At 58.5% G+C, this 275,559-nt stretch overlaps 8 protein-coding genes across 23 annotated transcripts in view; 3 read left to right on the top strand and 5 right to left on the bottom strand.

Moving 5' to 3' along the window:
• Positions 1–32,026, top strand: part of CNGB1 (cyclic nucleotide gated channel subunit beta 1) — a gene marked incomplete at its 5' end in the record, with an annotated part of 42,196 nt that extends 10,170 nt beyond the window's left edge. The window contains 22 exons of the mRNA XM_084906823.1: positions 942–1,116; positions 2,355–2,438; positions 5,098–5,185; positions 5,769–5,796; positions 7,179–7,421; positions 10,313–10,475; positions 11,429–11,536; positions 11,998–12,155; positions 13,712–13,885; positions 15,263–15,471; positions 15,682–15,732; positions 15,934–16,020; positions 17,284–17,348; positions 18,027–18,149; positions 21,512–21,653; positions 22,507–22,666; positions 23,761–23,858; positions 23,945–24,028; positions 25,106–25,224; positions 25,448–25,594; positions 27,096–27,312; positions 29,572–32,026. Coding sequence (XP_084762949.1) covers positions 942–1,116; positions 2,355–2,438; positions 5,098–5,185; positions 5,769–5,796; positions 7,179–7,421; positions 10,313–10,475; positions 11,429–11,536; positions 11,998–12,155; positions 13,712–13,885; positions 15,263–15,471; positions 15,682–15,732; positions 15,934–16,020; positions 17,284–17,348; positions 18,027–18,149; positions 21,512–21,653; positions 22,507–22,666; positions 23,761–23,858; positions 23,945–24,028; positions 25,106–25,224; positions 25,448–25,594; positions 27,096–27,312; positions 29,572–29,832 — 2,984 coding nt within the window. The 3' untranslated portion in view covers positions 29,833–32,026. The remainder of the gene's footprint in view (positions 1–941; positions 1,117–2,354; positions 2,439–5,097; positions 5,186–5,768; positions 5,797–7,178; positions 7,422–10,312; positions 10,476–11,428; positions 11,537–11,997; positions 12,156–13,711; positions 13,886–15,262; positions 15,472–15,681; positions 15,733–15,933; positions 16,021–17,283; positions 17,349–18,026; positions 18,150–21,511; positions 21,654–22,506; positions 22,667–23,760; positions 23,859–23,944; positions 24,029–25,105; positions 25,225–25,447; positions 25,595–27,095; positions 27,313–29,571) is intronic.
• Positions 32,027–76,098: 44,072 nt separating this feature from the next.
• Positions 76,099–111,381, top strand: KIFC3 (kinesin family member C3). Of its 5 annotated transcripts, XM_084861221.1 has the most exons (22): positions 76,099–76,210; positions 80,422–80,635; positions 83,809–83,960; positions 89,553–89,700; positions 92,833–93,035; positions 99,589–99,654; positions 100,194–100,340; positions 100,468–100,707; positions 101,429–101,602; positions 102,246–102,393; positions 102,507–102,637; positions 103,931–104,042; positions 104,929–105,110; positions 106,112–106,216; positions 106,881–107,011; positions 107,593–107,716; positions 108,393–108,522; positions 108,628–108,857; positions 109,367–109,501; positions 109,870–109,978; positions 110,529–110,553; positions 110,742–111,381. In XM_084861221.1, the coding sequence occupies exons 2-21, from the start codon at positions 80,464–80,466 to the stop codon at positions 110,531–110,533; spliced, it is 2,844 nt and encodes a 947-aa protein (XP_084717347.1). In that variant the 5' UTR covers positions 76,099–76,210; positions 80,422–80,463; the 3' UTR covers positions 110,534–110,553; positions 110,742–111,381. The 5 variants fall into 5 exon arrangements, with proteins under 5 accessions (XP_084717347.1, XP_084717346.1, XP_084717345.1 ...); XM_084861220.1 differs by lacking the exon at positions 110,529–110,553 and having other exon boundaries at positions 89,556–89,700; XM_084861219.1 differs by lacking the exon at positions 110,529–110,553.
• Positions 111,382–112,192: 811 nt separating this feature from the next.
• On the bottom strand, positions 112,193–127,734 carry KATNB1 (katanin regulatory subunit B1). Of its 3 annotated transcripts, none has more exons than XM_084861243.1 (20): positions 127,608–127,734; positions 126,144–126,430; positions 123,578–123,708; positions 120,671–120,788; positions 117,810–117,910; positions 117,304–117,345; positions 116,654–116,737; positions 116,398–116,513; positions 115,984–116,055; positions 115,688–115,838; positions 115,365–115,555; positions 115,132–115,262; positions 114,800–114,850; positions 114,181–114,248; positions 113,931–114,026; positions 113,697–113,846; positions 113,347–113,423; positions 113,195–113,269; positions 112,861–112,977; positions 112,193–112,601 (listed from the first exon to the last, which is right to left on the bottom strand). In XM_084861243.1, the coding sequence occupies exons 2-20, from the start codon at positions 126,181–126,183 to the stop codon at positions 112,469–112,471; spliced, it is 1,944 nt and encodes a 647-aa protein (XP_084717369.1). In that variant the 5' UTR covers positions 126,184–126,430; positions 127,608–127,734; the 3' UTR covers positions 112,193–112,468. The 3 variants fall into 3 exon arrangements, with proteins under 3 accessions (XP_084717369.1, XP_084717367.1, XP_084717368.1); XM_084861241.1 differs by having other exon boundaries at positions 113,931–114,050; positions 127,608–127,707; XM_084861242.1 differs by having other exon boundaries at positions 113,697–113,837; positions 113,931–114,050; positions 127,608–127,690.
• Positions 127,735–129,865: 2,131 nt separating this feature from the next.
• On the bottom strand, positions 129,866–150,864 carry DRC7 (dynein regulatory complex subunit 7). Its single transcript, XM_084861225.1, has 18 exons — positions 150,844–150,864; positions 147,849–148,094; positions 146,524–146,698; positions 145,220–145,345; positions 144,254–144,448; positions 142,406–142,564; positions 141,023–141,241; positions 139,219–139,347; positions 137,996–138,068; positions 136,779–136,907; positions 136,574–136,702; positions 135,276–135,496; positions 133,695–133,910; positions 132,729–132,839; positions 132,528–132,638; positions 131,210–131,404; positions 130,361–130,500; positions 129,866–130,241 (listed from the first exon to the last, which is right to left on the bottom strand). Exons 2-18 carry the CDS (start codon positions 148,058–148,060, stop codon positions 130,148–130,150), a joined length of 2,634 nt encoding a protein of 877 aa, XP_084717351.1. The 5' UTR covers positions 148,061–148,094; positions 150,844–150,864; the 3' UTR covers positions 129,866–130,147.
• Positions 150,865–155,441: 4,577 nt separating this feature from the next.
• On the bottom strand, positions 155,442–168,280 carry ADGRG3 (adhesion G protein-coupled receptor G3). 3 transcript variants are annotated; one of them, XM_084861244.1, is made up of 12 exons: positions 168,146–168,280; positions 165,553–165,730; positions 162,210–162,348; positions 161,650–161,796; positions 160,758–160,892; positions 160,233–160,272; positions 159,860–159,960; positions 159,581–159,693; positions 157,834–158,387; positions 157,648–157,741; positions 156,447–156,721; positions 155,442–156,266 (listed from the first exon to the last, which is right to left on the bottom strand). In XM_084861244.1, exons 1-12 carry the CDS (start codon positions 168,204–168,206, stop codon positions 156,154–156,156), a joined length of 1,950 nt encoding a protein of 649 aa, XP_084717370.1. In that variant the 5' UTR covers positions 168,207–168,280; the 3' UTR covers positions 155,442–156,153. The 3 variants fall into 3 exon arrangements, with proteins under 3 accessions (XP_084717370.1, XP_084717371.1, XP_084717372.1); XM_084861245.1 differs by having other exon boundaries at positions 155,442–156,223; XM_084861246.1 differs by having other exon boundaries at positions 157,834–158,114.
• A 2,533-nt stretch (positions 168,281–170,813) lies between these two features.
• On the bottom strand, positions 170,814–210,493 carry ADGRG1 (adhesion G protein-coupled receptor G1). Of its 5 annotated transcripts, none has more exons than XM_084861235.1 (14): positions 210,476–210,493; positions 182,189–182,286; positions 180,532–180,951; positions 179,070–179,208; positions 178,346–178,493; positions 177,478–177,609; positions 176,759–176,875; positions 176,481–176,526; positions 176,136–176,239; positions 174,575–174,693; positions 173,588–173,856; positions 173,237–173,345; positions 172,469–172,737; positions 170,814–172,239 (listed from the first exon to the last, which is right to left on the bottom strand). In XM_084861235.1, exons 2-14 carry the CDS (start codon positions 182,250–182,252, stop codon positions 172,109–172,111), a joined length of 2,067 nt encoding a protein of 688 aa, XP_084717361.1. In that variant the 5' UTR covers positions 182,253–182,286; positions 210,476–210,493; the 3' UTR covers positions 170,814–172,108. The 5 variants fall into 5 exon arrangements, with proteins under 5 accessions (XP_084717361.1, XP_084717360.1, XP_084717358.1 ...); XM_084861234.1 differs by lacking the exon at positions 210,476–210,493 and adding an exon at positions 202,609–202,865; XM_084861232.1 differs by lacking the exon at positions 210,476–210,493 and adding an exon at positions 202,616–202,865.
• Positions 210,494–232,672: 22,179 nt separating this feature from the next.
• Positions 232,673–251,316, bottom strand: ADGRG5 (adhesion G protein-coupled receptor G5). Of its 4 annotated transcripts, none has more exons than XM_084905115.1 (12): positions 251,105–251,316; positions 243,862–243,963; positions 243,563–243,638; positions 242,268–242,487; positions 241,461–241,577; positions 240,361–240,474; positions 240,005–240,157; positions 238,792–238,913; positions 238,307–238,575; positions 236,604–236,721; positions 235,703–235,980; positions 232,673–234,893 (listed from the first exon to the last, which is right to left on the bottom strand). In XM_084905115.1, the coding sequence occupies exons 2-12, from the start codon at positions 243,923–243,925 to the stop codon at positions 234,793–234,795; spliced, it is 1,632 nt and encodes a 543-aa protein (XP_084761241.1). In that variant the 5' UTR covers positions 243,926–243,963; positions 251,105–251,316; the 3' UTR covers positions 232,673–234,792. The 4 variants fall into 4 exon arrangements, 3 of the variants coding, with proteins under 3 accessions (XP_084761241.1, XP_084761243.1, XP_084761242.1); XM_084905117.1 differs by having other exon boundaries at positions 238,792–238,910; XM_084905116.1 differs by having other exon boundaries at positions 243,862–243,958.
• A 5,504-nt stretch (positions 251,317–256,820) lies between these two features.
• Positions 256,821–275,056, top strand: CCDC102A (coiled-coil domain containing 102A). Its single transcript, XM_084861231.1, has 9 exons — positions 256,821–257,052; positions 263,069–263,843; positions 264,844–265,070; positions 266,570–266,678; positions 268,768–268,884; positions 269,233–269,442; positions 270,688–270,858; positions 271,819–271,922; positions 274,067–275,056. Exons 2-9 carry the CDS (start codon positions 263,226–263,228, stop codon positions 274,197–274,199), a joined length of 1,689 nt encoding a protein of 562 aa, XP_084717357.1. The 5' UTR covers positions 256,821–257,052; positions 263,069–263,225; the 3' UTR covers positions 274,200–275,056.
• Positions 275,057–275,559: the final 503 nt, after the last annotated feature.

Raw genomic sequence — 275,559 nt, 5'->3', positions numbered from 1 at the left:
ATGCATGCTTGGCGTGAGGGCCACCTGGACCCCTGGGGCTTTTTGGAACCCCCCAAGACCCTGGCAAACCTCCCCCTTTCTTCCTCTCTCCTGCCTGGGGGTGGGCTTAGGTTCCCGATGAGTCTGCCCTGGACCCACTTCCGCCAAGTTCACGGCCCCACAGAGTTTTCACGGTCCGGGGCCAGGGCACGTGGAGAAATGTTGCAAACTGCAGATTCTCTCCGAAGGTGGCACCAACTCCATGAGGAAGTTGACCCCCTTGGGGCAGTGGTCGGCAAACTCATTCGCCCACAGAGCCAAATACCAACAGGACAATGGTGGACAATTCTTTGGAGAGCCATATTTTTTAAACTTAAACTTCTTCTAACGCCACTTCTTCAACATAGACTCGCCCAGGCCGTGGCATTTTGTGGAAGAGCCACACTAAAGGGGCCAGAGAGCCACATGTGGCTCAAGAGCCACAGTTTGCCAACTGACCACTCGTGGCCTTGTGGGGTGGAGCCTCTAGGTCCAGGAAGGAGGAAAAGACGCCCCGGGGGCAGGTGCTGAGCTTACAGGCGTGCAGTGTGCTGTCACCAGGGGGCGGCATCGAGAGAGCAGGCCGTGGGCAAGCTCTCTCTGCATGGCTGGGCCTCTCAGGCTCCCTGCCCCGGGCGTGCAGGTGGGCCTCGGTCTGTTGGCAGTGCCAGCAGCACTCACTGTGGGGAGAAGCATTGTTGCTGCTTCTGCACAGACGCTAAGAAGGAGAGACAGAGACCAGCTCTGATGGAAGCTCTGTCTCCAGAGGAAACCGAATGGCAGGAGACAGGGTGACTGATGGCGGGCTGCGGCCCATCCCCGCTGACCACGGTGCCGGGTCCGCTGCTGGGCTGAGGCCAAGGCTCCCCGGGTGGCCCCTGGGACTGAGCCCCACGCCCCCCCACGCCCTGTGTCCCCTGCAGTCCGCATCCTCCCGGGAGGGCCGGAGGAGCCCGAGGATCTCATCCTGGAAGAGGTCGACCCTCACTGGGAGGAGGACCCGCCGGGGGACGGCAGCACCAGCCCGCGGGGCGCCGAGGCCCTGGCGTCCGCTGAGGAGGAGGAGGAGGAGGAGGAGGCCGGGGCAGAGACGGCCAGGTGGGAGCCGGGGAGGCCCTGAGCAATGACTGGGAAGGTAACAGGCACGCAGGGCAGAGCCTCGAGGACTTACAAGGGCGCAGAGAATGGACCAAGCCTGCCTCTCCTCCCTCCTCTCCCCAGACACCCATCCCTTCCCACGTTCTTCTGTGCCACCCCAGGGGCCACCGGAGCACATACAAGCGTGGACTCCACCTTTTACTTTTATTTTTATTCACAAAGCATAGCTGCCTCACAGCACTTTGCTATATTCACTTAGCAATCTATCTTTTTTTTTTTTTTTTAAAAAAAAAAAAAAACACCAAACCACATTTTATTGACTTTTTACAGAGAGGAAGGGAGAGAGGGATAGAGAGTTAGAAACATCGATCAGCCGAAACCGGTTTGGCTCAGTGAATAGAGCATCTGCTTAAGGACTGAGAGGTCCCAGGTTCGATTCCAGTCAAGGGCATGTACCTTGGTTGCAGGCACGTCCCCAGTAGGGGGTGAGCAAGAGGCAGCTGATCGATGTTTCTCTCTCATCGATGTTTCTAACTCTCTATCCCTCTCTCTTCCTCTCTGTGAAAAATCAATAAAATATATTAAAAAAAAAAAAAAAGAAACATCGACCAGCTGCCTCCTGCACACCCTCCACTGGGGATGTGCCCGCAACCAAGGTACATGCCCTTGACCGGAATCGAACCTGGGACTCTTCAGTCCGCAGACTTGCTCTATCCACTGAGCCAAACTGGTTTCGGCTAGCAATCTATCTTGAGATCTTTCCACCTTCAGTACATAGAGATTGCTCACACTTAAAAAAAATAAATAAATGCATCATATTCCGTCGTACGGATATGCCAGAATTGATGTAACCTGTCTACCATTGGTGGGCACTTAGGTTGGTTCCAAAAATGTGTTATTGTAAGGAATTCTGCAACAAACACGCTTGTGCACGCCTGTGAGTGTGTCCGTAGGGGGTCTCAGGTCCCCAGCCCCACGCCCCGCATTGCACAGTTGGGGGGGGAGAGAGAAACTGAGGCCCAGAGAGGATCAGGGGCTGAGACAGGCCCCTGTGCCATGAAGAGAAAGGCCTTGCTGTTAGCCAGCGCCTGGGGCTCCTCGGGCGGGGGTTCCCAGGTTGATTCTTGGTGGAGGGGTTCAGGTTTGATCTCAAGGGGACCCGGGACATCTTACTGAAAATTGGGGCAGAAGGTGCATCTTCAGGGGGATCTCACCTCTTGCCTCTGACCTCATTTCAGGGAGTTTCCCTGGACTGAAGAGGACAGAGAAGATGAGGTGGATGGGGAGGAAAAGGAGGAGGAGGAGGAGGAGGAAGAGCCTGGGTAAGGCACTACGCTCTTGGCTAAGAAGTGGCCTGGGGAGGTGGGGTAGAGGCGATAATTCTTCGGGGGCCATATTGCAGAGGCCTTGAATTGAATGTCCTGGGAGCCACGGGGAGCCGTGGAAGGTCGGTGAGCCAGGGAGGGGCATGACCTGGCAGCGCGTTGTGGGGAGATGGAGGCAGGGAGGAGCCTGTTATCTCATCAGGCCAGCCTGATTGGACGGGCCCCTTTGCTCCACCCCCTGGCACTATTCCCTGCCACTCTGCCCTCCGTGGTACCCCCTGGCCCACACCCTTCTCCCTGACCGGCCCCTCCGGCCGCAGCCTGGGGCAGGGCAGCCCCAGGAGTGTTAGGGGCACAGGCTGTGCCGCTCGGAGGGGCCAGGGCATCCCCGCACAGAGCTTCTCCCCACGCCCGTCCGTGGGCGAGAACACAGCGCCCTGCAGGGTGGCCGCGGGCCCGGCTGTGAGAACGGGGGCGGCAGGATGTTCGAATCCCTGCCAAGGGCCGGTTTTAGTCCCTGCTAGGAACGCGTTAAACCCCGAGGCCAGCACAGGAGCCCGTTCAGTGTCATCTCCCATTAGTCTACCCTCGCCCAGGCTGCATACAATCTCTTCATCCTCGGCCAGAGGCCACACAGCTGCCTGCTTCCCTCCGATGATGGGGAGCTCACCACCTGCAGAGGCTGTGCGCTCCATCCGTACACCTGCCTGGCTTAGGAAATTATTCCTCCCAGCAAACCAAGCGTGCTTCCTTATGGCTTCTGTCACCTGGTCCTACGTCTGCCCTCTGGCCCCCGGGCCAGGCTGCTGTCACGGATAGGTGGCCTGAAAACCCCTTTCTGTGCCATGGCTCCCGAGCGAAATAGGCCCTGAGGCCAGTGACCCAATGGGCTCGCACACATCGACATGTGCTAACTGCACGTATTCTCACACACACAGGTACACACCCATGCCTGCACTGTCACGCACACCAGCACACAGGGACAGACACACAAGTCTGCATGCATATACAACACACCCAACACACGCACACATGTTCACACGTGTGTGCTCACAGACACACATGTACACTGTTAGCAGATGCCCACACGGCACCCCGCACGCATGCTCATGCACACAGCACATGCATAAGGTTACCCACAAGTGCTGCAGCCACACACACACACACGCCTACACAAGCGTGGACCCAGAGTTTCAAACTCGGGGGAAGTTTCGGGCCTGGGCCTCCGGCAGGGGTGGGGGTTCTGTGGTGAGAAAGCACGTGATCCCAGAGGCAGGGCCACAGGGGTCTGGCGTGGGCAAGCGGCCGGGCTGTCGCTGGTGGGGGAAGGAGGCTCTCGGCCAGCTTCGCGGAGGCCCAGGGGTGACTGATGATGCTGGCAGACGGTTGCCTAGCTACCAGGTCTCTCTGCCGGCAACAGATCGGCTCTTCCTAGCAACCGCAGCCTTTGGGTCCCCACCTGGCCTCCCTGGGGGCGCCGCTGCAGAGTCACCCACACAATCTGATTAGGAGCAGGAAGAGCTGGTGGCTCACCCGCCACCCGGGTCTCACTGGCTCCGGAGCCAGCCTGGCAGGAGGGCACAGGCTGGCAGGCTCAGGCTCAGGCTGGCAGGCTGTCCGGTCCTCCACTTGCCCGCGCTGCCTCAGGCCCCGGGATGCATGGCACTGCCCCCCGCTGAGCTCCTGCACCATGGCTGTCCCGGTCGGCAAAGCCCGTGAGACCCAAGTAGGTGGCTGCTCCTCCTGAGGGCTCCCCGCTCCTCCTGTTGGGGTTGGGGTGCCGTGAAGAGTCCGCAGAAGGTGCTGTGAGGACCTTCATTGGGGGACTCGGGGGAGAGGGGGGCTGGCAGACCCTGGCAAGCTGCCTCCCCTAGGCTCCTCCCTGCACCTTCAACCCTTTCACTTAGAGAGCCAGCGCGGGGTGGGGTGGGGGGCGGGAAAAAGGGGGGAGAGGCTTCTGGGATGCCCACCTTAGCCAGTCTCTCTGACCCTCCTTTTAGAGTTCCCTGGGATTTGGGAACCTTCCAGAAGGTGACAGCCTGCTGCTTCTGGGACCCGCAGTCAGGGGTCTTGGCGGGCACCGAGCACCCTGCGGGCCAGAGGCAACCGCAACTGTGGGTCCCCAGGTCCCCAGACAGCCCCTGGGGTGCCGGCAGGGCCACCTCAGGGCTGGCGAGGCGTCTCCGTGGCTGGAGATGTATGTGCAAAACGCTCCCCAATTCACGTGGGCATCTGTTGTGAACACTGGACCGCACCCTCGCGTCACACCCAGAGGCCGGCTCCTGAACCGCCCCGCACACGTCCCTTTGCCCATGCCCTTCCCCCGGACACCCTTCCCCCCATTCCTCGCGGTTCGTGCGTCATCCCTGAGGGTCAGCTCCCAGGCCGCCTCCTCCGGGAAGCCCTCCTCCCCAGGCCGGACTGTGGCCGTGGCCTTCCCCGCCCCTCGTGTCTCAGACAGGCCGGACTGTGGCCGTGGCCTTCCCCGCCCCTCGTGTCTCAGACCGGGGGGTCATCAGCAGGACACGCGCCCGCCGCCTCCCTGTGTGGGAGTCTCACGGGGGGAGGGCCTATTCGAGGGCATCTCGGTGCCCCGGCTCCCGGCACCGCGCTGGCACTCAGCCCTGACCCCGGCCCTCTCCCCTCGGGGTCACAGGGTCCTGCTGGATAGCTGTCTGGTGGCCGCGGCCAGCGAGGACGCGAGCGGCGTAGACGGGACGGTCACCCAGAAGGCGTCCTGCCAGGTATGGCGCGGCCCCGGGCCTGGCCCCGGGTGCCCTGGGGGTGGGCTGGCCCCGGTGGGAGGGGCTGGGACCTGGGCTCCCTCGTCTATGGGGGGTTTTCAGCGTGTGGATGCCCGCCAGACAGAGGGAGCAGGGTGGTGGGACGGCAGTGCTCTGCTGGTCCCCGGGGTCACATGGTGTGAGGAGGGGCCTCCGGGGGAGTGGGTGGGGACCCCCTGGACCCGCCCTTCCGTCCTCACGTGGCTGTATGACCCTGGGCCGGTCATCACCCCATGCTGGGCCTCAGCGGCCACCTCTGTGAAATGGGGCCAACCCCGCCCCCTGCAGGCGGTGCGCAGTTGTGCGCTGTGAAGTGAGGTGCCCGTGGGGAGGGCTGTGGTGGCTGCTTTGTGCCTGTGTCCCCACAAGCACAGGTGTGTGTGTGTGTGTGGGGGCGGTATGGGGAGGCCCGGGGCTCCTGTATGCACTGCCCCTACCAGGGGGAGACCACCTGCCCGGGTGCCCCAGGAGATGGGCTGGACAGCGCTAGGGTGGGGGCGTGGCTTGCTGGTCTCAGCTTCTGTTCCCACTGTCTGTTTTGCAGGAGGAAGCCGCAGCCGTCAGCTCAGGAGGTAGGTGGGGGGGTGGGGGGGAGGAGTGGAGGGGAAGGTTGCAGAGAATGTGCAGGGTCACCCCACCTCCTCTCCCTCCATCTCCACCATCCCTGTCCCCCTCCACCTGCCCCATCCTCAGGCAAACCACACTCCGCGCCTGGGACCACATTTTCTTTCTTTCTTTCTTTCTTTCTTTCTTTCTTTCTTTCTTTCTTTCTTTCTTTCTTTCTTTCTTTCTTTTCTTTTTTAATATATTTTATTGATTTTTTACAGAGAGGAAGAGAGAGAGATAGAGAGCTAGAAATGTCAATGAGAGAGAAACATCGACCAGCCGCCTCTTGCACACCCCCTACTGGGGATGTGCCCACAACCAACATACATGCCCCTGACTGGAATCGAACCCAGGACCTTTCAGTCCGCAGACCGACGCTCTACCACTGAGCCACACCGGTTTCGGCTGGGACCACATTTTCAAAGCGGGTGATGAGTTCACGGGCCCCGGGGATTGCACTGAGGCCCAGGACTCCAGCAGCTGCCCCCCTCCCACCACCCAGCTCTCTGGGCTGCCACCCAGCAGGGGCTTGGCTCAAACATGTGACATATTACAGTGAAAATTACGACCAGAGCTTGCTAAGGGCACGTCCTAGACTCCACATCCCTTATGAGCTTTTTTAATTTTAATTTTTAATTTTTTTAATGATTTCAGAGAGAAAGGGAGAGGGAGAGAGAGATAGTAACATCCATGATGACAATTACAGATCAGCTGCCTCCTGCACGCCCCCCCACACTGGGGGTTGGGCCTGCAACCTGGGCATGTGCCCTGACCAGGAATCAACCGTGACGTCCTGGTTCATAGGTTGATGCTCAACCACTGAGCCATGCCCACGGGGTTGATTCTGACTTTTAAAAAAATATATTTTATTGATTTTTTTACAGAGAGGAAGAGAGAGGGACAGAGAGTTAGAAACATCGATGAGAGAGAAACATCAATCAGCTGCCTCTTGCACACCCCCCAATGAGGATGGGCCCGTAACCACGGAATCGAACCCGGGACCTTTCAGTCCGCAGGCCGACGCTCTATCCACTGAGCCACACCGGTTTTGGCTGATTCTGACGTGTTTTGAGTCTGAGGTGGAAAATGCTCCCGGGGGTTGGCTAACAGAGTGCAAGGCGTGAGGGGCTGCAGGCTGCCCCTCGGAGCCGTGGGGAGAGCCGGCCACAGTGCGTGCTGATGCATGTGACAGCGAGCTCCGGGGACGAGGGTGATGCTCCAGATTTTGGGAGCAGGTGCAGCTGGGTACTGGGCTGGCCTGAGTTGGCGCTAATGGGGGGACCCCACTCCCCTGCCTCCCCCAACTCTGCTCCTCATTGCAGTCCCCAGGGTCCCGCCTCTGCCTGAGAGCCCCCTGGCCCCAGCACCATGGCTACCCCAGGCCGGGCCAGGGAGCCGGACGGCCAGGTCCAGGACCACCCGCCTGGCCAGGTGGCCCCCAGGCTGGCCCCCCTAAACCCGGCGGAGCACCTCCCCAATGTGCCCAGCTACGGCCCCCCCATCACCCGCATCCCCGTCCTCGTCTCCCGGAGGACGGCCTTGTCCAGCTCCAGCTTCGCCAAGGAGACCAGGAGCTCCGTCCGTCGCCTAGGTAGCGTGGTCCCGCCCACCCAGCCCAGCATGCTCTCGCACCCGCGCCGTGTGCTTCTGCATGGCTTGGGCTGTGTCCCAGCGTGGCTGCCGTGGCCAGCCTGGGGACCACTCGCTGGGCTCGTGGGAAACCACTCCATCCTCTGCTGATCACTGCCTGCCTCCCTCATGCTTTGTGGTGACGTGACGGGTATTGGCGCCTAAAAATCTCACAATTAGCAATTCAATCCTTTGGGTCAAACACTGCTTTCTCCGGATCAGTGGTCGGCAAACCGTGGCTCGCGAGCCACATGAGGCTCTTGGGCCCCCGGAGTGTGGCTCTTCCACAAAACACCACGGCCTGGGCGAGTCTATGTTGAAGATGTGGTTCGGAGAAGGTTATGTTTAACAAATGTGGCCCTCCGAAGAAATGTCAATCGTTGTACTATTGATAGCTGGCTCTGTGGACTAAGGAGTTTGCCGACCACTGCTCCAGATCGTCATCACTGGTACAAATAGTCACTCACACCCTAGTGTGAACAAGCCACTTCGGTCTCCAGGCCCAGAGCAGAGGCGTGGGGCAGGGAGCTGGGCGGGGGAAGAGAGAGGATGAGTGGAGGGGGATGGAGCAGGGGAGGAATGTGGAGTTCGTTGTAGACAGACCATTCTGACCTTGAGAGCTGGCCGAGAGCTGGGGTTCCTGAGGACCGCGGGCATCCGCCCGGCAAATTCCACGTCAGGGAAGGAGAGGCGGCAGGTGCCGGCAGGCGGAGCCGGCGGCGTGGCCTCCCCGGGGGCCTGGGTCTGCTCCGCTGTGGCAGGGCGCCCTCCGGGGCCTGCAGGCTGGCTGCGCGCTGTCTGGTGACAACGTGCTCGGGGGCATACTGACCCCTCTGGGCTGGCCATTTCCTGCCTTAGCTCCAGCCAGACCCGCCCACTTTCCCTTTCTGGTGTGTTTGTGTGTGTGTGTGTGTGTGGCTGGCACGGGGGAAGGCTGCCCTGAGCTCAGGAAGCAGGGAGCACCAGGCGTTTCAGGAAGATCCACGTGGCCCGTCTCTCCCGCTCCTAACGCGGGGTGGGCAGAGCAGGGGGAGGTGGCACCTCCTGACAAGGGTGCCACCCAGCTCTCGTCTTCTGGGCGAGCCCAACATCCACTCACTCCAAAGGGGCCCCCCCCCCACCCTCCGCTTCCACCCTGGATCACTCCCGGGGTTTGACTCCGGTCTGGTGCCAACTCTGCTTTTGTTTACTTACTGTTTTCCTCTTTTTATTTAAGGAATTGCATTTATTATTTATTTATTTATTTTTAAAATATATATTTTTTATTGATTTCAGAGAGGAGGGGAGAGGGAGAGAGAGAAACACCAAGGATGAGAGAAAAAAATCATGGACAGGCTGCCTCCTGCAAGCCCCCCTACTGGGCATCGAGCGTGCCACCCAGGCCTGTGCCCTCACCGGGAATGGAGCCGCGACCTCCTGGTCCCTAGGTGGACGCTCCACCACGGAGCCACGCTGGTGGGGGCTTTACTGAAGCGTATCGAAGCAGGAGAATTGCCGTTTCTATAAACATGAAAGCCGGCATGCCTTGCCATAATGGAAGGCACACATAGAAAGAACCACGAGGACACCGAAAACAAAGCGATGCTGGCAGTTTTCAGGGGCACGGGCCAGCCGGCGGGGGCTCGGGCGGAGACCTGCTCCCCGGGCACGGAGAGGGGGTCACCCAGGTGGAAGGCCAGCGCGGCTCTAGCCCGAGACGTCCTCTCGGACCCAGAGAGCCCTGGACGAGAGGAATGCCCTCGTTCTGCGCTGCCCTTGGCCTGCTCTGTGCCACCCGGCCATCCCGTGCCCTCCCTGGCCCCGGGAGCTGCACACTTGGAGAAACACTCCCAGGGACACAGTGGGACAGGGGGCACCGGGCCCGCAGGCCAGGATGGGGAAGGGAGGCTGGGTGGGGGGACCAGTCTCAGGATGTGGGGCTTGGCACCGGGCCTCTCAGAGGTTGGTGAATTTGGGGGGCTCCTGGCACGTAGAAAAGCAGGGAAATACCTCTGCCCGGCCAGTGTGGCCCAGTGGTTGAGCGTCGAACCCATGAACCAGCAGGTCACGGTTTGATTCCCGGTCAGGGCACATGCCCGGGTGGTGGGCTCCGTCCCGAGGGTGGGCGTGCAGGAGGCAGCCGATCCAGGATTCTCTCTCGTCATTGATGTTTCTCTCTCTCTCTCTCTCCCTCTTCCTTCCTCTCTGAAACCAATAAAAATATATTTAAAAACAAACAAACAAACAAACACCCATTCGGGTCCCCCAACAGCAGTAACGCTCATTACAAAGACAGGCTGCTACCCTTGCCTGGAGGACACTCCACATTCTTTCCAGAGAGGCTGCCTTCTCCTCCCACCCCCAGGCCTGGGGAGGCATCCTACCCCCTTCCTTAGGATGGGGAAACTGAGGCCCAGAGAAGGGAAGCAGCCGAGCCAGGCTGTGCTAGGCCAGGCGCTAGGACAGCCCCTCTTCTCCCCCCCATCCCCATGCCTTCCTGAGGCTGTAACCCCACGCCCTGCCTCCCTGGCTGCTTGATGCTTCCCGGGCCCAGGGAATGCAAGTGGGCGCTGGAGACCTGGACTCCAGGCCGTGTCCTGTGGCTCCTGTGGCTTCTGTGGCATCACGGCTGCCTCTGTGGGTCCTGGGCTGGTGGCTGTGGCTGCGTGGCCCTCGGTGGCCTCTGGGCTCTGGGCCTTGTGTCTTGTGCATCCTGCGTGGAGCTCCATGTGGGGCCTTGGGAGGTGGCTGCCAGGGGCTGCTCCGAGCCTGCGTCTGTGGCCTCTCTCCCTCTCTCTTTCTCTCTCCCTCTCTCTCTCCCCCACCCCACCCTCTCTCTCTTTCTCTCTGTGTCCTCTCCTTCCTCTCCCCCAGTGCCTGCCACCAAAGAGCACCCGGAAGTGCAGGTGGAAGACACCGATGCTGACAGCCGCCCCCACATTGCTGAGGACAAGCCGCCCTCACCGGAGCCGCTGCCGCCTTCTCCTGCCAAGTCCGACACCCTCACGGTCCCGGGGTCGGCCGCGGGGACCTGCAGGTCACCTTTCATGCTCCTCACGGGCTCTCCGCTTAAAGCATGGGGCCACCTGCCCGTTTGGCAGATGAGGAGACTGAGGCCAGGGAGGGGGCGCAGCTGGCCCGAGGTCACCCCTCGAGGTGGGGTCAGAACCGGGACTGCGCCCTCCCTTGCCGGTTCTCCTAATTCTCTGCCAAGAGGTCTCCAGGGAAGCCCGGTCCCGACCACCCTCAGCTGCATGCTGGACGCGGGTAGGATGTGACAAGCCTGAATTCTAACTCCCCTTTTAAAAAATATTAAAAAAAACAAACAAACGTTTTTATTGATTTTAGAGAAAGGAAGGGAGAGGGAGAGAGAAAAACATCAATGAGAGAGAATTATTGATCGGCTGTCTCCTGCACGCCCCCTACTGGGGATGGAGCCCACAACCTGGGCATGTGCCCTGACCTGGAATTGAACAGTGACCTCCTGGTTCATGGGTCGATGCCCAGCCCCTGGGCCACGCTGGCCGGACGAGGGCAGTGACTGTGGACTGGGACGGGAAGGGAGATGATGTTTAGGCAGAGGCCCGGCTGAGAGACCAGTGTCTCATTGCGTCGGGTGGATGTAGGCCCATTTTACAGGAGGGGAAACCGAGGTGGCTCAGAGAGGTTAAGCCACTGGCCGAGGTCACACACCGGGAGGAGGCAGGGCTGGATGGGAACTCGGGTTTGCCTGAGACCAAGGCACCGCTGTGAGGTTTAGGCTCGGCCTCTGAGCCATTGAACCGAGCGGAGCCTGAGGTCAGAGAGCAGCTGCGAGCCTCCCGTCCCCCTTTCTGCGTCCCTGCGGGGAAGTGAGGCCCCCTGGGCCGCAGCATCTCCTGCCCCATCCCCACCCGGGATTTGGCTCTGGGTGATCTGCGAGGGGCCGGCGGCTCCCCTCCCCTGGGGCCTGCCCTCGCCGAAGGCCCCTCCCATGTTGTGTCCTTGCAGGAAGAGGCTGCCCTCCCAGGACGATGAAGCCGAAGAGATCCAGGAGCTGCCGCCGGCCGAGACCCCCACGGTCGCCTGGTCCGACCCCCCCACCCCGCAGGGCACCGAGTGAGTGGGGGCCACCCCTGGGGCCTCGGAGAGTCAGAAGGCTGGGTGCGGATGGGTGGTCTTTCTTTCTTTCTTTCTTTCTTTTTCTTTTTCTTTTCTTTCTTTTTTTTTTTTTAAATATATTTTATTGATTTTTTTACAGAGAGGAAGGGAGAGGGATAGAGAGCTAGAAATGTTGATGAGAGAGAAACATTGACCAGCTGCCTCCTGCACATCTCCTCCTGCCAGGGATGTGCCTGCAACCAAGGTACATGCCCTTGACCAGAATCGAACCTGGGACCCTTCAGTCCGCAGGCCGACGCTCTATCCACCGAGCCACACCGGTTTCGGCTGGGCTTGACATTCCTGATGTCCGAAGGACTCACCTCCTTCTGGCCAGGGGGGGGGGGGGGTCAGCTCTTGCCCGGGGCACAGGGGTCCCTTCCCCCTCGGTCGGCTCAGCATCCGTGGTGTTTCCATAGCGACCAGGACCGGGTGTCCTCCACCGCCAGCCAGAACAGCGCCGTCATCAACGAGCGGCTGCAGGAGCTGGTGAAGCTCTTCAAGGAGCGGACGGAGAAGGTGAAGGAGAAGCTCATTGACCCCGACGTGACCTCCGACGAGGAGAGCCCCCCGCCCTGTGAGTCCGGAGCCGGACGGTCCGCCCAGGAGGGGTGGGGTGGGGCCTGAAAGCCCTGCTGGCTCCTGGGGAGGGCGGTCCCCAATGACTGGGGTGTTTGAGGGAAGGTGTGGACGGTGGGGTCCTGTCTGTACAGGGTGAGCTGTATACCCAGGGGAGGGAGGAAGGTCAACGTTCTGACCAAGGATCTAGTTGTCCTTGGCTCCCCTGCCCCTCATGGATGCTCCTTCTATTGTTATTAAATATATTTGTATTGATTTCAGAGAGGAAGGGAGAGGGAGAGAGAGAAACACGAATGATAAGAGAGAATCATGGATCGGCTGCCTCCTGCATGTTCACTACTAGGGATCAAGCCTGCAACTGGGCATGTGCCCTGACTGGGAGCCAAACTGTGACCTCCTGGTTCATAGGTCAATGCTCAACCACTGAGCCACACCTGGCCAGGTGACCCTTCTGTCTTTTTTTTTTTTTTTTTTTTAAATATATATATATTTTACTGATTTCTTAGAGAGAGGAAGGGAGAGGAATACAGAGTTAGAAACATCGATGAGAGCGAATCATCTATCAGCTGCCTTCTGCACACCCCCTGCTGGGGATGGGCCCACAACCAAGGCCCATGCCCTTGACCAGAATCGGAGTTGGGACCCTTCAGTCCGCAGGCTGATGCTCTACCCACTGAGCCAAACTGGTTAGGGGGACCCTTCTGTGTTTATCCACTGGCATCAGGTGGTCACCCTGGGGCGTAGCTCACGGTCTCACACTCAGGGGGTGTCCGTAACTCACACTGGAATCAGACGGTCTTGTTCAGATGCCTCCCTTGCACTGCCCTCCTTGGGCTACCTGAGCGTCTCCTGCTTTCCAGGTGCCAGGAGGAAATATGGAATGTGCTCTGTTGCTGGGGGGTGGGGAGGGGTTTTTAGGTCTTTCCAAAGGAGGACAGTGTCTTAGAACTCATCCATCCATCTACTCATTCACCCATCTATCCATCCATCCATCCATCCATCCATGCCTGCACTGAACCGGCAGAGCCTGCCTTTGCAATGCTACCGCTAGGAACGTAGCCACATTGAACCTGTAAGAGCCCGTCTCTAGGTCACCCACCTCGCCCTCCCCTGGCGGCGATCCCCTTCAGTGTCTTGTTTTAGAGACAAAGGAGCTGAGATTCCTGCTCTGAGGAACCTATAGCGATGCTGCCCTGGGGTGGAAGTCCTGGGTCCGAGGCGCTCCCGGCCCAGCAGGGGGCACCAAAGGGAGCCAAACAGTTACACAAGCAGACACTCACCTGACACAGCCACCGGCCCAGAAGCGCCTCCTTCGGGCCGTTTCAGATGGGTGGCTGGGGAGCGAGTCTGGACTCCAAGGTCGCGGTGAGGAGGGCGCTCAGGGTTTCCTCCAGGAGCGCGCCCTGGCGTCTGCCCGTAGAGCTGGGAGAGCCTGTGGGGCAGAGCCAGGGTCCCCTCAGCTCCAGTGAGGCGTCTGCAGCTGGGAGCCTTCTCTCTGCATCCCCTGCCTCAGCCTCAGGGCTGGGTCAGGGGGTCACCGGCATCATCCCACAGCTCCGGCCAAGCAGGCCCCGCAGCCGGCCACGGGCACCGCGCCCGCCGCGGGCACCGCGCCCGCCAGGGAGGCGCCGGCGCAGGAGGAGCACTACTGCGACATGCTCTGCTGCAAGTTCAAGCGCAGGCCCTGGCGGAAGTGCGAGTTCCCCCGGAGCATCGACCCGCTGACCAGTGAGTGCCCGCTGGGCCGTGGGCATGGGCGCCACGGGACACGGGAGGACGGGAGAGCGGGCCGGGGTGGAGGGGCTGAGCCGGAGGGGGGCTGGGAGGCCGTGGACACCCAACACAAATGCACACAGCCCTGGAATGGGAAGACAAGGTCACGGCCATCAGACAGAGAAGGGGACAAAGGCACAGAGAAGGCCAGCGCTGACACTCACAGTGAGTGCTGGCGCCTGGGCCCCCGACTGCTGGCCAGGTCTCTCTGCTCAGCTCTCGCTGGCTCCTTCCTGGAGGTGCTGCTCGGAGCAGAAAGGGGAAGGAGTTCTTCCCACGTCGGAAGGGAATCCCCTCCTTTAGCCCATTTGATATCCCGCAGGAGTGACAGTCCTTCCTGTGTGCGCGGCTCTGCGCAGTTTACAGTCTCCCTGTGGTTCTTATCTGACCTCCCCGTGTGACTTCTCTGAGGAGGGTCAGGCAGGGCAGGTGCCATAGAGGGACTTTCTCAAGGTCACACAAGCAGTCATTTGGGGGACACTGGTGTCCACGGGGCCTCTAAAAGGACCAGATGATCTATGGTATCCATCTATCTATCATCCATCCATCCGTCCGTCCTTCCATCCATCCATCCACCCACCCGTTGTCCATCCATCTATACATCCATCCATCCATCCATCCATTCATCCATTCATCCATCATCATCCATCTACCCATTCATTCATCCTCCCATCTGTTTAACCATTCATCCATCCTCCCATCCGTTTAACCATTCATTCATCCATCCATCCATCCATCCATCCACCCACCCACCTATCCATCCTCCCATCCGTTTAACCATTCATTCATCCATCCATCCATCCATCCATCCACCCACCCACCTATTCAACCATCCATCCATTCATTCATTCATCCACCCATCTGTCCATCCATCCATCCATCCATCCACCCACTCATCCACACACCCTCCATCCATCATCCATCATCCATCATCCTTCCATCCATCTACCCATCTATTCATCCATCCATCCATCCATCCATCCATTCATCCATCCATCCATCCATCCACTCATCCACCCACCCTCCATCCATCATCCATCATCCATCCATCCATCTACCCATCTATTCATCCATCCATCCATCCATCCATCCATCCATTCATCCACCCATCTACCCATCCATCTATCCATCCATCTGTCCATCTTCTGTGCATTACTTCCTACTATGTATTTCCTAAGGCAGGAAGTCGATTTTACCCCCTCCGAGTTACAGGAGTGTCACCCTCACACAGCGCTGACAGGAAAGTGCAGACAGACAAGTAGAATAAAGAGAGCCCCCCTGGCCGCCCTGGCTGAGGCTCTGCCCGCCCCCCCCCCCCTCCCGTCCCCGCAGACCTGATGTACATCCTGTGGCTGTTCTTCGTGGTGCTGGCCTGGAACTGGAACTGCTGGCTGATCCCGGTGCGCTGGGCCTTCCCCTACCAGACGCCGGGCAACCTCCACTTGTGGCTGCTGATGGATTACCTGTGCGACCTCGTCTACTTCCTGGACATGGCCGTGTTCCAGACCCGCCTGCAGTTCGTCCGGGGAGGGGACATCATCGTGAGCCACCGGCAGGCGGGGCGGGGGGCTGGGGGCTCCCTCTCCCCACCTGGGAACCCGGAGGCTGTGCCCGGAGCTCAGCGGCTCCATGCTGGCTCCTCCTGGTCCAGGGGCTGCAGCTCTGATAGGAAGGTGGGGGGTGGGGGGAGGGCCATTAGGGACTGCCATGGCGGCTCCCCATCTCACGGCCATTATTCCATTTCCTTCCAGACAGACAAAAAGGAGATGCGCAATAACTACCTGAAGTCTCCCCGCTTTAAGGTGTGTGAAGGTGGCACCTCAGGGGCCCTGGGTGCTCCGGGCAGGTGTGAGGGGGTTCCCCAGGCTGGCACAGGCCAGGCAGACGGCAAGCCTGTGGGTGGGAGGCCTCCTGGGCCTCCGGAGCTCCCCTGGCCGCGGAGGGTAGAGGCCCCAGCCAACCCGGGCTTCCCTGCACACACGGCGCTGCCGCTGGGATTGCAGATGGACCTGCTCTGCCTGCTGCCCTTGGACTTGCTCTACCTGAAGCTCGGCGTGAACCCCCTCCTGCGGCTGCCCCGCTGCCTGAAGGTAGGCCCGGGGGCCTCCCCGCCAAGGCCCTTCTCCGTACCAGCGGCACCGGGAGCGGGAGGGGCGGGAGGGTGTCCGCCTCGCAGAGGCAGGGCGGGTCCGATCTGGGTTCGAGCCCTGGCTCTGCCACTGCCTGCCCGTGTGCTTCGGTGAGTGCTGAGGGCCCTTTTCGGCTCTGCAAAAGGAGGCTGCTGATGCAGACCGCACATGTAAACCATGGACCAAGGTAACATGTATACAGCTATACAGACAGATAGACACACATATAGACGGTATAGCTGACCTTGAACAGCACGGGAGTTAGTCTCTGCATGGGTCCACTTTGTAGATTTTTAAGAATGAATACATGTATTACTATAAATGTATCTTCTCTTCCTTATGACTTTAAAAAATATATATATTTTATTGATTTTTTACAGAGAGGAAGAGAGAGGGTTAGAGAGTTAGAAACATCGATGAGAGAGAATCATCGATCAGCTGCCTCTTGCACACCTTCTGCTGGGGATGTGCCCGTAACCAAGGTACATGCCCTTGACCGGAATCGAACCCGGGACCCTTCAGTCCACAGGCTGACGCTCCATCCATTGAGCCAAACCGGTTTCAGCAGGACTTTCTTAATAGTATGTTCTGTTCCCCAGCCTCCTTTATTGCAGAAATACAGTGTGTAACACACACAACGTACAAAGCATGTGTAAACCCGCTGGTTATGTTATCCGCAAGGCTTCCGGTCAAAGTGGGCTGTCAGTGGTTAAGTGCATGTGGGACTCAGACTTGTACACGGACTTCCGGCTGCACAGGGGTCTGCAGCCCAGCCCCCACGCTCTTCCCCGCACAGAGCGGTGGTGGACGGTGCTCGGCCCGGAGAGCGGCTGTGATTATTATTATACTTTCGTTCTAAGGGAGGGGGTTAGGGGCACGGCTCGCTGTGAGATTGTTCTCTAAGCTGACGCTGACAAGTGTCTGTACCTGGGACACAGGCACCCTCCAGGTTCATGATCAGATCCAGGAGATTAAACTGCCAGCACTTGATGGCGTGTCATTCCCAGAGGCAGAGGGGCCACGGTTCCCATCGGATTAGTAGCTGGAGTCTCTGGCCCTGTCCCTCTGAGGACACAGGACCTGCGATTTCGAATGTCCCCGCTCCAGCCCCCTCCGAGTCCTGGCGCCCGGGGAGGGGGGGGGGGCGTGGAAACGGGGCTGCAGGGCGGGGGCGGGGGGTGCCCCACAGACCCCGGGCTGCCCTGTGCCCTGCTCTCCCTCCAGTACATGGCCTTCTTCGAGTTCAACAACCGCCTGGAGTCCATCCTCAGCAGAGCCTACGTGTACAGGTGAGACACACGCCCACGGGCACACACACACACACACACACACACACACATATGCACGCACACACGCCCTCCGCCCTCGCTTCCCCCAGCCCGCAGGCCTCCCCCCGGCCGGAAGCCGGGCCCCTTCCTGCCCTCCTCCGAGGGGATGTTTGTGTTTTAGGGAAGCAGGCACGTCCCGTTTCCCGCGATTGTGAGGAGGGCACACCTAGGCCGGCACGCATGGCTCACCCGTGTCTCCAGGGAGTGAAGCCTCATGTTGGTCTCAGATCGGGGAACGGACCCCCCCTCTTCCCCCGCCGCCCCGGCCCCATCGCTCAAACCCAGGGGGACCTGGAGCCAGGACTTAGCGGGCCGTCTGGTGGATGTCCGAGGATGGCCAGCCGGGGCAGGCCCGGGGGCAGGGTCCTCCGCCTCTCTCGTGGATTGGCCCTTCTGCACACCCCTGTCCCTCCTCTGACCCGGCCCACCACGCCCTGCCCAGGACGGTCTGTGCCAAACCAGCCCTGGTCATGACAGCGCTGCTCCGAGCCTCCACTCCCAGCGTGCGGTCTCCAAAGAGCATCCGGTTGGCTCAGGTCACTGGCTCCCGCGCTGTCCCCATTGGCCGGTGACTGCCCCTGGGTGAGAGGTCACGGCCACCCTGCCCGCTGCCATGTTCACGTCTTTCCTCCCTGGCAGGGTTATCAGGACCACGGCCTACCTGCTCTACAGCTTGCACCTGAACTCGTGCCTGTATTACTGGGCGTCGGCCTATCAGGGCATCGGCTCCACCCACTGGGTGTACGATGGCGTGGGAAACAGGTGAGCCGGCCTTCCTCCCGGGCCGTGCCCCCCGCCCAGGGACCCCCAGACACAAGTCCCATCCCCGCATGCTCCCCCGGCCGGCCTCCTCCATCCCAAGGAACTCCACTGGGATGAGGTTGCGGGGCCAAGTCTGCCATCCTCGCTGAGCTAACATCCGAGCCCCTGCCACGTGCCAGGCGGAGGGGGCACGGCCATGAGTGAGCCAGAACCTGCTGGAGAGACCCTGCAGCGCCCCGGGGTCTGGCAGCGATGGCAGAGTCTCCGCATGTGTGCATCGGGGTGGGCACCCTAAGGGCACAGCGGGGCGGGAACAAGGGCACCAAATCGCAGCACGGCTCCCGGGCAAGGGCTGGGCAGCAAGGCAAAACCTCCTTGCCCTTTTCGGCCGGCATTGACCTTTGAACCAAGAGATCACGGTTGGATCCCCTGTTGGGCACATGTCCAGGTTGCGGGCTCGATCCACGGTGGGGGTGTGTGTGCAGAAGGCAGCCAATCAATGATACTTTCTCATCATCGATGTTTCCATCTCTCTCTCCCTTCCTCTCTGAAATAATTTTTTTTATTTTTTATTTTTTTAAATATATATTTTATTGATTTAATTTTTTTTTTTTTTTTTTTTTTTTTTTTTTTTTTTTACAGAGGAGGAGAGAGGGATAGAGAGCTAGAAACGTCGATGAGAGAGAAATATCAACTAGCTGCCTCTTGCACACCCCCTACTGGGGATGTGCCCGCAACCAATGTGCATGCCCTTGACCGGAATCGAACCTGGGACCTTTCAGTCCGCAGACCGACGCTCTATCCACTGAGCCACACCGGCTTCGGCTCTGAAATAAATTTAAAGAATTTTTTTTTTTATAAAAGAGGAAACCTCCTGGCCCATCCAGAGAGCTGCTGTGCACTGTGCTCAGATGATGATGATGGTGATGATGATGATGGTAATGATAAGAATAATGATAACAGCAGGCACCACAGAGCAGTTGTAACGTACCAGCCCTGCGGACACAGTCGCTCACTTAATCCTCCCCACAAGCACCCAGGAGAGGTCCTGTCACCGCCCCCCTTTTACAGACCAGGCCGCAGGGGTGCCGTGACCTGTGATGGTTCCTACAACAGAGAGCTGGGATTCGAACCCAGGGGAGTGGCCACAGTGCCTGCCTGGGGCTGTAGAAGTGGAAGGAGAGGTCAGGTTGGGAAAGGTTGCATTTGACCTTGGCCTCGGCAGGTGGAGAGGAGGGCAGAGACTGCCTGGGGGAGGGAGCACATGAAGAAAGGTGTGGAGTTACAGGACTGTGGCGGTAAGGAGGTTAAGGAGCCGGGCGCCATCTTGTGTCCCCGGAGGGGGCAGGAGAGGGATTTCTAGGGAAGGTAGGCGGGGCCTGGTTGCCCAGCAGCCTCCCTGCCTGAGCAGGTCCAGCCTCATCTTCTAGGCCAGGGGTCCTCAAACTTTTTAAAGTGGGGGCCAGATCACGGTCCCTCAGAGAGCTGGAGGGCCGGACTATATGAACTACTAATTCCTACTGTAACACCTCGGCTGCGCTCACTGCCCAAAAAACCTGGCGGGCAGGATCAGACTCCTCTGTGGGCCGCATGTGGCCCGCGGGCCGTAGTTTGAAGACCCCTGTTCTAGGCCTTCGCTGTCCGACACGGGAGCCACCAGCCGCACGGGCCGCCTAGCATTGAAACGCAGGTGCCACTGAGATGTGTGGGACATGCTGGCTTTTCGAAGGAGAAGTCCCTGGCTTTCCTAGGATTCTCAGAGGTGTCTGTACCCGCGTCCTGGGGCTGGGCCTGGCACGCCCATCGCGGGCACAGGGGCACAGGGGGGGAGTGGCCAGCAGGGAGGGGAGAACAGGGCCTTCCGTCCTCCTGGAGGGCCCCCGGGAGCTCTAGGTGCTCAGTGTGGAGGGCACCCCTCTTTTGGCAACACTGCTCTTTTCCAAAGGAAATCCTCCAGGGAACCCCGGTATATGGCCAGAGCACAAGCAGCGAAGAAGGATTCCTCTACAAGCCCAGAAGCCCAATGCCAGGGCTAATTATAATTTTCATAACAGCGGCCATTTGTGGAGTGCCTGCCATGGGCTGGGGCTTGAGGATCCAAATTCCTGCATATCTGGTCCTTCATCCTGCAGGGTCCCCACCGACCCGGGAGCATGGCAGACAGGCTGCAGGGAGGCCCCTGAGATGTGCCAGGCCAGTGGGAGGTTCCTCCACCAGGAAGGGTTTGGGGGAAGGCTGAGGTTTGCTGACATCACGCCGCCTGTTTTCTTCCTGTTGGCTCTGCAGCTCCCAGCTTCCTCGCTCAGCCCAGCTTACAGGCGGTCCCTGCGCCCTCTGGTGGCGAGGACCGGTATGACAGGGGACTTCACAGGGCCGGGCTGTATTGTGTCCTGAGATTTCCCTGCGCCAGGTGGGAAGGAGGGACAGGAGGGACAGGAGGGACAGGGCGGCTCAAAGCCCTGCCTGCCCCCGGCCTCCAGCTAGTCAGATGCATCGGAGCCAGAGACCCCTCCCCTGCCATGGCCAACCACCGCGGCTTCCCGCCCCCATTACGTTTGCTTGCCGGTCCCCACTAGACGGTGAACTCCCTGAGGACACGGGAGCCTATTGTGCCCACGGCAGGCACGTGGCAGGTGCCCCCTCAGCGAAGGCTCTGAGGCTGGCATTTACCAAGAGTCCCCCAGGCACCTCAGCTGACCTCGTGGTCCCCTGTGAGGGATGTTTTCTGTGAGCACACCCACTGAGGGAAGGAAGCTGGGCTTTGGTCAAGATTATGCAGCACTGGGTTTGTGTCCAGGAAGTCCAGCAGTCCAGCATCAAGTCTCGTGTTCCTTAAAAATATATAAAATTGATTTCAGAGAGGAAGGGAGAGGAAGAGAGAGATAGAAACAACAGTGATGAGCCGAAACTGGTTTGGCTCAGTGGATAGAGCGTCGGCCTGCAGACTGAAAAGTCCCGGGTTCGATTCTGGTCAAGGGCATGTACCTTGGTGGCGGGCACATTCCCAGTGGGGAGTGTACAAGAGGCAGCTGATTGATGATTCTCTCTCATCGATGTTTCTAACTCCCTCTCTGTAAAAAAAAAAAAAAAAAAAATCAATAATATATATATATATAAAAGAAGGAAGCAACAATGATGAGACAGAATCATGGATCAGCTGCCTCCTGCACGGGTGTCAATCTGACCGGGAATCGAACTGTGACCTCCTGGTTCAGAGGTCAATGCTCAGCCCCTGAGCCACGCCGGCTGGCCGGGCGGCCGGGGTTTTCTCTCCTGCACAAGCACACCTGCCAGAGCCGGGCCCCCCGGGCGGGCGGAGCGGGGCCTGTGATGCCTGAGCCGCCCGCCCTCTGCCTCCCCAGTTACATTCGCTGCTACTATTGGGCGGTGAAGACCCTCATCACCATCGGCGGGCTGCCCGACCCCAAGACGCTGTTTGAGATCGTCTTCCAGCTGCTGAACTACTTCACGGGCGTCTTCGCCTTCTCCGTGATGATCGGACAGGTAGCCGGGCCCTGGCCTGGCGTCCCACACCGGCCCCGGGAGCTGCCCGCCTGCCCGGGCCTTAGACTGAGCCTGGAGCCTGGGCTCGGGGCCCAGCCCCTGGGGCGGTGGCTTCCCTGGGAAATCCCCCCGCCCGCCCCCCCCCCCCCCCCCCCGGGAAGTCCGGAGAGCTGGCTGATGGCTTCTGCAGAGGCAGAGGAACTGGAGAGAGCAGCCCCTGGGGCGGGGTTCTGCTGTGCTGGAGGGGACACTCAGCAGTCCTCAGATCTACCTTTGGGGGTCCCGCCGTCACCGGGCATATTTCCTGCCGCCGGGGGCCCAAGTGCCCCTGGCACCAAGCGGCTGCGTGGTATCAACATCAGCCCAGCCCTGACCGGTGTGGCTCAGTGGATAGAGCGTCAGCCTGTGGACTGAAAGGTCCTAGGTTCGATTCCAGTCAAGGGCATGTACCTGGGTTGTGGGCACATCCCCAGTAGGAGGTGTGCAAGAGGCAGCTGATCGATGATTCTCTCTCATCGATGTTTCTAACTCTCTATCCCTCTCCCTTCCTCTCTGATTTAAAAAAATCAATGAAATATATATATTTTAAAAACCCCACAAAACCAAAAACACCAGCCCGGCCCCTGGGACCTGAGGCCACCCAGGGGGCCTGCAGCCTCCCCCCTATCCCCCCCCCCATTACCTCCCGTTGCTGGAGACAGAACTCCCCGCAAGCAACTCCTTCTCTAGGTTTCTCGTGGGCCTCCCGCTCTCTGAACCCCCACTGCACCCTGGTCCCCGAAGCCCATGGAACGGCCCCATTCTGACCCCTCGGCTTCCCCCCCCTCCCCCCCGCCTCCCCCTCTCGCCCCAGATGAGAGACGTGGTGGGGGCGGCCACGGCGGGGCAGACCTATTACCGCAGTTGCATGGACAGCACCGTGAAGTACATGCACTTCTACAAGATCCCCCGGTCCGTGCAGAACCGCGTCAAGACCTGGTACGAGTACACCTGGCACTCCCAAGGCATGCTGGGTAAGACCCCCCCTGGGGCCTCTGTGGGCTGTGTCTCTACATGTAAGTGAGAGGGACCCAGGGGGAGCGGGGTATGGGGCGCCCGGAGCTGGGCCGTCAGGAGGCCCTGGAGATCTGAGGGGCTTGTCTTCTGGGTGCTCTGCCCACCTCACTCCACCCAGCTTGGGATGGGCGCTCATCGGAGATGGGAGTCCAACTGAGTCAGGAGAAAAGGAAGCCTCTCTCTCTGTGTGTGTGTGTGTCTCCAAATATGTACATACACTAGAGGCCCGGTGCATGAATTCGTGCACATTGAAAATAAATTAATTAGAGGAAATATTTTAGAGGCCGGGAGGGACTATGGGAGGTTAGCTCCAGGGTACGTCCAGCCTGTCTCACCCCGTCCCCATCAGGACCAATCAGGGCCAATCAGGGCCGGCTGGCCAGGGAGAGACTGTGGGAGGGCTCCAGGGTGTGTCCAGCCCATCTCACCCAGTCCCAAATCGGCTGGACCCCAGTAGCAAGCTAACCTATGGGTTGGAGCATCTGTCCTCTGGTGGTCAGTGTGCATGATTGCAACTGGTTGAACAGTTGACTGAACAGTGGACCAGCCGGACACTTAGCATATTAGGCTTTTTTATACACTGAGCGGCCAGATTATTATGATCTCTGAACGCATAATAATCTGGCCACCCAGTGTGTGTGTGTGTGTGTGTGTGTGTGTGTGTGTGTGTATGGGTGTGGATGGGCCGAGTGCAGTGTGGATGGTGCCAGGTGCAGTGTGGACAGAGCCAGGTGCAGTGTGAATGGAGACAGGTGCAGTGTGGACAGGCCGGATGCAGTGTGGATGGGCCGGGTACAATGTAGACAGGCCAGGTGCAGTGTGGATGGGCGGGTGCAGTGTAGACAGGCTGGGTGCAGTGTAGACAGAGCTGGGTGCAGTGTAGATAGAGCTGGGTGCAGTGTGGACAGGCCGGGTGCAGTGTAGACAGAGCTGAGTACAGTGTAGACAGGCCGGGTGCAGTGTAGACAGAGCTGGGTGCAGTGTGCACTAGGCCCACGTGGTGGGCAGAGCCTGACTGAGCCTCTGACGGTGGCCGGGGTCTCGTTTGCAGATGAGTCGGAGCTGATGGTGCAGCTTCCAGACAAGATGCGGCTGGACCTGGCCATCGACGTGAACTACGACATCGTCAGCAAGGTGGCGCTCTTCCAGGTACCCCACCGCCCACACCTCCCCCGCCGCCCGCACCCCGGCTCTGGGCGGCCGGCCCCCCTCTGACCGGCTCCCGGCGCCCCCAGGGCTGTGACCGGCAGATGATCTTCGACATGCTCAAGCGGCTGCGCTCGGTCGTCTACCTGCCCAACGACTACGTGTGCAAGAAGGTGAGGGGCCCCCTGGCCCGGCTGCGGAGGGCTGGGGAGAGGGGGGCTGTGAGGGCCCAGAGGGTGGGCGCAGGGGAGGGGACTGGCAGGGAGTGGGGAGTGGCCATGGCTCTGTGCGCTGGTCTGCCTGCCGCTGGGATCCTGGTTCCCGGCCGCGGGGATCCTGGTTCCGTGGCCCCCGAGGCCTTGCCCGGCCCAGGCTCTGAGCTCGCTGAGGCTCAGGCTCTGCTCCCCGGACACGGGGTCAGGGTCGGGGTGGGGGGGCAGGACGAGGAGCCCCCGTTACAGAAGAGGGACGTGGGAGCCTGAGGGGGCAGGGCGTGGCTGTGCGGGTGGAACTGTGCCAGGATCCTGGTCCTGCCCCGGGGAGGAGGGGGCGGGAGTGGAGGTGGGCCAGGGCCAGCCCGCAGCTGATGCCCCCGCATAGATGTCTGTGGGGTTTTCCACCAAACCTTTTAAAATTAATGTATGATTATTTATATATATATATATATATATATATATATATATATATATATATATATATATATATATATATATAGGTTAGGGCCACCTAACCTTTTTTAATATATATATATAAAGTTTGTGGGCTTGATCATTGATGGGAGGCAGCCGATCAATGATTCTCTCTCATCATTGATGTTTTTATCTCTTTCTCTCATTTTTCCTTCCTCTCCGAAATCAATAAAATATATATATGATCAATGATCAAGCTCACAAACTGGGCACATGGCCTGACAGGGAATCGAACCACCACCTCCTGGTTCATAGGTCCATGGGCCCTCATCGGGGTGTGTAGCGGGAATTTGCAAAGCACAGTTACCCCTGCCCCTTCCATCCAGCATTTCCCGTTCCCCACCCACTCCCCACTGCAACCCTGTCACCGAGGCAGGCGGGGGGCGGGGGGTGTCATTCTCCCCAATCCACAGAGGGAGAGGCTGGGCCCCCACACACACACACACCACTCCGTGGCCGGCTGGCCCCGGGGCGGGCTCCTGGCGCCGTGCCACCGGCCCAGGCCTGCGTGTCCGTGGTCGCCTTTGACCGTGACAGAGGGACGTCCCCTCCCGGTTCCAGGGGGAGATAGGGCGCGAGATGTACATCATCCAGGCCGGGCAGGTGCAGGTGCTGGGCGGCCCCGACGGGAAGTCCGTGCTGGTGACGCTGAGAGCTGGCTCCGTGTTCGGAGAAATAAGGTCAGCGGGGGAGGACAGGGTGTGTGTGTGTGTGTGTGTGTGTGTGTGTGTGTGTCGGGGGGGGGGTTATGGGTGGGCCTCACCCTCAGGGCCCTGGGATCAGAGGGAGCCGCTGAGGATGCACGGCACGCAGGTGGCATGCTCTCACGGGTGTGGGGCTGACACGGTAGGGAGGAATCCCGAAGGGCCTCACCCCCCACCCACCCCGTTCTTCCTCTCCCAGCCTGCTGGCCGTCGGAGGCGGGAATCGGCGCACGGCCAACGTGGTGGCCCACGGCTTCACCAACCTCTTCATCCTGGACAAGAAGGACCTGAACGAGATCCTGGTGCATTACCCCGAGTCCCAGAAGCTCCTCCGCAAGAAGGCCAGGTACTTTCCTTTCTTTTTTTTTTTTTTTTTTTTTAAAAAATATATGCTTTTATTCATTTCAGAGAGGAAGGAAGAGGGGGAGAGAATCATCGATCGGCTGCCTCCTGCACGCCCCAGCCTGAAACCTGGGCATATGCCTGCCCTTGACTGGAATCGAACCTGGGACCCTTTGGTCCGCAGGCTGACGCTCTAGCCACTGAGCCAAACCCACTAAGGCTCTGATTCCGGGTTTGCAGGGACTTCATAGAATTTACCCAAGTAATGGGAATGGATTGATTATGTCTGAGAACTTACCCCAACCTGTCTCCCCCACCCCCCCGTCCCCTAACCACCCCCCCCATGCCAACTCTTCCTCCCCCGGCAAGAAAGCCAGGCTCAAGTGGCAATGCCATCCCACCGGCTGGGTTAGGTGAAGCTTTGCCAAATCAGCCAGATCCTGCAGAGGCCTGGCTCCTGACCTGCCTGCGGGACAGGCGGTGGGGGAGGGGGCAGCCAGAGGGAGGAGGAGGGGCTGATTCTGGTTCTTGGGACAAGTTTGAGGGGAAAGGCAGGGGGCCATTAGTGAATGCTGTGCTGCGTGTTGGGGACATGAGCGGACACTGTGCTGGGGACATGAGCGGACACTGTGCTGGGGACATGAGCAGACACTGTGTGTTGGGGACATGAGCGGACACTGTGCTGATGACATGAGTGGATGCTGTGTGCTGGGGACATGAGCGGACACTGTGCTGGGGACATGAGTGGACACTGTGCTGGGGACATGAGCGGACACTGTGCTGGGGACATGAGCGGACACTGTGCTGGGGACATGAGTGGACACTGTGCTGGGGACATGAGCGGACACTGTGCTGGGGACATGAGCGGACACTGTGCTGGGGACATGAGCGGACACTGTGTTGGGGACATGAGCGGACACTGTGTTGGGGACATGAGTGGACACTGTGTGTTGGGGACATGAGCGGACACTGTGCTGGGGACATGAGCGGACACTGTGCTGGGGACATGAGCGGACACTGTGTTGGGGACATGAGCGGACACTGTGCTGGGGACATGAGCGGACACTGTGTTGGGGACATGAGCGGACACTGTGCTGGGGACATGAGCGGACACTGTGCTGGGGACATGAGCGGACACTGTGTTGGGGACATGAGCGGACACTGTGCTGGGGACATGAGCGGACACTGTGTTGGGGACATGAGTGGACACTGTGTGTTGGGGACATGAGCGGACACTGTGCTGGGGACATGAGCGGACACTGTGCTGGGGACATGGGGACATGAGCGGACACTGTGTTGGGGACATGAGCGGACACTGTGCTGGGGACATGAGCGGACACTGTGCTGGGGACGTGAGCGGACACTGTGCTGGGGACATGAGCGGACACTGTGCTGGGGACACGAGCGGACACTGTGCTGGGGACATGGGGACACGAGCGGACACTGTGCTGGGGACACGAGCGGACACTGTGCTGGGGACACGAGCGGACGCTGCTTCCTTGCAGGCGCATGCTGAAGAGCAACAGCAAGCCCGAGGAGAAGAGCCTGCTCATCCTCCCCGCTCGGGCCGGCACCCCCAAGCTCTTCAGCGCCGCCCTGGCCGCAGCGGGGAAGATGGGCGCCAGGGGGGCGCGAGGCGGCCAGCTGGCCCACCTCCGGGCGCGGCTCAAAGAGCTGGCTGCGCAGGAGGCGGCGGCCAAACAGCAGCAGCTGCTGGAACAGGTAACGTGCCGGGACCCGCCACCGACCTGGGTCCGCTCGGTGCCAGGCAGGAGGCAGGCCGGGGCCTCCGAGGGGACCCAGAGTCCATTCCAGGGAGTGCTTTTCTCCCTTCCTTCCTTCCTTTCTTCTTTCCTTCCTTCCTTCCTTCCTTCCTTCCTTCCTTCCTTCCTCCCTCCCTTTCTTCCTCCCTCCCTCCCTCCCTCCCTCCCTCCCTCCCTCCCTCCCTCCCTTCCTTCCTTCCTTCCTTCCTTCCTTCCTTCCTTCCTTCCTTTGGTTGAAAGGGACAGTGCAAGCTCATATTCACTAGAGAAATCCAAGTTTATTAGGTGTAGTGATTAAAAAGTTTGGGCAAGTGTTACCGGGAAACCCCCATTGGGTTAGGGTTGCCTGTCGCTGTGTCCAATAAAGAAGGCAGGGTTGAACCATATTAGGCGTTTATGGAGAAGACCAGCCAACCAAGAAGACAGGGCGCTCACAAGCATCAAATCCTGCCTTCCAGCAGGTGCAGGGGGCAGGGAAGAATAAAGAGGAAGGGCCCAGGGTGCTACCCGCAGCCCCAGGGGTCCACAGACATCAGCTATTGTCTTTCGTCATTGATGAGATGATGTTGGCGAGATGATGTTTTGACTCCCGGTGGGTCGGCCTGACCATGCTTATCGGGTCTGCTCGCTGGATTCCCAGCTGAATCGCCTCGTCCATCGCTTCGCGCAGGCCTTGAAAAGGAAACTTTAAGAAAAACTTAACTCCCTATCTATACTGATGAAAGCCTCGGGGGCAATCAGGCTGGCAGGGGAGAGCAGGTGGGGACGGTCAAGCGGGCAGGGGAGCGGTTAGGCGACAATCAGGCCAGCAGGGGAGTGGTTAGGGGGTGATCAGGCTGGCAGGCGGAAGAGGTTAGAGGCAATCAAACAGGCATGCAGGCGAGTGGTTAGGAGTCAGTGGTCCTGGATTGTGAGAGGGATGTCCGCCAGAGGGTCTGAGATTGGCAAGGGTGCAGGCTGGGCTGAGGGACATCCCTCCCCCGCCCCACCACACACACACACTGTGCACAAATTTAATGCACTAGTTCTCATATAAGAAACGTAACCCCCTATTCATGTAAGTATACGTGTTCCAAGATTTAAAATAACACGATAACTTTTCAGATGAGTTCAGGTTATAGGTCCCCCTCCTGCATGGCTGGGCCCAAACCCCAAAGGATGCCAACAGGACGAGGTGTATCACCTGTTTTCCTGAAAGAGGACTCCATTCCCGGGCGGGCCCCCACAGAAAGTGTAGCAACTCGCCAAAACCAGTGTGGCTCAGTGGATAGAGCGTCAGTCTGCGGACTGAAAGGTCCCAGGTTCGATTCCGGTCAGGGGCATGTACATTCGTTGCGGGCACATCCCTGGTGTAGGGTGTGCAGGAGGCAGCTGGTCGATGTCTCTCTCTCTCTTTCATCGATGTTTCTAGCTCTCTATCCCTCTCCCGTCGTCTCTGTAAAAAATCGATAAAATATATTTTTAAAAAAAAGAAAAGAAAAAAAAAAAGTGTAGCAACTCCAACAGAAAGAAAGCAGCTCTTTTCCAGCAATTCCAGCAAAAATCCCAGGGCTCGCTGTCATTGGACAGAATCGGGTCACATGTCAATTCCTGAGCCAGTCGGTGGGGTGCTCCCAGAGGCCTGGCTCACAGGCCCCGCCCAGGCGGAGGCGGTAGAGTGGCTCTCCCACCGGGAAGTCCTGGCCTGGGCAGTGGACGTCCCTCCCTCCCCGGATAAGAGGGATGTTCCCCTCGTGAAGGTTGTGTCTGCTGAAAGGATTTGCATTTTAAAGGACTTGGAAAAGGCGACAGGCACGGCGCAGGCTGCTCCCGCCCCCCCATAAATCTAAAGGGAATTTCTAAATTAGTTCTGGGACGGCTTCTCTGTGACTAATGCCCAGCATGCCAATTAGACTGATTGCATTAATTATGGCTGCTCATTACTGTCCTGCAGGGAGGCTGCCAGGAAATGGGGGGACGGGCTTAGGCCGGAGCTCGGTGGTGGGGGTGAGGGTGGGTTGGGGGCGGGGGCAGCAGGCCATGGGAGACAATTCGGAGGAGCCACCCATAACATAGCATTTCTATGAGTCGCCATGACGGCTCCACCCAGCCCCCACCCGCTAGTTGCACCTGCTGAGCTCACCATCCTTTCCCATGGGGGTCCGACGAGGGGAACAGGGAGGTAGCTGAGATCGCTTGGGCATTCTCAGCCTTACCAGCCACCCTTTTGGGATTCTAGGCCAAGAGCTCGGAAGACACTGCGGAAGAGGTGGGCTCTGCCGCCCCCGACCAGCCTGTACCACAGGAACCCCCGGCCCCAGACTCTCAGCCACCCGCCTCGCCAGGGGGCGCCGAGGAGGGGGCGGCTGGTCCTGAGGAGGAGCCCTCGGTGCGGGTCCGCGTGAGCCCTGGCCTGGGCCCCGGCGAACAGATCCTGTCAGTGGAGATCCCAGAGGAGATCCCAGAGGAGATCCCAGAGGAGAAGAAAGAGGCGGAGTGAGGGACCCACCCCGCCCCACCCAGCAGCCCAGCAGCCCAGCAGCCCAGCAGCCCAGCAGCCCAGCAGCCCAGCAGCCCAGCAGCCCAGCAGCAAAGACGCTGGTCCACAGTGGTGGCCTGGGTGGCAGGCACTCAGCTCCCTGCTGGCCCACACTCCTCTCCCACACCAGCTTCTCCTGGCTGGTCTTGGCGGCACCAGATTTCCCAGTGTCCCTCAGTTCCCACCTCCCTTGACCAATATTTTCAAGAACAAATATTATATATATATATTTTTTTCCAATTTGCCAAGTTCACAGGCAAAGGCTAGAATGGGCTTTAACACCAGGGGGCGCTTTGCTGGAGGTTAAGGGCTTTGACGGTTGGGGGTTTCCCTTCAGGAAGGGGTCTTCCGCGTTTCAAGGACAGGAAAGGTCCAGCAGAAAGGCAGGCAGTTGTACTGTCCTTTATTTTATTTTATGATGAATTTTACAAAATATATTATTGATTTTTGGAGAGGAAGGGAGAGAAAGAAACATCAAGGATGAGAGAGAATCATTGATTGGCTGCCTCCTGCACGCCCCCTACTGGGGATCAAGCCCACAATTCAGGCCTGTGCCCTTGGCTGGAATGGAACCTTCAGTCTGCAGGCCGTCACTCTATCCACTGAGCCAAACCAGCTAGGGCTATACTGTCAGGGAATAGGGTACCTCTCACCCCAGGCTGGATGCTGTCTCTTTTCTTTCTTTTTTCCCCCCCAGTAATTTTTTATTGATTTCAGAGAGGAAGGGAAAGGGAGAGAGAAACATCAATGATGACAGAGAATCATCAATTGGCTGCCTTCTGCACGCCCCCTACTAGGGATTGAGCCCATAACCCCGGCAGGTGTCCCGATCGGGAATTGAACCATGACCTCCTGGTTCATAGGTCAACGTTCAACCACTGAGCCACACCTGCCGGATGAGCCACTGTTACTTTTCACTTGATTTATCTGGGAGTGTCTTCCCTTTCAGCTCATAAAGGGCCTGCTTGTTTTGTGATAATTGCACTCTGGTCCGTGTCTGGAAATACCACAACATTGAACTGTTCCGCCGTTCACACGCATTTGCATTATTTGCCATCTTAGGCCGTTAAACAAAATGCCTCAGTAGAAAATCGCACCCAGACGTAACTTCACTGGTAAACACTGTTTCTAAGCAGGAGAAGTCTGGAGGTTTGGGCTAATGCTTTTTCTTTATCTTTCCCATTTATCATTCTCATATTTGCATTGTGCATCCTAATAGAGGTCCAAGCATAGGCAATGCTTTCATCCTGAGCAAGCACTTCAGATATATCAATACAGTAAGCGTATCGCCCTTCAGTAGATAACATGTCTCAAGGGCACTCTCGCTGTGAGATCCTATTTTATGAGGATTTTTTTGTTTATTTTTAATATATTTTTATTGATTTCAGAGAGGAAGAGAGAGGGAGAGAGATAGACACATCAAGGATGAGAGAGAATCATGGATCGGCTGCCTCCTGCATGCACGCCCCTTACCGGGGATCAAGCTGGCAACCTGGGCACGTGCCCTGACCGGGAATCGAACCATGACCTCCTGGTTCATAGGTCAACGCTCAACCCCTGAGCCATGGCAGCTGGGCTATGAGGAATTTTTAATATGAATGTACTTATTCTTATAGATCTCAGCCCCTTGAATGTATACTGCTTATTATATAAAGCGAGAGATTTTTTGAGGTTCCCAAGAAGTGTCCTTGAAAGAAAATTGATTTTGAGGCGAGATTAGCGGTGTCTTAATTTCACCACGCTGTCTCACCGAACGGGACGATGTCACAGAACGTGGGTATTGGGTACATGGAGTCGGAGGCTGGCATTATTCTCCAAGCAGAATCGGGTGGGCTGGTCGCCCAGGCGTGGACGGAACAACTCAGAAACACTAATTCTGCCGCTGAACTGGGACCTGTATTTATTATGCCTGTGGAATCTCGACTTATTTAAAAAGTCTCCGCGTTGCCTGCGAATAGCAAGCTATGTTTTTCTTCTAACTACGTACACATTTTAAATAAAAACGAACACCAAGGAGCTGCTTAAAATTCCATTATCAGAATGTGCTCAGCTTAACCTGGAATACTCTCCGCTGTTTTCTCAGTACACGGGCGGCCGGCCTTGCACGCTCTGGCTCCCATCCCAATCACGGCGCGTTTTAATTAAAAGAGGTTCAACCCGCGTCCCTGGCTCGTGGGTTCATTTCGGAAACGGACCACGCGTGACAGACACTTTGGTGAGGAAAGCCCCGCCCGTGGCCTGGCTCAGGCTGCCTGGCCCGTCCCCACTGCCTGCTCCGGGGCTGACCTCCGGCCTGCAGTGCCGTGGCTGAGTGACATCTCGGTGGCATGCCTTACCAACCTCTCAGGGTCCTAGGATTCTAAGACCCCACCCCCCCAAAAGAAAAATGCCCAGCCCCTTTGTATCTGGTCTCACCTATTGGCCTCACCAAGCCCATTGGCCTCATTCAATGGTGCAGAGTGCTGACCAGCCCCGGCCGGGGGTTCCGACTGCCTGGCTTACAGCCCGCAGCTGGACCACTTCCGTGGGTGGCCATGGACCCCTCTGAGCCCCAACGACCTCATCTGTGAGTCGGAGTTGATACACAAACTGCCCAGGGCCACTGAGATGGGCAGATAAGAGACTGGCATCGCTGGTCGGAAGGGGCGTGAGGACGCAAGCGACTCCATATCCTAAGGTGACCAGATGTCCCGCTTTTGGCGAGACAAGTGGGACGCCTGGTCTCCTTAATTAGACCGACATGGAAGGCAAATGGGTCAAGAGCTCCAACTGCGAGAGACCACCTTGAGAGATGCTCAGAAGCAGGTCTGGAGCAGATGAGCTTGGAGGGGGAGGACATGAGATATGGGCTGGCACGGGCAGGAGGGGCTTCGTGAAGACCGAGCTGCCCGGGGGAGGAGGAGGGGAAGGCTGGCCCGGAGCGGGGCTGCGGCGGCAGACCTTCCGGACGCACACCACGTGCCCGAAGGGAAGGGCTCACAAAAGGCGAGGGTAGGTGACCAGGCATCTCTGGTCCACTCCCGAGGCCAGCATCCTAACGCTGACTGCTATCTGTGACTCTGCTGGCTTTCGGCCCAGTGCCAGACGGAGCAAATAAGAATACAGGCTGCCTCCATTTCAGATAAGCGGCAGGGGGAGGGCTTTTTCCTGTTCAGCGTATGGGCCTGCTCACTCTGTGGGATCTGTTGATGCTAAACATTATTTGTGATTTACCCAGAATTCCCATTAGACCGGCACCTCTAGTGGGCCGGGGTGGCCGCCGCCTAGCTCGCTGGCCTGGGCCCTGAGGCATCCTGGCACGTCCCAGCCGGGAAAGGCTTCCGATTGGATGCCTCGCTCCCTCCTTCTCCAGAGCGGGGTCGTGATTGGCGGAGGAGGAGGGAGAGGACCCGCCCCGTTCTGTGGGCCAGGGTGTTTGGTGTTTAATAGTCACCGTTATTCGCTTTATTCTGCACGCACCCAGGATAGGAGATGTTCTGCAGGTTTCTTCTGAATGGCCTTCATGTAGATAATACCCTGCTCCACCCGCACACCCGAGAGGCCCAGGACCCATGCAGGCAGCCAGACACTGCCCAGGTGAGGGGCTGGGAAAATGAGTGTGTCTGCTTCTGAAGGGGAAGGAGGTCGTGGCAACCCCCACCCCCCCCTCAGGAAACCTGGGGCCTGGCACCTCCCTCCCTCCCTTTTCTATGATCTCCCCTCCCGCCACCCCTCAAGCCTGACAGCCCCAGGGTCTCCCTACCCCTGCCTCCTGGGGCCCCCCAGTCCTGGGACTTCACCCCCTTGGATGTCAGTGTCTGTGGAGACAGGGCTGGGGCCTCCTGACATGTTGGGCTGCACCTGGAGGCCTGGGCCCAGCTGCAGCCCTTTGGCCCTGGATCACCCTTTCAGAGGAGAGCAATTAGCCAGACGAACGGCTGCAGGTCTGACGAGCACGGTCGCTGCAGGAGGCTGGGCTTCCCCGCGCCCCCTCCTCACCCCCCCAACGCGGAGAAATCCAGGGACCTTGTGTTTCCCAGAGTCGGACTGCCGGGGCACCCGCCCTTCACATTTCTAGATTTCTGAAACCAGAAGTGCCTGCTCCTGTAAGAATGGGACGTGGTTCCAGACAGAACCAAAACAAGCGTTCAGGTGAGACCGAAAACATCCGTATGGAAGCCGAATGTTAAGCAAATGGTTTTAAAACCAGCCAAAACCGGTTTGGCTCAGTGCATAGAGTGTTGGCCTGCGGACTGAAGGGTCCCAGGTTTGATTCCGGTCAAGGGCATGTACCTTGGTTGCGGGCACATACCCAGTAGGGGGTGTGCAAGAGGCAGCTGATCGATGTTTTTCTCTCATCGATGTTTCTAACTCTATCCCTCTTCCTTTCTCTCCGTAAAAAAAATCAATAAAATATATATAAAAAAATAAAATCAGATCTGCCTCCATTCCGTGGAGGACGAGGTGTCGGGTGATCGTTGGCAGGTGAGTGGTGAGGAGCACCCCCACCGGGAAAGAAGCTGCTGGGACGGGGCAGGAGCCCCGAAAGTTGGTCCCCGAGAAAGAACATGCTGCGTGCGGTCAGCATCTCAGTTTGCTCAGAGGGCGGAATTGAGAATGGAGGGGGGTCCTTTTTGAAATTGCTCCCAGAGAAACATTATGTGGCGACTGTGGAGAAGAAAAATGTGAAGCCTAGGAAAGGAGATCCAGAACTCTGAGTGATTCAGATTTGAATGGCAGGCCTGAGGAGTCACAGGTGTCCTTAGGAGGAAAATCCAAGGGCAGCCACCCACCTTTCCTAGCAGGGCCCCGCGTGAGATTGCTAATAGGAAAGTAAACAGGAATGCTTCTCTTAAATTTGGCAGCAGATAGGACTTTGAATGGCAGAATGATGTATGCTAGGGGCCTTGGAGCTGTCCTACTTAGCAATTCCGTTTTGATTTTTTTAAAATATTGTTTAAAGTATGACATATGTCTCCTTTCCCCCTATTGACCCCCCCTGCCACTCCCACCCCCCAGGGCAAGCCCCCACTGCCACAGTGTCTGTGTCCATTGGTTATGCTAATATGCATGCATACAAGTCCTTTGGTTGATCTCTTAAACCCCCCCCCCCCACTTCCCTGGCCCTTGTCTCTGTATCTATTTTTGTTAATCAGTTTATGTTTATCATTATATCCCACATATGGGCAAGATCATGTGATGTTTATCTTTCTCCAACTGGCTTATTTCACTTAGCACAATGCTCTCCAGGTCCATCCATGCTGTGGCAAATGGTAAAAAAATTCTTTTTTATAGCCGCGTAGTATTCCATTGTGTAGATGTACCACCGTTTTCTAATTCACTCATCTGCCAATGGGCACTTAGGCTGTTTCCAAATCTTAGCTGCGGTGAATTGGGCTGCTATGAACATAGGGACGCATATATTCTTTCTGATCGGTGTTTCTGGTTTCTTGGGATATATTCCTAGAATTGGGGTTACTGGGTCAAATGGGAGCTCCATTTTTAACTTTTTGAGAAAACGCCATACTGTTCTCCACAGTGGCTGCGCCCGTCTGCATTCCCACCAGCGGTGCAGGAGGGTTCTCTTTTCTCTGCATCCTCACCAGCACTTGTTCGTTGATTTGTTCGTGAGAGCCATTCTGCCAGCTGTGAGATGTCATTGCTGTTTTGATTTGCATCTCTAGTGACTTTGAGCATGTTTCCACATGTCTCTCCGCCTTCTGTGTGTCCTCTTTTGAAAAGTGTCTATTTAGGTCCTTGGCCCATGTTTTGATTGGATTGTTTATCTTCCTTTCGCTAGGTTATGTGAGTTTCCTGTAAATGTTGGAGATTAAACCCTTCTCTGAAATAGCGTCGGCAAATATGCTCTCCCATGCAGTTTTGTGGATGGTTTCTTTTGCTGTGAAGAAGCTTTTATTTGGATGTAGTCCCATTTGTTTTTTTTCTCCTTAGTTTCCATTGCCCTAGGAGCTGTATCGGTAAAGATATCGCTACGACATATATCTGAGATTTTGCTGCCCATGGAATCTTAGATTTTTATGGTTTCCCGTCTTACATTTAAGTCCTTTACCATTTTGAGTTTGTTTTTTTCATTTTGATGTTTGTAGAATATCTCTCAGAAAAGATAATTGTTCTTAAGATAATAGACAAAAATAAGGAAGTGGTTCAGCTATAGATACTTTGTGCCTTTCTTTAATGCTTTTTAAAAAATACATTTTTATTGATTTTGGAGAGGAAGGGAGAGGGAGAGAGAGAGAAACATCAGTGATGAGGGTGAATCATTGATTGGCTGCCTCCTGCATGCCCCCTACGAGGGATCGAGCCCGCAACCCAGGCATGTGCCCTTGGAATCGAACCAAGGACCCCTCAGTTTTCAGGCCAATGCTCTGTCCACTGAGCCATCCCGGCTAGGGCTCTTTAATATTTTATTTCATCGTAAATGTTGGTTTCTTTTTGTGGTGTGTGTGTGTTTGCTTTTTGTTGTATAAGAGGAAGCTTCTTTAGGAAGTCACAGAGGCAGAAGTAAGCGGTAGAAGACATAGGCTCAGAAAACAAGTTGCAGAGGCCAAAGAACGGCCCTTGGAGCTTCGGGGAGAGAGAGCGGCCAGGAAAACAGCCTGGGGGAAGAGCGGGCAAGGTGCTGGCGTGACCCACAGGGAGCCTGCGCCCTGTCTCCGTGTTCCTCAGACGAGGACGCGGCCTGTGTGCGGTGTGGTCAGTAAACGTCCAGAGATCGCAGTCCCGCAGAGCTTCAGGACGACACTGAGCTCAGAACCGCTGTCCTCAGGCCACTGGGACGGCCGTGAATGGCAGCCACCACGTCTCCTACGTGGCCACTGGTCCTCCGTGGGGTTTTGACCGTTAGTCTTGCTGTTGCCAGGGTTTGGTTTGTGTGGGACCTGGAGGTCCCTGTTCGGCCAGCCTCTGCTGCTTCCTTTCCACTGGACGCCGTGTCTCGCTTTCTTGGTTCTGGCCTTACGTTCCTTTTCTTATCATTTTTATAACATTTTAGGTTTTTATGGTTATGGACATTATATATGCACGTACCTATACTTTAGCTCTTGTTTCTTTTGATGGCTACAACACACACACACACACACACACACACACACACACACACTCTATATAATAAAAGCCTAATATGCTAAGTGTCTGATCATTTGTTTGACCTTTTGACCAGTCGTTATGACCACCAGGGGGCAGACACTCTAACCCATAGGTTAGCTTGTTGCTGGGGAATGGCTGATCAGGACTGGGGGAGACAGGTCAGACACACCCTGGAGCCCTCTTGAGGTCCCTCCCTGGTCTTGATTGTGCATTGATGGGGTCCCTTGGCCTGGTCTGGACCCTCTTGCAATCCGGCACCCCTCAAGGAATGTCGGAGAGCCAGTTTCGGCCCAATCCCTGCAGGCCAGGCCGAGGGACTCCACTTGTGCATAAATCCATGCATTGGGCCTCTGGGCACTGAAAGAAGTATTTTTATTTTTTATTTTTGCTTTCTTTTATTTAGGCTCCTACAGAACGTTTGGTACTTTCCTATAGTCACATTATGGATTAGGTTTTTGGGGATAGTCCAGTGTTTTATAACTTTGGGATCACTAGTCTTCATAATCCCCTTGAAAGGCATTCTACCCAAAGGGTCATGCCACTATTCAAGAATGTTGTCTATCTAGAAGCTTGGAGTAGGTTATAATCCTGTGCATTTATAATCTGAGCGTTTGGATTCTTCCATGGAAGTGTAATTCGACAGCATAACAACACATACCAAGTGAACTGTCTAAGCATACAACCTAGCCTGTGTCTTTGACTTACTAAAGCAAAATATATTTTTATTTAAGAATTATCTTTCCCCTCTCCAACAACTGTTCTTGCAAGGCTTTTATCTCCCGGCGGAATATAGAGAAAAAAAAATTAATGGTGTTTATATTGATCTATACATTGATTTCAATGGTTGAGGAGCAGTTCAGCTGACAAAATAGAAAGGAAAGAAAGAAAGAAAGAAAGAAAGAAAGAAAGAAAGAAAGAAAGAAAGAAAGAAAGAAAGAAAGAAAGAAAGAAAGAAGGAAAGAAAGGAAGGAAGGAAGGAAGGAAGGAAGGAAGGAAGGAAGAAAGAAAGAAAGAAAGAAAGAAAGAAAGAAAGAAAATTCCACCTGAAACACATTATTTGAACAAAAGAAATTATTTCTACCGTGTTTCCCCGAAAATAAGACGTCCTCCGAAAATAAGACCTACTTACAGGTTTCCTTCTGAGTGAAATATAAGGCATCTCCCCGAAAATAAGCCCCCCCCCAGGCTAAACATGAGAGATTTGGTCCACTGATTCTGAAAGAAATGGAGTCACAAGAAATTCACCAGGAAATTCAGGAATTGGATTGTTATGATGATGTTCCAGAAGATGATGACATGATTGTCATTGACTAAATGAGTAAATTCTTGATACTGTAGGATTCACAGTTTGTCTGGTTTGTGTTGACAACTACCATACTACCGTACCGTGTAAAGGTAATAAATTTCCTTTATTTTCATTTAGCAATAAATGTGTACCGTATTCTTCTTCATGGAAAAATAAGACATCCCCTGAAAATAAGACCTAGCGCATCTTTGGGAGCAAAAATTAATATAAGACACTGTGTTATTTTCGGGGAAACGGGGTATCAATTATATAATCCAATGATCTACTTTAATGTGACTTCTCTCATTCTGAACCGAACCCAAAATGAAATACGAGGCTCCCATAGGGAGGTGCTTGGACATCCGGGATAAGAAGGGACATTTTTTAGCTGAGCCTTTGTTGTGTGACATCAGCTCATCGGGCTGACAGGCCCATTAATCAAAGGACACACGGGCGGCCCTGGCTGAGTGTTCATTCCGGGAAAATATCTCCCACGGAAACCTGGGAGCCCAGCCCTTATCAACACGACGGAGGCAGTGAGGTGACATCCCAGGTGACATTCGGGGGAATACTCAGGATTCCAAATGGAATTTCAGGACAAAAAAAAGTGTGTGTGTGTGTGTGGGGGGTGTTTGGAGAAGATAACATATTTACATTTCAATGGGAGCCAACGTGGCAGGTAATTCTCCATTATAACTAATACATTTTAAATCACCGTGAAATTAACCTCCGAGTTTTCCATGTTCGGATTGTGTTAGGAAGCTGGTGACTGCTCACTGGGCTCAGGGACCCTTCTCCCAGAGCGCACTGGCTGCCGATGGAAGCAGGGTTACGCGTTAGCATTTTTATTTATTAACGTCCGTTTAATAAACGAAAGGGAGCCGAGTACACGGTGATGGGAGATGATTTGACCTTGGGTGGTGGGCACACAGTGCAATATGCGTACAGATCAGGTGTCATGCACACTTGTACACTTGGAAAATACATGATCTCAATACCCCATGTCACCCCAACAAACTGAATAAAAAAGTGGTCGTTCAGCTCTGTATGTCGGACACTCTTTTTGAATTTGCCAAATAAAAAAGAACATATTTGCCCTAACCGGTTTGGCTCAGCGGATGGAGCGTCAGCCTGCGGACTGAGGGGTCCCAGGTTCAATTCTGGTCAAGGGCATGTACCTTGGTTGTGGGCACATCCCCAGTGGGAGGTGTGCAAGAGGCAGCTGATCAATGTTTCTCTCTCATGATTGTTTCTAACTCCCTCTCCCTTACTCTCTGTAAAAAAAAAAAAAATCAATAAAATATATTTTTAAAAAATTCCTCCCATTTTTTTAAAAAAGAGAGAGAGAACATATTCTTCTTTATGTAACTGTATTCGGCTTAAAAGAGGTGCTTACTAGTTGAGCCCCATCAGTCAGCATGGGTCAATGGTTGAGTATTGACCTTTGAACCAGGAGGTCACTGTTTGATTCCTGGTCAGGGCACATGCCCAGGTTGCGGGCTTGATCCCCAGGATGGGGTGTGCAGGAGGCAGCCAATCAGTGATTCTCTCTCATTATTGATGTTTCCATCTCTTTCTCCCTCTCTGAAATCAATTAAAAAAAAATCAAGCTTACTGGTTGAGGCATAGATTTAAGGGCGGGGGGAACATTAAACATCAGGCCCAGACCTGCCTCACAGCCCATCGCTCATCACTGGCTCCATCCTTGTACGCTGTGACAGCCTGTAGCGCCGGCGCTCGGAGACTCACCTCCTTCCTCAGACCTCCCACTGGATTCTGATTCCGGTCATAACAGCGCTGATGCGTTTTTCTGCCTGTAGTGTCTGCTGCTTTCAAACACGTCTCGATAAATTTCCCGAGACAGAGAATCTAGGCGTGACATGTATTGGTAATCTCGGTTTCTCCTGTGTCTCTGCCTGCACATTCTTGTCAAGTGGCCTTATTTTTGGTCCAGGAAATGGTCCGGTTTCAGAGTTATATGTGTTGCTGGGGCATGCAGTAATGCTGAATGCATAGGTAAGGCTTCGGTCAATAGTCACCAAGACCCTGTTGAACCGAGAGGTATCCTATATAATAAAAGGATAACATGCAAATAGACTGAATGGTGGAATGACTGGTCGCTATGACATGCACTGACCACCAGGGGGCAGATGCTCAATGCAGGAGCTGCCCCCACGTGGTCAATGTGTTGTCGTGTAACCCCCATCTTACAAAGGACGCCTCAAAAAGTCGAATCATGGAGTCATTTATTAACGTCCAGTGGCATAACAGGGGCTAAAGAGCTGCAGACCTTGCAGCCCTGAACAGCTTGCCACCTCTGGCTTGTGTTGGCAGAATATCACAAAGGTATCGGTTACCTCTTTGGGTCTGGAATGAGGAACCTGTTTCGTGAGCAAGTTCGTTATCTGAAGTATCTATGAATCACTGAATCAACAGAAACACGTTATCTGGGACCACTGGGGAGATTTAGAATAATTGTGCTGTCCAGATTCCGGGACCACTGAGTCAACCGAAACTTACTTATCTGTAGCTACTGAGATAATTTAGGATAATCGAGCTGTCCTGTCTGGGGTCCTCAGGGTCCCAGAGAAATGTGCTTCAATGACCAGTGAGATCACAATTAATGGGACATTCAAACCATCATCCATGGAGCACTGGGATAGCATACGTAAGTTCAGAAAATCAAAACAACTTTTAAATGAGTACAGAACCAAAACCAGCAAGGTTAAAATATGAAGCAGCAATTTTTACCCAAGTATGGTTGCTATACTTCAAATGCACTCCCACGGGGGTCGGGGGGGGGGGGGGGGCGGGCTAAGGAGCAGCGAGCAGGCAGGCAGTAAGGAGCGAGGGGTCCTGGACTGTGAGAGGGATTTCTGACTGCCGGCTTAGGCCTGCCCGGGGAGTGGGCCTAAGCTGGAATGCATTATTTAAAAATAAATTTAAAAATAAAAATTAGAAAAAAATTTATTTGCTCATTTGATTGGCAGATTCTTATTTTGAGCAATTAAAACGTCACTTAGAAATCAACTATCAGCTTTAATAAAAATTTTAGGTTATTTTCAGTGGAATTTATTTAGAAAACAAGTATTTTGTGACTATTTTGCTGCTTCTCTCTGAAGCATCCTTCACGTTTCCCATAATGTTAATTGGCCATATGTGGATTTTTAACATTGCTTATCACACCCTGGTGAAGGTTTGTAAAAAAAGGGATTTGGAAAATACATGTATGCTCTTAATTAAATACTTGATTTGTGGCTTTATTGGATTCTTAGATTCTGTGCGGTAGGTTTTTTGTTCTTCTTCTTGTTTTTATTTTTATTTTTAAATTTTCTTCGTGCAATAGGTTCTTCAAAATGACACTCTCTCCCGAGGGGGAGGTTTGATGGGGAGAAACAGTGAACTGATCAGAGGAGGAGAGGACCCCAGGCCACAGCAACCACAGCTGCCTTTCCGAGCGCCAGCGTACTCCTTGGCCGCTTCCTACAGGCCCTGAGGTTCACCGGTTATTTATCAGGAGGACAAAGGATTCAAAGTCACTGAAGTTAGGCCTCTTGGTGTAACTTCACATGGGGCCTAATTCTACCGCCTCCTCATATGTTGAAGCTTGGGGCTTCCTCCTGTGTACCAGTCCCACTCGCCCCTTTTCTCCCCACTTTTCTCCCCACTGCCGCGGTGCCTGCTTAGCACTAGGTGGCGCTAAGACTCGGGTTATAGCTGCCAGAAACTGGGAGCGGGGCGGAAGCAACTGGTGATCCTGGAGGCCAGGGGCTGGCCTGGATGATCCCTTCAAAGCTCATCTGAGCAGCACATTTGCTTTACAAATGAGAGAACAAACTCAGTAATTTGTTAGAGTCCCATAGAACTTTCCGCTCCTCCCTCTCCTCTGCCACACCTCCTCCTCCATCTTCCTCTTCTTCATCTTCCTCCTCCATCTCTTCTTCCATCTTGTTTGTTAATAGCTCCCAGTGTAGCGTCATCATCTGAGAAGGAGCCCAGGAAGGAATGCAGCTCAAAGGGACACACTCAGATCTGCTTTGCAGAAAGAGCTCTAGCAGCTGCAGAATACCATTCATTCATTCATTCACTCACTGATCCACCCATCCATCCATCCATCCATCCATCCATCCATCCATCCATCCAAGAATATGTGCTTTTGTCTTTGCACAGCGCTGGGCCCTGAGAATTAAAAACAAACAAAGCAGCCTGGCCTGTGGCTCAGAGGTTGAGCGTCCACCCAGGAGGTCACGGTCGATTCCCAGTCAGGGCACATACCAGTGTGGGGTGTGCAAGCGGCAGCCGGTTAATGATTCTCTCTCATTGATGTTTCTGTCTCTCTCTCCTCCCTTCCTCTCTGAAATCAATAAAAAAAATATATATTTAAAAAACGAAGCAAGGCCCTTAGCGACTCACATTCTCTTAGGGTAAGCAGAAATGGAAAAAAAAATCGCTCTGCTCTGGCTGCCTCCACAGATGATGCCTGAGGACACCATTTCTCCCACCAGGACCCAGTCCCCAAGGCCAGCCTGGAGTGGCCTGCTGCAGGGGGGGGGGGGGCAGAAGCGGGGAGCACCGCCTCTCCTTGCAGCTGGAAGGGCAGCGCTTGGGGGGCCGTTGAGGGGGACTCATCTGAACGGCCACTTTCCCCGGAGGACCTTGTCTTTTGAAGAATATCTAGGTCCAGAACCATGGCTTCCCTTTTGTCCTCCTCGGGCACTAACTGCATCTGTGATGGCGATGCCTGTGGGTGGCGAAACCCAAATGAAAATTTCTGAGCGCTGGATTGCGTTGCAAACGTACCCCCAGGACTGTGTGTGCAAAGAGGTGCAGCACAGTTCCTGGGGGAACGGGGCCCCTTGAGATGTTCGGAGCACGTGGTCACGTCTTTGTTTTGTCTGCGCCGATGTCCAAGTGGGGGGTTGTCCTGGAGAGGCCACAAAGGCTCCCATTTACTGAGTGCTTCCCACGTGCCTGGCAGCGTTAGCGTTTTGTCTGCAGGCCTCTGGGGCCCTCCCCGCCAGGAGAGCCTGGCTCAGCTGTCCTTCCCGGCTTCCCACGGCCCCTCCAGAGCCCCCCTCGGCGCCAGCTCAGCATGGGGCTCAGCACAGGAAGCTGCAACTCAAGCCAAGGGCTCTGTTTCTTTACGGAGGTATCTCTAATAATAAAAGCATAATGTGCTAATTAGACCGGACGTCCTTCTGGATAAAAAAGCCAGGGCTGTGAGGGAAGCTCAGTCCTGCGTGCCAGAGGGAAGCCGGGGGAAGGAAGGCCTACTCTTACATGAATTTTATGCATCGGGCCTCTAATTTATATATATATATAAAAGCTTAAGGGACTGGCCGACCAGTAGGTATGATGTGCATTGACCACCAGGGGGCAGACGCTCAACGCAGGAGCTGCCGAGTGACGGGTCATGTGTTTTGAAATGAAACCAACAGTTCAGTTTTTAGTTACCTACACAGTTACCCTCCACATTGTCACTGTCTTTAGGAGGTGTGTGTGTGTGTGAGGGGGAGAATCATGCTGTAAAGGCCAATGGAATTAGTATCTAATACCCTTTTTACTCCCAACTGAAGTCACTCATGCCGTTTGAACTGCTCTAACCACATTTCGGAGGGGGGTGGGGGTTGGGGTGGGAATGCAGCCTTTTCTTAGATTGGGGAGTGGAAACAGGGAAAAAGAAGCGGAGAATATACGTTAGTAAATGATCTGTGTTGGGGTGGAAAGGAGTGTTTTTAGCCGAGATGTTTCTGGTTAGCCCGGTCTTCCCGCTCGGGGACCAGGCCTTTGACACTGTCTTTGCCGCCCAGAACAGCCAACTTCAAGGAACCCCAACGCTGGCTCCCCCAGAATAGGAACGGGCTCTTCTGCAATTGACAGGTGGATGTGGTCTTACTTGTTATTTTAAGACACTAGAAGTGTCTTTTTTGTTTAGTTTCTTTTAGAATATATATATATATTATTGGTTTCAGAGAGGAAGGGAGAGGGAGAAAGAGATACAATAATGACACATTGTGCCTCCTGCACATCTCACACCTGGGATCGAGCCTGCAACCCAGGCATGTGCCCTGACCGGGAATCGAACCATGACCTCCCGGTTCATAGGTCGACGCTCAACCACTGAGCCAGGCCAGCTGGGCTGCTTACTTTCTTTTGCCATAAAACCGACGAAGACGTCATGGGACATTTTTCTACGCATTTGTCCGTCCGGATGCCCATGGGATTACATCTGCTTTGAGGATTCAAAGAGGTGTTTTCATTTAAATCCATGGAGGGAGGGGAGGGGAGGGGCCGGCGAGGCGTGCTTGTGAATGAGTGAACAATAGCAGGTAAACGGCATTTAATTACACACGTGGAACAGGCCGGCGGAGGGAGACAATGCCGGCAGCATCGTGTGCGTTCTGTCTTTCTGTGCCTGGCACCCGAAACTCCCATCACGTGCCTCCCTGCCATTGAAGTGTGACAGGAAGGAAATAATAGAACAAGGGAGACAGAGAGCAAAAACAACCCCAAGTGAAAACGCAGCACTGGCTTCAGCCGCCTCTGTGTACCACCGGGAGGAGACGGCTTCTGGCAGTGGTCGGCAAACCGTGGCTCGCGAGCCACGTGCGGCTCTTTGGCCCCTTGAGTGTGGCTCTTCCACAAAATACCACGGCCTGGGCGAGTCTGTGTTGAAGAGGTGGCACTAGAAGAAGTTTAAGTTGAAAATTTTTTGGCTCTCCAAAGAGATTTCAATCGCTGTTCTGTTTTTTTTTTGTTTGTTTGTTTGTTTGTTTTTAAAATATATTTTATTGATTTATTCACAGAGAAGAAGAGAGAGGGATAGAGAGTTAGAAACATCGATGAGAGAGAGTCATCGATCAGCTGCCTCTTGCACACCCCCTATTGGGGATGTGCCCGCAACCAGGTACATGCCCTTGCCTGGAATCGAACCCGGGACCTTTCAGTCCACAGGCCGACGCTCTATCCACTGAGCCAAACCGGTCCCGGCCAATCGCTGTTCTGTTGATAGTTGGCTCTGTGGACTGATGAGTTTGCCGACCACTGTCTAGGGGGCAACGTGATCTTTGCCTTGGGGAGACATTATTTTTTTGGGGGCGGGGAGTGGGAGATATTTAGGGGCCTTTGGCTGGGCAACGAGGCTCTGGGACTAAAAGGAGTACATTTCTCTGCTTACTAAGTATCGGGAAATGCGCAAAGGGAGAGAGGATGCTGGGAAGGGGCCTGGGAGACGGTGGGAAGTGAGAAATGAGGAAAGAGGCTCAGAAGGCTGGGCGGAGGGGAGTTCGGGGACTCGGAGCAAGGCTTCCTCAGGAGGGAGGGCTGGCATCTTAGGGATGGTGATGCCTGATCTCCAAGCTCACTGTTTTCTGGGAGGTTGGCAACAGCCAGCAGCAGATGCCATTCCTTCTGGGGTCCTTAGACAGACACACCGCACCCGGGCAGAGTGGCCTGGGTCGCTCTACCTTTAAACAAAAGCCCTGACACATCTTTCATGGGTGGATTTTGTGATGCGTGGCCAGTCACCTGCGGTACTAATATCAACACATCAGGCTCATTGGTGTCAGTAGCGCTGACCTCATCCCGTGAGTCGGGAGGCGTCCCTTGTCTGTCGGTTGGGAGAGATTGTGAAGAAGTGGTAGCGTAGCTTCTCCAGGTAGTTGGTAAAACTAGCCGTGAGACCCTCTGGGCCCGCACTGTTCTTTATGGAAAGGATTGGACAATGAGTTCCATTTTTTACAACAGTTATAGGACTATGTAGTCTTTCCATTTCTTCGTGGGTGCATTTTAGTCGCTTGGGCTTTTAAAAAGTTGGTCCATTTCATCTAAGTTGTCAAACTTACGTGTGTGGAGTTGTTTGTAACACTTCCTAAGTATCCTTTGACGTGTTTGAGGGTTCTATTTGCAGCCACTCTTTCATTGATAATAGTGTCAATTTTTTTAAATAATGTCATTGATTGATTGATTGACTTTATTGATTTTAGAGAGATGAAGGGAGCGATATCGATGTGAGAGAGACACCTTGATGGGTTGCCCCTCCCATCGCTTCAAGTGGAATGTAGAAATCTTTTCACCATATACATTCCTTCACTCTCCCCTCATTGGGGTCATTGCACAAAAGCTCTTTGATGTAAAGTATGGATGTGCAAGACTCCTCGTCAAGCATGGCGGCTGGAGCACATGGGCTTATTTCCATCCATTCCCGAACCCAAAGAAATGACGGCACAGGATTCAAAAAGCAAAAACCTGCCCTTGCTGGTTTGGCTCAGTGGATAGAGCGTCAGCCCAAGGACTGAAGGTTAAGGGTACCTCAGTTGCAAATTTGCCCCCTGCCCCGGTCGGGGCACTTGCGGGAGGCAACCCATCAATGTGCCTCTCTCACTTTGATGTTTCTCTCTCTCTGTCTCTCCCTCTCCCTTTCGCTCTCTCTAAAAAAATCAATGGAAAATATCCTTGGGTGAGGATTGACAGCAACAAGAACAACAACAAAAAACTAAAAATCTACAAGAATGAAGATAATAGAAGAGGAGACAGACGTAGATGGAAGATGTCGAGGAATCTGGACTTAGAAACAGAGAAGGGGGCGGATGAGCAGGGATTATGTGAAACTTGGACAATGAGACCTTCAGCCTCCTTCCCTCTCTCAGGTCTCGGAGTATTGGCAGCAAGGATTATACTCAATCTAGGCAGGAGAGGGGACTTTTCATTTCTGGGGAAACTGACCAGCTCAAGAGAAAGGACCTAATAAAATTGGCAACGAAGGCCCTCCAGGGAAAGGTCCCAGCCCCCGCTCCAGTACCTGCGGGGAGTTCTCCAACACAAGCTCTACCCACGCTGCTGGTTTCCAATCGGCTTTGTCCTGCCCCATCCTTCCATAGGAACAGGAAGTCAAGAACAATCTAACAGGAAGTCCCTAAGTGAAAAGCAGAGACCAAAGCGAAACATACAGCGAAATCGGTATCTGAGAAGATGGCCGACTTCATGGGTCACTGGGGAAATGGAAAGTGAAATCACAGTTCATGGTGGGACCACAGCATGGATGGACCTCAAGGACATTATGCTAAGTAGGGGGTGGGGGAGAGGAGGGGACAGTTTTTGTGTTCGTTTAAAGAAATGGAATACATAAATAAATAAATAAATAAATAAATAAAAATAACAGGAAGGGACACAAAGGGAGAGAACACAGACAAATCAGGCCGCAAAAGAGAGGGAGAGGGGGAAAAAAACAGACCCTACGATCAATAGTCCCAGAGAGATGAGATGCAATCTCGCTCTTGAAATGCTGTTGATAAATGAATGGTTAAAAAAATGAATAAGTAAAAAGCCAACAAGAAAAAAATCTCCGGGGAATTAAAAATAGCACACGAGGGTGGGGGGAAATCAATAGGTGGGCTGGAAGATGGAGCTGAGGAAATGTCCCAGGAGCTAGCACAAAAGGAGAGAGGTGAAACATAGAAGAGGAAAGCAAGGTAGCACCGAATCAGGAATTCCAAAAACAGACCCGACAGAATTCCAGCGAGAACCAAGGACAGGGAGGGGAGGGGGAGATATTAGAGAAATACCACAGGGAACCCCCCCTCGGCTGAAACAGTGTGAGGTTGTGGGTGGTCTTGCTAGCGCCCTAGCCAGGGAACGGTGCGTTCTCCGGGGAGTCTCGCAGCTCACGTCGGCCTGGGTACTCTCGCCGGGTGTTTTACTCGGGGATCTTTCACCACGAAGCGAAGGAGAAACAGTTTTCCGCCCCCTTCCTCCCCCCCCTTATAAAGTTTCCTCTTCTGAAAAAGTCTGCCGATGTTCAGATTCCTGGGGAAGCGTCACCATATACTCACCGAGCACTCCAGTCAGTAAGTGCTGGAGACTCAGTCCATCGGTAAATGAGGATGGAGTGAAAGATCTGATGTGTGTGTGTGAGTTTGCGTCGTCATTATCTGCAAGGTAATTTATCTCCATTAAGCTGCTCCGTGGGGAGTAGATTGACCTGGTGAAAAGCTGGGTTTCCTTGTTGTTTATCTACCACTGACCAAAGGTCCAGAAACTGCGGTGGGAGGCGCCTTGAGCTGGTTAACGGGGTTTTTGTCTCTGACAGTGGGGCCCGATGGCAGGCTGCAGGTGTGTAAGTCTCTAAAGCTGACTGCTAAAGTCCCTGCTAATTCCTGAGCCGTCCGATCGCTGGGTACCGGGGTGCCCTGCTGGTTAAGAAGCACATAAAAAGTGGGTGACACATGGTGACATCTAAGGAGACCATTTCTAGGATGCTAGGATTCGTCCTTCGTGGAGGGGAGAAAAAGAGAGACAAAACTGCAGTCAGCGTAGACACTCTCTCGCAAAGCTTCATTTCATCTGAATATTTCCTCCCTTGGAAACAAAACAGGTCTCAGGTCGCTTCCTCCCAGGAATCGAACGTCATTCCCTTTTTTTTTTTTTTTTTTTTTCCTTTCCTGACAGAATCGGTTGGACCTTGAACAAGCCTGTCCAAACCGCCGCTGCTTCTCTTTAAGGCTGCCTGAAGGTTTCACAAGCAGAATGTCCTGAGACACGCACATGTTTGCGTCAACAACATGGTGTAGTGCCCGGCTGGCGTGGCTCAGTGGTTGAGGGTCCACCTCTGAACCAGGAGGTCACGGTTCGATTCCCGGCGGTCAGGGCACAGGCCCGGGTTGCAGGCTCGATCCCCGGTGTGGGGTGTGCAGGAGGCAGCCGATCAATAATGCTCTCTCATCATTGATGTTTCTCTCTCCCTCTCCCTCTCCCTTCCTCTCTGAAATCAATAAAAATATATGTTTAGAAAACCACATGGTGCAGCCGTTCTGGGGGCTCCGGTGTGAGAGATGCCGTGGTGGCGACCCAGAGCTGAGGGCGGGGATCCTCGGGCAGCTTCACGGGGCCCGGAGGTCCTGCTCTCTGTGTGGTCCTCGGCCCCGGTGAGTCACCGCGCTCCTCCCAGCTCTGTGCTAAAGAAAACAACGACTGAATGCCACCCATGCCAGGCTTCCACCTCCCAAGGGCATGGACGTAGCAGCAGACGGACGCCCTGTGCACAAAGCCAGCATCTCTGTGTAGCAGGCGCCCCACGTGCAGGCAGCCGAAGGCATCCATAGTCCATGAGGACTTGATAAAACTTGGCCTTTGGATTATTTTCTAAACAAAGATTATCTTCTAAACAGCAAAGGTAGTCCGACAACGGTTTTTCAGAGTATTTCGGTGCTTTTTTTTTGCAAAAGACGGTGCTAGCAGATACTAGGAGATACTCCCGCCAGGCCGGTGTGGCTCAATGGTTGGGCACTGAGGTCACAGTTGGATTCTCAGGACACATGCCTGGGTTGCAGGCTCCATCCCCAGTGTAGGGAGTACAGGAGGCAGCTGACCAATGATTCTCTCTCATCATTGACATTTCTCTCTCTCTCTCTCAATCTCTCTCTCAAACTCTCTCTCTCTCTCTCTCTCTCTCTCTCTCTCTCTCTCTCTCTCTCTCTCTCTCTCTCTCTCCCCCCCCCTCTCTCCCTCTCTCCCTCTCCCTTTTCCTCTGAAAGCAATAAAAAAAAATTTTAAAAAATAAATAAAAGTACATACTCTCAAACCATGAGATGAAGGAAGTCTGTCTTCTCTTAGACACCCGAGGCGTCTGCAAATTTCCTTAATTTTATACTCACCTCTCCAGCGTGGCACAGAACACAGGGCGACCTGAGCATGTCGGACACACGGACGGTCGGCAATCACCGGGGAAAACAGACTCCTTTCCTGCGCTATTTCTTCGTCTCGCTCAGGAAAGAGGTGAGCCCGGGTCAGAGTCCTGCTCACGAAGTTCATTCTACGTAGGAAGTTCTTCCAGACCAAGCCCGGCGTTTGCTTGGGGAAGGCATTCGGGCCCGTGGGAATGGAGGGAACGTGGACGGGGGTGCGGCTCGGCGGCAGCCAGGGAAGGACAGCTCTAATCTGCTTTCCCCTTAACCCCGGCTAGAAAGGGCGGGGAGGAGGGGACGGGCGCTGTGACCACACTCATTAGCGTCGGTCCTGACGGTTGGATGAGCGGATTTGTCCTCCCAGTCCGGCCTCTGCAGCGAGCCCTCCTCTATTAGGATCACCGTCACCGCTCGCCCTCAGCGCTCAGGGTTTCGTCTAGAAGGCCAGCATCCAGGTTGGCGGTCCCTGGGAGGTCACAGGTAGGGGAAGCCATGCCCCTCAGCTCTGCCCGTCCCTCCCAGCCCTGAGCCAGAAGCCCCACAGTGCTCTGGGGGTGCTGAGGACCCCGTGGGCGGGCCACAGGCCCCCAGGGGTCCAGGGCCTCCCTCTCTGTAGGGGCGGGAATGGACATCCGTCTACAGGGGGCTATTGGGGGGTGCCCACATGGCCGCAGTCCCTCCTCCCACCTCTCTCCTCCCCGTCTCATCTCCCCACCAGCAGGAGGGTCCCAAACATATCCTCTGCTCTCTCTCTCTCTGCTAGACAGAAATCCCATGCGTGCAGGGTCTCCTCTCCATTTCACAAACGTTTCTTAAAAAATGTTTTTATTGAAGTCAGAGAGGAAGGAGAAGGGAAAGAGGGATAGCAACATCAATGATGAGAGGGAACCATGGATCGGCTGCCTCCTGCAGGCCCCCTATTGGGGATCGAGTCCGCAACCCAGGCATGTGCCCTTGATGGGAATCAAACCGGGGACCTTTCCCCACACAGGCCAACACTCTAGCTACTGAGTCAAATCAGCTAAGGTCATTTCACAAATTAAAAAAAAATAATAATAACTATATATATATATATATATATATATATATTTAATTGATTTCAGACAGGAAGGGAGAAGGGGAAAGAAAGATAGAAACATCATTGATGAGAGAGAATCATTGATCAGTTGCCTCCTGCACACCCCACACTGGGGATCAAGCCCGCAACCCAGGCATGTGCCCTTGACCAGCATCGAACCTGGGACCCTTCGGTCTGCAGGCCTATGCTCTGGCCACTGAGCCAAATCGGCTAGGGTAATTTCACAAATCTTGATTGAACCGAGTGTTAAGTGCCATGAAGGAGAAAAGGAAAACCAGAACAGGGTGTGGGCGGGTGGAGGGCGGGGGAGGGGGGTAGAGGTGGGAGACGGGTAAGGGATGAGTTGTCATTTTTTTTAAAGAATATATTTTTATTGATTTCAGAGAGGAAGGGAGAGGGAGAAAGAGAGAGAGATGGAAACAGCAATGATAAGAAGGAGTCATTGATCGGCTGCCTCGTGCATGCCCCACACCAGGGATCGAGCCCACAACCCAGGCCTGTGCCCTTGACCGGAACTGAACCTGGGACCCTTCAGTCCCCAGGCTGATGCTCTATCCACCTTGCCACACCAGTCAGGGCTGAGTTGTCACTTTTAATGTGAGCATGAGCGTCCATGAGGAAAAGACACATGAGCAGGTGTGGGGACAGGGAGCAGGGGGGAGCCATGTGGTGGCTGGGGAAAGAGCCTCCGGGTAGAGGTCGCAGCCTGTGCAAAGGCCCGGGGGTGCCTGGTGGGTTTCAGGATCTCAATGGAGAGCCGTGGAAGGTGTGAAGGTGTCAGGGCTTTTACGCCGAGGGATTATGGGGCCATCGGCACGTTTGACGCTGGTTTTAGCTGGCTGCTCTGGCTGCTGAGTTGAGCAGCGAGGAGAGCGAGGCCAGGGCTGGAGCTGGGAGACTAGGCAGAGGCCGGTCCACGCGGAGACGGTGGGGGCTGTGGAGGTGCCGAGCGTGGGCGGATCCTGGGCGGTGGAGGAAGGGGCTGACTGGGAGGACGCGGGGCCTGCCACGCCTCCCCTGAGGTCACGGGCGGGTGCCGCTGCTCTTCGCTGGGGGGAGAAGGCTGGGGGTGAAGCAGGATTTGGGGGGGATTGGAAAACCAAGGTCCCGTTTCGGCTGTCTCGAGGTCCCACTTGAATGTCAGGAGCCTGATCCCCTTACGCTTTATTCCAGGCCCCCTCAGGCCCCGCCATCACGATCTGAATTCTTCCCGATTCCACGTGGACGGCAGAGGACCCTAATTCCAAGATCCTTGCCCGCGACCCGCACCCTCCCCTGGACACGGAAGGAGATCGTGTCCCCCAAGCCTCTTAACTGCCGGCCTGCGGACTGAATGCCCGCCTTGTTCATCCCCAGAGCTGCTGGTCCAGCCAGGAATTGGTGAACCACGCAGAAAATTCCAGGGTACGGGCCACTGCCGGCTCCTGCCGGGAACGGTCTGCTCCCACGGCGGCCATGCTCGTGGTCCCGGCGCTGCTGCGGCTGGGCGCCCTGCGCCCCCGCAGCTGGGCCCTGTGGAGGGGGCCGAGGGCAGAGGGGCAGAGACACCCCCGCCCCGGCCAGGAGGAGGCCCCTGGGTGGCACTGGCTGGGCCCCGGCACCTCCAACGGAGCTGTTCTTGCCAAACTCCGAGCCCCTTCCCCAGGAAGCACCCTGGTCTCAGAGCCAACAGTCCATGGCTTCCAGGTAAGGAGTGTGTGTGTGTGTGTGTGTGTGTGTGTGTGTGGTGGGGAACCTTCCCAAGAGGTTCACGATGCCTTTATTGTTTTATTAAAAAAATTATATATATATATATATATATATATATATATATATATATATATATATATATATACGCCCTAACCGGTTTGGCTCAGTGAATAGAGCATTGACCTGCAGAATCAAGGGTCCCAGATTTGATTCTGGTCAAGGGCATGTACCTTGGTAGCAGGCACATCCCCAGTAGGAGGTGTGCAGGAGGCAGCTGATCGGTGTTTCTCTCTCATAGATGTTTCTAACTCATAATTAACGTGGGGATGACGGACCAGCTCGCACTGTGTTGTCACAAGGACGGAAAGAGAGAGCCAGTGCCCAGGGCTTCCCACAGACGCCCGTGTTACGGGTATGTGTTGGGCTGTTCCGTTGAACTGAATTCTGAAATGAAATTACTGAGTTTTTCTTGAATTGCTCTTGCTGCTGTCGCTGTCATTGTTCTTACGGCTGACAGCGCGACAGTGCCTGCGACGGGGACTAGATTAGTTTTTGAGTGATTCCCGCGTTGCTGCCCTGGGTTGCATTAATTATTTACAAGCTCATTATCTGGCCCCACTTGATGGATTGATTTCTTCCCTCGATAAATATGTATGGAGGGTTTGCTCGGTCCCAGGCCCTGGTCCAGGCTGGGAACCGGCCAGCGCTGTGTTCTCTCTCTCTTGGCGTTTGCTTTCCTGGTAGGGGAGGGGAGGCAGGCGGAACACAAGGTCATTGCGGACGGCGAGAATGAAGCGCAGAAGGAGGGCAGGGGATGGGAGCCTGCGGGTGGTCAGGGAAGGCTTCTCGGAGGAAGGGACATCTCTAAGCTCCGAGGATGGACAGGAACCAGCCTTGAGAGATGGAGAACGGGGGATGGATAAAGAGGTAAACCGAGGCGCCCTTGAATCCCCAGAAAGTGAACTCCCTTGGGAACAGCAGACGCATTGCAATTCAGAACACATATGCTGCAGCAAGCTGTGTGCGAGCCCGGGCAGGGTTTGTGGTGGGCTGTGTTTGTGGGCACGGCATGCAGAGAGAGGGTAGCGTCCGGCCGGAGTCTGAGCAGCAAGGCCCTGGGGTTGAGGACGGGAGGGGTTCTTCATTTCCAAGAGATCAGTCTCCTGGTTCTTCAATCCCATATTCTAGGGGCGGATACCACCCCAAACGAGGGTTCTTTCCCAGAAGGCTGTTCTCCGTTTTCCCTCTGCGTGGGACTGCCCGCCCGGGCCTCCCCCACATTTCCCGGGGGCCCCTTCCACCAGGCCACCCTTCCACCCGGAGACGGGTGCACCTGCTCGCACCGGGCTCAGCTCCCACGCACACGGGCGCTGCCGATCTTCCCGTGATGAGGTTTGTGGGAAGAGGCAGGCGTGGCTCCAGAGCAGAGCCGACCACGCCAAGCCCGTGAAGACATGAATCAGGCTCAACGCTACGATACCATCGAACCCCCATGGGCTTCTGGGAGGCATTTGGCTTTTTTAAAAAAAATTGAAGCTGCCTCCCCCTTGCCGTTCCAGCCTGTTCTCTCCCCACCTCCCCCTGGGGGGCGTCATCAAAGCCCTGTTCCCCCCCCTACAGCGTTTCCGGCCGAGAAGACCATGTGCTCACGGCCCCTATATTCCTGCCCGGAGACGCCTTCCCGCACAAGCACCGTCGTGCGGGCAGATGCTCGGGACAGAGCCAGGACAGAGCCGGACAGAGCCAGACAGAGCCGGACAGAGCCGCAGGAGCCCGCCTGTGGGAGGGATTGCGCAGATGAGTGCGGCCAGGGCTGTGCCAGGTGGCCGTGGTGCCGGGAGCTCTGTGTTCAGCATTCCGGTGCATCAGGCTGCCTGGGCCCAGCCAGCACACGGAGGCCGAATCTCAGGGGCTGCTTTGGGGGGCAGGACGGGGCGGGGGGATTGGAGCTGCAACATCAGCTGCTCTTGCAGGCGAATCTGCACGGGGTTCCGGCTCTGATCCCCAGACGTGAGGGTGGTGCTTCCCCAGGTCCCTGTTCTCCGCCCTCGGGGGCAGGTCCTTGGGCTGTGCCTGGTTTGGTGCAGCCACGACCGCTCCTCGGGGAGACAAAAGGCGACCCGGCTCTGCGGGTGCCGTTCAGGGGTGCTCTGCTGCCTCCTCAGCTCATGGTCCCCCCCCCAAACCCCTCCTCCTGGGCCCTGGGTTAGCAAGCCCGTGTGGGACAGCCACCAGCCGTCGGTGACCCTGCGCCTGAGCCTCCGTGTCCCATCTGGGATGCTCAGAGACCCAGGGTGCCCCAGGCACTGACTCTCCAAGACCCCCATTCCAAGGGCCTATCTGGGGGGCGGTCCCAGCCCCCCCCCCCCACCTCCTCCCCGTGATGAACAAAGGCAGCGGCACATGGGCACACACACCCTTATCCTCACTCTTTCCCGAGGACACTGTCTGCCCATACCTGCCCAGGACATATGCTGGGAAAATGAAAATGTCAATTAAGGGGTTGCTATGGCAACCGGCTTTCCTGTTTGCGGCTACATTGTCGGTGTTGAAATCATTTTTTTTTTTCCCGCCGCCCCTATGGAATTGATTGAATTCTTCAGTTGTTGCCTCCTTCCCCAAGTCTGTCTCCCTTTAAAATACTTCACACACACACACACACACACATACACACACACACACTCAGGCACACACACACACACAGACACACACACACACACACACTCAGGCACTCACACACTATCCCACTAGTTTCTAAAGACTAACAGAGCAGAGGATGCATCTAAGAAGCGCTGAGATGGAGAATGCTTTCAGAGCAAGAGGACACATTTTTGTGGGAGGTTGGGGGGCGGGGGGAGGTTTGGTGCCTTTTTGGGATAGTTTAATGAGATACACTTTTTAGTCCAACACCAGAAAAACTCTACCTAGTTTTTCTGGTGTTGGACTAAATGAATTCCCATTCTGAGCCCACCTAAGCTCTCCCACTTCTTAAACAGAAAGTTAGGCCTTTACCAAGAGGAAATACACTCTTAGCCCTAATCTGTTAAAGGCCCGTGAGGAAACCTGGCTCTGTGGTTTGAGCGTCGACCTACGAACCAGAAGGTCACGGTTCCGTTCCCAGGCAGGGCACAGGCCCTGGGTGCGACTCCATCCCCAGTGGGGGGCATGCAGGGGGCAGCTGGTCAATGATTCTCTCTCGTCATGGATGTTTCTCTCTCCCTCCCTCTCTCTCTTCCTCTCTAACATCCATGAAAACATGTTTTTGAGAAAAAGAGAAGAAAATTCCCGCAACCTTGTTCCCGCTGAGGAGAACGGCTTGCTTCACCCTGGCGTTCTGAGCGGCTTGGGGAGGAGCGAGGGCCTGGAGGCAGGGGCCTGTCTGGGTTGAAATCCGCTTTTATTAGTCACGAAGCTTTTGAGTCACATACTCCCTCTGTTAGTCTGTGAAACCGAGGCTGGCAAGAACAGCGCGGTCTCCTCGGGCCGTTCAGATAATTCGGGGAGCCCCAGCGGTTTGGCTCAGTGGATAGAGCATCGGTCTGCAGACTGAAAGGTCCCAGGTTCGATTCCGGTCAAGGGCACATGCCCTGGCTGTGGGCTCAATCCCCAGTAGGGGGCGTGCAAGAGGCAGCCGATCAATGATTCTCTCTCATCATTGATGTTTCTGTCTCTCTCCCTCTCCCTTCCTCTCTGAAATCAATAAAAATATATATATATTTAAAAAAAAAACCACAGGTAATTCGATGAAATGCCATCGTCAGCGCTGGCCTGTAGGAAGTACCCAATCAGTGACTGTTCTTCTTGTCTCCACGTGGGTCAGGTCAGGAGACTCACAGAGGAAAAGGGTGCTGCGTGTGTGTGTGTGTGTGTGTGTGTGTGTGTGTGTGTGTGTGGGAGGGTCACTGCCAGAGCCACGGGCTCGAACGTTCCTCACTGCGTCTCCGCTGCTCTTGGGAGTGCATTCGGCTTCATCGCTCAGCGCGTTGCATGCTGGGCTGCAACAAACACACGTCCACTTCTTGTTTTCTCCCAGCTGAGAAATGAGCTGATCTGATTTTACTGTTTGTAATTTTTTATGTTTTAAAATATTATTTTAGCCGAAACCGGTTTGGCTCAATGGATAGAGCGTCGGCTTGGGGACTGAAAGGTCCCGGGTTCGATTCCGGTCAAGGGCATGTACCTTGGTTGCGGGCATATCTCTAGTAGGGGGTGTGCAAGAGGCAGCTGTTCGATGACTCTCTCTCATCGATGTTTCTAACTCTGTATCTCTCTCCCTTCCTCTCTGTACAAAATCAATAAAATCTATTTAAAAAAATATTATTTTATTAATTTTGTATCTAATTTTTTAAGTTTAGCTAACATCTATAGTAATAAAAGTGTGATATGCTAATTAGACTGCTGGACGCCTTCCAGAAGCCAGGGCCGTGAGGGAAGCCCGGGTCCCGGGTGCCAGAGGGAAGCCAGTGCCAGCAGCCAGGGGAAGGAAGGCCTCTAGTTGGTTAATAATAACGTTACATGTATCCGAAACCGGTTTGGCTCGGTGGATAGGGCATCCGCCTGCGGACTGAAAGGTCCCAGGTTCGATTCCAGTCAGGGGCACGTATCTTGGTTGCGGGCACATCCCCAGTGGGAGGTGTGCAGGAGGCAGCTGATCGATGTTTCTCTCTCATTGATGTTTCTAACTCTCTATCCCTCTCAATTCCTCTCTGTAAAAATAAAAATAAAAATAAAAAAATCAATAAAATATATTGAAAAATAATAACATGACATTTATTTCCAGCATACCACATGACAATTGGATATCTGTATACTCTGTTTCGTGCTCATCACCCAAAGTCTAGTTACCTCCTGTTACTGTATATTTTGCCCTCCTCCCCCTCCCCTTCCCTTTCTTGTAACCACCATGCTGTGTCTGTTTCTATGAGCTTTATTTTGAAAGTGTGTGTGTGTGTGTGTGTGTGTGTGTGTGTGTGTGTTTTCTTTCTGTTGACAAACCTGGTGATGACACTGTGTATCATCAGCTCAGTTGTCGGTGCTGATGCGCCTGGGGGAGGAGGTGTATTTCTCCCATGACTGAGCCGAGGAATGTCCTCTGTTCTTACTCACAGGGCGAGTCCCTGCAGGGACCAGGGCCCGTCCCGGCAGAGAGGAAACGGAGTGAAGGAAGCTCTTTGGTGGCTCTTAGGCTACAGCCCCAGACAGGGCTCTCCCACTGTGTCCTCCCTCTGTGTCCCCGGGGCGGAGTGAGGAGAGCGGTGAGAGAAGTCTGGGCCCTGCCCCGTGTTGCTGCTTCTGCAGGGGGGGGAGGGGCACGTGGGGAGGCAGAGAGGCACCTTTTCGATGGCATCTAAAGGTGTTTATTATTTTACAGAAATTTCAGAATTTTAGTATTTTGGAGATGATCAAGGTGAACATTCTTCACCCCAGGATATTTTGCCATTGATTTTTGAGAGAGAGTGGAAGGGAGGGAGAGAGACAGAGAGAAACACTGATGTGAGAGAGACACACCTATTGCTTGCCTCCTGCACATGCCCCCCACACCCCCACCCCATTCCAGGGTCGGGGATCAAGCCTGCAACGGAAGCACATGCCCTGGACCAAAATAGAACCTGGGGGCTGATGCCCTATCCACCGAGCCAAACCCACTAGGGCAGGGGTCTTCAAACTACGGCCCGCGAGCCACATGCGGCCCGCAGAGGAGTCTGATCCGGCCCGCCAGGTTTTTTGGGCAGTGAGTGCAGCCGAGGTGTTACAGTAGGAATTAGTAGTTCATATAGTCCGGCCCTCCAGCTCTCTGAGTCCCCACTTTAAAAAGTTTGAGGACCCCTGCACTAGGGTTTAAGGTGAATATTTTACTGAGTAATGAAAGTTTGTGACCTTTGCAAGGTGTGTGTGCGTGTATGTGTGTGTTTAAATCATGTCAAGGAGCACAGACTGCTCAGGGAGAGGCGTGTTTCCTAGGCTTTAGGCAGTGAAACAAGGAGAGCTGCACTCGGGCTGTTTTAACAGATGGTGACCTTCCGCTGTTTTCACCGATGTGTTTTATAATGTGTTCCTAAAGCAGGGCTCACGCATCACTTTACAAGTAAAATGGTACATACTTTCCTTAATATTGAATGTCATTAAACTGAGTATCTACAGCGGGGTTGACACCACTTTATTTATTTATTTTTTACAGAGAGGAAGAGAGAGGGATAGAGAGTTAGAAACATTGATGAGAAACATCGATCAGCTGCCTCCTGCACACCTCCTATTGGGGATGTGCCCACAACCAAGGTACATGCCCTTGACCGGAATCGAACCTGGGACCTTTCAGTCTGCAGGCTGACGCTCTATCCACTGAGCCAACCGGTCAGGTCAAATGACACCCTTTAAAAATCACTGTTGGTGCTCTCGATTCTGTCCCCCAGCTCCCTCGCAGGGGGGTGGCCATAAATTCCTCTTCAGCGACATTGGGGGCCCTTCCCCCTCCAGGTGTCATCAGAATGGGGAACCCCAGGGGTAGAGTCTCCACATTTCAGGGTGATAGTCTCATTTCAGTGTCAGAGAGAGACACATCGATGAGAGAGAAACATCGATCAGCTGCCTTCTGCACACCCCCTACTGGGGATGGAGCCTGCAACCGGGGCATGTGTCCTGACCGGGAATCGAACCTATGACCTCTTGGTGCCCAGGTCGATGCTCAACCTGGCCAGGCACACGACCGAATCCTAAGCTGCATTTTAGCCACGTTTCCATGTGATACCTGTGCCCAGTGCGGTCTGAGGAAGCGTTGCTCTGGGGGCGGGGCTGGGAGCTGTCAGTGAGGAGGCTGCCCTGCCCGGGGCAGACAGAGCCCTCGAAGGGACGCCCCTGTCTGGTTCCCAGGGTCCGGCCTCCCTGGCGGGAGCAGATGTGGTTCTGACGGTGGCAGGGAGCCTGGCGGTAGCGCGCTCACCTGCTGGGCCCGAGCGCAGATCACCGGGAAGGTGCCCGGGTCTGCTCACCCCTCAGGCCTCTGTTCTCGTTTCACGGTTTCTGCCTCGGGTTGTGCAATCCTGAACTTGCACAGCTCAGGTGTGGATTTCCAGCTCTGGCGACGCCTACATGAAAAACAACACTCCCCTCCCAGGAGCAAGGCCACTACCTCCACCTACACAGTCTCCTCAGAGACTTGGAAGGAAAGGAGGCCAACCCCCCCCCCCCCCCGGGGCGGGGGGGGGGGGCTCAGGGATGGGCCTCTGGTTTCCGCTCCAGGACAGGCTGCTCCAGGCCAGGAGGGGGGCCCACGCGGTTTGCCCGGAGGGAGAGCGGCCAGCAGGCCGAGTGCCCCTTGTCAGGGACAGGTGGGCACTCAGCTCCCAGCACTGCCCTGGGTGCTCTGTGCCCCTGGGGGAGAGGCGGGGCGTCTCTCTGACTGCCCCGGCCCTCAGAGGAGACCAGACGCGGCTCTTTGGCCCCTTCAGTGTGGCTCTTCCACAAAATACCGTAGCGTGGGCGAGTGAGTCTGTGTTGAAGAAGAGGCGTTAGCAGACATTTAAGTTTAAAACATGTGGCTCTCAGAAGAAATTTCAGTCGTTGTCCTGTTGGCATTTGGCTCTGTGGACGAATGAGTTGGCCGACCACTAAACGCCTGGGGGGCCCTGGAGAGAGCTGAGTGAGCCCAGGAAGGTGAGGGAAGAGGACAGAGGGGGGACGGCAGGTGTCCAGCCTCTCCTCCCAGCCAGGCGCCAGGCGGCTCTTCGGCTTGGCCCCGGGTGTGTGGCTGTGGCCCTGCGTGAGGCTCCGTCAGGTGCGTGGCCTTGTAGACAGTCAGCCGGGGCCCTTGGCTCTCTGGCTTCGGCTCTTGCCATGTCTTCCCTGAGGGCAGTGCCAGCTGGACACCATGTCCTGTTGCCAGAGCCCAAGGGGAGCTCCTTGCTCCCAAGGGCACCAAAGCCAGACCCCGAGCCCGCGGACGCCAGACTCTGGCCGGCCACGGCTGCTGTGTCCTTTCAGCTTCTCTCCCGTGGAACCTCGTCCGTCCGATGTGGACGCTGAGTGAGAGCCGCAGCCCGCGCTCTCTGGACAGGGTCTTCCCACAGGGACTTCTGTTACCCCGAGTCCTTATTGGCCGCGGCATCAAATATTAATTCCCTCCGAGCGTGTGAGCTCCAGAGCCCGCCCGGGGAGGGTCTGGTTTCAGTCCCCGGGCGGCAGCTGCAGGCAGGGGCCGGCGGGCACTCCGGCTGCTCGGCCTCGCTCTGAGGATCTGGCGTCGAGGGGCCCGGCGGCTGTGAGAGGTATGTTCCCTGTGGGTGGGGTGTGGTGAGAACCCCACTTCTGGAGCCTGGACTGAACGGCCCTGCCTGTCAGTGGAACCAACGGCTTACTTCCTGTAAAACGCGCGAATCAAAACACACACACACACACACACACACACACACACGCACACACACACACATGCACACATGCACACATGCACACATGCACACACGCACAGAAGTGATGGCTAGATGCAATTGCCTTCTACATTCTTTCCCCTATTCCAGTGGTGGGCAAACTCCTCAGTCAACAGAGCCAAATATCGACAGTACTCGACTGAAATTTCTTTGGAGAGCCACATTTTTTAAACTTAAACTTCTTCTAACACCATGTCTTCACAATAGACTCGCCCAGGCCAGTCTATTGTGGAAGAGCCACCCTCCAGGGGCCAAAGAGCTGCACGTGGCTCTCGAGCTGCTGTTTGCCGACCACGGCCCTATTCCAACACGCCGTAAGTCGGGGCCTGTGAGCTTCCCTCCAGAAAAATGAATGCAAGATCCTTGCACGGGATTTTTCCCCCCCTTTTTCTGGAGAGAGGATGAGTTTTCTCTTTCATTTGATTCTCAGAGAGGTTGGCGGCTGCTCCCCCCAATTTACACGTGACCGTGCCAGCAATTTCACTTTCGGGGAGGCCCGTAATTACTGGGGAGAGCGGAGATCCAGGTGCAGAGGGTCCTGGAAGGATGGCTTGTGGAGGGCTCTTCGAGAGGAGGGACTGCGGAAAGCAGGCGCAGGGCAGGGGGGGGGCGCTGCTAACGTTTGTGGGGGGCGGGGAGGTGTTTCTCGGCGTGGCTTCCCCACGGGGACTGTCTCAGGAGGAGGCAGACGCGGGGACGGAGGTCGGGGTGCGTGGAGACTCCGTTCCCCCGAGTCTGTGCTGTTCGAACGTGTGTGGTTTAAAAACAGTCCAACAGGAGAACACCCACAGGACAACCTGCCAACTTGACTTTGAAAAGAACCTGGGGGTCAGGGGGCAGGGGGAGGGAAGGGGGGGGGAGGGGAACGAGGGCTGGCTAATTCGGGTGGGCAGCTGCCGCGCCTCTAAATTAAGACGGCGGCCAAGGTCAAGGCCTGACTCACAGCTGGCCCGCAGCGGCCGCGCGGGTTCAGCGAGTGGCGTCCTCCGTCACGGCGTTTACGGCCTGAGCGTGCACGCTCATATCCTCGCCGCGATCACAGCAACGCGGCTTCCCTGGACGGGGCTCAGAGCTCCTGTGCAAACCCAGTCACCCTCCGAGCCCTCCCCGGCTCCGTCGGGGCGGGGCGGGGCTGGGCGGAGGGGACAGCGCGGTGACGGGTGAGGGCTGACAGGTGCCCGTGCCCCTCTGCACTCAGGTGGGAAGTCCCCGAGGAGGTCACCAGGGTGGCAGAGCCGCCGCCAACCGGCCAGGCAGGCCGGGCTGGGCGAGATGAGCTGAGGCCACATTCCTCGGCCGTGAGTGGCCTGTCCATCCTTCACGCTTCAGGTGCATGGGGCACAGCCACAGCCGGAGCTGGGGATGCAGGCTAACCGTCTGCCTGAGGCACAGGAGGAACTGGTCTGGGGGTGGGCGGGGCGGCCTCGCATCAGCCTCATCCCGCGCCGGGGCCTCTGCGGGGATCCAGGCAGAAGGCCGCTGGGAAACCTTGCTCTCCGAGGCGAGCACTGTGCTTTGTCAGGACGTCGCTGTGTGGCTCTTGCGGGGGGATGAGGTGCCCAGCCTGCCTCCTGCCCACCCCTCCCTGCAGCCCTGGCCCTGGCTGAAGACTCAGCCTTCGGGGACCCCCACGGGGAGGCTCACTGACCCGAGAGGCTGGCTGTGCACCCACAGTGTCCCCCACCAGGTTCACCTGGGAGTGGGTGACTCGCCACCCCCCTTCGCAAAGGACTGTGGGATTTCTGGGGAGGAAGGAGCTTTGGTGCTAAACCCAGAATGGTCTTGGGCAACCTGATGGCTGCCCACCAGGCCTCCCTGGACGCCTGGGACATGCCAGGGCTCTCTGCCTCCTCTCCGGGGCATGGGCCCTGCTTGTCCTTTATTTATTTATCTATCTATCTATTTATTTATTTATTTTTAAAATATATATTTTATTGATTTTTTTTTTTTTTACAGAGAAGAAGATAGAGGGATAGAGAGTTAGAAACACCGATGAGACACAAACATCGATCAGCTGCCTCCTGCACACCCCCTACTGGGGATGTGCCCCCCCACCAAGGTATATGCCCTTGACCGGAATCGAACCTGGGACCTTCAAGTCTGCAGACTGAGCCAAACAGGGTAGGGCTATTTATTGATTTTTTAAAAAAATAATTGCAGACTTTACAGAAAAGTTGCAAGAAAAATAAAAAATACCATATAGCCGAAACCAGTTTGGCTCAATGGATAGAGCGTCGGCTTGGGGACTGAAAGGTCCCGGGTCCGATTCCGGTCAAGGGCATGTACCTTGGTTGCGGGCACATCCCCAGTGGGGGGTGTGCCAGAGGCAGCTGATCGATGATCCTCTCCCATCGATGTTTCTAACTCTCTATCCCTCTCCCTTCCTCTCTGTGAAAAATCAATAAAATATATTTTAAATAAATAAATAAATAAATAAATAGAGATGAGTCACCGCTTGCACTGAGTGCGGGCAATGGCATTGCAGGCAGAGGGAACGGAAGTGTAGAACCATGTCTGGGGAGCAAGAAGGAAGCCTGTCGGCTAGAGCTGAGCTGCGCTGAGCCGGGCTGGGAGGTCACGGGGGGCTGGTTGGCCCCAGTAAGGACTGGGGATTTTACTGTAAGCTCCATGGGAAGGCACGGAGGCTTTTCACATGGGAAGGTTGTGTGTCTCCTTTGCATGTTGCAGACTCTCCGTGGATCAGACTGGAGGTCCCCAAGGCTCTCACCCCCTGCCAGGGCCAGCTGGTGTCCTCCCCTTGCCCTGCACGGCTCCAGAGTGCCCTGGCCGGCCCCGGCCTCCGGGTCCTCAGTCTGTCCTTTCTCTCTCAAATCCTCCTCCAGCTCCCCCATCCCTGCATCCTCTGCGGTGCCCCCACCTCAACGGCCACTCTTGTAGCCTCCAGCCCTCCCTGCAGAGACCATGCCTGAGGCTCTGGACTCAGGCAGACCTGGGACAAATCCTGGCTTGGCTGCTCACTAGCCTGACCTTGCCTGAGCCTCAGTTTCCTCTGAGCGTACCCATAGTATAAGTTGACCAGACATCCTGCTTTTGGCGGGACAGTCCTGATTTTTAATGATTTGTCTCGCATCCGTGGCGTTTTAAAGCGCCGTGGGACTGTCCCGCCAATCCTGCTTTTGGTGGGATAGTCACCTTACAATAGTACCTACTTCAAGGATCAACCGAAAACGCAGGACTGTGCCTGGAGCCACACCCAGCACGGGGCCAGCAGCGGGCTGCCTGCGTCTCTCCCTTTCTCGGCTCAGAGCGACGGAGGAACCGTGCCCGCCGCATCCCTTGCTGTCGCCAGGTTCTGTGCCTCGGCTGTGAGCCGCGTGGATTCTTGACCTGGTTTTTTCCCCTCTGCTTCTGACTGTCCAGACAGCTGGCCCTGCTCCCGGCAGAGAAGCCGGGGACGAGGGGCTGAAACCCGAGGAGGTGAGTGTAAGCCGCAGATTTACAATAGCTTTTATGAGCTTGGCAGGTGTCGCCGAGGTGGGTGTTATCAAGTAAACACAGCAAGGCCACTGGCACCGCTGGGCCCGTGGCCTCCCCCGGTTTGGCAGAGCTCCGGAATGTTTCCGTTAGACCCCCCAGTGTGCTGGCCCTGGGGTCAGGAGAGCTGCCGTAACCTTGGCCACGTTCACTGCCAGTCTGTTTCCTCTGGAACCACGAGCCAGACCCGTGGAGGGGAGGGCGGCAAGAAGAAAAGATGACAACGACCGGGAGAAGCATTGCTGATGCTCAACCGCGGGGACCCCGTGAGGGGACGGTGACGAGGGTGATGTCTGAGACAACAGTGTGGGCTCCAGACTCAGTTAATCACTTCACCTCTCTGAGCCTCAGTTTAGTTATCTGTACGGTGGGGGCGAGAGCAGTATCAGTGCTGCTGGGAGGATTGCAAGGGATACACCGGGTGGAATAGCGCCTCCCACAAATGTGTGACCATTTGGGCCCTGGGAATGTGATCGCATTTGGAAATGGGGTCGGTCTCTGCAGACGTAATCAAATTAAGTTAAAGTGAGCCCGGCCAGCGTGGCTCAGTGGTTGAGTATGGACCTATGAACCAGGAGGTCAGAGTTCGATTCCCGGTCAGGGCACATGCGGGGGGTTACAGGCTCCATCCCCAGCGTGGGGCGTGCGGGAGGCAGCTGCGCAGTGACTCTCTCGCACCATTGATGTTTCTCTCTCTGTTCCTCTCCATCCCTCTCTGAGGAAGCCTGGCCCTGCCAACACCTTGAACTCAGACTCCAGAACTGAAGAGACCCCTTTGTGTTGTGTAAGCCACCCAGGGTGTGGTAACTTGTTACAGCAGCCACGGGAACCTAATACATGCGATAATCCAGAAAAGGTGCTCAGCGTGGCCCTTGGCATGTAGTACGCGCGGTGTCACTGTTATCATCCATAGTCATGTGCTACACACCAGGCTGCATGGTTTAGTCTGTTGCTCTAGCTCAGTGGTCGGCAAACTCATTAGCCAATAGAGCCAAATATCGACGGTACAACAATTGACATTTCTTTGGAGAGCCTCATTTTTTTAAACTTACGCTTCTTCTAACGCCACTTCTTCAAAACAGACTCGCCCAGGCCGTGGTAGTTTATGGAAGAGCAACACTCAAGGGGCCAAAGAGCCGCGGTTTGCCGACCACTGCTCTAGGCTACAAGCCTATACAGCATGTTACTGTATTGAATACCGTAGGCAATTGTAAAAAAAAAAAAAAAAAAATACACACGGTATTTTGTGTATCTCAGCAGCAAAGGTGCAGCAAAATAAGGTCTGAAAGATTTAAAAAAGGTGCAGCTCTACCGGGCACATGCCATGCGTGGAGCTGGCAGGACTGGGTGCGTCGGGGAGGGAGTAGCGAGTGAACGTGAAGGCGGACATCACTGTGCCGTATGAGTCGTGCTATGACGTCATGGCAGCTATGATGTCACTGGCATTAGGATGTATTGGGGTGACGTTGGTTAATAATAAGATGACATGAGTTTCGGGTGTACACCCTTATAATGTGACATCTGTGTACTCTACCGAGTGCCCACCCCCCAGGGTCTCTTCTTCCGTCACCATTTCATTGACCCCCTTTCCCCTCTCCGCCCTCCCCACCTTCCCCTCTAGAAACCTTATGGGACCACCCTCGTGTATGTGGTCCATCGGTGGCCAAAGCATTGTCACTGGACGCATGACTATAATGACCCTTAGTCATGGTGTCCAATGGGATTGTCATGGCTACAGACGTGGTGGGGAGAGCCCCCTCAATCTCCCTGGCCTCAAGCCCTATTGGGGGGTGAGAGTGGCACGGCCCTCACCTGCAGGGGTGGATGCCCGTTGGGGGGGGTGGGGTGTGGATGGCTCCCGTGAAAATGGGGAGGGGAGGAGCTCTGGAGGGAGGTCTCCAGGAGCCCCTGGTGGAGGAGGGGTGAGGGCCGCCCCTGTCGGTAACCTCCTGGGAGCTGCCTGGTGTGGCAAGAGCCCAGCCTGGTTTCTGGATGCCGTCTCGGCAGATGCCTCAGAAACCTGTCTGGCAGCCACATTCCTCCGGCACCCGGAGCAGCTGCTGTCCCTCCGCGGCCGCCCGCCGTGGTGTGACGTGCAGATGGGCACCGTCAGCTGCAGCCCTCCGCGGTCCCCAGCCTCCCCTGTGGCAGGCAGGCGGAGCCCCGGCCTCCTTCTGGCTACTGCTCAGAGAGTGGAGGGGTCTTCGGAGGCCTCCGGGGTCCTTCAGACACCCGACAGATCTGACTCCACCTCCCGCCTTCCTCCGGGGCTTGTCACCGCTTCTGGGTTTCCGGCCAGAGTGGGCAGTGGAGCCCGAGCCAGTGTGGCTCAGAGGTTAGAGCTCTGGCCCTTGGACTGAATGGTCGTATCTCAATTGCAGGCTTGATTCCCCGGCCTCCATTGGGGTACATACGAGAGGCAACCAATGGGTGTGTTTCTCTCACATCGACGTTTCTCTCTCTCTCCCCCTCCCTTCCACTCTCTGTAGAACTCAATGGAAACATGTCCTCGGGTGAGGGTTTTAAAAAGGGTGGGCAGTGGAGAGGCGTGCCCTCCGAACAGCTGGTTCTGGCACCTCCTTGGACCGGCTGTCCCCTATTAGGGGCCTTGGGTGTCTCACTGTACTTGGGGAGCCATCAGAAGTGGGGGGCACTCTCCCTCCCCTGTACCCAACAGCCCCAGGAGGGGTGCATTCAGGAGGCAACCAATCGATGTGTCTCTCTCATCAATGTTTTTCTCTCTCTCTCCCCCTCTCTGCTCCCTCCCTTCCATCTTCTCTCCCCCTCCTCCCTCCCTTCTAGAAGTCAATGGGGGAAAATATCCTCAAGTGAGGATTAAAAGCAAACCAACAAAAGCAGGCCATCCCAGGTCCCCGGCCTCCACCGCTTGCTGGCACCAGGCTCCCAAGATGGCGTCACCCCATCCAGACCCGGGGTTGGCCTGAGCATTCTGGAGCGGGTGCAAGGTCCTGCCTCTGAAGCTCTTCCCCTATCCAGTCCCCTCCCAGTTCCATCCACAGCGGAACTGAGCGGACGGGGTGTGAGTACCTGGCATGCTAGGCCTGTGGCAGGAGAGAGAATAGCAGCCATCCTCACGGTGGCAGCCCTGACAGCAGGGCCAGTTTCTTCCCCCATCACATGAGGCAATAGCGGTAATACCCACCTCTCAGGATGTTGTAAGGACAAGGTGAGATCTTGCACATAAAGCACTTAGCACAGAGTGCCTGACACAGAGTCAGTGCTTCATAAGTTGTATCCATAATAACAACAACAACTATTATTATTAAAACTGCCATTTAGGAGGACACTGAGGCTCAGAGAGGTTAAGGCCCTTACCCAAGGTCACACAGCATGGAGCTTGACTTCAGGGAGCTCAAGGCTAACGGAGGAGACCGGTGAATCCCTCCGAAGCTCCAGTGCAGTGTGTGAAGTGAGTTAAAGGAAAGTGGGGGGTCCTGGGAGAGTTCTGACCGGGCAGGGTCAGGGGGGCTCTGTGGAGAAGGTAATCTTTTTAAAAATATATAATATATTTTATTTATTTTGTTACAGAGAGGAAGGGAGAGGGATAGAGAGCTAGAAACATCGATGAGAGAGAATCATTGATCAGCTGCCTGCCTCCTGCCTACTCCCCACCGGGGATGTGCCCACAACCAATGTACATGCCCTTGACCTGAATCGTACCTGGGACCTTTCAGTCCGCAGACCGACGCTCCATCCACTGAGCCAAACCGGTTTTGGCGGGAAGGTGATCTTTACACTGGGCCTCACAAGGCTGTCAGCGCGGAGGTGGTTGCATGAGCAAAGGTGGGGAGGCTGGACACACGGTACCTCACGGAGCAGAAAGGGGTACCTCGGGGATCGGTCGGAGAGAAGCCTGGGCAGGCCGGCTGCAGGCCGATGGCAAAGAGCCTCACATGGCGCTGAGGATTGCCACAGGGCGACGGGCCTCGCCGGCTGGCCCTTGAGAGGCGGCCTGGGGCTGGGGTTCGACTCCACAGCCAGCGCCGATGGCAGCGTGTGCACCCTCAGCGGGAAGCACGAGGCTGGAGCCCTCCGCCCTCCGCCCTCCGCCAGTGCCAGCCTGTCTGCCAGGCGCAGCGTGACTATGAGGCCAGGGGAGTGAGCTTTCGGGTCTGTCTGGGCTGCGAACCCCAGCTGCTTTGCGTGTCCTGAGTCCCGGGGTCTCTCCCCTCCAAAGAAGTCCAGTGCAAGGGCTGAGAGGACACACCTAGCCCGCCGGGGGAGTGGTGCCCAGCTGCCAGAGTGGCTGGCACAAGTGGATACCAGGTTGGAAGTCTCCAGAGCAGAAGAAAAGCCTGATTATCGACAAGCAGGGGCTCAGCAGGCACGTGGACACGCAGGTTTGACCCCAAGGCTGGGGCTCTCAGAGGCGGTCAGTCATGGTCCCCGAGATGGACCTTCCTGCTCCCTTCAGGCAGGGCCACGTCCCCCTGCCCCCAACCACCGATCTCCCGTCTGGCGCTGGCTTTGTTTGGTGAAGCCACTGCCAGGAGTGAAGACAGAGGCCCAGGTGCTGAGCTGAAATGACCCCTCCCTTGGGCCATGCCCTCAGCAAGCAGATCTCAGATCCACGGGCCTCCTCTCTGTTGTGCTTCCGTGCTGGGACGGCCCCAGCCACCCTCCTCAGCTCCCTGGGAGGGACCGGAGACCCAGAGAGGGGCGGACCCAGGCCAGGCAGTGGCTGGGGCGCAGCTCCTGTCCCTGAGTGCCAGCCACCCAAGCTGCCTGCCCACAGAGGCCCTAATCACCATGGGCCGCCCCCCAGCCGCGCTTATAACCCAGAGCCTCAGTTTCTCCATCTGTACAATGGGAATGATACTACCTATGGCACACGTCGTGAGCAGTGAGTGATCCCAGAGGCAATCCTGTCGGCCCAGAGTCTAGCCCAGTGCTCGGGACACCCCTGTCCCTCCGCAGGACCACGCTGAATCGGATTAAAGTCCCATCCTCCCATTCCAGGCCCTGCTACCTCCCCGCCGTCTGGGAGAGGGGAGGCTCTCAGCGAAGATGACGAGTGGAAGCCACGGAAACCACGAGGCTCCCAGTCATGTCCTCCCTGTCACCTGGACGCCGGCGATGTCAGCAGAGCGGGCGGGAGGTTGAAACTTGTCACGGTGACTAAGAACCCAGAGCTGTGCGAGTCTGGTTCGTCCACAGCACCCCGACTTCCCCTGGCTGTTTGCAAACAAGGGCCACCCCCGGAGGAGGGGAGGAGGAGGCCCAGAGTCCGGGGACAGGCCCCGGGGCTGCCGCAGAGACGGCTGAGGGATGCCGGCCGTGCCAAGCGGCTGGCAGGGTGGTCAGGAGCCGCGGCTGTGGTTACCGGGAACACGTGGCTTCCCTGGCCTGGCCTGGCCGCTGCCTCTGCACACCTCTGCCCGCGCCGGCGGGCACGGAGAGGGATGGCCGAGGCCTGAGCCCCTGCAAGCCATCTCCTGGTTGCAAGAAGCCAGAAGGCAGGGCCAGGCCCGAGCCAGGGGACGGATAACCTCATGCTGATGGCTCCGTGAACAGAGTCTCCCGGGATGTTCTAGAAGCCACCCGGGAAGGTGACTGGGGCGAACGGGCAGGCAGGGAGGGGGTGCGCTGACTCAGTGCTCAGCCCCGCCCAGCCCAGCAGACAGAACCGCAGCGGAGGCACCTGGCACACCCCTCTCCTGACAGCCAGGGCTCCCTCCTGGCTTCCTCTGGGCCTCCTGCCTCGCTGGGAGCCGGCGGCCAGACCCCCAGACCCGGGAGGAAAACTGTAAGTGCATTTCCGTCCCGAAAAGTCCTTCTCGTCCAGAGAACGCTGCCTGGGGCCGGGTGACGTGCCCACCGGGCGCTGCCCTCCGGGCGGCCGTGTGGCCACGTGGTTAGAAAGCGTAAGGGGGAAAGAGAATGCTCAGACGCTCTCCCCAGAAAGAGGGAGTGGAACCACCACTCGGATGCCTGCCTCCCTGCCCCGGGGGGATGGACAGGCTGCGAGGAGGGGAGGCCACGTCCCCCAGCGACTTTACTTATGAAAGCAGAAAAGGCGGGAGGGACTCGCGCGTCTGACCCCCTGGAACGGCCAGTCCGGCAGACTAGGGTGCAGCCATTTAACACGATTCTTTATTACGGGGCGTTGGGTGTGTCCCCAGACAGTGGGACCCTGACTCGGAACGGGACCCGGGTCTCCTTCTGGGTCTGGGGGTGGGAGGAGGGAGCCTCAGGTTCATGAAAGCAGCAGGCCTTGGGGGGAAGATGAACTTGGAAATAAATGCTCACTACGCGGCCGTGAGTGAGAACAGGCAGAGCTGGGACCGGCGTGGCTCTGCCTCCCGCTGTCACCAGCCGGTGCCCGGAGGAGGCCGCGGGGCGCCACGGGTCTCGTGTGCCGGCTCTCAGCTCCCGGTGCCCGCTGGCCGGGGCCTGGCGCCCTCCCTGTGGGAGTGACCGTGCCGGGGTTCCCACCCAGGGCCCCCCGACCCCCACGCCCCGCTGTAACCATTGCTCTATCCTGTCTCTCCTTCAGCAGAGATAATGTCTGTTCAGAGCCAAGTGCCAAAGAGAAAAGCTGGGCCGATGACCGTAAGTGAAGAGGGTGGGGTTGGGGGCTGTTTTCTCTCTTGGTTTCTCCTACGTGTGTGCAGAAAACAAAACAAAACAGGAAAACTAACCCAGACCCCTAGCATGAGCAGCAGAGGGAGGGAAAAACGAATGGGGAAGCTGAGGGGAAGCGGGAAGGCGGGAATAACGCATGCCTTGGCTCCGAACGGGAAGAGGGAGGATTTAGGAACAGGAAGGGAAGCCCGGCCCGGCCGGTGTGGCTCAGTGGTCGGCCTAGGAACTAGGATCGATTCCCGGTCAGGGCACAGGCCCGCCCGGGTTGCGGGGCTTGGTCCTCAGTGGGGGGCGTGCAGGGGGCAGCCAATCCATCATTTTCCCTCAACTTTGATGTTTCTCTCTCCTTCTCCGTTCCTCTCCGAAATCAATAAAAATATATTAAAACAAAACAACAACAACAACAACAACACACACACACACATACACACCACAAGGGAAGCCAGGAGCATTTGTGCGATGGAGCCCAGGTGGCTTCCGGACCATCTTCTCCGAAAGGGAGACTCGGGGAGGAAGGGGTGGGGGCAGGGCTGTGCGCCCACCTCCTTCTGGCTAAGTCAGAGCTTCCGCACACACCTCCCGGTGGTGCCGGCATTCCTCTCATAGTTTACACTGCGGGAAATGATAAAGTGGAGGGAGAAAACCCTGTTTGCTTTCCACCCCGGAGCGCTGGGAGGGGCTGGTCGCTGCCAAATTCTTTCCTAGGTCCTCAGCGGTGTTAGGTTCCTCTCTCGTGGGAGCCGAGAGCCGGGGAGGCACCCGGGCCCAGCCTCCCTGGCAAAGGCAGAAAGGAGTCACTGTCTAGAGGTCTGAAAGCAAGACGGTCTCCCGGGGAGGAGGGAGGACTGCCTTAGTCCTCTGCAGGGGCCTTTGGACATGGGAGTCGCGTTCTTCCTGCCACACGGCTCTCAGAAACTGGGCGCCCGGGGCATGGACGCGGAGGGCGGGGAGAGGTACCGTGGGTGCGAATATCGATCCATCGACCGAGCGCCCGGTGCCCGTGGGAGCCGAGCCTGGAGCAGCGCGGGAGAGGAGGGTGGGAGCCAGCAGGTGCACGCCGGGGCCAGCCCACCCGCACGCTCGGGGGCCGATGCCCACGCCCTGCAGCCGGGGTCACACTCATGGCTCCAGGGACAGCCTGGCCCCTCTCCCCAGACCCTTCCCGGCTCTTTCTGCTCCGTCCGCAGCGGGCGGTTTCAGGGACAGTGACAGAGGCGGCTGCTAACTGGGTCAGGGTTACTTAAAGTGGGACTGTTCTCCAGCTCCAAGCAACTATCTATTCCCCAGAATTAGGCAAGGATCCGCGATTGCAGGGCGCTCCCTGCTGAGCACATGGAAATTATTGCCTAAGGATCCACCGCTTCCTTCTTTCTGATAAGAATTATCCTGACGTTCCCCCGGGAGGAACGTGTGGGTATGCTTTCTGCACCCCGACCTTCCCCTCCGGCTCATCTGTGTTTACTCAGTGAAAGGGCCCCGACCGACCCAGGAGCCCATTCATTTCCATCCCGGGAGGAGGGGGCGGCAGGGGGGTGGCTGGTCAGGTGACTGCGGAGCCTGGGATGGTCAGGAAGGTGACCTCTCTGTCTGAAGGACTTGGAGGACAAGTTGGCCAGGTACAGGTGCGGGGAGACGGGGAGGAGCAGGGTAAAGGCGAGAGAGGACTGCCAGGAAGGCGGGGCAGCATGGCGAAAGCCCGGGGGTGACGGGATCTCCAGCTAAATCCCTAAAAGCGGAAAATCGTGTAAGTCGTCCTTGTGCTTCACTCTGGGTTACTGTTAAAAGATGAAATAGAGAGGGGGCCGGAGACCGGGATGGCAGGACACAGGCTTTATTGGAGGGAAGAGTACCACTGCCGGCTGCTTCCAGAGAGGGGGGGAGGGGGGATGAGAGCGAGGACCGGGGTACAAGCACCTTTAAGGATAGGGGACGGGGCTTAGGGCACTCAGCACACGCTGATGGGTGATTAGGGACCCAGGGACCTAGGAATGGGGGGCAGGGGCTTAGGGTATCTGGCAGGTGCTGATGGGTGGTTCAGTGCTCAGGAATGTCTGGCTGCAGGTGGGGTTTATGTTTGTCCATCACCTGGAGGAAGAGAGGATCTATCAACTGTGAGAATCAGACCAAGCAAACCCCCCTTTTTGCAGCTTTGTGAGCAGAACCCCAGGGCTCTTGGCTGCCTGGCAAATCCACCACATTCCCTGTAGCCAGGGGAGAATTGGCAATTTCCACACCAAACCACCGGTGACATTTCTGAATTTCTGACATAGAAATGACCTGGAAGTCATTGGCGTGTAGTTCCTGGTGACATTACACATTCTTTTCTTCTTCTTTTTAAAAAAAATATTTTTATTGATTTCAGAGAGGAAAGGAGAGGGAGGGAGAGAGTAACATCAGTGATGAGAGAGAATCGTTGATCGGCTGTCTCCTGCACGCCTGCAACCCAGGCATGTGCCCAATCCGGGAATCGAATCGAACCGTGACCTCCTGGCTCCTAGCTTGATGCTCAGCCAGTGAGCCACACTGGCTGGACAGACCTTGTGCATTTTTTAAACTAAATGTTTATGATCAGGAAGCAATTCGTCTTAACCTTACAAGTCAGAGTTTTTCTCAAATTCTGAAAATGCCTCTTCCCAGTGCTGCAAATTATTTTTTTCCACTGGTGTGCGTGGATCTTAATACCCTTGCACCTATAGACATAGGATGGCGGTTTATGTTTATGCATATGTGTCTCCACACAACACACACCAACCGGGTTTATATCTTAGCTCCGTCACACACCGGGTTTCACGGGGACACGATGGTACCCACCTCACCGGGTGTCCAGGGTTACATGGGGTCTTGTTTGCAAAGAGCTTAGCGCAGTGCCTGGCACGGTGTTCTCTTTGAATAAATGGTAGCTATTATGTGCACGGAAGAGAGGAAAAAAAAAGACTGTCCTAAAATGTTGGCATTTATCTCTAGTGGGTGGGATTACGGTTACAATGAACATCTATTACTTTTGTGATCAGAGATAAAGAACAAGAGTTGTTATTATTAATTTTAAATTCTGGCTTTCTTTGGCTCTGGCAGGAGGAACCTGTAGTTAATGTCAGGGCACCAGCGGGCAAGAAAGACAAGGCATCCGGTTCTATACCCGGATTTTAAACACAGACAGCAACCCCCCTCACCACCCTCCCTCGCCATCAAATCATAGGAACAAAAGGAGACAGTTGGTCAGGGGTCTAGAGGAATTTCGCCCTCCTCCAACCTTGCAATCCCCCTGACCACTGCTGCCTGGAGGGCCAATAGGGGGATTCCCAGATGGTAAATCCAAAATTATGGCCTGCCCTCCCACTGGGAGGGTTCTCCGAGGTTCTTATCGGGAAACCTCTAACTCTCCAGGGACCCATTCCAGGCACGTGACACGCATCCTCTGCTGGGCCTAGGCCGGGGCATCGCTGTTAGAATGTAAAATACCCGCGAGCCCACTCCCACTGGGGGGTTTGTGAGTGTCCTGGCCTGGCTTCCAGAACACGCCGAGGCCCAAACCTTGGCTCTGTCTCTGGTGGAGATTCTTGACCACCAGCCCAGGGCCTGGGCAGCAGCCGGAGACAGAATCTCCTGGAGCTGCACCTCGCCCCCTCCTCCCTTCCCCAAGTCCCCTCTCTGCTCCTCCCGGGCCGTCCCCTGTGGAGCAGGAAGGGGCAGAGTGCCCACCCTGCTAGGATTATCTGCGGAGCCATCAGCCTGCACCCAGCTGGCTTCTGAGCGTCTTTCTTTCTCCTCCTTCCGCACCCGGAGGGGGATCTTGCCCGGACTCGGGAGTAAAATGCCGCCTCTGTTTGGGAGACAAAGAACAGAGTGGCTCCTCCGGTCAGCTGTCTCTCCTTGGCTCCCCCAGGCATCCGTGAAGACAGCCTTCCAGGGCCGGCCTAGGAGTGCTCCCACCCCCAGCCGTGCAGTCACTGGGGCTTAAAGGAATACGTGACCTTAAAAATCCCTGGTACCTTTCCTGCTCTGGAGGATATTAATTTGCCTGGGGGAGGAGGGGGGCAGGGAGGGGGGGCTGCCCCGTCTGGAGAGGCAGCCTGCCCGCCCTCTGTATTCCTATGAGAGCTGGTAAGAGCACGTGTGTGAGACGTGCGAACGTGCATGTGTGTGCACTCACCGGTGCGCGAGAGCTCGCGTGAAAGCGTGTCCTCGGGTTTAAAAGAGTGTGTGTGCTAGGGTGTGAGGGAACGAGTCACAGCATTGAGAGACCACGCGTGCGAACGTGTGGAAGGGCGCCTGTGTACAAGCATAAGGTTTGTGGGAAAGCATGTGGGCCCATGTGCCAAGTGTGTGCCTGTGAAAGTGTACACCTGTACCAGCCACAGCGTGCAAGCGTGTGTGTGAACGTGTGTGCTAGAATGTAAAAAAGGAATATGGACTAGAGTCAGGAGTGCGACGGACAGCAAGGAGGCATGTCCCTGTACATGTGAGTGCCAGCTGGTGCGTGCGCGTTTCTCCGAGGAGCTGAGGGCGTGTGTGTGTGTGTGTGTGTGTGTGTGTGTGTGTGTGTGTGTTAGAGTCCAAGTTTAGGTGCAAAAGCAGGTGTGTACGCACTAGAGGGGGAATGTGTTGGAGCATGGGTGAGGGGCGTGTGCGCTGGTGGGTGCGTGCACGCGGGAAGGTATGAGCATGCGTGTGCAAGCACGCACGTGTGCACCAGCGCGTGCGAGGGAGAGGGGCCGGGGCACCGGGCGGGGGGGGGGGGGCGGCCTGGGCGGAGCTGGGGAGACGCCGGTGTGCGGACCCGCGGGAGGGAGGGCGGGAGGGGGTGCGGCCCGCGCGCGGGTGTGCAGAGCGCGTGCTCAGGGCCGGAGGTTGCCATGGGGACGCGCGGCGGCGGTAATCATTTCCTGCGGAAAGCGTGCGGGAGGGGCGGGGGCGGAGCGGGCGGCTGCGGGCGGAGCTCCCTCCCGGGCGGGCCGGGCGCTGCGGCGGCGGCGAAGCGGGGACTGTGCCTCCCGGGCCGGTGAGTCGGGGCGGGCGGGCTGGGGGCGGGCTGGGCGCTGGGGGGCCCATGCCCGGAGCGCCCACCGGGAGCCGCATCCCGGCCCACTCTGCCCGCGGAGCCGCGTGCCCGACCCGCCGAGACCGAGACCCGGCCGGGAGCCCCAGCCCCGCGCCCCTCCCTCTCCCGCATCTCCCTCCCCCTCTGCCTCCCCCTCCGTGGGGACCCGGTGCAGAGCGGGGCATGGGCGGCAGGGCGCGCCCCTAGAGCAGCCTGGGGACCCCCCCCCCCCTTTTTTTTTCTGTTTCATTGGCCGGCAATGCGGGACCCCACCGGGGACCCGCGTGTCCTCAGCGCCGCCCCCTCCCTTTGCAGGGTCCCCGCCCCCGGGGCTCCCTAGGAGGCTGCAGCTTCTGGCCCTCCCACCGCCCATGACCCCTGGGCAGTTATCTTCCCCCCTCGCTGGGCGGAAGGGTGCGGGGGGGGGGGGGGCGCGGTGCGGGCCGGCCCCGAAGTCAGGAAGGAGGCCTGGGCCTCTGCCTCCTGGGAGGGGGAGACCTGAGTGATTGACAGCAGCAGCCTGGGGGTCCCCGCAGGGCGAGCCAGCCAGCAGCCACCTCCTCCCCCTCCTGTGAGTTAGAGCAGAACTCTGGCCCAGCGGAGGGCCTGTCCTGGGGGAGGTTCCAGAGGAAGCTGTGTCTAAATGCTCAGGAACTGCCCCAAGCCAGCCCCCAACACGTGTGTCTCCGGGGGTGGGTGGCGGCCACCCCTGGGCTGTCACCTCCCCTGGGAGCTCGCCAGGCTGCCGCCCCCTGCCCGGCGGGTTCCCCGTGCCCTTGGCGAAGTAGCCGTCTCCTTGGCCAGCGAGAGGAGAGTCATGTGCAAGGAATGCGGCCTCCTGTGTGTTCAGGGACTGGACGTCAGGGACACAGCGTGCTTGGTTCCGCCAGCCCCATGGGCACGAACGGGGGCAGAGGCTCTGAACTCGGGCGGCCCTGGAAAACCCAGGACAGGATGGGGGACTGCGTGTAGGGGCGGTCCCAGCTCCCGGCCAGCCTCCCTGCCCTGCTGCCCGCTCTCCCAGGGAGACGGAGCCCTCCTCAGTAATAGCCTCTGGGCCACGAGTGTGTCCCTCGGCCATTGCGATGTCCCTGGTCTGCAGGGAGGGAGGGACGGGGGTGGGGTGGGGTGGGGGCTGCAGAGAGGCAGGGCCTGTCCCTGGAGCCAGCCCCTCTGCATTCGTCCATGCCTGGAGGGAGATCTGAAAAAGGAAATGTGTGAGTTCTATGGAAGCACACATGGTACTGTTCCGAACTCGTTATCTATGCGTTGCCTAATCCTTCTCCTGACCCCGTGTGGGTGGCGTGGTCCCCGTTTTCAGATGGAGAGAATGAGGCACAAGGTCACACACCTAGCAGGTGGCAGAGCCCGGTTCTGGACCAGCTTCTGGTCATGGCTACTCCAGCACCACCACCAACCCCCCCCCCCCCCCCCCCCGCACCCCTCCCCAGGAGCCCTGGGGCGGGGGTGCAGCCCCAGCCTGGGGCTAATTTGAGCCCTCCGTACTTTTGACCTTCACGCTGCCCTCTGCTAAATCCAGCCGCTGCTTCCTCTTCAGGATCTGGCCCCCACCCTTCCTCTTTCTCCCAGAGATCTTCCCGGTCGCCTCCCCAACTTCCCTTCCAGAAAGTCTCAGGAATATTGTCCTTTCCGGTCCCCACCCCTCCGACTTGGCCGTGGAGTTGACCTTCAGAGTCCTGTTTGGCATGCCGACTGAGCCCGTCTCTCCCTCCTGGTCCTCCGGGCAGCTGGGCGTCCAGGGTGCTCGTGTGCCCAGCTCCGTGCCACGCAGCCCGGAGGAGCGGGTGTCTGGCGGCTCCCGCTGGTTCTTTCCACGCCTCTCTGGCCCGTGCCCAGCTCCTCGGGAACCGGCCCACGTACCTGGCTTAGCTTCTGCCCGCCCCTTCGGCCCACAGTCCTGCCTCCAGCCCAGGGAGACTGCACCCAGGAGCCTCCTCCTGCGAGTCGTCCGCCTCCGTGAAGGCAGGAGGGACCAGGAGCGGCCGGCCGGAGCCTGGCCTGCTCCCAGGGCTCAGCTTTGCCAGCATCGGTCACCAGGTCTCCGGGCCACCACCTGTCCCTGTGCTCTCAATGTCTCTCAGTGCCTCCACCGTTCCTGCCCCTCTGCCCACCCAGCGTGTTCCAGCGGCTCCTCCCTACCACGTCCTCTGGGTCCAGCCTCTCCTCCCCGCCCTTGCCAAGCTTCTTCCCCCAAGAGAAGGGTGTAGGGGCTTCTTGGAGCGCCTGCCCACTGCGGGTTTGCCCATTTGCTCCAAGGACATTGTCCCTTACAGAGCCCCCAGGGTCTTTGTTCCAGTTTGGCCTCCCTGTGGCAGGTCTCCGGGCAGTAACCATCCTCTCCCTCCCACTTACCCATCAGCTCAGGGCTCTGCAGCTGCCTGGAGCCCCTGCCACCTTCCTTCTCCAGCGTCCCTTCCGCCAGGAGTGAGCTCTGTCCTCCTGGTCGCCTCTGGTCTTGCAGGACCCTGGGTGACTGTGTCCTCCCCTGTGGCTCCGTGTCCAGCCCTGCTCTCTTGCAGGTGTCAGTGCAAACCTTTGCGTTTACTTCAGAGCATTCGATCCAAAAGCCATCGCTGACTCTTTGGTCTGGGTGTAGCTGCAGCGCCGGGCCTGGTGCTGTGGGGCTGCAGAGATGAGCATGCTGCCCAGGCCGGTGTGGCTCAGTGGTTGAGCATTGACCTATGAACGAGGAGGTCACAGTTGGATTCCCGCTCAGAGCACATGTCTGGGTTGCAGGCTCCATCCCTGGTGTGGGGTGTGCAGGAGGCAGCCGATCAGTGATTCTCTCTCATCAGTGATATTTCTGTTTCTCCCTCTCCCTTCCTCTCTGAAATCAACACACACACACACACACACACACACACACACGCGCGCACAATTGAGTGGCCAGATTAGTTATGAACTCTGAACGCATAATAATCTGGCCACTCAGTGTACTTCTCTTGAGTACCTCCTTTATTTGATATCAAAGATACTATATAAATCGTGCACCTGCTCAGTTTTCCCCTTCGCACTGGCTGATAGAAAGCTCAGGGCAAATAGGTGGTTGGTCTCCAGGAAAAGTCGAGAATACTTTTGGTGCCCAGTTGAGATACAAATACACTGAGTTGCCAGATCAGAGATCATCATAATCTCTCTGTGTGTGTGTGTGTGTGTGTGTGTGTGTGTTTAAAAAGACGAGCATGCAGTGAGCTCCCTGCTGAGGAGCCATAGAGAGTCAGAGGTCAGAGGTCACCCTCTCTGCTCACAGCTGATGTCTGAGCGCCTGGCAGCAGGCAGCCAGTGCCGAGACGGACAGGGAAAGTGGTCCTCAGCCCCCGCAGGGCCACCAGGAAGCCCTCGGGTGTCTCTCAGAGCTGACGTGTGGCTTCTTCTGCAAAGGGCTTCCCGTTTGTCTGAGTCTGGGTCTGTCACTCAGTCACCTGAAAGGCCCTCGAGGCAGCTCTGCACACAGTAGGTGCTCAATAAAAAAAGCTTGCTCTGCGCATGCGGAAAGTCTGCTCAGTGCATTTGCTCCGTTTACAAGGGACCGATGGAGCTTCCCATCCAGCCCCGGGCTCCCCCCAGCCCCCATTCTCCCACCGCTCTGGCGTCTCCCACAGTGTTTACCTCCCTCCCCACAGGGAGCTTTGAGGCCCTGTTTCTTCTGATCTAAGAGACGCCCCCCCCACCTTTGCAGGTGCTTGGCACACAGCAGGCACCCCGTAAATAATTATTAAATGAAGAAGGGACGAATCTCTGTAGCATCTCAGCGCCTAGCCAGCCGCCTGCTGTGCTGCAGGCTTGGAGGGAAGGCTCAGGCTTGGAGGGAAGGCTCATTGGAGGGTCTGAGTGAGCTGACTGTAAGAGAATGTGACACCTAAACCCGATTTGTCACCGGCGACCCCCGCAGGGTCCCTTCCGATTAGATTTACAGCGATGCCCCTGACTCACGCTTCCTCCGTGTGGGGCATGCCTGCAAGCTGCCAGGCCCCCGGCGGAGGGGCTGCAGACACCCCCCTCCCCCGCCCATGGGCTCCTTGCCCCACTTCAGAGCCTCCCTATCCTGAATGGGCGGCCAGGACCTGAGGGCCACAGGGGCTGGCACAGACCCTCTAGGTCCGGCGTGGCCCGCGGTGTTCCATCTCGTCTCTCTCTCTCTCTCCCCACAGGCTGCCGGGCGCCCGGGGGAGGCCGCGGATCCCCGCCGGGCCATGGTCCAGTCGCGCCGGACCTGGCACCCGGGAGCCCCGCCCGCGCTGCGCGGCCCCTGGAGAGTGGGCCGGGCCCCGGAGGAGCCGGAGCCGCGGGGGATGGCCCGCCCCGCCCCTGCCAGCCCGGCCGCCCGCCCTTTCGCACACACCGGCCCGGGGAGGCTGAGAACTGGTGAGTCCGCATTTTTAAAATGCCTCTGATTTCTCTTCCTTCCTCCCTCCCTCCCTCCCTCCCTCCAGACACCGGGGATGAGAGCGGGGTTTCTCGCCGGCTCCTGGGCCCCGTTCCGAGCTGTCAGGTAAATTACAGGGTCGGGGCGCCGGGAGCCGGGCGTGGAGGGGGAGCGGCGATCTCGCCCTGGCTGCTGTCTGCGCACAGAGGAGGCGCTGGGGCCGCACAGACGCGGAGTTAAACTTTAACGCGGGCCCCGGGAGCCCGGCCAGGTCAGCCGGTCCTTGGCGGAGGCTGGGGTCCCCCTGTGGTTCCTGCCACCGGCGGCGGCTGCTGGTAAACAAGGTAGGCGAGGTGGCTGCCCGGTGGCCGCCCCGTCCCTGCGCGCTTGGGACACCTGATCCCTCCCGGGCTGGCCCGCGGCGGGTGGACCGAGGCTGCCCTGGAGCGGGGCCGGCAGGGTTTGGGCGGGCACCCACCCAGGTGCCTCTGGGAGGGACCCCGATAGCAGGTGGGCAGCGAAGGAGCCCCCGGATCTGGGTTCCCCCCCACAGGCCGTCCCCCCTGGGGAGCTGTCAGCACCAGCTCTCCTTTCTGGGTCACGTCCCCTGGTGCCGCCAGCAGCCAGCAGTGAGTGGCAGCTCTGATTATGGGTCGGGGCTGGATTGTCCGGCTCGTCCGGGGTGAGGAGCTGCCCTGGACCCTTTCCCCAGTCCGGCCCGGGCAGGTCTCCCTCGAAGTGTCAGCGGGGAGAGGCGTCGTCCTCGGGGAAGGTGGCCTCGGGCGTGTGTGCGGTGGTCTCTCGTTCTTGACCGACAGGGGCAGGGGTTCAGTTTAGGGCCCCGTGAGCTGGCCGTGTCCCCCACTGCTGTCAAGTCCAAGCCCATCCATGGAAGGAAGGGGAAACTGAGGCACAGAGAGGGCACATGGCAGACTCCTCTCGGGCTCTCGCTCTCGCCCGCCACATTGGGGCCGACACGGCTCTCTGCACGGGAGAGGGAGGCGGGGTGACCCTGGGGGCCAGTGGGAAACCTTGGGCTTTGGGGTCAGGCAGCCCCAGGTGTCTGGCAGGGACCTAAGGTGGTCTCCACCCCACACGATTGTCATGAGGATTGCAAGTGGAATAGGAAGTAGCATTGCTTTTCTGCTAAAAAAAAAAAAAAAAAAAAAGCAAGAAGAAAAAAAACCACACCAAAACAACCACCAAAATTTGTGCCCTTAAAAACTGGGAGAAAGAAAAAAAAGAAAGAAAAAAAAAAAAAAGAAAAGAAAGAAAGAAAGAAAGAAAGACAACACCCCAAACCAAAAACAAAGTCTAAAAAATAAAATAAAAGCCCTGGCCCGGTGGCGTGGAGTGGTGTCCCGTAAACCAGAAGGTCGCAGGTTCGATTCCCGGTCAGGACACATACTATCGATAGTACTTAGGCTGTGGGTTGAATCCCTGGTCAGGGAGCATATGGGAGGCAATTCATAGATGTTTTTCTCTGTCATAGGTGGGGGGGGGGGAGAGGAAATAAAAATCACCTACAGGCACACTGTGGAAACATGGAGGGTCCAGTTCCAGGCTACAACAAAGGGAGAATGGCAATAAAGTGAGTCACAGACTTTAGGCCAGTGGCAGGTCTTGCCTTCAGTTTGTAAAAATCACAGTCTCTGTGGCAGGCAGTAAAGCAGAGTGAGGGAAGAAAATGCCCTGTGAGCTTGTCACTGAGCGTTTTGTATGGTTCCTCCAGTCCTGTGTGTGTGTGTGTGTAGGTCTGTCAGATGAGCATTATGAGTATTCTATACACGCTTTTATCCACTTTAAAAATCTGAGACAAAGCTCACATGAAATCCTGTGTGAAATGCTAAGCCCAGTGCCTGCGACTGGGTAGGGTCTCAGCCAGCGTGGTACCCCTCAGCCCCCACCTTTCTGGGGACCTGGCACTGTGTGAGCACTTTATTTTTAATTTTAATTTTGTGTGTGAGAGCACCTTATGTGTGTCACTCATTTTGTCCTCAACACAGGGCTGTGAATTTGATTATTTTTAAAAGTGTTTTTTAAGTTTGATTCTCTCTCTCTCTCTCTCTCTCTCTCTTTTTTTACATTCCATAGTATTTTATTATTTTTAAAAAAATATATTTTATTGATTTTTTTACAGAGAGAAAGGGAGAGGGATGGAGAGTTAGAAACATAGATGAGATAGAAACATCCATCAGCTGCCTCCTGCACACCCCCCACTGGGGATGTGCCTGAAACCAAGGTACATGCCCTTGACCGGATTCGAACCTGGGACCCTTCAGTCTGAAGGCCGAGGCGAGGCTCTATCCACTGAGCCAAACCGGGCAGGGCTATTTTATTTTACTTTTTTCCATTTTTTAAATTAAGGTGTTATATGTGTGCATATCTTACCATTGCTGCCCCCTCACCCCACTCCCATACATGCCCCCACCCCCCAGTGTTAAGTCTGATTCTTTATCGCCATTTCATTGACAAGGAGACTGAGGACCAAGGAGGGCATTACAGTCTGGAGAGCACTGGCTGGCACTGAGGAGATCATCCCAGCCAGGCTGGCAGTTCTGCCATTTGCCCTGTGAGGCCAGCCCCTCCACCCCTCCAGTCCCACAGGCCGTGGTGGGACGGATGGGTGTCGCTGCCACAGTCAGCTCTCTCCCCCGTCAGTCCATCCGGGGAGGGAGGCGGTGTCAGAGGCCCGAGGAATGTGCTTTCCTGGCCCCGAACATGCTTTCGGAGGGAAGGCCGCAGGGACCAGGCCACCCAGCGTGGGGCTGGCACTAATGAAGGCAGGGGAAATGGCCACCTAGTGGCAGCCGGGGTAACAGCCGGGCCCTGTGCTGATGCGCACAGCCAGGCTGGCATCGCTTCCTCTGCTGCTCCCTGCAGCCGGTGCCCCCAGCAGTGCCAGCTCCCAAGCCACCTGAGAGAGGAGGAGGAGGGGGGAGGAGGGAGCAGAGCCCCGCAGGGTCCTGGGCGCCCTCCTGTAGAGACTCCTGGAGCAGCTTCTGGGAAGACAGGAGCACAGCCCCTGCCCGGTGCCGGGCGTCCCTCCGTGCAGGGCAGGCGTGTGGCAGTGTGTGTGGCTGGGTGGGCTGCAGTGTGTGCAAGCCGAGCTGCACTCAGTGTTCGACAAGCCAGCTGTCAGAGTCTCACCATCTTTTCTGTCCTGGGACAGGGCGAGGGAAGGACACCCCGGCCGGCGGCGGCGGCGGCGATGAGGACCCCGGAGCCCGCAGCGGGGCCCGCCCAGCCCTAGCCCAGTGCCGGGCCCTCAGCGTGGACCGTGCCGGCCCCGGGAGCCCCCGCCGGCTCTACCTGAGCGTGCAGGTAAGTGGGGGGCTTCCGAGCCGCGAGGGGGCCGGCCGGGGGGGTGCGTCTGGCCTCTGAGCTGTAGTGCTGGGTCCTTACAGGCTTCTGGGGTGGGGGACTCCGAGGGAGGGCCGGCGACCTGCCTCGTGCCTCTGCCAAGCTCCCCTCGGCACATGCGCCCGTGAGCCTGCGTAGACGCGGCAGTTTGCTTTGCCGGGTTATGTCGGGGGAACTATTAGGGGATGACAGAAGCTCTCCAGCTGAGGTGTGAACGTGGGAAGCGCGGGGCCTTCTCTGAGAAGCTGTTCGGAAGACGGGCCGGTTGGAGGGCAGCTGTCTATTCCCGCTCCGCCGTGAGTCTGGGGGCAGTTCTTGTATTTCCTCTTCATCGAAAGCCACCATCCAAAAGCTGGGCAGCGGGGCTTTGCCAAAACGTGGGTCCTTTTCTCTTGCACTTACCACCAAACAACTCTCAAAAGGCAGACTTTGCATCTATACGTGTATTCAGTTGCAAAAAAAAAACAAAAAACAAAACAAAACAAAAAACCCAGAATGACAGCGGTAAGAATAGCTACTGTTTACGGAATGCCAGCTCTGTGCCAGGCGCGGTGCCGGGCACGATGTATCTCACAGCCGTCCCCGTGAACAGTCTCAAGACAGCCTCTGTCTCGCCGAAGTTTTGTGGGGGGAGTCAGAGAGGCTCAGAGAGGTTAAGCGTGTTGCTGCTGGCCGCACAGCACGTGGGGACCTGACCCCCACTCCATAGGACTCGCTGTATCCCGTGACGCGAAGAGTCTGCACGGGGCAGAGAGATGCGATACCGAGGCTCGGAGTGCCTCCCCTGGTGCTGTATCTCCGAGGCACCCGCTGGTCAGCGCTCAGGGTTTATCCTTCTCACGCACCCACTGAGCCATACTCATACCTGTCCTGATTATTTATGTCCGCATCCCGACCTGTGGCTGGCTCTTTCCTTCCACAGCCAGCCTTGGTGACTTCTTCCCGAGCATCGGTATTTAGAGAAAGACCACCTTCTTTTATTTATTATTTATTTTATTTTATTGATTTTTTACAGAGAGGAAGAGAGAGGGATAGAGAGTTAGAAACATCGATGAGAGAGAAACATCCATCAGCTGCCTCCTGCACACCCCCCACTGGGGATGTGCCTGCAACCAAGGCACATGCCCTTGACCGGAATCGAACCTGTTTCGGCGAGACCTCCTCCTTTTAAACTGCCGCAGAATATTCCACTTCTGGCCGAAACCGGTTTGGCTCAGTGGATAGAGCGTCGGCCTGCAGACTGAAAGGTCCCAGGTTCGATTCCGGTCAAGGGCATGTACCTTGGTTGCAGGCACATCCCCTGTGGGGGGTGGGCAGGAGGCAGCTGGTCGATGTTTCTCTCTCATTGACGACTCTAGTTCTCTATCTCTCTCCCTTCCTCTCTGTGGAAAATCAATAAAATTAAAAAAAAGAAGAAAAGAATATTCCACTTCTGGGCTCGCCGTGGACTTCCTGACGGACCCCTGTATTATCTGCGATCGTGGGGAGCTCCGTATATACCTACACAACCACACAGTTCGAGTAGCTTTAGGACGGCGCAGGCTTGCGCCTTCGCAATGCGTCTGCTTGTTACCGCCTGTTTAGCGAGCGCTTGCTCCGTGCCACGGGCTGTGTGAGGTGCTGACACTCGGCAAGGAAGAGGCAGACACCACAGTCTCGTGGAGGAGCTGGGGAGGAGTCGGATGATTGCAGACGTGGGCATGCCGACGGGCGAGGGCCGCCGCTGCGGAGGCAGCGGATGAGGGACCAGCCTTTACCTGGGCGTGTGGGCAAGCCACGCCCATCCCACCAAAGACCATGCTCGAGAGCCCCCCCCCCCCCAGGGGCATGTGCGAGCGGAGGGCAGGATGGGGAGGGGAGGTCCGCCTGCCCTCTGAGCGCGCCTGCCCTCCTGCAGACAGAAGTCCTGGTCCCAGGCGCTGTCTGGCCCCGATTTTCTTTTCTTCTTCAAAATAAGACTTGCTTCTGTGTGTGTGTGTGTGTGTTTAAATCCTCACCTGAGGATATGCTTTTATGGAGTTTTTGAGAGAGAGGAAGGAGGGGGGAGAAATAGAGAGAGAAACATCGATGGGTTGCCTTCCATATGTGCTCCGATCAGGGATCTACCCCACACCCTTTTGATATGTTCCAACCAACGGAGCCCCCTGGCCAAGGCCGGTCCCAAGGCTTTTTTTTTAAAAAAAAATTATATATTCATTATTCAAAGTATTACCTGTGTCCTCCCCTTTCCCCCGATTGACCCCTTCTAGCCTGCCCTGCCCTGAGCCCAGGCCTTCTCCACCCTATTGTCTATGTCCAAGGGTTATGCATTTATGCATACACATTCTCAGTTGATTTCTTCCCCCCCACCTCCCCCCCCCCCCGCCTTTCTCTCTGAGATTCCGTCCTCTGTTCCATGCTTCTGTGTCCATTTTGTTCATCAGTCTATTTTGTTCATTAGACTCCACATGTGAGATCATGTGATGCTTGTCTTTCTCTGACTGGCTGATTTTGCTTACCTCATACTCTCCAGATCCCTCCATGCTGTCTCAAAGGGTAAGCTGCTGCTTTTTATTGCTGTGTAGTATTCTACAGTGTAAATGTACCACAGCTTTTTTATCCACTCGTCTACCGATGGGCACCTGGGCTGTTTCCAGATCTTAGCTATTGCAGATGGTGCTGCTGTGAACATGGGGGTGCCTGTATCCTTTCTGCCTGGTGTTTCTGGTTTCTTGGGATAAATTCCCAGACGTGGGATCCCTGGGGCCAATGGGAGTTCCACATTTAATTTTTTTTCTTGAGGAAACGCTGTTTTCCATAATGGCTGCGCCGGCCTGCGTTCCCACCGGCCGTGGACTGGGGCTCCCTTGTCTCCACGTCCTCGCCAGCTCCTGCCTTCGTTGACTGGGTGATGGGAGCCAGATCTGACAGGCGAGAGGGGGCACCTCACTGTCACCTGGATTTGCGTCTCTCCGGTGATCAGGGACTCTGAGGAGCCCCAGGCCTCCATCCACACGGGGCCCGGAGCTCGCTGTCACTTCCGAGACAGCGTGGTTTTCCGTGGCCCTTCTTGCGTGGCTCATCCGAAAACACAACCACAGGGTCCTGACATCGGTCAGGATAAAGCGGGCCGGGCCTGGCCGGGGCGAGGACAGTTAAAGACGCCGGAGAAGCCGTTTCTCCCCCTGAGCCGGGCCGCTGGTGGTTAACTCAGGAGGTGGTCAGAGCCGGCTGCGCTGAGCTGGGCGGTGGCTCCGTTCTTGAGCTTTGATTACAGGGTGTCTGTCTGTCGGGTGGTGCTTGCCGCCCATCTGCCGGGGTCAGCAGATCCGCCGAGGAGCTCTGCGGAGCTCCAGCCAGCAGCCCGTGTCCGTGACCGCGTCCGTCCGTCTGTTTCTCTGTCCATCCGTCGTCCGGGCCCCGCCGAGTCTGTCGTGGTGACGGGGCTTCTCGGGGTCGGGGAGGTGGGGCCGAAGCAGGGAGCCGGGCTCAGGGAGGTGACAGCAGGTCGAGCCGCCCTCCCGGCCAGCCTCCCTCGCAGCTGGATGAACCCCCTCGAAATCCGCCCCCTCCCGGGGGGCCGGCTGCCCTTCCTGTGGTCTGGCCGGCGGGCCAGAAATAGTGCAGCCTCTGCTCTGGGCGGCAGCTGGAAACTTCCTCTGACAAGCCTGCTCGTGCTGGTGGGGCCGTGGGTGGCGGGGCGGGGACAGCACAGAGTTGGCAGCTTCTTCCTGAGTCTGAGGGCCGGGCTGTCCGTCCGCCCTCCCTGCTCCAGCCCAGCGTGGTGGGGTCGTGGGGTCGAGAGGGAGGGAGCGGGTGGCCAACTGACAGCCTGCTGCTGTCGCTTCTCGCCTCTCCTCGGTTCCCTCTCCGGGCTCTTTGGGGGTCAAAGCAAATCATCGGGAGACACAGAAACACAGACATTACCCTGGCACGGAGGTCTCGCCCTGTGCCAGAGCCCGGAGCAGCTGCCGAAGCCACCGCCGTCCCTTCCTATGCCGGCTCCTCGCGGAGGGCGGGCAGGGGGATCTTTTCGGTATAAAGAGCGGGGAGCCCGAAGCTTCGGGGAGGAAAGGAGCTGGCCCAGAGCCACGCGGCTCCCAAGCGGCAGGGAGCGTTTTATTTTTTATTTTTTATTTATTTATTTATTTATTTAAATATATTTTATTGATTTTTTTACAGAGAGGAAGGGAGAGAGAGAGCTAGAAGCGTCGATGAGAGAGAAACATCGACCAGCTGCCTCTTGCACACCCCCTACTGGGGATGTGCCCGCAACCAAGGTACATGCCCTTGACCGGAATCGAACCTGGGACCTTTCAGTCCGCAGACCGACGCTCTATCCACTGAGCCACACCGGCTTCAGCAGCAGGGAGCCATTTTAAAACCAGAGCTCTGGTCTCTCTGGGACACGGCGGGCTCAGAGACACACAGGACATGCCTCGGACGGCTCTTCCCAGGTAACCTCTGTTGATGTTAAAAAAAAACAAAGCGTGCGGTAGCCCGAGCCGGTCTGGCTCAGTGGATAGAGCGCCGGCCCAGAGGACGGAGGTGGTCTCGGGTTTGATTCCCCGTCCAGGGCACGTACCTCGGTGGCAGGCTCGATCCCAGGCCCCGGTCAGGGTGCCTGTAGGAGGCAACCAACCCACCCATGTGTCTCTCTCACATCCCTCCCTCTGAACATCACTGGGGAAATACCCTCAGGTGAGGATTCACACACACACACACACACACACACACAGCCACTGCAGGTGTGTACAAGGCTGAACACACGAGTGTCCACGGGTTCAGAATGAGATGGAAAGCCTCCCTACATTCTGTCTCTCTTGTTATTCTCAAAAAAGTTTGAATGACGCACTTTTCTCCTCTCTCACCGACCTCCCGGCAGAGAGAACCCCTCTGTATTTCCCGGATGTTTTTTATCGGGGCGTGTCTGATTTCCACGGTCCTCAAAGCGGGTGCTCTTACCCCGGACGGCTTTCTGGGCGAGCCGCGGTGATTGATTTTGGGGAAGGGGGTGGGGGGAGTGCGAGGAGGGGGCTTCTTTCCCTCCCCTCCTCCCCCCTGCCCACCGGGCAGCTCCTTCTTGCCTTCGACTGGGAGATGGTGCCAGGGTCCCTAGATGTCTGGCCAGGGCCTTCCCCTGCCCGCCTGGACCCGCGGGCGCCCTCCTTGGGAGCCGTCGGCTGGTGCCAGCTGGAGGGGGGGCATTGGGCATCCTGGGGGCAGTGGCCTCAGACTGCCAAGTGCCTGAGTGGAGCCAGCTGCTGCGTGGGTGACTCAGGCCCCATGGGGCCGAGAGGACGGTACCTGAGGTTTTCTGAGTGCCCAGCGGAGAGGGCCGGCTGCCAAGGGGGCTGCGGGCAGGGGGACACACCGCCCCTGTGTTGTCGCAGGATCCGGGCACCTTGTCTTCCAGACCCCAGGCCTGTCTGTCCCCGTCGACCGGCACAGCGAGGGGGGGACCCGCGGGCCCGGGTCCTGCCAGCCCCGAGAGCGCCCTGCTCTCAGGGTCACAGGCGCCCCACTCCGCCCCGCGGCCCCCTTCACGTGAGGATTCTGGTTGTGTCTTGGCAGCAGGCCCAGCAGGACAAGGGGTGCAAGCACAGGAGTCAGGGGCCGAGAGAAGAGAAGCCGCTGAAGAGGCAGGCGCCGGCCCCCGGGCGGGACCGGGAGGCCCAGGACGCGGGCGGCGGCGGCGGCACCATGAATGTAGAGAAAGCAGGTAACGGAGGACGTCTGCCGGCCGGCCGGAGCGGCCCCGGCGAAAGCTGGCTGGAGGGCGGCTCGGAACCGTCCCCATACACGCTGTCCTCCTCGCCAGAGGCGGCCCGGCCCGTCCACATCCTGGTCGCCTGGATGCGGAACTCCCCCCCGACCTGCCCAGCCCTCCCCTGAGCCTCCTCCCCGCGCCCGGGAGATAAGAGGCGTTGGCGGGCGTGGGCCGGGGTTGGGTTTCCCCGCTTTTCTCTCTTCCCGGCGCCTGTCTAAGCAGGGCGGCCGTCTCGGCTCAGAGATGCTGCCCACGGCCCTCAGAGAGGCCTGGCCGCCTTCCCCTGCAGCTCGGGGTCCCGGAGACCCTGGGTCAGGGCCCCCCTCTGCTGCCTGAGGCCGGGAAGCAGGAGCTGGCAGGACTAACTCCCGGGAGATGCTAGGCTCACCCGCCAGGCGCCCGCCCACGGAGGAGGGACGGGCGGTGGAAAGAACGGCCGGTCTTCCCCTGGCTGTCCTTGCCCGGCACCAGGGTGATTTGCGCCTGAACTTGCCTCGCGGTGGAAGCACCTAATCCGTCCTCTGAGTCAATGCCAGAGCCGCGCTCGCCCGTCTGCCTGGGCGGGCACTCCGGCGTTCGGCGGCAGGTGTGGGGTCTGGCCGAGGTCTGGGCAGACGGGCCTCCACCGTCCAGCCAATCGGGGGGGGGGGGGGCCTGGGGAGGGCTCTCGTAGTGGGCTGAGAAGGGAGGGGCCCGTTCCAGTCACCAGGGAGGCCTGACTTTTGTCAGTGGGGCCTGCGTGTCCCTGAGCCCGGGTGTCTGAGGGGCAGCACCCGGGCATGGCAGGGCCTGAACACAGACATGCCAAGCGGTGTGCCCTGCCTCCGTGTAAGGGCTGCTCGGTAGCTTGTCCCCAGGTGTCCTCTGATCGCCCACTGTCCCTGAGCTTCGTCAAGGGCCTTTCTGCCCCAGCAGGCACTGCCCGGCCCCTCCCAGCTCCCCAGGCACATGGCACAGGGGGCACCCCAGCAGGCGTGGGCTCTGGGGGTGTCCCAATGAACAGTGTCCTGGACAAGAAAGCTCTTCCACACGCTGTGGGCACCACCCACTCACACCCGGGCATCCCTCCCGGTGTCCGGACGCCTGTCCCAAGGGTGTGAGCGGGTGGTGCCCACTGTCTTGGGGTAAGGCCCATTGTCCCCATTTTATTTTTATGTTTAAATTTTTTTCAAAAAATATATTTTAGTGATTTTTACAGAGAGGAAGGGAGAGGGATAGTTAGAAACATCCATCAGCTGCCTCCTGCACGCCCCCTACTGGGGATGTGCCCGCAACCAAGGTACATGCCCCTGACCGGAATCGAACCCGGGACCCTTCAGTCTGCAGACCGACGCTCTACCCACTGAGCCAAACCGGTTAGGGCTATTTTTAAATGTTTTTATTGATTTCAGAAAGGAAGGGTGAGGGAGAGGGAGAGAAGCATCCATGATGAGAGAGAATCACGGATCGGCTGCTTCCTGCACGCCCCCTACTGGGGCTCGAGCCTGCAACTCGGGCGTGTGTCCTGATCGGGAATGGAACCGTGATCTCCTGGTTCATAGGCTGACGCTCAACCACGGAGCCACACCAACTGGGCCGATGTCCCCATTTCACAAAGGAAGACCCTGAGGGACCTCTCCCCCCGGAGCCCCCGCCCCCGTCCCACCCCATGGCAGCCGGCAGAGGGCCGAGGGCCACGCCAGGCCCGTGGCAGCCCGTGTGCAGGCCTGGAGGCGTCCCTCTGACCTCACTCTCTCCAGAGCCGAGAGCAGGAGCCGGGCCCGCCGTCTATGACAGGCAGGCGGGGTCATGTGCGGGCCATATGGCCGGGCCGCTGGCCAGCCAGGGCCTCTCCGGCTCCAGCTCTTGTCCCAAGGGGCTGTGGGGGAGGGAAAAGCCAGCCCCCGTGTGCTTTGCCTCATGAGAGTGGGAGCAGGGACGTCTCACTCTCAACCCCCCCCCCACCTCCCCTCCCCCAGAAGGCGGGAGCGCACTGAGCCGATCTGCCTGGCCAGGACCTGCTCCCTCCACACTCCCTGCTCCAGCCCGGGCTTGTCTGTGGTCGGGAGCACCCTTGCCGCTCGGGGGTCAGAGCTGCCAGCCTCGGGGGTCAGAGCCGCCAGCGGCCGGGCCGGGGGACTTCAGGAGCAGGTGGCTGCTGCATTCACAGGGCTGCGGCTCCGGGGACCTCCTGTGGGAGAGCCCAGGAGCCCGGGGCTCCGAGGCCAAGCGGAGGCTCGGGGCCCCTGGGTGCTGCTTCTCTCTCTCCTCTCGGCCGCTTTATTCTTGGCATCTTCCTTCTGGCTCCGGGGCTGTGGCCAGGGCCCGGTTTTCGCCCCCTCCCTCCTCCCGAGCTCCTCCGTCCGCGGTGCCCTCTGAGCAAGCTCACGGGCTCCTGTCTGTGTCTCCGTCCCGACACTCATCTGTCTGCCTGTCTCTCTCCCGAGGGCTCCTGGGGGCAGGACTGTGGGGGGCTGTGGCTGGAGGACGACTCGGGAGTCCTCCCCGCCTACTGACAAGTCCTCCCACCCGTGCGGTCCTGGCAGTCAGTCCCACCCAGGGCAGGTGGCGGCCGGTCTGTGTTCCTGTCCACGTGCCGTGTCTGTCTGTCTGTCTCTGCGTCCTGGCCTGTCTGTCCCTGGCACACGCACACCTTTCCCTTTCCTCTCTCTTTCTTACTCTGGAGAGGGTTTGGGGTTCAAGGACAGCATGCTCCCCTGAGAGTCGTGTTTTACGGGGAGGTAGCCCGACTCCTTCCCAGCTGCCACCAGAGAACCTGTGCCCTTTCTCAGCCGCGATGACCTGCAGGCGGGCTGTGGAGAAGGCGTCACCCGTCAGGCCTAGCACCCGTGCTTTGGAGGGAGTATTCGGTGAAAGCTGCTTTCCTGAGTCCCCATCCAGGCACTTCCGCCCCCCGGAAGCTGCCCCAGAGTCCCCCGGCTGTCCCCACGCTGCTGCCCAGGTCGCTCCCGGCCCCATCCCCTCCTCCAGCACCCCCTGCCGTCCCCGATGGTGCGATGGTGCGGTCGCCCTGCCGGGACGGCCCTCTCCCCGGCCAGGGTGGACCTCTGCCGCCCGGCTGATCGGCCGCTACTTTGCTCATAGGTGGGCGGCTCTTTGGCAGCGGCAGGTGCTTGAGCCTGGCGGGGCCGCCAGGCGCGGACCCCGTGGTGCATAGGATGGTGGAGGCCATGGCCCGGCTGCAGGAGGACAAGGCCCGGCTGCAGGAGGAGCTGGCGGCCCTGCGGGAGAGGCTGGCCCCCCGGGACGGTGACCAGCAAGCCGCCTCCGCCCAGCTGCAGAACCAGGTACCCGGGGAGGAGGGGACGGGCAGAGGCCCCTGCCCGCCGCGGGGCAGGTCGGAGGGCATCGCCCTGGCCACCTGGAGCCCTCCCGGCCGCCGGCCTGATGGACAGCTGGCCGCTCCTCTCCGGGCTCGGGAGCACACGAGCGGGCGAGGTGGCGAGAGTCAGAGGCCTGGTCCTCCCGGTGCCCGTTCCTCATGGTCCCAGGGCCCGGACCTGCCTCCCCAGAGGGACGGGCAGGCGTGAGAGCGGCAGGAAGGTGCAGGGATGCTTCCCGCCCCGAGTCCTCCACCCCGTGTGCTCGGCAGCCTGAGTGGACAGAGGTCATTGCCGAGGTCACCCCCTGGCACACCAGCCGGAAAGGGAGGCTGGTGTGGGTGCAGGTGGAGGAGCGGGCTCTCACACCGCTGGAGGCCAGGGAGAGCCAGGGTTTAGGCTGTGAGCGGCGTTTTCTCCGTTCGAAGGCCAGGGGGACGCTCGGGGTCTCAGAGCTGCCCGCCCGGCGGGGCCGGTCACCACCCCCCCTCTGGGTGCCTGGCTGTTTCCCTTCTTCCCCGTACGTGGGCGCCCGGGCCCCTCTCCTGGGGCTCCACTCCGCCCTCCCACTGTCCTGTCTGTGTCTCGTGCCTGTGTCTGTCCCTCCCCACTTCCCCACGGCCCCCACAGTCCGCTGTAGCGTCTATAATAACGGGATCCGCCTCATCGTGGCTTAAAGCTCCCCTGCGTTGGGGCCGGTGCTGGGCCCCGTAGCGCCCACATCTGGCCCACAGCCCCCGAGCACGCTCAGCAGCCCCTCCCTCCCTCCTCTCCCCCCCAGTGTGGACAGCCCAGGCTCTCCACTTCTCAAACGCGCCTTTTGTTTTTAAAGAGCTTTACTGCGATAGAACCACCTACCGTAAAACCCGCCCCTTCGGAGGTGTGCAGCTCCCGGTCTGGGGTGTGTGAGGGCGGCGAGGTAACCACCACCTCCCTCTAATTGCAGAACCTTTGCGTCACCCCCAAAAGATGTATTAAGTCACTCCCCCGCCCCCCCAGCTCCTGGCAGCCGCCCGTCTGCTTTCTGTTTTATGGATTCGCCTGTTTTGGGAACATTTCATGTAAATGAAGTCATCATCATCGTCAGTGGCCTTTTGTAACTTTCAACAAGTTGGATTTTGTTTATTTTTTTATATATATTTTTTTCCCCTTAATTAGCAAAATCTCCTTACTTCCTGGCGGGGAAGTTGAAGGGGAAGCATCGCAGCCTTTTGGGTTCTCCCAGCCCCAGCCCTGCAGACACTCTGGGCCCCACCCCCGGCTCCCCACCACCCTCCCGGCCCCCACCCCTCTGGGCCCTTTGGAGAAATGCGAGTTCTGAGTGGTGCCTGGTCTTTGCTCACGTTGGTTTATCCTCGGGCATTCTTTCTTCTTAAAAAAATATTTTTAAATTGATTTCAGAGAGGAAGGGAGAGGGAGAGAGAGAAAGAGAGAGACACATCAATGATGAGAGAGAATCAAGGGTCGGCTGTTTCCTGCATGCCCCACACTGGGGATCGAGCCCGCAACCCAGGCTTATGCCCTGACCGGGAATCAGACAGTGAGTGACCTCCTGGTTCATAAGTTGACATCCAACCACTGAGCCACACCGGCCGGGCTGTCCTCAGACACCCTGTCAGCTCTTTTCTGCTAATCTCTCCGTGGCTGCGCCTCAAGCTCCGGTCCCTGAGCCTCTCTCTGGAGCAGTGGTTCTCCACCTTCCTGATGCCGCGGCCCTTTAATACAGCTCCTCAAGCTGTGGTGACCCCCAGCCATAAAACTGTTTCCCGTTGCTCCTTCATACCTGTAATTTGGCTGCTGCTATGAATCGTAACGTAAATGTCTGTGTTTTCCGATGGCCTTAGGTGACCCTGCTAGCGGTTCTCCACCTGTGGGTCGGGGGTCACCGCCACGCGAGGAACTGATTCAAGGGTCGAGGCATTAGAAAGGTTGAGAACTCACTGCTCTAGAGGGTCCAATACCCTGTGGTGCTGTGGCCAACCCTGTGGGCCCGGAGCCAGGTTCGAATCCCGATGTCTGCCCTCCTCATGAGCTGTGTGACCTTGGTCTAGTTCACTGTCACGCTGCTCCTCAGTTTCCCCGTCTGCACAGCGGACACGACGCCGGGGCCCGATGAGATGGCCCAGGTCTGTGGGCGCTCCCACCCCCCTTCCCAGGGAAGAGTTGGGCTTTGGATCCGGGGGCGGGATTCGGGTCCGGGCTCTGCCAGGCGCTGGCCGTGCAGCCACAGGAAGTCACAGGCTGAGAGCGTGGCTTCGAGGCTGCTGGGCAGGTCGGGAGTGAGCGTGGACGGGAAAAGGGATGGCGAGCTGTACAGCGCTGTGCCCTGGGAGGGTCCCTCCTGCGCGCTCCCGTCTCCTGCCGGCCTCGCTGTGGTCTGACCCGCGGTGACCTTCCTGGCCTCCTCCACACTGACCCTCGGGGTCCCTCCACCTCGGCGTCGCCGTGGTGCCTGGCTCCCAGCCTCGCCGTGTGAGCGCGGCTCTTCCTGAACAGCAGGCGGTGTTAAGGGTGGTTGAGTGAGGGCGCTGCCCTGGCTGGCGTGGTTCAGTGGTTAGAGCATCGGACCTCGCACCGAAGGGTCTCGGGTTCGATTCCCGGTCAAGGGCATGGACCCGGGTTGCAGGCTTGTTCCCCAGCCCCAGTTGGAGGGCGTGCGGGAGGCAACCCGTCAATGTCTCTTCTCTCTCACGTCAATGTTTCTCTCTCCCTCCCTATCTCCTTTCCACTCTCTCTCTCTTAAAAAAAAAAAAAAAAAAAAATCAATGAAAGAACTATCCTCAGGTGAGGATTAACAAAACAAAAACATCGGGTGAGGGCTGTGGGGGTCAACCTGGTGGCGGGGGCTGAGTTACAGTCCTAGGTTTGCCCCTTGGTGGGCAGGTGACCTCGAGCAAGATGCTTAACCAAGGCTTGATCTCTTGGAACCTCAGTGTTCCTCCCTGTGAAATGGGCACAATAGGGGTCCCTGCCTCAGGCTTGGGGGGTTCAGAGCTGCTGTTATGAAGACAGCCCTCCCCGCCGGTGAGGCCGACCCAGCGAATGGGGCTCCTGAGGCTGCAGGAGACCTTCCAGGCCTCCCCCGGGGAGTGTCGGATGGAGACTTTTGTGGGAGCACTCTGGCCGAAGGTCCCCTTCTGAGTCCCCGAGCACCTGGCTGACCCAGGCCACAGAGGCCACAGGGCTTGGTCTGGCCACCACGGGGGGCCGTGGCTACAGAGGATGGCCCTCCCTGGTGATGTCCTGGTGGCTTCAAGCTCCCCCTCCTCTTGGGGGCATCCCTGGAGCCGGGGCCCAGCAGACAGAGGAGGAGGAAACCCAGGGGCGTGGGCGAAGCCGAGCCTGTCCACGGTTGAACGGAGGGTAGGGTGGTGTCTGTATTGGAACCTGGCCCCTCTGGCCTGGGGGTCCACGCTTCCCACTGCCCCCCAGCGGAGGCAGGGCCGGCCGGACCCCTCCCAGAGTCACGGGGCCCGGAGCCGGGTCTCCTGGGAGAGACAGCGTGTTGGGGACAGCGTGGGGCACTCTCTGGGGCTGCCCCTCTGGCCTCTGGGCTGTCTTCCTGAGGCCCAGCGGCTCCCAGGCCCTCTCCCTTCCCCAGCTGAGGGACGCCCCTCCTGGCCCCTGGGGGCCTGCCTTCCCTGAGGAGGCGGCTGAGGCCGGCCGGCGAGGCAGGAGGCGGGCAGCGGGCAGCAGGCTGTCGGCGTTGCTGGGAGGCAGCTGGGAAAACACATCTGCGCAGGGCGGCCCCGGAGATGTAACTGTCAGGCCCCGGCTCTCTGCACCAGGCCCGTGACTCAGTTTCTCTGGCTGACACCTGTGCGGTCCATGGCCAGCCTGGTCCCTTCCCCCACCCTGGGGGTGACACCAGCGGGCCTGGAGCCCCACAGCCGCCCGTCGGGAGCCTGCCTCGTCCCGCCGCTCTGCATTGGGGTGCGCTGGCTGCCGGGCGGGTGCTTGAGGTGGTGATGGGGACCTGCTGTGTGCTGGACGCCTGCTGGGCCTGGGGCTGGGGATAGAGAAGGCCCCTCCCCCTTCATACCGACGACGGAGAGCCATGGTGGGCGCACACAGAGGGTGCCTCTGGGGTGGGGGGGCTCCCTCCCGGGCAGTCAGTCCCTTCTCTCTGGTGAGGTTCACCCCCAGCCCCACACTCTGCCCTCATCTGAGGTCCTCTGGGTGCCTCTGTCTCTTTTTGCTCATTGTTTCCCTAACTCAGGGCCTCCTGGCACCTCCCCTCGCCCCTGGCCTTCCTGAAGCAGACCCCTGTGGGCAGCCTCTCATTTCCCAGCCCCCCCAGGAGCCTGCCTGCCTGCCCGGGTGCCATCACCCACCCCATGGAGGGTTCGCGCCTGCCCAGCCACCCCCGGTGTGGAGCTGTGCCCCCCGCTGCCCTGGGTACACCAGGGGGTGACGGGGCGTCTGACACTCGGACCACAGCATCATTCACAGCACCTCCCTCAGCCCCCCACCCGGCTCTCAGCCCCCGTGGTAGGCACCTGCGTGTGGGGCGCCCCTCGGAGTTCCAGGCAGAACCCAGAGCATCCGTGGTTCCAATTGTGATGCAAGAAGGAGGCCGGGGCCCGGCTGCGGGCGGGTGGCAGGTGTGCATCCCGGCCCCCCCCCCCCAGGTAAATGCTGGGAAACCCCACTTCTGCTGCGTCGAGTCTGAGAGCCAGGCAGCACGCTGTGGACCCGCGAGGTCAGAGCACACCCAGCCGGCGCCGAGGACATGGCCCGTCTGGGCCGCCCGTTCACCAGTGGACCGTGCCGGGGTGACTTCCGGGGGAGGACACTGCGGAGAGGGGAGGGACCCCAGCCTTCCGTAGGGAAATAGAGCCGCCTGTTTTAGGGTGAAGGGCGTGCAAGCGGCATACACATTCTTTGAGACTTAAAAAAGAAAATAACCGAGAAGCATCAAGAATCGGTCATACCGTTCTGTCGTCCGGGGACCTCCCCTGTGTGGTCCGGCTCGCACGGTGATGGTTCGGGTTTTCTCTGTGTGTGGAGACATGTTTCTCTGTGTCATTTGAAGCTCCCAGTAAACAGCTAACGGCCGCACGCCGGTCTGTGTGTCCCACGGCGGGCGCTCCGGGGACCCCCAGTTCTGTGGCGCAGGCGGGAAACACCGCCTGGTGCAAACTGTTCCTCGTTCCCCCGTGGCCGTGGCAGCAAACTGCGGCTCGAGAGCCACCTGTGGCTCTTTGGCCCCTGGAGGGTGGCTCTTCCACAAAACTCCACGGCCTGGGCGAGTCTGTTTGGAAGAAGTGGCGTTAGAAGAAGTTTAAGTTTGAAAAATGTGGCTCTCCAAAGAAACTTCAATCGTCGTCCTGTTGATACGTGGCTCTGTGGACGGATGAGTTTGCCGACCGCTGGCCTGTGGGGCCAAGGCACTAAGCACCCCTCCCATCAGGCTCTTAGCAGACGGGGCGTCGGGTGCACCCTGCGTGGCCCATGGCCCAGCACATTGCTGGGGGGAGAGGGGGGCTGTAGGAATGGACCCTCAGGCTCTCCTGGCTGAGCTTGTCCACCCGGAGGACTTGGGAAGCCAGGCTGGGCCTGTGTTTGGGGATCCTTGGCCCCAACCATGAGTGACGGTGCTGTGTCAGGGCCTCAGCCTCAGAGGCGGGTGGAGCCCATGGCCCACCGACTCGGGGAGGCAGAGGCCCGACAGACACGTGGTCCAGCCGCCTGCTCCGGGCCCGGAAGCCTGAGCCCTGGTCCTGACGCCCGCAGACTGGTGGTGGCCCCTCAGCCATACACACACACACACACACACACACACACACGCCCTGGAAACCCCAGGGTCTGGCCTCTGGAAAGGTCGGAAGGCTGGGGACACCGGGTGCACGGTGGCTGCCTCCCGCAGGGGGTCTGGGGGGTCCAGTCCACACGGCCCCTCACCTGGCGGCCCCTGGAGGCGGGGGCTTGGTCGCCTGCGGTTTGTATAGACCGGAAAGAATAGAAAGTTACCAATGCAGAAGCAGGCGCAGGCCTTGGCGGGGGCCTGTGCCAGGCACACGTCCTAGGGGCAGCCTCCCGCGCCTCCCAGTGAGCCGTCCCTGGCCTAAGCTGGAAGGGGGCAGGGGTCGCGGCATCTGCTGCACCTGCCCGCAGGCTTACCGGGGGAGCTCAGGCCGCTGGGTCCTGGGTGGGAGAGGGTGCTAAAGTAAGGTGACCAGACGTCCCGCTTTTGGTGGGACAGCCCTGATTTTTAACAATTTGCCCCACATCCCACGGCGTTTTAAAAAAGTTCAAAAGATTTAAAAGATTCTTTCCAAAAATCAGGACTTTTTTAAAATGCCACGGGACGCGGGACAAATTGTTAAAAACCGGGACTGTCCTGCCAAAAGCGGGACGTCTGGTCACCTTATGCTAAAGGCTGGCGGCCCAGCTGGTTGTCTCTGGCCTGGAGTCCCAGGTGGGGCCCGATGCTCGGACTCGGGGAGGGCTGGGCCGAGGCCTGGGTGTGGGCTGGGGGGGAGCAGGGCTCATGGTGACCCCGGCTCTGTGCCGGCAGGTGGAGAGCCTGAAGGAGAAGCTCATCAGCCAGGCCCAGGAAGTGAGCCGCCTCCGGTCGGAGCTGGTGAGGCCCCCAACGCATCCCTAGGGGGGAAGGGGGCAATGGGCGGGGGCTGGTGCCTAGTCTGGCCTCCAGACAAGGGGTGAGGGGTGTGAGCCTGAGCAGCCCCAGGGGGGCAGCGTCCTGTCTGGGAAATGCTCCTGGATCCTTGCCACCTTCACAGGCCCTCCGAGGTCACGTGACACACCGGGGCGGGAGGTGAATTCCCCCCTGCCATGTAAGACAGGAGTGTGAACTCCAGACAGGAGTGTGAACTCAGTATAAATAGGACTTGTGACTTTCACACTCAGGAAAATAGGGTGATGATAGGGGTGATGGGGGCAGGGTGCTGCCAGAGCAGTTCCTGTCTCACCACCCTCTTCATCTTTCTCTCCTGTCTTCACCTTCATCTCCTGATTCCCTCCTCTCCCTCGCTCGCCTTCCTTCCTCTTTTCTCCTTCTGTCTGTCTTCCCCCATCCCCCCACTCCTTGCACACACTGTGCCCGCCCGCCTTGGTCCCCCTGACGGGCCCTGGCCACATGCCCCCGGGCTGACCCCGCAGGGAGGCACGGACCTGGAGAAGCACCGGGACCTGCTGATGGTGGAGAATGAGCGCCTGAGGCAGGAGATGCGGCGCTGCGAGGCTGAGCTGCAGGAGCTGCGGGCGAAGCCGGCGGCCGCCCCCTGCGCGGGCTGCGAGCACAGCCAGGTGGGCACGGGGCCTGGGGTTTCCCGAGGGCCCACTCCTGACGGGCGCCAGCTCCTCGCGGGCCGACCCTGCGGGCCTGTCCTGCCCGTTGGCCTCACGCGGGCCCCGGCCCGCCCCCCGCCCGCAGGAGAGCGCCCAGCTCCGGGACCGGCTGGCGCAGCTGCAGCTGGAGGCGGCGGAGAACAAGAGCCTGCTGTCCGAGCTGAACCTGGAGGTGCAGCAGAAGACGGACCGGCTGGCCGAGGTGGAGCTGCGGCTCAAGGACTGCCTGGCCGAGAAGGCCCAGGAGGAGGAGCGGCTCAGCCGGCGCCTGCGCGACAGCCACGAGACCATCGCCAGCCTGCGGGCCCAGTCGCCGCCCATCAAGGTGGGTGCCCGGGCTGGGCCTCAGCGATCGCGTGGGCCCCGGTGCCCGGGGCAGGGCTGGCACGCAGGACCGGGTGTGAGGGGTGGAGGCGACACTCTGGGTCTGCACTCAGCCAGTCTCTGGCCTGTCTCTTGCTCCCCAGGGCCAGGCACGTGGTAGGCATCCTGCAACTGATGCTTGAGATGCCCACCGCAGGCCAGGCAAGCACATAGGGCATCGCTGGGTGCCCCCATCTTTGCTCTCCTCTGCTCTGTGCCGAGGCTGGGGCCATCGCGGGGCTCGGAGTGGCTCCTTAAGAGGAGGAGACTCGCCGAGGCCGGTGTGGCTCAGTGGATAGAGCGTCGACCTGTGGACTGAAGGGTCCCAGGTTTGATTTCGGTCAAGGGCATGTACCTTGGTTGCGGGCACATCCCCAGTGAGAGGTGTGCAAGAGGCAACTGATCAATGTTCTCTCATCGATGTTTCTGGCTATCTCTCTTTCTTCCTCTCTGTAAAAAATCAATAAAATATATTTTTTTAAAAAAAGAGGAGGAGACTCCGGGAGGCCCTGGCAGCCATGGGGAAGTCAGGACCTCGCCGCGTCTCTGTATTTTTCAGGGGCTCTTAGTGGGATGTCCCCGAGGGTCCCCTCCGCAGGCCAGGGAGTCTCAGGGCCTCGGAGTGAGGCCGAGGCACAGTCACACTCCGTGCTCCCCTCCCTTCCTCCCTCGCCCGCGCGCAGTACGTCATCAAGACGGTGGAGGTGGAGTCGTCCAAGACCAAGCAGGCCCTCAGCGAGTCCCAGACCCGGAACCAGCAGCTGCAGGAGCAGGTGGCCATGCAGAGGCAGGTGCTGAAGGAGATGGAGCAGCAGCTGCAGAGCTCGCACCAGCTGACGGCTCAGCTGCGGGCACAGGTGTGCGGGCCGCGGGGGTGTGTGTGTGTGTAGGGGTGCGCGTGGGGGCGCATGGACGTGGGGCAGGGCGTGCCCGCAGCAGAGGCCACCGCCCCGGGCTCCGGGCCCTCCTCTCCCCACCGACCGCAGGAACAAGGGCCGGTTTGGTGGGAGCCTCCGTTTCCTCATCTGTAAAGGGTTGGGATCACACTCACGGTGCGGCTCAGGGGCCGACCCGCAGGAGGCTCTGCTCACAAAGGCCCAGGGCCCCGCACACCCGCTCTGGAAGGGAGCTCTAGCCAGTGTCCTAGCCACGCACTCCCCGGGGGCTGCGCACCTATCATGTGCTCGGACCCGGGCCGGGTTCGGAGCAACGCAGGGAGGTAGCTGCATGGAGCTCATGGCTCCGTGAGGGGAGAGATGTCCATCCTGCCCCTCTCCTGTGCGTGTGCGTGTGCGTGTGCGTGTGCGTGTGTTCAGGTGTGTGTCAGGGGAGGGGTAAGAAGAGACAGGGCTTCTTTTTGGTGCACATACACACACACACACACACACACACACACACTCACACACACACACACACACACACACACACACTCACACACACACACACACACACACACACACACCCCGCCCCACGTACTGAGCCTCCGGCCTCGGCCGCCAGATCGCCATGTACGAGGCGGAGCTGGAGCGGGCGCACGGGCAGATGCTGGAGGAGATGCAGTCCCTGGAGGAGGACAAGAACCGGGCCATCGAGGAGGCCTTCGCGCGGGCCCAGGTGGAGATGAAGGCCGTGCACGAGAACCTGGCGGGTGAGGCCCCCGCCCCCAGGCCCCGGGCCCCGGCCCGCCCCTCCCCGCCGCAGCCCCCACCCCATGCGTGTGCCTGACACCCCGCCCGCCCGCCCCGCCCGCCCGCCCCCCAGGCGTCCGGACCAACCTGCTGACGCTGCAGCCGGCGCTGCGCACGCTCACCCAGGACTACAACGGCCTCAAGCGGCAGGTGCGCGGCTTCCCGCTGCTGCTGCAGGAGGCGCTCAGGGGCGTCAAGGCCGAGGTGAGTGCCCGCCGTGGGGCGGCGCTGGGAGCGGCCTCCAGCCCTCGGGCACAGGCCGCATCCACCCAGAATGCAGACTGAGCCAAAACCGGTTTGGCTCAGTGGATAGAGTGTCAGCCTGTGGACTGAAAGGTCTCGGGTTCGATTTCGGTCAAGGGCATGTACCTTGGCTGCGGGCACAACCAGTAGGGGGTGTGCAGGATGCAGCTGATGGATGTTTCTAACTCTTTATCCCTCTCCCTTCCTCTCTGTGAAAAATCTATAAAATATATATATTTTTTAAAAACAACTAAAAAACAAAAAAAAAAACAAAATGCAGACTGGGCCCCAGACATCTGTGCCCGCCTCTTACACACACACACACACACACACACACACACACCACACTGCCACCCCAGACCCTGTTTGAAAAAATATGCTCAGGGGCAGGCATTTTGGCGTTTGTTCTATTCCGACTCTCGAACCCAAACATGCTACAGACGCCCTCCTATCCCACACACGCTGCGTGCATCCTCACAGCTGCCAGCTTGAATTTTTTTTAAAGTTTTGCAAGCTGCGCTCCATTCGATGTGAGACTAGCCAGTGTCTCTCACATGCCGCCCCCGCTCGGAGCCTTTTATAGGCTCCTTGAATCTGAATGACGGTTCTGCCGGGCAGAGGCCGATATGTTTTAGGAGGAGAAAATGGTTCTTCTTTCAAATATTATGTCAGCAAGACACGGGCCTGGCGGAGAGAAGGGCGTCCGAGGAGAAGGAGAGGACTCGGCCGCCCTCTCCCTGCAGGCGGCCTCCGGGCCGGCAGTTCCGGGCGCCTGTGCCCTCTCACCCACCGGGCAGAGCGGGGCGTGTGCCCAGCGTCTCGCTGCTCCCCCCTGCGGAATGCAGCGTGGAGATCTCTGCCTGCCGGCTCCTACCGGCCCACGAGTTAGCTGGTGTTCGCCCCACTTTACAGATGGGAAAACCGGGGCTTGGAGACGCCGAGCCTGTTGCCTCGGGTCCCCAGCTACTCGGGCGGGGCTGGGATGTGGGTCCAGCGGGAGCGGAGGTCGAGGACGGGAGGCTGGACGCCGCTCTCTGCGTGTGCAGACGGGCAACCTGGAACCGTTGGCTCAGCCTCTCGGGGGCTCAGTTTCCTTCTCTGAACAACGGAAGGGGTCGCAGCACACATACACGCCCCGCCCCCCCAGAGGAGACTCAGCCCAGGGCGGGGGACAGTGCTCCGCCAGCCGGGGGGCAGGCAGTCTGTGGAGCTGCCCCCCTGACAGTGCTGCGTGCCCCCCCTCTCCCCCCCCAGATCGGCCAGGCCATCGAGGAGGTGAACAGCAACAACCAGGAGCTGCTGCGCAAGTACCGCCGGGAGCTGCAGCTGCGCAAGAAGTGCCACAACGAGCTGGTGCGGCTGAAAGGTGACTGCGGGCGGGCGGGCGGGCTGGGGGCGGGGAGGGGGCGCCGGGACAGGGTCCTCTGCCTGGCTCAGGGGTGATCCTGTCCCTCCCCACGGCCCCTGTCACTGAGGAGCTACTGTCTTTCCGTCTTGGAGGATAGAGCAGCGGAGACAGAGCGGGCAGGGCCTGGATCACCCCCAGGCCCAGGTGGGGAGTGGCTGCCATGCCACCTGCTCACCCCACGAAGGCCTAGGGGGCACCTGTCCTGTGCCAGGTGCTGCTCCAGACACGGGTGGAGGCCTGGCCGTGGGCCCACAGACGCCATCCCTGCCTCCCGGCGCTCACTTCCGCTGGGAGGGCAGACCGTGATCCTCCGTCAGCCAGGGAACCCCGACAGGGGTCCCGTTGCCAGGGCTGGGGAGTGGGGGTGCTGGGGGGCGTCCTGGAGGAGGCAGAGCTAGATCTGAGACCTGGGCTGGGAGTTGGCGTGGACGGGAAGCGGGGAGGTGGGCCCAGGCGAGTTGTGGCGGGGAGTCTTCCTTCCAGGGGCACCTGGACCCCGCCGAAGGGCTGGGAGATCCGTGCCCCAAACACCTGCCCCCGAAGGCAGCCTCTGCCGGCCAATCCCAGGGCGTTCCCCCTCCTCCTCGCCACACGACCCCCACAATTCCGCCCCCCCCCCGTCCCCTAGGGGCAGCTCCCACCCCCCACTGGTTTGAGCAGGAAGGAAATGTCCCGATAAGGGAATTCACACTATAGTGTGAGTGACTGATACCAGCTGGGTGGCCCTGGGGGCCTTGCTTAGGAGGCAGGAGGCTCCTGAGCTACCAGCCTGCTTAGGATTCCAGCGGTCTGGTCTTGACCCAGCCTGCCCCCTTTCTCCTCCCCCGCCCCCGCCCCCATCCAGGCAACATCCGGGTGATCGCGCGTGTCCGGCCGGTCACCAAAGAGGACGGGGAAGGGCCGGAGGCCACCAACGCGGTGACCTTCGACCCCGACGACGACTCCATCATCCACCTGCTGCACAAAGGGAAGCCCGTGTCCTTCGAGCTGGACAAGGTCTTCTCCCCCAGGGCCTCCCAGCAGGACGTGAGTGTGGCGCTCCGGTGGGGTGGGGTGGGGTGGGGGGAGAAGGGGGGACACAGAGACACTCACCAGGAAAGGGAGAGATGGCCGGGGGTGGACAGAAAGCAGTGTGAGCATGGCAGGCGGAGACAGGATAGAGAAGCCTGGGTGTCGGGGTCCCTCTCTCCTTCCCTCTGGAGAGAAGAGGGTGGGAAGCCAAGACTGAGGGGCCTTGGAAGCCTCTGCTGGGAAGGAGAGATCCAGGCACAGCCCCGCCCACCCACATAACCACGCCCACCGTCGAAGCTCCGCCCACCCACGTGGCTCCTCCTATCCGCATGACCCTGGCCAGCTTTGAGCCGGGTCCCTCTAGCCTGTGAGAGGCGTGGGGTCTCAGCACCTGCTCTAGTCTCATCTCTGCCCGCGCCAACCTGCCAGGCCTGTTGGGCCTGTGCTCTGCTCCGTGCCCGGCCCTACCTTTGCCCCCGTCCTCTGCCCACTGTCAGGCAGGCAGGCGGAGGAGGTGCCAGGCATGTGACTGGCCTCTGTCTTCATTTGGCTGCACCCTCCAGGGGTGGGGGCGGGTCCCTGCGCCCCAGGGCTGGGCGGCCCTCCCTCGGGTGTTGTTGGCGGGCAGCAGGCACTGCCCTGTCTTCCCGTCCGTCTCTCGGCAGCGAGGTTACCATCGGTGTCTGGTGCCACTGACTCGGTAGTCACGATTGCTCCCCAGTGAGCCGGTGTCCACAGTCACGTGCCGTGTGATTGCCAAAGGAGGGAGTGGTCAGGGGGAGCTGGGTGTGATTGCCGAAGGAGGGAGTGGTCAGGGGGAGCTGGATGTGATTGCCGAAGGAGGGAGCGGTCAGGGGGAGCTGGGTGTGATTGCTGAAGGAGGGAGCGGTCAGGGGGAGTTGGGAGTTATTGCCGAAGGAGGGAGCGGTCAGGGGGAGTGGCCCGGACGAGGTGCTGGTGGGGACCCTGGTCCCAGCAGCCCCACACCCTCCATCCATCCCGTGTCCCCTCCCCAGGTCTTCCAGGAGGTGCAGGCCCTGATCACCTCCTGTATCGACGGGTTCAACGTCTGCATCTTCGCCTACGGCCAGACGGGTGCTGGCAAGACATACACGATGGAGGTGGGTGCCCTCTGCCGGGGAGAGGGGGGGGTGTGCCTCAGGCAGTGAGGACCCCCCTTGCTGCCACGGGTCAGGGCTCAGGGTTCTGCGTGGTGTGTTTTGCCTCACAACCTCCCCAGGCGCCGGGGCCTGAAGGGCACTGGGATGGTCCCAGTGGTAGGAGGGGCCGGGGTGACCACAACCACCTCACACCATGGTCGGCAAACTGAGGCTCTCGAGCCACATGCGGCTCTTTGGCCCCTGGAGTGTGGCTCTTCCACAAAACACCACAGCCTGGGCGAGTCTATGTTAAAGAAGTGGCGTTAGAAGAAGTTTACGTTTAAAAAAATTGGACTCTCAGAGATTTTTCCATCGTTGTCTTTTTGTTGATATTTGGCTCTGTGGACTAATGAGTTTGCCGACCACTGGCTCCAGGGCAGCTGGGCAGCGTGGTACCATTTTAAAGGCAGGAAACGGAGGCCCCAGGAGGTGGATGAAGTTGCTTGCAGTGGGGAGAGAGGAACTGGGGACAGACCAGCCTGCAGACGGAGGCTCCGGGCCGGGAGGCTGGTCTGCGAGGGGCAGCTGGCGGGCTCTGGGGCCACAGGCGCCCTGTGAGCGTCTGCACGGACCACCCCTCGTGGCGGGAGGGGCCCAGCTCACGGGGCCCTGCTCCTGCCCCCAGGGAACCCCCGAGAACCCGGGCATCAACCAGCGGGCCCTGCAGCTGCTCTTCTCCGAGGTGCAGGAGAAGGCCTCCGACTGGCAGTTCACCATCACCGTCAGCGCGGCCGAGATCTACAACGAGGCCCTCAGGTTTGAGGCTCGGGGGGGGGGGGGGGGGGGGGGCGGGAGTGGGGGTGTGAGGGGGCGGGGAGGAGGGGATCATCAGGTTGAGGGCCCTCAAGTGGCAGCCCTGGGGTGGCACATGCCCCCGGAAGCTGGGTGGTCTCAGGACCGCGTGGAGCCAGGTGGGATGGGAGCGTGGAGCCTCCTTGGAGGAGTGGGGGGCTGTACCCCAGGACTCCGCTCAGAGGCTCTGCTGGCCCCGGGCCCCACCCCCATCGGCGGGCAGGGAGGAGGGCGCTCTCTGCTCTCCTGAGGGCTTCCTTTTCCCCTGCAGGCCGCCCAGGGGCGATGGAGAGGGCTGTGGGGAGCTGGTGCCCTGTGGGGGCAGGAGGAGCAGCCACAGGCCTTTTGGTTGGGGGTTGATGGGTCTCCGCCCGTCAGTGGGCTGAGTGCGGGGAGGAGCTGGCGGGGGAGGGGCTTGGCCTGGTGTCCAGGAAGGGGTGCAGTGGGACGGGGGACATTGCGGGTTTGGGGCAGGTGCAGAGCCAGCAGACACAGGAGGAAAGAGTGACTGGGGTCCCCTCCCTCCCCCACCCCCGCCCCCGCAGGGACCTGTTGGGGCAGGAGCCCCAGGAGAAGCTGGAGATCCGGCTGTGCCCCGACGGCAGCGGGCAGCTGTACGTGCCGGGGCTGACGGAGTTCCGGGTGCAGAGCGTGGACGACATCAACAAGGTGTGGGTCGGGGGGGGGGGGGGGGGGACGGGGGGGGGCAGTGCGGGGGGACCCGCCCCGAGCCTTCGAGCCTGTTTCCTCCTCGTACAGCACAGAGGGTGACCCCCCCCTCCCCCCCAGGGTAAGGTGACCAGACGTCCCGCTTTGGAACAATTTGCCCTGCGGCGTTTTAAAAAAGTCCCGATTTTTGGAAAGTATCTTTTCAATCCTTTGGACTTTTTTTTTAAAAAACACCGTGGGAGCCAAGACCGGTTTGGCTCAATGGATAGAGCGTCGGCTTGGGGACTGAAGGGTCCTGGGTTCGATTCCTGTCAAGGGCATGTACATTGGTTGCGGGCATATCCCCAGCAGGGGGTGTGCAAGAGGCAGCTGATCGATGACTCTTTATCATCGATGTTTCTGACTTTCTATCTCTCTCCCTTTCTCTCTGTACAAAATCAATAAAATATATTTAAAAAAAAAAAAAACACAAAAAAAAAACACCGCGGGATGCGGGACGAATGGTTAAAAATCGGGACTGTCCCGCCAAAAGCGGGACGTCTGCTGGCCACCTTACTGCAGGGGCACCTGGGGACGGGGCGATCCCAAGGCCCCCCCTTGAACCCTGTACACACACACACACACACACACACACACACACACCCCGCCCCCCGCCCCCCGCTCCACCCGCCCCCAGGTGTTCGAGTTCGGCCACACCAACCGCACCACGGAGTTCACCAACCTGAACGAGCACAGCTCCCGCTCGCACGCCCTGCTCATCGTGACGGTGCGCGGCGTGGACTGCAGCACCGGCCTCCGCACCACGGGTGAGCGAGGGCCCGGGCGGCCCGCCCAGCCCCCCGATACACCCCCCCCCGACACCCGCCCCCGGGGCGCCCCTGACCGCCCCGCGCCCGCCCGCCCTCCCGCAGGGAAGCTGAACCTGGTGGACCTGGCCGGCTCCGAGCGCGTGGGCAAGTCGGGGGCCGAGGGCAGCCGCCTGCGGGAGGCGCAGCACATCAACCGGTCGCTGTCGGCGCTGGGGGACGTGATCGCCGCCCTGCGCTCCCGCCAGGGCCACGTGCCCTTCCGCAACTCCAAGCTCACCTACCTCCTGCAGGACTCGCTCAGCGGCGACAGCAAGACCCTCATGGTGGTGCAGGTGAGGGCCCGGGGGGCTCGGCCGGCACCGAGACCGGGGCCCCTCCTGGGCACCCGGGCTGTGCAGGGCAGGGGCTCTCGTCCTCAGCAGCTCCAGTCAGTGACATGCACCCCGACAGGGCCCCCCGCCCCCCGTGTGCCTCCCAAGTTTAAGGTGACCAGATTTTAACATTGGTAAAGCGGGACACCATTGACAGGGGGTGAGGGGGTAGAAGGGTGTCTTGATTAAAAATTTGTTCTTATATGGAGCAACAAAAACTTTCATAGAACGCAAAAATAGTATTGTAATATTTTTTAAAACGCCACGGGACGCGGGACAAATGGTTAAAAAAACAACGGAAAATCGGGACTGTCCCACCAAAAGCGGGACGTCTGGTCACCTAACCCAAGTTCCTTCCTCTGGGCCAGAGTCCCCCGGCCGTGAGCGCCCTCCGGTGAGCACGCTGCTCCTCGCGTGCTGTGGGGGCAGCTGGCTTGGGTGGGGTCACAGTGAGCCCGCGTGCCCCCTAGGTGTCCCCCGTGGAGAAGAACACCAGCGAGACCCTCTACTCCCTCAAGTTTGCTGAGAGGGTGCGCTCCGTGGAGCTGGGCCCCGGGTCCCGCAGGGCGGAGCTGGGCTCCTGGTCCAGCCAAGAGCATCTGGAGGTAGGGGGATGGCCCAGGGGCCGGAGGGAGAGCCTGGGAGGGGTGACAACTTGGGGGGTGGGGGGGGGGAGGAGATGCCAGAGGGGCTGGAGCCAAAACTCGAACCCAAACCCAGCAGCAAAAGGAGTTCTTGGCCTCCGAGGTGCCTGCGGGGCCCTCAGCCGGCGGGAGGGGCGGGCGCAGCGGGCACAGGTGCTCAGCGCTGACAGGTGCTCAAGCCTCTCCACGTGTTCCCTGTTCACCTCTCCAATAACACGCCGGGCGCGTCGCGGCAGCCATTTTGCAGACGGGGAAGCAGTGTCGGGAGGCCGGGAGGGGAGCGTGGTGGGGTGCAGGGAGCCTCACCCACCTGGTCCCCCTGCCCGCAGTGGGAGCCGGCCTGCCAGGCGCCGCCTGCCGCCGCTCGGGCCCACTCGGCCCCCGGCTCCGGGACCTCCAGCCGCCCGGGCTCCATCCGGCGGCGGCTGCAGCCCTCAGGTGAGCGTTCGGGGGGTGGGCGGCCGGCGGGGGGGGGGGGGCGGGGGGTGAGCCACCCTCACGGGCCAGTCACCGCCACCGGACTGCCCTTACCTAGGCGGGCTTTTTAAATTTCCCCAAAACGTCTCCAGAGCCTGTTTCACAACCTGCCGTGGCCCTGGGCTTCTGCCAGGGCAGATGATGGTGCTGTGTCCGTTTCACAGAGGGAAACGGAAGGACTCCCCACCCCCCACCCCCCACCCCCAAGGGCTCCCGTGGGTGGTGACTTGGGCCCAGGATGTGAGTGTCCCTGGCTGGGCTGCAATACGCCGGTCACAGCAGCTCTGCGTCACCAGCCCTGAGCCTCCGTCCGTGGCGGAAAGGGCAGGGCTCACCCCACGTCCTAGATGAGGAGGGAGCCTGGCCAGGGCCCGGGGTCCAGGCCTCCAGCCCCCACTCGCCCCACTCACCGAAAGGCCAGCCAGTGCTCGGGGTGCAGACAGGGCGGCAGGTCCTGGGGTCCCGGCCCGAGGCAGGCCTGCCGGTGAGACGCCTGTTGCTTTGATTTCAGCCTGAGACTGGGGCGCCGTCTCCAGGTGAGTGTGGGCCCGCGGCCCAGGCCTGCCCGCACCTGGCCTTGCCGTGGGGTGTAGGGCTGTGCGGGGAGCCTGCCGCTCAGGGCTGGTCTGTCCTGCTACCTGCTGTCTGTCTGTCTGTCTATGTGCTGCTGCCCGGCTCCCTCCTGCTCTTAGCCGGAGGCTAACAAGCCCCCTCCCCCCTGCAGGGAAGTCCAGGCCGCTGGCTGTGTGATGGACGTGTCCGCCCTGCGTGTCAGGGGCTCAGTCCCGAGGCCTCGCGGGCCTGCTCCCGCCGCAGCCGGGAGCCCGGGAGGCGGAGGCCGGAGGCGGCTCCTCCTGTGTCTCCCGAGACGAGAAACATGTTCCGAAGGAAACGGTGTCTCGGCTGTGCTGTTGGTGCCAACGACGTGGGCTGGAAGGGCAGGCCCAGACCCCCCCGAGAGCGGTCCCTCGTGGGGAGGGCAGCAGTGCTGGGAGGTGGCCTGGCCGGGGCTGGCCCACCTCTCCCGGCCTGCAGGGCACCCTCTGCGGGGGTGACTGAGGAGCCCCCGGGAGGCACAGGGACTGTCGGACGGGCAGGGTGGTGGGCACCCTGGGGCAGTCCTCCAGGGCCCGCACTGGGCCTGGGAAGTGTGTCCGTTGTGTACATAGCGCGGCCTGCCGGGGACCGGCGGGTTATTTATGGCTGGCGGGAGGCCAGGGGGCGGGGACTCTGCTGCACCCACCCGCCTGGCACCAGGCGCTCCTTGCTCACTGGCCTCCTGACCGTAGCTCCTCTGAAAGCCTATTTAAGAACCTTTGGAAGCTTAGCCATTTTTAATATTAAAATAAAAGCCTTTTTACACACGTGTGGTCTTGTGAGCCCAGGAGCAGGGCGTCAGCCGGTGCTGCTGGTTCCCGCTGCTGGCGGTCACCACAGCCCCAGGCCGGCCCTGAGGAAGGATCGCGTGGCCTGGACGTCCACGATGGGTAGGGCCGGTGCCCCCTCCCCTTGTCACTGACCCCTCACGGTGTCGGCACCTCCGTCTTACAGGTGGGACATGCAGGCTTCTCCTGGCTCAGCACCACCAGGCTGGGCCTGGCCTTGTCCACGTAAGTGAGCACCACCCTCCCCTAGGGCTTATAGGATACCCCCCCATGGGGGGGGGGGGGGCTAAATTTGGTCCCAGCCTTGAGGGAGCCTGTGCTCAGTGGGGTCCCCCCTCCAACTGGAGCTGAGCCCACTGGGTCGGGTCGCTTATCCTGGCCACCAGCACTGGGGGTGCTGCAGGGAGTGAGGTGTGTTCAGAGCCCACAGGGGAGGATGGGGGTGTCCAGCCCTGTCTCTGAAGGCCTCCGGGACGGGGGAGCAGGCTGGGCTCTGGGGCAGCACGGTGGTGGCGTGTCCTGGCATCCTGCAGCTGTTGGCGTGGTGGCATCCACAGGACAGCTGGGAGTGTGGCTGAGACGGGGGATGGTGGGGCTCACCTCTCACCTATCTCCCAGCCCTGGGGGAAGATTTGCTACCTCCCCCAGATTAAGTCTGAATGGGCCCTTTCCTGTTGGCCTGGCGCTCTGCTGCCCCCTGCTGGCCACACAGCCTGGTGCAGGCCTCTGTCTGCAATCCTGCATCTGGGAGAGCCATGGAGAGATGCCCCCTTGGGCAAGAAAACCAGGGAATAGTTACAAATTTAATAAAATTTCTTATAAATTACAGCGGCAGCCCCAGGGCTCGGTTGGCTGCCCCACGAAGCAAGAATTGGGCAAGCTGGGCAGCCACGGCCGGACGGAAGTTGTCTGAGAGTTCGGGGCTGTGGAGGTGGCCAGTGGGCCAGCGCCGCCACCTCCAGGATGGCCACAGGGCAGAGGCTCATGGGCCGGTGGGTGCACAGGTGACGAGTGGGGGTGGAGGCCAGGCCCAAGGGTGGCCCGGTGCCCCCACCCATTGGGGTCCTCAGTCCAAGCTGGCCATGAGCAGGTGCAGCTCCCGGAAGGTGCTGCCGTGGCGGCCGCTCAGGCCCGACTTGCTCCTGACGAGGCCGCTGATGCTCTTGAGCTGCTTGTAGCAGAGCCGGCACTTGAGCAGCCTGCGGGTGGAGGGCAGCACTAGCGGAGGCCCCACTGTGCCTGGGCCCTTCTGCCCTAACCTCTCCCGCCCGCTCCCAGGCCACGCAGGGGGCACCGGGGCTCAGGGCAGAGCCAGGCTGTGGAGGAACCCGGCTTTGGCTCCCCCCACCCTCCACCCTGAGCTGGGGTCTTTGTCCAGGCACAGTGACCTCCTGCATAAGCTGTGCCACCAACAGTAGGCGGTGTGCCCTCACCTGGCCTGGCACCCCTGGCCCTCACCTCTCCTCCCGGCTGATGTCGACCCCCACAGGGGGCGGGGCGGCCAGGATGTCCGTGATGAGGGGCAGGAAGCGCTGCAGGATCAGCTTCAGGGAGGTGCAGCCTGTCTGGACGTAGCTGCAGAGGCAGGCGGGTGGATGCAGCCACAGCCAGGGAACAGCGAGGACAGAGAGAGGGCAGAGGGTGAGGGGCAGCACGGCTGGCTTCCGCCTTGGCCTCTGGAACTTGCAGGGGGCAGCGTGGCTGCACAGCCACCTCCCGTGGGCACCACCTGGGGAGAGATCTGCCCAGGCCTGTCTGCCCTCCCTCTGGGAGGAGGGGCTTCGCGGCGTACCTCTCGTACTTGCTCTGCAGGAGCTTCTCGATCTGCGGCAGGACCGTGGTGCACAGGTCCAGCTTCCACAGGGAGCTGGGGAGAAGAGGCCGGGACAGGTGCCCTCAGCACCCAGCCCTGCCCGCTCCGCCCACCGCCCCGCAGCCACTTACGCTTTCTGGTTGACGATGTTAAGGAGGTCCACCACCACCGACAGGTCATTGATGGCTACGGCCGAGTCCACCGACGTCTGTGCAAACAGAGCGCCCGTCAGAGGACTGGGGGCGGGCCCTGCCGGCGTGTGTGGTGTAATAGAGCCCCCCGGTGTCCGCACAGGCCAGGCCCACGAGTGGGTGTGCAGCAAGTGGCGGCTTGTGATGAGGATGGGAGAAACGGAGTCACCCACAGTGTGGTGACGGCTGCCTCCCTGCACCGGCCGTTCCTGCGGCCCTCCTTGGTTCTGCCCTAAGCCCGGGGCGGGGAAGGGGCAGGGGCGGGGGCAGGGGCAGGGGCAGGCGCTTGCCTTGATGTCGCCCGTGGTCCACACGGCCCTCACGGTGTCCAGGTTCTTGTGGCGGCTGGTGAGCACCACGCACATGGTGTCGTGGCCTTTGCGGATCTGCGACATGGCGTCCTCGTCGACCAGCTCCGTCTGCTGGGGGATCTTCACGGCCTGGGGGACAGGCCAGATGCTGGCAGCGAAGCTCTGCCCTCGCCCCCGGGCCTCCACCCACCCTCGGGCCGGGCCCCCACTCACAGGCAGGAAGTCGGAGGCCTTGAGCCCGATGGGCTCGTTCCGGGTGGCGGGGATGATGGCGGGCTCAGCCTTGGGCGCGGGGGTGGAGGTGACGACCTGGGGCCAGGGTGGGACCTCGAGCTGGAGGGGTCCGAGGCTCAGCAGGCAGCCGGCCTGAGGGCTCCCCCTCTGCCCCCCAGATGGGCAGCCCCTCACCCTGGCTCAGGGCTCCAGCCCCTCTGAGTCTCACACGCCCTCCACCCAGACATACGTTTGGCACCGGGAGCGGCGTGTCCGTGGCTGGGCTGGGCTTTGCCGCCTCCTTGGCTGTGGCCACGTCTGGAGGCGAGAGGAAAAGATCTGTGTCAGGAAGAAGGCGGGCTCGGGTGGGACTCTGGACGACACCTGTACCCGAGGGGACAGGGCAGGAGCCAGCGGGCAGCGGGGAGGGAGACGTCAGCAGTGGGGTCCTCGGGAGGCCCAAGGGCAGGGGCTGGGCTGTCCCCCACTTTCTACCTACCCAACCCCAGGCCTGCAGGAGGCAGGCACCTAGCCTGTGAACTGATGGGACCAGGGAGCTCCAGGCAGGGCAGTCTGCCAGCTCACTAGGCATGTGTGCAGGGGCGCCGGCGGTGAGGGGCTGAAGAGCCACAAGGCCCCCACCTACATCGGCCCCGCCTGTTCCTCCACAGCACGTGTCCCATTTCCGGGCTCGTCTGTGGGCTTGAGAGGAGCACCTGCCTACCCTGTTCCCGCTATGCACACAGTAGGGGCTTGGCACACAGTAGGAGCTCCTGAGCAAGCGGCAGGGGCTGAATCTGTGCGGGGAGGGGCTCAGAGGGGGGAGCACTGAGGAGCTGGGAGGCCAGCTCTGCCCCGCCCTGACTCACCATCCTCGGGGGGTGCTGGGAAGGGCTCGCTTCTTCGAGGCGGGGTCCGACCTGCGGAGGGGACGGGGGTTGGGGACTCGTGTGAGCTGCCCAGGGCTCCTGTCTGAGTCCCTAGAGCTGGGAGCCTGTGGTGAGGATGGGGTGGGAGGTGGTTTCCAGGCATGCAGCTGCACACCTGCGACCCTGTCCTGGCCCACAACCTCAGTCCCACCCCTTCCCACCCACTCGCCCCTGCAGCGGGCGGGCAGGGCACTGAGTTCCCGGGGACAGACTGGCCGGGCGTGGGGGTAGGAACAAAGGGAGCTGGGCTCCCGGTGGGAGCCGGGCCTCACTGATGCTGTTCTTGGGCTGGAAGATCTCGTTGTAGTCCTCGGCGTTCTGGATCTCCGCGCGGGACTCCCGCTCGTCCCGGTCGTCCTCGCTGCTGGGGCTGCGGCGCTCGCTCTCCGAGTTCTGCTTCACCCTGCGGGCAGCAGAGGAGGACGGCCAGTGAGGCCAGGCCGGGCCCCCCAAAGCTCTCCCAGGGTCAGACCCGCTTCCTGTGCCCCCCGAGCCCCGAGCCCACCTCTGAGGCTTGCTGCAGGTGGTGGTGGGCCGCTCGTAGATGCGCCGGAGGGGGGCGGTGGGGAGGGGTGGCTGCTGCGCCAGGAGTCGGCTGTCCTGCACGGGGTCCTGGGCCACCGTGCCTGTCCTGGTGACCCGGGTCAGGTCCACCACGTACGAGGAGACGTTGCTCTGGGAGAAGGCCACGCCGATCTGCAGAAGTGGCAGAGCAGCGGCTAGGGGAGGTGGGCAGGAACCCCGCAGGGCGGGGGAGGGGGCCTGCTGGGCTGGTGGGAGCAGCTGGGCAGACAGTAGCGGGGGAGGGTGTGCGGGCAGTGGTCTCACCAGCTGGTTGTTGCAGATGGCCAGGTCGGCCACCTTGCCCCAGTTGACGAGGACCATGTCAAAGCAGCGCTCGGGCTCCCAGCCGTAGACGCGCAGCGAGTCCTGGCAGCCGCTGTACAGGCAGCAGCCGTCGGGGTTGAAGATGATGCTCCTGGGCAGGCGAGAGAGGCCATGGGTCCCAGGAGACCGGGGAGTCCGCGGGGAGCCCAGGACAGGAGGGAGCAGAGCAGAGGGAAAGCCCCCCGCACTCACCCCTCACCCCCGGGAGGACTGCCCACGCCCAGCGGCCGGCATACCTGACAGGCCCCGGCTCCCCTTCGATGCAGCTCACCACCTGGAACTTCTCCAGGTCCCAGAAGCGGATGGTCCTGCAAAGGCAGCCAGGGCGCTGGCTCCACACAGGCCTCCTCCCCCTACACACACCCCTCCCTCAGGGCCATTAGAGCAGAGCCTGGGGCAGGCTGGCCCTGGACAGCAGGGGGAGGGGCACAGTGGGAGGCCAGCGTGAGCCTTGGATCTGGACATGCCCTGCAGGCCCAGGACACAGGCCGGAAGCCAAAGGCCCATCTTGGGCTGGCAGTTTTTCAGCTGCAGAGTCTCGGGCATATGACACCCTGGGCAGAGGCAGATTGGGGACAGATACACATCCGCTCCGGCAGCGATGTGAGGAGCGGCAGTCACAGGCGGCGGGCCCTGCCGCTCCTCCTCACCTGTCTGAGCTGCCGGAGGCCAGGAGGTACTCGTTGGGGTGGAACTCCACTACGTTGACGGGCCCCGTGTGGCCAGGGAACTCGGACATCATCTTGCCGGCAGTCAGATCCCAGAGCTGGGGCAGGCGGGTGGAGGTCAGGACCACCCTCTCCCTCTGTCCACACACCACCTTCCCATCTGCACAGCTTGGGACAGCAACCCCAAGGGGGGAGGTGGGGACCAGCCTGAGCGTGACCCGCGGACACCGGGAGCTACCTTCACCGAGTGGTCATCTGCAGCCGATGCCAACCACTTCCCGTCGGGGCTGAACCGGAGACACCGCACGGCCTCGCTGTGCCCCTGAGGGGGACAGAGCACCGGCTCACCCTCGGGGTCCGGCCCAGGGCCTTCCCTCCCCACCGCCCCCCGCCACCCCGGCCTTCGACAAGCAGGCATCCTGGGGTGCGGGCAATGAGGGGGAGACGTGTAGGAGATGCCACAGAGGGACACTTCCCAGGGGACCATGGACTCCCAGGCCTGCAGAGGCTCCAGGAAACCAAGATGCATGGGCAGCCTTATGCTTCTTTAGAGTTAAATGCCCCCTCTTCACGTCAAAGGGTCTAAAAACCTCTAAGAATAAAATAAAAAATAAAAAAAATCTCTTAAGAATAAGCCTATGTTAAACTTTGCGCTTCCAAACTTCTATGCACAGGCACCCCCTCCCCTGGTTTGGGGGGATTCGTGGAGAGCTGGGGGTCCAGGTGGACCACGCCCAGCACCCTCCTCCGCTCCGGATTCACATGATTCACATTTCTCACGCTCTCACCCATGTTGGACAGCAATGCCCTCCAGCCCTGCCAGTGTGGCACCACCATGCTCCGTGCCCGCAGGGAGCTGTGGAATGACCACCGCGGGGCCTTCCTTACCCGGTACCGGAAGACGCAGCCTTTCCTCCTGATGTCCCAGAGCTGCGGGAGAGGAGCAGAGGGCAGTCAGCACAGGCACAACCCAGGCCGGGCCTGCGCTGGGGGGGCCTAATGCCTGGCCCCGAGGCCAGAGTGTGGCTGCAAGTCATTACACCCCAAAATGACAGAAGTCTGGAAACTGCTCACTAAAGCTGGGAATTCTGCTTGGCCGGTGTGACTCTGGTTGAGCGCTGACCTAGGAACCAGGAGATCACGGTTCGATTCCCGGTTAGGGCACATGCCTGGGTTGTGTGCTTAATCCCAAGTAGGGGGCGTGCAGGAGGCAGGTGATCAGTGATCCTCACCATTGTTGTTTCTCTCTCCCTTCCTCTCTTTAATCAATAAAAACATATTTAAAATAAAATAAAGCTGGGAATTCCCAGCAGAAATGTCCCATCTCCCTCTCTGTTTCCGCACAGAGAACCCACCCCCAGGCGGGAGACCCCGGGCTGAGGGTGGCATCTCACCTTGATGTTCGTGTCCTGGGAGCCCGAGGCCACAAACTCGCCGTAGGGGTGGAAGTCCAGGCTGCAGATGTTGGCTTTGTGTCCCACGAGCGTGCGGAGAACTAACGAGAGAAGCAGAGACGCCGGCTCAGAGGCGGACAAGATGGCCGGCACAGAGAGGCTGTTGGGTTTGTGTGGGGCTTTCATACAAACTGAAGAATAACACGACTTTAAAAAGTGGGGCGAAAGTCAACCAGGGTCCTACCACCCTAACAACTAACTTCCCTCTTTTCCTCCTGAGGCCATTTCCGATGTTATCTAAACCTCGGGAAAATGCATCGCAGTCCCCAGCTTTTGCTCTAAGCTTGTCCCAGTGTGTTTTGGAGAGCAAAGGGGGGGGGGGGGGGGGGGGATGTCAGGGAAAGGGGAGTGGTGGGCAAAGCATACCCCCACCCCCACCAAGTAGAGCGAGTAGAGGGTGTGCCAGCTGTGGCCCCGGAGGGAGGTGGCTGTGAGGACTGAGAGGACACGGGGGGACATGCTGGGCCTCAGAACCTCAGGGGAGGGGGGCCAGTCTCCTGCTGATTCCCACCTTTCAAGGCTCTGCAGGCAGCTCCATAGCCCTGCTCAGCCCACAGGCAAACAGTGTTTGTCTCTGGTCCCAATCAAATTTCTCTCGTCTGGCCTCCTGTGTCTCGCTTTTGAAAAGATTTATAATTCTACTGTCTGCATGAAACCGATCCCCCGTGAATGCTGGGGCCGACAGGTAGAAGCCCAGCCATCCTGAGGTGTAAGCCGAGGTGAAGCGGGTGCTGGGGGGTAGCGAGCTCCCTTCAAGGAGGTGGTCACACGCCACCGGGTTTCTGGTCACGGCGGCCTCGGGCACGCACTGCCCAGTCTGCTGGCTCCGGCTTCAGCCCACGGCCCTGCATCCCACGGCAAGGTTTCCAAAACCCTGCCCCGCCCCGAGAGGATGTGGCGCGCCCCGCCCTGCGTGGGCCGGCTTCGTGAAGCGGGATCCGGCTGACCCACCCTGGCCCTCTGGCTGCGCCACGGAAAGCAGGCAGGACCACATTCTTCGGGCGTGACTTCTGCCCTTGCTCTCCTGTCCCAGGAGGAAGGCCTGGGTCACAGGCACTGCAGAGGAGGGCCTCTGGGGCGTGTACCCGGTGAGGGAACCTCCCAGCCAAGGAGCTGCTGCTCATCCTTCCCTGAACCCCCGAGTGATGGGCTGCCTTCAAAGCAGCCGCCGTGAACCCCTTCCGTAGCCTGCCACTGCCACGCATGCCACCACGGTCTCAGCTCTTCCTGCCATGGCTGCTGAGGGAAAAAAACTCAAGGTCTTCCGAGAAACTCCCCAACTGAGCCACCAGATGACGGCGGAGCACTGGGAGGGGAATTCTGACCTCAGGATTCGAGTCCCAGCTTCCGCCATTCCCAGCCAGAGGGTCCTCACGGAGCTCAGTGGCCTTCCCGGGCCCAGTGCGCCCATCGGACAAAGAAGGGGGCCCTGCCAGCCTGGCTCTGCATCGGTCACCTGGCAGCTTACTGAAAGCCGATCCTGGGCCTACCCCACTTCTGAGTCGTGTTCGCTGCGAGTGGGGTCTGGGCCACGTTTGTAAGGAGCCTGAGAGCGGCCACTGTGGGGACTCCACGCCCAGGACTTCCAGACAGGTCTCCGGCTTCCACTGCTTGCCCACCGTGGGGAACTCACGTTTCCCGTGCACGCGAAATGGCTGTGTCTGAGGACGCACAGCCCCGTCCTCCCCGTGTCCCCTGCTCCAGTGCCGGGAACGACTCGGTCCAGCAGAGGCTCCCCAGGGTGCCTTCCGCCGAGCCTTTCTGCGTTCTCTGCTGGTTCCCGGGCCCCTTGGCTCCAGCGATGGCCCAGCACAGACGCCGTGGGTCCTGCGTGCGGCCAGGCAGCGGGGGCGTACGAGACGCTAAGCATGCAGCCCGCACCAGGGGGCAAGCGCACCCACGAGGCCCGGCGCCCAAGACACAAGAAGACCACTGCCCCCGGCAGAATGACCCTGGCCACTGAGTGAGTGTGGCTGACAGCCACCGTCCTCCAGCGGAGGCAGAGCAGGCCCCACAGGAGGAGCCCAGAGACCTCTGAGTCTCAGCCAGGCATTGGGGGGGGGGGGGGGGGGGGGAGAAGGGGGGATCAATTCTGGGAAAAGCAGCCTTGGCGACCCCACGCCCGTTCCCGCTCCCCTTCGGCCGTGGCCCCCACCCGGCACGCTGGAAGCCCAGGCCAGCGGCGGGCAGCAAACCGTGGCCTCTCAGGTTGGCCTGCAGGGTTCTGTGCTGCCATATGCAATGCTCTTAGAAAGAAATGGCAGCGGAACCATGTTGTTTAGAAAGATGGAGGGAATGAGCAAAACACCAGGTTAGAGGGCAGCGGCTGAGGCCTCTGTGAGGGGAAGGAGAGGAAAGGTGAGTATTTGTACAACGGCCGGTACCTGCCTTCTTACCCTCTGACTCCTATAAAGGCGAAAACTAGACTGGAACCACCAGAGCGGCAGCAAACAGAAGGGCTGGCCACCCCGGCCCCATCCTGCAGGCGGCTGAGTAGGGGCCGCCCCGTGGGGCCACCCGCTCCCCAGAGTGCCCCTCACAGCTACCTCACTCCTGTGTGGCCCCTGGTGGCACCCAATGTCCTTGCAGGTTCGGAATCCACAAGCGTACCCACCCGCCCACCCACACAGCTGTCCGCTCGGACGTTCACCAGGCGCCTCCTCGGCGCCAGCATTCAGAGATGGGGCCAGTGTCCCAGGACGGAGCACCCCGCCTAGTCAGGACGGGCTTCTGGAGGAAGCGACGGGACGGACCCGGACAGCAGGGCGCAGGGAGCGCGGGGAGGGAGCGCGGGCACCTACTTTTGGCAGCTTCCAGGTCCCAGACGCGGATGGAGCCGGACTGGGAGCCGGCCACGATGAGCTCCTCGGGCGTGTTGAGGCGGACGCTCTCCACCGGGGACGTGTGCCCCGTCAGGCTCTGCGGAGAGAGGGTGGCGGCTTCAGTGCGCTTCCTGGACAGACCCCCAGGTGCTGCCCCAAATTATGGGTCCCCAGGAAGTGTGTCAGCGAGAAGTGGCCCAGGAGACGGCGGCTGAGCAGCCGCTTCTCTGGCCTCAGCTCCCAGCCCCATCACACTCCAACCCCGCCACTGCTCACTGTGCTCCTGACAGACGCCACCTGCAGAGATGGCCTGGGCCCCTTGGGGGAGGGGGGGGGGTCAGCTGACCCTTTAGTCTGAGGAGGGGAACCATGGCAGAAGAGAGGCGGGCTCTCCATGGGACCCCTCCTCCCCTCCACAATGCCCGTGTCCCCAGGCGCCGACCCACTGGAGGACCCAGCCACGCTCCCAGGAGGCGGCTCTCAGAGCCTGCATCTTGGGAGTGACTTTGCTGTAAATGTGAGTCTCCCCCAAACTCAGAGCCGGGGCGCTGGGCCAGCTGAGCCCAGGAGGGAGAGGAGGGCAGTGCCGGCGTTTCCGGCTTCTGGAGAGGCCAGGTCTGAAACCCGGGTGTCTGCCACTCCGCCCAGCACTGGCCACCCCGAGGCACAGTAGCGACGCCACCAGTGTTTGCTGACCTTCCCGCTGGGAGGTTGGGGACAGTAGGGAAAACTCAGTGGAACTACCCCAAGGCCAGACAGTTACAAGCAGCTGGTCTAACTCCCAAATGTCACCGTGGGTCCATACTCCACGGAGGGCAACTGGGCACGCCCACCCGGTGAGAAGTGCCCGTTCCCGCACACGCAGACGCAGGTGCAACAATACACACCACGGTCACTCACCGCAGCGGATCTCTTGGACAAAAGATCAGAAACAATACAAATGCCCGTCACAGGACACTGTGTCATCGTGGCCACCCACGCAATGGACTGCTAAGTCATTCAGCCGTGAAAACGGATGGGCAACCCCCAGCCTATGGCGCAGACCAGCCTCCGTGACACGTCCAGGTGGAAAGAGATGGAGACAGTGCGTATAGGGTGAGGCCACTGGTATAAAGGGGGGGAGGGGAGCAGACACGAACATCCGCTCCTGAATGGACGAAGTCATTCTGAAGGACGGAAGGGCGCACGGGAGCCGGAGAGAGGCCGTCTCCAGGGAGGGAGTGGGGGAAGGGGAAGGAAGATGTATCACTGCTCACTGGGTGTCATACTGAACGACGGGAGGTCACACACTCCAAAATGCACAGACACAGACCACAGTGACTGCCCGCAGAGGGAGCCATAAGGCACAGACCTGAGTGGGAAAGAACTCGGGAAGTTAGAGGCCCTGCAAGGCCTGGTCTGTGGGGAGCCTGGGGTGGGGGTGGGGCGTGTTAGGTGAGGGGGAGGGGCATGGCTGTGGCTGCACCAGTGTGAGAAGTAAGTCTAGACCCCATACTGTCCCCTGTGCTCCTCTGAGGACCAGAGCCTAGGCTCGCTTCATGTCCGTCTTTGGTCTCTGCTAAGTTTTCTAATCGTGTACGTTACTCCCGTCATTCAGGGACAGGGCGCATTTAAACTTTAAAAACGAAGGGAAACAAAACAAACAATTTCAATTCTGTTCTGAATTCAACTGCCACTGGCTGTGGTCTAGGTCTGATCTGTTCTCTGATGGATCTCCAAGTCAGTGAGCTGACTAAGTCTCTACTAACAAATACCACCTCCCGTCCTGTTTGTTCTTTATCCTGACGTGGCCAAGAGTCAGGAGTGCGATGCCACTCCGTGCAGGGGGCTCTGTGGGGAGAGAGCGGGGCCAGTGCTCCCGGTGGGAAGGTACATGGGTTTCTGGAGGGCAGTTTGACAGCAGGGTTTAGAAGCTTTGTGAAAAGTGAACACCCTCAGATTCAAGGCAACCATCACAGATCTGCTCACAGATTTAGCCGGTGAGGCTGTTCACCACGTGGCTGAGCAGAGCCAAAGGCTGCGAGTGACCTCCGTGCTGGGAACAGGGCGGGGCCCAGCCCATGCCAGCTCACTCCGTGGCACACCACGAAGCCATTAAAATCATGTCATTAAAGGAGATTATTCTGACACAGGAAAATGCTTACCTCTTGTGTTTTTTAAAAACCAGGCCACAGGACAGTGAGAGCGTTCTGGAAACATACTGCTATTAATGTCTGCGTGTGCACCTGTATGTGTGTTGGCACGTGTGTGTGTGTGTGTGTGACATAAATGCACAAGTCTGCACGTGTGTGCACGTGCATGTCTGTGTGCATCAGCAGCTACGCGGACACAGACCAACAACCAACCACAGTGGTCTTGGATAACGGGACCGTGTGTCTTCCATTTTTGTATTTTCCCCTCTGCATGGCTTCCTGTTTGGGAACAGTTTTCAGCACTGACTGCAGCTATGGGGCCAGGGGAGGTCTAATCGAGTACCAGCAGCGCTCTGCCCACTCCAGGCCGGCGCCTGAAACCCTTCCAGGGGAACGAGGTGGAACTATATCGGTCACCCACACACAGCTGCCGGGCGGGCGGATGGGCCCTGGGCAGGGGGGGCAGGCTCCACTCATGTAGCCTCTCAGGCAGGCTCCCAGGCTCCCTGGTGTGGGCACCACCCCCCGTTTGGTGCCCACACCAGGTGACACCCCGTTCCCGAGGAGGGGCACTGTTGCTGCCCTCTGCGGCTGTCCTGGGCCTCCCTGAGCCGACAGCTGGGGGAGGCGTGGATGTCGTGCTGTGTCCTCTCCCCTCCCCTCGGGAGGGGCACCAGAGGACAGGGTGCCCCTCCCACCCGTACCCATCCCGCCCACCGTCCCTCCCGCCCTCGCCCCCGCCCCGGCGGCTCACCATGATGCAGTTGGGCTTGTTGATGGACCACAGGTTGACTCGGCAGTCGTCCCCTCCGGTCGCCAGCAGCCGCCCAGAGCCCTTGCCCAGCACCAGGGAGGACACATTGCTGGCGTGGGCGACAATCTCCTCTGCACAGGAAAGGGCAGAGGGGGAGGCAGTCAGGCCAGCCAGGGGCGCAATGGGCCTCGTGGAGGAGGGGAGGGCCTGGCCCTGCTCGGCCACCAGCTCTGGCACCAGCAGCCCCCCTCGAAGGCTCTGCCCTTTGGTGCCCAGACACCCCTCCTGGCACCTGCTGACAAGCAGGCCTGGGCCTGAGACAGAGATGACTGTTTCTCAACTCCGCTGACACCTGTCTCACCCTAGGCCTCGTGATTTTCTTCCCTTTTCTGCACATCAACTGGTAATGCTACTGACGTACTATGCTCCATTTTTTAAATTGGCTTGCTATTTTTATTCTGTCTTGCAAGCAATAATATTCACGGAATCACAAGTGTCATATGTCCACTATGTTTTTTCTATGACATGAAAAGAAAAAGGAAAACAATTATTAGGATAAAAAGTATTGTGCTATGTAGCACCTAAGCACCTCGCAGGCTGCCCCTCGCTGCGCACACAAACCCCTCTTTGGAAAGAACTTTTAAGAGCCATTCTGGTCAACGCTAGACAAGCTGCCCACAGCTCGAGTCATGTCCCAGCTTCTGATCTGAGCTCTGACATTGCAGGCTGTGTGGCTTTAGGCAAGTCACTCACCCTCTCTGAGGACTGGGTCCCTCACCTGGTAAGTGGGGTTAATAATAACAGTGCCAGAACGTTGACCTATGAACCAGGAGGTCAGGTCAGGGCACGTGCCCGGGTTGCGGATTTCACCCCCAGTAGGGGGCATGCAGGAGACAGCCAACCATTGATTCTCTATAATCATTGATATTTCTCTTTCTCTCCCTCTTCCTCTCTAAAGTCAATAAGAATATTTTTTAATAAAGAAATATTAATAACAGTGCCTGGCTCATGGAGTTGCTGAGGATTCAGTGAGAAGGTGCCTGCGAGCTGCTGGTAGGGAGTGAGCACTCCGTGGCTATGAGGCAGGCTAAGGACTAGGCACCAGGCAGACAGCGAGCACTGGGCCCCAGGTGGGCAGAGGAGGGTGGGCTGTGTGAGGGGGGCAAGAGGGTGTGAGGGGGTGGGAGTGAGGGCTGACCAGACAGAGGGACATAAGATCACTGCGGGCAGCCACAGGGCCCCTGGCCGGGACGCCCGGGGCAGCAGTGGGGGCAGCAGACTAAAACCCCAGGGGCATCAATGCTCTGAAGGGAACAAAACACAGGCGAGGAACCAGGAGGCCGCCCAGGTCTCCCAGCTCACTCCTGAGAGAGTTCCTCCCGGGAGGGAGGAGTACCAAGACAGGTCTCCCCACTCAGACAGGGAAAACCCTACCGTGCCGACGCCCTGGGTGACTAGGAGGCCTCCCACAGCTAAAGTGCTGTGCGCGTGAAACTGTCAGGCGCCTGAGCTCGTTACCTCCCACCTCAACACTGGCTGGCGTGGCCCTGCCTTTCAGATAAAGCAAAGCGTCCGAAGGGCTGGGATCCTCACCAGCCTCTGAGGCACCACACTCTCCCCAACGCTGTGTTGCAGCCCGTGGCCTCCTCGGAGTTCTGCACGGAGCTGCTGCCTCAGGGCCTTTGCACATGCAGTTTAGGCCCCTACAACGCTTCCCTACCCCATCCTCCATCACCGAGTTATCTGCTTCAAAGCACTGAGAATTCGAGGAGAGACGGAGGGGTGTGGCCGTCTGACTCCTGCCTGGCGTTCTCTCAGGCTCTGGACCCCATTTCACAGGGGTACGATTTTGCCCCCTACGGCCTCCCTCGTGCCTGGTTCTGTGCTCAGGAAAGACCAGCTGTTGAAGGCATAGGTACGTAATCCTAACAGACAGACAGCCACGCTGTCCAAAGGGTACCTTCCTCGGGAGCCGGTCACAGGATTCTCCCAGACCCCTCGGGCTTAGAGGAACCATTTGAAAATGGTCCAAACCTCCCATTTTACAAACGAGGACACTGAGGCCCAGCAAAGAGCTGCGCCCAAGTTCCCACAGTTAAAAAGCGAAGGCCCGCGGACAGTTCACAGCACGGGGCTACCAGTCTGGGCACCAGGAGTATACCAACCAGTTACTATGGGGGGGGGGGTGGGGTGGGACCCACAGAGGCACCGATGAGGAGGGCTGCGGTCCTCAAATGTGATCCGGGGCACCTTGGGGTCCTCGAGAACCTTCCAGAGGGTCCAAGAGAACAAGACTGTTTTTCTGATAATACTAACATGGTATTTGACTCTTAGGCTTCTGTTTGCGCCTAAGAATCTAGTTTCCCAGAAGATGCGTGGTGTGATGAAACTAAGTCCCCTGGCCAATGTCACCCGGCAAAGCGCCAAGGTCAGGATCTGCATCTTGATCTTACCCCAGGCCTGGGGGTCTCCCCTTGTGCCAAGAGTAGAAGACGAAGCTGGGGTTCAGGCTCCCCCCCGCCAGGAGGATACATGGGGCGAGAAAGCAAGCAGGAGAAGCACTCACGCAGTTTCCAGGCTGTCTTGGTGACCACGGGGGTGGCCATGCTCCAGCTGTCTGGCACTCGAAGCTCCACCCACAAAACACACTGCTTCGCTCCAGGGGTGGGGGTGGGTCCCCCCCAGACCCGCCAGTCAGATCGGCAGGGAGTTCCCACACATCCAGGCAGAGGGAATGCCTTTCTCTGGGACCAGCTCTCCGTTTCAAATCATCCACAGCAGCAGCCTGTTCACGCCCGTCCGGATCCTGGGTCATGGAATGTCAGGCTCGAACCATCTCAGCTCAACACTGGGCTGGAACGCAAACAGAGGCGATGGCTTTTTAGGAAACACTCGGTGGGAGCTTGGGGGGGTGGAGGGGGGGCACCCTGATTTGCAAACTGCAGCTCCCTGCATCCCTGAGGCCACTTGATAAAGACAGACAGACAGACACCTACCAAAGCCAGGAGCTGCACTGCAAATTGGGGTTGAGAGGCAGGAGAGGGGGCACCTCAGACAAGGTGACCTGGAGATACGGGAAGGTCCTCCCGCAGGCCAGGGTGAGGGGAGGGGCTGGCTGCCTGAGGTGCAGCAGCAGCAGCAGCAGCAGCAGCCGCCGCCAGGTGGGGAAGAGCATATGTCTGTAGCTCAGGCAGATTTCTGAGAGTCACTGTGTGGTCGGACCTATGGAGATGGGGTGGAGCCCAGGCTGAGGGGCCCATAAGGGGTAACCCCCTCCCCCCCAAGACAGGTGCTGAAGTCTTCTCTGGGGAGAATGTCAAACAGGGCCCTGAGGATCTAACCCCCACCCCCACCCCCCGAGTTTGTGGCCAAGGAACTAATCCTGGTCCCTCAAATTCCCAAAGACGATGCTGGGAACTAGGTCTCCAGCCGGGGCATGAGCCGGTATGACTCCTCCACCCTAAAAGGCCACCGTAAGGTGCTTCCGACCTACTTCCTCCAAGCTCTTTCCCCAGGAAACCTCTCCTCTCTCCCCCCCCACCCCCCACCCCGCCCTTCGCCCCTGGGTCCCCCCGTCCTGCCCCTCTCGCCCTCCACTCCTTCTCCCCGCCTCCCGCGTCCCCCATTCACACACATCTGTCTGCTGAGCTCCCTAACTTGGCCCGGCCCCGCCAGACCCCCTTTACTCCGCGTTCCCCTCGGCTACCAGGATCCCCATTCATTCACTCTCCTGCTTCCAGCGTCCCTAGTCACCCCCAAGCCTCCCGCGGACCCCCGGCTCAGCTTCCGGCCTCCCTCGCTTTGCCCTCAGGCCTCCACGCCGATCCCGCCCCTCCCGAGGCGAAGGCTGGTCCCTCGGCCTCGCAGGGTCCTTCCACTCCGCTCCGCCGGCCGGCGGGGAAGGGCTCCCACCTCCCCGCGCCCGCAGCCCTCGCCGCCGCAGCCCGGCCCGGCCCGGCCCCGCCTGGCTCGGCCCGGCCCGGGGCCCACAGTCCGTCCCCTCGCCTCCTCGCCCCCCGGCCCACTCCACCTGCAGCTGCGGCTCCCGAGGCCAAGGCTCTGCTCCACGGGCGACCCCCACTTGCCTCCATCCCCTGCCCTGATTGGCCGCTGCTTGACAACCGACCCTCACAACAAAACCTCCGGCTCGGAGCCCCGCCCCTCCCCGACTCCCCCACCAATCAGCTGCCGCGGGAGCTCCGCCTCCCGCCAGCGTTGGCCAATCGAAGAAGGCACTTCTGCCGCTTTTCCCAAGTTCCCGCCCTCTCTTCCTGAATTGGGCTAATCACGAGGAAGAAGAGTGCAAGGGCCACCCCTCGGCCCCTGATGAACCAATGCGGGCTTCCGTTTCCTTGGTCCCGCCTTCGCCTCAAACTTTCCCTTTCATCCGCCTCGCCTACGCTCCCTCGAACCTCGTTAGCGTTTGAAAAAATTTGCGGGACGCCCTCCAATGGCGGCTGCACCAATCGCTTTAGCAACCGTCCCAACTTGGCCAATCAGCGTTAGCGTTATTGGAAAAAACCAATTCCCAGCTAGCCAATGGGAAGGGGACATCCGGAACCCAGTGAAGCCGCGGAGCTTCCATCTTGGAGTCGGGCAAAGCGGGGAGGTGTAGTTAGTCAGCTTTTTGCAGGGGTTCCTGCTCGTTCCCTTTACCTGCGGGCGGCTCCGCGGTCTGAGGACCTGTCTCTCTTCTTTGGCTCGAACACCGGCTTGGATCTCCCACGGGAGACCGGGAAAGGAACTGAGACTTCCTGGTTCTGGGTCCGAGTCAGGCGTGGAGCCCGGGGTTGCTGCCTCCACGGCGGACGTCTGGGTGGGTGGGTGGATGGCCGCTTTCTAAACGCGATGACCGACGAGGAATCCGAGAAACGCCGGCTTCATTTGTGATTCGTGGGTGGGTGGGTGGGTGGGGGTGGGCTTAATCTCCGCCGCACTGCACCAGCGCTGCCGGACTCAGCGGCGTATCCACCCATCACATTGCGCCTGGGTGAGCCGGCTGCAGAGGCCTGTAGGCACTGTCAAGAGAGGACCCGATCAGCAGAATAAAATCCCATCAAAACCGCCCACCCTGTCTGTACTTCTCAACTTTTTATATGAAAACGTCGTGGAGAAAACCGGAAAGAAGACCAGAATGATATACTAGTATAATGCACTGAGTGGCCAGATTATAATGACCTCTGAACGCATAAAAATCTGGCCACTCAGTGTATATCCTATATAATAATCCTATATAATAAAAGGCTAATATGCAAATTGTCCCCTCAACCAGGAGTTTGACCAGCAGGCAGGCTGGCCAACTGCCCATGTCCCCTCTCCCTGGGCAAGCTGGCTGGACCACACCCATGCACGAATTCATGCTTGAGGATATACATACACACACACACACACACACACACACACACACACTGAGTGGCCAGATTATTATGTGTTCAGAGATCATCATCATCTGGCCACTCTGTATTTTAATCATATGATGACTCATATACTTACCGTGTGGATTTCAACACTTGCTAACATTTTGCTGTATTGGCTTTATCCATGTGTGTTTTCTGAACCATTTGCACGTTGTAGCCATCAAGACATTTCACCCGGACACTGAATGCTATTGAGCATGTAATTCTTAAAAATCAGACCCTTCTCCTACGTAATCATTGTATCATCACACCCAATAAAACGAACAATTGTTCTCCAGGGCAGATTTTCATAATCATACCAAAAATATTTTTAATAACATTTTTCCTAATTAGGAAACCACAAGATCTGGCACTTGGCTCTTCTAAGCTCATCCTATTTCATCTGCGCCCCCCCCCCCCATTTTTTTTTTTAACGACATTGATCTTTTTAAGAGATTGGGCCATTTACCTTGTAGACTGTCGCACATTATAATTCTGTCTATTTACCTTATTCCTTTTCCTCTGAATTTCTTGTTAAATGGAAGTTAAAGCATGATTAGACTCGTGGTCACCATTTTGTAACACTTTCTAATGAAGTATAATACACATTCCCCATATACTGTAAAGGTACGAGGTCAGTGAATGTTCACCATCTGAGCATAGTCAGGTCAAGAAGGATATGACCAGTCCTCAGCAGAAGTCCCCCTGAGAAATACAACCTTATCATTCATGTGGCTGTAGTTTGTTCGTTTCCCCTGAGCCCAAGCGGGGGTCTCACCCTCAGTATCATGGACATGTTAGGCTAGATGCTTCTTGAGGCCACCTGCAGAGGGGTTGCAAAGGCCCAGCATTCCAATGGAAAGGGCGAGAAGACGAGGAGGAAGGTGGCCACTGTGGGTAGAAGAAGTGGGTCCCAGGCTATAGATAAAGAAGGGAAGGCGAGAGAGGCTGGTGCAGGAGCTTGCGAAAGGAGGTATAGATTGCAAATCACAAGTGTGTTTATTTACAGAAAAATCATGAGAGGCAGGAACAGGTGGAACTGCAGGGAGAGAGGTGGAGCGGCGGTGAGGCCAGACACCTGAAGCCGAGGTCATTAGCCGGTTGTAGGACACACGGGTGGGAGGAGAGGGGGTTTCTCTCTCTGCCAGCTTAGGCTGCGGCCCCAGGAGGGGCATCAAGAAAAGACTTTCAGGTGCTCCACCAGGCGCGGGTCCTTGTAGAGCTTTTCCTCCAGCGCCAGGTACTTCAGCGGGGCCAGCTCCTTGTGTCTGAAACCGGAGGGGGGAGCGAGAGGCGGTGGTGGGGTCACGAAGCTGGCGCTCCGGCTTCCTGGCAGGTCCCCCCGGGCTCCCGGGTCCCACACAACCCCCCCCCCCCCGCCCCTCACCGATTGAGCCGCTGCTCCAGGATCCGGATGCGGAACATGGCCTGAGAGCAGTAGCTCAGGTACAGGTCTTCGTCCTCCGTGGTCAAGGTCACCTGGTTCTCCTGGTACCACTGCTGTTTCTTCTGCAGCTCCTGGGTCTCCTGCGGGCGCGGAGAGGAGAGCGCGGGAGGGGTGATGCAGGCTGGCCCTCCCCCAGGGTCTGAGGCTGAGACACCCGCCACCAGAGAACCCAGGAGGGTTGAACAACGCAATCGCCGTCCCCAAAAGCCAGAGGAGCAGAGGTGGGGCCAGAAAATGCCTTGAGTGGGGCCCGCTGGGGTTGTGTTGAGAGGGCTATCAGGCCCACGGGGTCAGAGCAGGGTTCGAGACGGAGACAGCCACTCGGCTCTGGAAAAGTTACCCTTTCAGAGCTTCCAGTTTTCTGTCTGTCAAATGAGCATCGTTATACTCACTCACCACCACCACTCAGAGCTCTTTGTGAAGATTAAATGAGATAATCCATAGGAGCTGCATGGTATCCTCCCAACCAGTAGACATGCATCAAGGACTAGAGGTTGTTACAATGCTCCATTCTTCCATCCATCCAACCACCCATCCATTCATTCATCCACTCATCCCTCCACCTACCCATGCGTCTCTCCTCCTGTTCGTCCATCACCCGTCCATTCACCCACCACTCACCCACCCATCCATCCCTTCATCCACCCTTCCACCCAATGAGCAAGGGTAAGGAAGGACAGCTTGGTCCTCTGGAAGCTCCAGGCAATTGGACCCTCACAAGTCTGTGTGCCCATTTTCAAGACGAGGGTGCCAAGGTCCTCTCTCCTCTACCCGGGTCCCTGGCCGTACCCTCTCGAAACGGGCCTGGATGAGGTTGGCCTTGTCAATGAGCCGCTGCTTGAAGTCAATGAGGCACTCGTCCTTGAGGCGGATGGCCTGCCAGCGCGTCAGCTTCTCCCCCGGGGGCAGCTGGGCCAGGAACGGGGCCAGGTAGTCCAGCTGGGCCTCCACCTGCCGCAAGTGCTCCTCGTGCATCACGCGCTCCTGTGGGGGGCGCAGGGGGCGGGGGGGAGTCAGCTGGACCTGCTGGGGCTGCAGGGACCTCCCGGCCAGCTCTGCACCAACACGTGACCACACAGAACCAGTCCTCAAATCCAGAGCCCGGTGCTTGGCGCCTCTGGGACCAGGCCTCGGAGCGGCCTGGGGGCCGTCCCTTGTACCTGTGGTGTTGGGTAACAGCCAACTCTCTATCGTCCTTGGATTCATGTCTCTCTCCCTGAGCCTCAGCACACACCTCACGCTCAGTCAATGGTGAGAAAATGGTTGTTACTCATGATGCTGAATCAAAAACGACCAGTATGCCGAAACCAGTTTGGCTCAGTGGATAGAACATCGGTCTGTGGACTGAAAGGTCCCAGGTTCAATTCCGGTCAAGGGCATGTACATTGGTTGCAGGCACATCCCTGGTGGGGGTGTGTGCAGGAGGCGGCTGGTCGATGTCTCTCTCTCTCTCATCAATGTTTCTAACTCTCTATCCCTCTCCTTTCCTCTCTGTAAAAAAAATCAATAAAATATATATTTTTAAAAAATGACCAGTATCTCTCTCCCTTTTCCCCTTTCACCCTGGGGCCTTCTGTCTGGTGTTGGCAGGCAGGGGCCAGGGACGCGGGAGAGGTGTGGGGCTGGTGCCCATCCCCGGGAGTCTGAGAGCCGGTCGTCCGATGATGCCCTGTCCTGCTGCTCCAGCCTCCATCTATTTGTAGAAATCTCTGCCTGGCTGGTGAAGGAGATCTAGAGGCTGGGCTCGGAACCAGGGTGGGCCTGGACGCCCTGTGAGGCAGGGGATGGAGAACTCGGGCCAGGGCCAGGCCTGGAGCTCGAGGGGGGCCGCAGGCGGAGGTGGGCACACGCTTCTCATTCTTCCCGCCTGCAGAAGAGGCCCGGGGCTGCCCTCAGCCCCTGGAGGTGGGGGAGACGGGGCCTGGGTCCTGGGTGCTCTTTGGGGTGAAACATAGGCACAGTCAGCTCAGCAGCAAGGATGAGCACAATGAGGTCGATGACTCTGTCCCCTGGAGAGGGCTTCCCGGAAGGACCCCTAATCCTCCTCGTCACCCGGGGACCCCGGGGGGCACAGAGAACGTCAGGCCGGGGAGGGGGCGAGGCTCACCATGGCCTCCCGGTACTCCCTGCTCTTCTCATTGCGTTTGGTGTCGTAGATGGAGATCTTCAGCGTGTGCGCCTCCTCCTCCTCCTCCAGAAGCTTCAGGATCTCCAGCACCTGAGTTGGAAACGGGGGGGAGGGCATGGTTGAGGCACCCCCTCGCACCCCTGGTCCCTCCCCGCTGCCCACTCTCCCCGGGGACCCTACCTCCAGCTCCGACTCCCAGGCCTGGTGCCGGGACATCTTCTCCTGCTCCTTCAGCTGCATCATGGCCTCGTACTGGTACAGGAGCTTCTTGGTGTGCTCCATGGGCTCCACCTGGGGCGGCGGCCGCAGGGACAGAGAGGCGGCAACGGCTGGGGTCGCGGACGGACGGGCTCTGCCACCAGACCCCTTGGGTTCAAATCTCCCCCTGCCATTGTCTAGCTGTGTGACCTCACGCAAGTTGCTTAACCTCTCTGGGCTTCAGTTTCCTCAGGTATAAAAAAAACATGAGCCCAACCAGGAGGTCATGGTTCAATTCCCAGTCAGGTTATATGCTGAGGAGCTTCGGACACGATCCCCAGTAGGGGGCGTGCAGGAGGCAACTGATCAATGATTTTCAACATTGATATCTTCTCTCTCTCTCTCTCTCTCTCTCTCCCACTTCCTCTCTGAAATCAATAAAAAATATAAACATATACTGTATATTATAAAAGACCCTTAACAAAATTGATGGCAACTCAATTATTTAAAAAAACAAAAACAAAATAAAAACAGACCCAGATAACAACAGAAGAGAAACTAGAGGCTCGGAAGAATGAGCCGGGAGAGTGAGGATTTGAACTTGGAGAGCCCGCCCCAGCATTGGTCTCTAGATCTGGGGCCTGCGATGCCGGGGGCTTGGGCGGGGGTGGGGGGTGTGTGGATTAGGGAGGAGTCTTGGCCTGCTGGGTTGTCTTTCTGGGGGATGGGGGCACGGGGGGGGGGGGGGGATGGGGGAAAGGGTAAGAGCTTCAGAAGAGCTGCCGAGAGAAGGACCCTGGGCCGGAGCTCCTCATTTCCCCAAGGGCAGAGGTGCGCTCCCAGGCTGGGAGGGGGCCCGGGGTCCTGGGAGGGGGCCCGGGGTCCTGCTTCCTTCTCCTCGCCCGCCCCGCCGCCCTGCCCGCCCCGCCCGCCCGGCCCCGCGCCCACCTCGTAGCTGATGCACATCTCGGGCGTCATGATGATCCTGTTGCCCTTGCTGTCCACCTCGACGCGCCGCAGGAACTCGCGCCGGGAGGCCGTGATATGGTCCTCGCGGCAGTGGTAGCGCAGCTGGATGCGCTCCTCCAGGATCAGGAACACGCGCTCCTCCACGTCCTCGTCCGCCGGCTTGGCCGGGTTCCGGAAGAACCGCTCCGTGATTTTCTGCGGGGCGGGCGCAGGCGTGGGGGGGTGGGGGTGGGAAAGGGGGTTTCTGAGGGCGGGAGCAGAGCACACTCGGGGTCACTGGAACCTGGGGTCACTTAGGGGTTCCTGTGGAGCAGCGGCCCCTCCTGGCCAGACAACGGTGCTGGGTGCCCCACCGGTCCCAGTGCCAGGCCACCCCGGCCCTGGGTGCTGCTGGGTGTCTCCTCTAGCTCCCTCCGCAAGGTCTGCTTGCTCACCGCCGGAGGTGGGGAGCTCACTACCTCTCCGGTAGCCGTCTCTATTACTAGACATCCTTTCCTGCTAGAAAGGGTTTTGTGTGTATTTTTTTAATATATATATTATTGATTTTTTACAGAGAGGAAGGGAGAAGGATAGAGAGTTAGAAACATCAATGAGAGAGAAACATCGATCAGATGCCTCCTGCACACTCCCTACTGGGGATGTGCCTGCAACCAAGGTACATGCCCTTGACCGGGACCGAGAGTCCATAGGCTGAGCTCTATCCACTGTGTCAAACCAGTCAGGGCTAAAAAGGAGTTTTTGTTGTTGTTGGCTGGCTGGCTGGTTTGATTCTTGGTATGCAGCCATTAAATTCACTGGTCACATAATTTGTAATGATATGGAGGGGGGAAATGCACAACTTAATAGTAAGTGGGTGATAGAGGGATTCTACCTACACACACACACACACACACACACATCTCAATTAAGTTAGAAAAGACCCTAAAAACCGAGCCTATATTCTGTAGTAATATCTGAGAGATGCCATTCTGAGACTTTTTTTTTTTTTTTTTTTTACCATTTTCCGCTTTATATATTTTTTCTCTATGTTTATATGTTTCCATATGTCTCTATTTTTCCATACTCTAAACCAGAGGCCCATTGCAGGAAGATTACTGCAAGAACAGGGCTTCCTGTGGCCGTCTCCACCGCCCTGCCTGCTTCCCTCCCTTCTTTGCTGCCCTGCCTGCTTCTCTGCAGCTTCACTCCCTTCTACAGCACTTGGCTTCCTTCTACCCTGTCTTCAGTCTTCACGCCGCTCCTGGATATGCAAATTAACCGACACATTGGTTGGGCAGATTTGCATACTCGCTCCTGATTGGCTGGTGGGCGTGGCTTGTGGGCATAGCAGAAGTACGGTCAATTTGCATGTTTCTCTTTTATTAGATAGGATGTTTAGTCTGAGTGTACTCTTCCTATAATAGTAAGGAAGTGACACCCCCCTGGCCTAGGGGCTGAGGGCACGGATGGGAAAGCCCCCTTGGGGATCATCCCTCTGGAGCCGGGGCTGTCCCTCCCCACCCCGGGGTCACCCCGTCCCGTCGGAGCGCCCCGTCCCCAGCCCAGGAGGCCCTCCCTCACCGTGATGGGCCGGGGGTTGGACTCGGCGGTGCTCATGGTGACCTTCTTGACCCGGGGCCCGTAGGTGACGTGGCGGTAGGCCAGGAAGTCGGGGCGCCCCTGGTAGTGCTCGGTGATGGACCGGGGCGTCTCCTCCCGCTTCACCAGGCCGTCCACGCGGGCCTTCTCGTAGAACTCCATGACGCGGTCGTTCTCGGGCTGCATGCACATGTACGAGTGCACTGCAGCGGGGCAGGGCAGGGTGGGGTGGGAGGCGGCGGGTCAGCACGGCGGGCCCGGCGGCCCCGCCCTGACCTCACGGGTGAGCCCGGAGTCCGGAACCCATGCCCCCCTGGTGGGTACTTGGGCGGTTCCCGGCCTCTTTCTTCTTATAAGCACCACCGCCGTGAGCGTCTGCAGCCCGCATTTCACACCCATTCTTATACCAACCAGAGGACTTGTGTGCATGCATATAAGCTAGCCAGAGGTCATGGACAACAGGGGTTGGGCATACATGGGGAGGGGTTTGGGATGGGCATGAGGACAATTATGTGACACCATAATCAATAAAGAAATTGTAAAAATAAAAATAAATAAAACCTATTCTGGCCCATTATTTGCTCAGGACAGAGAGACAGATACGTTAAGGCTGGTGTTGGTGACTTTGCCTGACTGCCCGGCAGAGGAGTTGTGCCCATGGCTGTCTGTCCTGCCAGCGGCGACAGGGGACTTCCGCTGGTTTGCACGCTTGCCCGCGCCCTGTAGGGCCGGCCATGTTTCATCTTTGACGATGACTTGAGTAAGATGGTCTCTTAGTGAGCTTGTTTTATTTATTTTAGTTCAACCATCGAGTGTGTGTGTGTGTGGGGGGGTGATGGTATATTGGCCTTATGTTTTTCTCCCTTCCCAGGGTTCATGGTCATGTGCATGGCCTCCATGCCCTCTGCCCACCGCCTCGCCCTTGTCGGAGCACTTGTTGGTTTCATTGCTCGGCATCCTAACCTCTCTGGAAGCATGGCCCCACTGTGCACCCGGCCCCACTGTGCGCTGATCCCAACCGCAGAGTCAGCGTGTGGCCCTGGCTCTCACCCTCCTGGGAGGACACGGGTCTCATTTCCTTGGACCCTCTGTGCTTCCCTGACCCCTTGAACCCGTCTGGCTGGAGGCGGCGGGGGCCGTGTCTGTCGCTTGTCACCCAAAGAGCCCTGTGGCTACACAGACACCGTTCTCCCCGCCACACGCCAGTCACGTGGGGCGACTCTGAGCGGCGTGTAAAGCCCGCCGGGTGCCCTGGCTGGCCCGGCCGTGGGGTCACTCACCGCGCAGAGCCTGGGGGTGGCCCGGCTTGAAGTAGTCGATGATGAGGCCCGTGACCTTGTTGATGTGCTTCAGCTCCAGCATGTCCTCCCGGTTCTGGTACCACTCCTTCACCTCCAGCAGCTGGGTGCCTGCGGGCCGAGGGCGCTGGCTGCAGCCCGCACTCACACCGGGAGCTCAGGGACCCCCCCGCCGGCCGCCCCTTACACTCCAGGTCCTCGTAGATGCTGAGGCGCGACATGAGGCCGTTGCTGTTGAGGTACGGGGCCCACTTCTCCAGCTTGGCCCTCTTGTACTGGATCACCTTCATCCCGTTGGGGCAGCGGGTCTCGAACGCTGTGGACGGGGTGGGCTGGGCTGAGGGGCCTCCCAGATCGGGGGAGGGAGGCCAACCCCACTCAGCCCTCAGCCAGGCCCTGTCCACCGAGCGGCTGTGAGCTCCTCCAGCCCCCGCCCGCTGGAGGGGGGCGAGGGGAGTGGACTCCAGGAGTGGCTCTTGCCCTGGAGTTCTCAGATCTGAGCCTGACCAGAGGACCCCTGCCCCCCCATACACACACACACACACACACACACACACCCATACACACACCCATACACACACCCATACACACACCCATACACACACTCATACACACACACATACACACACATACACACACACCCATACACACACCCATACACACACACACACACACACCCATACACACACCCATACACACACCCATACACACACCCATACACACACATACACACACACTCATACACACACCCATACACACATATATACACACAGCCATACACATACACTTATACACACACATCCATACACAGCCATACACACACGCGTGTGCGCGCGCACACACACACACACACACTGCCAGGCCACCTGCCCTAACCTGGCTCCTTCTGAAGCTAGAAGTACACCTCCTCCTGGAAGCCCCCATCTACCCCCAGGCCCCACCCCGGGAGCTGGGTGCTCCCTCTCTGTTCTCATGACACTTCTCTGGCTCTTCTCCCCCTCCCCCCCCCCCCCCCCGCCATTGGTTTAGCCTAGATGGGACCTCCGGGGCCAGCAGATGTCGGCAGAGGCACAAGCACCCTGTCCTGCTGCTTTCCCTGGTCCTGCCCTCCCTTCCCCAGTGCCATCTGGGTGCTGGGCACCGCCTCCCCCTGGCAGGGTGGCCCTTGGTCCTCCACCGCACACACTCCCTCATCCGCCGAGCCCGCTGAGCCCCCTCCGGTTCGCCAGGCTGGTGGGCCCTCCACGGGGTGTGTGCAGCAGGAAGGAAGGACCAGGCGGGGGCAGCAGGAAGCAGAAGGGGTGGGAGGGAGGGGCCGGGGGGCCAGGGCAGCCTCTACTGGGGTCCCCCTGGGTCACTGCTGCCCGGGCCCTGGGGACGGGGAGTGAACACGCACGGACACACCTTCTGGGGAGATCTCGATGGGTTCCACCCAGGAGTGCGGCATGTCGAAGCCCTTATCCTCCTCCTCCTTGCCCTGTTGGGAGAGGCGGGGCGGGTCAGAAGTGATTGACAGGCAGAGCCTCTGTCTTGGCACCCCCCCTTCCCCACCACCTCCTCCGTCCCTCACCCAAGCCAGGGGGCGGGTGTCAGGAACCCAGAAGTCAGGGCAGGTCCGACCTGGCCTGTGTGACCCAAGATAGGGAGGAAGGGGAGCAGCCTGCTCCGTGGGGTCTGGGGCCTTCCCTGCGGCTCCTGGCTGGGCAGCTGCCCCCCTTCCCTCGTTGTCAGAGGCACCAACGTGGCCACGGCCGTTGGTTGAGAGAGGGGCCTGGAGGCCGGCGGACCGAGCCCCAGCCTCCACCGGACAGCGGCTCCGGGGTCCCGGGAGAGTCTGAACCGCTCTGAGCCTCAGTTTCCCGGCTGGGGCCCTTGGGAGGTTCACGGGTAGAAGGTACATAAAGAGCTTGGGGACACTGCCTGGCTGTCCTTATTGGCTGCTTCTTTCTCTCTGAGCCTTGGTTTCCCCAACAGTAAAACCAGGCCTGGCCTAGACCAGTGGTCGGCAAACTCATTGCTCAACAGAGCCAAATATCAACAGTACAAAGACTGACATTTCTTTTGGCAGCCAAATGTTTTAAACTTAAACTATATAGGTAGGTAGGTACATTGTTATTCACTTAGTTAGGGTACCCCTACGCTGGTCTTTGCTAAATGCTCAAGGGGCCAAAGAGCCGCAGTTTGCCGACCACTGGCCTAGACAAAGGGTCCTCTAACTAGGGGACCACAGAAACCTGAAAAAGATTGCCTCCATTTAAAGCTTTTTGCCCACAAATGTTGCTCAGGCCTTTGCCACCTGCTCATCTCATCGGGCCGCCCTAGCCGCCAGCAGGGGGCGCCCACGCACCAGATTTACTGTCGGGTCGCCAGAGCGGAAGCCACTGAATGCAAATCCCAGCCCTCCCCTACCCCTACTCCAACCCCATTGGGTCAATGGATCTGTCTGGGCCTCAGTTTGTCCTCATCTATAAAATGAGGCCATGATCCAGGCCCTTGAGGAATTTATAGTCGGTCTATCTGGACGTGTCATGCTAACAGGACGTTTGTCAGCCCGGCCTGAACCACGTCCAAGTATGAAGCCCCCCACCTCCCCCTGCCCCCGGCCCCCTAAGGCGGGTGAGACTGACCAGGCTGTCTATGTCATCGTCATCAATGAGGGTGTCATCATCTTCATCCAGGAGCGACAGGCGAGGCTTATCGGTCCCCAAAAGCAGGTACTCCCACCTCACAGGGTCTCCCAGGTCAAAGATCAAGTCCTGATGGAGGAGGGGACCAGCTGAGCACACCCCCAGCCTTCAAGTCCCCCTCCTGCTCCACGGGGCACAGCAGGGACCTGGGCCCCGGGTCAGAGGGGCACAGAGTGGGCTCCGGCAGCCCCTGTGAGTCCATGCCCACCTTCCTCGTTTCAACAGGGAAACCGAGGCCCCGAGGGGGGCCGGAAACGGTTCAGTCTCCCGTGAAGAGGCCCCACGGTTGGTGTCTGGGACAGGTCTGGATGAGGGTCGATTCTGCACTGTCTGGGGCGTCCCAGGCAGCGTGTAGAGCAAATACAGGCTGGTGGGGTTCTTTGGGAGGGGAGATGGCAGGCCTGTGACCTCCTCAGGGTGTTACTCACACCAGGGGGAGGGAGGTGGGCAGGCACACATGGCACCCTGCAGAAGAGGCAGGTGGGGCTTCTCTGCCATGGCCTGTGTCCTCCACCTCTGTTCATCCCAGCCCACCTGTGCCTCGGCTCACCTGCCAGGTAACTCCCAGCAGGTGGGGAGGACCCCACCTCCCCAGGGTGGCATGCTGTCCCCAGAATCAGTGTCCCAGAGGGAGGGCAAAGGTTGAAGAACAGCTGCCTATGTCTTTAACTCGCGTAAGCATCTCTACGGTTATATACTATACTAGAGGCCTGATGCATGATGATTCGTGCAAGAATGGGCCTTCCTTACCCTGGCTGCTGGCCCAGCCTTCACTCTGGCTGGAGCCGCCTTTCTGCCTTCCCACACTGCCCAGAGGCCCGGGGCGGCTGGGGTGGTGCAGAACACCCCCAGACGCTAGGCGCCTGCATATGCACATAACCCACCATCTTTGTTGGGTTAATTTGCATACTCATTCCTGATTGGCTGGTGGGCGTTGCAAAGGTACGGTCAGTTAGCATGTTGCTCTTTTATTAGTGTATATATATATATATATATATATATATATAAAAGCCCACCGAATGACCAGTTAACTGGTCGCTATAATGTGTACTGACAATCGGGCAGATGCTCAATGCAGGAGCTGGCCCTTGGTGTTCAGTGCTCTCCCACAGTGGGAGCACAGCTCAGCTGACGGACAGGAGCCAGACGCCGGACTCATAGCTGGCAAGCGCAGCTGTGGTGGGGTGAGTCTCTCTCACCTCCCCAGCAGTGCTACCGAGCAGTGACAGCAGGTGCAGGGGAGCTGGGATGAGTGGGAGCGGCTCGGCACTGGGCCTGGGCTCAGGCTCCTCCCCAGCAGCCCTCGGCTTCCTGCACTCCTACATCCCTCAGGCCCAAACCAGCAGTCGGACATCCCCCGAGGGGTCCCAGATTGCAAGAGGGCACAGGCCCAGGCTAAGGGGCCCCACCGGTGCATGAATCCGTGCACCGGGCCTCTAGTATATGTATATACTTATGGAAATTCACCGAGCTGTATGTACACTTAGGATGCGTGTATTTTTCTGCCATGTATGTTGCATTTCAATACAATGTTTTTAAGTCATTCATACAAACTAACCATCCGCCTTGTACAAGGAGCACAGATCAAAAGAGAGACAATCCCAGCAGAAGGGAGTGGGCTCTGGAGACTCGGCTCTGGGGAAAGTCTGCAGCCCTCCGGGCGGGCCTGGTGGCCAGCTCTGCCACAGGTCACCCCCCACCACCACCACCAGCTGCCACGCCCACGCAGGCCCCTGCCCAGCACCTTGCAGCAGTTCCAGCAGTCCTGCATGTTGATCCAGTAGTTCTTGTGGTTCCACAGGCTCTCGATGCCCAGGAAGTGGTCGTCCTGGGTGCTGTAGCTGCGTGCCGTTAACGGGTCAATGAAAAAGCTCTCGGGCACCTCGCGTTTCCCAGTCAAGACCAGCACCCACGAGTGCACCCGCAGGCCGTGCAGGGGGTCGGCTTTTGCATTCTCCGCCTCCTGCACAGAACAGGTGGGTGACCGTGTGGGTAGGAAGGGGGGGTCACCTCCCCGGGGCTGGCGGATGGGCAGGGGAGCGGAGTTCTGATCCAGACTGTACCATTGGCTGGCTGAGAGGCATTGAGAGTATCATCCCACCTTTGAGTCTGTTTTCTTCTCAATAAAGTGGGAGGGACTGGCTCGATCTGGGGTTTATAAACTGGGCTCTTTTATAAGAGTGCTGGGGGAGCTGGGATTCGCTGGCTTTCTGTGTTGTGATTTGTGGTGGGATTCCATCCAAAGGAAGGTGGTGGACCCCATATGGCTTCCCGGCCTGCCTCCCTTTGGGAGAGGGGGACTGTGTCCCAAGTGCCCAACCAGAGGAGATGCTCAGTAAACACCCCATGGGAGGAGAGGAAAGAAAGGAGGTGGACGCAAGGATGGGAGTGTGGATGGGTAGGAGAGATGGAAGGAAGGAAGGAAGGAAGGAAGGAAGGAAGGAAGGAAGGAAGGAAGGAAGGAAGGAGAGATGGGTGGATGGATGGAGAGATGGGAGGATAGATGCATGTATGTATGGATGGATGGATGGATGGATAGGAGGATGGATGGATGATGGAGAGTTGGGAGGATCGATAGATGGGAGGATAGATGGATGGGAGGATAGATGGATGGGAGGATGGATGGATGGATGGATGGATAGAGAGACAAGAGGATAGATGGAGAGATGGGAGAATTGATGGATAGATGATGGATGGAGAGATGGGAGGATGGATGGAGTGACAGATGGATGAACAGATGGGTGGGTAGATGGGTAGATGGAGATGGCAGGATGGATGGATGGATGGATGGATGGATGGATGGATGGATGGTTGAGGATGGATTGGAGAGCATATGTGGGTGAGTCTTTAGTGAGAGAGTCCAGAATGAGGAGGACACCAGAACTGCCCACCATAACATGGGCTGCCCATGCAGAACTTTGCCATGAGAAATCTACCACCAGAAGCTGGCTGACCACCAGGGGGAGATTCCCAATGGCCAGGCTGAGATGGCAGAGAGGCAGAGGAGGGGCTTTGGACCGGGGTGTCCATCCTTATATTTCTTCCGTGACCTGTGTCTTTCCCGTTCCTAGAAACGCCTCCTCGAGAGCTGAGCTCAGGGGTGGAGGGCTGAGGACCAGGGACCCACCTGGATGCGCCCCTCTGCCTCCTTCCGCCGCTTCTCCTCCTCAGCTCTGATCTTTTCCTGCTTCTTCCTCTCCTGCTCCTGCTCGTACCTGCTGGTCAGGTCCCGGGGGGGCTTGACGGCGTACTTCTTAGGTGGTGCCACTTGTTTCTCCTGGACTTTCTGTCACCGGGCAAGAGAAGAACATCAGCAGCCACGAGTCCCCAACCCTGGGACCAGGAGATCACCGCTGCCACTGGAGCCTGTGGGCTCTCCGGCCTGCAGCTCCGTGACCTTGGACAGACCTTCCACTCCCCTACCCTCGGGCTCCTCCAAACACTGGAATGGGGATAATGGAACCTTCTCCCAGGCTGCTTCTGACCAGACAGGGAAATGCCATGGGAGGTGCCCATTAGTCCCGGCACTCAGCTATGTGGTTTTCTCTCCTGGCCTGCCCCTATGCCCACATGAGCTATGATCTAGAGAGTGGGGCCCACTGTCGGGAGTCAGACTTTCCAGATCTTGCCATTGGAGAGTTTCATATCTTCATTTTATTATTTTAGAGAGGAAGGGAGGGTGAGATAGAAACATCAATGATAAGAATCATTGTTCGGCTGCCTCCTGCACGCCCCCTACTGGGGGTCAAGCCCACAACCTGGGCATGTGCCCCAATGGGAATCAAACCCTGACTTCCTGGTTCATAGGTCAATGCTCAACCACTGAGCAACACTGGCCGGGCATGGGTTTCCTATCTTGGTATAAAGTAAGAATTTGCTGAGAGAGAGAGAGAGAGAGAGAGAGAGAGAGAGAGAGAGAGAGAGAGAGAGGGAGGGAAAGGAGGAGGAGGAGGAGGAGGAGGAGGAGGAGGAGGAGGAGGAGGAGGAGGAGAAGAAGAAGAAGAAGAAGAAGAAGAAGAAGAAGAAGAAGAAGAAGAAGAAGAAGAAGAAGGAGAAGAGAGAGAGAGAGGGGGGGGGCGGTATCAGTGATAAGAAAAATATATATGCAGGGGAAAACAAGGCAGAGGCATGCAGACGTGGGTACAGTGGGCTTGTGGAAGATAGGAGGGAAAAACCGCGACCCTCCAAGGTTTAGAGCCAAACAGACCGAGCCTCAGCCCCCGGGTCTCCGTTTACGAGCCGTGCCCCTCTGGCCACGTATAAAAGCAAATGAGAAGCCTATAGAGGCACGGCCAAGTCTGTGGGCACAAGTGGCGGAAGTGGGAGAATCAAGCCGTGACCTCCTGGTTCTTAAGCCAACGCTCAACCACTGAGCCACACCAGCCAGGAGGCTGGATGGGCTTTTATAGAATAGGCAGGGTAAACTGGGAGGGATTTGAAATAAGCCACATGACAGTCACAAAATCTACCTCCTGGGGAACAGAGAAGCTGAAACTGGCACCAGGGGAGAGTGAAGGACAGCCACTGGGGGGACATAGGCTGTGTGTGTTAAGAAGCTGAGGTCAGCCCGGCCAGAGTGGCCAGAGGCTGAGCATTGACCTATGAACCAGGAGGTCATGGTTTGATTCCTGGACAGGGCACATGCCCAGGTTGTGGGTTCGATCTCCAGTGTGGGGTGTGCAGGAGGCAGCCGATCCATGATTCTCTCTCATCACTGATATTTCTCTCTCTCTCTCTCTCTCTCTCTCTCTCTCTCTCTCTCTCTCTCTCTCTCTCTCCCTTTCCCTTCCTCTCTGAAATCAATAAAAAAAAAACAAAAAAAAACATATTTTTTCAAAAGCAGCTGAGGTCAGAGATCGTTGGTGGCTGGAAATTCGAACTCCGTGGTGATGGAGCCGGGGTCCTGTGGCCGGAGCGGGGCGGGGGGAGGAGCCGGGCACGCTGCTCAGCGGGGCGCCCCCGGAGCCCGGCCTACCGTCTTGGGCTTCATGGTGAGCGGGCACACCTCCCGGGTCAGGTCCATGAGGCACAGGTCCTGCGAGCCGTAGCCGTTGACGACGTAGGCGTCGTAGCCGGAGCCGATGAGCATGGAGCAGAGCAGCGTGCTGAAGTCGAAGCAGTTGCCCCGCTGGTACTTGAGCACGGTGGTCGGGGAGTACAGGTGTGTGGGCTGGTGTGGCGGGGTGTGCGGGGGGGGGGGGGTGGTCAGCGCCGCCGGCCGCAACCCCGGGCCTGTCCTCCCCACGCAGGCTGGTCTCCCGCAGGATCCTCCCCTTTGGGGGGCGGGCGGCCCACTGAGGATGGGTGCGAGCCACAGACCCTGTGTGCCGGGAGAGCCGGCCAGGCCACACTGGCCCCTCGTTCTCAGAGGCGGTGGGCTCCCCGATGGGCAAGACCCGGGACTGCGGAAGCCGAGGTCTCACGCTCTCCGATGGGCCATTTCACGGCTTTATCCCAGAGTTCCTCTCCCTTCTCCCCATCCCTTCCTCCTGGCCCCTCAGCTCCCTCTTCGGACCTATTCCTCCCTCTCTTGCATCCTTCCTCCTTCTCTCCCTCCCTCCATTCCTCCCTCCTTCCCTCCATTCCTCCTTCCCTCCCTCCCTGCCTCCTTTCTCAACCAGAAGCGCCAAGATGAGGCCGTGGGCTCAGAGCAGCAGGGCCTCCTCCCTCTCTCCTTCCCCCGCCTCTGGAGGCCATGAGGAGAAGGCTCCGACGGCAGAGAGGGGCAAGGAGGCCAAGAGGCGGGAGCCAGAAGGCCAGGCTGGCTGTGTGACCCTGGATAAGTGGCTGCCTCTCTCTGGGCCCGTGCCCCACACCCTCCCCAAACCCGCTCCTGGGCTGAGTGCTTTTCTCCACGCTCTCCTGGCTTCCCAGCCCAGGCCTCACGGGCGGGGGGACGGGAAGGGGGGGACGGGGCGATGCCGGCCGGAGCGGTGCTTACCGGCTTGAGGGGGTCGGCCAGGGGCTCCATGGAGAGGAAGTCAGCGACAAACTGGGCGCAGCTGTCCCAGTTGTAGAGCTCGGTGTAGGGCATCAGCGTGGGCCGGAGGGTTGTGCTCACGAACTTCTGTGGGAGGGGGAGAAGGGGGAGGGGGGATAATCCACCTGGGGGGAGGGCACTGCGTTCCCAGGAAGCCAGAGGCCTCGGCTTGGAGGCAGGGGGCGCTCTCGAGGCCTCAGCAGCTCCTCCAAACCCTTCCCGGCCCCGATCCAGAATCCACGTGTGCTGTCCTCAGGCGCCCGAGATGCATCCGTGCCTCCTGCCATTCCCGCGCCCGCGGTCCCCCTGAGTGCCGCCAGGCCTGGCACCCCCTCCCCGGTCCCCAGTGGCCCCGTGAGGCAGGCACCACGGACAGAGGAGGGAACTGAGGCTCCAAGAGCAAATGGGCTGGCTCCGCTCACCGTCGGTCGGCAGTGGAGCTGGGTCTGTCTGGCTCTGAGCCACCACCCCGTGGGGGGCCCTCGTGCCACCAGAGCCCCTCGGGGACTGCCCTGCCACCGGGGCCAGCGGGCCAGGGCTCCAGGGTCTCCCTATGGATGCCGGGAAGGCCCCACCAGCCCCGGATCACCCGGCCCCACGGAAGGCCCTGAGGACGGCTGCCGGGGGGCGTGCAGGCCTGGGATGACCAGATAAGAGAGGAGGGGAGAATCCCCGGGCCCCCAGCGCTGCTCCAACTTCAGTTAAAAATCACCACGCGGCCAAAGCCGGTTTGGCTCAGTGTTAAGAGCGTCGGTCTGCGGACTGGAAGGTCCCAGGTTCGATTCCGGTCAAGGGCATGTACATTGGTTGCGGGCACATCCCCAGTAGGGGGGTGTGCAGGAGGTAGCTGGTCGATGTTTCTCTCTCATCGACATTTCTAGCTCTCTATCTCGCTCCCTTCCTCTCTGTAAAAAAAAAATCAATAATATATATATATATTTTTTAAATCACCACGCGGCCAAATAACACAGCCTGGGGGTCTCCGTTTTGCAGCCTTGGGGCTCGTCCTCTGCCATCCCATCTACCGCTGGGAAAACTGAGGCCCAGGCAGACCCAGGGACGTGCCCCGGGTTGCGGGGCTGGAAGGAAGGAGCCCAGTGCTCAGGTCTCGGGACCCGTTCCAGCCATTCTGCCTTGTTTCTCTGCCCTTCCCTGTCATTGAGCTCTGGCCCAGGGCAGGGCTGTGCGTGGGCCCCCTCCCTCCGCCCTCGGCTGTGGAGCCCGCCCTCCCCGCCCCCCACCCCCACCCCGCGACCTGGCCTTACGGGCACTTGGCACTCGTTGAGCGGGTACAGGAAGAGGGGCACGCGGTCCGGGCACAGGTGGCTATACTGGCAGGAGAAGTTGTCCGCCACCTGCAGCAGGTGCTCCTCCTTGGGCGTGTTGCTCTGGTAGGAAGCGGGCAGCAGGGAGGTGTCGATGGAGACCTTGGCAATGACCCTGTGCCCGCAGGGAGGGATGGCCTCCGTTAGTCCCCAGGAGGCGAGGCCCGGACCCGGAGCTGCCCCCACCCACCTGGGCTGCCGCGGGCTCTAGCCCCTCCCGGTTTGACCCTCGTTGTCAGCACTTGCCCTTTGAGACAGACAAGGGAACCGAGGAACAGAGAGGGTGAGCGACGTGCCCAGGGTCACACAGGGAGCGTGGGGCGGAGTGTGGGGACTTGGCCCAGGCAGTCAGAAAGCAGAGCCCTCGCTTTTTTTTGTTGTTGTTGTTGCTGTTAATTCTCACAGGAGAACATTTTCCCACAGATTTTTATTTTTTGTTTTTATTATTTTTTAAAATATAGTTTATTGATTTTTTTTTTTTTTTTTTTTTTTTTTTACAGAGAGGAAGGGAGAGAGATAGAGAGCTAGAAACATCGATGAGAGAGAAACATCTATCAGCTGCCTCCTGCACACCCCCCACCGGAGATGTGCCCCACAACCAAGGTACATGCCCCTGACTAGAATTGAACCCGGGACCCTCCCAAGTCCGCAGTCTGACGCTCTATCCACTGAGCCACACCGGTTTCGGCTTTCCCATAGATTTTTAGAGAGGGTGAAGGGAGGGGGAGGGCTAGAGAAAGAGACACATTGATGTGAGAGAGGCACATCGAATGGTTGCCTTCCACACGCACACCGACCAGGGCCGGGGATGGAGCCGGCAACTGGGGTATGTGCCCTTGACCAGAAGCGAGCCCAGGACGCTTCAGTCCACAGGCCGATGCTCTATCCACTGAGCCACACCAACTAGGGCCAGAGCCCTCGCCCTCAACAGCTTCCCTCTCAGCCAGTGGTTCTCAACCTTCCTAATGCTGCGACCCCTTAACACAGTTCCTCATGTGGTGGTGACCCCCAGCCATAAAATTATTTTCGTTGCTACTTCATAACTGTAATGTTGCTACTGTTTGTGAATCGTAATGCAAAAATCTGTGTTTTCCGACGGTCTCAGGCTCTACAGCAGCGGCTCTCAGTCTGTGGGAGCCACCCACAGGTTGAGAACCGCTAGCAGGGCCGCCTAGGACCGTCGGAAACCATAGGTGGTCTTGGGCTCTGGTCCCTCATCCTGCCCGGCCCTTCCCGGCCCAGCCCTGCTCCGCCCCGACACTCACGGGGACTCTGGGATGACGATCTCGATGCTCGCCAGCTTCTTCTCCAGGTCTCGGAGCATCTCCTGCGTCATGGGGGTCTCCTCCTTCCGCGCCTCCGGCTGGAGGGCGGAAGGAGGGGGAGATGGTGGCTTCATCGTCTTCTCGCCCCTCTCCACCGCGTCCTGCAGCTCGGCAGCCTCCTCCTCCTCCACTTTCTCCTTCAGGACCTCCATGCTGGCCTGTCTCCGCTGTCCAGAGGCGAGGTCTCTGCAGGAGGGACAAACGCTCTCAGGATGGTCGGCCGACCTCAGACCAGGAAAGGGCCGCCGAGACCACCTGGGTCCCTGGTGGGTGGTGGGAGGGTAAACCTGCGGGGGGGGGGGGCGTCTCGGTGGCTTAGATCATGGAGGGAGAAATTGAGTCTCCCTTACACTTCCTTTCGGCGGAGGAGCCAGGTGCTAACAAGCCCGTAACACCGTCCTCCCATCACAAACCGCCCTTAAGACAAAGACAAGAAGGCCACAGGCGGAGAACCATTGTCAGGGCAGGAGAGAGAAGCCCAAGTTACTACCACTGCTTGCCTTCTCGTATTTTTATTTCCACATCTTTTTTTTTTTAAATATATTTTTATTGATTTTTTACAGAGAGGGAGAGAGAGGGATAGAGAGTTAGAAACATTGATGAGAGTGAATCATCAATCAGCTGCTTCCTGCACACCCCCTTCACACCCCACACCGGTGAAGTGCCCGCAACTAAGGTACATGCCCTTGACCGGAATCGAACCCGGGGACCCCCCCAGTCCGCAGGCCGATGCTCTATCCACTGAGTCAAACCGGTTTAGGCTCTCACATCTCTTTTTTAAAATATGTTTTTTATTGTTATAAAAGGGGAAGGGAGAGGGAGAGAGAGAAAAAAAAAAATCAATGGTGAGAGAGAATCATTTATTGGCCGCCCCACGCTGTGGATCGAGCCTACAACCCGGGCATGTGCCCTGACTGGGAATTAACCGTGACCTCCTGGTTCACAGGTCAACGCTCAGCCACTGAGCCACGCCACCCCACGCCCTATGGCACATGATGCTAATGCTGAAGGGATTACTGCAGTATTATAGAATTTCCTATTTAAATATGTTTACTTATGGGGGGGGGCAATGTTAAAATATGTACACAGATAATAATTTAATTTAAAAAAAATGGAAAAAATAAATAAATGTTTACTAAGCCAATAAGTGAATTGGCTTGAAGAAATTATTCGTAACAGTAAGGTGGTGGTATGGAATATGACAGAATAAAAGCGAACGTCAGGAGAACGGGAACTGAGGCACAGAGGGGGCAAGAGCAGGGCTGCCACCCAAGCACCGGGGCCGGGGGCAGGTGTGTGTGCGGGCAGCTGAGACAGCGTGCCCTCTCCTGGCCCAGCCCTGGGTCAGCCCACAGGATGAGGACATTTGAGAGCCACCCCGCGATGCCATGTACGCTCCTGTGCCCTGGGAAGGCTTTGCCAAGGCTGGCTGAGGTGGTCTGCTGCTTGCCTATCCCAAGATCCAGCCCCCAGTTCCATAAGCAGAGCCCCAATTTAAAATATCCAGCTTCGCCAAAACCGGTTTGGCTCGTGGACAGAGCGTCGGCCTGCGGACTGAAGGGTCCCAGGTTCGATTCTGGTCAAGGGCATGTAATTGGTTGCGGGCGCATCCCCAGTGGGGGTGCGTGTAGGAGGCGGCTGGTCGATGTTTCTCTCTCATCGATGTTTCTGGCTCTCTATCCCTCTCTTTTCCTCTCTGTAAAAAAATCAATAAAATATATTTTTAAAAATATATATCCAGCTTCCCTGCCTCCTGTGCAGCTAGAGTCAGCCCTGTGACCTGAACCCAGCTTTGGCCGCTGAGATGTGAATCGAAGTTGCTGCCTGGTTAAGGGTGAGCCCAGCTGGCACAGATGCTGGCCCTTCTCCTCTTCCTGCCGGGGGCAGGGACATAAAGCAGGGCTACAGCCAATGCACGACCATGAGGTAACCACTCCTGCTAAGGACGCCAGAGGGAAGAGACGGGGCAGCCAGGATCCCCAGAGGCGCCGTGAGGTCTGAGTACCACCTCTGGACTTCCCATCGTATGAGGAAACAGCCTCTGCTTGCTGAAGCCAGTTCCTGTTACACCATCGCAGCTCCCGCCCCTGGGCTCATGGCTCTTTATTGCCCCACCTCAAAGATCTTTTTTTTTAAATTTTTTTTACAACACACAGGGCAAAGGTCCAAAGAGGAGGAAAATTGACCCAATGCACAGAGTGTGGTGGTGGAGGAGGAGTGAGGATTGGGGAGAAAAGAGCAAGGTCTCCCCAGAGACCTTCCTTCCTCTCTGTGAAAAATCAATAAAATATATCTATATATTTTTTTTAAAAATTGAGGCCTAGAGAGGGTAAGAGCACAGCCTAAGGTCACAGAGCTGGTAAATAGGCGGTCCGGGTATATTTCTGAAATCCACGCACTTTGGGGCCTGAATGAGATGGGGGAATCCCGGAAGCGTGTGCGGGGGCTGAGGGGTGGGGGGTAATGGTGAGTAAAGAAAGAAGCAGGGTGGGGAAAGGACCAAGGTGGCAGTGGGCAGCAGGGGCTGACAGCGAGAGCAGGAGCTAAGATGGGGCCGGAGCCCGAGGTCACAGAACTGGGTCATCAGAGGCAGAGCTGGGTCACAACCTGTAATACTCCCTTCCACAGCAGACCCCCTCGCCAGCTTTACTGGGGTTTGGAGAGGGCATTCCGGCCTCAAAGTTCCCTGGACCCTGTTCCCCATCCCACAAGTCATTTTCTACACCCTCCTCAGAAGCCACTTCTTCCCCAACCCCCACTTCTTCCCCCCGCCACCCCCCACCCCCCCCCTCCCCAACACACACACACACACATTGAAAACTTCCCGGGAGAGAGGTCAAGGCGGAAGAAACCCCTTTATCCCCAGCACTTTCCCCCACCCTCCCTGCCAGGCAGGGTCCAGCCATCCTCAGTGCCCTCCCTACTCCCCTCTCACCCTCCTGGGACAGCCTGGACTGTCTGTTTAGTCTGTCTCCATAGTAACGGCTTTCTGAAGCGGAGGGCCTTCCTGGGAGAGGAGGCTTCTGGGAAATGTAGTCTTCTGTCACTACCCAGGTCTGGGCCCAGAAGCCCTGGGTTGGCAGGTTCCTTGGCCAGTGGTGGCTGGAACCAGCCTATGCCAGCTCGCAGGAGCTGATGGTTAACATTTCGGGAATGCTGGCAAGCCCGCTGAGAAACACGGCCACTGTTAAAACTCTTACCGCTTTTGTTTCTGGAGAAAGGGAGCCACAAAAGTCACAAGGCAGCCCCGTGGAGGTTTGGGGGTTTTCCTGACAAGGTTATATGGTTGCTGTTCCTGGTTGAAAGGTAGGACTGACCTCAATTCTCAATAGTAAAGAAGGATTATTGTCTTCCAGTTGACTATTATGCGGTCATGGGAAATAACGTGTGAAGGATAGATTAGACTGAGGGAGAGCTCAGGAGACAGCGTGTGGACATCAGTCCTGGCGCGCACCCTGCAGTTAGCTCTGTGGGGAGCTCTCCGGGGTGAAGGCAGGAGGGACGAGGAAGCAGGAAGCCAGTGACGTGTTGGGCTGGCAGCGGTTGGCAAACTCATTAGTCCACAGAGCCAAATATCAACAGGACAACGATTGACATTTCTTTGGAGAGCCACGTTTTTTAAATTTAAACTTCTTCTAACGCCACTTCTTTAACATAGACTCGCCCAGGCTGTGGTATTTTGTGGAAGAACCACACTCAAGGGGCCAAAGAGCCGCATGTGGCTCTTGAGCCGCAGTTTGCAGACCACTGGGCTGGTGGACTGGAGCATGGACAGGCCTCTTTCTCCTTTGCCCCATGCACCACCTCATTTCTTCTGTATATTTATTTAATTCCCTTTGTCCCTACACCCACTCCCATTCCCTGCCCTTCATAGGCAACCTTTCTGATGGGTGTCCCCCCCAAAACAATGAGCATTGTTTGGCATGCTGCTGTTTTTAATTTGTGTAAATGATATTGCGTTCAGACCTCCTCCTGCTTCTTTTACTTTCACTCGGTTCAAGACGCATCCATGTTGCCGTGTGTCCAGAGCACGGATCCCCGCGCATAACCTCTCTGCTCTCGCAGAAATGGACACCTCGCTCTGCCACCAACTCCCTTCCACGACAGACAGTGCCACACAGGCCGTGGCTGTCGCTTTTAGACCTGGGAGGGTGTTCCTTTTGGGTGGCAGGTCACCAGCAGCACCCCGTTTCTCTCCAGAAAGTGAAACCTACCCTCTCCCCAGTTTTTGCCATGCACGAGGGAGCCGAGAACCCGCCCGCCTGCCAGCAGTGGGTATTACCTGGCTTCCTAATGTTTGCCAGTTTCCGGTATCCCTATTCAACGTGTCTCTCTATGCTTTTACACGTGTCTCCATGTACTAACGTGTCAGTTTTAGGTGTTTCCTTCTCTTGAATTGTCTCTCAAAACATCAGCCCATTTCTCGTTCCTGGGGATGCCCTTGTTTTGATTGGCAGGACTTCCAGGTGTTACTCTCTGGTTTTCGATGCTGTGACTATCTTCCTGTATCCTGTCACGTGTCTTCTAATATTTCCCTGGGTGTCCTTCATTAAACAGAAAACCTTCATTTTGATGTGATTACATTTGCCGGGTTTGAGTCTGATGTTTTATGCTTATGATTTTTTTTTTTTTTTTTTTTGCTTGAAAAGTTCTTCGTTGCAAAATATTTTCCCACATTCACGTTTTAATTTTGGCATCCCATTTAGACCTTGAATCTGCCTGGAGCCCAGCCCCTGGGGTCAGCCAGCCTGGTCCAAATTCTGAGGGGTTAGATAGAGATTCTGTTTTATTTTTCTCCGTATAATGAGCCAATTTCCCAGAACCATCATCGGGTCGTTCATCCTTCTTGGTGATGCCACTTAACTCGTGTATTTTGTCTCCTCGGTGTACATGAGTCTGCCACAGCCCACTGAGCCCTCTGCCTATCCCTGCACAGACCCCATATTGGATTTCTCATTATGGTCTTGCAATCATTTCTTAAAGAATCTGCAGTTCAAGCCCTGGCCAGTTTGATTCAGTGGATAGAGTGTTGGCCCATGGACTGAAGGGTCCCGGGTTCGATTCTGGTCAAGGGCATTAAAAAAAAATCTGTAGTTCAAGTCTTCTTTCTAAGCCCTCTTTCATTAACGTTGACTTAGCTATGTGAGGCCTAAATGCCTCCATATAAATTTTAGAATAACCTTTTAAAAGTCTTGAAGAATTATTTGGAATCTTTATTAAAGTTGCATTGTATTCATAGGTTAATTTGTGAGTAATTTTTGCCTTTTGATATTATCTATCAGAGAGCACAGAAGAAGTAGGTCTTGTAATTTCCTGTATATTTATTATATTGTAATAAAAAATACTAGGAGTAAATAAATTGGGGTAGAACTGGGAAAATCAGGGAGCTATGGTGGTGGTGGGGGGGGGGCTACTGCAGCCCACCAATGACCTCTGCACCGATGACCTTCTGCAGCCCACCAATGACCTCTGCACCGATGACCTCTGTAGGCCAAGGCCAAGCTCAGGCCCAGTCACATTCCTGCGGGACCAGGTGGGCCAGGCACCAGGCAGCCCTCTCAGCCAGCGTCTCATTTAATCCTTCATCAACCCTGTGGGGCAGCGACTGCCACCCCTGTCTCCCGGGGCCAGTGGGTGAGGAGCTGGTCCTGGGCAGGTTGCAGAGGCAGAGTTTGGACCAGGCAGGATGACCCCAGAGTCGGTGCTTTTAACCACGGTGCTGCCCTCCGCCTGCTTGCTATCATGATGGTTCATGGACAGGGAACCCCGATCATTCATTCACGCTGGGCCTCAGGGTGCATGTTTACCATTGCCCCACCTGGCCTTCCCACACGCTCTGCTCGGCGCCTGCAGTGACCCCAGGCAGCTAGGGACCCTGGCCCCTCTGCCCTCCTCTGTCTGCTCCTCTGGGGCTGGGGCTCCCACGGGGGTGCCTGGGAGAACCACAGCCCAGGGCTCAGGGGGTCAGGGAGAGGTGTCACTCCTGAGCCCAGGCAGTGCCCCGGAGGAGGGCCAGTGACCCAGGAGGCCCCACCACCGTAGTGCCAGCCCGGGTCGCAGAGCGGCTGGTGTCGGTGCTGGGCCTCTCGGGGCCGCCATGCCCCGTCCCCACACAGGGCTGAGCACTCGGCAGAGCTGAGACGGGATCTGAAGGGAGCCTTAGCCTTCACCCCCGGGCCCCAGACCTCCTAGTTCACACCCAGGCTCACGCTCTACACCAGGGCTCCACCAGGTTTCTCTTTGAGCCAAGGAAGGGGGTCCTGGGGAGCCAGCTCCCTCCCCCCGGATCGTGCGGGGCCCTTGGCTTCTGTCACCGCGCCGAGTGCTCTCAGGACGAGGCGAGGGCCGGATCTCCGTTGCACAGAGCGGGAAACAGGCTCAGAGAGGCGTGGTGACAGGTGCAGGGTCACAGGGCCCCTTAGAAGCAGAGGCGGGATTTGAACCCAGGCCCCCCGGGCCCTGGCGTCCCTCTGCTCTTCCTGAGCACAGGCTGGCAGCTCCGAGAGGATGGGGGTAGGGCGCAGAGATCCTTGGCATGAGAAACAGGTCTGTGAAGACAACCCCCAGACCCACCGAGGGTGTGCACCAAACCGAAGCCTGCGGCTCAGCTGCCGCGATGGCCACACCTCAGGATTTCCCTTCCAGAAACACGGGGACTTGCTTAAAACAGGGTTTCCCCCCCCCCCCTTCCTGTGTATCATCTGTGGCTGGTCCCAACTCGGCATCTGGGAGGCGGCAGGCCGGCAGCCGCGTGAGGCCTTGGGGAGAGTCTCAGGGGACTACCTTCTCTTCATTAGAAGGTGCCCCACCTGCTGCAAAGCCCCCTGGGTAGGGTGCAGGTGGGAGGGGTGCGATCCCCGCTGTTAGTAAGTCAAGGCTGGAGCGGGAACGTGATGGGGGGATGGGGCTCGGGGAGAGGGACCATCCCAGGGCCCCGCCCTCCTGCCCGCAGGCTGGGGAAGCGGGATGTGGGGAGGAGGGCTGCTGTGTCTCTCCATCTGTCCCTCTCTGCCCTCTGCCTTCGCATCAGCTCATCTGTGAATGCTCTCTCTGCAGCGCTCTCTCTGTATCTCTTCCTCCATCTCTACACTCTGCTCCTGGTGTTTCCTGTGCAGGAAACGCGTGTGGTTGCTAGCGGCCCAGAGGTCCTGGTGCTGGAAGCGGGGTCTGGCCTGGGACAGCCCCCTGGCTCAGGGCTCTGTCCGGCTGCTGCCAAGCTCACACTTCCACCTATGGGGCCGGCGGATGTCTGCTCAGGGCCCCAGACACACCGGGGCTGGGCTGGCAGGGCTAGTGAGGCCGGCAAGGCCCGCTCCCTCCTCCCTCCCCTCTGTAGCTGTAGGTGCTCAGATTCGGGGGGGGGGGGGGGGGGGGGCGGGGGAGGAGAGAGAAGGCTAGGGGGATGTGCTCGCTCTCTCTGCTAAGCCCAGCCCCCTCCCCTACCCTGCACCTCCAGCCCACCGTGACCCCCACCGTGACCCCCACCGTGACCCCCACTATGACCCCCACCGTGACCCCCACCGTGACAGCAGATCAGAGGTCAAGCTACCCACATGGCAGTCAGAATGCGACCAGCGGCCTTGCTGGGGGTCTCTCCCACTGAGTGGTGTTCACTGAATGCCAGAGTCCTGGCACCTGAAGGGCTGGCAGGCCCCCCACATGATGGGGGTTCTTCTGTGATAATAGGCCATGGTGGGACTGGCTGAGACCAGGAGGGGCTGGGGGACTGACCCCCCCAAACAAACCTCCAGTTCACAACTACCTGGTGCCTGAGGGGCGGACTCCTCCTAAATGCCCCCCTCACCCCTCGCCACTGGCAGGGAAGCCAGCGGGTGCAGAGGCAGTGACAGCAGCGGGAAAGGGAGGCTGGGCTCCTCGGAGGGGCTGTGCCAGCAGCAGACTCCCCCCTCACTGGGGCCAGAAGGTGGGCAATGGCAGAGACAGGCTGCTTTGCTACGAAGGCGGGGGTGGGGTGGGGTGGGGTGGGGGCGTGCAGAGCGGCAGGGGTGAGGGTGCTGCTCCGTACTGGTAGGAGGCTCAGGGTTATAGGATCCTTGGGCCCCTGCAGTCCTGGATTGGGGGATTCTGAGAGCAGAGAGGACCTGGGTGGGACTGCTGAGATCATGTGGTTTGCCCGGGTCCCTCCCCCTCCCTCCCCGGGTTCATGCTACAGACTCAGAGACGGAGGCCCCAGGGGAGGCAGGGAGCTGTCCAGGTGCCCACAGCGAGTCAGAGCCGAGTCCTGTCATTGCGACGACGCCGTGTGTGTCTGCTCAGCCCGGGCGGTGCCGGAGGAGGAGGCCACGGCGCTCTGGCTGGGGAAGTAGAGGACGATAAACCAGCAGAAGATGAAGACACCTGCGGAGGAGAGGGCGAGGCTGAGCCCGGGGTGAGGGGGGTGGGGTGGGGCCAGGGAGCGGGCGGTCTGGCGGCGGCTGCCCACAGGACAAATAGCCCCTTTGTCAAATCCTGTGTCTTGCGATCCACTCTCTCCCCGCCTCCCATCCCCACCTCCCGCCCCCGGGCCCAGGGCCTCACCTTGGAAGGAGTTGAACAGCGCGAAGACGTAGATGGTGGCCAGGCCCAGCGGCGTGAGGACGGCCAGCCCCCAGGTGGCGCCCACCAGGCCGGAGAGGCCCAGCAGGGTGAGGACGCCCTTCCAGTGCTGCCGCTGCTCCTTGCCGGCCGTGGCACTGGCCAGCGTGAAGATCTTCCAGGCCAGCAGCCCCAGCACCACGGCGCTGAAGAGGAAGGTGGCCAGGAAGTAGCCGTGGACGGTGGCGTAGAGGGCGGCGTTCTTCCGGAACCAGCACCTGGCGGAGGGGGACGGCCACTGACCAGCGAGCCCCGGGCAGTCTCCCGGGCTGACCTTCGGCGACCAAAAAGACGCCCTTCCAGCTCCACCCAGCAACCCCGCTCTCCTGGGGAAGGGCTCTCTGGGAGGCTCTGGTCTGGCGTCTCTATTTTTTATTTCATTTTCATTTTAAAATATATGTTTGTTGATTTCAGAGAGGAAGGGAAAGGGAGAGAGAGAGAGAGAGAGGAGAGATAGAAGCATCAGTGATGAGAGAGAATTGTTGATCAGCTGCCTCCTGCACGCCTCCCACTGGGGATGGAGCCCGAAACCCGGGCATGTGCCCTTGGCTGGAATCCAACCTGGGTCCCTTGAGTTCACAGGCCGGTGTTCTACCCATTGAGCTAAACCAGCTAGGGTTCTGCTGTCTCTTTGGACCAGTGGGTGCAAAAGGATCAATTGGGCTGAAACCGGTTTGGCTCAGTGGATAGAGCATCGGCTTGGGGACTGAAAGGTCCCGGGTTCGATTCCGGTCAAGAGCATGTACCTTGGTTGTGGGCACAGTAGGGGGTGTGCAAGAGGCAGCTGATCGATGACTCTCTCTCATCGATGTTTCAAAAACTCTCTATTTCTCTCCCTTCCTCTCTGTACAAAATCAATAAAATATATTAAAAAAAAAAAAAAAAAGGATCAATTGGGCCCCAAAGACATGTTACGTTTGCCTTCTGCTCCGTTCTCTCTCCTCCTCCTCCTCCTCCTCCTCCTCCTCGCTCATTGCCTATCCTCTCTCCGGGCCTCAGTTTACCCCTGCGGATAGGAGGATCCTTCGCCTGGACTCCCTGGGTCTCTCCTCCCAGGGTCCACTCTTCTCTCCACTTCCCCGTGGCCTCCATGTGTGCAGCCCGGGAACCTGGCATCCCTCCTGCTCCCACCGCCACCACTCACAGCTCCAGCGTGGTCCTGTTCTCCTCGTCCCGGATGGTGTAGAGGCCATAGCTGTTGGCACTGCCGGTGCCGATGACCATCAGGACCGGCAGGCCTGGGCGGGGGAGAGGGCACCACATGGCTGGGACTCAGACACCACCCCCTCCCGCCCCGAGCCAGCCCCTCCGGCCGGCCGGCAGCGCCTACCCCAGCCCACGAGGCTCAGCTTCAGGAAGTAGTGCCCGAAGTAGGTGTTGAAGACCCTGACGACGAGCAGGTAGAGGTGGAAGGACTCCAGGACCATCCAGGTGAAGACGCAGAGCAGGAAGTAGTGGAAGACGGCGCCCCGGACCGCGCAGGCGGCCTGGGAACCCCTGGGGCCCTGCCCCACGTCGACGAAGAAGGCGAGGTTCAGGAGAAACAAGCTGACGCTCAGGGCCACGTGGATCTTGGGGGCGTCCTCGGACTTGAACCTCTTCCTGGAGAGCCTGGGGGCGAAGGGCCGGCGAGAGGCTGCCAGGGCCGCACCGTCACGGGCCTCTTCCTCTCCCCACCCCCTCCTCAGCTCCACCCCTGCCCCGGCCAGAGCGAGGGCCCTCGGGTCCGGTCCAGAAGCCCCCTCTCTCCTGGCCACCCGGATCCCGCCGGGCTCCTCCCTCAGCCCGATGCTTCGGCATAACCCGCCGGTCCCTGGATGTGCTCTGCTTTCCGGGCCTGGCTTGGGAATCGAGGGTACTAGAAAATGCCATCTTTGGGGGAAGCTGGATTAAAAAAAAAAAAAAGCATGGGACTCAGTGCGCTGTCTTCACCACTTTCTGTTAGTCTGTATTTATTTAGTTAGTTTTAAATATATTTGTGTTTATATCAGAGCGGAAGGGAGAGGGAGAGAGAGAGAGAGAGAGAGAGAGAGAGAGAGAAGCATCAGTGAGGAGAGAGAACCATGGATCGGCTGCCTCCTGCACGCCCCCCACTGGGGGATCGAGCCCGCAACTCGGGCTTGTGCCCTGACCCGGAATGGAGCCCCCACACTCAACCACTGAGCCACACCCGGTCGGGCTACCATTGTTTAAAAATGTTTGAAAGACTTCAGTTCTGGGGCTCAGCGTACGACGTTAACTGTCTAGGCCAGGGGCCGGCAAACCTCGGCTGGCGAGCCACATGCGGCTCTTTGGCCCCTTGAATGTTCTAACGCCACTTCTCCGAAATAGACTCGCCCAGGCCGAAAGCCGACTTCTGTGCATGGGTGGGCCACGAAGTTTCAATCGCACTGCGCCCACACGTGGTATCTTGTGGAAGAGCCACACTCAAGAGGCCAAAGAGCCGCATGTGGCTCGAGAGCCGCGGTTTGCCGACCACAGGTCTAGGCAGCTGAGAGGCCGTGATGCAAGCCTGGGCTCCCCGGAGCCCCTGGGGACGGAGAAGCTGCCGATGGACAAAGAAGAGAGTGAAGAATGAGAAGCAGAGGGAGACCAGCTCCTGGGCACCTGGTCCAGGATCCAGTCCCACCTGTTGTGAGCTCACCGGGCCTTTCAATTACATGGACCACACATCCCTTAGACCAGTGTTTCCCAAACTTCTGACCTAGGTGTACCCCTTCTATAATTTCCGTAACACTGAGAACCCCTCGCACTCATGAGAACGTAGAATGAGGCGCAGCTAAGCACGGTGCAGTGCATATCCCCACCAAACCCTTCCCGTACCCCTGGGGGTGCGCGTACCACACTTTGGGAAACACTTAGACGATTACACCCACGTGCACTGAGTTTCTGCCACGTGTATTAACCGAAATGACCCCAACACACTGCAACCTCCAACCCCATTTTATGGATGAGAACACTGAGGTCTGGGGACGATAGCGATATCATTTTGAACAACCAGGTGCCTTTGGCCCTGCACGTGTGCTGCCTTTGAGAACGTGGGGGAGGAGTGGGGGGAATGGGGATGGGTCACCCACCTCAAGGCCACGTAGAAGACAATGGTGAAGGCCAGGAAAACCATGGAGGCGCCACAGCCCACCTGGGAGATCCGTGTGAGGGCCTGCACGGCGGCCTTGTTCAGGACCGGCCTCTGTGGGCAGCATCCCAACCAGGTCCCCATCAGCCGGCGGCCAGGCCCACCCACCCCCAAAGCCGCGGCCCCTGCCAGGAAGCCCCCTCCCAGGACAGGAGGCTGGGCCCCTCCAGAAGTGCTGGGGGCAGCGGGGTTGGGGGGGCTGTGGGTGGGGGGCAGTTACCAGCAGCAGGGCGAAGAAGGTCAGGTGGTCGCAGCGGCAGACAGTCGCCTGGGCTCCATGCTCCGTGGAGCAGCCCTCGGAAGACCAGTCCCCTGTTGGCCCTGGAGAGGAGGCGAGAGGGTCATGGGGAGGGGAGGGAGGAGAGAAGGAAGAGAGGGGGCCAGAGAGGAGGGGAGGGGAACCAAGAGACATGGGAGCAGATGCATGCCTCTGGGACACGCATGGGACACACCCGCATGGTACGGGTACACGCGCTCACGTGCACTGTGTGTGCTCCGGGAATAGGAAAGACACGCATGTTTGTGCATGTACAGGGGCCCACAGGGATCCTCTCCCCACCTGTCTTACCCAGAGGAGGCCCTCCAGGCCCTACCTTTAGTCACATCCCAGAACACACAGGTGAGGGTCATGTTCTGCAACCAGAGAATGGGAGTCAGGAGAGAGGCAGGGGAGGCTGGGAGAGGGGAGGGCCGCACCTCCCTCCTCTTAGCATGTGTGTGCAAGGCTCACCCAGGAACATGGCGGCCACATAGGAACGCGGGCCACACCATGGGTAGCCCCTGGATCGGCACAGGAGGGCTGGCTATGGTGACGGGCTGCGGCGGGAGGGTCGCCTGTCTGTGGGTGGGTGTGTAACGCCTTGGGCATGCATGTGGGTGTGCCAGGTCCTGTGTGCACTCTGTGAGCACGTGACTGGGAGGGTTCCAGAGAGGTGTGGGCATCTGCGCACAGAGTCGACACGCATCCCTGGGCATAGCTGTGTGTGCGGTCCTAACGGCTTCTCCTGGTGCAGGTGGAGGGTGGGCAGTGCGGCGCCTTGTGCGTGTCTGTCCGTGTGCCCAGGTGTGCCCACCCGCCTGTCTGCCCCTGCGTCCCTGCCGGCCCGGTGAGGGCTCACTGGAGGCTGGCGCGGGTGCGAGAAGGTGATCTCCACGGGCTCCTGCAGTGCCGTGACACGCATCCGGCCCAAGCTCAGGCCCACCAGGCGGTTGTTCAGCACGCTGCCCCCATCCTCCAGGCTGAGCTGCGGGCCCTGGAGGGAGATGGGGGGCCAGGCTGCAGATGGGGGGCCAGGCTGCAGGAGGGCTGTCTCCGCTCAGGAAGGGAACCTCCAGGACCCGTAGTCCTTGCCTGGAGGGCAAAGTCTGAGACCAGGGGCCAGAGGACCAAGGGGTCATGGGTGACAACCTCCCGGCTGCTCCCTATGGCCTCCTGGTCACCAAGCCAGGCGCCCACCCTCTCCATCCCTGGCCTCCCATCCTCTTCATCCTCTGCCTCTTCACTGGAGGGAACCCAGGGCCAGGAGAAACATCAGCCCAGAAGTGGGGGGATTGGGGGTGCCTGGGGGCTAAGTACCCCACCACTGAAGGCCTGGGCACACCAGCACTTGGGCATGCACATGTCTACACAGCAGCAGATACATGCCTCTGGGACATGCATGGGACACACCTGCATGGGTACGGGTACACTCGCTCATGTGGACTGTGTGTGTACCGGGAAGAGGAAAGACATGCATGCACAGGGACCCACAGGGACATGGGCACACGTGGGTCACACACGCAGTCCAAGGTCACCGGTATGTGGGATTTGAATATCTGAGTGTGAGGACTGGTGTGCGTCTGAAGTCCACAGACCCCAGAGATGGGCCTGGGAGGGCCGTGAGCTGCAGCGGCCCATCGCCTTCTCCATCGCCATCGGGCATCCCGAGGGAGACCCCACGGAGGACAAGCACTGCCTGGGAGCCTCCGAGCCGCCCTGCCCTCCATCCTGCCCCCCGTCCGGCTCCTCACCTTGAAGAGGTTCCCGGGGCCGACGTCCAGCACAGAGACGGCCAAGGGGACCAGCGGCCGGCTGCCCTGCAGGGAGGTGAGCAGGCTCCGGGGCAGCCGCACTCTGTCGGGGAACCTGTGCTCGTCCTCCGTCACCAGCCCCGGGATCTGAAACCACAGACCCGGCGGCTCCTTCTTGATCCAGCCCCCAACCCAGGCCCCGCCCCCCCCCCCCCCCCGTGGGAAAGGGAAACCGAGGTACGCCAGGTAGAGAGACAGAACATCTGGGGGCACGGCCCAAGCTCTCTCTGTCCAGGCTGTGAGCCCCTGGACACGTCATGGCACTCACAGGGCCTCAGTTTTCCCAATATGGAGAATGGGGGTAACGAGGTCTCATCCTAGAAAAATCTGGACACTCTGTTCCCGGGTTCCACTCATCCACTTAGCTCAGCAGCAGCCGTGAGCAAGGCGGAGGAGCCTACAGGGACACAGGGGGGCTGGGCCGTGACCCTTGCAGAATTCTGAAAGCCACGGCCGGGGAAACCGGCCAGAGCCGGCCAGCAGGGGCAGGGCCGCGTCACCTGGGAGGGGCTCAGAGAGAAGTGCAGGTCTCCCGCGATGCTGGTGCTGACATTCTTGACAATGGCCTTCAGAAAAGGCAGGTCCACCGTCTCCCTCAGACGCCCCTCCACCAGGTAGGTCTCATAGTCCAGCCAGTATCTGCAAGGGGCCGGGGGCAGGGGCCGTGTGGGGCCTTGCCAGCTGAGCCGCCCGCTCACCTGGCCCCCAGCCTGGGCGAAAGGAGGAGAGACACCGTGGGCCAGGATCACCAGGCTCTTGGGGCGGAGGGGGGGCCCAGAAGAGCAAAGGGAAGACCTGGGAGCACCAAGGAGAGGGGTGGGGAGGGAACAGCCCAAGCTCATCCGAGGGAGTCCAGACAGCAGTCTCTCGGAGCATGTCACGTGTTTGTCTCCTTGTGAAAACTTCCACAGAACACAAAATTTTAACTACTTTAAAGTGTACTATTGCCCTGCCAGCATGGCACAGTGGTTGAGTGTCCACCTATGAACCAGAAGGTCATGGTTTGATGTCCAGTCAGGGCACATGCCCAGGTTGTGGGCTTAATTTCCGGTGTGGGGCATGCAGGAAGCAGCCGATCAATGATTCTCTCTCATCATTGATCTCTCTCTCTGTCTCTCTCTCTCCCCCCTCTATGAAATCAATAAAAATATATTTTTTAAAGTGTACAATTCATCACCCCATTCCCATTAAGCAGTCACTCTTTTCCCTCCTCCCCTAGCCCCCTGGAAGACACTAATCTGGTTTCTGTCTCGATACATTTGCCAATTCTGGATATTTCATAGAAATGGAATTAGGTGACCTCTGACCCTTTGTGCCTGGCTTCTTTTACTTAGCACAATGTTTTCGAGGGTCGTCTATGTTGTAGTATGTACAAGTGTTTCATTCCTTTTTTTTAAATGGGTGAATGATATTCCATTGTGTGGATCTATCACATTTTGTTTATCCATTTGTCCATTGATGGACATCTGGGTCATTTCCATGCTCGGGCTATTGTGCACAGGGCTGCTATGAACATTCACATACAAGCTTTTGTCTGAGGATGTATTTTCCATCCTTTTGGGTACAGACCTAGGAGTGAAGTTGGTGGTAATGCTTTGCTTCACTTTTTAAAAAAATATATATATATTTTATTGATTTTTTACAGAGAGGAAGGGAGAGGGATAGAGAGCTAGAAACATCGATGAGAAAGAAACATCGATCAGCTGCCTCCTGCACACCCCCTACCGGGGATGTGCCTGCAACCAAGGTACATGCCCTTGACCGGAATCAAACCTGGGACGCTCTATCCACTGAACCATACCATTTTCAGCTGCTTAAGGAATTGTCAGGCTGTTTTCCACAGCCGCCGCACCATTTTACATTTCCCGCCGACGAGTTATGCTCTGACTTCCTCGTGTACTTCTCAGTACGTATTTTTCGTTTTGTTTTAAATTGCAGCCATCCGAGTAGGTAGAAAGTGGCATCTCATTGTGGTTTTAATTTGCATTTCCCTGATGTGTGATGATGGTGAGCTGGACAGTGCATCGCTCCTTTGGAGAAATTCCTCCGAGCATAGTCAACCGCGGGGTGGTAATTGGTGGTGTGGGTGAGCGCCTGCTCCCGTGTACTGAGTACTCACTGCATCCTGGGAATTCAGTCTTTGCAGGTGGGGCTGTGTGCAAACTGACTTCTGGGAACTGAGCTGCTGTTGAACCTCACGGCACATAGAAGGTAATTGGCATTTATTTTACCAACGCCCCGGGCGCCTCCTCCGCTCAAATAGCAAGGTGAGGCCAGTGTGTGGCGCTCTCCATGGTACTGAAACTTCAATGCGCTCCAGGTGGTGGTTTTTCTTAAACCTAGCTCCGTTGCTCAGGCTAGGCCTGAGGTAGCAATGGGAGGGGAGGAGTGAGGGTGGAGGGCAGATACAGCCAGATCCAAGGCTGTTGGAAAGAAGTAGCTTGGACGGCTTGCCAGGAACACAAAAGGAGGCTCTTATTTTGACATCATTTTTGAACACTCAAGTTACCTAGGGAAAACCCCCCCAAGAAACCACCGAAAAAATATTGTGTAATATGAGGAGTAAGCCACACAGATATGTGCCAATGTGCCTGAGTGTAGCGGGCGATTAGAACACCATCACGCCAGAAGCAGTGGGGCAAGGCTGCGCAAATCCATTGATTGAACCCTGTCCGTGGAGACTAGCTTTTGTTTACCTTTTAAAAATGGAAACAGGCCAAAACCGGTGTGGCTCAGTGGATAGAGCATCAGCCTGCGGACTGGGGAGTCCAGGGTTCAATTCCAATCAGGGGCATGTACCTTGGTTGTGGGCACATCCCTGGTGGGAGGCAGCTGATGGATGTTTCTAGCTCTCTCTCTCCCTTCCTCTCTGAAAAAAAAAAATCAGTAAAATATATTTTAAAAATTATTTTAGGCATGAAATGTAACATATTCAAAAAGTCTAAAGCATCGTGGTACCATTGACTTTTTAATTACAACACTGACACCCACTTAAGTACCATCATTTCCCTGCCTGATACTACTCTGTTTCCCCGAAAATAAGACAGTGTCTTATATTAATTTTTTTCTCCCAAAGTTGTGCTAGGTCTTATTTTCAGGGGATGTCTTATCTTTCCATGTGCTAGGTCTTATTTTCGAAGGATGTCTTATTTTGGGGGAAACACGGGTAGTATAGCTGCTTAGATTCCTTTAGTTCTATGTTTGCCGAATACATGTCTTTCCACGTTGTGCCTGCTGGCTGCTGTTTTTCCGTGGTAAGTGGTGTGACATTAAATGACTCGCCTTTTACGTTGGAGGGGCCATCTTGACATTGTCCAGACATCTGAATGCCCAGACAATTCAATGCGATGATGGGCCCCTGAATTCCTCAGGGGTTTATCTCCCATCCTCTAGTTCACTTATGTCTTCCTAAGGCGTCTTAAGTACGTGTCACTTTCTGCTCATCAAACCTAATCAGCACTATGTGGACTAGCGATGCTTTGCTGAGTGTCGAGATGAATCAGGTCTCGGTGAAGTATATGATGACAGCAAGGAGGGGAAGTGGCCCAGCCCCCAGGAAACACTGTGACAGGATACTGTTGGCTCTGGCAAGTCCTTGCAATCTTTCTAAAATGCAAATTGACTATATTCTTCTTCTATTTAAAACATAGGCCCTGGCTGGTTTGGCTCAGTGGATAGAGCATCAGTCTTCGGACTGAAGGGTCCAGGGTTCGATTCCAGTCAAGGGCACATGCCCAGGTTGCAGGCTCGATCCCCAGTGGGTGCTGATAGCTCCATCCTGTCCCTCCTCCCCACCCCTGCAGGAACCTCAGATCCCTGCTCCAGCTCGGAGGGCCTCGTTACCTCTGCAGGTTTCCCAGGTGACAGGAGTTCCCGGACTGCGCGCACTTGTTGAAGCACTCTGCAGTGTCCGTCAGATAGAAGGGTTCGTAAAGGTCCTTATTGATGAGCCCCATGCAGACGTTCCTCGGCTGCTCAGTCTTGGCTGTGTGCTCGGACTTGTTTGTGAAATCTTTCTCGCCTGAGGGAGGGATGCAGAGTGTGAAGGGGCAGCAAGGGCTCCAGGGTCTGTGGTGTGGGCTGGAACCCCAGCTCCGCCCATTCACACTTTTTATCATGTGCACTTGAGCTGGATCACACGTTCCATGGGCCTCGGGTCCAAGGTGAAAGGAGATACCCTCCCCCTCTGCCCCCCAATTGGGATGCTTTGGAGAAAGTCTGTACAACTGTGGCTCTGTAGATAAAAGGTTTAATAAGTTAGTGATAGTCCCCGTTTGCACCTCCTCCAGGAAGTCTGCCTGGCTTTTTGCAGCTGTTTCAGACTTTCCAAAGCCCTTGCAACCGTGGCCCTATGCATGTATTGGTCTTGGTTTGCCTCATTCTCACCCATTTCCATGGCAACCCTCACGGCCACCTCCTGAGGAGAGTAGAGAATACAGCAAACTGGGGCCCCTGTGGCATAGTGACCGGGGCACGGTCCTCAGCTAGCTGGAGGTGGCTCCAGGACTAGCAACCAGCTCCCACGACTTCCAGTTCAGTTCCCTTTCCCCTGGGACAGGGGCTGGAGAGGGAGCTTTGTGGCACGTACAAGCTGTGTGACCTCAGGCAAGTTACTTAAACTCTCTGAGGCTCCATCTTCTCATCAGTCCAATGAGGCTGATGGGCTTTGGGGGAGATGAAAGATCTTTTTTTTTTTTTTTTTTTTAAATATATTTTATTGATTTTTTACAGAGGGGAAGAGAGAGGGATAGAGAGTTAGAAACATCGATGAGAGAGAGTCACCGATCAGCTGCCTCTTGCACACCCCCTACTGGGGATGTGCCTGCAACCAAGGTACATGCCCTTGACCGGAATCGAACCTGGGACCTTTCAGTCCGCAGACCGACGCTCTACCACTGAGCCATACTGGTCTTGGCGAGAGATCTTAACTCATGGCAGGTGTTCCTTTCTCATCAAAGGCAGGTGTCTGGCTGCATGGGCTCTCGTCTCCGGGAGGCAGTGACCGGCTGGAGGTGAGCAGCAGCTGCCCCCCCCGTGTGGGATTGGCCTGTCCAGTTCGCCACAGACCCCACCGTTCCCTATCGCCCTCCAGCACTGACACCCAGCAGCCTCCCCTTGTCCAGAGACAGTTTCCGCAGCAGCTTTCCCCCCTCTGCCTGAGGGGTCGCCATGGACTTCCAGAGCAGCAGGAAGGTGGGTAAGAGCTGGCCGGGCGGGCGGGGGCTGGAACACAGCTCTCCGGGGAAAGAGACCGGGAGGGCAGGGCCTGGGCTCGCAGACCGCCCCGGGAGAGCGGCCACTGTGTGCGGGGCCGGCGAGGCGGCGGGAGAGTCCTGTTCCCGGCCTGGTGCCTGAAGACGAGGGGGCCACTGCGGGGACAGGGAGTGCGGCCGGTGGAGGTGGTGGGAGGGCAGTGTGAGCCCTGCCTCAGGCTCTACAGCTCCCCTGCCCCTTCCCAGAGCTCAGAGGCCAGCTGGAGGAGAGCTTGTCCAGGCCCACCCGTGCCCCAGGCCCACCTGTGTCCCAGGCCCACCCATGTCCTAAGACCCACCCGTGCCCCAGGCCCACCCATGTTCCAGGGCCCACCCATGTCCCAGGTCCACCTATATCCCAGAGCCCACCTGTGTTCCAGGCCCACCCGTGTCCTAGGCCCACCCATGTCCCAGGGCCCACCTGGGTCCCAGGCCCACCCATGTCCCAGGGCCACCCTTGTTCCAGAGCCCACCCGTGTCCCAGGCCCACCCGTGTCCCAGGGCCCACCCATGTCCCAGGTTCACCTATATCCCAGAGCCCACTTGTGTTCCAGGCCCATCCGTGTCCCAGAGCCCACCCGTGTCCCAGGGCCCACCCATGTCCCAGAGCCCACCTGTGTCCCAGGGCCCTCCTGTGTCCCAGGCCCACCCTTGTCCCAGAGCCCTCCTGTGTCCCAGGCCCACCCTTGTCCCAGAGCCCACCTGTGTCCCAGGGCCCTCCTGTGTCCCAGGCCCACCCATGTCCCAGGGCCTCCCATGTCCCAGGGCCTCCCATGTCCCAGGGCCCACCCGTGCCCCAGGGCCCACCCATGTCCCAGGGCCCACCCATGTCTCAGGCCCACCCAGGCCCACCCGTGTCCCAGCCTACCCATGTCCCAGGCCCACCTGTGTCCCAGGGCCCACCCATGCCCCAGGCCCACCCGTGCCCCAGGCCCACCCGTGCCCCAGGCCCACCCGTGCCCCAGGCCCACCAGTGTCCGGGTCCAGGCCTGCCAAGGAGCCACGGTGCAGGTGGCGCAGTGGGGAGCACTCTCCATGCTCCCTCCACCCCCAGGACACTGATCTGAGGCCCGGAGGACCACAGCTCACCAGGATGGCATCTGACTCAAGCCCCCTCCCTGCCCATGCTCGGCCCTGGCACGGGTCCCGGGCTGGGCAGCAGGGGTGAGGGGCCAGTTCCTCACCTGAGGCCAGGAGCAGGAGGAGCGGGAGGAGCAGGACCCCCGGGGCCCTGGGCGGCGCCATCCTCGGCCAGCCTCGTCCACTCCGGCCGGAGCGTTGTGGCTGTGTGTCCTCCGGTCCCACGGCTCAGCAGAGCCCTCTGACCCCCCCCCCCCCCCCCCCCCGCAGCGTCAGCAGTTCCTGTGGCCTCTTCGTAACCCTTCCTGCTTCGCCATCGGTTGGGTTGTGAAAGGTGGGGAACTGGGCAGTGCTCCCCTCTCACGGATTCTGCGACCACTCGCAGAGGGAGCCGGACTGGACAGGAGCCGCTGAACCCACCGGGGGCCGCGCTCCGGGCCCCGCGGCCACAGAGGCCTCACAAGAGCCGGCCGCCGGGGAGTGATGGCGAGCGCGGGCTTTGGAGTCAGGCACACCCAGCTCAGACCTCCCTCTCCCAAGCTGGGGGCCTCTCGGAGCCTCTGTTTCCTCCTCTGTGAAGCAAGCGGCAGAGGGCTGCCTCCTCCCAGGACGGGGCCAGGTTGGAAGAGGCCCTTCCACGCGGGCACACAGCCTGGCTGCAGGGAGGGGATCGGACGTGGTGGAATCTGTGCTCTCTTGCTCACGCCTATGGTGCCCACGGTTCGAACAGAGCCAGGCTCCGTGCCCGCTGGGGCTGGGAGAAGGGAGGGAGCCAGCCCAGGGGCCCAGGCCCTTTCCCACCCGGACAGGCAGGCTGGGAGGGGGCGGGGACAAGAGCTCTTGTCCTGACGTCTGTCCTGGCCACTTCCTGGCTCTCCTGAGCTGTCCGTTACTCTGAGCCTCTCACGAGGCGCGTGGCGATCTCATGAGTTGGTTGCTCAGCCACGTTGCGTGGCCATTATCGCCCCTATGATGGCCTGATTGTCACTGCGAAATCACTGTTATCACCGCCCAGAGCTCAAATTGTGGCCCAGGTGGCAGCAAGTTGGGAAAGCAAACACACATGGGGTGGGGCATGAAGAAGGGAGGGGCTGGCCACTTAGTCCCCAACTCTGGTGGCCCCAAGGAGTCCACTGCCACTCCGAGATCAGAAGGTAAAGGGCACTCGGCCAAGAAGGTGCCTGTCACCAGTGCCCCCTCCAGCTCAGGGGCCCCATGGGGACCAGCCCAGCCCCGACTGGCCTCTCTCCACTTCCTCTCACATGGCGTCTGCACAGGACTCGTCCCCGGCTGGGCCCTCTGGGCCTGAGGGGTGTGGGGAGGGCATGTCTGGGTCACTTGCGGGGTATGGCGGCAGACAGGAATCTGGCATGGGGCCCCCGGCATGTCCCCTGCAGGGAAGACTGGGAGGACGGACGGAAACCACCGGGCCTGACCCTCCTCCCCACCCAGCAGCTTGCTGACCACGTGAGGTCCCGACAGTGAACTGTTACCTGCTAGGCCCATCCCCGGAGACCCGTCCTGGCAGCAAATCCTCAGAGGGTCCGAGGCACGCCGCACACACACCGCCCCGGGGCAGCTGGGGTCGGAGGGAGGAGCCACGGAGGGTAGAAAACTCAAGGCGGACCGCCACTGGCCTTTAAGGCCCGGACACAGAGAGCAACAATCAAACACGTCTGCTCCCCTCACTCAGGCGGACAGAGTGCACTCGATCTGCCTCACCTGGGCCACGGGGTGGAGCGGGGAGATTGGACTGGGCAAGGCTGGAGGCGGTGGTGACGGGAGAACCGGTCAGTCATTTCGTTCTCGCAGCCCATGTACCTCCCGCTGGCCCAGAAACCGGGGACACGTGTCACGTGACCCGCCGAGAGCTGAATCAGCCCTCAGGTGTGACTTCCTCGGCCAGAGAATTCTTTTGGATTGGCCACGATTTTATTTTATTTTTTTAAATGTGTTTTATTGACTTTTCACAGAGAGGAAAAGAGAGGGATAGAGAGCTAGAAACATCAATGAGAGAGAATCATCGACCAGCTGCCTCTTGCACACCCCCTACTGGGGATGTGTCCGCAACCAAGGTACATGCCCTTGACCGGAATCGAACCTGGGACCTTTCAGTCCGCAGGCCGATGCTCTATCCACTGAGCCAAACTTGTTTCGGCTGGATTGGCCACGATTTTAAAAGTCAAGGGATCTGACACCGCCACAATCTGGGTTTCTCGTTTCTCATCAAAGGCAGGTGGTCTGGCTGCACCCGTGGTCAGCAAACCACGGCTCGCGAGCCACATGTGGCTCTTTGGCCCCCCCCTTGAGTGTGGCTCTTCCACAAAATGCCACGGCCTGGGCGAGTCTATGTTGAAGAAGTGGTGTTAGAAGAAGTGTAGGTTTAAGAAATGTGGCTCTCCAAAGACATTTCAGTCATGGTACTGTTGGTATTTGGCTCTGTGGACTAATGAGTTTGCCGAACACTGGGCTGCACAGGCTCTCATCCCTGCGGGGCAGTGACCGGCTGCAGGTGAGCAGCGGCTGCTCCTCGGTGTGGGTTTGTCCATCCAGTTCGCCACAGACCCCACCGCTCCCCATCGCCTCCCCAGCACTGACTCCAAGTTGCCATTCATCCTCCCCCTTGTCCGGTAGGCGTTTTGCTTTGTCCCCCCTTCCCCACCCCCCACCACCTAGTCCTCGTCTCTCATTCACGTTCCCCCATCAGTGACTTTTAACAGACGCCGAGAAGAAAACTCGGGGGGCCGCGCTCCCACGTGTTCACGTCGGCGCGTTAGACGATGACAAGAGCTGATTTTTTTATTTTCTTCTTCACGCGCTTCTACAACTTCCCACGTTCTCTACAATGAACATCACTTCCTTTTCAACACCGAAGACAAACGAATTAGTCGCTAGAAAAAAAAAAAACCCTCCCCCTCTGGAAGGCTGAGATGCAGATCCGGGGCTGCCTCCTGCAGGAAGTCTTCCTGGATTCCCCCATCAGGCGGCTGGCTCCCCCAGCCTCCCAACCCCATGCTTGTAGCTCCAGGAGCTCTGGTCTCGTGCGCGCCTCACACACGAGGCTAGGAGCTCACGGCGGGGGGGGGGGGGGGGGGGGGCGGGGGGGGGGGGAGAGACCAGGTCTAACCCTCTGTGTCCAGCCGAGTGAACTGCAATGGGCTCTAGGCCGGTGTCACCAACTGAGATATGCCTTCGTCTGAAGAGTGCTGCGGTGGAAGCAGACTTTCTCCACCTCGTGCCACGGTTCTTGCCACCAGCGGGCCTTGGGAGGGGAGGCTGAGGCCCCCCGAGAGGTATGGGCTTGGCAGTGAACGAGGGTGATGCAGCTTACAGAGAGGCCCAGGTGGACAAACGGATGCAGCCCAGAACACCTACACTAAGCCTGAGTCAGCGGCCCGCCAAGGCCCGGGCAGTAGGTAAAGGGTTACAGCAGGCGCAGGGCAGCTCTGGGGAACCAGGACCCAACATACACCATTAGAACTGGGGACCGGGGCTGTGAGTGGAGGACAGGGGCGGGGGACGGGGGGCGGGGAAGCTGACAGAGCACAGAGCCCTGAGCTCAGCGGCCGGGCAGCTGCTGCTGGTAGGGGTGGGGGGGAGGAGTCTCCTCCTCCTCCCCCCGAGGTCTGAAGCTTGGCCCCCATCCCTTTCCCCCGGGGGCCACCCTTGGGTTACAATGACTGGGGCTGCAAAGCACCCGCCTGACAGGCACCAGAAACAGGAAAGCCACAGCCCACGTCCATCCTGGGCAGAGGCACGGCGCCAGAGGCTCTGCCAGGCCTCCGAGGTCCACGACCTGACTCTGGGGCCTGCGGTTCAGCCCGGCCTTCAGCCCCAGGCGAGGGCGGCCAGGAGGATGGTCCTGCTCCTGAGCTCCATTAGAGAGAGCCCGGTGGTCCGAGGGCCTATTCAGAAGGCCCAGCCCAGGAGTCCGGCCGCCATGCGACAGCTCCAGCCCCTCTGAGGTCCCGGGGCGGGCGGGCGGCCAGGCCCGGCGGCGGCAGGGGTGCAAGCAGTGGTACGAGGCCAAATCGCTGCCTCCTCACACCGGCTGGCGGGCCGGCGGCCTAGATGCAGCTGGACGAGGTGCTGCCGGAGGTGATGGGGAGCCTGGTGCTGTCCGAGCCGCTCTTCAGGGGCGAGGGCCCGCCCTGGGCCTGCAGCCGCATGGACCAGTACCACAGGAAGATGAGGAAGCCTGCGGGCGGGCGGGTGGGCGGAGAGGGGCAGGGGCTCAGCCGGCTGGCGGCAGCATCCCCCTCCCCACCCCCCTCCTGCCTTCTCCCTCCCAGAGTTACCTCGACTCAGATCCGCCCCCTGCCCTCCTCCTCCTCCTCCTCCTCCTCCTCCTCCTCCTCCGCCTCCGCCTCCCGCAACAGCACCGATGTGACCCCCGGGGTCACCGACGCCACGCAGGCCACGCCTACCTTGGAAGGAGGTCATGATGCTGAAGAAGTAGAGGACCACCAGCTGGAAGGTGCCGGAAGCGAAGGAGAAGAAGACCAAGGCCCAGGGCAGGCCGAGGATCAGGCTGAGGCCCAGCAGCATCAGCACGTGGGGCCACTTCTCGGTGCGCGGGTGCAGCCGCAGGATCTGCACCACCATGGTGGCCAGCATGGCCGCGTTGAACAGGAACACCAGGCTGAAGAGGCCCAGGTTGGTGATGTGGCTGACCAGCGAGTCCCGGATCCAGCACCTGTGGGCCAGGCCGGGGGCTCAGCGGGTGGGGGGCTGGGAGGGGGGGTGTGGGGGCCAGTGGGGTGCAGGGGAACTGCTCTAAACACCAGGGGCTCATGGGGTGGAAAGTCACTCTCTCCTCAAGTCTCCTTTACTCCTTCTCAGAGCCAAAGGAAAGGCTGCATTGGGTGCTAATGTGTATGGGGTTTGTTTGTTTTTTTGCCTCTAACTCTCACTAGTCTCCCTTTTCGACAAAGAGCCGGCCTCGGATCTACAGCCATCAGCCAGCATTTGGTACCAGGGTTTCCTTGTCCCGTGTTTGTTTGTATGATTACTTGATGACAGTGATGCTGGTTTCCGACTTGTAGTTGATAATTAAAAATATATATATATATATATTCAAATCAACAGTTAGATAATTTAAAGGAAAATGTTGAAGCAAGTAATAATATAGATGACACAAAGGTGAAGCACTCCCGAGGCCCAAATTTTTGCCCCCACCACGCAAAGCCACTCACATGGAAGGATAGATGACACTCTCGGGGGTCCTTTGCACAGACAGGATGATGGAGCCGTAGTTGTTAATGTCCACCAGCGCCACCAAGGTCACCAGGAAGACGGGGAAGCCTGTGGACAGCGAAGGGGGAAGCTCCATCTCCCACCCTAGGAGGCTCGCCCCACCCCACCCCAACCCTCCCCCGCCTTCTGGTGGGGCCCAGGGAAAGAACGGCCTAAGGATGGGGGAGGAGGAAGGAAGGAAGGAGTGAGGAAGCCGTCTGAGAGCTGGGTGGAGAAGCACAGACGGGTGCCTGGTTTGGCCAGAAGCCAGGGCAGGTCCGGGGGGCCCCCAGGACCCTGCACCCACGTACCCCAGCCCACGACGCTCAGCTTGAGCAGGTAGCCGGGGACGTAGGTGCCGAAGACCTCCACCACCAGCCGGTAGAGGTTGTAGCCCTCCAGGCCCATCCAGGAGAGGCAGGCGAGCAGGGAGAAGTGCAGGAAGATGGCGCTGGCGCGGCAGCCGGCCTCGGAGCCGGTCAGCGCCACCGGCTCGCTGAGCAGGAAGCTCACGTCCAGCAGGAAGACAGCCATCAGCAGGTTCATGTGCACCTTGACGGTGTAATCCCGAGACTTCCTCCTGCGTGGGGTGGGGCAGGGGGAATGGTTATCCTGTGGCCAGCATAGAAAGGGGCGGGGGAGGGGGGGTACCTGCTCCTCCTCCTCCTCCAGGCAGCCTTCCCAGACTACACACACCAACACCACACACACACACACACACACACACACACACACACACACAACTCCTGACTGCAGCCAAGCCATCTCCCACTCGTCCCTGTGCACCTACTATATGCATTTATTTTTTTTTAAATATATTTTATTGATTTTTTTACAGAGAGGAAGAGAGAGGGATAGAGAGTTAGAAACATTGATGAGAGAGAATCATCGACCAGCTGCCTCTTGCACACCCCCTACTGGGGATGTGCCCACAACCAAGGTATGTGCCCTTGACTGGAATCGAACCCGGCACCCTTCAAGTCCGCAGGCCGACGCTCTATCCACTGAGCCAAAACTGGTTTCGGCTGCTATGCGCATTTAACAGAAGCCTTAACCAGACAGCAAAATAGACAAATCAGCCACTACAACCCACCAGATGCTCCCAAACTCAGGGGTAAATGCCGTTATCCACACCCCACAGATCTAAGGAGGGACTGCGGCGCCCAGGGGCCAGCAGCCGGCACCTCTCACGGCTCCCATGGCCACACCCATCTCCTGAGCAGGTCTCCAGGGTGGGGGGTCCCGGCCTGAGGGCCTGGGACTGGCCTCCCTCCCCTCCACCACCCTCCCGGTCCTACCTGGAGAAGAGGTAGGCGGCGATGGTGAAGACGCAGGCCAGGGCGGAGATGACGCAGCCCACGTAGGACAGGAGGGTCAGGTAGTGCTTGTGCACGGCGTCCACCTCCACGGAGGCCACCTGGTCCACGAGACAAGTCAGCGCTGGCCTCGGGGTGCCCCTCCATGGGCCCGTGGTCCGTGGACCCCCTCCCCAGGCTGAGCAGACTGTGGTCCCGTGAGTGCATTTTCTGGAGGGGCCTCTAGCTTGGGCCTAATCCCTGAGGTCAGGCCTAAACAGGCGATCGGACATCCCTCTCTGGCTCCTAACTGCTCACCTGCCTGCCTGCCTGCTGATGGCCCCTAACTGCCCCTCCTGCCGGCCGTGTCGGTCCTATAGCTTAGTTCCCCAAGGGGTCTCTGACCCAAAAGGCCGGAGCCCTCACCAGGCACCCTCTTCTGTCCAGGCACTGATTCGTTTTCTACCACATTCAACGCAGGATTAAGGCGTCTGGGATAGAGAAAGCACCCCTACCCCCACCGCTACCCCCACCCTCGGGAAGAGCTGGAGGCCACTCCGGTCTGTCAGACTCTGGGTTCTAAGATTCCGAGAACGTGGACCTCGGACACAAAGCTTCCGAGATTTTTGGGGAGATCCACACTGGACCTCGGTACCCCCTCGAGGGCTCCTCAGAAACACGCTCCTAGCCCCACCCCAGCCCTGAGGAATCAGCATCCTAGGTCAGGGCCGGGAATCTGCATTTTTGTCATTTGCCAAAATGTGGTGATAAACGGCAGGGGTTTAAGTGACCAGCTCCTCCTTTCCTTAGGAGCTGTGTGACCTTGGGTAAATTGCTTAACCTCTCTGAGCCTCCCTTTCATCCTGTATAATAAAGAGGTCATATGCAAATGGACCCTCACAAGATGGCTGCCTACGACCAGGCCAGCTGGGGGGTTAGTGAGGGACAAACAAATGACTGAACAGCAGGCTACTTGGGGGGACGAGGCCAGCAGGGGGAGCAGTTGGGGGTGACTAGGCTGGCAGGGGAGGGCAGCTGGGGGCGTCCGGGCCGGTAAAGGGGGGTCAGTAAGAGGTGACCAGGCTGGTGGAGGAGGCAGTTGGAGTCGACCAGGCGAGTGTGGGGGGGTTTAGTTGGAGGCAATTAGGCTGGTGGGGGGGGGGGCAGTGAGGGGCGACTAGGCCAACAGGGGGTCAGTTGGGGATGACCAGGTTGGCAGGGAGGGCAGTAAGGAGTAACCAGGCTGGCAGGAGGGGCAGTTAGAGGCCATCAGGCAGGCAGGCAAGCAGGTGAGCAATTAGGAGCCAGCGGTCCTGGATTGTGAGAGGGATGTCCGATTGCCCGTGTAGGCCTGACCCCAGGGATTGGGCCTAAACCGGCAGTCAGACAACCCCCAAGGGGTCCCAGATGGGAGAACATGCAGGCTGGGCTGAGGGGAACACCCCCTCCCACCCCCGGCCCTTCGTCATCTGTCAGATGGGACCACAGGAGGCGCCCCGGGGGCTGCTGTGCGGAACGGGTGACGGACGACCTGAGGCGGGGTGGGCACATAGCAAGCACTCACCATCAGGACCGCGAAGTAGGTCAGGTGGTCGCAGAAGCAGGACGTCTGCATCTCCCTGCTCTCGGTCCTGCACCCGGCGCTGCTCCAGCTCCCTGCGCCCGTCACTGAGGAGGGAGGGGACCGCACGGGGCTCTGATCAGGCCCCGGCTCCCAGGGCCCCACGGAGCCCCCAGGTGGATGACTGTGCCATTCTCCCGAGCCTTTGCTCCACCCGGCAGATCCCTCATCTGCCGTCCCTCCCTCTTCCAAGCCCACCTTGTCCAGGAAGCCCTCCCCTGATGAACCCCGCGTCCCCCCCGCCCCCACCCTCCAGACACCCGCCCGGGCACACCCCTCCACACTCACATGCTGAGCCTTCCACCCAGAAGACACACTGCAGAGTCACGTTCTTCTGTGGGGACCAGAAGGGAGAGGGCCCCCATTACAGTCCACCCTTCGTGGGCCAGACAGGAAGTCAGGGTTGGGCCACACACACACTCTCACACACACCCCAGTGGGACCTGATTGGCTGACTGGCCAGTCAATCATTTCGTCAAAAACCAGTGATTCAGAGAGAGGGGGGAAAAGAGGAAGACACGGCCCACGGGGACCCTCGTCTCCTCGGCCAGTTCGCTCACACGTACCGGCTGCGGCTGGTGCTGGAAGGTGAGCACCACGGGCTCCGAGAGGTTGGCGACCTTGGTGTTGGGCACCACGATGCCCAAGACCTTCTCCCCCAGGACTTGGCTGGAATTCTGGTCCTGGATTTGGGGGGAGGGGGTGGAAGAAGGGAGGGGTTCGTGGCTGAGAAGGAGGGCCCAGGAGTCTCCCCCCAGGCTCTCTAGGCATGCTGGGCCTCCCATGGGGAACCGTGGTTGCACGGGTAGTCATTCACACCGTAGTGAGAACAACGCCGCTCCGACCTTCCCCGGGGAGGTGTGCATGGTACAGGCTCATTTCTTTTCTTTTTTCTCTTTTTTTTAAAAATATAATTTATTGATTTTTTTTACAGAGAGGAAGAGAGAGGGATAGAGAGTTAGAAACATCGGTGAGAGAGAATCATCGACCAGCTGCCTCCTGCACACCTCCCACTGGGGATGTGCCCGCAACCAAGGTATATGCTCTTGACCGGAATCGAACCCGGGACCTTTTGGTCCGCAGGCCGACGCTCTATCCACTGAGCCACACCGGTTTCGGCTACAGGCCCGTTTCTGACTTTGCAAGGAAGGGCTCTGACTCCTGGAGGAGGGGCTGGGCTCCACGCCTTCCTTCCTTCCGTCCGTCCTTCCGCCTGACAGACACAGCTTTTCCCAGGGGACCCCCTTCCCCTCGTCCCCCTCTCCCCGCCCCCCGCCCCCCGTACCTGGAACAGGGCTTGGCTGCTGAAGTCCACCAGGAGGAGTCTCTGGGCAGCCTCCCCGCTCCGGCCTTTGGCCTTCTGGAAGAGCGCGCGGGGCAGCAGCACCGAGTACTCCCGCACCTCCCCCGGACCCTCCTGCAGACCAGAGAGTCCTGGGGTCAGCCAGAGACGGACCCCCCGCCCCCTCCCTCCTACCCCCCTACTCCCGCACCTCCCCCGGACCCTCCTGCAGACCAGAGAGTCCTGGGGTCAGCCAGAGACGGACCCCCCGCCCCCTCCCTCCTACCCCCCTACTCCCGCACCTCCCCCGGACCCTCCTGCAGACCGGAGAGTCCTGGGGTCAGCCAGAGACGGACCCCACGCCCCCTCCCCGCCTCCCACACACACACTTTCCCGGCTGCTGCCTGACTCCCAGCAGCCCTTCTCCCGCCTCCTTCGCTGGGCGCCAGCCTTAGCCGGTGAGCCTAATGGTCAGAGCCCAGGCCCCCAGGAGCACCCCGGCCTGGGACCATTCCCCGGTCCCCTGTCCTCGGGCTTCAGGCCCCAGTCCTGCCTTTAGCACCCTCCCGTGGGGGATGGGGGTGGCTCCCAGCTCCCCAGGCCCACGTGAGAAACCGTCTCACACACAGGCGTCCTGGGGGTGGTCTCTGTCTGCACAGATGTGCCCCCAGTGCAGGGACCAGGGCCCCCCACCTCTGTCCCCATCATGGTCCAGGAAGGGCCCAAGCCCCTGACGGAGGGGATTCCTTGGGTCTGGCTCCTTCCTCCCTCGTCAGCACACATCTGGCTCTGGGGGCCGGGGAGGGGCGTGCTCACGGCCCCCCACATCTGCCTCCTGCCCCCCCCCCCCCGGCCAATCCCCAGCGCTGACCTCCTGCCCCGAGTGGAGGTGCAGGTCCCGCAGGCCGGCCGTGGGCTGGAGCTTCCACACGGTGGCGTTGACCCGCTCCTCCTCAAAGGACACCGTGTCCCCTGGGAACCGCAGGGAGGTCAGCTTCGACTCCAGGCTCTGCAGCTGCCTGGCGGGGCGAGAGAGGCGGTGACTCCGGGGGCCGGGGGCCGGGCTGGCCAGCAGGGAGCGGCCACAGGGAGACACACCGGAAAGAGGCAGGCGGAGAGAGGGGAAGGAAGGGGGTCAGGGGAGAGGAGAGAGGGGCAGGAGAGAAACACAGAGAGAATGGCCTGTGGGAGAAGCAGAGGAAGCAGGAACATCCGGGCAAACAGGAAAGGGGGGTGAGGGTGGGGGGCCTGCTCTGGGCCCCGTTCTGCCTGGACAGACCTACGCTGAGGCCGTGGAGCAGCCCTGCCATCCCCGGGCCTCAGTCTGCTGAGCTGTAAAATGGGCCCAATCCTTTGTCCTTTTACAAAGGGGGAGAGGGCTTGAGCATCGTGTCCTGGACGGCAGGAGTGGTATGTGCCCCACACTCGGGCAGGTGTGGGGCGTGGCCTGCAGGCTGAATCCCAGCACCTCCACGAGGAGATGGAAAGAGAAGAAAGTTCCAGCCCCAGGCGCGGTCTCCACCCCAGCCTCCCACTCCAGTCCCCCCCGCCGGCCCAGGGCCCTCCCCTCCCCCCATGCTGAGAGCCACACTCACTGGCTGGAGCGGGTGGGCGTGGCCGAGGGCCTCCTTGCGGCTTTCCCGGGAGCCTTCAGAAGCTGGCTGAGCTGCTGGAGGTCCCGTTTCAGCTCGCACATGTCCACCGAGGCATTGTGGGAGGCCTTCTGGGGAGGATCTGGGGGGACAGACCGACCTAAGGCTTTTGGCTGAGGCCCCTGCCACGCTCATGATCCTCTCAATCCTCCCACTACTCCCACAGATTCGTTCCGATTTTATGGAGGGAAACACTGAGGCTCCACCATTCACTCAGAGAGGCGGCCGGCCAGCCAGGAACCTCCAGCCCCCCCCCAACGCCCCCCTCCCCCACTGAGGGACATGGGGCACCCCCACCCAGGGGCCCTACTGACTACACACAGGAGCTGGGAGGGCCCATGTCAGGGTCCCTTCAAGAGGGCCTGGGGGGGTGGGGGGGGTCATGTGGTGGCTCTAGGGACTCCACACCCCCAGCCTCCCCGACGCCCGGTCCCAGGCCCTGCACCGGGGCTCCCTGCACCTCAGGGGTGCAGACTTGGGTGGTCAAACGGGGACGGGCACATGTTGAAGGGTAGGGGGCTACCCTGTGCCATCAAGGAAGTCAGGCCCTGGGAGCCACATCGAATTTATATGGAGAAAAGCCCAATGCTTAGGTGACTTGAAACCTTTGGCTCATTTAAAAAACGAAGACAAAAAACAACCCCCTCTACTGGCCACACGAGGCCAGGCCAGACCTGCCCTTCAGGCTGCTATTTGCCCCAAACCCTCCCTGACAGGGGCAGAATCCCAGCCTGGGGGTGAGGCACCCCATCCACTACCCCGCCGGGTCTGCCGCACTGGACAGCGCTGGGCCAGAAGCCAGCCTGCCCGCCCAGCATTCTCATGGGCCTGCAGCTGCTGACATCTTCCAAGTGCTGAGCCCCCCACCCCTACCCCTGAGAGGAGCCCCCACCCCCAGCCAGATCTGCCTGGAAGAAAGAGAACCAGGGAAATCCTAGACCTGCCCCCCCACCCCATAAAGCCTCCAGCTCCTTCTGAGCACCCTCTCCTCCCTACACTCTGGCTCCCTCACTGACTGGCTGTGCAACTCTGTGCCTCTCTGTGCCTCAGTTTCCCCCTCTGTGAAATGGGGACGAACATCCTCTGGCTCCTGACAGCCAGTCCCTTCTTCCCACTCGCTCTGCTCCCATCCTGTTCAGACTCCATCTCCCTTCAGCTGGACCTTTCCCGCAGTCTCCGGGTGGGACCTGGCCCCCTCCACCCTCACCCCTCCCTTCCCCCAAATCTCCTTGGGTCACACACCCCTCCCCCATCCTCAGACACCTTCAGTGGCTCCCCACTGCCTGTGAGCAAAGCCCAAGCTCCAGGAGCGGACCCCAGAGCCTGTCCATTTCCCAGCCTGCTTTGCGTCCTTCTGCCTTCCCTGCCTCAGGGCCTTTGCACACGCCGTCGCCGCCTGGCTTACTGTGGAAGGAGAAGGTGAAGCCGGCGGCGCTGGGCAGGCTGGTGTTCCGGGGGCTCCACCAGGAGCTGACGGAGGTGGCGAGCATGTGGGGGCCCGGGGCCAGGCTCTGCTCCTGGCTCTGGAAGCACAGGAGGTCGGAGGCCCGGTCGCTCAGCAGGAAGTCGTGCTTGCCGTAGAGCAGGTGCAGCTCCCCGGCGTGGCGGTTCCAGGAGAGGCAGAAGTGGTAGAGGCCCCGGGGGTCCGGGAAGCGGTGGGTGGCGACGCCAGGGAAGGGGGCGCGCACGGTGAGGGCATGCTCCGAGTTCTGGATGGAGATGTGCAGCGGCGTCTGCTGCTGCTCGTAAATCAGTCTGCTCGTCTGCGTCTGGTTCCGCTGGCCGCAGAAGCGGAAGTCCTCCCGGGAGCCCGCAGCCTGGGAACCTGAGGAGGCAGGCGCTGCAGATGGGGCTCTGGGCCGGGGGGGGGGGGGGGCCCGGGGAGGGCAGGCCCGGGGCCCAGGACACAGCAGGAGCCCAGGATCGGGGACCCACACACATTCCACAGGTCAGTACCTCAAAGGGTCTAACAAAAAAAATGTGAGGGACCTTGCTCAAAAAATCATTGGTTCCAAAACATGAAGAGAAAAACCTCCAAGGTCGCCCTTTCTAAGGCACAGCATTTTTTTAAATAGCGATCGGGCATCTGATGAGACCCTGCTGCTAGAGACAGGTGTTTGGGGCATTGCACAAGGATGCTCTGGCTCCAGAGTGAGCGGGGCGGAAACCCAGTCCGTGGTCCCGGCCCCAAGCTGTGCATCGGGCGACGACATCTGCCAGAGAAAACGGGGTGCCTGTGCCCTCGCTGTTTTGGCTCAGTGGATAGAGCGTCAGCCTGCGGGCCAGAGGGTCCCAGGATCGATTCCAATCGAGAGCACATGCCCGGGGTTGAGGGCTCCATCCCCAGTGGGAGGCATGCAGGAGGCAGCCAATCAATGATTCTCTCTCCTCACTGATGTTTCTATCTCTCTCCCTCCCTCTCCCTTCCTCTCTGAAATCAATAAAAAAATATATATATATTTTAAAAAGTAATAGAGGAGGTGCCTTGCCCTGGCCGGTGTGGCTCAGTTGACTGGGGGTGGCCCCGTGCACCGAAAGGTGGCTGGTTCCATTCCCAGTCAGCTCACATGCCTGGGTTGCAGGCTCAGTCCCTGGTAGGGGGCATGCAGGAGGCGGCCGATCAATGTTACGCTCTCACATAGATGTTTCTCTCGTCTCCCTTCCTCTCTCTAAAAATCAATAAACTATTCCTTAAAAAAAAAAAAAAAAAAAAAAAGAGGGGGGCAGGAGGGCTGTCTCTTTTCTCAAAAGCACCATCCCCTTGCTAAGCTGTGTCTGCAGGCCTGTGTCTGCCCGAGGGCTTAGCAGTGTTTCCCAAACTTCTGACCTAGGTGTCCCCCTTCTATAATTTTCTAACACTGAGAACCCCTCGTACTCATGAGAACGTAGAATGAGGCGCAGCTAAGCACAGTGCAGTGCAAATCCCCACCAAACTCTTCCCGTATCCCTGGGGGTGCGCGTACCACACTTTGGGAAACACTGGAGCCTTAGGGGGTGCCCTGGCTGCTGTCCCCGGCACGGGGGCCTTTGATGCAAGTCCCAGCGGTCTCAGGAGAGCCTACCTTGAACCAGGAGGAGCAGACCCAGCAGCAGCGGCCCCGTCTGCACCTGCCCGTGGGCAGCCATCTTCCACCTTCGGAGTCACCTGGGAAGTCACTGTCTGAGAGACAGCAGGGGCGATGTGAGGTGGGGAGGCCGCGGACCCCCCCAAACCTGCCAGAAGCTGAGCATCAAGAGGCTGTGGCCGGCCCCGCTGGTGTGGCTCAGTGGTTGAGCATTGGCCTATGAACCAGGAGGTCAGGGTTCGATTTCCCAGTCAGGGCACAGGCCCGGGTTACAGGGCACGCAGGAGGCAGTGTAGGGCATGCGGGAGGCAGTCGATCAATGATTCTCTCTCATCATTGATGTTTCTCTCTCTCTCTCTCCCTTCCTCTCTGAAATCAATGAAAGAAATATTCATATAATTTTTTTTAAGAGGCTGTGGCTGACCAGAGCCTGCCCAAGTCCAAGTCCTGGCTGCACCTCTTGCTTGCCTCAGGACACTGTCTAAGTCACAGAAAATGGGGCGCTCTGGACCCAGCAGGGCCAGGCTAGCGTCATCTTAGCTGGGATCTGGTGGGGAAGGCTCCCCAGCGCCCCCTGGAACCAAAACCGTGCCCCCTCGGGGCCTGGAGGAGTCTCAGGAGGAAGGGGGCTCTCAGCGTCCTTCCCAGGAGCCTCCCCAACACCATCCCCAACACCCAGCTCAGAGGACACCTCCTCCAGGAAGCCTTCCCCAGATCCCTCTGCTGGCGGTCCTGGCCTCCTTTGGCTCCCACCACTGGCCAGGGCCCCCTTTGCTAGCCTCCCAGGAAGCGCAGGATGGTGCGCTCCCTCCTCAGCCCGCCAGGGGGCTCCCTCCTAACCCATCTCTGTGGACAGCCTAGAGCTGGGAGAAGAGGGAAGGATCAGCGCGCCCACGGCGCCCTCTACAGGGGCCAGAGGGGAAGGGCGCTTCCATCATGACCACCAGGGGGAGCCAGTTGCCAAGGCTCTGGGCCTCTGGAACTGCAGTGGGATGTCCCAATCAGGAGAGACACTCAACCTTATGGCTTAGGTGGGCGGTGGCCCAACTACCCTCACCTCCACCTCCACCTCCACCTCCACCCCGGGGTAGAGGGGGCCCTTCTGACCCCCCACGGCCTCTATTAGCTGGGCACCTACTCTCTGCCAGCCTCGGCTAGCCCACCCCACCCTCGTACCTAAGGAACCCTCTCCAACCCTGTGGCTGAGCCCGCGGGCCATACTGAGGTCCGGGGGGTCCATACCGAGGTCCGGGGGGCATTAAGTGACTTGCCCAGAAGCCAGGAGTTCTTCCTGCCTGGTCAGAACGGCAGCGCCTGGCAGGGAACCTGTGCGCCTGGCACGCACAGAGAGATGGCAGGTGGCTTTGGTCTCTGCCTCTGCCATCTGGCCCTCTGACCACGCCGGGTGGTGCCAGACGCAGACAGGCACCCTCATCCTGTGGGGAACTGCAGATGGTGATGGTGACAGATGCAACCACCTGCCACAGGCCAGGCGAAGGGAAGCCTAGCAACCTAGGGGCACGCGAGGAGCGAGGGTTTGGTAGAAACCAAGGAGGGCTTCCAGGAGGAGGCAGCGTTTCCATGGCCAACTTGAGGGTAGTGTTAGAGGGAGCGGTGACGCAGGCAAGAGCTCGTTGTCTCCTGCTGGGGCCATGCCTTCCTCGAACTAACCTGCGCCCACATCCCCCCTGCCCCCCAAGTTGGAGCCAGTCCTCTATGTGTAATGGAACCCTCATTTCTCGGGCCTCATCGGTCTAACCATGGGTCCCTCGGGCTCACCCTCCTGCTCTGGTGGCATCCCCGGACCCTCCAAGAAGGATGTGAAAGTGTTTTAGGGAACGGCCGCTGTTTCCTGGGCTGTGATTTTTCGGGTTTCACTCTGTGGCCGACTGAGCATTTTGAGCCCCTTCGGAAACCGCCTTCTGCCACCCAGACCAGAGGAAGGAAACGCAGCATCCAGGACAGAAATATGCCCCTCCCGGACCCCCTCTTCCCCCCTCCTCTCTGCCAGCCGCTGCCGCTGTCTACCTCTGACTCCCTGTCCAAATGTCACCTGTCCCGGGCAGCGGCCTCTGCTTTATCCTGTGAACTCGTACCTCACACATCGCTTTGAGAATCTGGCCTAAACTCCCCATATGATGGCATTTGTTTTATTTTATGTTAAATGTATCTTTAGCCCTGACCGGTTTGGCTTAGTGGATAGAGCGTCGGCCCGCGGACTCAAGGGTCCCAGGTTCGATTCCAGTCAAGGGCATGTACCTTGGTTGCGGGCACATCCCCAGTAGGGGGTGTGCAGGAGGCAGCTGATGGATGTTTCTCTTTCATCAATGTTTCTAACTCTCTATCACTCTCCCTTCCTCTCTGTAAAAAATCAATAAAATATATTTTTTAAAGTGTAACTTCATTGTTGGAAGTATTACAGATGTCCCCTCCCCACTGATCCCCTCCACCCCGACCATGTTATGGTTTTATTTATTTTTTTAGAAATATGTTTTATTGATTTTTTTACAGAGAAGAAGGGAGAGAGATAGTTAGAAACATCGATCAGCTGCCTCCTGCACGCCCCCGACCGGGGATGCGCCCGCAACCAAGGTACGTGCCCTTGACCGGAATCAAACCTGGGACCTTTCAGCCACAGGCTGATGCTCTATCCCTGAGCCAAACCGGTTTTGGCTGTTATGGCTTTTAGACTTGAGGCCTAGGGAGGGCCAACGACTTCCTGACATCATACAGCCAGCGAGGACAGAGCTGACCAGCGGGGGGCGTTGTCTCTGTCACACTGGCCTTCCACGTGAGCTCCCACTGCCCGTGGGCTAGGTCCCGTGGACTAGGTCCCAGGACAGGACAGCCAGCCTCCGGGGTCACGGCGGGAATTAAATGAATCGATAGCCATAAGGATTTAGAGCAGGGCCATGTGTATGGTAGAAGCCATCCGGGTCAGCGAAATATCCCTGTATATGCCCAGCCGGCGTGGCTCAGGGGCTGAGCATTGACCTAGGAACCAGGAGGTCCTGGTTCGATTCTTGGTCGAGGCACACGCCCAGGTTGCGGGCTCGATCCCCAGTATGGGGGCGTGTAGGAGGCAGCCAACCGATGATTCGCTCTCCTCATTGATGTTTCTCTCTCCCTCTCCCTCCCCCTTCCTCTCTGACATCTATAAAGACGTATTAGATAAATATATGTCTCCTGGCTGTCACAGGCCCTTCCTGTGTCCCCCCCTTTCCCCAGGTTCCCCCCCCCCCCCCCGGCCCCATGGCATGTCCCTTGGCCCAGGCAGGCCCTGCGCCGGGAAATTCTCAGAGCGTGAAGCTTCCTTTCCGGAGCGCAACGGGAAGACGGGAACCCCACCCAGAAAAGTCCCGTCCTCGCAGCCGGACCTGGGGCTGCCCGCAGAGCCCGGGGGGGACGGGAGTGCGGACTGGGGACAGGAGGAGACCCCACCCCAGATCGGCCACCCCACGCTGCCCACTGGACGGGTACAGTCAGCTCCCATGATGAAGGCCACACACCCCAGCACCTCCAGAATGCCCTGGTCCCCACCCCACGTACCCCCACCTGGCTCAGCGGGAATGAAGGGGGGGGGCTGTGCTCTGCAGGCTGAACCCCATACACGAACCTCCACATGGACCGCGTGGCCAGAACCCCTGGTCTCTGGACCTGGAGACCCACAGAGATGGACCGGCCTCGGCCATTAAAGACCCTTAGAGTCAACCAACCGCAGGTCCCCCGGCCGGCCCCTCGTCCCCCCTCACGCAGCCCCGGCCAGGCGGCAGGCAGGACCTCGATGAGGACAGCAGAGCACCCTCTCCAGCGGCCCACGAACCCTCCGTGCCACCCTGGAGGCTGGTCCTGCTGCCTGGCCATTTCGCAGAGGAGGAAACTGAGGCTAGGGCAGGGCTATCGGTTCCCTGGTCACCAGGGGGGGGGAGACAGGCGGGGCCCTGGGTTTCACTCTAGAGAACTCTTTGCAGATAAAGCTCCCCCGGACGCACATGCCCTTGGCTTGGAAGAGCCCCAAAGCCCAGGAGAGAAAGTGGGGGGCAGCATCGGCAGTGCAGAGAACCCCAGCCTGGGAGAGAGGGTTTGGGGGCCGAGCCCCTCGGAGAACCCCACCCCCCAGCTCTCCTCCCAGAGCAGCTGCCCCTGACCTCACAGATCAGTTAGGCCCAGCCTGGCGCAATGGGGGCTCCCTCACAGGGCCCCCCAGGATCGAGGCGGAGCAGCGGGTACCCAGGGCTTGTCTGAGCCGGGAGAAGGGGCTCTGGCTCAGGCCCAGCCCTGCCCGTCTCGCGTGGGGCGGGGGCCGTGGGCAGGAGACCCACAGCTCCCTTTCTCCCCCCCCCCATCCCCACGGGGTCTGAGTCACTTCCTCTGCCAACCGTGTCCAGCCACGAGTCACCGAGTCACCGCCAGCCCGAGCCCGGCTCCTGGAAAAGCCATTTCCGCAGAGGACGGAGGTGGAAGTGAGTGGACAGGACCCGGCGGCCCTGGGGTGAAGCCTTCGGCGGCAGGCCCCTCCCGGAGGATGCCGGTCCCCGCCCCTCTCCTGCTCCTGCCACCCCCGCCTCCGTGTCCCTCCGCCTCCCGTCCCTGCCGCTCATCATCCCAGAGTCACTCGGACACACCCTCTCCGGGAAGCTCTGCCCAACCTCCAGCTCCCGCCAGAGCGTATTCACCTCTGAGCTCTTAGGGGGAGCGAGAGGGGGGTGCCATGGCCCATACCCAACCCCCCAAACCTGCCTGCGGTGTGGGTCAGACCCCCCCAAGGGAGCTGACTAAATTGCATTTTCACACCCCCTTCCCCCCCTCCCCAGCCCAGCCAGGTTAGGACACAGCAGGCTGGGCTGGGCCTGGGAGCGGCTTTAACAAGTGTCCCTCCTATTGGTGAATTGACACCCGCAGGCTTGGGGGCCACTGGGGGGCGAGCCTGGGATAAAACGGGGAGCCCTGTCTCACAGAGAGCCTCAGAGGGGTGGGGCCCCGCCCGCATCCCTCAGCGGGGGCCTGTCCCTGCGGAACCTCCTCTCACCCCGGGGCCTCCCAGGACAGCGGGCAGGAGGGTGGGCGGGGAGGGCAGCCGGGGAGGGGGGTTTCGGCATGAGCCTGGGCTTGCCCCCCTGGGGGAGGACGGGGTCAGGGTGGGGTGGGGGTGGGGGAAAGGACCCGCCCTGCTCCCCTGCCCCAGCCTGGTCCTCAGCTGCTTCTAGAGGGGGTGAAGGGGCGGAGCGGGGAACAGTGTCAGCAGCTGGCCAGGCCCCTGAGCCCGGGCGGAGGCCTTAGGAGGGAGGGGTTGGCCAGAGAGGGACGGGGAGAGGGAGGGTGAGGGCGAGGATGGCACCTGGGGAGTGTAAAGGTGCCAGCGGGTGGGATGTGTGTGTGTGTGTGTATGGGTGTATTTGTGTGTGTCTGTGTGCGTATTTGTGTGAGTCTGTGAGTGTGTGTGTGAATGTGTGTGTGTGGTGTGTGTGTGTGTGGGAGTGTGTATGTGTGAGTCTATGTGTGTGAGTGTGTGTCTGTGTGCGTATTTGTGTGAGTCTGTGAGTGTGTGTGTGTATGTGTGTGTGTGGTGTGTGTGTGAATGTGTGTGTGTGGGAGTGTGTGTGTGTGGGAGTGTGTATGTGTGAGTCTATGTGTGTGAGTGTGTGTCTGTGTGTGAGTGTGTGTGTGTGAATGTGTGTGTGTGTGTGTGTCTGTGTGTGAGTGTGTGTATGTATGTGAGAGTGTGTGTGTGTCTCTGTGTGTGTGAGTCTCTCTGTGTGTGTATGTGTGTGTGAGTGTGTTTGTCTCTGTGTGTATTTGTGTGTGTGTGTGAGTCTGTGTGTGAGTGTGTGTGTGAGTCTCTGTGTGTCTGTGTGTGTGTGAGTCTCTGTGTGTGTGTGTCTGTGTGTGTGTGAGTCTCTGTGTGTGTGTGTCTGTGTGTGTGTGAGTCTGTGTGTGTGTGTGTGTGAGTGTGTGTGTCTGTGTGTGTGAGTCTCTGTGTGTGTATGTGTGTGTGTGTGTCTGTGTGTGTCTGTGTGTGTGAGTCTCTGTGTGTGTGTGTGTCTGTGTGTGTGTGTGTGTCTGTGTGTGAGTCTGTGTGTGTATGTGTGTGTGAGTGTGCATGTCTGTGTGTGTGTGTGAGTCTGTGTGTGAGTGTGTGTGTCTGTGTGTGTGAGTGTGTGTCTGTGTGTGCAAGTGTGTGTGTGTGTCTGTGTGTGTCTGTGTGTGAGTGTGTGTGAATGTGTGTGTCTGTGTGTGTGAGTCTGTGTGTGTGTGTCTGTGTGTGTGTGTCTGTGTGTGTGAGTGTGTGTGAATGTGTGTGTCTGTATGTGTGAGTCTGTGTGTGAGTGTGTGTCTGTGTGTGTGAGTGTGTGTCTGTGTGTGCGAGTGTGTGTGTGTGTGTGTCTGTGTGTGTGAGTGTGTGTCTGTGTGTGCGAGTGTGTGTGTGTGTGTCTGTGTGTGTGTGTGTCTGTGTGTGTGAGTGTGTGTGAATGTGTGTGTCTGTGTGTGTGAGTGTGTGTGAATGTGTGTGTCTGTATGTGTGAGTCTGTGTGTGAGTGTGTGTGTCTGTGTGTGTGAGTGTGTGTCTGTGTGTGCGAGTGTGTGTGTGTGTGTCTGTGTGTGTGAGTGTGTGTGAATGTGTGTGTCTGTGTGTGTGAGTCTCTGTGTGTGTGTGTCTGTGTGTGTGAGTCTGTGTGTGTATGTGTGCAGGGAGCAGAGGGGAGAACGGGAAAGAACGGGGCGGGCTGGCCCTGAGGAGGCGCGGGAGCTGATCAGACGGCCTCAGTGGGACGGCAGTTAGGTCAGAGCAGGGGGACCCCTTGCAGGTGCTTCCTGGGGGGCCCAGGAGCGGGGCCGAGAGGACCCTCCGCCGCGGTGTACAAACCGCTCGAGTCAGTCTTGCATAGAAGCACCTGAGCCCAGCATTCAGAGGAGGAGCCCTCATCCTGGGACCCAGGGCCTCACCCCACTCCCAGCCTGAACCCCGCCCCGCCCCAGCCCAGGGCTCCCGGGAGCCCAGCTCGCAGACCCAGCCTCTCCCTCCTCCCTGTCCCCGCTCCCAAGTGGGGGGACCGAGGCCCAAGCTGGTGACACATAGGGCCTCCCCCCAGGAAGGCGACCTGGCGTTGCTGGGAACACAGTGGCTCCAGGCCTCAGGAATCTGACTCCAATGAAGGAGGAGAAAAGTTCAGCGAGCAGCCTTCCCCGGAGACAGGCGGAGCCAAAGGCTGGCGCACACTCTGCCCACGGTGAGCCTCACAGGCCTGCCCCCGACCCGCGGAGGGCTGTCCCTGCCCCCAGTCTCCTCCCCACAGCGGCGCCGGCCCAGCGAGTCCCAGGGCCACGGCTCCCTCTGCCAGTGAGGCCCGGCCCAGGGGGAGTGGGGGGGGAGGGGGGCACCTCTGCCAGTGGGAGCCTCTGAGTTCTCCAGGAGCCGGCTAGCGGGAGCCGCCCCCTGCAGCTGCTCTATGGGAACCGCAGCATTTGCTTAAAACCCCAGAGAGGCCAACACAGTCACCCACCCAGAGAGGAGCTGGGCTTGCCGGCTCCCAACTCCGACCTCTGCCCGTCTGTGCAAGTCCCGATGCCCTGAGCCTCCGGCCTCCACATCCCCATCTTGACAGCCTTCGTACTCCAGCCACACGGAGCTGGACAGGACACCGGGTGGTGCCCTGGCCAGCGTGCTCAGTGGTTAGAGCGACAGCCCTCACACCTGAGAGTCGCTCCATTCTAATCCTGGCCCAGGGCACATGCGTGGGTGGCAAGTCTGATCACTGACCCCAGTCGAGGTGCTTGCAGGAGGCACAGCCTTTCGGTGTGTCTTTCTAAAACACATGGAAAACTCAGAGCACTCCCTAAGAAGACTATTCTCAAGTTAGAGAAGGGATGCGGGCCTGCTTGGTCTTGTCTAGCACACGAGAGGTCCTGATACTAGGTGTACCGGTTAGTAATGCGGGTTTTGTAATCAAAGACAGCACGATAATTTCAAGAGAAATATCCAAAGTACTTCATTCAAAGTAATGTCCATCGCTAGCTACACATTTCCCCCATCTTTCAGGGAATTTGCGGGTACCGTCCCAATAGAACTTTCCTTGTTTTGAGACAGACCATTCAGAGACCCAGTTTTCCACTTCTTCGGACGTTTTGAAGTGCTGCTCAGAAAGTGCGTGTGCCATCCATCGGAACACGTGGTCATCTGAAGGAGCAAGGTCTGGTGAATACGGCGGGTGGGTTCATACTTCCCAGGCAAGATCTCTTAACGTGTCTTTAACTGGTTTTGAAGTGTGTGATGGTGCGTCACCATGAAGCAAAATTAATTTGCCGTGTCTTCTGGCCCATTCTGGTGGTTTTATGATGAAGCATGGCTCAAATTGGTTATTTGTTGTCGGTAGTTGTCAGTATTAACGGTTTCACCTGGTTTTAGCTCATAATGCGCCGCACCTTCCTGATCCCACCAAATGCAGAGCATTGTCTTCTTTCCGAAGTGTTTGGCCTTGCAGTCGATGTTGATGCTTGATCTGGATCAACCCATGATGTTGTGCATTTGAGATTCTCAAAATAAATCCACTTTTCATTGCCAGTCACAGTTTGATGCAAAAAAGACTTTCGTGCGGCTGAAGCAACATTTTACTGATGACTTTTCGGTTTTCCATTTGTCTTCCGTTCAGTTGATGTGGCACCAGTTTTCCTTCCTTTAAAAATCCTTCCCATTGCTTGTAAACGATCAGAAATTGTTTGCTGAGCAACGTTTAATATTTCTGCTAGTTGTTTTTTGAGTTTGACACGCATCTTCATCCAATAATGCTTGTCATTGTTGGTCTTCAAACGTTTTCGGTTCACCTGGACTGTCTTTGTCTTTCACATCGAAACCATCACTTTCAAAGCCTCTAAACCAGCGCTCATAGTATCTTGAGAAGGAGCATGTTCACTATAAGTTTCCTGAAGTACACGATACCTTTCCCAGCACTTCAAGTAATCAAGTAATGAATTAGAACTTCCTGCAAATGCCCTTTTTTTTTGGCACAAAATTCGACATTTTTAAGTGTAAAAATATCTATGATGTTAGCACCTTCAGAAAATTTGACATATGGAGTTTTGAAGCGTGTTGTCAATACAACAAAATGGCATACATATCAAACTGCATGTATATCAACATATGTATAACCCCATCTATTGAAAAAAAAATCCGCATTATTAACCGGTACACCTAGTAAGTCCTGCAGGAAGGACATCCACCGAGCTAGATGGGCCTTAGTTTCCCAGCTCAACGTGGTAGTGCATCCTTTCATTTTATTTTATTCTATTTTGTTTATTTTATTTTATTTTATTTTATTCTTTTGCATGGATAACCATTATCAACATGAAAATAAGCTCTCAGAAATCTTGCCACCACACAGATAGGAAGCCTGCACACACACACACACACACACACACACACACACACACACACCTTCTCTCCCCCCAATCCCAGCCTCCAGGCCCCGCTCCCCTCTGAGCTGTCCCCAAGGCCATTAGCAGCACAAGATGGACTGCAGGAGCCCTTTAGGCCGTGATGGTCCCCAGGCCACTCATCATTATCCTCGACACTTCCAGGCAAGAGGTCCCCGGAGAGCGAGCCCGGGGTGCACTCGGCCTCATCCCGCCTCCCTCCGGCCAGCGCCGCCCGCTCGTGGACAAAGGGCACTGCCAGCTTGTCCCCAGGTTGGCGCTTCCATTAAAGTCAACCGCAGACAGCTGGGCCCTCGCCGTGCCTCAAGCAGCTGAGACACTTAGAATGTTGGAATGGGGAAGGAGGGAGGGAGGGAGGGAAGGAGAAAAAGAGAGAGAACATGAGGATGCAAGAACTTCGGGGAGGGAGAATCAAAGCCTCCGAGAACTTTGTAGTGGATTAAGGAGACCTAGACCCTAAGGGAGGAGGAGGAACAAGGAGGGTCCCCTATCCGGCAGAACCTGGTGTGGGGTGAGGACCAGATTCCTTCCTGAGCAGTGCAGGGTCAGCTCCATGCTCCAGGCTAGCCTCAGTCCACGGCCAAGTCCCCGAGGAGCCGCTGCGGCCGGACTCCAAAACCTCAGCCACACACCCGCCAGCACCCGCCAGCACCCGCCAGCACCTGCCCAGGAATGCCCCTCCCTGGCAGGGTGGCAAGCGGGAGCCACACGAGGTCCAGAACCAGCCCTGCGGCTCCCTGTCCCTGGACCTTCGGGCCGTCAGTCCCTGCCGGGGCCTCCTGTCCTCCTCTGAGTGAGTAGGTGTGGTCCCCAGCCCTCTCCACGGCCAGGGCCTCTGCAGCTTACCTCCAGCTGGCAGCCAGGGATTCGGAGCTGGGCGGCCTCCTCCTCCCTCCTGGCCAGTCTCCTCTGGGGAACCACAGTCGGACCTCAGCTGTCTGGCTCAAGTTCCCCTTCCCCATCTGTGTTCCCACCGCACCCAAGGCCAGTGACGCCCCCCCTCCGCCTTACCCCCCCCCACACACACACACACACTTCCTGGAGGCTGCCGCTCAGTGGCCCTGGCCCCACAGGGCACCTGTCCTTGAAGCGCAGGACGCTGGGCATTCCCAAGGTCACTGCCAGCCCTCCCTTTCTCTCTTCCTCCCCCAGGTCCCTGCCCCGGGCTCAGGGGCAGACAGCACACCCAGCCAGATGTCCCCCCCACGAGGCCTTGGGGGGCCTGGGCCAGGCTCGGGGCTCAAGTCCCAAGTCCTGGACACTGTGCCCGGATTCCCCCCCCCGCCAGGGAAGGGCAGACCGAGACCCCCTCTGGCTCACTGAGGACACCACACGGCCTCCCCAGGTCCATGTTGCTTACATACCCCCCTGGACAGGGTGCTCACCACCTCCAGGAACACAGCTAACGTTCATCCAGCTCTTTGAAAACCCAGGACTCGATTCTAAGCTCGCCCCAAGCCTTGTGAGCCAAGTACCATTATACCCATTTAACAGATAAGGAGACTGAGGCCGCAGCTGCAGAGCACACAGCTGGCAAGAGGCGGAGCTGAGGCTCGACCTCCGGGCCTGCTCCCCACGCAGGACTCCTGCTCTTGACTTTGCTGCTGCCCGTCTCCCCTTGATCTTACCTGGCTGTAAAAAGCTTGTCTTTAAAATTCACAATAGAAGGCACCGTGGATTTCGCAGTAAAAAATGGCAAGATATGTGTTTCGTCGGGGTTAGTTTAGTAACTCCCAGGGCCCTGCTGCTGGGGCGGTCCCAGCTCTGTCCCTCTGCTCTGTCCCCTGCAGGCCCCGACCCTCTGAGGCTTGGCTTTGACCCTGGGCTGCGGCCCAGGCGTGGAAAATAATTTCAGCTGGAAGGTGGCTGAGGGGAGGGGTGCGGTGGTGAAGATCTCACCCCAAACCACTTCCTCGCTGTTCTGGGGGCGTGTTTCATACCCCGAGTCCCCTTACAGTGACTTCTAAGAATCCCCCAGGGTCCTCAGGCCAGCCCAGCCCCACCCCCACCCCACCCACCAGCTACACTCTCAGTGTTGGGGAGAAGAGGGAGGAGGGAAGGGGGAGTGGAGGGAAAAAGAGAAAGAGGGGGAGAGGGGAAGGGGAGGGGGAAGGAAGGGGAATGGAGGGGTGTAGGGAAGAGAAAGGGAGAAGAGGAAGATAGAAGGGAGGGGAGGGGTGAAGAAGGGAAAGGAAAGAGGGGGTGGGAAGTGGGTTGGGGAGGAGAGGGGAGCAGGACCAGAGTGAGAGGGAGGAGGGAGAGGGGAGGGGAGGGAGAAGGTTGCAGGAAGAATCGTACCTGGACTCCTCCTGGGAGTCAAGTGGACTGTAAATACGGAAAGAGCTCGGAGTGAGCTGAGGGCTCACCTTGTTTGCAGGCTCAGCTGCCGGGGTGCCGGTCAGCTTCTCCGTCCAAGAGGCGCGGGGAGGACCCCAGCCCTCAGCCCCTCAGCCTCAGCCTCACGGAGCCTCAAACAAAGGGGGTAGCAGGGAAGCCGGGCTGCAAGCCACCAGCCCGCCAGCGCCAGCGCGGGAGAAGGGGCGCAGGTGACAGCAGCCCCTGGCAACCGTTCCCTGGCAACCGTTGGCAGCTTCAGCAGCGACGTCACTGCAGCTCAGGCGCAGGCCCCCTAACTTGTCTCCTACCCGAGTCCCCAACTCACGCAGACGCTGGCCGGGCCGGCTGGGAGCCGCGGGAGAAAGGGCGGGCTTGAGAAAGCAGGTGGCGGAGAACACTTGCCTCTACGTTTGTCAACATTCACTCTCCAAACCCAAGTCTTTTCAGAACCCGGTGGGGGGCCTAACTCTGGGACCAAAAAATGCCTATTGCCGGCTGCGTTTGGCTCTGGAAGCTCCGGTCTGTGGCCTTGACCTCAACCCAGGCTGGACACGTCTCTGAACCTCTCACCCTTGGCTGCCACGAGTGTGGAATGTGCACCATCCTTTTCCGGGAGCAGCTCTCCGGGGCCACTTCCTCCAGGAAGACTTCCCGGATTGCCACAGCCCAGCAGGGAACTTCCTCCTGAGTGAGCTCTGGGGCTGGGGGTTCTCCTTGCTTTCCCCCTCACCCCCCCTCCCAGCTCCCTGGGAGCCAAGAGGGGAGGGGTGTCAGACCCTCCTCTCTGTGTCCCAGAGTAAGCACCAGTCCTCCTGGGAGGGAGGAGAACCGGCTTCTGAAACTCCATCTGTGTGCCGGGCACTACCCTGAGCAGGTTGGAGGTCCGTTTCCCACCGCTCGGCAAACGTTAGCCCCGTTGAGCCCATCTCACAGATGGAAAAACAGAGGCTCAGGGAGGTGCTGCGACTGGCTCACGGCCACCTCGCCCGTAAGAGAGAGGGGCATGGACTTCAAGCCCACATCTCCCCGGAGACACGGAGACAGGAGGACACGATGTCCATCGGGGGCTTGACTGACCCTGGCCCCCATCCAGGGACGTCCGAGCTTTCTTGGATCCCCTTTGTGACGGGGAGCTCACTTCCTCCCCCGAGGGCACGGCCCTCTGACCTCCAGAAAGCCCCACTGAGTCAAAAGGAAGAGAAAATCAGAGCCGTGGGGCGGCCCGCGGGTGTCAGACGGCACAGAGGAGGACAAGGGGCGTCTCCGCCCAGGCCTCGGGCGCCGGACACAGCCGGCTCCGGAGACAGACAGGGAGCCAGGCACCTCCAAGCACCCTCCCAGCACCAGCGGGCGGGAAACCCCGAGGCCACCTCGCTCCAAGGGAAATGGGGGGATGTGGGGTGCTCTCTGGCAGGGGTCATGGGAAAGACAGCAGGGGCTTGGGGCCCTGCGGGGTGGCCACGCACCCCCCTCCCCTGCACCTCGCCCCCCCCAACGCCCCCACCCGTGGCCGGGAGCCAGGAGGCCTGCCTGGGTCAGGAGGCAGCTATTGTCTTGCTGCTGGCCCAGAGCTGGGTCCCATTCAGGCACTATTTTTGGCCCCCGGAGGAAGCGGAAGAGAAAGCAAAGAAAGGAGCTGCTGTTCTCGGTAGAACCTTGTCCTGGAAAGGATTCCAGGGCCTGCTGGGCCCAGAGGCAGGGGCTGTGGGCGCCAGAGCCCCGGGGCAGTGGCTGCGGCTCCGGGGAGCCAGAGAGGGCACACACAGGGCACCCCTGGCCTTGTACACACTCTTCTGCTCACCAACTGCAGCAACACCCGGAGAAACCGAGGCACAGCCCCGAGGTCCCACCCCCAGTCACAACAGCCTGGCCGGTGTGGCTCAGTGGTTGAGCGTCAACCTATGAACCACGAAGTCACGGTTCCATTCTGGGTCAGGGCACATGCCTGGGGTGAAGGCTGGATCCCCAGGGTGGGGTGTGCAGGAGGCAGCCGATCCATGATTCTCTCATCACTGATGTTTCTCTCTCTCTCCCTTCCTCTCTCTGAAATAAATTTTAAAAAAATGTTTGTTTGGTTTTTTATATATATATTTTATTGATTTTTTACAGAGAGGAAGGGAGAGAGATGGAGAGCTAGAAACATCGATGAGAGAGAGACATCAACCAGCTGCCTCTTGCACACCTCCTACCGGGGATGTGCCCGCAACCAAGGTACATGCCTTTGCCCGGAATCGAACCTGGGACCTTTCAGTCTGCAGACCGACGCTCTACCACTGAGCCAAACCGGCTTCAGCAAAAATTGTTTTCAATAATAAAAAATAAAAACACTTAGAATAGCTTCTAGCTCCTTGTTGCCCGAGTCTCCACCGAAGAGATGAACGATCCTCACTTTACAACCTCAGCATGGCCGCCCAAGTAACAAGCTACAGACCCACCCTCCTCCCTCCCCCACGTGCCACCCACCCTTCGGGCATTCACCAACGCCAGCATGGCACCCTCTCTATCCTTGGGGAGGCCCACGGATAGGGGCCAGTCCCCCGCCCCCCCATGGTCCCGCCTGGACAGCAGTTCCTGCCGCTGCCCATCTGGTCCCCCAAACAGATTGGGGAGCAGAGGCGGGGTGGCACTGCAGCAGGGTCTCCGGAGGGAGCGGTGCTCCCCCCTGCCCCTGGTCCTGGCAAGGGGGTGGGGGGACTGCGCCTGTGCCCAGCTCCCCCTCCCCCGTCCAGGCACCGGGACCTGGCACACTGACTCCCAGCCAGGAGCCGAGAGCAGACACTGCCCGTCTGGTTTGGGATGTGCTCGCCGGTGGCAGAGCCCGGGAGGGTCCGGCCGGCGCGGTCCCGGACAGAGGGTGAGCGCAGCTTTGAGAAAAACCTCGAGGATTCCTTGCCACTGCTCTCCGAGGCAAAGTCAGGTGCAGGTGGACGGAGGGGGGTGTACCTCGAGGTCAGGGATGCCCCTGCCCAGGGGCAGGCCCCTTGGATAGGCTTCCCGATAATTTAGGAAGTGGGCGGCCCCCCTTCCCCACGCCTCCCTTACCCCCTCAGCCTCACTCCGGTCCATGTCCCTGATGCCCGGCTCCCTCTGTAAAGTGAGGATCGTTCATCTCTTTGGTGGAGACTCAGGCAACAAGGAGCTAGAAGCTATTCTAAGTGTTTTTATTTTTTATTATTCCCACCCAGCTCTCCTCGCAATTAGCAGGCTCGTAGGAGCCCCTGGAGAGGCAGCTGGGGGCGCTCATGGTGACAGGAAGGCCACGGAGGGTTCCACAAACAGTGGCTGATGCTGCTAGAATGGCCGGGGCCCTGTCAGGGGCGTAATCCCCGGGTAGAATGTGGGGGTGGGTGCCTCCTCTGGGGCCAGAGAAGTTCGGGGCTGGAGGGGCCATGAGGAACCCCACATGTACCCACGTTCCCTCACCCACTTCCCTGCCACACGTAACACCCGCTGAGCACTCCGTCGGCGGTGCCGAGGGGAGAAGGTCCAGGCTGGGAGGCCGGAGACCCGGATTTAGGGACCTCCCACTGGCCTGGGGTCCGGGACCCGCTCCCCCGTCTGTGACGTGAGGGTGAAAATGCAAATCTCTGAGGGCTGCCAGCACCTGGGACTGAATGAGAGTCTTTGTGGGTGAGGAAGGCCGATGCCCCAGGCGGAGGGGGTTTGGCCATGAGTTGCCCCCAGGGTCTGCCACATGCCCCGCTGATGACACAGCCAGAGAAGCCTCGCGGTCAGAGGGCACCGGGCCAGGCGTGACTCACCGCCCCCGCCGGCCCCCGGGGCTCACCCCTCGCATTTGTCACCACCCGGGCAGGTGGGTCTGGGCAGTTGTCCCCTGACGCAGGGTCAGAGACACAAGACGCAGCCACACCCTGAGGGCCAGACGTGGGGTCAGCCGCCCGGCGCAGGCCCTGGGGGCCACGGGAACGCGGCCCAGCAGATGAGTGACCGCAGAGCGCTGCCCCGGGAAACCAGCCCAGCTGCCCTCGCGCATCCCCTGCAGCCAGGACGGAGGCCCCGCCCGGCCAGGCCCTGGGGCTCAGGCAGCAGGAGAGAGTACCGGCCCTGGACAACAGCCTGGAGCCATGAGGCCCCCATCAAGACCTCCCTCCCTGGTGAGAGTGCTGGCTGTGGCCGCAGGTGCCTCTGTAGGGACAGCATGGCAGGACAGTATGGCTGCTGCTCCCGGATGCACTCACCGCGGCTTCTCCCAGAGGCTGGGCTGGCCTCGCTGTGGGCACGAAGCCCTCCCAAGGTGCCCTGACCACCCTCGTTCTAAAGATGAGGGAAATGGCTGACACCGGTGTGGCTGAGTGGATAGAGCATCGGCCTGCAGACTGAAAGGTCCCAGGTTCGATTCCAGTCCAGGGCATGTACAATACCTTGGTTGCGGGCACATCCCCAGTAGGAGGTGTGCAAGGAGGCAGCTGATCCATGTTTCTCTCCCATCTATGTTTCTAACTCTCTATCCCTCTCCCTTCCTCTCTGTAAAAAATCAATAAAAAATATATTTTAAAAAAAAAAAGATGAGGGAAACGGGGCACAGAGAGGCCAGTACACCTGTCCACGTTCACACAGCAGGTGAAGCTGGGACAGAACCACGCCACCCCCAGCTCGCCCCGCCGGGTGCAGCCTCTCCCAGGGAACAGCTGAGCTGGGCGAAGGAGGAGCAGAGGTCTGGGGGAAGGCTCTCCTGCAGCAGGTGGCTGTCACAGCTAATCCTAGGGGAGGCTCAGTCTCCCCACCTCATTTCACCACAGCCTTTAAGGCACTTGCTCAGGGTCACTTTTCATATATATAAATATATATATATATATACATACATATGTATGTATTATTAATTTCAGAGATGAAAGGAGAGGGAGAGAGAGAAACATCCGTGCTGAGAGAGAATCATCGATCAGCTGCCTCCTGCACTCCCCACCCTGGGGATCGAGCCCGCAACCCGGGCCTGCGCCCTGACCAGGAATCAAACCATCGACACTGAGCCATGCCAGCCGGGCTCAAGGTCACTTTTCGAGGGTTTGAACTTCGTTCTCATCCAGCCACCCACAGTTCCCAAGACAAACCCTTCAGCTAAGCAAGTCCGCTCTGTGCCGTGATTTCTTGCCCTAAATCCCAGTAACAGCCCCACCCGGGATGGCACGGGCGCCCTGCGTCCCTGTGTCTGGGTCAGGACAGGGAGGCCCGGAGGCTGGGACCGGGGCGGCAGTCCTGGGCCTAGAGTGATGAGGCCAGCGCTTCCCGGGAGGACAGAGGGGAGGGACTGGGAGAAGGCGAGGCGGCTGGCCTCCCTCTGCCGCTCGATCGGAGCTCGGAGGCCGGCTAAGTGGCCCTGAGCCCGGGGAGCCGCATGGAGCCATTAGCTTTCAGGGACTGGAGCTGGGCTGGCTTCCAGGCAGGGAGGCCCCCACCCCAAGGCCGGCTCCCTCTAATGCAGAGGCCGTCCGCCCGCTCTGCCGGCTCCTCCAGGGCTCGGCTTTGATCTCTGCCTGGCGCTGCCAGGCTCACCACAAACCGCCTGAGCCCTATCAGCCCCAGAGCACGTGCCCACCCACAGGCCTCCCCACCAGCGCACAGGTCAGGCTGGGGGGGGGGGGGGCCCTCCCGGAGCCAGGTGGCCCCCGCTCCCCGAGGTGGAGGTGAGGGAAAGTCCCCTGAGCTATCAGAAAGCACCCGGCCTCCGTGCACCCATCTGCCCCAGGGGGGACACGGGAAGGCCAGCATCGATGCGGCCACAGCCCGTGGTCCTCACAGCGGCTCCAGGCAGGTACGTCCAGGAGAGGAAACGGAGGCAGCACCCGAGTTCATATACCCAAGAGGAGCGAGGCCAGGGCTCCCCCCAGGCGAGCAGCCTTGCTCTCTGGCGGGTCCTAGGGGATGTGGGCAGCAGCAGGGGTTCGAGACAAGGGCACCCAGCACAGAAGCTCAGACCTGGCCTGGCCCAGGAACCCCTCCCCCTTCCCCTTGCCCCTGCACCGAGGGGCCAGGAGAGCTCAGTGGACAAGAGCGCAGACTCTAGAGCCGCCCACACGAGAGGTCACCCACACAAGAGGTCACCCTCAGGTGAGCCTCCTGCGCCCAGTGCCCTCGGCTCAGGTGGCTCAGCACCAGCACCTGCTTCGTGGGAAGAAAGGTGCATGGGGAGCACTGAGCCCTGGCGGGTGGCCAGGCTCGGAGGGCAGGAGGGAGGCCAGGGCAGGCTGGGGCGAGCAGGGGGCAGAGACTGTGTCCCCCGCTCCTCCCCGACCCGGGGTCCCTCTGCCCAGCCCCCCAGGCCTGACCCCAGGATCCAGAGGGCTCCCCAGAACCTCAGGAGCTCCCGATGGGGCAGGAGGCAGACGGGGGAGGGCAGCACTGGAGAGGCAGAGCCAGCCAGGGCCCACCCCACCCACCCCACCCACCCTGTGTGAGAGGCCCCTTTGTGCCAACCCCGCTCCCCTCCCCGCCGCCCCTGCCATCTGCCTGTCCCCCGGGGTCCCGGTCCCCCAGCTGCCAGGTTTGCTCACGTGATGCCCCCATCTGCTGTGAGTCAGAAGGAGGGGTCCACAGGGCCCCTGGTTGGCATGGGGGGTGCAGAGCCCGCTTCACTCTGGGGGGTGGGGGGGTGCTGGATTTGGGACTATGCCGTCACCTTCCCCTCACGCCGACACCAGCTCTGCCCCTGACTCCTCTCCCTTGCCAGGGGGAGCCCACCCACACCCCTGGCATGGGCACGGCTCCCACCACCCACACACTGTCCCCCAAGCTCGCACCCTGAGCCCCACGCCACACACCCTGCCCTTCCCGTCCTGGACTGCTGCGCCGCAGCAGCCGGCCCGGGGTGCAGAGCTCCCCAAGTCCCCGCACCAGCCCCTCCCCCGCAGGGCAGAGCAGCGCTGCCCACCTGGCGCTCAGCCACCAGGACATGCCCCGTGCCAGGCCTCCAGCGCCATCGCCTGCCCCATTCCCCCAGGCCCTCGCTATTTCCACACCTTTCCCCACGCAGGCTCCTCTGCCAGGAATCCGCCCCCGCCTCCCTCTCTCTCTCTCTCTCTCTCTCTCTCTCTCTCTCTCTCTCTCACACACACACACACACACACACACACACACACACCGCACACTTAAATTCTTCCTTCTCTCCCTCCTGTCCAGCCCCCAAGCCCAGCCCAGCGTCCTCAGCTGAGCCCCCAGGCTCCGAGGCGAAAGCTCCCTGCCTCCCTCAGCCTCCTCCCGCAGAAAGCTTATCTCACTCCTCAGCCTCAGAGCCTAACTGTCCCGTTTGTTTGTGTCCCTGACAAGCTTTGGGTGACCCAGCCAGGCGACTGGCCCCTGCCCCGTGGCCCAGGGCAGCATCCGTGCAGGCTGCCTGGCCAGGCCTCTCCCCCACAGACCCTGCGGGGAGTTGGGGGCGGGGGTCCCCGCGTGACCTGACACCTCGGAGCCACACGGGTGCAGGGCAGCTATTCTCACCTCACACGCCCACTTAGCAGCTGCAGCAGCTGAGGCCCAGAGAGAGGGGCGAGGTGAGGAGGTGTGTGCTGTTTGACCACAGTGGGTCTGCGTCTCAGAGTCCCTGCAGCTCACACGGTCAGGCCTGGCCCAGGAGCCAGGCCCTCCTCTGCCGGCCTCCGTGCTGCGACCCAGCTCAGCAGCCAGTGGCTCTCCCAGATGCTTCCTACTCGGTCTCCACCTCAAGGAACCAACCCGCTGCCCTCAGGGTCCCCACAGGGCCCGGTGCTGGCCCACGGCTTGTAAGGCACCTGTTTGTCCCATTCCCTGCAGAGTACGTGGCACACAGTAGGTGCTCAATTAAATGTTTGTATGTGTCACTCCCAGAGACGATTGCTCCCCACCGGGCCTCCCCAGGCCTGGGCCGCTCTGGGTGGGAGCAGGGGGGAGGGGTTGGGGAAGAGGGGGGAGGGAGGGGAGGGGCCCTGCCTAGGCTCATGGCCCCCGAACCCCCTCCTGTGGGGCCCTGGGAGACCCCAGCTCAGCACCACAGGAAGGAGGCCGGTGGGAGGCGGGAGGACAGGAACCGGTGGTTCCCCAGAGGGAAGGGGGTCGAGGGGGCGGGGGAGGCCCTATCTGTGCCCCGCAGGCAGACGGGAGCCGGGGGTCTGGTGGTTTAACTGGCAGCCCAGCCCTCCGCCTCTGCTTCCTCATCTGCCTGCCCGTTCCCACGCCAAGACCCCCTCCTCCCTGCCAAGGATGCCCAGGCGAGGACCAGCTCACGGGGCGGACCAGCCCAGGCAGCTGCAGGTGAGACCGCCCTCAGGGCCGTGCCCAGCCCCCTGCGGCCGCTCCAGAGCCGGGACCGGACCAGGCTCTAGCGTTAGGGGACCCAGATAAGCCACCAGCCCCCTCAGAGCCTGGCTCCCCCCCCCCCCCGAGCCATAGGGAGCAGGAGTAACTCCTCTCACCGCCCAGCGAGCAGACCCAGCCTCCGTGCCCAGTGAACGCCGCTCTGAGCCTCAGTTTCCCCAGCTGGCACAGGACTAGGGGTTCCGAGCGGTTTCCTCCCCTCAGGCCCCGTCCCCTTCCAGGGCATCTCCCGGTCCATCTACCCCCAGTTCCAGAGGCCCCCCTACAGCAATGCTCCTCCAGGCTCCCACCCAGACACCAAGGCTCCCGAGTCCCTGTCCCACCCCCACCCCTCATCCCTCCTTGACCTGGTACCTGGCGCCCGGTGGGGGGTCCGGGTGGGGTCAGGCAGCTGACGGGCCTTTCGGGATTCACCTCCAGAGGCTGAACCTGCCCTAGTCCTCCCGGTGCAGAGGGAGCTGCTGCTCGTGTGGTGGCTCCGGCCCCTCCTCGCAGGGCAGGGCGGGCAGGCTGCCAGGGTGGAGGGGGAGGAGCCCAGGGAAGTGCTGGGTGTTTGGTGGGGGGAGCCCCCTCCAGACGACTCCTCCCTCCTCCCTCCACCCCTCCCTGCTCCCTCCTCCCTCCTCTTCAGCTCAGCAGGGATGACGGACCATTAGTGAGTCATGGATTTCTCAGAGGGAGGCTGAGAAGGGGGCAGGGCCGGGAGCTGAGGCAGGGACCCCGTGACTCAGCACTGGGCCAGGGGGCACCCCAGCCTCACCCCGCATTGCATTCGGGCAGAGAGGTGCCCCGTTTCTGGGACAGACACCAGCCAGGGAGAGTGCCACTGCCTCCTCACCCTCCATCTGCCGCCTCCCAGGGCCGGGCTCCCCAAAGTGCCCGGAGGCCAGCGTTGCTAGGGAAACGGGCGCTTTGATGCTGCCCCCCACCGCCGGGCCCAGGCGACAACTGCCCCTTCCTGGAGGAGCGTCCAGCCTCCTTGGCAGCCGGCAGGAGCCGGAATGACCAATGACCGGCGGAGCGGAAGGCACGGGGTTGGGGAGTTGGGGGGTTGGGGGGGGTTGGGGGTGATCCAGCGCCTGGCATGCAGCCAGCCAGTCCACGCACGACTGGCCACCTGACCTTGAGTCTCCCTGAGCCTCGGTCCTCCCAGCACAGGGACCCACGGCAGAGCTCGCCGGGCACACAGAGTGCCAGCACCCCGGACTCAGGCTCCGGGCACTGAGACGCCAGGGGCTCCTGGAAACAGGGGGGAAGCTGAGGCCGAGTGAAACGCCACTCATTCCTGGTGGCTCCTGGGGGTGGGCCGGGGCCCCGCCCCTTCCCGGTCACTGTCCGCAGCTCGCTGGCTGCTGAGGTCCCAGGAGCGGGGCTCCTGCCACAGCAGCGATAATGAGGATGCTGATTCCACTCACTGACCATTTATCACCTTCCCGGCTTTCCCTCGCGCACCGCCATCTGAGCACAGCGGCGAGGGCAGTGTGGCTCAGACCAGCTCAGCTCAGACCAGCGGGAAGAGCTGCTGGGATGTGGTGATGAGGCAGGGAGAGCGGGACAGGGATGTGAGCTCAGAGAGGGGAGGGAGGTGCCTGAGGCCACCCAGCTGGAGGTGCTGAGGTCAGGGCCGCCCAGCAGCCTGGCTGGCTCCAGTCACTCAAGTGCGGCCGCCCCAGACCTGGGCCCATGGGGTGCTCAGGGCTGCAGGTCCCTGCTCTGAAGGGGGGGCGGTAGGGAGGGCCGGGAAACAGAGAGAAAGGCAGGTTATCCAGGGAGGGATGGGGAGTCCCTGACAGGCCGTGTCCCCACGCAAGTCACCCCTCGACACCTCCGTTTCCCCAAGGTCCGTCCTTCAGGGTGGAGCCGCGGGAAGGCGGGGCAGCAGCAGCTGTTCCCTGCGATTCGGGCCAGCAGGGCAGCGGCGGCCCCACCACACCCCCCAGAGGGTGCTGGCCAGCTGGGCACCGGTGGGGAGTTGGACGGGCCACTCTCTGGGTGCCCACGCTCTCCAGGGCCACAGAGACCTGGAGCACTGCCACATGGGAAAGGCAGCCTGGCCAGGGCAGGACTCGGCTTGCCACGCTCTGGCTGCCCTTTCACCATCGGGCTTCTCAGAGACCTACTATGTGCAGGGAGAGACCTACTATGTGCAGGCCCCAGCTCTGAGGATGACTCACATCGTGGTGAGGCCAGAGAGTTATTGGCACCGTGGAGCTCCCAGAAGGCTCTGGGAGTCAAAGGACAGAATCCACATAAATGGCCATGAATCACTACCCTGCCCACCACTAGTCCTACTCAGCGGTTCACTGGGTAGGGTACCAGGTAGGGTTCACTGGGCAAGGCACTGCTTGACGTGGGTCATTCTCATTTCACCCTCCCAGCTCTGTGGCTGGGCTCCCACTGGTCTGTTAGAAACCAGGTGACGCAGCCCAGGCCGCACAGCTGGCGTGTGGCTGGGAGCTCCTACTATGTGCCGGGTCCTTCGAGGTTCTTCATATGTAACCCATCAGTCACTGCCCCCCACCCCTTCACAGAAGAGAGACAGGCAGACAGACGGATGGAGCCAGGGTTTGAACCAAGCTGGTTGGCCCCTGAGGCCCAGCTGGGTCTTGAAGGAAGGGTTGTTTTTTTGTTTTGTTTTTTGTTTGTTTGTTTATTTGTTTGTTTTTGTGTGTGTGTGTGTGTGTGTTCATATATTTTATTAATTTTTTTACAGAGAGGAAGAGAGAGGGATAGAGAGCTAGAAACATAGATGAGAGAGAAACATTGATCAGCTGCCTCCTGCACACCCCCCACTGGGGATGTGCCCGCAACCAAGGTACATGCCCTTGACCAGAATCAGAATCTAACATGGGACCCTTCAGACTGCAGGCCAACGCTCCATCCACTGAGCCAAACCGGTTAGGGCCATATATAATATATATATATATATATATATATATATATATATATATATATATATATATATATATGTGTGTGTGTGTGTGTGTGTGTGTGTGTGTGTCCCACCTTTCAGGGAGAAAGGTGTGGGTGGGGGGGACACAATGATGTGAGAGCTGCCTCCTGTACACCCCACACTGGGATCGAGCCTGAAACCCGGGCATGTGCCCTGACGTGGACTCAAACTGCCCCCTCCTGGTTCTTAGGTCAGCACTGAGCCGCGCCGGCCGGCAGAACGGCCTTGGTTTGAAAGGACGGAGAAGCGGGGGCCGAGCTGCCCGCTGCTGAGAGGTTGGGAGCCCAAACTCTGGACACAGGCCCAGCGGCTTCCCCTCCCAGCTCTGCCAGCGGGTGACTCAACGGCGGGCGGCAGCAGGGCCACCAGGAATGGTAAACAAGGCCGCGTCCGTCTGTAAACTCCGAGGCCCAGCACAGCGAGCACCTGAGGTGTCTGCGAGGGTTTCGCTGTCCAGAGCCTGTGTGGGCCCCGGGCCAGGGTGAGCAGACAGACCCACAGTGCCCGCTGGGCCCCAGGCCTGGGCAAGGGCAGAACTCCGCTCTGTTCCTGGAGGCCCCCCCCGCCTCCTCTGTCTCTGAGTCTCCCTCCATGCAGGGCGGTGTGAGCAGCCTGGCACACGCTGCAGAGCTGTGCCCGCTGTGAGAGGGTCCCCGGCCACCACTGCCTGCTGGGGGGTGAGCTTTTACTGGACAAGAGCAGCTCAAGTCCAAGTTCTCTCCCTGCGAGCAGAGTGGCCTTGTAAATAAATCCTGGGACGCCACGCCCGGCCCCTATAGATGCTCAACAAATACCGAGCCAATGGCAAGATGATTGCCGTCAAGTCAACGCAAACGCTTACAAAGCCCTTCCACGGAGCCCAGTGCCTCTTCTACCAAACGGCCACGATCGGTCCCATTTCACAGAGCGGGAAACTGAGGCTCAGAGCGAGAACCTTCCCAGGGCCTCCCAGCAGGCCATCCGCAGCGTCGGCGTCGGAACCCGGGGGCGGGGGCCTGGGACCCAGACCACTTGCTTTCCAAGACCGGTGCTCCCAGCCACCTTCCTGTGGGTTCGTTCCCGTGGGAAAGAGTCCTGGCCACAGGCGTGGGGGCAGCCACAGCCCCACAATAACGCCATCGCCCGTCACGCCCGCCCCAGGGCCCAGGGGGCTGGCAGTGCCCATGTGACTCAGCCGCAGTCACAAAGGGAGCTGTGTGCCCTGGGCCCCGGGCCTGCCTCCCCCACCCTCCGCTCATGCCCCCGCTGGAGGAGAAGCAGAGAGCCTGACGAATCCAAGACGTGGAGGAGGGGGAGAGGAACTGTTGGCCATTAACATGGGGCACGGCTCCCAGGGAGTCAAGCCTGGGCTTGGGCTTGGGGTGCACGAAGTTCGTGCAGCTCCAGCGATGGAACGATGGAACGCGAGGCCCAGGTCCAAGCCTGTGCGCTGAGTCCTTATTTGGAGCTCCAAGGGCAGCCTCACCCTCATTGGCTCCCGCTGGGGTGGGGCCCAGGCAGGGGCGGAGCCCAGGCAGGGCCCCGCCCACATCACCTGGCTCAGGTTTCAGAACCCTGGGGCTTAGGAGAGAAAGTCACCCCCCAGCCGCAGGGCGCCTGTGTCCACACCTGTGTCCGGCCCTGACCGCTCTCCACCCGCTCCCTGCAGGCTCAGACCCAGTGCCCTTGTGTCCCTACGGAGCACGGACTGTATGGAAGGCAAACGGCTTGGTATTTCACACACACACACACACACACACACACACACACCTTGTCATGGAAGCCTCACTTCATCTGCTAAGGCTCAGAGAAGGGGCGGAGGGGGAGGGCAGCCAGTCCCAGGTCACACAGGATTTGAGCCAGGATCTGACTCTAGGTCAGTTCCCTCCCCCTTCCTGGTTACAGTGGCATCTTTTTATTTTATTTATTTTTTAAAATATATTTTATTGATTTTTTATTTTTATTTATTTCTTTATTTATTTTTACAGAGAGAAAGGGCGTTAGAAACATCGATGAGAGAGAAACATCGATCAGCTGCCTCCTGCACACCCCCTACTGCCCACAACCAAGGTACATATGCCCTTGACCGGAATCTAACCTGGGACCCTTGAATCTGCAGGCCGATGCTCTATCCACTGAGCCAAACCGGTTAGGGCTATTTTATTTTGTAACTGATTTTCAGAGAGGAAGAAAGCGGGATAGAAACGTCAATGATGAGAGAGAATCATCGATCCGCTGCCTCCTGCACGCCTCACCCTGGCATGTGCCCTGACCAGGAATCAAACTGTGACCTCCTGGTTCATAGGTCAACACTCGACCCCGGAGCCACAACTGAACCCCTGTAGCTGGGCTCCAATGGCGTCTTGACCACTTGCCAACAAGAAGTGACCTTGAGCCCAGCCCAGACAGCCAGGCAGACAGAACTCCCCCACCACCAACCTCCACCACCCCCCCCCCCCAAACACACACACACACACACACACACAGAGTCACCAGTGCCTGTCCTGCTGGAGGGGGCACCAGGGAACTCCGGTGCTTACAGAGAGCTCAGGCTGGCTGGGCCTCCCAGCACCACCCTGCCGACCTTCCCAGGAGGCGGGCACGCCTGGGTGCCCAGCTGCCCGAGATAGAAGGTAGACAGGGCAGCCGCCCCCTCTTCCTGGGCATGACGGAATGTCTGACCTCAGCCCAGCCCCCACGTGCACTTGGCAGGAGGGCTGGGTCCAGCCAGAACAGGCCTCAAGGTCGCCGTGGCCACGCTCCTGCCTCCCAGCCCTCCGAATTCCCGAGACCAGGGCCAGGTGGACCCGCCAAAGATGGGCCCCGGCCCCCTCCCCGTTCCCGTGCCCGGCAGCTGGGCCGCTCCCGCCGTGGGCACGGGTGCAGGGATGCCCATCCAGAGGCCGGGGCCCCTCAGGTGAGCCCTGGCCTCCTGTAATGTCAGAGACCGGGGCTGAGTGGGACAGGACTGTTTTCCCAAGGGACCCAGGGCACCCTGCTCAGGCCTGTGGGAGACCGGTGACTGGGGGCGGCGGGAGAGACCAATGGCCCCTCGCCCCACCTAGACTCCTCCTGGCATTGCTCCAAAGCCCTTAACGTAGCACAGACGGGGAACAGGCATCAAACCGTCCCGATCTGAACTGTCTGCCTCTGTCCCGAAGGTGTAAGTAGAGACCCAGGCCCTGCCACTACCCGGGGATTTCTTTTCTTTTTTAAAAATATGTTTTTATTGATTTCAGAGAGAAAGGAAAAAGGAAGAAAGAGATAGACACATCCATGATGAGAGAGAATCATGGACCGGCTGCCTCCTGCACGCCCCACACTGGGGACCGAGCCTGCAACCCGGGCCTGTGCCCTCACTGGGGATCGGACAGTGACCTCCTGGTTCATAGGTCGGTGCTCAACCACTGAGCCACACCAGCCGGGCCTGGGGTTTCTTTTACGTGCACATCCCCCAGAGCAAGACGTGGAAGAGGCTCCTCACTCCTCCCCAGAGGCCAGGAGGTCCCAGACGGGCCATGCCGGCCGCTGCCGGTGCCACCACGCTGAGCCCTGCCGGCGGCTCCCGGGGCCCTGGCCTGTGGGGCTTGGGGGGCAGCTGCTCAGATGCCCCGGACTCGGTCCAGGTGCCTTTGGTAGGCAGCAGGGCGGGTTTACCCACTGCCCCGTGTGCAGAGACGGCAGCCTTTGCATCATCTAAGGCAGTGTTTCCAAAACTTCTCTCATGATGAGAATCACCTGGTGGAGTTGTTAAAACACAGATTCCTGAATCCCAACTAAGAAGTGCTAAGCTAGAATTTTGGGGAACATATAGGTGAAATCATATACTTAACCAGTGCTCTAAGCTTAACTAACTAAAATTGTATACTTCACTAGTGCTCAGTGTGCCATCTCACTTGTCTGCTGTGGGGTCAGCAGGACCCAGGATCTTGACTTGGTGTCCCCCCCCCCCTCCTGCCACACACACACCCCGAGGGGTGCCGAGCGAAGCTCGGTGTTAGGTGTGGGCTGCAGGGGACCACGGGGGAGGGTGGGGGTGGGAGGGGCGGAAGGGCGGGTCATAAAGAGGCTGCCTCAGTTTCCTCCATGAAAACCGGGGCTGCCACCTCTCCTTTGCGGGTGAAGGAAGAGTTGGAGTTGGGTGGATTTGGGGAAACCCCCAGGGTGTCCGGCCTTGCCCCGGGAGACACCCCCCCCCCTCCGCAGATGCCACCGGGAGCGCCGCCTCCTGCTGGGTGTGCCTCTGCGTGGGCAGCCCGGCGCCCCGGGGTTCCCCAAGGAGTGCGGGCACAGCTGGCTCCGGAGGAGGCGTAATGGGGAGGGAGGCTGACAGCAGGGCGGCCTCATTAGCAGAAGAACGGGGGGGGGGGGGGTGCATATTGCTGCCCGTGCACCCCGGGGAGCCACACCGCGGGGGCAGAGCGGGGCGGGCGCCAGGGCCGCGGGCTCCAGCACCGCCCTCTGTCTGGCTGCGGTGGGGCCGGGGGGAGAGGGGAGGGCGGAGTAGTGGGGTGGGGTTGCTGGGGCACTGCTCCGTCTCTGAGTTCAGACACTACCTCACGGCAGATGGAGGAAGCCGCCCAGAAAGGCTGGGCCTGGCCCAGGGTCCTGTGGCCCACTCTGCAGGGCAGGCCTTGGCCTCCGGGGGGCGGCTCCCCGTCCCGGTGCGATCTCAGGGGTCTCATTGCAGGGGCCTGGCCCGGGGGGTGAGCGGCCAGTCGGAAAGCAAAGTGCCTTCCACCTCTCACAAGGGCTGTGCTAAGAGGGGACAGGCTGTGGAGGAGCCAGAGGACCCCGGGCTGGCCAGACGGGGAGGGAGGGGGGGCACCCCCCGGGCCTGGCTCCTGCCCCTTCCGCCCAGTTCTGCAGGGCGGGCCGCCTTCCTCCTCCTCCTCCTCGTCACACGTTAAACAACCCCGGCCAACCTGCTCCCAAACCGGTTCACCCTGGGTGCCGGCGGAAGGCAGGCCCCGGGCACCGGGGGCGAGGGCGGGCACGGGCATCCAGGGTCAGGGTGCACGGCTCGCCCCGGCCCTCAACCGCCTGCCATCACTCCCTCCCCCCACCCCGCCTGGGCACAGGCAGTGCCCCCACCCCCTGCCAGCTCCCCCGGGCCAGGAGGACGCCGTGTGAGCACGCCCAGCCCACACTCAGAGGACAGGGGAGCCGGGGCCCCCAGATCAGCCCGGAGCCCTGAGCAGGTTCAGGGCCAGGCCTCTGACGGACCTTCAGGTCACTGGACCCAAGGTCAAGGTTGAAAGGGCCGGCCGGCCGCTTCTTACCTTTGTGTCTGAGCAGAAGCCGCCGCCTCCTCCAGTGTCCAGCTCCTCCCAGGTTCCCTGCTTCCCGGGAGCCTGTCTGGGCAGGTGGCGATCCGAGGCCCCGCCTGTCCACCTTGCACCATTTCCGGCCGCCCCACCACCGCCGTGCCTGCCGCCTCCCGCGCGCACTCCCGGGCCTCCATGCCGGGCTCCCCTGGCCCCTTGGGTGCTGGGCACCCTCCCCCCCATCACCTCAGCCCTCCGTGGGCTTTCTGTGTTCATCTATATGTATTGATTTCAGAGAGGACGGGAGAAGGAGAGAGAGAAACATCCACGATGAGAGAGAATCGTGACCAGCTGCCTCCTGCACGCCCCACACTGGGGATCAGGCCCGAAACCCGGGCATGTGCCCTGACCGGGAATCGAACCGTGACCTCCTGGTTCCTAGGTCGATGCTCAGCCACTGAGCCACGCCGGCTGGACCCTCTACTCAGGGGCACATGGGCTGAGAGCCTGTCATTGGCCCCAGGATGAGCAGCCGGTGGGGAGGTGTCATGGAAGGTTTCTGAGCCTCAGAAGCACCCCCAGGGCAGTGGGGGGGCGTGCCGCTCCCCACATGTGATTACCAGCCCTGCGAGTCCCCTCCTGCCTCCTCCCTGAGCCCCCGCCCCCCTGAGGTCTGGGCCCAGGCTCACCTGCCTGCAATAAAAACAAGGCCGCCGCCCACAGAGGGCCGCAGGCAGGAGGCGCGGGGTTCAGAGGAGTGGGCGTGGGGGTGGGACACAGCGTCTGTGCCCAGAACGTCCCGGTCCTGCAGGGCACGAAGCAAGAGCAGGCGCAGGGTGGGGGCAGGGACAGGGCAGCTGCTCAGGTGTCCCAGAGGGTCCCGAGGACTCCCGCCTGGACCCCCCACCCCGCAGAGGTGCCCATGGAGATGCTTGCCACATCCTCCCAGCCTCCGCCTGGACCCCTGGCCCCAGCCCTGCCCTGCCTGGCCAGCCCCGGCACCGCCCGCCGTTCACATCACCCCTCACCCCTCTTCCTCTGGCACACTTCCAGCTGCAGATGCTACCACCTCTGCGCTGCCCGCGGGCATGCATGCCTGCTCCGCTCAGCAAGGCGCTGCCTGCGCCTCCCACCCCCACAGGCTGGCACGGGTGAGGGGGCGCCAGGTCAGACGGTGTCTGAGAGCAGAAGGGGCCGACAGGAAGGCAGCCTGCCTCCTGATGCCCCGGAGTTTCCCCGAGAGCCCCCGAGATGCCACCCACCCTGATAAGGACACCAGGGGAGTCCCAGTGACCCAGGGATCACCCGACTCCTGACACCCACACTCCACCCGCCAACCCCCACCCACTGTGTTCTGCCCTCAGCCCCTGGCATGTGGTGCAATCACCAGGCTCTGCCTCGAGCAGCAGGGGGTGTGGCTGGAGCCCTGGGCTCAAGCCCTCACTTGCTGGGCACCCTTAGGAAGGCTGCTTAACCTCTCTGTGCCCAGGGACATCTATTAAATCAAGAAACACTCAGCCCCGGCCGGTCTGGCTCAGTGGATAGAGCGTGGGCCGCCGATGGAAGGGTCCCGGGTGTGATTCCCGTCAAGGGCATGGACCTCGGTTGCAGGTTGGGTCCCTGGCCCTGGTCCCAGCGCATGCGGGAGGTAGCCAATCTATGTACCTCTCTTATGTTGATGTTCCTCTCTCTGTCTCTCCCCCTCCCTTCCACTCTCTCTGAAAATCAAGGGGGGAAAGTATCCTCTAGTGAAGAAGGAAGGAAAGGAGAGAGGAAGAAAGAGAGAGAGAGAGAGAGAGGCATTGATGTGAGAGAGACACATCAATTGGTTGCCTACTGCCGGGTCCCTGCCCAGGGCCAGGGATGGAGCCAGCAACCAAGGTATGTGACCTTGACCAGAATCGAACCCATGACGCCTCTTTCAGTCCACAGGCTGATGCTCTAACCAGGAGCAAAACCAGCCAGGACCGCCCTAACTGGTTTGGCTCAGTGGATAGAGCATCGGCCTGTGGACTGAAGGGTCCCAGATTCCAACCCGGTCAAGGGCTTGTACCTGGGTTGCAAGCACATCCCAGTAGGGGATGTGCAGGAGGCAGCTAATAGATATTTCTCTCTCATCTATGTTTCTAACTCTCTATCCCTCTTTCTCTCCCTTCCTCTCTGTAATAAAAAAAATCAATAAAATATATTTTTTTAAAAAGAAAGAAAGCAAAACCAGCTGGTAGGCGGCGGGTATCTCTTTCCATTTTGCAACTATTTCCACTGTGGCTGTCCCAATGCCATTTGCCCGACAAACACCAAACAAACCCGCCGGCCTCTGTGTACGCGGGGTGTATAAATAGAGCCTGCAGCCCCGCGGAGGCCGCGGCCGGGCCCCTCCCGGACGCTGTGGCTAGCCCCGGAGCATGCCACCCCGGGGGCCGCGGCCTCAGAAAAGCTGACGACGGGAGAGAGCGGGGCGCCCTCTGAGGTTATGCCCACTCATAGCAGAACCCAAACTGGAGCGGAGGAAACGGGTGGCAGCAGGCAGGCACGGCTCCTGACTCAGAGAGGCCGTCTGCGTGTGCCCACAGCCCCGCACCCGCACCTCCGGCTGGCACACTCACTCCCTCGGCGCACACCCGGCCCTGCCACAGCCCCCGGAGCCAGGCGTAGGGAGGGGGAAGGGGCGGCTGCGCCCTCCCAGCCTGCCTCCCCCCTGGGCTCCGGGCTCCGGTCCCAGCAGCCAGTGTGCCTCCTGCAGGGTGGGTCCCTGGGGGGGATGGGGGAAGCAGGATGTAAGGAGGTGCTCCCTGTCTGTGCCAAGGACCCTGCATTTCCTCGTTTTTATTTTATTTTTTTAATCTATTTTATTGATTTTTTTTTTTTTTTTTTTTTTACAGAGAGGGATAGAGAGAAACATCGATGAGAGAGAAACATCCATCAGCATGTACCCGCAACCGAGGCACATGCCCTTGACCAGAATCGAACCCGGGACCTTTCAGTCCGCAGGCCGACGCTCTATCTGCTGAGCCACACCGGTTCTGGCGATTTCCTTGTTTTTAAATTAAACATGTTTTTATTGATTTCAGAGAGGCAGGGAGAGGGAGGGGAGAGAGAGAAACATCAATGATGAGAGAGAATTGTGGATCAGCTGCCTCCTGCACGCTCCATGCTGGTGATGGAGCCCGCAACCTGGGCCTGTGGCCCGAGCAGGAACCAAATGAGGGCCTCCTGGTTCAACCACGGAGCCACGCCGGCCCATGGACCTGCATTTCGCACGAACTCTCCCGTCTCACAGTCAAAGCCAAACCAAACCCAAGGCTCAGATGGCATGTGCCGCTTGCCCTGGAAAGAAACTAAGTCAAGACATGAGCCCAGGCCTGCCAGGGCCCAGTGCCTACTGTCTCCAGCACTGGCCACCCATCCCCCGGGGCACCTGGCTGGCCCACAGGTGAGGGGCAGGGCAGCAAGCACACAAGCTGGGCCTGCAGGCTGGAGCTGGGGTCCCAACGCTGGTCCAGAACACAGGGTGACCTTGGACGAGCTTCTTCTTTTCTCCGTGCCTCAGTTTCCTTGTCTGCTCCAGAGCACTCAGACTCTTCACCCTGCCACATAGAAGCCCACCCACACCCCTGAAAGGGTGCAGCATCCCCCCAAACACACACTCACACACACTCACACACACACACACACACACACATGCACACGCACACACGGCTCTTGCTGAGGATTAAGGGACCTGGGACAGCCGAAACCAATTCGGCTCAGTGGATAGAGCGTCGGCCTGCATTCTGAAAGGTTCCGGGTTCAATTCCGGTCAAGGGCATGTACCTTGGTTGCGGGCACATCCCCATTGGGGGGGGTGCAAGAGTCAGCTGATCGATGTTTCTCTCTCATTGATGTTTCTAACTCTCTATCCCTCTTTCTTCCTCTCTGTAAAAAATCAATAAAATATATATATATATTTTTTTTATTAAAGGGACCTGGGAGACACACGCGCACACACACACACACACACACACACACACACGCATGCACGGCTCTCGCTGAGGATTAAGGGACCTGGCGCAGCGCTCGCTGGGAGCACAGACCCCTGCCCACTCTCCCTGTCTGTGTCATGCTAGGTGCAGCTAGAAAGGCCATCCCCACAACCCACAGGCCAGGGCCACAGCTCTGCCACCTGCTGCACGTGCCCCTCCCTCTGCCTCTGTCCCCACCGCCCTGCATTTATTTCCTCATTGCCCCCCCTCAGGCACGCGCCACGCTCAGCAGGCCTGCACCACCGACTCCCAGGTTCTCGGCCCCGACCACCAGCACATCACTGTCCTCTCTGGGCTGGTTCCGTCTAGACCCACAGCCACCCCTGACATTTCTGACTAAACTGGTCTGGGACAGTTCCCGGCTTCGGGAACTTGTGTTCAGGCTTCTCCCACCACCAGGACAGTCCCCGGTCAGGAAGTGCAGGGGGCGGGGCTTTCTCCCCCAGGGTCCTGGGTACCAGGCACCCGACTCTCCATCAGCCTCCGCTGGAGGCTCAGCCCTGCCCCTGGAGGGGAGGGTTGGGGGGCGGGGGGGCATCGATCTGGAAGGCAGAGGCCCACAGGGTCAAAGTCCAGGCGGGGCAGAGGTAGAGAGCGAGAGAATGCTTGCATTTCAATAGGAGGTGGTGTATAAATACATTCTATATTCTGTGCAGCAGAATTCTTGCATCGATTAGAATGAAACATTACTCTATGTACTGATCTGGAACAACAGCCATAACATCTTGGCAAGAAGAAAGAAGGCAAGTAGCACAAACCATGTGTAGCTGGATAACCCTAGTTTTCTAAAAACAACTGCCTGTATGAGTTACCGGTACCTATAACGATGTCTCACGATCACCCTGGCCAGCACCGTGGAGCTATTGCTGTGCCTGTTCTACAGATGAAGACACGGAGGCCCAGCGTGGTTAAGTAACACGCCGTGTGGCTGCACCCGCAGCTCTGCAAACAGCCTCCGTGCAGCAGGGAGGCCCCAGGCCAGCCTCCTGCAGGCCCTGAGCCAGGGCCGCCCCGCCCGGCCACACCGAGCCCCTGCCTGAGGGAGGGAGGGAGGGAGGTGGGCCGCAGGGTGTCACAGAAATAGCCGGGCCCCTGGAGACACGCAGGCCCAGGGCCCAGCCCCCTTCCCTCGGACTCGCGGGGACCTGGGGTGGGCCTCTTCCCCATGAGCCTCCGCGGGCCTCGTCCCAGCAACAACACTGTCAGGTGCCCAGCCCGGGGTCCGGCCCGGAGCCAGGGCGGCAAACAGCACAACCGGAAGAGGAAAACAAAGGCTCGCCTGCTTTTTACAGAAGTCCGCGGAGAACGTCCAAGGTTGATACGTCAGGAAGCAGCAGAGGCCGGTTATTTATTGCTCAGAACACAACCACCACGTGAACTAAAGCTGTTGGAGGGGGGCCTCTGAGGAGGGGGTTTGCAGGAAACTGGGCCTTTTGATAAGTCCTTTTTGCCACTTCAGGTTGATGGATGTCTCTTCACTAAAAAAGTATTTATTAAAGGGCAACTCTGGCCTCTCCAGGGTGGTTCTGGGAGGCCCTCGCTGATAACGGGAGGGTTTTGGGGCCTGCAAATCCAAAATAAGGTCAAGTGTCCCCGCTGTGGCGTCAGGCTGCTGGGGTTCAAATCCACGCTCTGCAGCTGACCAGCTGTGCCACCTAGGGCAAGTTACTCAACCACGCTGGGCCTCCGTGTCTTCATCTGTAGAACAGGCACAGCAGTAGTTCCATGGTGCTGGCCTGGGTGATTGTGAGACATCATTATAGGTACCGGTAACTCATACAGGCAGTTGTTTTTAGAAAAATAGGGTTATCCAGCTACACATGGTTTGTGCTACTTGCCTTCTTTCTTCTTGCCAAGATGTTATGGCTGTTTTTCCAGATCAGTACATAGAGTTCTGTTTCATTCTAATCGATGCAAGAATTCTGCTCTATAGAATAGAAAATGTATTTATATACAACCTCTTATTGAAATGCAAGCATTCTCTCTCCCTCTCCCTTTCTCTCTTCTCTCTCTCTCTCTCTCTCTCTCTCTCTAATATCATTTTTGTTGTTGTTAATCCTCACCTGAGGATATTTTCCCATTGATTTTTAAAGAGGTTGGGAGAGGGAGGGAACGACAGAGAGACACATCGATGTGAGAGAAACACATTGATTGGTTACCTCCCGCATGAGCTCCCGACCAGGACCCAGGCTGGGGAGGAGCCTGCAACCAAGGTACGTGCCCTTGACCAGAATCGAACCTGGGACCCTTTGGTTCGCACGCCAAGGTTCTATCCACTGAGCCTAACTGGCTACAGCTGAAATCAATTATTTAAAAAACCTTTTATATGTACTGCTCAATTGCCCCTCCCCCTTAAAAAGTGGTGCCAGTTTAGATCCTCAGCAATCCTGTGTGAGAGTGCCCATTTTCTCATAGTCATACTCTTACCGGAACCCAAGTTCTGCTGCCTGCTGCCACAAAAACCAGACTCATTAGACAGATGCTTGTGAAAAAGGAAAGAGGTAGCCCTGACCGGTTTAGCTCGGTGGCTAGAGCTTTGGCCTGCGGACTGAAGGGTCCCAGGTCCGATTCCGGTCAAGGGCATGTACCTTAGTTGCAACCACAACCCCAGTAGGGGGTGTGCAGGAGGCAGCTGATGGATGTTTCTCTCTCATCGATGTTTCTAACTCTCTGTCCCTCTCCCTTCCTCTCTGTAAAAAAAAGTCAATAAAATATTAAAAAATAAAATAAAATTTAAAAAAATCAATTAATTTGTTCCCTGCTGTCAAATGCACCTGGCGTTCCTTTGGGGAAATGACAATTGATTTCAAAAAATCAAAGGGAGCCTCCTGGCCTTTTCATTTGTCATTAAGATTCCCACTTCACTTGATTACCTATCTAGGTGCCTTTCTTTTTCTCCCCCCCCCCCACTTCCATTTCCCTTCCTGAGTATTCTTCCATTTACATGATTCTGCTTTAACTTGCACAGACCCTCTGCAACTTACTCGAAACTTCTGTGACTCTCCTACTCCCTTTCTGTTTTGTTTTGGGGTTTGTTTGTTTTTTTTTTAATTCTCACCCAATGATATTTTTTCCATTGATCTACAGAGAGAGAAAGTGGAAGGAAACAGAGAGAGAGAGAGAGAGAGAGAGAGAGAGAGAGAGAGAGAGAGAGAGAGAGAGAAAGAGAGAGAAACATCGATGTGAGAGAGGCCCATTGACTGGTTGCCTCCTGCATGCACCCCGACTAAAGTGGGCGGGGATTGAACCTGAAACTGAGGTGCCTGCCCTTGACCAGGAATGATGCCCTTGGCCAGGGAATCGGTGGGCTGGTGCTCTAACCATTGCGCAGCGCTGGCCAGGGCCAGTTTATGCCTTCTTAACTTTTTCCGAAATTGTCAACTTTAGAGCAACCTACTTCCAATCACCAAAGCCATGACTTAAGTAGAATTCTCAGTTCTCAGAAACCTTAATTCTTAGTGACAACGGAAAGATGCAAGCAAGCCATTAGCAGTCTTCAGATTGGCAAATTTGTGAATGACGTTTCATAACTTTAGGGAATGGGCTTGTTCTCCGTTGGAAAATATGCTTACATTTTCAGGAGGCACAACAGCGATAGCATGGCCTTGACCATTCTTAGGAGGCTGAGAAAAGGTGGGGCAGAGGGAGGGGGAGGAGAGGAGATAGCGGGTCCCACAGTCTGTTCCCAGGACTATAGCAGTCCTCTCCTCCGCACCTCCCCTCCCCCAACTTCCAGAAGCTGGAATTTGAAAGTCCTATTTGTTTCCCTTTGAGGTGGGGCTCTGCCCCGGCTGCTTCCCCGCCTGCCCTGGGTCCGGGCGTGGTCTGAATTTCCCCAGACCACTCCGCTCCGGGAGGATTCAGGGTGTTTAAAGGATTTATTTCATCACATTTTTCTTCTACTCTCAGGGAGGGGAGGAGACCTTCCCCCTTCATCCATGCAGATCTTTCCGAGTAGAATTTTTAGGATGTAGCAACAAGAAAGCTTGCACGTAGGAGATCTTATCCTAGCTCGCAGGCCTTTGTCAAAGCAACGCCCATTGCAAAATAGTGGTGACAGCGACACAAACAGGAAGGAGGCAGCCGCTGTAGAGCAGCGTGATTCCTAAGCAAATTTCTCTAAGCAACAACATTCCAAATTAAAGACAACCCACAGACACAGGCAACCGGAAAAGCAAACAATCCCCCCAAGTCCAAATCCCAAAACCCCAAAGAGCGCTCCAACCAGACCCCACACCGGGGACCTGGGATTTTTCGTGGGCACCGAGCCGTCCCACTGCCGGGCCGACCTCCGTGTGGCCCCTATTGATTCCCACAGAAGCCCAAATGGTTCAAAGGAAAGAGCCCCAGCTGGCGGGGTGATAGATGAAACACCCGGAAAGGTCCCTGGTTCGATCCTGGGTTTCGGCACCAGTATGAAAGATGAACTAGAGAGGGACGGACACCGGGATGCCAGGACACAGGCTTTATTGAAGAGAAGAGTACCACTGCCGGCTGCTTCCAGAGAGAGAGAGAGAGAGAGAGAGAGAGAGAGAGAGAGAGAGAGAGAGAGAGAGAGAGAGCGGGCCGGGGTCCATGTACTTTTAAGGGGAAGATAGGGGACTGGGCTTAGGGCACTGAGCACACGCTGATTGGTGGTTTCATGTAAGGCCTGTGATTAGGGACCTAGGGACTTAGGAATCGGGGGGCTTAGGGTATTTGGCAGGTGCTGATTGGTGGTTCAGAGCTCAGGACTGTCTGGCTGCAGGTAGGATTTACCTCCGTCCATCCACTGGAGGAAGGGAGGATCTGTCACATTTGAAGGTCAGCAAATCTCCCAGAGCTGGCATGACTGAAGGCCAGCGGCTGCATCCCCCGACTAGAATTCTTATACCAACACGCTGCTTCCCTACAAGCTACATGTCAGTCAGACTCGGCATTTACAGAAACCATGTCAAAAGAACGCGGGGCGGGTTAGAATTTCCACTGCTACGATACCACGGATTTGCAACTTTTTCTCACCGACACAGGAGTGATGTCATTGTTTCAATGTGCCCACTTATAAGTGTGAAGGAGACCACAGGCCTTTCAGAACTTCCTCATCTATTTTCGCTTCTTCTGGTGTGAAACAAAAGTTTAGATCCTTGACCCAGTTTTTAATTTGGCTTTTGGTCACTGACTTACTCATTTTTTCACAGATATACAGGACCTCTTTTCATATTGAAGTCCTTCAGCCCGGCCGTCGTGGTTCAGTGGTTGAGTGTCAACCTATGAGCCAGGAGGCCACGGTTCGATTCCCGGTCCGGGCACATGCCCAGATTGCAGGCTCAGTCCCCAGTGTGGGATGTGCAGGAGGCAGCCCATTGATGATTCTCTCTCATTGTTGACGTTTCTATCTCTCCCTCCCTCTCCCTTCCTCCCTGAAATCAATAAAAATGTATATATTTTAAATTCTTCACTTTTAAATACATCTGAGACAGTATTTTTCCTGCAGTCTACTGCGTGACTTTTAGCCAACTTCTTGGTGTCTTGGGTCATAGAAAGGATTACATTACTATATAGTCAAATGTGCCATTCCTTGTATGAGTTTTGGCTCTCATGGCTTAGTGTTCTCTGGTTGGTATTTATTTTTTTTAAATATCTTCTATTTCCTTTCAATACTTCTATAGGTTTTGTTTTGTTTTAGCATTTATTCCATCCATCTTTTAATCCATCTGGAATGTTCACATATGCTTATAGGGTGTAAGATAGGGGTCTAATATTTTCTCCTAAATGGAGAACCAATTGTCCCAACAGCGTCTCATGAGGAATCCATCATCGCCTTGATGTCTTGTGATCTCCCTTTGCCAAACGCCACTCTCTGACATTGGAAGCAGCCTGCTGTGACTGGCACGGGGCAGAAATGTAAATGTTGACTTTGGCAGCGTCTGACATGACATCTAAATGGGAGGTAGAATGCACTCCAGGGAAGCGAAGCACAGGCCCCAGAACTCAGAACTGACCACGATCTGAGCGGCTCCTGATGCGAATAAACATCGGTGGCTTCGGCTTCGTTTTGTTTTCAAGTCAGCTTTTTAAAGCGACCACGGAACTTCCACGTTTAAACAAAAAAAATACAGGTCGGTGACTTGACAAACAGGTGCATTTATGTAACAAACACCAATCGAGTTATACAACCTTTTTATCTTTCCAGAAAGTTCCTTCCACCCCCTTGGCTGTCAACCTCCCCTCCCCGCCCACCCCAGGTGCCCATAATTCTCTTTTGAAGGGAGCGCGTGTGGTGCATTGATAACACTTCCAGAGGAGTCAGTAAGCAGCTGCAAGCATGAACCAACTTCCTCTCCAGGCACGGACTTCTCTCTTGGGGTGACAAACACCCCCTGGACCTGTTTGGTTCAAAGCGAGTGGGTAACCCAGGCCAGGTCTCCCCAACTTCAGGCAGGCAAGTTCGTTCTCACGGTTTTCCCCAAGTCTACATATCAAATCTGCCAAATATTTACTTCATGTGTTCCTTTAAATCTCTGGATCTTTTTTAATTGAATGCAAACGGATTGCTTTTCAAAGAAAGCATAATATCCCCGTGTTAAAACAGCCAGGGTCACATCCCATCATGAAGGAAAGGCTATTAATGAGGCTAACATTGGAAATGAATCTCCCTGCCCGGCTGGTGTGGCTCAGTGGTTGGGTCGGCCCATGAATCAGGAGGTCTCGGTCTGATTCCCCGTCAGGGCACACGCCCGGGTTGCAGGCTCCATCCTCACTGTGGGGCGTGTAGGAAGCAGCCGATCCGTGATTCTCTCTCATCATGGATGCTTCTCTCTCTCCCTCTCCCTTCTTCTCTGAAACCAATAAAAACATACAAAAATATATATATATATTTTAAAAACTGAATCTCCCTGTTATCACCCTCCCGTGCGAAGCTGCTCGCCCAAACCAGCTGCTGGGTAACGCCTTTCCAGAGCCACGGGTGTGAGAGCGTGGGTTTGGGGTTCCGCACTTCTCAAGCTTGTGGGTTCTGCGAGCAGCTTCAACTCATCTCACTGCACGTAGCCCGGGCCCTTTTTGGGTAACCACGGCAACCACGACCCCTAAACCTCCCGATGCAGACTTTGCCACTTGGCCATCACACCCCCATCTCCAAAGGTCAGATGGAGCTGGAGGCAGACAGAGGGATGACTGGCCCCTCCTCTTAGCTCACCGATATGGGGAAACTGAGGCCCTGAGAGGAGACAGACCAGGCCGCGGTCACACAGCCAGTCAGAGGGGGCAGCGCTGGGAGTCCCACCCGGCCATCCTGGCTTCAGAATCCATGCTCTCAGCCAGCCCCCCGCCCCACTCCTGTCTCCTAAGCCACCCACGGGGGAGGACGAAGGAGGCTCTGAGGGCAGCTGTTGGGATCAGATGGACAGAGGAGGGGTCCCTGCCAGGTGTGCCACTGGTTGGGGAATTGCCCACTTCTCTGCCTCCCCGAGGACGGAAGTCACCTGACCTCCCCTGAGTTCTGTCCACGGTATCTACCTCGTTTCCGCTCACCCCACCCCAGAGAGCACAGATTCCTAGCAATGGTGACAAAGTTATCGGTTGGACACATAAAGAAACTAGCATTGTAAGAGTATTTCCTGCCCTGACCGGTTTGGCTCAGTGGCTAGAGCGTCGGCCTGCGGACTGAAGGGTATCAGATTCGAACCCGGTCAAGGGCATGCACCTTGGTTGCGGGCACATCCCCGGTGAGGGGTGTGCAGGAGGCAGCTGATCAATGTTTCTCTCTCATCCATGTTTCTGACTCTCTCATCCTTTCCCTTCCTCTATGTAAAAATCAATAAAATATATATATTTTTTTAAAGAATATTTTCTTTCATGGGACTCAACATGATGTGGCCATTTGACAAATGTGTCCCCTTAAACCCGCAAACTCAGTGCATCTGAAACGGGTCTTGAGATTCCTGTGACCGGGGATGGCAGGCTTGGTTTTCCCCTGAAACCCGGTTTAAAATGCTGAGAAAAGCCGAAACCAGTTTGGGGCTCAGTGGATAGAGCGTCGGCCTGCAGAATGAAAGGTCCTGGGTTCAATTCCCGTCAAGGGCATGTACCTTGATTGCGGGCACATCCCCAGTAGGGGGTGTGCAAGAGGCAGCTGATCGATGAGTCTCTCTCATCGATGTTTCTAACTCTCTATCTCTCTCTCTCTTCCTCTCTGTAAAAAATCAATAAAATATATTTTAAAAAATAAAAATAAAATAAAATGCTGAGAAAAATTTCATAAAGTGTAGAAAAGTTTAAAAAAGAAAAAAAGACCCTGGGAAAACAGCAGGCGAGTGCAAGGGGGAAATATAAACCAGAGATGTAAGCAACATGACAGAACCGCCAAAGCCACTTCTGGCACCAAGGGTATCTGCAGATGCCGAGCGCAAAGCCACTTCTGGTTCTAAAGAGCATCCGCGGATGCCGCGTGCGTGGGCTCAGGTCCAGGTGCTTTCTGGAGGAGCAGGAGGGAAGGGAAGGGCCAGTCAAGGTCGGAGAGTCTTTTTTTTTTATATAATATATTTTATTGATTTTTTACAGAGAGGAAGGGAGAGGGATAGAGAGCTAGAAACGTCGATGAGAGAGAAACATCGACCAGCTGCCTCCCGCACACCCCCTACCAGGGATGTGCCCGCAACCAACGTACATGCCCCTGACCGGAATCGAACCCGGGACCCTTCAGTCCGCAGGCCGACATTCTACCACTGAGCCAAACTGGTTTCGGCGGTCAGAGAGTCTTAAAGCAAAGCCTCTCCGTGTAGATTGGAGCCTCACCTCAGGAAAAGGGTAAGCTGGAACTACATCATGTGGCCCCGCCTGCCCCCTGACCCCGAGGATGGGGAGGGCAGGAAGGAAGAGGAAGCAGCCTGCTCTGAGAACTGGTAGCTACAGATCAACACACGCACTTTGCCACGCCGAGGGCAACAGTCTGGTATATATCATTTCAGAACAGCTAAGGGAATGGAATGAAAAAAGGATAAAATGCATGCAATGTTTTAAAGCTCAGAGAAAAGATGAAAAGGAGTAAGATAAGTGGCACAAAACAGGGTGATGGATTTAATTCTAAATATTTGCAATAGATATACAGTACATGTAACGTGCCCATGCGTATGTTTTTACATTAATGATCAATGGACTACATGCTCTAGTTAAAAGGCAAAGAATTTCAAATGTGTGTGTGTGGGGGGGGGGATTATGCCGTTTGAAAATGAGCAGATATATCTAAAGCATAAGAATAGAGTTTCAAGTAAAAACAGTAAGCAGTAGTAAAGAGAAAGCTGATGCAGCTATACTCCTAAAATACAAAATAGACTTTAAGGCAAAAGGCATTACCTAATAAAATAGTAACATGCTAATTAACTGTACCTTCACAACACCCACCAGCCAATCAGGAGTGAGTATGCAAATTAGCCCAACAATGCTATCAGGTTAATTTGCATACACAGGCATCTACCGTGTTTCCCCAAAAATAAAACATCCTCCGAAAATAAGACCTACTTACAGGTTTCCTTCTGAGTGAAATATAAGGCATCCCCCCGAAAATAAGGCCCCCCCCTAGGCTCTGCCTCAGAATGAAAATTAATGACTACATTGAAAATAGAATGGAGAGATGCCTTCCCTGTGCACTTTTTTGTGAAACCTAAACTGCAAGAAGTTGTGACTTGGGTGTAGAATTCATGGGAGAAAATCACTGACAGTTGCATTGCAAATGCACTGCAAGCAGGCTACCTTGACAAGAAGTACTCATTTAAAGACAGTGCTATTGCTAAACACGAGAGATTTGATCCACTGATTCTGAAAGAAATGGAGTCACAAGAAATTCACCAGGAAATTCAGGAATTGGATTGTTATGATGATATTCCAGAAGATGGTGACATGATTGTCATTGAATAAGTAGTAAATTCTTGATACTGTAGGATTCACAGTTTGTCTGGTTTGTGTTGACAACTACCATACTACCGTACTGTATACAGGTAATAAATTTCCTTTATTTTCATTTAACAATCAATGTGTACCGTATTCTTCTTCATGGAAAAATAAGACATCCCCTGAAAATAAGACCTAGCGCATCATTGGGAGCAAAAATTAATATAAGACACTGTCTTATTTTTGGGGAAACAGGGTAGTGGCCAGGGGTGGGGTGGGTTGGGGCCTCTGGGCAGCCTGGGAAAGCGGCTCCACCCAGAGCGAAGGGGAAGGAAGCCAGGGGAAGGAATGCCCATTCTTACATAAATCTTCTTGCATCAGGCCTCTAGTATAATGATAAAAGTTCACTTGACTAGGAGGGCGTAATATTAAATTTGTATTTACCTAATAACAGAAGCTCAAAACATGCAAAGCAGAACTTCCTAGGGCTCCATGGGAAAAGAGACAGATCAAAAGTCATAATAGGAGATCTTAAGACACACCCGTTTCAATTTCATAGAGAAAGGAGACAAGGACATAGATTTGAAGAGCTGAGCTAATAAACTGGACTTAATGAGCATAAACAGAACCCTGCACATGACAGTTGTGACATACACATTTCAAGCACATCTGTAGCCGGACAGCCAATGGGTCCGGGCTGCCTGTCACTACTTGAGCCAGTTCAGCAGAGACAGGGTTGAATCATGTATGAGCGTTTATCCCAATGATGCCGGAAGTATGGGAGAGCAGCAGACCATCCACAAAAACCTGCTCTGCAGCCCCCCATAAGCCAGCTGCTTAGATTGGGTAGGACAAAGATTACAGGGGAAGTAGGGATTACAGGTGTGGGGAAGTAGGAGGCTCGGGATGGACTCCATTGTTTGGGCAACAGCGTGATTAATCTTTCCCTGAGGATGGACCGCATTCCAAGGTTGACTCCCAGGTCCAAGGTTGACTCCCAAGTTCCGGGGACATACAACTCCCAGCCAGATCAGAATGTCATTTCTTTAACCCACACCAGGCAACCACGGGGAATAACAGAGTATGGTTACTATTTCCCATAACAATAGCTAGTCCCCAAAATTCTATTTCTGCCCCTAACACATCTAGACACTTATAAACATAGCCTATATTCTGGGCCAGTGGTCGGCAAACTCATCAGTCAACAGAGCCAAATAGCAACAGGACAATGATTGAAATTTCTTTTGAGATCCGAAAACTGACTTCTGCGCAAGGGCCACGATGTTTCAATCTCACTGTACGTGCGCTCCCACACGTGGTATTTTGTGGGAGAGCCACATTCAAGGGGCCAAAGAGCCGCATGTGGCTCTCGAGTTGCAGTTTGCCGACCACTGTTCTGAGCTACCAAGCAAATCTTAATACATTTCAAGGGATGTAAATCATTGAGCTAGTTTTTCCTCTCACCACAATGTATTATAATTAAGCCAGAAATCAATAAAAAATAATAATAACTAGGAAATCCCCATAGTTTTGAAAAAAAATTTAAAGACTTTTTTTTTTTTTTTGTAAGAGGACATTTACTGGGTAGATTACAGAGGTAGAAAAGGTAATTCCTGGAAGAAATAAGCTGAGGAAACAAATTATAGAGGTAAAGGAAGGGCCCTTGGAGGGTGGGAGTGAGGAAGCTGATGGTGAGGTGCCTGGGAGAGGGGAAGGGAGAATGGAAAGGCACTGGGCATGCTCCCAGGAGGGAGAGCGCTGGTCCTCAGTCCATCGGGCTTTCAGGGTGGAGATTTCAGGAGGTCCAAGAGAAAGACCTTAACAGAATAGTCAGCAGTTTCCCAGGTGTCTACGGTTGTGGTCTCCATTGATTGATTGGCCGGCACCAGGGCAGTGCTCTTTATTCAATGCAGCTGGTTCGGACGTCAGCCGTGGCTGGTTTGGCTGCTTATCTGAGCCTGGAGCTTAAGGCCTAGATGTATCTCTAGAGGGGAAAGGTCAGGAGGTCCGATTGACAGCACCAAATCACCCTGGGGGCAAGGTCCCACCCTCTAATGGATTATCCATTGATAGGCAGCTGGGGGCTTTCCACGCTGATGATCTTTCCACGCTGTACGCTGTACGTGGCCCATCATCCTAGCTCTGCTCACGTCACTCTAACTGCCTGCAACATCCCCGCCCGCTCAAGGATCTTGGCTCTGAAATCTCTCAGAGAAAGGGGGCATAGGGATCTTCTGCAGCTGCTTCCTGCTGAAAGGGGGCGGCATTTTTCTCCGGAGCCAAGAGACCCTTGCTCTCTGCCATAGGGGCGATGGGGCCTGGGCATGGGAGGGGGCGGCCATGGTGAAAGACACCATTACAAAATAAAAATATTTCGAACATAGCAGTAATGAAAATAGCACCTATCAACACTGGGAGTAAATTGTCCTAAAGTAATACTTCTAAGGAAATACATAACACATATTAGAGAAGAATAAAGGCTTAACCTTAATTAGGTGAGCATCCATCTCAAGGCAATAGAGAATGAAGACTAAATTAAACCTAAAATATAAGGCAAATATATATATATATATATATATATATATATATATATATATATATATAATAGCACTAATTAATAAATAAAAAAAGAAAGTAAACATACGATTAAGAAAGTCAACAAAAAATTAAAATTGGCTTTTGCAAGGCAAATTTAACATTAGAAAAAAAAGTTATTCACAATATCAATAGATTAAAGGCAAATACTCTAACCACCAATATACACAAAAGAGTTGTTCAACAAAATTCAATATCCACTCTTTTTTTTTTTTCTTTTTTCTTTTTTTTTACAGAGAGGAAGGGAGAGAGAGTTAGGAACATGGATGAGAGAGAAACATTGACCAGCTGCCTCTTGCACACATTCTACTGGGGATGTGCCCGCAACCAAGGTACATGCCCTTGACTGGAATCAAACCTGGGACCTTTCAGTCCGCAGGTCGAGGATGCTCTATCCACTGAGCCAAACCGGTTAGGGCTCAATATCCACTCATGGTTAAAAAAACAAAAAGGCTTAGCACACTAAAAATAGAAAAGTACTTCCTAAATCTGAGAAAGGGCGTATTTTGTTTTCTGTGGGTTGTTGTTTTGTTTTGTTTTCAGTGGGAACAAGTCTGTTTATTTCACATATACACATTATATTATCTTTACTGCTGCCCTAAGAATGACAACTTACTGGCTTCAGACAACGCCCATGTGTTAGCGCACCGTTCTGGAAACCCATTGGGCTCAGCGAGGCTCAGCTGGCCCTCCGCCTGGGGGGAAATCATGGAGCCGCTCATCAGGACTTCCCGGCTCTCTGGGGGCGCCGGGAGCAGGTCTACGTCACGGCTTTTTGCTGAATACGGGCCCGCGCAGTTCACTGTGGGACCGAAATCCCATTTTCCTGCTGGCTCTCAGCCAAGGCAGGTCTTGGCTCTTAGCGGCTGCCTGCAGCCCTTCTCCTGCTTTCCGCGTGGCCCCTCCAGCTACAGCAGGTCAAGTCCCTCACACACTCCACCTCTCTGCCACCAGCTGGGATTTTTTAGTGCTCATGTGATTTGGCTGGGCACACACAGATAACCCCGGGGAACATTGGTATAAAAGTCTATAACCTCGCCCCAGCTGGTTTGGCTCTGCGGATGGAGTGTTGGTCTGCAGACTGAGGGGTCCCGGGGTTCAATTCCAGCCAAGGGCGCATGCCTGGGTTGCGGGCTCGATCCCCAAAGTGGGGGCATGGGGGGTACAGGAGGCAGCGGATCAGTGATTCTCTCTCATCATGTTTCTGTCTCTCCCTCTCTCATCTTCCTCTCTGGAATCAATAAAATATATTAAAATAATAATAATTTTTAAAAGTCTGTAACCTTGTCCTGGCCAATGTGGCGCCCCACTTCCCCAGAGTCGCAGGTTCAATCCCAACCTGGTCAGGGGTATGCAGGAGGCAATCAATCAATGTATCTCTCACCTTGATATCTCTCTCTCCTCTCTCTCTCTCTCTCTCTCTCTCTCTCTCTCTCTCTCTCTCTCTCTCTCTCTCTCTCTTTCCCTCCCTCCCTCCCTCCCACTCTCAAAAAAGAAAAAAAAAATCAATAGAAAAAAATATCCTGCCGAGACTGGTTTGGCTCAATGGATAGAGCGTCGGCTTGGGGATTGAAGGGACCCGGGTTCGATTCCGGTCAAGGGCATGTACCTTGGTTGCGGGCATATCCCCAGTAGGGGGTGTGCAAGAGACAGCTGATCGATGACTCTCTCTCATCGATGTTTCTAGCTTTCTATCTCTCTCCCTTCCTCTCTGTACAAAATCAATAAAATATATTTTAAAATATATATAAATATCCTTGTGTGCTGCCCCTTGCAGGGACAGTGGGCCAGGAAGATGGATCTCCAGGTGCGGCCCGGATGCTCCGCCCACCCCTCCGAGCTCGCTTTCCATTGGCTGCTCCACGGAAGGACCACGCTCCCATTGGCCCAGGCCCTGTCCAGAGCAGGTGCCTGGAGACCTCTCATAACCCGAGGGAGGCATGGGGTGGTCCTCAGGGGAGCACCCCGCCTGGCTCCCAGCCCGCCTGCTCAGTGGGCCTCGGTGACCTCTGAGGGGCTGGAGTCCTTACTATGAAGGTCGGGAGGCTGGGGTACCTTTCCATCAGCTACACCTCGTCCTCCCATTCCAGTCTCTTCCACAGTGCTGAGAAGACCCGGGGGTGGCCTGTAGACAGGCAGCCTGGCTCTCTGACAGCGGGAGGCTCGCCCACCACACAGTGGCTGAGGACAGAGTGACTCTGGCACCTGAGGCATCTGTCACAATGACACACAACCCGGCAGAAAACAGGCAAAATATTGGGGGGGTGGGGGGGAGATCAACCAGCCAATAAATAAACCAAGAGGTGCTCTCGCCGAAACCGGTGTGGCTCAGTGGATAGAGCGTCGGCCTGCGGACTGAAAGGTCCCAGGTTCGATTCCGGGAAAGGGCATGTTCCTTGGTTTTGGGCACATCCCCGGTAGGGGGTGTGCAGGAGGCAGCTGGTCGATGGTTCTCTCTCATCGATGTTTCTGGCTTTCTATCCCTCTCTCTTCCTCTCTGTAAAAACTCAATAAAATATATTTTTTTTAAAAAAAAGAGGTGCTCTCATTCCGTTTACAGCAGCAATGCTATATTTACAACAGCGATGAGATACCGCTACACGCCCAGCGGATTGCCCAAGGTTCGCAGTACCAAGGGTGGCACCGGGGAGCCGGGAACCTCACAGGCGGGGGGACTCTCACTGCGCTTTGCCACTTCAGAGAGCTGGCGTCGTCCCGTGAGGTTGAAGGTACCTACCACCTGCAGCCCAGACGTTCTGCCCCGGATACAGAGCTTGGAGGAAACCATATGCACACACACCACTGCTTACACCTGCGAATGCTCAGGGCACACTGCTCCCAACAATAGCCCGACCCGCAAACCTCCCGGAGGCCCCTCGGCAGGAAGGACACGGGGCTCACACCACATGGGGTGTGTGGTCCTGGCTGGAACAGCACGCAGCAGCCAACACGGACACGCGACGTCTACACACGTGACTCTGGCAGGCGGAACGGGGAGGGGAAGGCAGGCCGGTGCTGTTTACACCGTCTTCTTCCAGAACCCGCGAGGCCGGACCTCTATTGTTCGGAGAGGCCGCTTCGCGTGGTAAAGCGATCAAAAGCGAGGGAGCGGTGCCTCTCACACCAGGATGTTTCCCTCGCCGGGGCCGGGAGCGGAGGGATGGGGGAGGAGGGGGCTGGGGTTCTGGGCTGGCGGGGACATGGGCATTTGCTTTGTAAATTTCGAGAAATTGTGTGTCTACCCTGTGCGGGCTCTCTAGTCCACAATCTTTTTTTTTTTTTTTTTTTGACTCTTACGTTCTTTTATATATATATATATTATTGATTTTCCACAGAGAAGAAAGGAGAGGGATAGAGAGCTAGAAACATCGATGAGAGAGAAACATCTATCAGCTGCCTCTTGCGCACCCCCTACTGGGGATGTGCCTGCAACCAATGTACGTGCCCTTGACCGGAATCGAACCTGGGACCTTTCAGTCCGCAGACGGATGCTCTATCCACTGAGCCAAACCGGTTTCGGCTAGTTCACAATCTTTTTAATCTTTAAAAGTAAGTAAACCCATAAAACACACACACACACACACACACACACACACACACGTGTCCTTCCTTGTCCTCCACTTGTCCTTCTTTCTCGGGCTCCACGCCCATTAGAGCCAGGCCCCCCCAACCACCCAGGACCCCAAGTACCAGCTTTGATGGCGCCCCACTCCAACCCGGATGTCCAGTCAGGCATTCTGCCCTGGGGGTCCCACCTCCCAACACCTCTCAGAGCCTCGCCCCTCCCTCCATCTCTTCTTACCCTTTTGGTTTCCCTCTTGCCCTCCCACCGCCACCCTACACACCAAGCCCACCCACTTTCTCTCTCCTCTTCCCACCTCAACCCCAAGTCTTTGCCAGCACGCTTCTCCTCCTCCCCCGCCCCCCGGCCCATCCTATTCAACACTGAGGTCTCAGCTAGAAGTTCCCTCTCCTAGGAAAGCTTCCTGCCAGGCGGGGTTGCACCCTTCACCCTGCCCTAACACCCCCCCCCATCCTGCCCTAACACCCCTGCCTAAGGAAACAGCCAGCCCCAGGCTCCAAGCTCCAGGCTCCAGCTCTAGGGCAGGGGGAGGGGTGCTCCCGCAGCCTTGGGAGGCTGGGGGGGGGGGGGGGGGACGAAGCCAGGACCTGCCTGAGACCAGAGGTTCCCACCGTTGGGGACAGCTGGGAGGGAGGTCTGGGCATCTCTGAGCGGCAGCTTCTCGGCCTCAGCATAGCGTCCCAGGGCCAGGACGCCTGGGGAGGGGCAGGGCGGGAGCCAGCATGAGAGAGCCCATGGGCCCTGATGGTTTTCTCAGTGGTGCAGGGGTCTTCAAACTACGGCCCTCGGGCCACATGCGGCCTGCAGAGGAGTCTGATCCGGCCTGCCAGGTTTTTTGGGCAGTGAGCGCAGCCGAGGTGTTACAGTAGGAATTAGTAGTTCATATAGTCCGGCCCTCCAGCTCTCTGAGGGACCGTGATCTGGCCCCCACTTTAAAAAGTTTGAGGACCCCTGGTAGAGCATTGGTTCTCGACTGAAAGATCCTGGGTTCGATTCCGGTCAAGGACACGTACCTTAGTTCTAGGCTCCATCCCAGTGGGAGGCAATCAATTGATGTGTCTTTCTCACATCCATGTTTCTCTCTCTGTCTCTCTCTCTCCCTTACACACACTCTAAAAATATATCAAAGGAAAAAATATCTCGGGTGAGGATTAACAACAACAAAAATACAAATAATTTTTTTTTTTTTTTTTTTTTTAAAGAGAGAGTCCAAGGACATCAGCAGTGACCGGGAAGGGCCGGAGTTGAGCTGCAAGCTCTCTCCCCGGGCTCCTTCCATCTCCCAGGTTGTCACTGAGCCCACACGCCTTCTCCAAACCACTGACCGACTGGCCTGCTCCTGCCGAGGGTGGGGGGTTAGAGTGACGGTGATGTCAAGGAATAACGGAAGGCGGCGTTTTTGCACCCCCAGTCTGTTCACACACAGCACGCTGTTTGCACTCGTTGCTGAGCGTCCTGTGAGGCACCGGTCCCGTGCACATTTCCCCTCGTGCACAACCAATTCTACCAGCTCCCTGTGCCCCGCGGCCCCACCCGCCCTCGGGTCTGTGAGCCTCCCCGCCAAACACGCCCCCGTCTGCCTCCGGACTCCCGGACCCGTCCTCCGGCCAATCTGATGGTCCCGGTGACAAATTTAAAAATATACGGGCTTTTCTTAAATTCTCTTTTGTGGTCACAGAGTGTGCTCTGCCTGTGTCCATTCTCTGAGAGTTTGGGAGCTTTTCTAAGCTGCCATGCCATCAATATTTTAAAATGGGCCGTAAGTGCTGAGACCAATGTGACTGCGGGACGCAGGATGCAATCGATGTCCGTTAGAGCGAGCTTTGTGCTCCTGCGGTTCAAATCTATGCCCGGTCCAAATTTTCCAGCTCTCCTGTCCATGATAGGAGACGCATTTGAAACAGCCCGTGGTGATGGTAGATTTCTCTGTTTCTCTTTCTCCTATCGTTTCTTTTTAAAAGGGCGGTTTTATTGAAGTAAACTGGTGCCTAATAAATGTCACTCATCCCGCATTTCCTGGAAGTGGTCCCATCCCAGAGCCTGGACCCCAATGGGGTTCCGGGCCACAAGCCTGGGGCCACTTCCTGGAACCTCCAAACCCATTTCCTGTCACGGTGGCCACATCCTCTCTTGAATAGCCTTGGGCTTAGACCCCAGGCCCCAGCGGGGGGGGGGGGGGGGGCGGGCAAGGCCCCCCATCACTAGGTTGCCAACCTAGCCTAGGTCACCGCTCCCCAGAGCTGCCAAGAGAGGGGCTGGGGGTGTCCGTGATCCCTGAGCACCCCAGTTAGCATGGGAGCTACCCCGAGTCCTGGGGAGCCTTGTACAGGGCAAGGCTGGGCTGAGCCAGGGGGGCCTGAATGGGGGCTCACATCACCCCCATACAGATGGGGGCACACTCTGCTTGGAGTCAGCGCGGGAAAGGCACTTGCCTGCAGGGCAATCGGAGCGATTTCCTGGGAGAAGCCGTCGAGGGCCACAGGGATTTCAGTAGAGCGGAGGATTGGGGAATGGGAGGCTGTGTTGTGTGTGGCAAGTTCCTAACCCAGCAGGAGGCCAGCGAGGCTGGAGCAGAGGGCACGCCGGGGGAGGGGGAGGAGGTGGCCAGGCCGAGGGGCAGCAGAAAGTGCCCCGCGAGGTTGCTGAGCAGACCTGGGGCCCCGGCAGGCTGGCCTCTGAGACCCAGCTGATGCTGTTCATCGTAATGGCCAACGTGCTCACCGTAACCATAGTAACGTTTATTGAGCTCTCCCTCTGTGCTGAGCCTCTTTACACGGATCATCTCGTGTAAGCTCCAAAAGCAGTCCTCCTGTTGCCCCTATGTGCACAGGTGGGGAAACTGAGGCACGAGGAGGTTGGGTGGCTTGTGGCAGAGCTGGCCTCTGAGCCACGCCTGTCTGGCTCCAAGATCCACTTACCACCTCGGGAGGGGCTACGCGCACCGAGGAACGAACAGGGGGCACGGCCAAAGGGACCCAGCTCCCATCCCTTCCCTGTGCCCTTCAAAGTCATTAAAATCTGTCCCGTGGCCCCGAGCTGGGCCCTGAGAGCCCAGGAGCCAGAGCGGGCCGCTGGGTTGGGTAAAGAGGGAAATGGCTGTGAACATGGTGCTGGCAGCCCTCCTCCTGGTCACTCAGCAGGCGCAGTCCTGGAGGCAGAACCCCTCCCTCGGGTGGGTCCTGTTCCCAGCGTTTCCAGAAGCGGTTCTGGGGCCAATAGCCTCCGAGCGCAGGTCCACAGCGCCCCCTGGTGTGCAGTCTCGGAAAGGCTCCGGCTCCATCCGTTTCCCACAGATAGGGTTGAACAGATAGGTCAAGGGCCATGGTGATTCTCTGCTCCTGGGGCCTGACCGTGGATTTAGAACCCACACCCTCACCCCCAGCGAGGGACATCCAATTCTACCCGGCCGTCCAAGAGCCGGCCCCTGAGGCCCAGCCGGCTCAGGCGCAAGGCAAAGAGGCATTCCCCTCCTGTCCCCGGCAGCTCCATGGCCCGGCCGCTGGCCCAAAGGGCCTTGGAGACCTGGGAGCCCTGGAGGGAGGAGGGGCCTCCGGGAAGGACGGGGCTTCCTGGGCTCTGAGAGCTGTGGCCATGGAGCTGGGGGTCAGATTAAAGGGAAAGAGGCCTGTGCACAGGCTGGCGAGGTCTCCGACGCCGGCTGGGTCTCTGAGGCCTGGGCCCCGGGCCGGGATGTGGCCGGAGGGAGGAGGCAGGCCCAGCAGCCGGCAGATGCAGATCACGGGGGGCCCACGGTGACCCCCCTCCTCCCGGCCTTGTCCAGGCTTCACGAGGCTCTCAGTCTAGGCAGGGCCAGAGCCACCTGCCTCGTGTCAGACGTGGACACCGAGGGTCCGTGAGAAATGGCAGGCCCAGCGTCACACAGTCAGACCCCGAGCCAGGCCTCGAAAGGGGGCCTCCTGGCTCCCAGGCCAGACCTCTGTCCACAAGCCAGGCCCCAGGCCCCAGGCACCAGGCCCCAGGCAGCAGGCCCCAGGCCCCAGGCAGCAGGCCCCAGGCCCCAGGCAGCAGGCCCCAGGCACCAGGCCCCAGGCCCCAGGCACCAGGCACCGGGGCAGAGCTGGCTGCCCCCCCTGGGGTCGGACCCGCCCCAGGGTAGAATGCCACGGGCACTCTGGGCCGGGAAAGCCTCCCTGCAGGGCCCAGGGCTCTGGTGTCCGGCGGCGGGCCTGCCACCCTCTCCGGTGGGAGCCGGGGCCTCGGGGTGCAGGCACCGGAGAGGCTGGGGTTCCGGCCCGGGGGGCAGGCTAGTGCATCATCACGGAGGTGCTGAACGCCTCCTTCTCGGCCTCCGCCTCGGCCTCGGCGCGGCACCGCTGGGAGCAGAACCACAGGAACAGGAAGAAGCCTGCGGGCGAAGGGCTGGTCAGGGAGCGTCCGGGGGCCTCTCCCGGGATCCTCCTTGGCTGGGTGAGTTGGGTCTCCCTGGAATTCCCAGAATTCCTTGGGGCGGGAGGCCAGGGTGAGGAGCATGGGAGTGGGAGGACCGGCCACTGCAGGCCAGAGGGACCTTTGCTCTGGGAGGACGGAGCCCCCGACCAGCTCCTCCTGGGGCTGGGTTTCAGCCCCCGGCTCACCCTGGACCTGAGCCTTCCTTTTTTCTTTCTTTCTTGCTTTCTTTCTTTCTTTCTTTCTTTCTAAATATATTTTATTGATTTTTTTTTTTAGAGAGAAAGGGAGAGGGATAGAGAGTTAGAAACATCGATGAGAGAGAATCATCGATCAACTGCCTCCTGCACACCCCGCACTGGGGATGTGCCCGCAACCAAGGTACATGCCCTTGACCGGAATCGAACCTGGGACCCCTCAGTTCGCAGGCCGATGCTCTATCCCACATGTGTCAAACACAAGGCCCACGGGCCAAATCCAGCCCGCCAGGCCTTGCAATGTGGCCCGCACCGCGCTGTCATCACTGCACTCCGCTGTCAGTTTATGACATTGTCAGTTTATGACTGTTCAGTAAACCATTCGGCCCACGATTTAGGCTGGATTTTAGATTTTGGCCCCTTCTCTGATTGAGTTCGACACCCCTACTCTATCCACTGAGCCAAACCGGTTTCGGCTGGACCTGAGCCTTTCTGCAGGGAACATCCACCCTCCAGGTGTGCACCCCCAAATCTCCCTTCCCCCCCCCCCCCCGGCCGCCCCGGGACCCACCATAGAGCGAGTTGAAGATGGTGAAGAGGAAGAGCTGCGGCAGCAGGAAGACGCCGAAGGAGAGGAAGGCCAGGGCCCAGGTGGTGCCCAGCAGCACAGTGAGGCCCAGCACGGTGAGCGTGTCCCTGCAGGCCGGCCGGCCGGGCGCCTCCCCCCGCGCCCTCAGCCTGCGCAGCGTCCTCAGCGCCCAGGCCAGCACCGCCAGGTTGAAGAGGGTGGTGAGGGCCCCGTAGCCCAGGACCAGGACACGGTGTGCCCAGGGGTTCCGCACCCAGCACCTGCGGGGAAGGGCGGGGGTCAGGGCGCCCACCGTGGCTCTGCCTCTTGAACCCGGGCCCGTGTCTCCGCTCAGGCCTCCTGTTTCTGGCCTGACCACACACGGGGTGAAGTCCTGAGCTGGCTTTCCAGGCAGGCGCCCACCCACGGCAGGACCCACTGCCATCCGGGGCCCCTGCCGGCAGCCCCAGGGCCTCCTGCCCAGCCCTCTGCCTCCCAGGATGCCTCCATCACCATCACCATCACCTCCACCACCTCTTCCTCCATCACCTCTCCCTCCCGGCCAGACACTGTGTCACACGCTTTCTTAGCCCAGTCCATCCTCGTGAGGACTCTGCCTCGGAGGCGGGAACCGTCCCCATTCCACAGATGAGGAAACCGAGGCTCGGGCTCAGGAACACACGCTAGCAAGAGGCAAAGATGGGACTGGAAGCCCTGTGGTCGGAGCCAGAGTCTGTGTCCTGACTGTCAGCGTGAGGACAGCCAAGGAGCTGAGGGGGTTGCAGCCGCCTCTGGGCTCCGGGTACCCCCTTCCGGAAGACACAGCGAGCGCCCCGCCTGCGGACACCCCGTCCGGGGCCTCGGGGCCACGCGGTTCTCCTGCCACAGCCCGGCGCGCACTCACATGGACGTGTTCTGGACGCCCGCGCCGGTCCCCGGGCCGTGGGAGAGCGGGATCACGTGGCGGCCGTACGCGGAGCTGTTGATGGCGAGGAGCAGCAGCACCAGGAAGGCGGGGACCCCTGCGAGGGGGACAGAGGCTCAGCATCCGCCAGGAGACCCCAGGGACCAGCTGGCGATGGGTCCCCGTGCTGCTGAGACAGAATTCCACGGGGAAAGGAGTGGGGAGAGAGTCTGTTCTGAGCCCCCCGCCCCTGTCCTGTGGTCCAGCCTCAGAGCAATCATCCTGGGGAGCTCAGAGAAGGCTGCTCTCCCAGGTGAGGGGGTGAGGCTCTGAGGTGGGACAGTAGCGGCAGCAGTGGTGGCCACGCTGGGGAGCTGACGGGAGAGAGGACTGAAGAGCAGATGAGAAACAGATCATAGAGGGGCCAGGATGCAGCTAGAGACAACAATGACAGTGGTGCGCGAGATAGCAGTGAAGGTGAGGGTGAGGATGGTGGCGATGATGGAGGGGGGTGAGGATGTAGTTAAAATGGTGGCGGAGGTGATGGTGATGTTGGAAGTAGAGGTGATGGAGGAAGAGGTGGTAGAGGTGATGGTGATGGTGGTGTTGGAGGTGGAGGTGATGGTGGTGGTGGAGGTAGAGGCGTTGGAGGTAGAGCCAGTAGAGAGAGAGTAGTATTGGAGGTAGAGGTGGTGGAGGTAGAGGTGGTGGAGGTGATGGTGGTGTTGGAAGTAGAGGTGATGGAGGTGGTGGTGGTGTTGGAGGTAGAGGTGATGGAGATAGAGGTGGTGGAAGAGATAGTGGTGTTGGAGGTGGTGGAGGTGATAGTGGTGTTGGAAGTGGATGTGGAGGAGGTGATGGTGGGGTTGGAGGTAGAGGTGTTGGAGGTGGAGGTGATGGTAGTAGAGATGATGGAGGTAGAGCCGGTAGAGAGAGTGGTGTTGGAGGTAGAGGTGGTGGAGGTAGAGGTAGTGGAGGTGATGGTGGTGGTGGAGGTGGAGGTGGAGGTGATGGAGGTGATGGTAGTAGAGATGATGGAGGCAGAGCCGGTAGAGAGAGTGGTGTTGGAGGTAGAGGTGGTGGAGGTGATGGTGGTGGTAGAGGTAGAGGTGTTGGAGGTGTTAGAGGTGGAGGTGATGGTAGTAGAGATGATGGAGGTAGAGCCGGTAGAGAGAGTGGTGTTGGAGGTAGAGGTGGTGGAGGTAGAGGTGGTGGTGGTGATGGTGGTGGTGGAGGTAGAGGTGGTGGAGGTAGACGTGATGGAAGAAGGGGTGGTATTGGAGGTGGAGGAAGGGTGGTGGAGGTGATGGTGGTGGAGGTGATGGAAGAAGGGGTGGTATTGGAGGTGGAGGAAGGGTGGTGGAGGTGATGGTGGTGGAGGTGATGGAAGAAGGGGTGGTATTGGAGGTGGAGGAAGGGTGGTGGAGGTGATGGTGGTGGTGGAGGTAGAGGTGTTGGAGGTGGAGGTGGTGGAGGTGATGGTAGTAGAGGTGATGGAGGTAGAGCTGGTAGAGAGTGGGGTTAGCGGTAGTCATGAAATAAGAACAGTACCGTAGGAAGTGGTGGTGGGTGTTGGCAGGGATGGGGACGGGGTCCTGCATGGTCACCATGAGGAGGAGGAAGGAAGGAGAAGGACAGGCGGGCCCGGTGCTCGGTGCCGCCGGAAGTCTTGGGGAGCAGGAGGGGCGGGCGGCCGGGCGTACCCCAGCCCACGGCGCAGAGCTTGAGCACGTATCTGCGGATGTAGATGTTGTAGACGCGCCCCAGCAGCAGGTAGAGGTTGAAGCCCTCGATGGCCATCCAGGTGAGGCAGCTGAGCAGCGCGAAGTGCAGGACGGCGCCCAGGGCCACGCACGCCGCCCCGGGCACGGAGGGCGCGGCCAGCACGGGGCTCAGCAGGAAGGCCACGTTCAGGAGCAGCACGGACACGTGTAGGTGCATGTGGATGCGTGTGCTGGAGTTACTCTGCTTCCTGCGGGAGTGAGGGGGGTGAGGAGCATGGCCCTCGGTGGCCCGGGGACACCACCCAGGCCCGGGCTCACAGACACACAATGGCGGGCACACAGGTGGAGGCGGGCAGGGAGCCAACCTCCGGCCTCTGGAGAGACCCATCCCGCCCTGGGGGACCAGCAGAAGCGAAGGAGACGTGCTGAGCGGCCGGGGCTGGCAGGCCGGGCGCCGGGCATACCTGGCGTGGAAGTGCAGCAGGAGGCTGAGCAGGGAAGCCACCACGGAGATGCTGCAGCCCACGAGGGAAATGTACGTGAGAGGCGCCAGCAACTCCGCCGGCAGCGGGGCCGGGGAGAACTGCTGTGGGAGAGAAGGGGGACTGGAGACCAGGGCACGGACATGCCTCCCGCCGGACTCAGTGGGAGAGACCTGCCACGGCCCCGGGTCCAACCCCCTTGCCCCCCAATCCTCACCATGGTCCTAGCTCAAAAAAAAATCATGGCAACCGGCTTGGCTCAGTGGATAGAGCGTTGGTCTGCAGACTGAAAGGTCCCAGGTTCAATTCCCGTCAAGGGCACGTACCTTGGTTGCAGACCATCCCCAGTAGGGGGCAAGCAGGAGGCAGCTGATGGATATTTCTCTCTCATTGATGTTTCTAACTCTCTCTCTCCCTTCCTCTCTGTAAAACATCAATAATTTTTTTTTTTTTAAAGCCATGGCAGACACAGTGGCTTTTCGACCTCCCCAACTTCCTGCCCCTGTGAGATCTCCCTTCCCTCACTGTCCACACACCTGGGTGGACCCACCATTTCTCCCACTGTTGTGCACAGGTGCATCGCTCCCGGCCTGCAAGAGCCCTCCCTCCTCCTGTCCACGGTGATTGGTTACGGGATAGGCATGTGACACACTCTAGGCTAGTGGGACTTGATCACAAGAATGTGACCGGCAGCCAAGACCGGTTTGGCTCAATGGATAGAGCGTCGGCTTGGGGACTGAAGGGACCCGGGTTCGATTCCGGTCAAGGGCATGTACCTTGGTTGCGGGCATATCCCCAGTAGGGGGTGTGCAAGAGGCAGCTGATCGATGACTCTCTCTCATTGATGTTTCTAACTATCTCTCTCCCTTCCTCTCTGTACAAAATCAATAAAATATATTTAAAAAAAAAAAAAAAAAGAATGTGACCGGCAGAAATGAGTAAGAGAATCTCTCATTCCACTGGCCTAAAAGCTAGCAGCCCAGGAGGCCTGTCTTGGTGATAGTGAGCCCCTGGATCAAGCTATACCTGAAGCCTACCCAGCCTTTTTAGGAACATAAACTCACCAATTTCCACCCCACCCCCCACCCCCAAGCTCATGTGAGCTGGATGTCCAGCCTTTGCCCTGCTTCTCTGTCCTGAGCGTGGGGCCCTCTGCGACTCTGACCGCCCCCAGCCCAGCGGGGAGCACGCGTACCAGGAGAACGGCGAAGTAGGTGAGGTGGTTGCAGCGACAGAGCACCTGGGAAGGCGAGGGCTGCTCTGTGCGACAGCCCTCGGGGCTCCAGAGCCCCCAGTGGTGCTTGCTGGCTCCCTCCTTCCAGAAGACACAGGTCATGTTGTAACCTTCCTGAGGGGAGAGAGACGCTGGGGTTGGGTGCATCCCAGGGGCTCAGGGGAGGGATCAGGGCCTGGAAATCATGGGGGCCCCAAAGATGACTCGACTGCACCCTTGTCAACCTTTTACCAGGTATTGGCTGGGCTTTGCTAAACCGGTTAGGGCTAGAGACTTAATTTTAGGGACGGGATGGGGTGGGCACGTCCCCACGGTACCAGGCTTTGGTTGTGCCAGAAGCTGATGTTGATCGGCTCCGTGAGGTTGTCCACGTGTTCGCGCTCCAGCTGGGCCCCCAGGACGTAGTCATTGAGCAGAGAGGAGTTGTCTTGCTGGGAGGGGGACAGGAGAAGGGCTGGCTGGCGGGGACAAGAGGAGACCCGGACAAGGTCCCAGGGCCCCCCTTCCCCAGGCCCTCCTCCCTTGGTGAGAAGAGCGGCATGCTTTCATAGGACCAACACGAGCCAGCCTCCAGGCCTTCGCACACACCGCCCCCTCTGCCAGGAAAGCAAGCGGTCCTCTGACCACCCTCCTGCTCCTCCTCCCCGCTCTGTACCCTCCACTTCATCACGTCCTAACTCATTCTCAAAGCCAAGGTGAAAAGACACCTCCTCCGGAAGCCCTCCAGGATTGCCCACTGAAGCAACCCCCCCACCCCCACCCTGACTCACCCATCGCTTGGTATCTCTATGGTTGTAATCAACCTTGAGCTAAAATTAAGTCTCTAGCCCTAACCGGTTTGGCTCAGTGGATAGAACGTCGGTCTGTGGACTGAGGAGTCCTAGGTTCAATTCTGATCAGGGGCATGTACGTTGGTTGCAGGCACATCCCCAGTAGGGGGCGTGCAGGAGGCAGCTGATCGATGGTTCTCTCTCATGGATGCTTCTAACTCTCTATCCCTCTCCCTTCCTCTCTGTAAAAAAAAAAAAAAAAAAAAAAAAAATCAATAAAATATATGTTTTAAATAAAAATAAATCTCCACGGTCCTAGTATAACGCTCAGGATGGAGAGTTCTCTGAGGACGGGGACCTTGTGGCCTTGTTCCGTCTCCCGCCTGGGGACATGCACACACAGAAGTAGGTTTCTTCCGTCTCACTGACGCCCACCGTTACTGTCACTGACGCCCACCGTTCTGCTAAAACGGAGGCCCAGAGAGAGGCAAGGGCGGTTCAGGTGGCACAGTGGACTGGTCCCTCTGAGGCTGGTCCCCCTCCTCCCCCCGCCCGCCCAGAGCCCAGAGCCCCGGCCGTGGCATGGGTGCTGCGTGCCCCCCGGAAGAGGCCGGCGCCCCCCGGCGGGCCCCCCTGGAAAAACTGACCTGGAAAAACCTGGAGGTGAAGAAGTACACGCAGATGAGACGCAGCTCCCGGCGGCGTGTCTGGCAGGCCTTCCTCGTCAGCTCCGTGGGGAACTGCATGGAGTGCCTGGCCCGGGCCTGCGGGGGCCAGCGGGACTGAGCGGGGCTCTCGAGGCCTCCGGGTCCGCCCCAGCACCTCCCCTGGCCCCCGCTCCCCTGGCCCTCACTCCTCCCGACCTCACCCCGGCTTCTCTTTCCCTGGAGCTCCCCCTGCAACACCCTCCTCCCGGCTGCACCTCCTCCAAACTTGCCGAGACCCAAGTCTTCCCTCCGGGCAGCTCTGGCCTTGAATTTGGGTCACTTGCCTCACCCACTGCCCCCTCCTCCCCTCTCTTCTCCCCCCCCCCCCCCCGATGATGGAGCTTCTCCTCCACGCAACCACCCAGCACCCAGGCATTCAGCAGGAATCGCACCCGCATCCTCAAAGGAGCCTCCTGCTGTGGCCTCCCCCACAGCTGCCCCTGCAAACGCAGGACAGGGACACTGATTTAGAGGGGCCACAGGACACCCCCATTTCTGTCCCTCCCGGGAGGAACACCAGCCCCCTCCTATATAATAAAAGCCTAATATGCAAATTGTCTCCTCGACTGGGAGTTCAACCAGGGGATGGGGATGGAGGTGGCGGCAGCAGGCAGCCGGCAGCCACTAGGGACCCTACCCATGCATGAACCTCATGCACCGGGCCTCTAGTTTTACCGAAAAAGCAACTCAGCTCCTAGGACAGAGCCCCGATGGACGGATCCTGGGGAACGTTCAGACCTCACGCACCTGGAGGGTTTCTGGGGTGGAGGCCCTGGCCGCCCCCGACCCCCTGTCCCGGTCACCTCTGACCTGGGGGACGTAATCCAGAGCATCACTGTCCACTGACAGGCCGGCGAAGTCGCAGCCCAGCTTGAAGGCCAGCGACTGGATGCTGGGCGTCTTCACGGTGAGGCTGGAGTCCTCGAAGGTGGCGTTCAGCAGCCTGTCCTCCAGACCGTGGATGAGCCTGGGGGCGAGAGAGGCGACCAGATCCGGGAATGGGGGAGGGTGACAGGGGGTCCAGACAGCATGGGAGGGTAGGGCTCTCCTCTCCCCACACTCACGTCACTCCCACCTGTGGACCTTCGCGCACACAGTGCCCCTGGCACACTCTTCCCTCCCCACCCCACTCATTTCCTTCTCCCGATTGACTCTTGTTCAGGTCCCAGTTTTGTTGACACCTCCTCCAGGAAGCCTTCCTTGCCTGCTCCATGTTGACTGATTGCAGTACCCCAGAGTCCCCAGGCTTCCCTGGCCAGTCGCCAGCATCGGCCTCTCTCTCAGCCAGAGCCACTCGGCCTTTGGGTCACAGACTCGAGAGGAGATCAGCCTGAGCTCTAGAGCCCCTTCCAGAAAACATGCACAGAGACCCACGATGCTGCCCCTGGTTTCCTGACACCCATAGCTAAGGGCCCCCAACCAGACGGTAAACTTGGTGGGGGCAGAGAGATATGTCTATCCTGCACCTCCAGAGCACATAGTAGGCCCTCAATAAATGAATTAATAGTCTACACTAGCCAGGCTGGTGTGACTCTGCGGTGGATCTATGAACCAAAAGGTCACGGCTCAATTCCTATCCGGGGCACATGCTGGGGCTGGGGGCTCGATCCCCTGTAGGAGGCATGCGGGAGGCAGCCAACAGATGGTTCTCTCTAATCATTGATGAGTCTACCTCTCTCTCCCTCTCCTTTCCTCCTTTCTTCTCTTAAATCACTATGTTTTTATGTGTGTGTGTATAATATATATATTATTGATTTTGTACAGAGAGGAAGGGAGAGAGATAGAGAGTTAGAAACATCGATGAGAGAGAGTCATCGATCAGCTGCCTCTTGCACACCCCCCACTGGGGATATGCCCGCAACTAAGGTACATGCCCTTGACCGGAATCGAACCCGGGACCCTTCAATCCCCAAGCCGACTCTCTATCCATTGAGCCAAACTGGTTTCGGCTTTTTTTAATAGTCTACACTAGACCAACTTTGGACCACTGATTCAAGGTACAAGTGAGGAGTGGGAGGCAAGGAGGGAGGGACACAACTCACGCGGCAGGATTACGTGAGATTCGTCCCTTGGACGGCTCCATTCCCTTCATCCAGCTCTTGACTTGCTGGGCTGCCTCTGTGGGAAGCGGGCCAGACCCCCACCTCAGCCTCTGTCCGCAGCTGCCCCGGCCCGGGGCCTATGACTCTTCCAGCCCAGCTGGGCCTGCTGGCTCAGCTCGCTGCCGCCCCAGAGGCCTACACCCCGTCTCAGTCTCCCTTGGTCTGAGGCCTCCCCTTTCCCGTCACAGCCAGGGGTCCGGGCACGGGTTGCAGCTCGCAGCTCGGCAGAGCCCTCTTACCTTCTGCCCCACTCTGCCAAGTCACAAGGCTCAGGCAGAGGAAGAGGACCGCACGGCAAGCCATGTCCCGAGCCAGGTCAGCTCCACCAGCCAGCTCCTGCCCTGGAAAGGGGCATGTGTCACCACCAAGGTCAGAGGGTGACCTCGAACTTCTTGGTGTCGGGCATGTCCCAAGGGAGGACACAGGGCGCCTTATCTGATCCCCGTTAGGCCTGCATTTCGCCGATGAGGAAACCGAGCCTCAGAGAGCTCTGCTGAGGCCGCCTGACGCCAGGTCTCTGTGCATCCAGAATCCTTGACACGTCGGTAGCGCCTGCCATTAGCAGTTCTGTCTGAGTCACCCCACCCTCCCCCAAAATGGTTTTTCTGGGGGCTTCCCCCGCGGCTCTGACCTCACCCAGGCGGGGGGGGGGGGGGGGGGGGAGAGTTGCTTGGGAGCAGGCAGCCTGTAACCCTGTCTAACCCTGTTGTTAACGCATCATGTGACTTCGAGCAAGGATCTCCTCCTCTCCGCCCTCATTTTTCTCCGTTTTAAATGTTTTGCTGTTGTTAATCCTCAGCGGAGGGTATTTTTCCCACTGAATTTTAGAGACAGTGGAAGGGAAGGCGGGGAGACAGAGGAACATGGATGCGAGAGAGACACATCAAGTGTTTCCTGACCAGGGCCGGGGATGGAGACTGCGGCCGAGGCATGTGCCCCTGACCGGCATCAAACCTTGGGCCCTTCAGTCCCCAGGCCAGCGCTCTATCCACTGAGCCACACCAGCAAGGGCTCCTCGGCCTGGGGACTGAAGGGTCCCAGTTTCGATTCCAGTCAAGGGCACATCCCTGGGTTGTGGGCTCAGTCCCCAGTGGGGTGTGTGCAGGAAGCAGCGATGACTAATTCTTCGTAGTGATGTTTCGATCTTTCTCTCCTTCTTCCTTCTTCTCTGAAATAAGTAATTTTTTTAAATGAACTTCTGCTTAAGGGCAGCAAATGTATGGCTGTCCTCAGAAGCTCCAGGAAACTGAAAGTACGTAAAATAGACACCAAGCGACACAGACACGCAGTGGGAATGATGACAACAGCAGATGAGTGTCGTCTGCAAAACTAGGAGCTTCAAAGCTCGGATAAATGTAGCCGGGCCCAGCGTGTCGGCCCCGGGGGCCCGCCATGGGGAGCCGTGGGGAGGGATCGGGGGAAGGGACAGTGGCAGCCAGACAGCCAAGGCTCACGACCTTGCAAACTCTTGAGAAGCAGAGGCAGAAGGGACCTCGAAGGGCGGGGGTGGAGGGTGAGGCTGAACGTGGGGTCCTTGGTTGGGAGTCTTTTAGGTGACCACAGATCTCCTCAGGCACTGGACTCGCAGGGTGCCTCCCTCACCACACGGCCATCCTCAACCCACCCAGCTCCAGTTCCCTCCCGCAGAATCTCAGGGCAGAGAGGGGTGTCACTCTGGTACAATTTAACCGTATCCCCTCCCCGTTCCTCTGCCACGCAGCCCCCGGCAGACCACAGCAGCCACGGTGATGCCCAAGGCAGGAGAGCCATCTCAAAGAACTGACCATTTCAAGAACAGTATCCTACAGTTACTGGAGTTTAAAATAGATACATTAATTGATTTTCAGAAAGGAAGGAGGGGAGAGAGAGAGAGAGAGAAACATCAATGATGAGAATCATTGATTGGCTGCCTCCTGCACACCCCACACTGGGGATCCAGCCCACAACCTGGGCATGTGCCCTGACCAGGAATTGAACTGTGATCTCCTGGTTCTGTGGTCGGTAAACTGCGGCTGGCGAGCCACAGGCAGCTCTTTGGCCTCTTGAGTGTGGCTCTTCCACAAAATACCACGGCCTGGGTGAGTCTATTTGGAAGAAGTGGCGTCAGAAGAAGTTTAAGTTTAAAAAAAAACGTGGCTCTCCGAAGACATGTCCATCGTTGTACTGTTGATATTTGGCTCTGTCGACTAATGAGTTTGCCAACCACTGTCCTGGTTTGTAAGTTGATGCTTAATCACTGAGTCACGCCGGCCGGGCTAGTGGCTGATGCTTCGGTGTTCCTCCATAAAATGGCCAGGACCAAACTTACAGTGGAGTTTCAGCAGTCACCGAGTCCTGCCAAGCAATTGGGTTTATAGTGCTCGGCTCTTAGAGACGGATGGTCAGCCAAGGACCACTGGGCCTTTTAAAAACACACACCCACTCCACTCCCCCAGGGAGCTGCTGGGGGATGTGCTCCAGCAAAATGAGGGGGTAAATCATGGAAGAAGACATAGGGCCCAGGAAACCCCACCGGAGGAGCGGTGAGGCTACGCCTCAGAGAACGGGGGAGAGAAGGCCCGGGCTGATGGCTGGACGGCGGGATGAGGACAGAAGGCAGCGGGCGCCCAGAAGGCTCCCGAAGGCGGCCTCGGAGAATAAGAGGAGGAGGAAGAGAATAGACAGGCTACCTGGCGGGTTTGGACACCTAAGAAGATTACTTTGAGAAATGCCCTACAAAAAGCTTGCAAATGAAAAACAAAACGAGCCATTAGTTTCGGATAAAAACAAACTGTACAAGAAAGAACACGTGATCTCGCCACACACATTGACTTCATCGGGGATGAAATTTATACGGTCGTAATGAAAACACCGAAGGGGAGATTTCTTTTCTTCATTGTGTGGAAACCATATTACAATGATTTGGAGTTCCACTAGCGATGCCTCGGGCCACAGGAGAACATCGCCCCCCGCCATGGCGATGGAGAAAGCCGAGCAACGAACAAAATTACTCTCTGTGCGGCCCGTCAGAGAGCTGACTGTCCCCCCAAAAAAGCCAATCTCAAAGTGTTGCATGCTGTCCGACTCCAGTGAGCTGGCTTTCCTGAAATAAGGACATTGTGGAGAGGAAGAACAGATTGGTGATTGCCAAAGCACACGGAAGCGATGCAGTGATGGCTTTGTGTCTTTTTTTTTTTTTTAATATATTATATTAATTTTGTACAGAGAGGAAGGGAGAGAGATAGAGAGCTAGAAACATCGATGAGAGAGAGTCATCGATCAGCTGCCTCTTGCACACCTCCTACTGGGGATGTGCCCGCAACTAAGATACATGCCCTTGACCGGAATCGAACCCGGGTCCCTTCAGTCCCCAAGCCGACACTCTATCCATTGAGCCAAACCGGTTTCGGCTATGTGTCTTGATTGTGGTTTGGGTTACATACGTCCTCCGATTGCATAGAACCACACACACACACACACACACACACACACACACACACAAATGAGGGTGTATAAAACTGAATAAAGTGTGGAAATTGTACCAAAGTCCATTTCCTGGTTTGATATTGTACTGCAGGTATGCAAGATATTGCCATAGGGGCCCCGCTGGTGTGGCTCGTTGGCCTGTGAACCCAGAGATGACAGTTCAGTTCCTGGTCAGGGTGTATGCCCTTGTTTCAGGCTCAATCCCCAGTGTGGGGCATGCAGGAGGCAGCCGATCAATGATTCTCTCTCACCATTGATCTAGTTCTCTCACTCTCCCGTCCTCTCTCTCTCAAATCAATAAAAAACATCTTTTTTAAAAAGAGAGAAGCCGAAACCGGTTTGGCTCAGTGGATAGAGCATCGGCCTGTGGACTGAAAGGTCTCAGGTTTGATTCAGTTCAAGGGCATGTACCTCGGTTGTGGGCACATCCCCAGTGGGGGGTGTGCAGGAGGCAGCTGATCGATGTTTCTCTCTCATTGATGTTTCTAACTCTCTATCCTTCTCCCTTCCTCTCTGTAAAAAAAAAATAAAATAAAATAAAAAAAAATCAATAAATATATTGAGAAGGGGGGCAGCATGGAGTGGAAAGAAAAAGTTGAAACTAACACACATAATATAATCACATTTCTGAAAAACTATATTTCTAAGATCATGAGGATACCTAGAAAAATAGGTGCCAAATGTTAATAATGTTATTTGGAAGAAGAGAGCTTTTATTATTATTTTTTTTTTTTTTTACAAATTGAATTTCCAATAACAAATTTTGGATTTTAGAGAGAGAAAGGGAGATAGAGAAACATCAATCAGCTGCCTTCCTCACGAGTCCCAACCAGGGATCGAACCTGCCACCTGGATATGTGCCGGTACCCAGAGCCAAACCTTTTGGTGTGCGGGAGGGTGCTCCATCCTCTGAGCCACCTGGCCAGGACCGCCTTGTTTGGGGCTCGTTATGTGTGTATCAATCGTTTCAACGGCTGGAAATGGTATTTCTCGGCATGAATGGACCCCAGTTTGTTTAACCATTTCTACTGGGCTAGACTTTCCTTATCAACTCCTAAACAGTCTTTACCTAATAGGAAAACCAGCTCTTTGTTTATTATTTGAGTTGCAAATCTTTATCCTGGTTTGTCTTTTTGCCTTTTGCCTTTACAATTGGTCCTTTTGCCAGGTAAACGTGTGTGTGTGTGTGTATATATATATTGGCCCATGTCCATGAGGTTTTTTTTCTTTTTTTCCTCTCTCTCTATCCCTCCACACCCACCACCTCACCCAGACCCCCCACAGCGGTAATAAAAGTTACTGGTGTGTTCTCTTTGGGCTTCTGGGTTCTGAATCTTTGCTAAAAAGACCTTCCCCGCTCTCACCTTATGAAGGAATTCTCTTACATTTCTCTGAGAAATTTTAAGGTTTCATTATTTACCACAGAATCTCTGGTCCATAAGCATTGAACCTGGGTGCAGTGCGAGCTATGGATTGTCGGTATTACCACCCCCCCCCAATGGTCATTCATTTGTCTTCACATTATTATTAACGTGTGTGTGTGTGTGTGTGTGTGTGTGAGTGTGTGTGTGTGAGTGTGTGTGTGTGTGTGTGTGAGTGTGTGTGAGAGTGTGTGAGTGTGTGTGAGAGTGTGTGAGTGTATGTGAGTGTGTGTGTGTGAGAGTGTGTGAGTGTATGTGAGTGTGTGTGTGTGAGTGTGAGTGTGTGTGTGTGTGAGTGTGTGTGTGAGTGTGTGTGTGTGAGTGTGAGTGTGAGTGTGTGTGAGTGTGTGTGTGTGAGTGTGAGTGTGTGAGTGTGAGTGTGTGAGTGTGTGTGTGTGTACAGAGAGGAGACGAGAGCAAAGGTGGGAAAGGAAGCCGCTGAACAAAACCACGAAAGGTCTGAGACGTTCAGGTGAGAAAGCTGAGGACCCACCGAGGAGACCTGGCCGTCTTGTCCACCAAACTCTCACATGCGGATGGGGCAGCGGAGGCCCGCGGGGGTGCCGATACGGCCTCGGGGTCCTGGCCCTCCAGGCGGACCAGAGGGAAGCGCAGGCTGACCTCGCTCCCCGCAGCGGGGACTCGGCCAAAGCAGAAGTGACGCGCTCCGGGCTCTCCAGATAGAAGCTGTGGTTTCCACCCCCTTTCTCAGGAGCAAACCACTATCTTCACTTCTGCTTGCAACCCCCAACATCCTGGTCCCCACCCCCAGAGGCACACCCACTGGTACCACACCCTGGGCATCTCCATTACCCACCCCCAGCCCCCACACCCTTCGCCACCTCCATCCACCCACTGCCCTGCCATGCATAATAGGGATGTTGGGACGGGAGGGCCATTCAGTCCTGAGCGGCCGTGTGTAAGCTTCCCGCCACAGGAACTCCACAGAAAGACCAGCAGAAACTCGCTGGCCTCCGGGAGTCAGACCGCACAGCAATGGAAATTATCCTGAGGACACCTGATCGCACACCTGCACTCCTCGCATATTCCTAACCACCGCTCAGCCCCCAGACCGGTTCACGTTTCCCGCCGGTGACCGCCCATCGGGATGACACTCCGGCTTCTGCTGCCCTCCCAATGCCCGAGTGGCTGAGCGCTGGGCGGCCCTTCCCTCCGGAGACCCCATCCACCACCCCCTTTCCCTTAAACACACTCCATTTTCTTTAACACTGAGATCACCACCTGCCTGCGGACACCACCCACCAAGTCCACCTTTCACTTTGATTCAGCCTGCCAGTTCTTCTCGGCAGCCTCACAGAGGGGCCTGGAAACGGGGATCCCGGATGGGGTGGGGAGTGGGGGTGGAGGGGTGGTTAGGGAGGTAGAGGGACGGAGGAGGGGAGAGGGGCGGGTAAGCACCGCACAGGAGTGTGCCTGCATTCTACAGCAGCCCCAAGGTCAAGCTGGGACTCGAACCCAGGGCTCCGGACTCCAGGTCAGAGGCTGTGCCCGCCCACGGCAGCCTCCAGTGGCCGAGCGGCTCTGTGGACAGGGAGACCCTAGGGAGCCAGCAGGGAGACAGGGGGACCTTTGCCCCACAGAGCGGTGCCTTTGGAGGATGCAAATTTGACAGCTGGTTCCGGTTTCAGCTCCTGAGCAAGTCACGTGGCCTCTCTGTGCCTGGGGTTTTCTCATCGGTAACATGAGGCCACGGAGACCTCTTTCCCGGGGAGAGCGGCTCAGCCAGCCCTCTCCACGGCACGTGCCTGGGAACCAGCGCCGGACCCCACGTCCCTGGCCAGGAACACATCGTGGGAGCCCCTGCCTTCCTCCGGAGCTGGCCCTGCACCCGCTGACCCTGCACCCACAGCCCACCCTCCCCCCCCCAACAGCATCAGGGCCTCAGAGCCAGCCATGCTCCTGTGGGGGGCCCCACCCATCGCTTCCAAACAGCTGCTCCGGACGGACGGCCACCGGCTGGAGCCCCACCTCCGGCCTCACCCTGGCCCCCGAGGTCTCTGCAGAAAAGCCCTGGCAGGTGCGGCCATGGGCCCATTTCACAGGTAGGGAAAGGAAGACCGTGCCAAAGCCCCACAGGGATTCTGAGACCCAGACAGCATCCCTGAGACGCTCCGTCCCCAGGCTCCAACCCGGGTCCCTGCAAGAGGAACCGCCCTGCTCCCGTTGGCTCGGCCAAACAAACTCTCTGCAGCACCTGATCCAGTCGCCCGAAGTGCAGGTACCTGGGCTCGCCCCATTTTACAGATGAGGAAGCTGAGGTCCCGAAGAGAAAGGTCCAAATAGCTTGCCCCAGGCCACAGGGGGAGAGTTAACATTGGAGCTCAGCACCTACCCACCCCTTCATTTAAATTGCCTTTTTTTCAAATCTCCCCATTCCCCACCATTCAAAGTTGCCACTGGGAGCCCGGAGACTGGTGAACGGCATGAAGGGAGGTGCCAGGCTTTGCAGCTCCTGGCGAGTAAGTCCCGGCCTAGGACCACCTGGGTCAGGGCACACCCAGTGCCTGCTGGGAACCTGCCCAGGAGGACAGAGGGCTGGGGAGGGGGGACAGAGAGTCCCGGAGGAGGGGCTGACCTGTGAGTCCGCTGCCGGCTGCCCGCTCTGCCCGGTCTGCCTGCAGCCTCGCCGCCGTCCGCCTGTCCCTCCGCAGGAGGAAGGGGAAGTGGTACCTTGTGCCGGGACCTCCTCTCTGCTCCGTTCACCCCACGCCCGCAAACCCGACACTTCTCCCTGCTCTCTTCACCCCGCCGCACACCACACTCCGGCTTCGCTTCTTCTTTCCCGCCAGAAGCCTTGGCTTCCTCTGCACCCACAGCTTATCCGCCTTTGATCTCGGGGGCCGGGCCCTGCAGCAGGGGGGCGGGGGCGTGGAGCCTGTGGGGGAGGGAGGGAGGCTGGCCAGCACGCCCCAGGCCCACCTCAGCTCTGCAGCCTTGGGCAAGGGGCGCCACCTCGCTGAGCCTCAGTTTCCCCGTCTGTAGGAAAGGGAGCGTGACACCCCCCCCCCCCCGACCTGACAATAGATGAGATTGGTGATGAGATTGACAAGGGCCGCCCGCAAGGGCCCGGCAGACTGCCTGGGTTCAGACGCCAGGCCCACCGCCGACAGACACCTGACTGGCGCCGAAACCTCAGTTTCCCCCTGTAAAATGGATGCAGAGACTGCACCACGTCATGGGGTGGGGTGGGAGTTAGACAAGTCTTTGGACCTTTCTCTCCTGGACCTCAGTTTCTTCACCTGTAAAATGGGGCTAGCCCAGTTGTCTGCACTTCAGGTAACTTGCAGAGTCACCAGAAGTGCTCCACAACCCTCATCGGCCCACAGATGTGAAGAATGAGGCCTGGAGAGGACCAGGGCAGAGCCCCCTGGGGACGGGCTCACCAGGGGCAGAGCTCGGAAAACATGGCCAGGACAGAGGGGCTGGGAGTCTGGCCAGCCTCTCCTCCATCCAGGGGCCTGGACAAGCCTGTGCTGCACCAGCCACTTCCTCCCGGGGACCCTAAGGGACAGGGAGAGGGGTCTGAGGTGTCGGTGGGAAGATGGCATCTCTCTCCTATCTGGGCCCCATCCAGACGCCCGGGGAAAATTCTGACTCAGAAGCATGCCTCCCGCCCCTGGGGGTCGGGGTGCAGCAAGGGGAAGAGGGCAGGTCCCAGCAAGCTCCCTCTGTGCCCGCAGCCCGGGACCTTCCAGCATCAGCCCGAGCCCAGCCCACAGGGAGCCCTGTGGGAAGGAGAGGGGAGCTGCCCCGGGAGGCAGGGAGGTTTCAAGGGAGCACAGCCCCGCCCCCCGCCCCCCAAACCCCAGCTGCAGTGCAAAGGCTTTGTTTGCAGGGTCCCCTTTGACTGTGTCCTGACCCCTGGCCCACCCTCCCGCGGGGTGTGGTTTTCCGTGACTAGCAGCCTGAGCTGACCGCCAGGCCCTTCCTTTCTGAGGTTTCCTGGCTACCTCGAGGGCAGCCGCACCAGCAGCCTTCCTCCTGGGCTGTGTGCGAGCCGAGCGGCTGCTCTCCAGGAGGCCCTGCAGCCCCAAGCCCCATTTTCCCTCCGGGATCCGGGCCGCTGCCCCTGGCCCTGCCTCAGTTGGGAAGAGAACCCCCCAGAGGCTGGCTCCTTTGGACGAAAAGGGCCCACTTACTACACCTCAGCGGAGGCCTGCGGGCGGCCTTACAAACTCAGAGACCTAAGGTAGCCACAAAGGACAGTCTGAAATGAAAACGTTTCAACTACAAGCAGTTTATGGCAGGCGGTCATGTCCGAGGCTAGGACCTTCCCTGACAAAAGCCACTCTTAACCTTAATTGAGCCTGTCCATTGTCTTTTTGATATTTTTTTAAATATATTTTATTGATTTTTTGCAGAGAGGAAGAGAGAGGGATAGAGTTAGAAACATCGATCAGCTGCCTCTTGCACACCCCCTACTGGGGATGTGCCCACAACCAAGGTACATGCCCTTGACCGAAATTGAACCCGGGACCCTTCAGTCCACAGGCTGATGCTCTATCCACTGAGCCAAACCAGTTTCGGCTATTGTCTTTTTGCTTCTAGGGTAACATAGCTTGGAATGGCCGCCGCATTCTGCTTTCTGACTCTACGCATTTAACTGCTCTGGGTACCCCACATAAAGCTTTAGTATCTGTCCTTTCAGGGCAGGCTTATTTCACGTAGCACCCTGGTCGGCAAACTGCGGCTCACGAGCCACACGTGGCTCTTTGGCCCCTGGAGTGTGGCTCTTCCACAAAACACCACGGCCTGGGCGAGTCTATTGTGAAGAAGTGGCATCAGAAGAAGTTTAAGTTTAAAAAATGTGGCTCTCCAAAAAAATGTCAGTCGTTGTCCTGTTGATGTTTGGCTCTGTGGACTAATGAGTTGGCCAACCACTGACGTAGCATACTGTCATTCTGCAGCATGAGCCAGAATGTCCTCCCCTTTTAAGGCTGAGAAATAGTCCTTTGTATGCACCACATTTTGTCTCTCCGTCCGTCCACCAGCAGACCCGGGCTGCTTCCAGCTTTTGGAGATTGTAAACATGGGTGCCCATACCATGCCCCCTTTTAACAAAAAGTCTCTAGCTGGAGGAAAGATGTTTTGCTTACATGGTATTTATTTTTATGGTTTTCTTCTATTTATGGCAGCTGATACAAATTTCCCAACCCTAAAATACATGTGTGTTCTAAAATGTAAAACGATTTTTAAAAAATAAGCTAAGCAGCCGAAACCGGTTTGGCTCAGTGGTAGAGCGTCGGTCTGCAGACTGAAGGGTCCCAGGTTCGATTCTGGTCAAGGGCATGTACCTTGGTTGCGGACACATCCCTGGTAGGGGGTGTGCAAGAGGCAGCTGGTCGATGTTTCTCTCTCATCGACGTTTCTAGCTCTCTATCCCTCTCTCCTCCTCTCTGAAAAAATCAATAAAATATAAATATAAAAAAAAAAAATAAGCTAAGCAGAAACTGGTTTGGCTCAGTGGGTAGAGCGTCGGCCTGCAGACTCAAGGGTCCCAGGTTCGATTCCGGTCAAGGACACACACCTTGGTCATGGACACATCCCCAGTAGGGGGTGTGCAAGAGGCAGCTGGTTGATGTTTCTCTCTCATCGATATTTCTAGCTCTCTATCCCTTTCTCTTCCTCTCTGTAAACAATCAATAAAATATATTTAAATGAATAAATAAATAAAAATGAAAAAGCTAAGTTAAATAACGGCCCTAGTGCTAAGTGTTGATGGCAAACATGGCGGCAGCTAAGGCCAGAGACGTGTGGGAAATGCTGACAGCCTCCTCCGTCTGAACCCCACCGTGCTGAGCTGGGGAGAGACACTCCTGGGGGGGGCACTGGGGCTGACACCCGATTAGCACTTCATCCTGAAGGCTGCCTGGAAGTTGGGTTTAGGAACATGAGTGACATTGGTAAACTGAGTCAGATCTGGGCTCTGAGCTCCCCCGCCCCCATGCCCCTACCACTTGACTTTTTTTTTTTTCATATATATTATTGATTTTTTTTTACAGAGAGGAAGAGAGAGGGATAGAGAGTTAGAAACATCGATGAGAGAGAAACCTCAATCAGCTGCCTCCTGCACACCCCCTACTGGGGATGTGCCCACAACCAAGGTACATGCCCTTGACGGGAATCGAACCTGGGACCTTTCAGTCCGCAGGCCAACGCTCTATCCACTGAGCCAAACTGGTTTCGGCCCACTTGGCTTTTGCTCCTCACTTTTCTCACTAGGAGATGGTGTTGACAACATCCAGCTCACAGGATGGGTGTAAAACAGATCATTCCTGTGAGCTGCCAAGCTTACGGCCAGCACCCATCTTGGTTCCAAGAATGGATGGCTCCTCCAAAGAGACACCCTGAAAGAGACACCCCTAGGACAAGTATTTAAAAGATATATATATGTTTTTATTGATTTCAGAGAGGGAGAGGGAGAGGGAAATAGAAACATCAATGATGAGAGAGAATCATGGATTGGCTGCCTCCTGCACGCCCCCTACTGGGGATCGAGCCCTCAACCCCAGCATGGGCCCTGACCGGGGGATAGAACCATGACTTCCTAGTTCAGGAGTCGAAGCTCAACCACTGAGCCACACAGGTCAGGCTAGGACAAGTATTTTCGCTTCCTCTCTTAAGAGGGAAGACCCGACTGTCATGGCGCTCTGACTGGAGCTCAGGTTCACCATCTGCTCACCTCCTCTGCCTCCTCCCTACCCCACCTCCGGGAACTCTAGCAGGAAGGCCGGGCTCTGGATCCATGGCTGTGCTTAGTGGCTGTGGGGGTTTGGGTATGTCTGAGCCAACGGCCTCCCTGAGCATGCCCCCAGCTTTCAGATGGGGACATCCGGTCCTCTGCGTCCTCTCCATCTCCATCTCACAGGCCCCAGGCACACCCCAAGCTGCCCTTGGGGCCTGGGCAGCAGCATTCACAGGCTAGTTCCCTCTCACACCTCACAGATCCCCACCAGCAGATGTCTCTAGCTGTCAGAGGCTGCCCACGTTGAACCGTGCAAATGCAAAGCCGGTGAAAAAGAGCGAAACTGCCAATCTTGCAAAAGAAGTGTGGGATTCCGTGAAGTTGATGCGAGTAATGCCATAGAAACCGAGCAGCTGCTAACCACAGAGGAAGAACATTTCTGTAAGAGAAGTGACTGCAGCCCTCGCTGGTTTGGCTCAGTGGAGAGAGCATCGGCCTGCGGACTGAAAGGTCCCAGATTCTATTCCGGTCAAGGGCATGTACCTTGGTTGCGGACAGATTCCCCAATAAGGGGTGTGTAGGAGGGGGCTGATCGATGTTTCTAACTCTCTATCCCTCTCCTTTCCTCTCTGAAAAAAAAATCAATAAAATATATATTTTTTTTAAAAAAAGATAAGTGACCGTGACCTTCAGAGAGGACTATTTGACCAGTAACGGATTCAGAGTGATCCTTGGGCTTAAAACCCTCAAATATTTTTGCAAAAATGACCTTTTTGTTGCCAAGAACCGATTCTTCCATCCTTCGAATGCCTACAATGGGTTAAAACTAACATATCTTCAGCCGAAACTGGTTTGGCTCAGTGGTAGAGCATCGGTCTGTGGACTGAAAGGTCCCGGGTTTAATTCCGGTGAAGGGCATGTACCTTGGTTGCGGGCACATCCCCGGTAGGGGCTGTGCAAGAGGCAACTGGTCGATGTTTCTCTCTCATCGACGTTTCTAGCTATCTCTCTCCCTTCCTCTCTGTAAAAAATCAATAAAATATATTTAAAAAACAAAAAAACACTAATATATATCTTCAGCATTTTGGGGGTTTATTTTTCGAGGTAAAGTCCCAATCTGGCCTGGTCTCTTTCCCTCCCCCCATTTCTGAGTTTTGGGTCCTCTTTCTGGAAGGATTCACCCCAGCCTGCCCTCCAGGGCACCTTATATAGTGAGAGGCCCTCCCAGAGTCTGCCCCGCCTCCTCCCGCCAAAACCGCAGACTCCCCCACACCGCCCCCCTTTACCACCACCCACCCCCCTACCCCAACTCTCGAGGCGTCTGGGCCCGCAGAGCCTCGCCGCTCCACGCTGGCGGCCGAGCTGGCAGAGGCAGAAAGCGTTAAAAGTGAACTTCTTCCCGGGCCCCGCGCTGAGCCCGCTCCGCAGGGCCCACGGCTGCCGGGATGGGGGGCGCGGGGGCGCCCGGGATCCAGAGGCGGGAAAGCGGAGCCCAGCCCCGCGGGGTCCCCGGCCCCAGCCTCCGGCCCCCACCCTCGGCCCCGCGCGGGGGTGGGGCCTCCGCCGGGGTCCCGCCCGCCCTGCAGCGGACCCCGCCGCCCCTCGCCCCAGCCCCCCAGCCCAGCAGCTCAGCGGGCCGGGCTCACGGCCGGGGTCCCGGTCCGGCTGCAGCTGGCCGGGTGCCCCGCCATCGCCCCGCCGTCTCCCCTCCCCCCCCCCCGCCCGGAGGGAGGAGGAGACTCCGCGCCCTCCCGGCGGGGCCGCACCAGCCCCGCGCCCGCCCCGCTCCGCCCTGCAGCGGCGGCTCGGACGTCCGGAGCCGCGGGTCCCCGGCCGAGGTGAGCGGGGAGCGGCCGTGCACGGGGCGGGGAGCCCCCGCGCCCCGGGAACCCCCTCCAGGCCGCGATCTCCCCTGGAGGCGAGGGGTTAAGTGGGGGGCGGCGGGGGCTCCTGCGTCCGCTGCAAACTCCGAGCGGAACTTCCTCGCCGCCCCCCCTCCCGGGTCCCCCCACGTCTGGCCTCCGGGGCGGAGGGGCTGCGGGTGAGGAGTGGGGGGGTTGGGGGTGCAGGGCCGCCCACGCGATGCCGCGGCCCCGCCGGGCGGGCGGGAGGGGGCTGCGGGCGGGGCAGGATTTGGAACTTTCCCGGGGGACACAACGTAGTCACCGGGGCGAGTGCGGGATGGACGGGCGGCGTGGGCCAATCGGAGGCCGGGCCACCGCCCCCAGGCCCCCTCGGCAGCCAATGGGGGCCTCGCGGGGTCCCGGTGGGCGGGACAGCGCCGCGCGGCCCGGGAGCCCCCTCCTCCCGCCGCCAGGGCGAGGAAGTGGGGGTTCGGGCGGTGGAACGGCAGAAAACGGGTTTCTGTAAGGAGCCGGGGCAGGTGGAGCAGAGGCTAAGGGCCAGGAGGAAGGAGGGGCCCCCCGTTACCCACCGCTCTGATGGGGGTTAACGGGGGTGTCTGACTGGCCAGCTCCCCATCTGGGGCTTCCTTCAGTTTCTCTCTTGATTGCTTCAAGTGGGCACAGAGTCTGCCCACTTGCTGGACAGAGCTTTTCGGGGTCTTGTCGGTGCCTTGCCCCATCGTTCAGCTATCAGGGGTCGGCAAAGTCATTAGTCCACAGAGCCAAGTATCAACAGGACAGCGATGGACATTTCTTTGGAGAGCCACATTTCTTAAACTTACACTTCTTCCAACACCACTTCTTCAAAATAGACTCACCCAGACCGTGGTATTTTGTGGAAGAGCCACACTCAAGAGGCCAAAGAGCCACCTGTGGCTTGAGAGCCGCAGTTTGCCGACCACGGAGCTAAGAAGACAGGCGCAGAGAGCACAGGGACACAGCATGGCAGGGACAGGGTGGGACTCTTCTCTGAAAGCATGAATAGATCAAGGAGCTACTGAGAGGCCGGGGCTGGGGTCGGCCCCCATCCAGGGCTCCCCCTCTTCCATACCAGCTATGGTTGGCCACTTGGCCAGATGCATGAGTACCCCATGGTAGAGGTGCCCCAACACCCTCCCCCCCCCCTTACTTTGCTGCTGGTCCTCTTTGTGGATCTGGGGAGCAGCTGTCCCCCCGGGCCTCAGAGGGGCCATTTGTAAAGAAATGTTATAGTCAGTGACCCGGGCTCTCTTTGTGGCTCCTCCGTCTAAGATGGGGGCATCTGAGCCGGTCCAAGAGTGCCCACTCCAGGGCCCAGGGCCCACGTGCCTCCCTCCGTCCTCTCCTGGAGGCCCAGTGGCTGCAGCCCAGGCAGCAGGTCAGAGGGACAGGTGCCCACAATTTGTGGCTGACCAGCCTGGGCCCCTGCACTTATCCAATCAGGCCGTCCTCTGCGGTTTCCTGCTGGGCTCCGCTCCCTGCCCACAGCCAGGCCCGTGGCCCCGGGCCAGGCCCCGAGCGCCACCTGAAAGGCTGTGGGAGGACAGAGGGGGTTTCTGAGCCAGAGGGAGGCGTGGGACCACCAGGCACACCCCTAGTCCCACCCCCCCAACTGACCCCCATCCGGGCTTCAGCGTGGCTCTCTCTTTGGAGACTGACAGTCATCTAAACAGGCTGAGGACGAAACACAGCGTTGACCCTCTGTGGGCCCATTCGGCTCCCTCAGATAAGAGGCCTGACCACCGACTTAGCCATAAGATAACCTCTGACCCTGACCTTGGCCACAGACAGGCTCAGACACCTACATGCCTCCGAGCCTGCCACAGAGTGACTCCGGATCCTTAGGATGATTCAACTCGCCCTGGTCGCAGGGGGACTCCCACCTGTCCATCTTTTTTTGTTTTATTTTTATTTTATTTTATTGATTTTTCACAGAGAGGAAGATAGAGAGTTAGAAACATCGATGAGAGAGAAACATCGACCAACTGCCTCCTGCACACCCCCCACTGGGGATGTGCCCGCAACCAAGGTACATGCCCTTGACCGGAATCGAACCGGGACCTCTGAGTCTGCAGGCCAATGCTCTATCCACTGAGCCAAACCGGCTTCGGCGCACCTGTCCATCTTGCATCCTTAGCCCTGGAAGCATTTATGCAGCACCTGCTGTTTGCTGGGCCAGTGCTGACAGCCAGCAAGACCCAGGTGCCCTTGTGAACTTCACCATGTGGCCATTGCCGAAAAACAGGGAGGGGCCAGTGCTTTGGGTTCGTTCACATCATCTGTGCATGGATGAGGTCAGGGAAGGCGCCCCAGCCGAGTGGGAACGGAAGGTGGGTCTTGAAGGATGTGCAGGAGTTTGCTGGTGGAGAAACGAGGGAGAGACATTGCAGACCTGTCCGCAGGCAGCAGGAACCACTGATCACTTCCTGTAGACAAACCCGATCCTAGCCTGAGGCAAGCATCCTGTGAAAACATCCTTGATTCCCTGCTGGAGTGAGTGGCCAGCCGCTGTCTGGAGCGGCGAGGGTCGCTGAGGGCTCGGGTTCGGGAGCTCCGGGTCCTAAGCCTTGCGGCCCAGCTAAGGGTACGCAGGTCGCAGGTCAGCCTCTGCTCTCCACCCGCCCAGCCTGAAGCTGGTCCTCGATGCCAGACCAGTCCTAGAAGCTCTGGGTGGCACAGGAGTCCCGCCTGGATAGGCAGAAGCCGGAGCTGCAAGAAGCGGGCAGCTGGCCAGCTCTGGCCGCGGAGGCTTGTGGGGCTGTGCTCCCTTGGGGGGGGGGGCTGGGAAGGTGAAGGCGTTTCCTGGAGGTGATGGGACTGAGCTTGAAGGAAGGGGTGGGGCGGTTCAGAGTCTGAGGGTTAGAGCAGGAGTAGACCCATCTGGCTGGCAGGAGGCAGGAGGGGAAGGTGGAGTGAGGGGGTGTCCCTGCGGTCTGCAGGGGCTGGGACCATCTGGACCTGCTCCTGGAGGTGTGATGACCACCTAGAGCCGTGGTCGGCAAACTGTGGCTCTCGAGCCACACGCAGCTCTTTGGCCCCTGGAGGGTGGCTCTTCCACAAAATACCACGGCCTGGGCGAGTCTATGTTGAAGAAGTGGCGTCAGAAGAAGTTAAAGTTTTTAAAAAAAAAAATTGGCTTTCCAAAAGAAATGTCCATTGTTGTCCTGTTGCTATTCGGCTCTGTGGACGGATGAGTTTGCCGGCCACGGGCCTCAAGGAATCAGGAAGCCAGCCGGGCACAGCGATGGGAAGGAGCCACAGAGCCCCGGGTGAGGCCAGCGGGCAGGGCCGCCGGAGCCTGTCCCTGCAGCCAGGCTGGACTGTGTTGTGTGTTGGGGGTGCGTTACCAGGCTCTGTGTGAGCTTTTGTCCCCCAGGCTGTGCTATGTGTGTGTGTGGGGGGGGGGGGGGGGGAGTGAGGAGAGGGTGCAATGGTGGCAGGGCCCGGTTGAATCTGTGGGCCTGCAGGGTTCCTGGTGTGCTAGGCTAGGGGATGGGCTTCTCCAGAAAACCAACCTTGGACCGGGGCCCCACTCCTTCCCACACGTGGGCATACGCGCCCTCGGGGAGCCACTGGGCCACTGGAGGAAGAGCAGGCGGGCTGTTCAGAGCCCCTCTGTCCCCGCTGCTGTCCTTCCTCCCCCACCCCACCCCCAGCCCCCAGGAACCCCAGGAAGGGCCAGACCAGGCTGCCTTTAGCTCGGGCGCCTGGAAGCCATGAGGGGCCTGGGTGGCGCCCGCCCTGCCCCTTTGGCGACCGGCTGGGGATTCCTGGAAGGAGCAGGCCACCCCCGCCCTGCCGAGCCCACAACAGGCCTGGCACCTCCCAGAGGCGGCGGGCGGGGGGGGGGGGGGGGTGGCAGTGGCCCCTGCCCTGTGACCCTCTCAGTGTGGGGGCTGCAGGAAGGACCCGGCAGACAGGGCCTGGGCCCCAGGACCCCCAAACCTTCCCCCCATCCCCCATGTCTAGCACAGCCCAGGCTGCCTGGCTGGCACTTGGGTTTCCTGCCTCCTTCCCCGCCCCCGCAGGCAGGCTCTCGCATTGTTTTTCTTTTCCAAGAGCTTCTCCCGTGGAGTCTCGCCAGGAAAATGGGGAGAGGAGAGCGAGTGTCCGTGTGCATGTTTGTGTGTGTGAGAGAGAGAGAGAGAGTGTGTGTGTGTGTGTGTGTGTGTGTGTGCATCCACTTAGCAATGAGTGTCTGTGCATGTCTCTGTGTGTATCCATCCGTGTGTTGGCATGTGTGTGTCTTCACGTATGTCCTGGACTCTACAGGTGAGCCTCTCTCTGTGCGTCTGTAGAGTTGTGCGTGCCTCATGCCCCTCTCTGAGTGTGCGTGTGCCTGCCTGTGTCTCTTTGTATCTGTGTCTGTGTGTATGGGTGGGGGATCAAATGTACCTGAGTGTGCAACACACATGGGGTCACAGCCAGCTGCCTCCCTGCCCCGGTGGAGAGACTGAGTCACAGAGAGGGTATCAGCCTGCCAGGGATCCTTTGGGGGAGTCCGTGGCATTCTGGGACATGGAACCGCACCTGCATGGCCGTGTCTGGGGGCATGGCTTTGTGCAGTAATGACTCTGTGCAGGGATTCCTGCGGTTGAGACGTATGCATTTGTGTGTATGGACACATGGGCGGTGACAAGGCACCGCCAATACCCAAACGCCCTGAACTTGAACTCTGAAAACCCAGTTCCCAGCCTCCTGTCTCCTGCACTTGGCTCGCTAGGGGTGGGGCCCGGAGACTGCACTTAAAGCAACTACCCTGCTAGGGACAGAGAAGAGAGGACCTTGGGGCCTGGGGCAGCACAGGGAGGGAATGCCAATCTGGCTTTTCACTGACATTCGATCACCTGCCCAGAGGGAGGGGTTGGTGACTGGGAGAGGGGACCCGGGGTTGGCAGGCAGTGTGGGGACCAGCCAGTGTTGAGCAGGGCTCTGATTGGTCGCTCTGAAAAGGAAGGGGCAGAGATCAGGGTGGGCCCCAGGGGCTGGTGGGCGGGACGGGCTAGCTGAGTGGGGAGGGACGGTCACCATGTCTCCATGGGCTGCTGGAGGCGGTCAGGAGGCGGCCACGCGGAGGGAGAAGGTGGCAGGTTAGGGACAGAGAGGGCCATGGATCTGGCTTATTTTAAAGGGGACGTGGCCTTCGAATAGCAGAGCCTGACACCTCGCTGCGCCCTCAGCATCTAACAGGCACTGGTTGACCTCCATCGTACCACCAGAGCGCGCCTGGGTCATCAAACCCTCCCAGCGTTGGCTTTTGGACTCCCAGGTACCACATCTGTCAGCTCTGGGTCTTAACCTTGCGGAGGCTCCCTGCCCTCTGCAGTAAATGCCAGTCCTTTCTCTCAATTCTGGGGAGGTAAATAAATGAGATCATTCGCATAAGGCATGGTACCCGCATAAGGTAGTGGGCCCTCCCCAGGGGTCATTGCCATCACGTGCCAAGACTAAAACCGTGGCCGGGAACCAGCTTCTGGCCCCAGCAAACTGCAGGCTGGGGGGAGAACGGGGAGCAGACAGGGGTCAGGACCGGAGATGGTCCAGAAGGACTTCTAGGAGGAGATGATTCCTCGGGTAAGTGTGAAGGATGGGAAGAGCTGGCCCCGTGTAGGGAGAGGCAGGAGGGCCAGCGTGGAAGCATGCTGTTCGGGATGGAGGCGGGAGAGCCGGAGCTGCTCCGTGCGTGAGAGGGGACCTGAAGGTCCGGAACAGCAGACCCAGGCTGCAGATCAGCCGCCGTTGCCGCAGGTTGAAGGGACCAAAGCAGGGAGTCTGGAGACCCGTGAGGAAGCAGCTGCAGGCCCTTGCTCACCATTCCAGCCTCAGGGATTCTCCTGGCCCAGACCATTCTCTCTATCCTTTGCCTCGCTGTTCCCTCTGCCTGTTATGCCCTTCCGGTGGCTGCTGTTATGGACAAGGACAGGTGGTGCCACAGCCTGCTAACGGTGTGCCCCCTCCCCCCCCCCGACAGGTCCTAGGAGGCATCCCCCACCCGGTGTGGCCCGGAGAGCCGTGGGTAGCAGCCGTGTCATCATGCGCAGCGGCATCGCATCTGCCGGACGTCCCCCTCGCTGCCCTTGAGTCCAGCCCCAAGTTCAAGTCCAGGGCCCTCCAGTCCTGCTGGCGCCATGAGCCACGGGCCGAGCCCCCGGCTGGCCGAGTCCCCGCAGCTGTCCAAGGGCAGCCTGCTGACCATCCTGGGCAGCCCGTCCCCGGAGCGCATGGGGCCGGCGGCGGACTCGCTGCCGCCCACGCCGCCCAGCGGCACCCCGTCCCCGGGGCCGTCCCCCGCGCTGTCCCTGCCGCTGCCGCCGGCGCCCGCGCTGCTGGCCACCGACGGGGACTGGGAGGGCCGCGAGGAGCTGCGGCTGCGGGAGCTGGAGGAGGCGCGGGCGCGGGCGGCGCAGATGGAGAAGACCATGCGCTGGTGGTCGGACTGCACCGCCAACTGGCGCGAGAAGTGGAGCAAGGTGCGCGCCGAGCGCAACCGCGCGCGCGAGGAGGTGCGCCAGCTGCGCCAGCGCCTGGACGCGCTCACCAAGGAGCTGGCGGGCGCGCGCCGGGAGCGCCAGGAGGCGCAGGGCGAGTGCGAGGCGCGCGGCCGCGAGCTGGCGCGGCTGCGGGGCGCCCGGGGGGCCGCCGCCGACCCGACGACGACGCCCCCCGACGGACCCGGGACGGAGCCCGAGCGGGAGCACGAGCCGCCGGTGCGCGACGTCGGGTCCGAGAGGCCCCAGAGCAGCCAGGTGCGTGGAGAAGGCCCGCGGGGCTGCCGGGCAGGGGCCTGGCCTTGGCCCTGGGGTCCCCAAGGGGGAGAGGCTGGCGGATGTGGGCAGAGGTGGAGGATCCCCGGCCTGGAGCCAGGAATGGGAAGGGCCCGGTGCCCTAAGAGTAAGGGGACCAGACATCCGCTTTGGGCCGGACAGTCCCGATTTGTAACAATGTGTCCCGCGTCCCGAGGCGTTTTTAAAAAAGTCCCGATTTTTTGAGAGATTCAAAAATCATAGGGCATTGGACCAGGTGGCACCTGAGACCCCCCACCCAGACTCCGAGATACAGGAGGAGGAGAATTTCACTCCTTGGGCAGTCCTCCGAGCCACTGTCCCAGTCTAAGGGCCAGACAGGGAAGGGAGTGGCCCCCTCGCCTGGAGAGCCCTTGGGGAAGGCAGGCTGGAGCAGGGTGTCTGGGGTTTGTGGCCAAGGCAGGCCTTGGGGGTGGACAGGGGCAGGGCAGGGGGGCAGAGGGGACAGGGGCTTGGCCTTGGGTTAATGATCTCTCGCAGCTTCCTGTCTGGGAGCTGGTTCCGCTCACAGGCCCGCCTTGCTATTCAGCTCTGCCGTGTCACCAGTCTCGTGGTGCCTAGTGTTTGCACCTGGAAAACGGGATCTTAAAGCCAGAATTCCTTTTGGAGGAATTTAGTTCCTGTTCGTTGTAGGAATCCCCTACGTCTGCATTGATCCACACCAATGCCCCACCATGTGTTTGCATACTTACAGCAACAGGGAGCTCGCTACCTCTCCTGGGAAATCTACCAGCCCAGCATGCAGGGAACCCTGGTGGCTGACTCGTGTGCAGTTCCAGGAGAAAGGGGAGGCCCAGAGGAGGCTGTGGGTCTTTCTAGGCTGCAAAACAGGGATCTGGGGCCCAGAAGGACTGTGTGACTTGCCCACACTCACCCTCCAGCTGATTCCAGACCCAGGGCCTGGGAGAGGCCAAGAGGACTCAGCTGCCTCTGGTCCCCGCAGGAGCTGGAGCTGGCGGAGAGCCTGCTGAAGGGCAGAGCAGAGGAGCCCGAGGGCTGCTGGGAGACGCGCAGTGTGGGGACCGGGGGCCCGCGGGGCAGCTCGGGCCGCCAGGAGCGCAGCCGGCTGCCCTGGGAGGACACAGCGGCCATGGAGGAGGAGGCCTCCAAGTTGACAGCCCTACGCCTGCGGCTGGATGAGTCCCAGAAGGTGCTGCTCAAGGAACGAGAGTGAGTGCTGGGGGCAGGCAGGTGCAGGGGGGGGGGGGGGCAGAAACACTCAGCACCACAATATGAACATCAGTGACCCAAAGCGTGAGACTTGCTGAAGGGGAGTGGTTCTATTTGGGCTTGAATCCTGCAGCATTAGAGCAGCGTGCTCTGCCCAAGAACCCCATGCTAGTTTTCTATTATTATTATTATCACTACTAGAGGCCCCGTCGGCCTGGCCGGCCATTGGGGCCAGCAGGCTTGGGGGGAGGGACTGTAGGAGGTTGGCTGTGGGAGTGCACTGACCACCAGGGGACAGTTCCTGTGTTGAGCATCTGCCCCCTGGTGGTCAGTGATATTATAGCTACCAGCCAGTCATTATAATCGCTTAGGCTTTTATATAGAGAGATTAACTCAAATAATATGTAATATGCAAATAAGAGCGAGGTTCTAGATCCTTTTCCCCCCCAGGGATGTCATGTACACATTACCGGATGCAGGGTAATTCCTTGGATGGGCAGGATGTCCTGGGCCCTGCCAGGTATCGGGTACCCCAGGTCCCTGCCCACTAAACGACCCTGTTGTCATGACAACCAAAAACATCCCCATGGGTCTCTAACATGCCTCCTAGAGGGTGGTGCTGTCTCCTCTCAGAACACTGAGTAGACCCTCAGCACAGAGCCGGGCGTGGTGTGGGATGGGGAAGCGCAGCGTGAAACAGTAAATGCGGGTGTTAGTTGAGCACGTACTATGTGCTGGAGCCAGGCACAGTGCTTGTTACCCAGAGCTTCTCATTCATGCACAGGGTCATGGGAGAACTAGGGAATCCCACCCAGTGGTGGTGACAAGAGGGGGCCCCTAGATCCGAGGGTCATTGGACTGTGATTTCCAGCTTTTCTAATGGCAGAACCGTGTTTTTCTTTTCTTTTCTTTTTTTAATATATTTTATTGATTTTTTTTTACAGAGAGGAAGGGAGAGAGATAGAGAGCTAGAAACGTCGATGAGAGAGAAACATCAACCAGCTGCCTCCTGCACACCCCCTACCGGGGATGTGCCCGAAACCAATGTACATGCCCTTGACCGGAATCGAACCTGGGACCTTTCAGTCCGCAGACCAACGCTCTACTACTGAGCCAAACCGGTTTCGGCGATTTGCAGCTTTTCTAATGGCAGAACCGTGTTCTCAAGCCAAGCCTTGCAGGGAACCACAGTGCATGAAACAGGAGCCAGGGTCGTATTTGGCACATGATCCTGGGGCCCAGGGAGAGGGAGGCACCTGCCAGGGGTGCTCGGTGCCATGGAGGCCTGGTGCCCTCCTCACACCATGCCCTCGTGGGAGGGGCATAGTTCCAGGAGAAATGCACAGCCAGGTGCCTGCCACCGTGTGGGGTGCCAGGACCTTGAAGGCAAGGACGTTGGCCTTGGGGTCTTGCAGGTACAGAGTGCGTAGGAGGACTCTGAGCAGAGGGCGCCGGTGGGCTCACCCCCATGTCTCCCTCTCTCTGTCCCCTCTCCCCAGGGATAAGCTGGCACTGAGCAGGAACATTGAGAAGCTGGAGGGGGAACTCAGCCAGTGGAAGATAAAGTATGAGGAGCTGAGCAAGACCAAGCAGGAGATGCTCAAGCAAGTGAGTCTTGGAGACCCGGGGGGGGGGGGGGGGCTTCCTGGAGGAAGCAGCATTGTGCTGTTGCATTTCAGCAGTGGGAGTGCACAGAAGAAGGGCGTTCATTGATTGCCAAGCGCCGGCCACGCACTGTTCTGAGTGCCGGGTGGGGGCAATGTCCCTGCCTTCAGGACCCTCAGGAAGAGGATCAGGGAAGGACTGGCAGGAACCAGGCAGATAAATTCATAAGCTATGAAGTAGTCCAAACAGTGTAAGAGGGATGGGGTGATGGGTGAGGAAAGACCTCAAAAGGTGACATTTGAGACAAGACCTAAAGGGGTTAGAAGAAGCCACCTTCGAGAGGATACGGTGGGCAACGTTCCCAGCAGAAGGCACAGCAGATGCAAAGGTCCTGAGGCCAGCGCAAGCCTAACGCATCCAGAAAATGAGCCAGCGTGGCTGGCGGGTAGTAGTAAAGGTGACCAGACGTCCCGATTTTGAACAACTTGTCCCGCGGCGTTTTAAAAAAAAGTCCCGCGGGACTGTCCCACCAAAAGCTGGACGCCTGGTCACCTTCTAGTAAGTGAGAGGTGAGGCTGCAAGGAGAGCTTTGAGGACCAGGATGCAGGGGAGGCGTCTGACGGTGCATTCAGGGAGTGCCTACTGTGTGCGAGGTCTCACTGAAGCCTGGTGGCCATCAGGTGGCTGTCCCCATTTCATAAGTGCGGAAACTGAGGCTCCTGCCAGCAGAAAGGGAATTTCCCTCTTCCCACCACAGTGTGGCAAACCCAGAGCAGGCAGGGCACATGCCCTTAACCAGTAGGCAGCCTTTCCCAACTCCCATGCAGGCCCCCATATGGCCACCAGGGGGCAGAGCCACCCCGGGAAAGCCGGCTGGACCGGCTGCATCTCCGAAGGCGGGAAGACCACGGACCTCGGAGCCTGGGACGCTGGCCTTGGGGACGCTCCTAAAATAGATTCCCAGACCCACCCTCGCCCTCCCGAGACATCATCTTTGGGACTTGGGTTTAGGAATCTGTCTTTTTTTTTTTTAATTTTCCTAAGTTGGGAAGTGTGATCATTTGCAGAACGTGAATACAACACGAACGGATTACTTACAAAGACTCGCTTTTGTATCTGACGTCTTTCCCTCACCGTATGCATGCAAGGCCACCCCTGCCATCACACGCAGACGGTGTCCAGCCAGTGTCCATGGAGGGCTCCCCGATGCCAAGGCCATACAGGGGTATAAAGGTGGACAGACAGACAACTCTCTGTCCTCCCAAGCTCCCGTTCTAGTGGGGGAGGGGGTCGTGGCAAGTGGAGGAGGCACCCCCTGCAGGTGGGGAGGACAGCAGAGGCCTCCCTGAGCAGGGGGCATTGAGGACAAGGCCTGAGCATGAGAAGAGTCCATGCTGCAAAATACCTCAGAAGAAGTGTAGGGGGCAGAGGGAGGGAGCCACATGTGCCAAGGCCCTGGGGTGAGCAGGGTGTATTTGAGGCTTAGAAAGGAGGCCACACAATGGACTAAGAGGAAGGAGGTGAAAGGGGTCAGTCCTTACCCTAAGGAACCCGGGATGGGGACATGATTGTATTTATCTTTTTATTTATTTTTGTTTTTTTTAAAAAATATATTTTATTGATTTTTTTTTTTTTACAGAGAAGAAGGGAGAGGGTTAGAGAGCTAGAAACATCAGTGAGAGATGCTTGGATCAGCTGCCTCCTGCACACACCCTACTGGGAATGTGCCCACAACCAAGGCACATGCCCTTAACCAGAATCGAACCTGGGACCCCTCAGTCCACAGGCCAATGCTCCATCCACTGAGCCGTACCGGTTAGAGCTGTATTTATCTTTTTAAAAGCTCACACTAGGCGACTGTTGTGGAAAATGGACTGACAGGGGCTAGGAGTGGACCCTGGGCGGCTAGATGGCAGTGAGATGGGAAACGAGAGATGTCGGAAGCAGCACAAGTGGTCAGATTCAAGGTCCATTCCGCACATCCAGTGGCCCATATGGGTACCACCTCTCCGCTGGGCACGCCTCCCCAGTGCCCACCCTCAGGGCTGGTTCTGGGTGCTATTCGCGTAACCAGACTGGGCTGTCTCTGCAGCTCAGCATCCTGAAGGAGGCGCACCAGGACGAGCTGGGCCGCATGTCCGAGGACTTGGAGGACGAGCTGGGGGCGAGGTCCAGCATGGACAGGAAGATGGCTGAGCTGAGGGGCGAGGTGGGGCGTCCAGCGGGTCCCGGGAGGGCCGGGGGGGTGGCCATGGGGCCCTGGCTCTGTCAGCTGGGCTCTTGAAAGAGGCCTGTTGCTCTAAGGGGTCCAGGCACACCCCAGGGGTCCCCCAATCTGCAGGGGGCAGTTCCTCTCCCACACAGAGACCCAAAGCGCCCTCACATCCTGCACACGTGAAACAGCCAGGTTAATTATAGCCGCTGCAGCTGGACCTGCTTCCTGCAGCCAAAAACGGCTCCAGGAGGAGTTGGGGGTGGGGGGTGGCGGAGAGAGTCCAGCTCGGGCCCTTCCGTGCCCCTTCCCCAGGGACCCTCACCCTGTCCCGCCCTCTTCCAGATGGAGCGGCTGCAGGCAGAGAACGCGGCCGAGTGGGGCCGCCGGGAGCGGCTGGAGACGGAGAAGCTGGGCCTGGAGCGGGAGAACAAGAAGCTGCGGGCGCAGGTCGGGGACCTGGAGGAGGCCCTGGCACGCCGGCGGCGGCAGGCGGCCAGCGCCCTGGACTGCGACCTGCGGGCCAGCCAGGCTGCGCTCTTCGAGAAGAACAAGGTGGGGCAGTGGGCGGCGTGGCCGGGACTGGGACGGCCCTGCCTCCCCGTCCAGCCAGGGCAGAGCACCCGCTGTGTGTCCAGGGTCAGCCCCCGGGGGCCCCAGAAGTGACAACTAAGGGCAGAGGCTGCTCCTGCTGGGCGCCCACTCTGGGTCAGGCTCAGGGACCATGGCAGTACCTGCATTTGTTTATTTTTTTCTTCTTTTTTATTGATTTTTTTACAGAGAGGAAGAGAGAGGGATAGAGAGTTAGAAACATCGATGAGAGAGAATCATCAATCAGCTGCCTCTTGCAACACCCCCTACTGGGGATGTGCCCGCAACCAAGGTCCATGCCCTTGACCGGAATCGAACCTGGGACCTTTCAGTCCACAGACCAACACTCTGTCCACTGAGTCAAACTGGTTTCGGCAGTACCTGCATTTATCTATTCATTTATTTTTATATATTTTATTGATTTTTTACAGAGAGGAAGAGAGAGGGATAGAGAGTTAGAAACATCGATGAGAGAGAATCATCGACCAGCTGCCTCTTGCAACACCCCCCACTAGGGATGTGTCTGCAACCAAGGTGCATGCCCTTGACCTGTATAGAACCTGGGACCCTTCTGTCCTCAGGCCAATGGGTGGGGTGTCTATCCACTGAGCCAAACGGTTTCGGCAGTACCTGCACTTATGGAGCGCCTCCTGTAGGCCCGACGCCAGTGCTTTTGGTCCATGATGTCGCTTAATCCTCCCGACAGCCCTTCTGTTTATGCAACAAACGTTTGCACCAAAGACTCCAGACCTCATCCCCTTCCCCAAACCCCCGACTCCGCTCCAGTAGCCTGCCGGACACCCCACGTCCTTCCCAGGAGGCACCTCAAAGTTACACGTGCAACAGGGAGCCACTGAGTCACCCACCTAGGCCTTCTCGCCTCACGGGAGACCTAAGGTGACCCCATGTCCTGCTTTTGGTGCGGCAGTCCCGATGTTTAACAATGTGTCCTGCGGCATTTTAAAAAAAAGTCCCGATTTTTCAAAAAAATCGGGACTTTTTTTTAAAACGCCGCAGGACACATTGTTAAACATCGGGACATCCGGTCACCTTGCTCTAGCCTCCAGGCGCTCAGCCAAACCTCTCCTGCTGGTATTTGTGACACCAGGCAGAGAGATTCCGGGGAGAGGGGCCACCAGCACCCCTAGACCTGCCTGGCACGGTGCCCTCGGACCCTGAGCCCTCCCCGCCCCTCTCCGCTCCCTGCAGGAGCTGGCAGACCTGAAGCACGTGCACGGCAAGCTGAAGAAACAGTTCCAGGAGAAGGTGGCCGAGCTGGCCCACGCCAACCGGCGGGTGGAGCAGCACGAGGCGGAGGTGAAGAAGCTGCGGCTGCGGGTGGAGGAGCTCAAGAAGGAGCTGGCCCAGGCTGAGGACGAGGTGAGCCCCGCCGAGGCCGGAGGGCGGCCCCCAGACCTCAGCCCCAGTGGGGTGTCCCTCCACGCTGAGTCCCCGGCGCCTGGTGTGAGCCTGACGCTCAGGGTGTGCACAGGGTAGGGAGGGAGAGAGGGTGGGTGGGTGACGGATGGACGGTAGGTCGGTGTGTGGGTAGGAGGGTGGGGAGAAAAATGGACAGGCGAGGTTGATGAGAGGTTGATTAGATTAATGGGTGGATGGGTGGGTAGACTGTGGGTGGTTAAATGGAAAGACAGAAGGGTCACTCCAGGGGTGGAGGAACAGATGGATGAGGGACTGGGTGGACAGATGAATGGGAGAGCGAGAGAGAGAGAGAGAGAGGGCGGGAGGAAGGATGGATGGATGGATGGATGAGAGGTGGCACCAGATGTCTGATGGGTGGTGGGGTGGGTCGATGGATGATGGGTGAGGACATGGAAAGATGGATGACAGTGGAAAGATGGATAGACCACTGACTGGATCAGTGGGTGGAAGAATGAGTGGCCAGGGAGAGAAGGACAGAAGGATGGGTAGATGGAGACATGGGTGTGTCTGTCTGGGAGAACGGAAGGACACATGGACAGGCAAGGTGAAGGGGTGGCTAAACAAATGAATGAATGGTGGAGTGGGTAGGTGGGTATCTTCCTAGCAGATGGATATTTCCATGGATGGACGGTCACAGGGGACAGATGGATGAGGGTAGGTGGGTTGATGGATGGGCCAGCAGCGTGGGGTGTTGGAGGAGGGGCGGGCTCAGAAGGGAGGGGCAGCGGATGGAGAGGAGCACCGGGGACGCTTCCCTGGAGGAGGCGGGCCTCGGTCTGGGCCTCGGAGGAGACAGGGCCTGCCCTCTGGGAAGGACAGGCCTGCGGGCGAATGGCAGGAGGCAGGCCGGGCTGGCCCGGGCTAGGTGACCCCACGCTGTCGGCCCTGCTCACCCCGCAGCTGGACGAGGCCCACAACCAGGCGCGGAAGCTGCAGCGGTCGCTGGACGAGCAGACGGAGCAGAGCGAGAACCTGCAGGTGCAGCTGGAGCACGTGCAGTCCAGGTGGGTCCCCACGTGCTCCCCGGGGATGGGGCTCCATCCGGGAGAGGATTCCCGGCCGGGGCACAGGAGCAGGGCAGAGAGACTTCCAGCTAAAGGAATCGCTTCCCCCACCCTCCCCCTCCTCCTCCGGACAGGGTCCGAGCTCAGGAGGAGGAGGAGGAGGAGGAAGAGGGCCGGACTCCCTGGGGCCAAAATCCTGTCCTCTCCCGGCAGGAAGGGCCGGGGCCAGGAAACCAGGGGAGGGGAGTGAGAGCAGGAAGCGAGGCCAGCTGGGACCCTGGAATTGTCTCCTGCAGCCGGAGAGCAGGAAGGGTGGCCAAACAGGTCAAGGCCAAGGTGGGGAAATAGGTAGGGCCCATGGGCCTGGGATGCCATTGACCAGAAAAACAAACAGCCCTCGGGGTCCTGGGCTGGGTGGACCCCAGGCCAGCTGGGATCAGAGGAACTGGAGGAGCCTCAGCCTGATGGTGGGCCCGAGTGAGTCCTCAGACAGACCCCAGGGTCTGGGGAACGTACCTGCACACTTGCATTCCCCCCCGCCCCCCATCCCAGCACCCGGTGACTGTACCCTCTCTCTGACACCCCTTATAGAGCCGTCCGATATCAGAGAGCATCAGGTCCAAGCCCCCTACCTGAGGGGCCTCATAACCACAACCCTGACCCCCCCGCTGCCTGGGCTGGGCCCTGGGCAGGCCCTTCCTCCCGGCCTCTTATTTCGTGGAATAGAGGGAGCCTGGGCTCTGCCTGGGTGGTGGCAGTCCTGGCTCGGTCCTTCGTCGCTGTGTGATCTTGGGGCACTTACCCTCTCTGTGTCCGTTTCCTCATCTGTAAAATGGGGGCGGTAACAGCTCTTACCTCTCGGTTGTTAGAATGAAAGGAGCTGGTATGTGTTCATAAAAGTATCTGGCACCTCATAAAAGCTGCTCTGCTCCTCTCACCCCAGGGTGGGGGCTCTGAGTGGGTCACACACGGTGCTACAAGAACTGTGCTCCTGGAAGGAGGGAAGGGGGAGTTCCTAGGCGGTTGGCAGATGAGGAAACGAAGGCCCAAGAGGGTCCGTCGGTCCTTCCACAGCCACGCCTCCATCTGCCCTCGGGGCCCTTATTTCCTAAGCACCTACTGTGTGCTTGCTGTGAGCATCCTTCGTGCTCCTGGGAAGGGTACAGGCCATGGAGCCAGACCTAACGGCCCTGTGACACGGCCCGCCGAGCCTCAGTCTCCCCTTCTGCTTGGGGTGGTTCCTATGCAGGGTCGGGCAGGGGCCCAGGCGCGATTCCAAGTCCCTCCGGCTGCGTCTGGCCAGCTCTGCCCAGCTCTGCCCACTCCCCCGCCCCAGCTCGCACCCCGTAAAAGGCCGCCTGGCCCAGGGCTTTCCCGCCGCCCTGGCCACATTCTTCGGGAGCCATAAACTCCCGGAATGGACGGGCGGGCACTGCCCGGCCTCTCAAGTGCTTCCATGGCGGAGGGGGTGGGGGGGGCCCAGGCGGCCGCCCAGGACCGCTGCCTCGTGTTCTCCTCCAACTTTCTGAGCTTTTAATGTTCCGGGGATGGGGATGGGGCACTAAATCACCGCGCGGTAATGGAGCCCCCGGCGCGCCCCTCCCCGCCCGCCCGTCAATAATTCATGCTTCCTGTGCGAGGCCGGCAGCAGCCGCTCCGCGGGGGAGGGGCGGCGGGGCCAAGTGCGCCCGGGGCGTTTGGCTTTGGAGGAACTGGGGCGGGGCACTTTCTCACAGACACCGGGGATGGAGGGGGCTGAGACCCCCGCCCCCTGCCCCCTACCCCCATCCCCCGTGGTCCTTAGAGCCGGGCTGGGGTTGCACTCTCAGCGGCATGACCATGACCTTGAGCAGCCGCTCACCTCTCCAAGCCCCCAGCCCACTCTCACCGCCCACATTACTCCGGGCACATGACTCACCTGCCACCTGCCTCGTACCTCGGTTTCTTTGTCTGTAAAACGGAGGTGATAATAATAGCACCTCCTGTCATTGGGGGGGGGGGGGGGCGGCCTCAGGGAGGCGGCTGCGATCGATGAGGTCATGTTTGTAAAGGCCCAACCTGGTGCCTGGCAGCGGCTGGCAGCCCGCCGATGAGGCCACGCCCTGATGAGGCCACGCCCTGACCCGCTGTCCCCCGCCCCCCAGGCTCCGCCGGCAGCAGCAGAACGCGCCCCTCTTCGGGAAGATCCGCAGCAGCGCCCGCTTTGGCCCCGAGGAGGCCGGGGACGGAGCCAGCGACCTGGACGAGGACGAGGACCTGCAGATCCAGGTGGCCTAGAGCGCCCGGGCTGGCGGGACCGGCCCGCGGCCACAGCCCCCCACCCCTGGGTGCTCGGGCTGACCGGCCGCTCACTGATGCGGCTGACCGGCCTCACCCCAGGAGCACCCCTGCCCACGTCCTGTGTTTATATATATAGATATATTTTTATATATGTGCCCGGTGCTATAAACACAATACACCCTCCCCCCCCCAGACCTGATCCAGGATCCCCTCCCCCCCCACCAGGAGTCTCCTGGAGAGGGGATGAGGTGTCAAGAGATGGTCTGTTGGGTCCCCAGCCCAGGCTGCTTCTCTGAGCCTTGGGGGCTGGGCGGGAGCTGTTCACACTACAATGTGATAAACCCGGTCTTTGGTAATAAACCAGTTGAGGTTCTTGGGTGGAGTCCTGAGCTCGAGGCAACATCAGCCTATACTTGCACCCGAACCGAAGTTCAAAAAGATCAAGTGAATGAATGAATGAATGTGAGAATGAATGAATGAATGAATGAACATCTGAGCTGCGGGATGGTCTGGGACCCAGCTCCTGGGAGGGGAGGAGACAGGATGGTGCACGTGTTATCTGAAGAAGAGGAGACTTAAATTCTGGCATCGATGGACTCCAATCTCCGCTCTGCCCCTTGCTGGCTGTGCAACCTCGGGGAAGTGTCTTGGGCTCTCTGAGCCTCCGTTTCTCTCTCTGCAAATGTGGTGTCTCCCAGAGCCGTCCTGAGAATCAGGAGCTCAGGAAAGGTGCGTTGTTCTTGAAGTGCTCGGAGGCATGCCGCGGAGAGGAGGGGTGTGCCAGCTGGGCCCTGCCACCAGGGATGGGGTTCAGGGGACTGGCAGTTTACCCAGAGGCAAGTGTAAACAATAAATAAGAAGCCCTTTTATCTTCTCCCTGGCCCTGCTCTAGGCAGTGAAATGATAGGTAATTTTACTATTTTGGATACTTCGTCCCTAAGTCCCCCTGTAACCAACAGACTGACATTACACCGGGTGGGAGCTGTTATTAGCACGGCAGCACTCATTTCTGAGCCTTTGCAGTCGGGGTAGCATTGGAGACACCTGCCCGTGATGAGACCCTTCTGGGAGCCCCAGGGCCTGGTTTCTGGAAAGGAGGCTGTCGGGATCGTGCTAACCTGTGGGAGAGGTGATCTCCCTGTGTCAGGCCTGTGCAGGGGGAGCAGCTGGGCTCCCTGCTGGGGGTGGTGAACAGCATTCAAGGACTTTCTTCTTCTTTTTCTTCTTCTTTTTTTTTAATATATTTTATTGATTGTTTACAGAGAGGAAGGGAGAGGGATAGAGAGCTAGGAACATCGATGAGAGAAACATCGACCAGCTGCCTCCTGCATACCCCCTACTGGGGATGTGCCCGCAA

This window comes from Pipistrellus hanaki (genome assembly GCF_964339955.1).
Source record: "Pipistrellus hanaki genome assembly, chromosome: 15".
In the NCBI taxonomy this organism is placed as follows: domain Eukaryota; kingdom Metazoa; phylum Chordata; class Mammalia; order Chiroptera; family Vespertilionidae; genus Pipistrellus; species Pipistrellus hanaki.
This window is presented reverse-complemented; position numbering and strand designations above follow the sequence as displayed.

What these genes read in the sequence shown, in the direction of transcription:
- KIFC3 (XM_084861219.1), top strand. Translation starts at nt 80,464, where the DNA reads ATGGTCCAGTCGCGCCGGACCTGGCACCCGGGAGCCCCGCCCGCGCTG. An exon ending in CGAGCTGGTGCGGCTGAAAG is followed by an intron (nt 104,043 to 104,928) that starts GTGACTGCGGGC and finishes GCCCCCATCCAG; the next exon opens with GCAACATCCGGGTGATCGCG. An exon ending in AGACCCTCATGGTGGTGCAG is followed by an intron (nt 108,858 to 109,366) that starts GTGAGGGCCCGG and finishes CGTGCCCCCTAG; the next exon opens with GTGTCCCCCGTGGAGAAGAA.
- KATNB1 (XM_084861241.1), bottom strand. Translation starts at nt 126,183, where the DNA reads ATGGCCACCCCCGTGGTCACCAAGACAGCCTGGAAACTGC. An exon ending in GGGGAGCCGGGGCCTGTCAG is followed by an intron (nt 115,839 to 115,983) that starts GTATGCCGGCCG and finishes TCGCCTGCCCAG; the next exon opens with GAGCATCATCTTCAACCCCG. An exon ending in GACATCAGCCGGGAGGAGAG is followed by an intron (nt 112,602 to 112,860) that starts GTGAGGGCCAGG and finishes CTCCACCCGCAG; the next exon opens with GCTGCTCAAGTGCCGGCTCT.
- DRC7 (XM_084861225.1), bottom strand. Translation starts at nt 148,060, where the DNA reads ATGGAGGTCCTGAAGGAGAAAGTGGAGGAGGAGGAGGCTGCCGAGCTG. An exon ending in ACGATGACATAGACAGCCTG is followed by an intron (nt 138,069 to 139,218) that starts GTCAGTCTCACC and finishes CTCTCCCAACAG; the next exon opens with GGCAAGGAGGAGGAGGATAA. An exon ending in TCCAGGCCCGTTTCGAGAGG is followed by an intron (nt 130,501 to 131,209) that starts GTACGGCCAGGG and finishes CCGCGCCCGCAG; the next exon opens with GAGACCCAGGAGCTGCAGAA.
- ADGRG3 (XM_084861244.1), bottom strand. Translation starts at nt 168,206, where the DNA reads ATGGCGCCGCCCAGGGCCCCGGGGGTCCTGCTCCTCCCGCTCCTCCTG. An exon ending in GTTCTGGGATGTGACTAAAG is followed by an intron (nt 159,961 to 160,232) that starts GTAGGGCCTGGA and finishes CCTCCTCTCCAG; the next exon opens with GGCCAACAGGGGACTGGTCT. An exon ending in GCTGAGCCTCGTGGGCTGGG is followed by an intron (nt 157,742 to 157,833) that starts GTAGGCGCTGCC and finishes TCCCCCGCCCAG; the next exon opens with GCCTGCCGGTCCTGATGGTC.
- ADGRG1 (XM_084861235.1), bottom strand. Translation starts at nt 182,252, where the DNA reads ATGGCTGCCCACGGGCAGGTGCAGACGGGGCCGCTGCTGCTGGGTCTG. An exon ending in TCTGCTCCTCCTGGTTCAAG is followed by an intron (nt 180,952 to 182,188) that starts GTAGGCTCTCCT and finishes CTGCCTCCTCAG; the next exon opens with GTTCCCAGGCTGCGGGCTCC. An exon ending in CTTCACCTTCTCCTTCCACA is followed by an intron (nt 179,209 to 180,531) that starts GTAAGCCAGGCG and finishes CTGTCCCCCCAG; the next exon opens with ATCCTCCCCAGAAGGCCTCC.
- ADGRG5 (XM_084905115.1), bottom strand. Translation starts at nt 243,925, where the DNA reads ATGGCTTGCCGTGCGGTCCTCTTCCTCTGCCTGAGCCTTGTGACTTGG. An exon ending in CCTACTTCGCCGTTCTCCTG is followed by an intron (nt 238,914 to 240,004) that starts GTACGCGTGCTC and finishes TCTCTCCCACAG; the next exon opens with CAGTTCTCCCCGGCCCCGCT. An exon ending in GGCGTCCAGAACACGTCCAT is followed by an intron (nt 235,981 to 236,603) that starts GTGAGTGCGCGC and finishes CCTTCCCCGCAG; the next exon opens with GTGCTGGGTGCGGAACCCCT.
- CCDC102A (XM_084861231.1), top strand. Translation starts at nt 263,226, where the DNA reads ATGAGCCACGGGCCGAGCCCCCGGCTGGCCGAGTCCCCGCAGCTGTCC. An exon ending in AGAGGCCCCAGAGCAGCCAG is followed by an intron (nt 263,844 to 264,843) that starts GTGCGTGGAGAA and finishes TGGTCCCCGCAG; the next exon opens with GAGCTGGAGCTGGCGGAGAG. An exon ending in CGCTCTTCGAGAAGAACAAG is followed by an intron (nt 269,443 to 270,687) that starts GTGGGGCAGTGG and finishes CGCTCCCTGCAG; the next exon opens with GAGCTGGCAGACCTGAAGCA.